General features: G+C 41.1%; 5 protein-coding genes across 14 annotated transcripts; 1 reads left to right on the top strand and 4 right to left on the bottom strand.

Moving 5' to 3' along the window:
• Positions 1–1,680: 1,680 nt before the first annotated feature.
• snapc4 (small nuclear RNA activating complex, polypeptide 4) lies at positions 1,681–16,744 on the bottom strand. 3 transcript variants are annotated; one of them, XM_026187453.1, is made up of 22 exons: positions 16,639–16,661; positions 16,092–16,205; positions 15,967–16,010; positions 15,782–15,878; positions 15,531–15,556; positions 15,329–15,451; positions 14,959–15,099; positions 14,787–14,871; positions 13,802–13,883; positions 13,584–13,685; positions 13,099–13,171; positions 12,844–13,008; positions 12,609–12,759; positions 12,397–12,503; positions 12,082–12,176; positions 11,906–12,000; positions 10,069–10,160; positions 6,550–8,070; positions 5,192–5,791; positions 4,023–4,908; positions 3,554–3,879; positions 1,681–2,231 (listed from the first exon to the last, which is right to left on the bottom strand). In XM_026187453.1, the coding sequence occupies exons 2-22, from the start codon at positions 16,201–16,203 to the stop codon at positions 2,136–2,138; spliced, it is 5,019 nt and encodes a 1,672-aa protein (XP_026043238.1). In that variant the 5' UTR covers positions 16,204–16,205; positions 16,639–16,661; the 3' UTR covers positions 1,681–2,135. The 3 variants fall into 3 exon arrangements, with proteins under 3 accessions (XP_026043238.1, XP_026043237.1, XP_026043236.1); XM_026187452.1 differs by lacking the exon at positions 16,639–16,661 and adding an exon at positions 16,509–16,628; XM_026187451.1 differs by lacking the exon at positions 16,639–16,661 and adding an exon at positions 16,681–16,744 and having other exon boundaries at positions 1,682–2,231.
• Positions 16,745–16,812: 68 nt separating this feature from the next.
• pomt1 (protein-O-mannosyltransferase 1) lies at positions 16,813–35,819 on the bottom strand. Of its 4 annotated transcripts, XM_026187455.1 has the most exons (22): positions 35,408–35,819; positions 34,544–34,638; positions 34,238–34,454; positions 33,026–33,157; positions 32,809–32,915; positions 32,666–32,716; positions 32,330–32,476; positions 32,064–32,172; positions 29,804–29,863; positions 29,623–29,716; positions 28,900–29,055; positions 28,239–28,369; positions 28,045–28,140; positions 27,877–27,969; positions 27,500–27,596; positions 21,686–21,778; positions 21,474–21,594; positions 21,257–21,354; positions 21,039–21,152; positions 20,832–20,958; positions 20,432–20,609; positions 16,813–17,727 (listed from the first exon to the last, which is right to left on the bottom strand). In XM_026187455.1, the coding sequence occupies exons 4-22, from the start codon at positions 33,136–33,138 to the stop codon at positions 17,553–17,555; spliced, it is 2,160 nt and encodes a 719-aa protein (XP_026043240.1). In that variant the 5' UTR covers positions 33,139–33,157; positions 34,238–34,454; positions 34,544–34,638; positions 35,408–35,819; the 3' UTR covers positions 16,813–17,552. The 4 variants fall into 4 exon arrangements, with proteins under 4 accessions (XP_026043240.1, XP_026043241.1, XP_026043239.1 ...); XM_026187456.1 differs by lacking the exon at positions 34,544–34,638; XM_026187454.1 differs by lacking the exons at positions 34,238–34,454; positions 34,544–34,638.
• A 373-nt stretch (positions 35,820–36,192) lies between these two features.
• Positions 36,193–161,079, bottom strand: LOC113033543 (tenascin-like). Of its 5 annotated transcripts, XM_026187446.1 has the most exons (24): positions 160,827–161,079; positions 102,663–102,817; positions 97,486–97,671; positions 80,985–81,533; positions 77,603–79,195; positions 71,045–71,308; positions 70,847–70,962; positions 70,206–70,359; positions 67,761–68,030; positions 65,630–65,815; positions 61,739–61,828; positions 60,474–60,737; positions 54,848–55,123; positions 49,481–49,603; positions 48,050–48,193; positions 47,029–47,148; positions 46,383–46,526; positions 45,995–46,125; positions 45,763–45,895; positions 43,881–44,032; positions 39,835–39,931; positions 38,617–38,778; positions 38,024–38,187; positions 36,193–37,663 (listed from the first exon to the last, which is right to left on the bottom strand). In XM_026187446.1, exons 4-24 carry the CDS (start codon positions 81,469–81,471, stop codon positions 37,553–37,555), a joined length of 5,181 nt encoding a protein of 1,726 aa, XP_026043231.1. In that variant the 5' UTR covers positions 81,472–81,533; positions 97,486–97,671; positions 102,663–102,817; positions 160,827–161,079; the 3' UTR covers positions 36,193–37,552. The 5 variants fall into 5 exon arrangements, with proteins under 5 accessions (XP_026043231.1, XP_026043233.1, XP_026043235.1 ...); XM_026187448.1 differs by lacking the exon at positions 97,486–97,671; XM_026187450.1 differs by lacking the exons at positions 102,663–102,817; positions 160,827–161,079 and adding an exon at positions 51,013–51,285 and having other exon boundaries at positions 97,486–97,885.
• A 22,612-nt stretch (positions 161,080–183,691) lies between these two features.
• Positions 183,692–190,415, top strand: LOC113034371 (G2/M phase-specific E3 ubiquitin-protein ligase-like). The gene is made up of 13 exons (XM_026188879.1): positions 183,692–183,979; positions 184,640–184,776; positions 185,041–185,344; positions 185,991–186,073; positions 186,248–186,300; positions 186,588–186,630; positions 187,785–187,855; positions 188,057–188,146; positions 188,269–188,579; positions 188,695–188,873; positions 189,170–189,339; positions 189,869–190,083; positions 190,183–190,415. The coding sequence occupies exons 1-13, from the start codon at positions 183,790–183,792 to the stop codon at positions 190,413–190,415; spliced, it is 2,079 nt and encodes a 692-aa protein (XP_026044664.1). The 5' UTR covers positions 183,692–183,789.
• A 450-nt stretch (positions 190,416–190,865) lies between these two features.
• LOC113034372 (uncharacterized) lies at positions 190,866–192,872 on the bottom strand. Its single transcript, XM_026188880.1, has 3 exons — positions 191,969–192,872; positions 191,279–191,497; positions 190,866–191,073 (listed from the first exon to the last, which is right to left on the bottom strand). Exons 1-3 carry the CDS (start codon positions 192,709–192,711, stop codon positions 190,866–190,868), a joined length of 1,170 nt encoding a protein of 389 aa, XP_026044665.1. The 5' UTR covers positions 192,712–192,872.
• Between the last annotated feature and the right edge of the window lie 40,201 nt (positions 192,873–233,073).

The following is a 233,073-nucleotide window of genomic DNA, read 5'->3' as shown; positions in this document are numbered from 1 at the left end:
GTGTAAGTGCAATGTGGAGAAGTAAAGTAAAGCTTCCTGCATGCGTGCAAATGACCTGTTTTGCCTCACTTCGACATGAATGGATTTGATTAGACAATTATTCAGTACTTTACCACTGTTTGACTAAATGGATCCAAATTCTTATAATGTGGGAGGAAGCTGAGAGAGGAAGCAATGTGCACGCAGGTACACGGAGAAAGGGCCAAGATCTTCAGAGCTTCTTGTTGTGAAGTGACAGTGCACACTATCTGACCACCATGCAAGATAATGAGCATTGATCTTTTTTAATTAATCCCAAATTTCCCAACTTTTTAAATATAGTAATGTATCTTATCAAAATATCTTAATTGCTATTTGTTTAAAAAATAAAATAAAAAATGCTGTTTAAAATCATTACTTTTGTTATATACACACCACCGGTCAAAAGTTTTAGAAAATCCCAATTTTTCCAGTTTGTTATTAAAAATTATGCTGTTTAATGTCTCATTGCACTCTGAAATGAAAGCATAATACAAATATGCAATTAGAGTGAAAAAAGAAATCATGGAATTAATTTATAGGCCAAAATGTATTCTAAACTTTTGACTCAAATTGGCCACCTGTGGCATACACTTTCTTTGCAAGTTTTCTGTAGGACAGACCTACATTTTTAGACGTGTTATGATGGTCTGTCTTGGTCTCTCTTCCATTGTTAATTCTTAAAAGTACATTTTTTTGGGGTAACCTTACTTTTTTTAACCTCTGGCAGTTCACCTCTTACATTTGTACATAGCGGACTTGTTTCTGCACTCTTTTAAACAAATAGTCTATAAGTAGGTTAGCAGTTCATTTTCTGGCAGCTCCAATCTGTATGCCAAAGTATCCTTGGGCTGAACCCCGAGTTAGCCCTGATGTGTTGATCAGAGTGTGAATGTTAGATAGCAACAAGTGCTTTTTTCAATAAAGTCAGTGAACATTAATAATCATTTTTTAATTTGCCTTTTCCCCCCTCCTTGTAATAATTTAGTTTTCTGTTGTGAAAACCCGAGTCTTGACATCTACCACCCACCCAAACATTGCTGCAGACCAATCACTATTCTCTATGATAATGTGGCCCCCCTCAACATCTGCGGTCTCCCAAAGCCCCCCCCCCCCCAAACTGAGCAGAGGCTGGAGGAACACACTATTGAGCCCTTCTCTGGGCATGGGTCAAAGCTCTTTTGGAGACATGGGGGGGGACCTATATGATATTAAATGGGTGGTTTTAATGTTAGCTTACGAGTGTGCATATAAAATTGTGTGTCCAAATCCTAAACCACATGACAAAAAAAGATTACAGATGGACAGAAGCTTTAGTTCTCTATAGTGTTAAATATGCAAAAGAGGAAGAAGTGAAGGATTAGAGAAGTCTGAAGGGGAATCACTCCCAGCCAACAGGAAGCATCATCTGACTGAAACAGGAAGTTGTGCCACAGCAGAATTCTCAGTCTTGAAATTTTACCAACACAAGGACATGTAAAAGAAGTAATGAAAGTCTAAGAGTCACAGCAGATTTCACAAACAGGAGGCAAAAAGACATGTCCTCACTGTCTCCAATAACAGGCACGCACACACACAGATGCTTTTTCATTCCAAACAAACCTTTTTATTCGAAAATAAAACAACATTTGTGTACAGAAGCTGAAAAATTTCAGCAGCAGCAGCAGCAGCAAAAAAACAAAACCAAAAAAAACATTTTTTAGTGCAATTTAGTGAGTTTTGAACTCATTCTTAAGTTGCTACACATATTCAACACTAACACTCAGTTCCTTTTACTCCCTGCCGACCACAGTCATCCTTTATAAAGACATCAGTCTCACTTCAGTCTGTAAGAACTAAGCTTCCCATTCTTAGAAAACCAACTCCTCCAAACATCATCACTGCACTCAAAAGTTGCATTTTGAGGGTCCCTGAATGCACCTAATAAAACAGAACATTGTATCTGTTTGTGAAGTCGCCCAGGAAAGTGTTTTCATAGATATAAAAACAGATGTATAAACGATTACATACTAAAGTCATTTTCACCTGAGGAACTGAACATGTGACCTGAATGTATAGATGAACACATTTTCCCCAGAAAGTGCCTTTTCTGTTTTCTTTAGTTTCTGCTCGTCTGGTCAGGTCTGGTCCGACGTGGGTCTGGTGACATCTGTGATCCCTGAAAAGTGACTGGCTGAAGCTCCAGAGCTGTCACACAGCAGCTGCAGTGATTTCTGTGGACAAAAACAAAAATTTCTCAGTGTGTTTGTGCCTCTGTTCTGATTACTGAACCACAGGATTTTGATGTGATCAGACTTCACGACTGCATGAGTCACTGCAGGGTTACCCACATTGAATTATTTTTGCTCAGCTGTTGTATTTTCAGTGTTTTCTACAGAAATCCAGAGTTAATGAACAGCAGAATTACAACTATGTGACTCCTAAAATAACCATTACTGCTATTAATTACATTTTTTGGTTCATTTTGTTAGTACTATATAGTCACAGATTTGTTTTTATCATGGTCCTATTTTAAATACACTTGAGCTATCGCAGCCTGGATTACGTGGCCAGCATGACATTCACTTTCTTATTTCACCTCTCTGTCTCAGACACGCAAGGAAAAATATACTCAAATGTGAGTCACACTAACTTCCCTCTATTCTGTGAGGCACAGAGGGCACTTTCTCACTCAGTGATCATTTTACATGCAAATACAGCCAAAATGACAGCATCACTGCTGCTTTAGCTTGTGTCCTTTCATCAACTTCCACACTGAAACTAATGAGGTTCTTTTTCCATCCTTTTCTTTGTTTTTCCCCTTTAGATCAGGGATGTTGGGAGGAGTTTTACAGCTTTTCCTATTGATAAAGCGGGAGGCGCTGGAGCCTATCCCAGCTGTCATAGGGCGAGAGGCGGGGTACTCCCTGGACAGGTCGCCAGTCTGTCGCAGGGCTAACACACAGGGACAGACAACCATTCACACTCACATTCACTCGCACATTCACACCTAGTGGCAATTTGGATTATCCAATTAACCTATCCCCACAAGCTGCATGTCTTTGGACGGTGGGAGGAAGCCGGAGTACCCGGAGAGAACCCACGCAAACACGGGGAGAACATGCAAACTCCACACAGAAAGACCCCGGCCTGATGGTGGAATTGAACTCAGGACCTTCTTGCTGTGAGGCAACAGTGCTAACCACCGTGCCACCGTGCTGCCCAATTATTATCCACACAATACCAAATTAGTTTCACTGGTCCGGCCCACCTAAAAGCAAAGTGGGCTATATATGGCCCACTATGTAAAATTAGTTTGAAATCCCTGCTTTAGATTTAGACAGATTTCTACATAAAGAAACTGGCTATTTCTGCTATCATGTGATAAAAGTATAGAAACCTTACGGAGAAGAACTCGAATTTGTGGCATTTGGGGCTAACAATTTGTTTCCCAAATGACCGTATATGTGCCCACAGTAAGTTGAATGCTGCCAGAGTCAGTGTTACTGTGATATAAACAGAAGTTGAAACTACCTGAATAACCTACGCAACTCACCTCAGCTCTCCTCAGTTTTGCCATTTCTTTGAGTTTCCTTAGCTCCACTTCTTCTTCTCCTTCCTCCTCCACCTCCTCTTCCTTCTCCTCTTCCTGATTGGTCTGGCAGGCTTCAACCTTTGGGACTGGTGGCATGGTAGCCAGGAGTGCGGGGAGAGTAAAACAAGACAGAAAGCGTGCCTTCAGCAACTGGTAGGCAGGATTATTTGAGAAACGCTCAGCTACCAGCTGACGCACTGCTGCCACCAGCTCCTCCTCCTCTTCCTCCTCATTCTTCTCCTGCTGCTCCAGGTGGTCAGAGCTGACAGGGGTGGCTGCGGGGGAAGCTGCAGGGAGACACAAACAAACAGAACAACCTGAAGTCTCTGGAGGAAACTGCCAATTATTAAACATCCAGCACTTAATATTTTATCAACAGAATTTAGAGCGTAGGAGACACCACATGCTGTCGGGTCATATGGTGTGTTACCTGGGTGTTTCTCGGCGGGTGTGATGTCTGAGGTGGAGTCCGGCAGGTCTGGTGGAGGTTGAGGCGGAGGGTCATTGGAGCCGTTCTTTGTGCTGCTGTCAGGCTTGGAATTGGTCTGGGGCCATCTGGATTTGTTGCCCTCACGCACCAGCTGCAGGGACGACCTGGTTAGGGACTTCTTGGCACAAAGCAATCTACTGAGCATGCTCAGATTGCTGACAAAGGGTGGAAGGTAGGGCAGGGACAAGCTCAATCCTGGTACTACCACCCCTCCTGACCCACTTAACCAGTCATTTATGGCTGCTGGGGATTCCACGAATATAAGAGAGGGGTCGATCTCCAGCACCTCCTTCCTCAGTGGCCTGGACTGTGGGGCATCCACTCTGACTGTGCCCAACGGTGAGAAGTTAGTGGAAGACCGCGGGGGACAAAAAGGGAGGGAGTAGAGACCATGGTCTAGGTCAGATGGCTGCACTGAGGGTGGGGCGAGAGGCCTTGGGTTACAAACGGGTGGCTCAGGAAGTGGGTGAGGTTGATTTGGAAGGGTTATCGGTACAGGCCCAGAGGACAGTTTAGGTGCAATTGGCCGCAGGCCTCTGGTGGCGAGCTGGACAGGTGATGTGGCTGTGTGTTGGTTTAAACTACTCCCTGGGGAAGGAGGGACAGTGTTTATTGCCGCCATCTCCAGGCCCTGGGACGGGGCTTGTGAAAGCTGGACCAGGCCTGTAGGAGTCATGAACCACATCGACTGACCCGGACATAAATGCAACCTGGGCACCGGAGCAGCAACTGGAGTCTGTGTGCTCGCTTTCTCTTTAGAGCAAGCACCGCGAGAACGCTTCTGCCGAGGAGATGAGGTAGAAGATTTTTTCTTCTTGGCTTCAGCCTGCAAACACAGACCACAGAGGAGACAGTCTGAAGAGGTGACAGATACCAGCTAATAAAAACTACCAGCTAATGACCTGCAGCATCGGTCTCCTGCTTTCGTCAACTTCAAATCTTTTGCAGCTGTTTGGATGGCAGCTGTTTGGTATTTTGATTTTTAAGGAGACCTAAGAAACTCTCGTTTAAAGTCAACTAGGTGATTACACTACCTGTACATGCTTTGCTATTGTTGTTGTAATTATGTGACTAAATGAGGAATGAAGAACAGAATCTAGTAATCTTACCTTGGCCTGAGCATCTTCCTGCAGAGCTTTGGCTTTATGAGTCGGCTTTCGAATTCGCTTTCCGTCCACACCTGTACTTGTCCTGCCTACACACTGGTCGTCCTCGTTTCTCATCACTTCCTGCTTTTCTGCTGCTTGCCTCTGTCTTTTCTTTCCTCTGGCCTGGCCATCTGGAACATTGTTGTCTGGCTGCTTTGGGACAGGACAAGGCTGACTCAAGTCAGACCCATGCTCAGTGGGGCTAGGTGTTAAAAATGTGTAGTTGTGGTCGCTGGAGTTTGGGCATGAAGTGGAGGAAACAGCATGTTGGCTGGTCACACTGGAGGGGAGTGGGACTAAACTAAAGTTTAGAGTTGAAGACATGGCTCCGTCAGAGTGGGAAGGCGTGGCAGACTGGCGTGATGGGAAGGACAGGTTATCAGAAGTTGAAGAGTCATTCGGTGTGAGACGAAGGGATGTGACTAATGAAGAAGGGATAACATCAACTGGATGAGCTGTAGGAGGTGTGGTTTGGGAGGAGTGAACAGTCTGAGGTAGCAGCTCGATGGGAGGACTGGCCATCTTTAATGGAGCAGACTTTGCCGTCTTTTTTACTTTAGCCTAAACAAAACAAAACAAAGACAGAGATGAGCCAGCAAGATCTATATGGCATTCTGATGAGAATGGAAATCGTGAGACCATGACGTGTCCCGAGTGGGTATGCTGTGTGCTAAACTTCTGGCAACAAAGAAGAAAATGGTGAAGAATTTCAGCAGAAACTCAAGAATTATGCCAGGGGAAAATAAGCTGTATGTAGAAGTTGCTGAAGAGCTGACTTGAATTTCGCTGCCTTGTACCTGTGACATGTGCAATGACAATAAAGTTGAATTCCATTCTATTCTATACAAATAACATTGAACTGAACGAGTCGTTTCATATTTTGGAAACATATGCATGACAATGACTGAAATTATATTAAACGATAATTTCTAGGTAATTCTGGGATTTTTTTCAGAATACTGAAAAGTTCAAACAATAGCAGGCAGTGCAATGGTATACTTAATAGTGTGGGAAAGTTTGCATGGTTATGGTGGACTCGTAAAGGCTAGATGATTAGATTACATAAGTTTAAAAAAAATCCACTGGGCTCAATAAAGGCCTTTTCCCCCCTGCAGCACACTTTTCTCACTCGATAATGGTTTCTAAGTCTCTTTGCAAGTACAACAAATCGAGCATGAGTGAAAGCAGCATTTTAATTGTTATACTCCCAGTCTAAAAGATAAATAATACAATATTTTTTGTAATAAAAGCAACTAGAAAACAAGCAAAAATAGTGACTTCTGTATAATCATTTATTGCGAGAAATCTGAAAATGTTACCTTTGCTTTAGTGACTTGGCGTGGAGCTCTGGCCTTCTGACTGAGATTCGTCTTCTTTCTGTCCTTGCTCATACTAACTTCTCCCTCCACACCTGCATGTACAACCCCATTCTGACTCTCGTGATTCCCTGTTTGCTTTTTTCTGGGTAGATTTAGGGTGGAGGGGGAAAGGCAAAGTTGGCGGGAACAGGCAGGAGGGGAGAGGACAGCAGTTTGTGAGGGGCTAATAGGCTGATTAAGGAATGGGGGCAATGAGGCTGTGAGGCTTTGGGTCAAAGGTACAGCCTGTTGGTTACAGCTAGAGGAGACATTCTGGAGCGTTGAGACCACAAAAACTGGAGTGGTAGTCTGCCTCTGACAAGCAGCAGGAAGAGCAAATGGAGAAATAGTGACCTCTGCATGCCGAGATGTGTGTTGAGCTCGAGAGAAAGCAGCATTCAGCTGTGAGTCAGAATGAGGAATTGAGGCAGGCTGGGGAAATGACAAAGGAGCAACTTGAGTCCGGATGTTAGGAGGCACCTGAGTAACAATTGATGGGTGCAGCTGAGGAGGAGGAGTTTGTCTGCACCACCTGTCTGCCGGAGATGGCTCCTGCATGCCCAAATGCATTCGCTGAAGTATTCCTGCCACAGTATTTGGATTTTTAAATTTGCCAGGAGGAGGATTGGAAGGTGGAGTTATTAACGTCACCCCGCTTTGCCTCCGCTCTATCATCTCCTTACAACCCATGACATCCACATTCATGACTTTGAGGAACAACGTGAAGACAGATGTTGAAGAAAGCTCTTTCTTCTCTGCTCGCTCCCTCAGGACATCTTCTGCCATTCTTTTGGTGCTGGCTGGGATCAGCAGGTTGCCAATCCATGGTGTCACTGCAGCCTGAAGCATGAGGTCTACCCCCTGGCCAGTCATTCCTTTCATAAAGAGTGGCCTGCTGGTTTGGGAAGTTTTTGTCTTACATTTAGACCTACTGTAAAACCTCCGTGCTTGATTGTGCAAGTGGGCTCGGAGCTGGTCAGGTGACACCATCATCATGGCGCCACTGTCGTGGCGTTCTTCCCATCGCAGCTCCCTGGGAGGTGGGCCGATGATTACAGAGCGTCCAGACTTCCCCAAAATGGTTGATCGCACTAACTTGTCATTGTGAGACTCGTTGGAGGAAGCCAACACCACTGGACGAAAGTTCAAGGAAGTAAATGGTTGGGCTCTTTCAACTGGAATCCATTCCTGCATGGGTGGGAACGTATATTCTTCCTCCAATTCCTCCTCCTCCTGCTCCTCTTGCACTTCCACTAGTTTCTCCACTTCTGGTACCTCTGTCTTTTTCATCTTTTTCTTCTCATCATCACTGTCCATATATTCTATCGCCATCTCTTCCTCCTCCTCCTCCTCCTCACTAATCACTTCTTCTTTTATTGCCTTGAGGCGTCTCCTGATGTTGTTGTTGGTTTTAGCAGCCTTCTTCTTCTTCTCCTCATCTCCCCCACGTTTCCTCTGTGGTTTTCTAGCACACCCTAATTTCTGTTTTCAGAGAGTTAAAAAGAGTCATTGTTTCAGTTTCCATGGTTCCTAAGTAGTTAAGCAGTTGTCACATTTTTTGTGAATATTGCTCATTTATGTAGCTGATATTGTAATTCTATCTTCTGCCAGTGGTTAAGCTGGCATTAAATAAAGTAAATGAATAAATGAACATAAGGAGTGTAATGAAAGTACCATTTGGTATGTTTCCTAATATTATAACTATTCTTTGATTATTTTGGTTTCATCTCGTTTACAGACCAGATCCCAGAAGTCCGAATTTTTCCGAACCACCAGCTGAATTACAGACACAGGTACAGGGGTGCAAAAAAGTATTTAGTCAGCCACCGATTGTGCAAGTTCCCCCACTTAAAATGATGACAGAGGTCAGTAATTTGCACCAGAGGTACACTTCAACTGTGAGAGACAGAATGTGAAAAAAAAAATCCATGCATCCACATGGTAGGATTTGTAAAGAATTTATTCGTAAATTAGGGTGGAAAATAAGTATTTGGTCACCTCAAACATGGAAAATCTCTGGCTCTCACAGACCTGTAACGTCTTCTGTAAGAAGCTTTTCTGTCCCCCACTCGTTACCTGTATGAATGGCACCTGTTTGAACTCATCATCTGTATAAAAGACACCTGTCCACAGCCTCAAACAGTCAGACTCCAAACTCCGCCATGGCCAAGACCAAAGAGCTTTCGAAGGACACCAGGAAAAGTATTGTAGACCTGCACCAGACTGGGAAGAGTGAATCTACAATAGGCAAGCAGCTTGGTGTGAAAAAACCAACTGTGGGAGCAATCATCAGAAAATGGAAGACATACAAGACCACTGATAATCTCCCTCGATCTGGGGCTCCACGCAAGATCTCATCCCGTGGGGTCAAAATGATCATGAGAACAGTGAGCAAAGATCCCAGAACCACACGGGGGGACCTGGTGAATGACCTGCAGAGAGCTGGGACCAAAGTAACAAAGGTCACCATCAGTAACACACTACAACGGCAGGGAATCAAATCCCGCAGTGCCAGACGTGTTCCGCTGCTGAAGCCAGTGCATGTCCAGGCCCGTCTGAAGTTTGCCAGAGAGCACATGGATGATACAGCAGAGGATTGGGAGAATGTCATGTGGTCAGATGAAACCAAAGTAGAACTTTTTGGTATAAACTCAACTCGTCGTGTTTGGAGGAAGAAGAATACTGAGTTGCATCCCAAGAACACCATACCTACTGTGAAGCATGGGGGTGGAAACATCATGCTATGGGGCTGTTTTTCTGCCAAGGGGACAGGACGACTGATCCGTGTTAAGGACAGAATGAATGGGGCCATGTATCGTGAGATTTTGAGCCAAAACCTCCTTCCATCAGTGAGAACTTTGAAGATGAAACGAGGCTGGGTCTTCCAACATGACAATGATCCAAAACACACCGCCCGGGCAACAAAGGAGTGGCTCCGTAAGAAGCATTTGAAAGTCCTGGAGTGGCCTAGCCAGTCTCCAGACTTCAACCCCATAGAAAATCTGTGGCGGGAGTTGAAAGTCCGTGTTGCTCGGCGACAGCCCCAAAACATCACTGCTCTCGAGAAGATCTGCATGGAGGAATGGGCCAAAATACCAGCTACTGTGTGTGCAAACCTGGTAAAGACCTATAGTAAACGTTTGACCTCTGTTATTGCAAACAAAGGTTATGTTACAAAGTATTGAGTTGTATTTTTGTTATTGACCAAATACTTATTTTCCACCCTGATTTACGTATAAATTCTTTACAAATCCTACCATGTGGATTCATGGATTTTTTTTTTTTTTTCACATTCTGTCTCTCACAGTTGAAGTGTACCTCTGGTGCAAAATACTGACCTCTGTCATCATTTTAGGTGGGGGAACTTGCACAATCGGTGGCTGACTAAATACTTTTTTGCCCCACTGTAATCAGGTAATGCTATGTTAATCCTCTCACAACACCAACATTTCCCTCCCTCCAAGACAACAGGTCATGTACCTCATCTGCAGCTTTGGCCATTTGCCTCCATGTCCTCATACACTGAGCATCGATACGGTTGGGAATCTCAGCTGCGATCTTTGCCCAGTGACCTGAAAGAAAAAAAAACCCCACACACACACACACACACACACACACACACACACACACACACACACACACACACACACACACACACACACACACACACACACACACACACACACACACACACACACACACACGAGTTCAAACACACAAACACTTGACAGCAGAGTGTGTCACTGCAGCTGCTTAAATGTTTAGTGCAGAGTTTTATTTTTCATTGGATATTAATTTAAAAAAAAAATGGCTGTGCAGATGAAGATTTAGCTAAAGATTCATGGTATCAGATCACACTAAAGTATGTTAAATGTGGAGCTGCCAGGCAGGAGGAAAAGAGAAAGACCACAAAACATCCATGGATGTAGTGAAGAAGGATACGGAGTGGGTTGTTGTGACGGAGGAGGCTGCTGTATGCTGCAGCTAAAGAAAGAAGAACGCTGCTATGAAAGGGCCGTTCTTAAATAAGGGAAATGGGGAGAAAAGGCTGAGGTATGCCAAATTACACAAGAAGGGCACTGAAGAAAAAAAAGAAAAAAAAAAGAAAAACAAAGAGTGGAAACATATTTATTTATCACTGTGTGGAAGGTCAAGTGAGCGGTACAACAGTGAGTGTTTACAGTCATCTATGGGGGGGAAAACTCCCACTAGGTTTAAATCTGGGACTCCCCACCAATTGATCCTTAGAACTGAAGAAGCTTCTCGGATGAGAGGTGAAACGTCTTCAAGCAACTCAAAGAAGTCCAGACACTTTTCTTTCCAAGCTCCTTAGTCTACGATGACCTGGATGACTGAACCTTCACAGACATGTCATCTATAAACCACACTGGAGACTCCACCATGGTATTTCAGTCAGTGGTGTGGAACAGGGGCAGTCATGGATTAGCCTCCCTAGATTAACATTATTGAAGCAGTGTGGGATCATCTTCACAGAGAACCGAGCAAAGGGTAGAAATATAGAACAGCTCTGGATGTTCTTCAAAGAGCCTGGAGAACTATAGCTGAAGAACACTGAAAAAAGAGACTTTAGGCTGTGTTGAAGAATAAAGATGGTCAAAGGCCAATTACAAAGTGTACAAACTCTGTTTTGGCCTTGTATACTATATTTCCATTTATTGCTGTACTGACTTTCCATTTTCCTATTAAAATATAAGGGGTTGCTAACGACTTTTGCACAGTACTGTATAAGTTTATAGGGTGAGGAGTTCAGCCACCGAGGATGGGCTCAGAGTAGAGCTGCTGCTCCTCCACATCAAAAGGAGCTAGTTGAGGTGGTTCGGGCATCTGATAAGGATGCCTCCTGGGTGAGGTGTTCCACGCATGTCCCATTGAGGAGGCCCTGGGGCAGAACCAGGGCATGCTGGAAAGGTTATAACTCTCGGCTGGCCTTGGAACGCCTTGATGTTCCCCCAGACAAGCTGGAGGAGGTGGCCGGGGAGAGGGAGGCCTGGCCTTCTCTGCTTAGGCTGCTGCCGTGACCCGGCTCAGGATAAGTGGAAGAAGACGGACCGATGGATGGATGTATACGTTTATAAAATCTTTATAAAAATCTACTGTCAGTAATGTTTATATTCTGATGAAAATGATTTATGTTCTCATTCTGTTGTCAAAACTGTTCCTTGGTTAATAAGTCAAAACAGAAAAGATGCTGCAGGAAAGATTTTGGGCTTGTGATTTCAGATTTTTTGTGTTTTTGTGAAAGCTGCTGCAGCAACATGCTTTTAATATGCTGCTCTGTGGCATGTTTGTGACCCACCGACTCCATGTTTCTCCACCAGCTCCACTAGCAGCTCTCTCTCCTTCCTGTCGAATGGGCCTCTTTTTGTCCCCGCCTTCAGACAGTCATAATACCTGCAAGCAACCCCACACACATCTTAACTAGGACCCAGATTATCAGACAAACTCAGTTCTGTTCTTCCAGTCAAGTGTTACCTGTCTCTGCAGCCTCCATCAGTGCGTCCGGGAACCTCCAACCTGATCTTCCACCAGTTCTTCTCTCCGTGACGAGCCACAGCTTGTAGCAGAAGCTGACAGACAAAGACCGGTCAGTAACTAGATGTTATCATATGTATCAAATATATATATGCAAATATAAAAAACACTCATAGTAGGTTCCAAACTGGGACCTTATGCAGCAGAATCTCATCACAGGAACACAAACAAGTACTTCCTCTCTGAACTATTTACACTACTGATTGTACACTGATGTGGCTCTGCTATGGTGTATCCACTTAGTCCTCTGTGTACCTTATCCTCCTGCTTGGTCCATGGCCCTCTCTTCAGGCTCGGGTCTAAAACTTGGTTCCACCTGTAGATCAACTGTGCAGGGTCACGACCCTCCATGAAGTAACTCACTGGGAACAGAAGAGGTTTCAGAGTGTTGGCATGTAAAACAAGCACATGCACCTCATTAATGACAGAGAGACAGGCGGACTGATGTAACAGTGTGATGTGATTACTCTGTGTGTATGGGATGAAGTTCCCGATCCTCATCTTGTCCACCAGCTCTCTCAGCAAATCATCTTCAGCTGGAGTCCAGCTGCCACGTTTTAATGATCCCGAGACAAAACGCTGGAACATCTGAAGACACATGAAAGCTGTTCTTCCAGTCTGGGAGGGAGGGGAGGGGAGAGAGAGAGAGATCAAAAATAGACACACATTTCAGACAAAAAGACAGTGCTCCCTCCTGCTCACCCCCAGCTCTTGAGCGATGATCTCCCAGTGTCTCTCTTCGTGTTTCCTGCTGATCTCCTTCAGTTGCTGCACCTCCTCCTGGCTCCACCGAGTCTTATTAATGGACGGGTGGAGGAAGTTCTGCCAGAAACAGCGGATGTCCCCTGCATCCCTCGTCTCTTCAAACTGGGGACGATGGTAAAAGAAGTGATCACCTCAACACTCCGTCACTTTTGCATTCGTCATCGGATTCACTAATTACTTTTCAAAACTTACATCAATGTTGGATATTTTCTGCCAGTCATATTCTTCAAATCGATCACCAATCAGCTCCTCTTCCTTCTTCTGTCTGACCATTCAGAACAGAGAATGAGATACACGTTACATTTTAAACTGCTGAACATATTAGACTGTTACAATAAAAAGCTATTGATAGCAATATTTGTAGCAGTGGCTAATAGAAAAGTTAACTGCCTAGCATTATTCTAAATACTTGTTTCTTACCATACTAAACTAAACCTGAACCAAGCTAAAACATTCTGGTAAATCACTGGCTTCAGCTCAGAGCTGAAGAAGCTTCTCAGATGATCTTTAAGTTAAGGGTATTTGTCAGCTGTGCCAACATAGACCGTAAACTGTTTGTTGGACTTCTAGAGCTCTCCGATGTTACCTGATAATGTGACAATTCCCATTTCTGGTATAAATATGGACACATCTGGCCCTGCAAGAACACTGAAGTCCAAAATTGATATCCAGCTAACCTGAGCAAGTTGATTTCTCTCTCCAAACTGTCTATCTGCTCTCTGATTAGCTGCCTGTCTGCCTCCTCTACGGAGAGCAACTTCTGACTCAGGTAGTCCACCCTGAAAGAGAAACACACAAACACAGACACAAAAACAAGGCAGACAAAATGTAAAGTAAAAAAAAAATATATATATCAATAATAATTAAAAACAAAGATGAGAGCACGTGATGTTACTTTGAGAGTTTGGGCTGGATGAGTCTCCTCAGACTCTCCCTAGACACTGCATGGATCAAGAGAGTCTTCTGCCAGCTCTCCCCTAAGACACAGATATCAGAGATGTTGAAGGGACAAACACCACTTGGTGATAAAATGGTAAATGGTCTGAACTTATACAGGACCTATTATGCTCATATCCCTTCAATGTTGTTTTTGGGCTCTAATTTTCTTGACTGACAGTTGAAAATAATCCTTATTTATTTATTTATTTATTTATTTATTATCAGTGCAGCAACTTCAGTGGGACTTCAGTTCATTAGAATAAAACAAGCAGTTTTAACTCTAGTCCCATTAAGATACCTTTCTTTTGACTGCCTCTAGGATAGAAAAGTTTCTATGTTCACAGGTTACAGCTCTCTCTTTAAAAAAAAAAAAAAAAAAGCTACCTTGAAGTGGAGCAGTCTGCCTGCGCTTTCTGGCTCATAAGGATTACAGACCTTGTTGAAACTTTGGCCATGTTTAATATGAGTATCCACTACTGTAACCACCAATTTTAACAAAACAAATAGTCCAAAATACAGCATATTAACAAAGCATATTACATTTGCATGCCCATGTCCCAACTTTTAATAATTTGTTTAAAATGTTTTTGCGTGTTTGAGCACTTGAGATGCTCTTTGTATTCATTTCAAATTTAATGTATGGTTTAAATCACTCGCAAATCGTTATGGATTCTGTTTAATTTATATTTGTGCTGCAAAAACATCACTGAAATCAGGTTGATTACATAAATTATGCACCTGCTAAACATCAGCATTTTAGTCTTAGTTACATGAGCATGAGTAGATGCTAGTGCTAGTATTTAGGCCTAAACAGTGTCACAATGCACCTATCATGTTCATTTATTTATATACATTTATTTGGTTTGTTTCACTTTGGGTAAAAAAAAAAAAAAAAAAAAAAAAAAAAGGGGGGGGGGGGGGGGGAGTTTGTACTGTCTTACATCGTTTTATTTTCAGCTTCTTGTCATCGAGATATCCTGCAATCCTGCTCGCCTTTTCCTTCGCCTCCTGATTGGCTGGAGGACCCTGAATACATACAGACAAACACAGCCCCTAATTGGTCAGCTGCAGTAACAGTAACCCTGTGTCAGTTGTTGGGCATGTTTGTCTTACCAGTCCCGTCAGTTTATCCTTGAAGTATGGTTTTAGGAAGCGACCTAGATACATCTTCATTGGCTGCTGGTAGGAGGAGTTGGTGGGCTGCTGTTTGGAAGGCTCTTTGATCTGTCCAGACAGCTGAGTTTCCAGCTCCTTCTGCATTAGAAAAACAACAAGCAAACAAACAAACAAACAAACAAAAACATTTAATATGAGCACTGACCTACTGTCTGTAGTCATGTGTTAGTACTGACATGCTGTCTGAGATTGTCTGTTAACACTCCTAATGTCTCTGGTTGTGTGTTAATACTCTTCTAATGTCTGTATTTTGACCTGTTGTGTGCATTAATACTGACTGAGTATTTGTGTGTGTGTTAGTAGTGACCTGCTCCTTCTGGTTTTGTGTTAGTAGTTTCTCCAGCTGGTCCAGAGTCTCTTGGACCACCTGCTGGTACACGAGGTTCATCTGAAGACATGAGTCCACTGACGGTGACAGGCCAAGGTCACTCTGTAATCAGTGTAATTATACAAAGTTATTTCACAGTTACTGACAGAGGTACTGACAGCTTAAGGACATGGACGCTTACCTCCTCACTGATGCTGCAATCATCATCTGCCAGACAGAAAGCAGGAGACATTTATTTGCCTTTTTAAATTCTCTAACAAGTACCAGAGTTCCCAGTGTGGTTCCTTTAAGGTTCCTTCCTCATTTTTGATGTAAATTATATTTTAGCAGATAAAATGCATGGTGACTTTTTCATTAGTTTCTGATTATGTGAAAATAAATAAATAAATTCAGGCTCCACAGACATGCTGCAGGACAGCCAGAGAGAGGTACCTGAAACAATGATGGGACTGTGTGGTCCCAGCACTTCCTCCAGGTTCTGGATCTCTTTCTGGATTTTCTCTCTCTCAGCCAACAGACCTGCTGCAGACTGAATGCAAGAAAACACACACACAGAGATTTTGTGTCTTTGTCGGAACTCTCATTCAATTCATGCACAGTTTTACTGTGAGATCTACCTGTCCCGCTGGGGTATCCACATCTTCACGATCACAGTCATCATCTAGTCAGAGATATAGCAGGTTATTTAGAGACAAGCAAACAGAGAGCGCGATAAAGACAGACAGAGAGAGAAGATGGGTACCTGTCCCGCTGCTTAGGAGCTCCAGTTCAGCATTGGTTACAGACAGACTCCGTTCCAGTTCCTCCACCTCTCTCTGGATCTTGTCCCTCTTTGCTGCCAGAGAGGCGGACATGTCTGTGGACAGACACAGAGAAGGTTGCATTATTATGTCACGACAAACATCATGATGAGCCTTTAACCTGGTGATTTGGTTCAAACCGAAATATTTATTAATTAAGCGTCTTTCTTTTGACCGACTTGTGGTCAGGGCAACCACTTCGATAGAAAACAACGCGCGCGGACGCACACACACAAACAAATATAAATATTTTTATTAACTTCCTGGTTGGGAACATTTATAAATATATGTATTAAAGACAAAACAATGTAAACGAGTCTTGTTCATTTTCTTTGTATAAAGCTTAAACTGAGTTTAACCTGAAGCAAACACTTTCAGATTCAGCAGTTGTAGCACTACTTGTAACAGCACTACAATACACACTGAGTAGTATTACTAACACACTGCACGAGCGTCTAAGACCTCAGCATCTCGTGCAACATCGTTTACCTATGTGTCTTTACCGAGTCTTATTACGTTTCTACTTTTTACCTCCACACGCGGGGACCTCCAATCAACGCGTTTCCGACGTTAACATATTACCCAGCAGGCTCTGCGGCGGGTAAAACTGTGCTTGGACGTTCCGTTGTTCACACTTAAGTTCCGGTTCAGAAAGTCCACAAAAACCATGCATGGCAATTTATTATTCCGTTTGTCACTGCGATGCTTCAAGCTACACACAAGAAAGGACAAAAAACAAAAAACCCGCAGCCCAAAACCTGCAATGCCACCGATCCGTTGTTTGGTTCCTTCCCCCGATGTCACTTCCGGTTGTTGCGTATTTTCATTCAGCATAGAAGTCAGTTTTCTTCAGATATTTTTGTTTTTAGGCCAAATGCCCACAGTCCATGATGAGCCCTAAAATTATTTAAGTAACGCTTTTATTTTTTTTCCATTAAAAAAAACCCCCCTAGTTTATAAACACACAACTTGACTTCATATTTTACCACATTTTCTTTATTTTTTTTCTTTACTCTGATGTAAACTAAGCTTCAACTTGTTTACATGAAAAATCCTATTGTGCAACACTTTCTTTAGTCTCATTGTTAATCTATTTTTTTTCTAAATTATTTTTTAAGTCCTAAAAAATATAGTTTCTTTGAAGAAAAAGTAAAATCCAGTTCATAGCCACCGATTCCACTTTTCCAGTGTAAACACAAAAAGAATGAGGGCACATCATTGTTTTGTTCATCTTTCATTTTGTGCTCAGCCTTCGGTCAACGTCAGTCATCACTAGTTTATCATCAGGGGTTGGTGCGTCAGAGGTCTGAGAACTGAAGCTCCTCCTCTGATGACCTCAAGCCGAATATATGTTCATCTTCTGTTCAACTCATAAACTCCTCTCCATGTGGGTCATAATCCTTCTACCGACGTCGGTACAGGATGTCCCAGGTGTCCCTCCACTTCAGTCCTTGCAGCTGGTGGGCTGACAGTTCAGGGCTTCCATAGGTTAGGGGACAGAAGGTGCGGTAGGTCAGGAAGATTGACAGCAACACAGCCAATGCACCCACACACAATGCACGCTGATGTGTCACGCTGCTGCAGATGCAAACAGAAACAAATATGAACAAAAGTTTTTAGATAAAAACATAAAACATGTCACATTTTCATGAAAATTCAACAGTGAGATCTAAAGCCTGACAAAGTGTGCTTCTATGTCTAACTGGCCCTTTCACACAACATAAAGCAGGTACAAGTTCAGACTGTTTGCAGTTCCATCCATATATTTCTGAACACACCTCTGACGCGGTGTAAAGAAAATAGTGCAAAGAGTGTGTTGAATGCCCTAGTGCTGTGCTAGCCCAAAATCAAATCCAGTTTGGGATATTGTTTAAATGATGGTGCTTGGATGTGCACATTTTAGCTGTTGTTTGTTTCGAAGGCCACGTAAACACAGTGCAAAGTTACTATTCAACTACACCGCTTAAAAAGAAAAAAAAAAATACAGAAAACGAATCAGCTCTCAATGGAGGGGGGAAAAAAAAAAAAAAAAAAAAAAATCACACTGGATAATTACAGTGGTCCCTCGATTATTGCAGGTGTTACGTTCCAAAAATTACCCACGATCGGTGAAATCTGCAAATTAGCCAACTTTATTTTTTACAATTATTATAGCTGTAAAACCCCTCACTACACTTTTCTTAGACAGGCATGAACATTTTTACACTTTTCTCTCTTGTTCAAACCGTCGTAGAAAAATAAGTCCAGCATTATAGAATGAAACCAAAGGCACCCGTGGATGCCTTTGACAGTGTAAAACGTTTCGTCGACATTGTTATGTTTGTTGGGGAGAAAACTTACAAACATACAATAGAGCACTTCAGAGTCACACTGCTAGTGATCAAAGATTTATGTAAATTTGACACGCTGAACACATTCTGTACTGGACAGGAGACATGGCACGAGATTGATTGACAGTGGTCTAGAGCCAATCAGGACGCAGAAGACAATGTGCTGTAAACAAACAAACAACATGGAAAATCACACCAAAAAAATCTGCGAAACAGCAAGGCCGCGAAAGGTGAACCAGGTTATAGCGAGGGACCACTGCATACTGATACTAGATCAGGTTTGTGTTGGATGCCACATCAATTGATGGATATGAAAATTATCAATCTACAAAGGGCTAAATTCAACGACATCTTGAAAATCAAAGTGAAAAAAATAATGCTGTTGGATAAGTCATTTTGCTGAAATTTCACTGCAGTAACATAAAATGGTACTAGGCAGTTTGTATGGCTCCACATGCATGATGATGTAAAACCCCTCACTACACACTTTATACACTTTTCTCAGACAGGCATGAACATTTTCACACTTTTCTCTCTTGTTTAAATACTCTCAAAGTTCAAACCTTTGTAGAAAAATAAGCCCAGTATTATAGAATGAAACCAAAGGCACCCGCTTTTTTGACGGTGCAAAACGTTTCGTCGACATTGTTGTATTTGTTGGGGAGAAAACTTACAAACATACAGATTTATGGTAGTATCAGTCTTAACCCTTGTGTGGTGTTCGTATTTTTGTTACTCAGCCAGTGTTCATGGGTCTGGTGGACCCGCTAGAGTTTTGGCTTTCCAAATTAACACTATCAAACAATTTTATGTTAAATTACTCAACAGATGTTTACTTCATCCCAATTACAAGACATATGAACAGCAAACATGGTTAATTTTTTCCCTTTACCTTTGTTAGATCACATTTATGAATTAATGTGCTTCTCGTTTTTCTTTTATATAAAATGTTATAAATAAATCAGTTATAATCAAGTGGAGTGAGTGGAAAGACACAACACATTTACACGTGAAAAAATAATTAATTGTTTAATTTTTCTTTTGAAAAAAACTGAACACGGGTCTCACAGACCCGAACACCATACAAGGGTTAAAGGCCTGTCTCTGTTTCTGTCTAGTCAGAGACATTCACACCAGGGGCATGCTGGAAGTCATTTTGTAGCTCTACCACTGCTCATCTTATTTCTCCCTGCACAAAGCAGCAGATACCAGTGCTAATGATGGCTGTCCCGCTCTTCTTATCCTCTATTCCAGTAGTACTTACTTGGATCTGCTTGGCTCGATTTGGTTTTTAGGGTTTTCCATTACCAGGTACTTAGCTTGGGTTCCAAGCAATTTCAGTCAAGATGAAAATGTGATGTCAGCAAGCTGCAGGCCACTGATTGGCCAGGGAGTGATGTCATTGAATGAGTTATGATAGTGACTTCTTCACAAGAATCGAAACCACCTTTTTTGAAAGCTGGCAAAAAGGGATATGGTTGCACATAAAATTTTGAGGTTTTCACAAGAATCTCATACAAATATTTCACACTAGAGCCTTGTTAGGAAATTTAAAATAGTGGAAGTGGATCGTCCTACTAAAATACAACCAACTTCTACTCAAGACAAAGCCACTAACTTTCAGCAGCTGTGGTAGAAAATGTCAGTCATCATAAGATAAAACAGGCAGTGGTTCTGTAGATGAATGAATGAATGAATGAATGAGAAAATGGCAATATTAATCCCAGTTTAGTTAAAACCCCATTTACAAAGTCCTAAAAACCACTCGCTGACTCTACTGGCAACTTCTAAGCAACCACTAAATAACAAAAATTTTAATATCCATTTTCTGGGTTGCATTAGGTCACCTTACCCAATGACTGGTAGTTGCCAGTGACTGACACGATTAAGGTGAAAATTTTAATTTAAATCAGGAAAAAGAAGAGTAGCTCACAAGAGGCTGATGAGCGTACCTGAGCAGGTGAGTGTGTGCATGCTCCAACAGAGCTGGACTTAGTAGGTACAAGTAGCAGAGTGCTGGCAGGTAGTGATACAGGAAAAGAGTTTTGTCCATAAGCAGGAAGGGAACAAAGTTCACCAACCAGCCGCCAACGCACACACATCCCAGACACACAAACTGGTCCCACACACCTGAAAAAAAACCCAAAAAAACCCAAAAACCACACATTTAGTTAGAAATGGTACCATAACCCGAACAGACAGCTGAGGTTAGACTTAGTCTCTGATGCAAATATGTCAGTGCGGACCATCTTTCTGCAGACCCATCTGGCCTTCCAGATGGGTCTGCAGAAACTGTATTTGTGCTCTGATTCTTCCTGTTTTACTGTCAGAACTCAGTGTGTCCCTACGTACCATCAGGTACATCTTTCAAGCCTCGCCTCCTCCTCAACAAGTAGACAACTGCCAGCAGCTGATAGGCCAGCAGGCTGAGATTGGCCACACCCCATGACACCGGGTTACCAATTAGATGGATCTGAGCCTGAAACAGAAAAAGTGGATTACAGGGCTAAACAGGACAAAGCGTGTGTGTTACTCTGCGTGTGTGTGTCGTGTTTTTACATTGGTGGAGGAGTGCAGCCAGTATGCAATGTTGGTCTCCATGGTGATCCACTCTAATGGGGAGGAACTGTATTTGTGCTCCGACTCTTCCTGTTTTACTGTCAGCATCTTCCACTGCCAAGATATCAGATTTGTTTTATTTTACTCCTTTCTGTTTCTTTGCTAGTGTCACAGGAATAAATCTGATTGGACAGTGAGTTTTGAATTCAGGTTCATACTTGCAGTTCAACAAATTTTGCCCAGAAAGAAATTTTTCTATCAACGTCGATATGAGTTGGAGAGTGAAGCTCTGCCTCCCGTTCCTTCTGCTCCTGACCTGGACAAGATTGACAGTGTGCGTTGTGACCTCACTAAAGTAACATTGCAAAGCTACTGAGTGATAATAGTGAAGAAAGAAGAAGGTCAAGAGGAGGAGGAGGAGTTTAGTGGCCATACTGGTTCCATAGCGGTGCTCCTCCACTGTCCATTCCAAACTGCTGCTGTGAGCTTTGAACAGTTTGTCTGCTACAACCTCCAACTGACGGAAACCCCAGTCTGGAAGGGACACACCACTCAGCTGCATTCGCAAACACACACAGACACACACAAACAGGCTGTAATAACTTCATATTGTACAGGCATTCAGCTGAGACATATTCTGTCTGCACCTTGAGGACAGCTGAAGTGTTGACATGAATGAGTCGGACTTCAGATAGGATGGTCTTCCACACCTCTGACTCTGCCTCCCTGTTTGAAATGTCCTGACCACACAAACACACCAACAAACAGCAGGCTCAGTAAAAAGCATTTCAGCCACTGATTAGTATAAAGGTAAGAGGGGTTTCCATATTTGAGCAGCTCCTGTAGGTGTAATGTAAACATGGCCCTGTACTCTTGTGCATATCCTATCTACAAAGATAATTTCGGCTAATTAATCCATCCTTTAGTTGACAATCTTCCAATCTCACCATTTTCAAATTGTTTTACCAGCTAAAGTTACTAATTAAGAATTAATGTAACATAGCTAAGTTACAGCAAGCTACCTAATCTAAACTGTAATATTTTACTAACTTATAGTAATGTTTTGGCTTATGCTAGCTGGCTCACAGAGTCTGAGCTTGTGCATGTACTGCATATAAATACGAGCAAAAGAATGCTAAATGCAGTTCAATTAATGGCCGTGGGAGTCACTGACAACAATCTTTTTCTGGAAGTTCTTTTTCTAACTTCGCTCAGTGCTTCACTATAGACTCGCCTCGGCATGACCAACTACGGATGCTCCAATGACACCACGTCTGTCTATGACAGACCTGTCGAGCCGTGCTTAGGGCTCCGCCCCCTCATTCTAACACGGCCGACCAGCCCCTCCTAACTCATTCTCGCTTTCTTCCCGTGAGAAACTACTTTGAGCTCCCTCAGCGTATCCAGTTCTCAGGAGTCCCGTGTAGGAGTACGTTGCCGAAGTTTTTCCAGTTCCAGTTTGGATCGTGCTGAGTAAGTCCTTCGAAAGAAGTGTACTTAGAGTTACACTGTGGAACAGCAATCACGTCAGGTGAGCTGTCCCAGCGGTTCCTGGTCTTAGTTAGCGAGGTAGCCGACATTGTGTAACTCGGGCTAACGCGTTACGGTGAGCTGTTCGTTCAGTGTCCGGCTAGCATTAACTTGTTAGCAGGCCACGAACCACATTAGCGTCTTACTAGCATTAGCTTGTTAGTCGACCTAGGGTTCAGTAAGCATTAAGTTGCTAACAATATTGGCTAGCGGAGTGCAGCTAACATGTCACAATGAGCTGACTCCAGCGGCGACTAGCTCGGATTTAACTCCCGCTGCTAGTCCTAGCTACGTACGAAGGCCAAAGAGGATGCACCCCGCCCGTGCCCCGCATCATGCGGTGCCACCATCTCGGGCAGGGACCCTCATCCAATGTGCATCATCTGTATGGGTGCCAAGCATGCTCAGGCTTCACTGGCGGACCCTCAGGGATGCCCACACTGTGTGTTGATGCCAGAGAAAGTCCTGGAAAGGAGGCTGAATGTAGCAGTAACGAACAGTCAGGTCCCCTGCCTGTCCACCGCTACTGCTACAAGTGATATCAGTCATTCGCGAGACTCCACAAGCTGGGCTGACATGATGGAAGAAGATTCCCCGCTCCAGCCCCCATCGTTCAAGGTCCTCCTCAATCAAAACGTGAGCGAGCCAGGTGGCGAGGACACAGAGGGCGATGCCAAATCCGACCTCCTTGACCTAGAGGACAGGATGAGGAAGAGGAGGATGACTCTACCTTTCCTCCCCAGCAGTCCAGACACCGGTGGACAGCAATTTGTACAAGGTCTGCAAACGGGCTGCCAAGCTACGCATCCCATGGCCAGCCGCCCAGGATGCCGAAGGGGCAGAATGTCACGGAAAGAGGCTCCCACCAGCCTTGCCACCATCGAAGCAGCTTTTGCCAGCAGTCCCGGCTTGCATGAAAGAAATTAGTTGCTATTGGTCAAGCTCTTTAAAAAGCAAGCTTCTGACCAAGGGCTGCTCTAAGCTTGAGATCCACAGGATGGGTGAACTGTGGCTGACTGAACCCCCAGCAGTGGAGCCTTCAGTGGCGTATCATCTTCACCGTAACTGCAGGGCAATCTCAGTCTCTTCTAGCATTTCTTTGCCTAACAATATGGATTGCCTCACGGCATCTATTTATCAAAGGATGTACAAATATGCTGCACAGTCAGTATGCTCGCTTAATGCAGTCACACTGCTATAAGCATATCAGGCAGAAATTCTGGAAGACATGGGCCGTCAGCTTGACTCGGGTTCCCCAAACCCAGCCCTCTGGGATGAAATCTACATGGTTAATGATCTCATTCTTCGCTCCTCCAGGGGAGCAGTCCAGGGGTGTGGCTATGTTATGGGCCTTGCAGTCTCGGGTGAAAGAGCCTTGTGGCTAAACCCGTCGGGCCTAGGGGATGCTCAGAAGGCTGAGGTCATGGATGCAGCCTATGACCCAACCAAGGGTCTCTTTGGCCCAGCCCTGGAGAGAATGAGAGAGACAAGCACCCACAGAAAGCAGGAGGGAGAAGCATTAAACCTCTGCTTACCCAGAAAACCTAACTCTCAGCCCCAGCAGGTGCCAAGGGCTGGTTTTGCTGCAGCAGCAGCTGTGAGAGGGAGACAGAGTGGGGTCAAAATGCAGAGAGGAGCAGGAGGCCTGCAGTCACCCACCAGGCAAAAGTAGAGAACCAAAGACCTTGGGGCAAGCATTCCTTTGCAGCAGCTGCTGCAAAGAACAAGCCGTCACACCCCGGAGAGGGGGAAAAGAAGCGGTCAGCCTACCACACATGCAACGTTCTGTGTCACCCCTCTCTTCTCCCCCAAAGAGAAGGAAGATGTTAGAAGGGGTAACCAAATCACTCCAAGGTTCAGAATCTCCGCAAGTTTCCAGTTCACCAGGAGCACCCTCTCAGTCTTCTCCTCCAGTTCAGGGAGGACAGACTTGTGGACAAATGGCGCAGTGTCACCAAGCACTCCTAAGCACTCTGTCTGTGTCACCAAGCACTGCCCAGAGTCACCAGGCACTTCACTGTGTTTTGGGGGAAACAAAAGAAATAAAACGTAAATTCCTGCAGCCAGGCAGTTCGCCAAGGGCAGAATGTCCCCCCCAGTTTCAAAATAAAAACAAAAGAAAATCACTGCCATTTGTCTTTGTCACCAGCGGGGGGAGCTCACGCTCTACCCGAGGGGGACAGCTCCAAATCCTTCCGGGAGACAGGGGTGACGTCACACTACCGCGTCTTCAGGGGCCCGCTCTGAAGCGGTGGAGCGGTGGCGCGCATGTGCAGTTCATCCCTGAGCATCCCGGGCAGGCGATCAAAGACCACTGTGAGGTGGTAGTCAATCACCTCACGGAGCTCGGTTTCACAATCAACCTGGAAAAGAGCCACTTGGAACCTGTACAGTATACAAAGTATCTGGGGCTCAGAATAGACTCCATCTCTTATCGCATCGCACTTTCAGAGCGGAGGATCGCATCCTTCACTCACCGTCTTTCCTGCTTTCAGCTGGGGAAAGTCGTGCTGCGGGGGTACCTCTCGGGGCAGTATCATCCAGGGTGACACTGACCACAGATGCATCCCTGTCAGGTTGGGGTGTAACTATGATGGGCAGAGCAGTGAATGGCGTTTGGTCACAGAGACTTTCGCTGAATCACGTAAATGTGCTGCAGCTCCGCGCGGTGCTCCTAGCCTTACGGCATTTTCTGCCGTATCTCCGGGGACAACATGTTTTAGTGAAAACAGACAACTCCACTGTGTCTTTGTACAGGTATGGCAAATGGACACACTGTGGACTGGAGGACCTATTGTTAGAATTCTAATTATTATTATTATTATTATTATTATTATTATTATTATTATTATTATTATTATAATATTGGCTGCCCTGGTGCTTATATCAACCACCAGGGCAGCACCCGTTCCCGGCAGCTACACAGGTTAGCCAGGGAAATAATTGCGTAGAGCAGCACATGGCTCCTCTCCCTTCGAGCAACTCACGTGCCAGGAATTATGAACAGGGGGGCGGACCTCCTGTCCAGAGGGAATCCACTGTTCGGAGAATGGAGGCTTCATCTACAGGTGGTGGAGCAGATTTGGCAGAGATACGGTTGGACTGCCGTAGATCCCTTCGCCTTACGAGAAAACACACATTGCCCTTTGTTTTTCTCCCTCTCTGTCAGACGCAGATGCGCTACTGGGCGTGGATGCGTGGGCCCATCCATGGCCAAAAACACTGCTGTATGCGTTCTCTCCCCTCAGCCTGATCTCCCCAACACTGAGCAGAGTGAGAGATCAGGGGCTGTCACTGATTTTAATAGCTCCACAGTGGCCATCCAAACACTGGATAGCAGGAATCATCCAGCTTCTGGTGGACGAGCCATGGCCACTCCCCATCCGCAGGGACCTTCTGTCTCAGGCGCGTGGGGAGATATAACATCCCCATCCAGACCAGGTTGCTCTATGGACCTGGCCCGTGAAAGGTGGAATTTGAAGGCGGCAGGCATGCCTCCGAAGGTTATTGAAACCATTCAAAATGCTAGAGCCTCCTCCACTCATTCCATTTACAGCAGTAAATGGCGTGTTTTTGAATAGTGGTGCTATGAAAAGCAGATAATCCCTTTTCAGTGTTCAATGGTGGAGCTGTTGTGTTTTCTTCAGGACTTGCTGGACAAAAGGAGAGCTTTTTCTATCATAAAGGCCTATTTGGCAGCTATTTCAGCCTGTCACATGGGGTTTGGTGATAAACCTGCCGGTCAGCACCCCCTTTGTATGTCGCTTCATGAGGGGGGTGCGTCGAACGCTCCCAGTCTCTAGACCACTGGTCCTTTATGGGATCTGTCAGTCGTTTAAGACGCACTCTCCCACCACCCCTTTGAGCCTATCGGGGCAGTGGGGTTGAAGTTTCTCTCTCTTAAAACCGCTCTGCTGTTGGCTCTAACCACAGCCAAGCGAGTTAGTGAATTACAGGCTTTGTCTATTCATCCTTAACACAGCATTTGTCTCTAAAGTGTTGGAAACATCATACAGGTGCTCTACAGTAGAGCTCCTGGCTTTTCACCCTCCTCCATTCTCCTCAGAGACAGAGCAGAGGCTGAACACTTTGTGCCCTGTGCAGGCCTTGGGGACTTATGTTGGCAGAACAGCCGGATTCAGGAAGTCGGATCAGCTGTTTGTTTCCTGGGCCTCCCCTCACAAGGGCAGGCCCTTATCACGCCAGAGGCTAGCTCATTGGATTGTAGAGGCCATAGCTCTGGCTTACACCTGTAAGGGCTTGCAGTCCCCCCCCGGGACTCCGAGCTTACTCCACTAGGGAATGTGGCCACATCCTGGGCTTTGTTCAGAGGTGTATCAGTCCAGGATATTTGTGCGGCAGCAAGCTGGGATGTTGCACAGTCATCCCTGGCTCAGGCAGTGCTGGATTCTGGTGCCTCAGGTTCGACCAGAGATCCTGGAGTAGTACTGGAGCGTAGCTTCGGGAGCTGACCCAATCCGGAAGTGGACCATATCTCCCATAGTGAAACAACGAGCAAAGTTAGAAAAAGAACGTTGGGTTACTTAACGTAATCCCTGGTTCCCTGATGACAGAGTGAGGCGTTTCACCAACACTTCCCTCCTTGCTTAGGCACGGACAGAGTGCTTAGGAGAAAGAAATCTGCTTGGAATAAGTTAGGAGGGGCTGGTTGGCCGTATTAGAATGAGGGGGCAGAGCCCTAAGCACGGCTCGACAGGTCTGTCATCGACAGACGTGGTGTCATTGGAGCTTCCGTAGTTGGTCACACCGAGGCGATTTCCATAGTGAAACACCTCACTGTGTTATCAAAGAACCAGGGATTACATTAAGTAAGCCAACATTATCCCATACTCTTTTAATTAAATGTGTGGGTGCACTCCTGTTAATTTAGACAGAGATCAGAAATCACATGCAGCACAAACTGTACTCACCACCCTCCACAGGTTCTGTGCCGGCATAGACACATTGAAGTCTATGTATCCAGAGACTTCCTGAGTGTGAGGGCTCATTGGAGCTGCTACGTCATGACTGAAACACAACCATTGTAACACTGAAATAAACCAGCTGATGGTAAACAGGCAGGGACACACAGAGCTGATGGAGAGGGGTCGACTACAACCCACAGAGGGCTATTTATTCAGTACAGAACTTCAAAGTACTTTTTTGACCTAACCATTTATTTCCAAAGAAACTTGAGATTAGTAACTTTTCTATTTACTCATTGCCTCTAAATGTTTCAAGTTTTGAGCTCCAGAGTTACTGAGACAACAGAGCCCTCAAAAATCAGGACATATCCTGAGTTGTTTACCTGTTAAGAAAACGTGACGTCATCCCATGAACCAGCTGGATGACATCACCGTGACGGACAGGTCGAGGAGGAGTGTCGACCACCAGCTGCTGCCTGACAGAGATATAGACAGTAGTTACACATGGGCCACGTCTCCATGTATAGCACTTGAAGAGAAATGTGATCTACCTGCCCGGATCTTTGATGATCCACCAGTTGTTGACATCTTTGAAGGGATAACAGGTGACCTGCTGCTGGTGAGAGCTGCCCCGCCCATTGTCATACCTGAATAAAAACAGGAAACATCATTAAATAAATCATGAAGTTGAACTGTAACTGGGATGCTTTTTGAAGCAGGTGCTTAGCTGCTGTGTTGGAAGCACCTGATTGGATAGTTGACTTTGTGAGAATGGAGCCAGCAGGGGATTGGCTGGGAGACAGAGCTTCTCAAAGTCACCTGACTCCCATAAGCCACTTCTAGAGGCTGACCCCGAGTGATCCTGGAGAGACCGCCCTACAACACAAAAATCAATCTATCAATCCGCTCCAGAATGTGATATTCCACTCTTTATACACCCCTTTGCATTTAATCATTAGTTATTATTAATCTATGGCTCTCTTCTGCAGTGTTCCTTTCGTTTTGTTTCCCTTTCCCCACCCCCAACCCATCACAGGAGATATGAGCCTCTCCCTCAGCTTAATTCTGCTGGAGATTTCTTCCTGCTAAAAGGGACTTTAAACAGTTTTTATAAACTCTGAATCACAAACCATTTGAATTAAAATGTCAAAGGCAGCAGTGAGATCAGGAAGGACAAAGACTGAAACTTTATGTTAATTAATGCTGATCTTCAGGTTACTGATAACCTTAGTAAGACCTGCTTCTGTGCTGTGATTGGTTCTGAAAACTGCGGGGTATTTATCATAAATACAGTGAGATCAAAGATTTAGATTCACTTGTCGGTAAACAAACATTTCAAAACTTTCTAATCTGTTTTCTCTCAGGAAACAGGTCTATAATTACTAAGTGTAGCTGACAGTATTTACCTGCAGGCTGGCCTGGAAAGCAGAACTCATCAGCTGGTCATGTGGTCCGCTGCGGTTCAGGAAACTCAGGTGAACGTAGAACCAGAACACATAGAGCAGGACTGGAACCACCACCAGACACAGAACTCTATGTACACTTTGCACACACACATTCATCTGCACAAAGACATGCATGCAGGATCATTATGTTCTTAGAATCACATTTTTTCATATCATAAATATAAACTGTATGGAAACACTATAACACCCAAAAAAATACATAAATAAATGAAACACTCAGGCAATGCTTTTATTTTTTTTTACATAGTGCTAAACTGCTATTATTAAAACATTGCAGACAAATACTTTTATGCACGTAATGTACTTAAATCCTGCCTCACTAGAAATACTATAATTCCTAAGGAAAACACTGCACCAGTTTGGAAAGTGTCCCTTTTGAAGCCTTTACATTTACAGAGAAGACCCTGCTCTATGTTAACTGTATTGGGAACACCGTTTTACAAAACCATGACTTTTTGGTACTAAAGATGACATGAAACTGGCAAATTAGTCCATAAAACACAACAAAAACAGTTCCTGAGAATGGATTTTGTGGAGCTGGGAACCATTTTTCAAAAGACACATGACATGGAGTATTCTTGAAAGTAGCAGCAGTCATAGCTGCAAAAGTAGCGTTTGCCAGCTAAATGCTGGATATGATACAATCAGGAAGTCTAGACTCACATGACTGATAGTTTTGTCTCCAATAAGCTTCCAGGTGTGCAGAGAAGCCACGACCAGCAGCAGCAGATATGAGAACAGACCCATGTACTTCACCCTACACCAATCACATTTTCACATTAACATTTGCATTTTAAACAACAGCACACGCTAGAGAGCAACAGGCCTTAAATCACTTTCTCACCCTACAGCCGCACCGCAGGAGACACCAGAGAGAATCAGCCAACTGTATCTGGACCAGGAGCTGAGGAGGAGAGAGTAACCATATGACGTCAGAGCAGAGAAAGGGTCTGTTTAAAACGGAAACAAACTGTTCAACTCAGTTTAGTTGTATTAACGTCGCACTAATTTAAAATAACATTTGCTTCAAGTTACATTAGACTGCAAGGTACAAACCCCACAGTATTAATGAGAGAATCCCGAGTAATCACATGATCCCCTATTAGCTAGCACTTGGCGAGAGTAGGGATTAAGAACTTCCTTTTAAGATAAAGAAACCTCCAGCAGCTACTTGTCTATGTTTGAGAGTGGGCCATAGAGTGAACACACTATACCACACAGCTCTCCTTAATAACAGCAACAGCTGAACATGTGAAAATACAAGTTTCAAAAAGATATTTTAAAAAATGGAAATTTTAACCACCAATTGCTAGTCTTGGTAGCCAGGGATCAGCCCGCCAGAGCCTCTGCAATTCCTGTGGGTTGTGGGCCTACAGGAGGATGGGCCCATGTCCTTTTTTCAGCTATGCCCAGCCAGGCCCCATGAACTAAAGCGTTGTCACCAGATGTTTGGCCTTAGGCACCCCCCGGGCCTGGCTCCAGGGTGGGGCCCCAGTAACCCTATCCCAGGCAGAGATAGTGCAAACTGTTCTCTTGATTGTATACTTATAGGGTTCTTTTGAGTCGGTCTTTGTCTGGTCCTCACCTAGGACCAATTTGCCATGGGCAACCCTGGGCAACCCTGCCAGGGGGCAAAAGCCCCCTGATAACATTGCCCTGATTTTGGGAAGGCTCTTAATGTTGTAGGGCTGTCTTGGTTGAAGTGCCTCTACAATGTTGCGTGAAGATCAGGGGCAGTACCTCCGGATTAGCAGACCAGGGTGGTGGTTTCCATTTTTAAGAAAGAGGACCGGAGGGTGTGTTCCAACTCTAGGGGAAAAATCACACTCCTCAGCCTCCCTAGGAAAGTCTACGCCAGGGTGTTGGAAAGGAGAGTCCATCCGTTAGTTGAACCTCGGATACAGGAGGAACAATGCGGTTTTTGTCCTGGTCGTGGAACACTGGACCAGCTCTTTTACCCTCTCAAAGATACTTGAGGGTGGTTGGGAGTTTGCCCAACCAGTCTACATGTGTTTTATGCACTTGGAGAAGGCATTCGACCATGTCCCTTGGAGGGTTCTGTGGGGGGTACTCTGGGAGTATGGGGTGTCTGGCCCATTGCTACGAGCATTTGATCCCTTGCAAGAAGCTCGGTCCGCACAGCCGTCAATAAGTCAGATTAGTTTCCAGTGGGTGATGGACTCTGCCTGGGCTGCCCTTTGTCAACAATTCTTTTCGTTAATTTCATTAACAGAATTGTCCCACTGGGAGGAGGCAGACCCAGGGCACGCTGGAGAGATTATATCTCTCGGCTGGCCTGGGAACGCCTTGTGTTCCCCCAGACAAGCTGGTGGTGGCTAGGGAGAGGGAGGTCTGGGTTTCTCTGCTTAGGCTGCTGCCCCTGAGTCTAAGCCGCAGATAAGTGGAAGAAGAAGGATGGATGGAAATTTTAAGTAGGATTAGTCAAGACTAAAGAAGCTGGTTTATGTGTATGTCCTACAGAAATGTAGGAGTAATTCAATATAACATGGCTAACTGTTGGATTTATTCTGCTAACAGCTTATCTGTGAAGTTTGTATTCCCGTTTTGATGAGTGAAATTGTAGTATTTTATTTGCACTAATTAGCAGACATGTGTATGTGTGTGATACATTCATTTCTACTGCATCTAAAACTACACAAAGTATAATTAATCCTTTGGTTTGAGAAAATCTGTTTTTAAAGTTTCATTTTGGCTTTTGTGCCATTTTTGAAGCCAGAAATGACAACCTTTGACAATTAGAGAAGAGAGTTATCACCTACAAATGTTTTTTCTACAAGGCTGTTGATGTAATTTTTAATGCAGTTAAGTCAAACACTATAAAAACGAAGTCTGATTTTTGAACCACATGAGGAACTGCAGTTTTTGGCGCTTCCACATGGTTTAAAGTCCCTGAGTTAACCAAACTTGCTAGCATTAGCTGATAATTTAGCGCTCCACTTATTAATAAAAATAAGAAGGTGGCCACCATAAAACTATAACTGAGGGCTTCAAAACAAACCAGTGGGCAATATCACAGTGGCTACAGCCATCTTTAATTTACAGTCTACACTTTCTACACATGAGAAGAGAAATCTGAGACTAACCTGCTGGGTGCATTGTGGAAGCGCAGGTATGAGAAGAAAGCCAGGAGCACGAAGAAGATGAGGACAGACTCAAGTAACATGAAACGTGATTGGACAATCAGAGAGTTCTCTGGAACAGCAAAGATCCAAAGTCAGACTTGACTGAAAAGAGCAACCCGTCTGCATATTCACCGGGAAAGTATCACTTCACTGGTTTATAAAAAGCAGCAGCTAAAAGGCTTTTCAGCAGGAAGACGTTAACTCTTACTCAGCATGGACGCACTCACCCAGCAGCAACAGCACTGCAGCTCCCAGAGCAGACAGGTGGGAGAACTTCAACTCTAAAGTCAACAAGTAGACCAGAGGAACACAGAGAGCTCCACAAAGGGCTGGCAGAAGCCTCAGACTCCACACATTCACCGTGCTAGGATACTCTGCAAAACAAAACAAACACACACTAATTTTAAACAGACCAAAACCAAGTTAGACGGGAGGAAATATAGAAACTGGTTTCAAAAAAAAAAAAAAAAAAAAAAAAAAAAAGGCACACGCTGGTTTATATAGATTAACAAATTTTCTGGTTTAACCTCTAACTGGATGAAATCATTTTTGGGGATTTGTACCTGCTCCAATTCTGTTCCACACAAAGTTCCCATCAAAACCTCCCAGGTACGCTAAAACAGCAAAAGCAGAAGCACATGTTGGAGCAAAGTATAAATAAAGCTGTACACTCACAAAGGGCTGTGTTGGTATTTTAATAACCCACCTCCAGAGGCCAGGATCATATGACCGAGAGGTGGTCCGCTGTCATCAATGAAGAAAACCCTCTTCATGTAGAGAGACACAAACTGACCATAATACACCTCATCAAACCTGCACAACGGTCAAGGTATAAAAATCAGTTAATAACAGAATGAAGCTTGGTACGTAAGTTTGTATGTGGGTGTACATGATGTTCAGGTGTGTGAAACAGATCCACTCACACCACAGCATTGGGATAATTAAGATGGCTCAGCCTGGTCCAGAAGGCCAGCAAGGAGACCAGCACCAGAAGCAGGTCTACCTGGGCTGTCACCACCAGGGGGAGCTGTAGCATCTCTGACACACAGCTGTGACTGTAAAATAGGAACATATAACCTCTGATTAATAGTAATTAATTTATAACTAAAACAAAAAAAACCCCACCTCTTTACATCATTGAAATTGACTTCTCTATCATTCTTGCGCTATCTGCCCTTTCTGGAGGAAGATACAACACCCTGTCTGAGGTAAGAACAGGAAGTTTTAGTAAGTGACATTACAGGACTATTAATCCGTTACTTAAAACAGATGCGTCTGCTGTATCCGTATAGTTTATGGAGGGAGCCCTTGCTATCTAGAGCTACTACAGAGAGACAGACAACCAGTTTCACTCACACTTACGGCCAACTGCCAACACAGCAAACTCCACAACCTACTAGTGGAGCAGCACGTCTGAGGCAATAGTACTACCCACCACACCCTGGAGCCAGGCCCGGGAAAGGTGCCTAAGGGCAAACTTATTTTGCCATGATTCTCAAAACTGAGCTCAGCTGCATCCTGCTTCCACGGATCATCTGTTAGTTACTAAAACTGGATTGGGATCAACCTGTGGTAAATTCAGATGATTGGACTTGATTGGAAAGACACATGCCAGAGCACAATCCAAGCCATAAAGTCCAAGGAATTGTCTGTAGATCTCTGAAACAGGATTGCATCGCGGTACAGATCTGTAAAAGAAACTCTGCAGCATTGAAGGTCCCAACGAGCACAGTGACCTCCATTAACCTTAAACGAAGAACTTTAGAACCACCAGGACTCTTCCTAGAGCTTGCTGCCCAGTCATTCTGAACATTTAGAGTAGAAGGGCCTTAGTAAAGGAAGTGACCAAGACTGTGATAGTCACTCTCATAGAGCTCCAACATTGCCCTGTGGAGAGAGGAACCTTCTAAAAGAGAAATCATTTTTGCAGTATGAAAACAAAGTTCTCTGGTCTGATGAAACAAAGATTGAATTCTTTGGCCTAAATGCCAAGCATCACCTGGCCAATACCATCCTACAGTGAAGCATAGTGGTGGCAGCATCATGCTGTAGGGATGTTTGTCAACAGTAGGAACAGGGAGATGGGTCAGGGTTGGGGAAATGCATCAATATGCAGAGACATCCTTGATGATTACCTGCTCCAGAGTGCTCTGGACCTCTGACCTCTGGACCTTCTAACAGGATGACGACTCTAAGCACAGCCAAGATAACAAAGGAGTGGCTTTGGGACCACTTTGTCTTTGAGTGGCACAGCCAGTGCCCAGACTTGATCCCGAATGAACATCTCTGGAGAGATCTGAAAATGGATGTGCACCGACATTCCCCATCTAACCCGATGGAGCTTGAGAGGTTCTGCATAGAAAAGAGTTTCTATTATGGAGTACTGTTGTGTATAATTTTGAGGGGGGAAATGAATTTACCCCATTTTGGAACAAGACTACCTTTAAAAAATGTGGAAAAATGTGGAGACTTCCTGGATGCATTGTAGCCTTGTGATTGACAGGTGATATGTTCGGGGTGTATGCTCCCTCTTTCCCTATAGCACATGGGACAGGCTTAAATTCCTGGTCACAGGTCCAACTACTAGACTACCTAGTGTCAGTGGATAACTTAACACTCCACCCTCTTGTCCTAATTACGTTTTTTTTTTTTTTTTTTTTTTTTTTGTGAATGGCTACAAAAACCCAAACATGGCAGCAAGCAAATCACAATTGGCAAGTGAACAACAAATGGGTGACACCACAGTGGCTAAATCCATATTTTATATCAAGTTCGTAGCTTTAACACACACATTAGTGTGAGGTCAGTGTGGCAGTGTTCTAGTTTTTGCCCCTGTACACCCCCAGCACGAAGGTCTTTCAAGGAGTACAGCAATTGCAATTTTGTTAAAAACAATTAAAGGTTATATAGAATCTGCACTTCAATCACAGCTTCGTTGCTTCAATCGTCCTGAAGCCTCAGTTCATAACACATTTCCTGGATGTCCCCTTCTCTAAAAAAAATAAATAAATCGCACACAGTATCCCTCAGCGTCCTGCCCCTGCTGCTGTTGCTCTGATCCGAAACAGCCTGACCTCACAGTGATGTGTTCACGTGTCTCTGAGTACGGGTCGGGATGTTGCAGCCCTCAGCTGCCTCTTTGTCACATTCTTTAATAAATATGTGCAGCTTCGCTTTAACGCCACGTTAGACGTTCTTCTACACATAAGAGCAATTAGCATTAGCATACTAGTCTCTAGCTAAGAGGCGCTAAAGCAGCAGCTGCCTTCCTCACTCCTCGTTTTCCTCCACACCGTGTATGTTACCTGTGGCCCAACAGGTTAAGCTCATCTGTTGCCGTCCGCTTCTTGCCGTTTCTCCCGGTGTATGCTTTGAACTCAAGAGGCGTATAAACGAAGTTTTATAGCAGCGGCCGTTCGAAGCTTCCGGTGATTGATTATACTGCACTACCATCGGTTCGCTCGGAGCTCCACTACATGGCCTGTGGCTGGCCGCTGAAGGAGCATTACAACGGCGTGTTTAGAAAACTAAAAGTTTTAGGAACGGGTCTTACATTTAATACTACTTTTAATATTAATAATTAATTAATACTAATAATTTCATCTGAAAATTAGCCCAGTCGAAAAATGTATAAACCACATGAAAGGGAGCAGTTTCAAATGTTCATCGCAGTCCACCTTGGACTGACTGTCACTCCCAGGGTGAAGGTTGGCACATAATTGCGATCTCATTTATAGACACAGACAGACGATTTTTAATGACTCGTCGCAATTAATTACCATATTATCACAACCCCATCTTCTTACTTTATTGCCATCATGATGTACCAAAGTCACTTTGAAGACACCAACTGACCGTGAGCGGCTGCAGACCTAGTCCTGTCTTTCAAAGGCAATGAGATTTCAAGTTCATTGCAAATAACTGAAATAACTTTGGTCATGCTCTGGTCTCCAGCTACTGTTTTCCCCAGTGTGATTGTAACTAATCTAAATGACCTCGATTTGCGCAGCATTGTAAAATCGTAATCACCAAAGATCCATTTTGACAAAGCTAGTAGACCCCAGGATAGTCAAAATAAAACTTGTGAAACTTGTCGTTTTAAACAAACTGTTTTATTGTAATACAGTTTACAGAGAAACACCTGCTGTTCACCCAGTTTTAAACAAACAAAACAATCAAAACAACCTTAATTTACACAGGCATTCTTTAGAAGGTCAGTGGTTTAGTATCCTGCAATAGCAGGAAAGGGTGGGGGGCGGGGTTTGGGGGAGGTGAAAGGGGTAAAAACAGTAACTAGTTCTCTAGTTTTGGCCTGTCCAAACACTATTTTCATTAACACAATCATAGAGACCTTACTATGACAACTGGAATTCAATTGAAAATTGGCCTTTTTTAAAGTTTCGAGCATCACATAAACATTCTCATGTTCCACATATATGTACCGTATTCACATTTTTCAAAAACAAAGAACAAACAAAATGTTATCACCAAAGTCATTTTATACTGAATAACAGGTCCCGCCTCAGATTCATCAGAGAAACAAAACACGTTTTCTTTTCTTCTCTGTTCTTTTTTTGCTAACACAATACTGTGGCCACAGCATGATGCCTTCAAAGACTCAACGGAAACACCGCCGTCCACAACGACATGGGATGTAGAGAGTAAAATGTGTTTCCGTAGGTTTTTCTTTTCCTTTTTTACATTTTTTTATTGGGGGGATGGGAGTGAAGGGAGGCTGGGGATTATAAAGTGACACTGAGATGTGTTTAGTTGCACATGGACAAACAAATGACAAGTTAGATGGAGATATGTGACATCTGAAGAATCCGTTTTCAGACGTTCATATCAGATGGAGACATGTACAGAGCTGTACAAGGAGTAGACTTTCTCTGATAATCCTGCTGCATTAACACTTTTCGCAAAGAGGCCCTGATCCTAAACAAGATTGCATCGTACTAAACAGTCAGAATTTTTTGTCAAATGCCAGACATGGCATGGATATGAAATAGGAAATTGTATTAATGACTATTCACAACATAATGTCCAAGCTGCGCTCACGCTTTCCCACAAATGCTGCAACACAAGAGATCGGGGTCAGAATTGAGTGAGAGGGAGAGACTCTCTTTGGTGAACCTCGTGGGGTTTGATGCAAGTCCAGTTTGTAACGTCAGTTTCTGCACTGGCAGCATTTTTGCGTAGCCGTATCAGAGGGGGGAAAGGCTGGGATGGGTCATATGGCAGATTTAGGCAGATTTGTGAGGGAACAGAAAACATCGAGGAGCATTTGTTTCATGTGAGAACAGCAGGGCTCTTGGCAGTGGCTTTGGTTGCTGCAGGGTGGGAGGGTTTGGGAGTCCAGGTGGTTCATGCGGAGTCCAGAGTAGTAGTTGTTGTTTTGTTGTTGGTGGTGGTGAAGGTGGTATTGGTGGCGGCGGAGCTTTTCATATCATTTATGATCGTTTCCTCCTTCCCTCCAGGTTTCTGAAGTTGGATGGCCGGATCTTCATCTCAGCAAACTCAATTGAGTGCTCATGGCCTTTCCAGTGGAACCAGTTCACGCCCTGGAGAGGCGGCAGGCAAGATGTGCAAGTCAAAAACAGAGTGAAACAGAAGGGCAGTTTCTACCAGACTCATATTATGCACACTACCAATGAAAAGTTAGTCATTGACAACTGTTCCTTCTAAATTTAGATTTAGAAGTACATTTATTTTTATCAAAATAACACGAAAATAATCAAGATAATGAAAAACGATTAGTGGAGTCATTAATCATAAATCAGATTCATGATTTCTAATGTCTACTGTAAAATGCCTGGAGCACATATTCAGGCAGTTATTTTTGACCCAGTCAGAACCTTTGGTGACCCATTAAATGTGCAACAACTGTACTGTAGGTTGTGCTGCAATGAACTATTCATTACCTTGCTGTGACTGTTGTCTCCATATCGTCCCATCAGATTAACCCGGTGGCAGTTTTTATACCAGAAGGCTCCCTTATAGGACAGAGCGCAGTTGGTGACGGCAATGTCGTTGTCATGGTCATAGGTGGAGAACGGCCGGCCGTGGTGGTAGGTCATGGAGTCGCCTACAGAGGCCAAACAAGAGAGTCATTACATTTTTGCTGTGATTAAGTTTCCTGATTCAGAGAGACACAGCATTGTCTACACTCACTACAGATGAACACAGCCAGAGTTGTTTCTCCTAAGTCGCCACCATAACTAGGATTATGCATTTGAATTAAGAAGGGTAAGAAAACTGCAATCTGCAATCTACTGACATCCAGTGGTGAGATTTTACACATTGTACCGACGAGTCCCGACCTGACTCGTGTATCGCAAAACAGAGTGACACAAAAGCACACCAAGGCAGCATATAAACAAGGCAAATGAAGCCCATCTACCACACACAGGCTCCTGCATTGCCGCTGCAAGGCCAGTACTGGTGTCAAAGACAAAGTATCAAGAGACATTTAAATCACTGTGCATAAACTGTAGAGCACAGATACTAGCTTTACCTGCTGTACCGCTGTATCCTCCTACGTGGACTTTGTAGCGGGTCCGGGGTTCACCGACTGAGAACTTGTCATACTGAGCATAGGCTGTATCTCCCTTATCTCTCAGGTCTACTCGCAGTTCGTACTGACCGCTGGCTGTGATCTTATGCAGGTTGGACAGACCTGAGTGAAAAAGGAGACAGCTGAACAATGGCTTACAAAAGATCCTATTATCAAACTAAAAGTATCATTCTACACATTACAAATATTTAGCATTTAAATGACTACTATCTATGGAGCTCTTAGATGAAATTTATGCCTATGTCCATCCCTTATGCAGTAGCCTACTCTGTAATCCAAGCTCATTTTATGTTAAGGGCTGGACAACTCAAACTCCCCTTTCTGTAACTGTAAAGATGTTTAACTACACATAAATGTTTATTATAAAGTAAAAAAACAGCAACTTTTCTGTCATGTAACTTGTTCATTTATTATCGAATTACTTTGGTTTACTATGTGGCAGAGATCTTTACCAGAAGAAAAAAGATGTAAAACCTATGAACGTACAATCAAAAATTACATAATTTCTGCCAGAGCGGGCCAGATTAGAGTCTTTGCCAGGCCAGTTCTGATCATTGGGCCTTATGTTTGACAACTAACTAACCAAGTAGTGTTTTGGCCCACCACATACAAGTATGCCATCAACAAGGTTGGCGACATGCAGAAATTTCATTGTAGGCTCTACATAGTTTTAACAAAAATTAGTTTTAAAACTATGTAGTTAAAAACTATAACTTGTTAATTAACGTTTGCTCATTTCCTATTTTACTTTGAATGCTAGTTTTCCCTTTTTTACTTTCTGCCCTTTCCAGCCTTTGTGATTGCCTCCTCCTCCCTGATTATTTTTACTTTCCTTTAATTGCTTCCTCATGTGTTCCATCCTCACCTGTTTCCTTTTTGCCAGCTTTCCTTCTGTGTATTTAGAACCGTTTCTCTACCTTTGTCAGATCTTGCTGTTGGGACCTGAGTTACTTTCTTAGTGTGGTCCTATTACTCTGTGCTGTGGAAATTTCTGGAAATGGAAGACTTTCTGGAAGTTTAACTTTTTGGATTTTTGTATGTTTGAACTGCATTTTTGTAAATTATGTTTAACTTATGTGTGTAGCTATTTTGGACCCTGATATATGACCACATCCTGTGTATTATGGAAAACTCTGTGGTTCTTTGTTAAAAAATTACCCAGCCAAAATTCATCATTCATGTCTCCAAAGCCGCCTGTGTAATTCTTCCAGTTGCGGAAGAACTCTAGTTTGCCACTTTGACGTCGGAGGAAAACCTGCAAAGAGAGAGAAAAACAAAGAATAGATTTAATAAAAATCTTGTTAAGGAAAGCAAATGGACAGTATAAAACTTGAAAGCAGTTCTCGAGCTGGATAAAGAGAGTGCAGTGTTGGACCTGCTTTCTATTTGAAGGCAACCAGATGACCATAGCTGTGGTTGCAAAAAGATGTCTTAATATATGAAAGTCTAGAGGTAAACGGTTTTCCCTCATGACTGCTATAACACGTCACATTGAACTAAAAAAAGTCTGTTTTGTAAGGTGAGCTGCCATTTGTTTTTGTACCCATTTTCTCCTGGTTTTATTAGTCCATTGAGATAAGCACTTTTTGTATTTCAAATTCAAATCAAATTCAAATTTTATTTGTCACGTACACAGTCATACACAGTACGATATGTAATGAAATGCTTGGACAACTGCTCGTGACCTAAAGAAAACAAAAAAGGAAAAGGCTATGAATAAGATAGGAAATAAATATGAAAAATTAAAAAGGGTAAATTTAACTAAGAAGGAATAAAATATAAATTAAGGTTAAAAATGAAATAACTGTACAACACAAATTAGAATGAAGGGTAAATTTAACTGGGAAGGAATAAGATAAAATATATAAATTAAAGTTGAAAATAAAATAACTGTACAACAAAATACACAATATAGAACTATATAAGAATGTATGAAGAAATCTAAATCTAAATAAATATATACACAATAACAGCAGCTGTACAAGTATTAACCGGAAATGAAGAATATAGTGACCAGTGTTGTGCAAAAAAACAATGTGTGCAAAAACAATGTCCAGAAAGTCCAGTGTGTGTGTAAGAACCATATGTGTGGGTCAGTACTGTGTGGTGGTGTGATTGAGAGACCGTATCGCCTGCGGGAAGAAGCTCCTCCTCAGTCTCTCTGTGTTGGTCTTCAGGGAGCGGAATCGCTTTCCTGACCTCAGCAGAGAGAACAGTCTGTCGTTGGGATGGCTGAGGTCCTTCACGATCTTCCTGGCCTTGGTCCGGCACCGCCTGCTGTAGATTGAGTGCAGGTCAGGGAGCTCGGAGCGGATGGTGCGCTCAGCTGACCGCACAACCCTCTGTAGAGCTCGTCTGTCCTGCATGGTGCTGTTCCCGAACCAGGTTAAGATGTTTCCCGCCAGGATGCTCTCTATGGTGCACGAGTAAAAGTTCCTGAGCACCTTGGAGGGCAGTTGGAAGTCTCTCAAGCGTCTGAGGTGGTAGAGACGCTGTCGGGCCTTTTTCACCACGGTGTTGATGTGACAGGACCATGACAGGTCTTGCGTGATGTGAACTCCGAGGTATTTGAAGCTGTCCACTCTCTCCACTGGGCACTCGTTGATGACGGGGGTCTGGTAGTTCCTCTCCTGCTTAGTGCTGAAGTCCACTATCAGCTCCTTTGTCTTACTGACGTTTAGAAGGAGGTTGTTCCTCTGGCACCAGTTCTCCAGATTCCTAATCTCCTTCAGGTAGGCCGTCTCGTTGTTATCAGAGATCAGGCCCACCACGACGTTGTCGTCAGCAAACTTGATGATGGTGGTGGAGCTGGTAGTGGCCACACAGTCATATGTGTACAAAGAGTACAGCAGGGGGCTCAGAACACACCCCTGGGGGGCTCCAGTGGTGAGAGTGGTGGAGGCTGAGACATGTCCGCCCATCCTTACTGCCTGTGGTCTGCCAGTTAGGAAGTTGGAGATCCACTGACACATAGATGAGCTGAGTCCCAGATGCTCCAGCTTGGTGGTGAGTGTGGAGGGAATTATGGTGTTAAATGCAGAGCTGTAGTCTATGAAGAGCATTTTAACATAATTCCCCCTTCTAGTGTCCAAGTGAGTGAGTGATGTGTGGAGGAGATGAGAGATGGCATTGTCTGTGGAACGATTTGGACGGTAAGCGAACTGTAGTGGGTCCAGTGTGTCTGGTAGTGAAGAAATGATGAAGTCTCTGACCAGGCGTTCAAAGCACTTCATCACTACTGAGGTGAGGGCTACAGGGCGATAGTCATTGAGAGAAGCAGGGTGGGGTTTCTTCGGGACAGGAACAATGATGGACTCTTTGAAGCATGTGGGGATCACCGACTGAGATAAAGAGATGTTGAATATCTCAGTGAACACAGGAGCTAGCTGGTATGCGCAGTCTCTTAGGATACGACCTGGGATGCCGTCTGGTCCTGCTGCTTTCCTGGTGTTCACTCTTTTGAAGGCTCTCCTTACTTCGTGCTCGGAGATGACGAGCACGTTTCCGGTGCTGGCAGTATCTTCCTGTCTGCAGCCGTTAGCGCCGCCAACACTAGCATTGTTGGAGACCTTAGCTGGAGCCTCGAAGCGAGCATAGAAAGTGTTCAGCTCGTCTGCCAGAGTCACGGCCGCGTTCGTCATACCGGTTGTTGGTGCTTTATAGTCCGTTATTGTCCTTAGTCCCCGCCACAGGCTCCTAGAGTCACTCTGTTGGAGTTGTGACTCTAGTTTCCTCCCGTAGCGCTGCTTCGCCTCTTTCACCGCCCTCCGCACGTTATATGACGCGGCTTTGTACGGGTCCATGTCCCCCGTTGTGAGTCCCGTGTTGTAGGCAGCGGTGCGGGATCTCAGAGCGTTGCGGATGGTTTTATCCACCCACGGCTTCTGGTTGGGAAACGTTGTGATAGTCTTTGTCTCCACGGTATCATCCGCTAGTTTCCCGATGAATCCCACAACCGCTTCCGTAAACACGTTGACGTCATCGTCGGAGCTGTTTCTGAACATGCCCCAGTCTGCGTCATCGAGTGCGTCCTGTAACGCGGCCACCGATTGATCCGTCCAGCGCGCGACCTTCCTCTGAACCGGAACTTCCTGTTTCAGCCTTTGTTTATATTTTGGCATGAGGAAGATGGCGGCGTGATCAGATTTGCCAAACGGAGGGCGGGATTGTGCCTTGTAGCCGTCCTTGACCGTAGTGTAGCAGTGGTCCAGTGTCCTTTCACCCCTGGTGGGGCAGGTGATGTGTTGATAAAAGTTCGGCGCTGCGCGTTTGAGGTTGGCGCTATTAAAGTCCCCCGTTGTGTCAGGTGCTGTGTGAGTGCCTCATGCAGCTCGCATAAGGCGGTGACCGTGTCCGCTTGTGGTGGAATATAAACGGCACTTACAATGACCGATGTAAATTCCCAAGGTAGATAAAAAGGTAGATAATTTTGGTGTGCTTCTCTTGGGCAGGTCATCTGAGCTTGTTTTGTGGATAGTTCTGTTTGTTTATGTGCTTGGTCTTAGCTCACCTTCATGATATTTTTATACTCAGACATAACAGTTTTTTGTCAGCCAAAGAAAGAGGTCTGCACTTAGTTGTTTTCTGTGGTCTTTCGGGTCTTTTAGTGCTGCTGAGCTGGCCGGTGCAGTACTTCTTTTAAAAATGTAACACATTTTTGATTTGGCCATTCCTACATTCTGCTGTCTCTCAGATAGGTTTATTTTGTTTTTTCAGCATAGCGCTGGCCTTGTTCACTTGCACTGACACTTGTCAGTCTTTGAGCATTCCAGTGAACAGCTACCAAATGCAAGTTCAGCACTTGGAATAAACTCCGGGTCTATTATCTGCTAATCTGTCATGGAATATTGAGGGAGCAGGTCTCAGTTGGCCATGAAACTGTTTTTCCAACCTCTATGGAGGTTTTCTCCTGTTAAAACCAAGTTTTTCCTTCCCACTTTTGCCAAATGCTTGCTCATAGGGAGTCATCTGACTGTTGGGATTTTCTCTGTAACATTGTAGGGACTTTACCTTATAATATAAAACACATCAAGATGACTGTTGTTGTGATTTGGCACAATACCAATAAAATGGAATTGATTTGAACTGAAAATTTCTGAATACAAAGTATGGAATGATGATTAATGATGATCAAATATGTGCCAGATCTTGAAAACGAAAGAGTGGTTGCACATTATCAACAAGTATGTCAGCCCGTGACTTACGATCCATCCGCCTCCATCAGTGCTCATGTCACAGTAGACTTGCAGGGGTTGGTTCTCATCTCCACCCAGGTAGATGGTGTGCATGCCTGATGAGGTGTCTCCATTCAGTAGGGCCTGGGAGCAATCCCTGGGGTGTCGGTACAACACGCCAGCTACACAGACACACACACAAAATAATGATTAAGGGGAAAAGATGCTATATAAATAAATAGGATTTTTCCATTCCAGAATTTCCTGTTTGCAAAGCCAGGATGCTGCAGAGAGGTTCTTTATACTCTTGTGTTTTCTTGAATTTAACATTTTCAGCCAGCAGCCTCAGTTCAGCAAGTAGTCTTGCTTCACAGTTCATCTAGTTTCAACCTCATTTAAAAACTACACTGTAAAAAAAAAGTAATATAAAAGTATTTTACTGTGTATTTTACAGTTTTGTACTGTTTTTCTGGAATATCATTAAATTTACATAAATAGACTGTGATTTTTAATTTAAAATGTAAATTAACATAAAATCTGTCAGTCTGCCCCAGGGCAGCTGTGGCTACAACTGTAGCTTGCCTCCACCAGTGCGTGAATGTGAGAGTGACTGAATAGTGGAATTGTAAAGCGCTTTGAGGGTCTCAAAAAGCGCTATATAAATGCAATCCATTATTATTATTATTTCTGTACATCCATCCATCCATCCATTCGCTTCCGCTTATCCTTTTCAGGGTCGCGGGGGGCGCTGGAGCCTATCCCAGCTGTCATAGGGCGAGAGGCGGGGTACACCCTGGACAGGTCGCCAGTCTGTCGCAGGGCTAACACACAGGGACAGACAACCATTCACACTCACATTCACTCGCACATTCACACCTAGTGACAATTTAGATTAATCAATTAACCTATCCCCACAAGCTGCATGTCTTTGGACGGTGGGAGGAAGCCGGAGTACCCGGAGAGAACCCACGCAAACACGGGGAGAACATGCAAACTCCACACAGAAAGACCCCGGCCTGATGGAGGAATTGAACTCAGGACCTTCTTGCTGTGCGGCAACAGTGCTAACCACCGTGCCACCGTGCTGCCCTTATTTCTGTACATATAAGTATTATTATTCATATTACCGCATTCATTGATCTTGTTTATAGGTAATTTCATTGTTTAATCACTTTAAAATGTTCCTAATTTAATGTTTAAAAACACTTGAAAAAGGCAAAATCCCATGTAAAATTAGGGTAACAAACTGTATTGTCATTAATGAAAATAACCGTATTTTTATGAGAAAGTTATTTTCTGTTATTTTCTGGTATTATTTTGGCGCCCCAGCTGCCAGAATATTACTGGGGTTTTTTTGGAATTTTTTTTTACAGTGTAACACTAACCATCTTATTTTTTTATTGTTTCCTGAATAATGTGTGGAAATCATACAAATTGTGAAAACATTCACATTTAATCAACCATCAGATTACAGAACTGAAAAATTGCGTTTGGGTTTTCACACTGAGCCAGTCGATGTCATTACAAACACTGCTGCTGTAACTTCAGACAGGTTAGCATTGCTCAATGGCTTATATTTAAACCATGTGACCACACGGTTTAAATAATCTGTCAGTAGGAAATCCGTAAAACTGATGAAGATGATGACCTCTGGCTGTGTGAAATGAAGAGTTCAGAAACAGATTGTAATTCCTTTAAGTCATCCTTTGGACCATGTTTGACCCTTTCCTGGAATTTATTTTTAAACACAGGCCATATAATTGACAGCCCTGATTTAGCAGCTTAATTCAGTATCTCTAAAACTGAATGTAAAAAGGCTATATATTCTATTTGTCCTTGCATTACTGATAACACTATAAATAGACATCACAGTGACTTGAAACCTTTCTAGTGTGTGCAGGAGTCTACTCACTGGTGGTGAAGATAGTAGTGATCACTCTGCTTCTCTTTGGTCCAGCGAGGGCCTGCAGGCTGACTGTATATTCGGTGGATGCTTTGAGCTGAGCCATGTTGTATGACACCGCAGTCGGACTCAGCACCACCTCCTGAAGGATGAAACAAACATTCCTGAACATGTTCCACATACTCAACCTACAGTTGGATCGGCATTGGCCTTCGGAGAGCAGTATAAGTTGTGTACTGACCCGGATGGTGCGGTCTGCAGATTCAAAGCTGAGCATGTAGCCGGTGATGTCAGCACGAGGAGGCTTCCACGTCAGCATGGCGTTCTCTGTCTGGATGTTACTGGCTGCCAAGTCCTGGGGGGCATCCACATCTGAAGGAATCCAAACTTTGTTTACATTTGTTTACAGATTTCTACATAACTTCACAACAGTCATGAAGCCTTATTTGTAGTGCCTGCAAGCTAGAGCACAGCAGCACTAGTCGGTTCTTATGATGTTGCTCTCTCAGATTTTGACATACATACAGTTACAGTTATAATGAAGAAATCTGACAGACTGCTTGATTTCTACTAGCTTTTCCCATTTGTATTAGTTTAACTAATCATTTAAAACACCAGGGAAACAACACCTGTGATAAACTCTGTTGTAGTGGCTGCACTCTTGGCCAAGTCCCGCACAGCATAGACCTTCACAGTGTAGTGTGTGGCTGGTGCCAGAGAGTTCATCTCAAACTCCACCACGTTTCCTGACACACGTTCCATGACTGGAGCCACTGAGAAACACAAAGTACAGAAACCAAATCAAACTTGAAGGACAAACACCAGCAGAGGAAGTATTCAGCCTTTATCTGTCAACTTGAACATTAACATCATGATGAATAAATACTCCACTGAATTCACTTTAGTTCACTTAAAGTTGTTATGTACACTCTTTAAATGTACTTTAATGATATCTGTCTGAACCAAGACACAAGAACCAAACCTTCACAGTAAATCTCAAAATATTCATGCTTATAATTATGAGCGTTACAGAAATAGAATACTTGCATACAACATCTTTAAACTGGTTTCTTTTTATAAAGTCATTACTACTAGAAATAATAATAAGGCAGCAAACTTTCTTATGACTTATGTGTCACATGTTACTTTTTTAATATGCCAACTCAGTATTGGTACATTGATCATGTTGCTTTAGTATGAAAATTTGAACTGTCTTTTGTTTGAACATTTCTTTTGTTCTTGTCTGTGCTAAGTTGTACACACATAAGTACTTACCTAAATCTGCACTATAGGTGATGACATAGCCGTCCACTGTAGCGATGGCGGGCTGCCAGAGCAGCAGAGCCTCACTGTCCGTGATGTTGACTGCGTTCAGACCACGTGGTTTATCCAGAGCTGTAACACACAGTCACACACATACCATCTAAATTAAGAGTGTGAGCTGACTAAATTGGCAAACAAAACCAGTTAGAGAAAACTACACTAACATATATTATTAGTTATTTATTCACCTTTCAGTCACTTTAATTTTAAAACTGTGTAATTTTAAAACTGTATATACTGTATATTCTGTGTATTTATTATTTCACTCTTATTGCCTGTTCTTATTGTCCTTATCTTCAACGTTATGCTGCTCTGTTGTTTGAAAAAATATATATATTTTGGATGAGTCTGACCAACTGAACAGATTAATTATAGGAAACTCGTACTCGCTCTTAGCAAAATGAGAGTAAAACTCCAGGAGACAGCTTTTGTCACTGCATGTGTTGAGATGTTTCTGGATGTGTGCTCCTATTTAATAGCTTTTAATAGCACTATAGGTAATGACATACATGTATCTGATCACATAATGTGCTCTTAATAGCTTGCCAGTTGTTGTGGTACTACACTAGCATTAGTGGTATTACACAAAGGTACAGTTACACCTAAGTTATTTTTTACTTGCTATCGCTTCAACACAATACATGGTTTAGACATAGGATCATCACAATTGTTTCTTCACATTCCATTTAATGCTTTGGATAATTTCAGAAGGCTTGAACCTTTTACACACAAGAATCTACATATAGTTTCTTTAAAGCAAACAGTGGCTTAATTAGCGTAGCTTTGGCTTAGGCTAAAATTAACCTTAACTAGCCAGAGTTTTTAACTGTCTCTCTTTGTCTTAACACTGCAAATTTGTAAGGTACAAAGCCACACTACAACATCATATCATAGTTATAATATAGTGTCTAATACTGTTGTGGCCAACAAATCTGTTCTTCGCATTACGAATGTGTGTGTGTGTGTATTTTACCTGTGGTGACGCTGTCAGATCCAGGTTCACTCTCCCTCTGCCCCTTGATAGCAATCACAGTGACCTTGTAAGTGACTCCGGGTGTCAGGTTAGGCAGCACAATCTGAGATGAAGAACCATCCACTGACAGTGTCTTGGCGTTACCTGGGGATTTTGATAACTTACATCATTTTCAATGAATGAACAAACACTTAGCTGAAGTAGTGAAGTACTTGTTTTTCATCGGAGAAGAATCTTCATTCATCCCTTCTTGTTCTTAGTCATGCGGATTTCCCCACTGATGAATGATTTAACCACTTCTGTCATACCCATAATCCATACACATGCAGTTGGCCATCAGTTAACGTGTTACTTTTCCAAGTCATTTAGCAGCTCTGTCTCTATATTGCATTTCACCATCACTTCAAGTCTAACAAGTAAACATTTGCCAGATAACACTCTTATTAGTTTGCAGATAATTTTCTTTCTTTTCATTGCTGGACTTTCCACCTGTCTGGGCTGTACACTTCCTCTTCCACAGCATGTCTGTTATCCTGTCTCCCTTCTCTCTCCAACCAGTCGCAGCAGATGGCCTCGCCCCTCCCTGAGCCTGGTTCTGCTGGAGGTTTCTTCCTTTTAAAAGGGAGTTTTTCCTTCCCACTGTCGCCAAAGTGCTTGCTCATGGGGGGTGGGGGGGGGGGGGGGGGGGGGGGTCATGTGATTATTGGGTTTTTCTCTGTATGTAATATTGTAGGGTCTATCTTACAATATAAAGTGCCTTGTGATTTGGTGCTGTATAAATAAAACTGAATTGAACTGACATTAAGTTAAGCAGATAAAATACTAGTAGGTGGATGGATTTTATATTTGATTTTATTTTTATTAAACCTTGCCTATATGTCTATATGTCTTTGTATTTTCCTACTATTTATTCTACCTTGTTAAAGTTAGTGATGAACAAAAGCCCTTTTTTACAGATACAGTTTTTTGTGGGAATTTTTCTAGGTGCTGAAAATATTTGAGTCTTGATCACTTATTCAGTTTTGAATTGTACATGCATCGTGATGTAACTAATTTGTTAATAATTTATTCTTTGTCACAAAATATACAGGACTCTATTGTGATAGGATGGTCAATTTTCTTGATTTTCAGTAGACACACTTATCAGTAGCCAACAGAGGGCAGCATCTGTCTATGTCGGGACAAAAGAGTTACAACATAAACTGATGAATGGACGAGCAATTTAAAAGCAGTGAGAATGTCCATGCTGGTTATAGTCATCCAAATCTAGGCTTGTTTCATACTGCTGTGCCAGATATTAAAATCTGTTTTTCCTAATGCAATCATGGATGCAGTTGATGGTTAGAGATCTCCTGTGTGCGACTTTTGGAGGATCTTAAGAACAGCATGTCTAAATGTTCCCTGTCCCACCGCACTCATAAAAATACTGACCTCCATAGACAGGTACGTAAGTGACCCGGTAGCTGTCCACTCGAGCTCTTGGGGTCACCCAGTGAACAGTTGCAGACGTGTCAGTGACATCGGAGAAGCGAATGCCCTTGGGTGAACCCAGGTCTGGCAAAGGGAAGACAGAAACAGCAGATGGGGACAAAGACAAAAACAGAAGCATCAGTCAGTATGTGTACTGCCTTTTTTAGAATTCTAAGAAAGCACTGTATAGAAGCAAATATCAATCAGTGAACAGTTTTGACATGTTCTAGTGAGGATTTCCTCCAACAGAGTGAAGAAACAGACACGAAAAAACACACAGACACTGTAGCAGGGCAGATCCACCACTGAAAGGCACTCATTTTAGAGCAGAGCGAAAGCAGGAAAGCATAAAAGAGAGTGAAGTCCAGAGACAAAGGGGGCCTGCGGAGGCCCGGGCTCACACAGACAGAACTGTTCCCAGTTAAAAGTGAGCTGCGGTATCTTGCGTGACAGACCTGAAGAGATTAACTTGCTCGCATTTCATGGTAACACAAAAGTGAAGCATGCGCCACGCAACCCAAGACTAAATCCTTTACCTCAGGGGGGATGATGGAGGACACAGGCAGCAGTTTTATATGACATGGACAACCACCACCTTCTTTACATAGAGACAACGGCACATGAGGTCAAGATATCAAAGACAACCTTTGGCAGGGGCATTCAGACAAGAATTAATAAAAGACCACATCAACACAACGAAAAAAGAGTAAAGCGCTAAGTACGTGTCCTGAGTGCGGCTCGACTGAAAATATGCAGTTTGAATGGCCTTTCTCTGATACTTCAGATTGATGTACTTATGTGCACACATGCACACTTCTTTATACCGGATCATTTACTAACAGGCCTTAATACCACTTTGGGAATAGTGAAATCTCCTTTACCCTCTTAACATTCAGAGTAGGGTTAGGATTAGGTTCAAATCTACACCTCTACACGAATGTCTCATCTATATGGCATATACAAGTGATTTTGGATTTTTGACTTGCTTTTTAAGCTTGTGACTCAAATGTGAAGCAAATCTAACCCTATCCTTAGTGGTTAACTGGTGTACTGGTGGATGCCATGAGGTTAAAACTACAATAATACTATAATTTAATGCATCCTAAGTGTTACTGCTTCATCTCAACCATACCAAGTACTTTTAATATTGGGCTGATCTCAGTAAAACCCACGTGAAAGTCAGATTCTTATCCAGCATCAGCCTTGAAAACAGCACTGCCTAATCTACCTGGTTGTTCATCTGCATCTCAGGAGTACTGTCAGACATAAAAGAACCCAAATGTCTGTTGGAAAAATACTGTAATGCTTTGGTACCAGGTTAGTAGACAAAAAGATGTACTTTATAAAGGACGAAAGTTAGAGCACAGCTACTACTCATGCTGTTACCACCAAAGACAGGATATGACACCATTCCACATTGACTACGCGGACAAGACGTATCCAGAGTTCCAGTTCACAGCTTGGGCCTCTCGTTCCATCTTTTCACTGTGTACCTGTTTTTAACACCTCCAAGAGAGACTTGGAGCGTCTTCCCAAAATGAGGCCAAAGATTTCAGCTTTGTACTCGGTATCCTCATTGAGATCTGTCATCACCGCACTTCTCTCCTCACCACCTAGCACCAGCTCTCTTGGTTGGTCTAAGCCTTTGGCCTGGCTGACCATTATGACAAAGGTGTCAAAGGAGTCCTCTTCGGCCATCCAGGACAGCTGAAAGCTGTCTGTGGTGACGTCGGAGACTAGGAGAGACTGCACCTCCGGTTCGTACTCTGAGTGACAGGGGTGATAGTCAGTTTGGCTCTCTGTGGAGTACTTTAAGATTTGAAGAAGATGGCAAACAAAAAAGGCGTATAACATGTTGACTTTGCAGAGTGGAAAGAGAAGAGTTTTAGTACAACAACATGAAAGAAACAAAATTCAAAGTGGAGTCTTTAGGGCTTATGTGACTGATCTGTTACATTTAATGGCAGTATTAATAAAATCAAGAAAAAACTGAGTCAAAACTGTGATCAGGAATAATTTATCAAGTCTGAGAAAAGTATAGATTACATATAGCTTTTATGGCCTTTAAAATACTGCATTTCCTCAGATGCAGAATTGAGGCTAACTCCAAAATGAAGTAAATCTTAATCAGTGTAATTTTCATCATAGAGAGATGAGATCCAATCAGAACAAAATAAATTGTGTAGAAAGCCACGGATGATATAATCTGAAGTAATCTCCTTGTACAGTAATGTTCGATGTACCTCTATAATCCTTCTCTGCACACTGGTACAACTCTTCAATTTTTCTGGAAAGGGTACAAGTTCCTGTTCCTCATGAAAATGTGACAAAATATCAACACTTGGGAGGAACAGAAAATTAAACATAAGGGCACATTTTACATTTGATGTAAGGAAATCCTATGATATTTAGCTGACTAAAACTAAAAGAATTCAGATGGCGAAAACCAAATCAAAATTTGCTGTCAAAATTAAAAATGATCTCAATAAATGTTGAAAAGTCCAACTTTACAGCAAAAATAAAAATCTCTATAGCCTAGTAAAAGCAACAATTTTGGTCCCATTTCAGATTTATGTTTCCAATACTATGAATTTCGAAGCAAAGGAAATAACTCAAAATAGCAGTGAAATCCTGAAAGTAGATTGAGTTGCAGATGTGCATACAGATGGGGTTGTGTGAATGTGAACTTGTAAAAGCCAAGTCAAGCAGTCATTAGCAGCTTCTAATAATGACAGTGATAGGAAGAAAGGCTGAGACACAGCAGGAGTCTACAGCTGTGGGAGAAAAAGCTCTGTTTCTCCTGAGGATGTGTTCGCTGCTGCTAATTAGTCAGAGAAACTTCCGGTAGCCATGCAGATGGATACACGGACTGGACAGAGCTTTTAAAGCAGCCTGGATAGAAGTAGATATAAGTGGGCTCAAGAAAGGCTCAGTGAAGCCCAGCGCCACTGCTCATTAAAACACAACACCAAATGTGAGGGTCTCAGGGGTCATTGAACTAGCCTGAAACCCCCTTTTTTTAATGTGAGGGAAAAACCATGAGACATTTGTTGTGAGAAAAAGCGGTGGAAATGAGAAGCAGAGCACACAAATCCCAGGGAGCTGTCACTCTTCATTAGCCGCCAGCCGGCTTCAGCTGGTCAGCGGAAGAGAGAAGAGAGCTACATCCATCAGCTAACATGTGTTAGCTTGCTACTGATTTCCCCCTCTCACAACCGCCTCCACCTTCTCTACACTTCCACCCCCTCTCAAGACCTGAGGGAACAAAAAGGAGCCTGTTAGTGGATGAGGTACACACCGGCGCCAGCTAACCTGCTAAGGGGGTCTGCAAGCTGAACCCCAGGGCTGGTCCCAGTCTCGCCTGATAATAGCTTGTACGGATACGATTCTGAACTGAGCTTTCTCTGGGTGCTCTCAGTGGTTCCAGTCATTCATTGTATAAAACACCCTCTCTGTTAATCAAAGTTTCCTCACTCCATCCTCAGCGACAACTTTATTTTTCCTGCAGTGTCCTTCTTCAGCAGACCGACGACGGCCACCGTGCATAACATAATTAGTCAGCGCTTGTATTCACAAGTCGGAATGTTTTATGGATTAAGTGATGCTAATGAAAAATGTTAAGATGGTTTTGCCACACCATTAGCATGCAGACAATGGGCCGTGTTGAGCGCATGCCATATTCTGCGTGGCCCCAGAAGCCCCTGGCACCCCAGCACCAGAGCCCAGGGGCAACGGCAGCATGAGAATGAAGTGCAGTCCAGGCTTGAGGGAACTGGGGATGCATACAGAAGAGAGGCCTCACACAAAGTGACAAAAGAGCCTGAGGGTTTTTTCCTCTCTCCATCAGTCCTACCATCTTTCTTCCACATGAATGATCCTCATCAGTCAAATGCTGAATGATACTGTTGGATACTCAGCTACTTATTTTTTGACTTTTAAGCCTGCACAATATTTCATGTGTTTCACAAAATCTTTATAATGATCTGTGTTTCTGTTACCTGTTTACCTCAGTGTTTTTGAATATTGACAGTGCTGTCATTGTGCACTTACACTTGATCTTTCTTTCATTCCATCCCGTTTTATATTAGAGCACGGTTTTTACTTCCCGGCTTCCCCACCCTCATTAGTGTGTGAGTTCACCTGCTTGTGATTACTGCTCTCTCTCTCTCTCTCTCTCTCTCTCTCTCTCTCTCTCTCTCTAGCCTTTTTCCACAAATTTTCTTTTTAACTAGACTGGTCTTAATTTTTTTAATCTGAGAAAAATGAATACCAAAAGCACTGCTTTTTATAATCGTGAATTAGTATACTCTCAGAAAATAAAACATTTTTTTGACTGACTCTATCTACCGTTTATGCCCCAGAACAGAAGCGACTCCACACCATATCTCATTAGTACCACTGTTTTCAGTATCCTAGTCCTAATTCTACCATAGACCTGCTTAAGATAGTCACAGTCTAAAGGGTCTTTCAGATTCCAGTTGTTATGGTCCTGTAAAGAATTGTGTCATATTTTTTGTATCCCTTATTTAATGTAAAACTACATTCTCCAACATTCTTGGTAGTATATGCTTTCGATGTTTAAAGACCTCTTATTAGACATACTGGGATTTACAGCATGCTAATCACTGATAATGACTGGTGTTGGGGAAGGGGAAACCAGTGCACCTTGACCTTCTCATTTGACGTGTTTCTCCCTGTTCACATACCAGACCAGGTGCTGGTATCAGGTATCAGGCTGGACTCATACCAACAGGCAGACTGACAAGTGGATCAAACGCAGCTCTGCGGCTGGACTAATATAGATTGAATGAGTTTTGTGTGGGCGCTGTAGTGTTAGCCCATTTCACGATCCCTGCATCAAAGGCAGGGATACGCGTGTGATGGATGGCTGATGAAGGAGTGTTGCTTGGGGATTTGGATTGTTCACAGTGTCTGGAAGGCGCAGAGATTTTGTTTACCCTGCAAAGAGTAATCTCCACTGCAAGGGCTGATAAATTGCCTTTATGTATACTTTAAAAAAAAAAATGTATTTCCAAACCTGAAGCATACCTAGTTAAAAGTTTCATTCTCAAAGATTTATAAAAATAAATTCTTTGCAATCTGATACATTTTTGAGCATATCAAGAAAGAGGTCCAAAGGTATAAAAAAAAATGCACAAGAACAAGTGTTTGTATAACACCTATTAGTGATTGCCACACTTCAAGGCAGTGCTGAACAGAGTAATTTAGAAAATTCACAGAGAGAAGGACAGATTACAGGACTGTGTCAATTAGAAAAAGAACAAATCAGAGGAAAATGCTAGGCCCCAGAATTGACTGCATTGATACCTGTGATGGTTTCTGCAATGACAGGGTCTAATGGGGCTCCCCTGTACACCCCGTATACAATAGCTCTGTACCAGGTGGTGGGGTAGAGGCCGGTGATGGCGAGGCTGCGAGCATCAGCGGGCACAGTGTGATTTTGCCACTCAGCGTCCGTCTCTGCATCAGTTACCGTGATCAGAAAAGACTCAAAAGCCCCATCGTCGGCAAACCAGGACAAGAGGAAGCTGTCCCACGTTACATCGCTGATTGTAACGTTGGTCACCACGGGCTTCTCCTCCTCTGGGTGATGACAAACACATCAACAAAAGGTTAGACCAATTCATATGGCAAAGCCGATGGTCAACTCATTTGCACACTTCTAACTGCTTAATATCCACGAGGTCACCGGTGAACTCTTTAGGGGTAGGGTTAAGCTTGCTTTTCAAGGGCTAGATAATCCCATAAAGAATGATCACTGCCAACCTGGTGGATGTTAAGATGATAGAAAATACATCTGGCTTCATATATTGGTCAAACCTTAAAACACAAACATACAAGTGCTGATCAAAACATTCGAGGAATAGTGCTATGAAAATAAAGAACAGCTGTTTTTTTTAATCTCTCACTGGAAGTCACACAGTTTCTCTGTACTTACTGTATGACCATGCGATCTAACCTGGATTTCCTTCAGTCAGTGATATGCTACTAGGATGTACCAATATGCTGCTTGTAATTTCATTTATTAATGTTTCAAATACTTGTATTTAAAAAATATGTATGCAATTGAGAGCTAGTGCAAACTGGCCCCCAAAAATAATAATAATCAGAGCTGAGGTCATTTGAATTAATTAGACTATATTTTTTAATGAAGATTATTGAAGTGAAGATTATTTTTAGGAATGTATCTCCTTTCATGAATGTATCTGATTATGTGTATTATTTGTAATTCGTTGTCATTATGTATCTATATTGTATTTTAGTTTTATGTGGTTGAATATTAGAATATTTTATTTGTGTATGGTGGATGTGAAAAACCCAACAAGGGACACGAGTTGGAAATCAACCTCTTTGTGCAAATTACCAGTGTCACGCTTTGTACTCCTTAAGATGAATTATTCCTATCAAATAAATAGAGATCTGTAAATTTTTTTGTGGGTATGCCAATTTCTGGAAGTTTTTGATCACACGATGGACACACATTTTGAAATTTTTTTAGGTTCTTTTGGAACATTTTCTGTTGACAAAAACTCACAACAATGTAGATGTGAAACATATAACAACCAACAAAGAACTATATAATCACATGTAGGGGGAAAGACAATTCTCCAGCACTCAGTAATTTCATTTCACCGTCAGGAGAAAGGAGAAAAGGTCCAGAATGGAAATATTCTCATATTTCCACTACAAAAGACCAGAGAGAACAAATAGCCCCATTATCATTGTCTACCTATAGCCATCTACTCTATATTACCATATCAGTGGAAGACATAAAGATAGAGAGCAGTTGGCAGATATGCTGATGCAGCTTGTGTGCATTAATGGCTGTGAATGAGCCATTAACATTTGAAGGTGCAGCGGAGCCCGGCCAGTGCGGCAGAAGTACGCTGTCCACTTCAAACCTACGGGGAGGCCATGCAGAGCCATGAACAGCCTGTAATTGTAGTCCATTGTGTGTGCAAGCATTCACAGAGTAGATTAGAAAGAGATGGAGATAGATGGCTCAGGTAAACATCAAGGCTCCCATTATCCTCTTTCACTGTGCGGCACAACAGAGAGTAAATGGGATGGTAGACAATAGGAATGTAAGGTGGGGGTTGGTTGGAATCAGCTGATCATTGATTACCGAAAGCTCAGACTGACAAGGAAAATGCATGACCATTTTCTGTGCCTACAGTATAAAGAGAGATTGAGTCTTTTGTTTTTTGGAAATACCCTAATCTTTTCTTTAATTTTCCTTATATAGCAATCATATGAATTACATCAAAGCATGTAATCGACATGCTGGTCCACCATGTCCATTTCACGCTTTGCCTCTCTAAAGCATGAAATGGACATATAAATATGTACATATTTTGTTGTGATACTGGATTGAGCAATGAAAAGCAGAGAGTGATTTAAGTGATTTCTAACATACATCTATAATTGTCAATCAATTTTCCTGTAGACTCCTGGTGAAGCATAGGGCCGCACATCTATAATTGTAAGTAGATATAATTTTGGAATTTGTCGACTCTGTTAAATAATAGATGATAAATATATAGAAAAACAAAACCATACACTGTAAATCAGTAAAACCCTTGGAAATATCCCTATGACCACATAAGCTTCGGTTGCATTGCGGTGCTATATAAACCATTACAGAAATGCTTGTGTATTGCTTTTGAATGTGAAAGCAGAGGAGTTAATGTAGGAAAACCAAGAAGTGAACATTAGCTTTTCACTTAGTCACAATTCATCTGAGGTTAAAAAGAAAGAAAAAAGCTTAACTGGCCCTCACCATGGACTTTATATAAAAGATGGACATACCTTCAAGGTCTAATAATAAAATGCAAGGTACTAAAATCCAGCCCCCTACCTAACAATTATTAAATACAACATGATGCCTATTTTGTCAATTATGGTACAAACCAGAAGAAACTTGAAGGCAGGGTTTTCTTTAGGCCTCACCTGCCATGTGATTTTCTAGGTGTGCTGCATGCACTCTCCATGGAAAGTCCCAGTCAGATCTGTCCCTTGCTTGTGATGTCAGGTTTAAAAAAAAAGCTATGATGTCAAAGGCCAAAACTGTCAGGCCAAATCTTCAAAAACAGGACCTTACAAACCAACAGGTAACATCACTGTGGCTGCATCCATCTTTTATAAATTTCATGGCTGTCTTAATGTTAGTTAATGTGTTAAAATGTCATAGCAGTTAGTCGATTAGTTTAGCTGTGTCTGGCACATGGATTCCTTGGTGTTGATAAAAGGACCAAAAGTCTGTATTTAGATGGAGACACCATGGTTTCACAAAAGCTAACACCAGATACTCACCAAACACACGTTTAACTCTTCATAGGGCCCAAACCTTTAAATGCCAGGCAAGTAGCATATAAAGGTCCTGTTCAGTGATTCAGCCCAGGCTCACCGATATTTCTCTTCGCCCAGGCTCTAAAGTTGATCTCTAATCTTATTAGTTAGCCTAACTAACTATATATTTACTATAGTTAGCTAAAAATAAATTTCTTTTTAGCTAGCTTCTAAACTTAAACGTACGCTTTGTCTTTAACAGGGCAAAAAAATACTATTTAACTTAAAACAAACAGAAGGGGAAAAAAACTTTCCCATTAACTCAGTGAGATCTAGCCGCGATTTCAATATTTGGTTTAGCAAAGCGTGACTCTAAGATTTTAGTGTTTGTGCTGCTTTAAATTGAGATGAATGAAATTTCAATTTTCAACATATAAAACAAGCCTTTACAAAAATCTCTTTTAAGCTTGTTTGTCTTGTTTTGCATTTTATGTTTCTTCCCTACATAAGAATGTAGCAATGGCCACAGCAAGTCCTACAGAGATGCTGTTATAGCACTTCTACTCTATATGTATTAAATCTTAAAGGTCTAGTTAAAGTCTACTATAGAGGTGATGGGAATGTCTTTTTTTTCTCTTGAATTTGAGAGAACCCTTAAAATCTGCTCATGCGGTTGAAGATGTGTGCAATGACATTATCAAATGGTCCCCTAAGATATCACCTTCTTATATGGATATCTTCCATTTGATACTCATTCATCCTCAGTGTGTTAATTTAAAGAATGATAGTTGAACTTCTCCACCAGGCAGTGTCCAGACCTTACAGATCATGTCAATGCATGCAGGACATTGATCTTGCTTTATTCACAATGTTTTGCTTTCTCTTTCTGTTCTATTATGTTAGGTTGTTAATGCACCATGAATCAAATTTGATGGAAACAGTCACATATAAACTGACTTCTTGGCAGAATTTGCAGCAACTGCCAAAATCCAAATATGTCAACACTTTGTAAAAGGCTTTCAGGACAGCTGATTATAGGGTAACTCTGTGGGTTTAGTTTTCCTTTGTGCAAATATGCGCATATTCACGGAAGTCAGATATTGTGATCCAAACTCAGTCAGCTGATTAGTTTAAATTATGATAATCCTTGCCTGTGGCACCTGATTTCCCTATTTTTGTTTTTTTTATTGCATAGTATCTAAATTTTATATCCTGCTTCTAAAATTATTTGGATTTTGAAAGGTGCATTTTGGTTTGCCACTATTTCCCTGCACACTTATCTGAAAGACTTGACATCAAATTCTTGATACTTTTTGATGACTGTAAGGTTCCCAGACTCCTCACTCCACCCCTCCTCTTTCCTTGAGCCCCTCCTGCAACAAGAGCATGATCTGTGTTTGCACTACGTGTTTGGATACGATAAAGGCTAAAGTATCAACCAGGCTGTGGATTAGAGGGCTGCTGATTTCAGAGACAATGTTTTAACAGAAGTCTCAGCATGTGGCCTTTTATCTGACAGACCCACAGTTCATCGTGGTCAAATCGCACAAACCCAGAGGGGAGCGGGGCTCACACCAACAATTATCACATGAATGAACATTGTGCATGGCGCACACATATCCATACAACCACCCCCCAACCCCACCCCAAGCCTCATGAACCTACCAATACACAACGCACATACTCCGGGGTTCACTCATATGTACTATTCATGACCACACAAACAAGTGAACATAAAGAGCACGGTGCAGCAGCCAATAACATATCAAAACATATTTATTCCAATGGCTCACCTTTTCCCTCAAAGGTTATCAATTTTTGCCTGTTACTATGCATTTAATGAGCACTTGTTACATAACCAGAAGGTTTAACAGTGAAATATTTGCCTTGGAGGCTCTCAGACCACAGCATGAAAAATTTGCCACCATCACCTTATTTGCCTTTTCATCCAAGGAAAACTTGGAAAATAGAAAAAATAAACCCACAGTCTATCAATGGGGAAATGAGGAGTTTAAAACACTGAACTGAGAAGCAAACAATGGGTTCAATTCATTGCGTCAGTGTGGCTGCTGTAACGAATAATGAAATGTAAATAAACCTCTGGTCAATAAGAACTTCAGTGAGTCTGTCACGCATCGCCAGCTGAAACCAGGCAATAGAATTATGCAGACCAAGTCTCAGCTTAAGCTAAGAGCTGACTTAGTTCTAGTGGTATGCAGGTTCATTTTGTTTTTACCTGCTCAGATTTTAAGCTATTTTTGTGCGGTATTACATTATAAGCAATGTTGTGGAAGTGCTTTGGCCAAAACTAACCGCAGGGTTCACAAGTGCTAACAATTTGGAGACAGAGTATAATAAATGTGGAGTGGATGGTGGCAATGCTAATATAGGTTACATATCATTTCTTATCTGGGTATCTGAAAATGTTAAATGTTATCTCATTGGCAAAAATGCCAGCAGAAAAGCTATCAAGATTGCTCGGCTTCCTCTCTCGACGCTTTTTTCTTTTTTCTTTTTCTTTTTTCTTTTCTCTTTTCTTTCTACGTTTTTTTCTGCCAGACAATTCAGAAAACCTATAATGTCAAACAAACCACTCCTGCTTCACTAGAAACTTCTCTTTTCACATGTGTTCAGCCGTGCTGACCTGTGGGTGCTGAGATGGTGGCAGGTACGCTGCTTCTGCGGCCCCTCTCTGCACTGATGTTGATGGTATACAGCATACCGGGTGTCAGGCCCCTCAGGGTGTGAGTTTCAGAGCTGCCCGGGATCACTTCTTCAGCCCTGTGACCATCAGCGGAAATGTAAACCAGCCTGTAGGAGTCCAGTTTGGCAAAGGGACGCCTCCACTCCAGCATCATAGTAGTCTCGGTCATCTCTGTTACAGTCAGGTCTTTGGGAGCATCGAGGGCTGATGGTGTGTGAAAGAGGGGAGGTATTACACTGAAGGCCTTTTTTCAACAGTTGCATTTTCCTGTTTAGATTTGTTTTGCTGCCTTACTGATGCTTACTGACGTCCACTACTATACTAGTTAATAAAACATCATTTGATGGCATGCCAAAGCAATATGTTATCGTGGTTAGATCTGATTTGAAAGAACTGATCAGAGCAGTGAAACAAAAGGGCAGAATTATCGAGAGGTAATAGATTCTGAAGGAATAAAGCTTGGTGCACAATTATAGTCAAGAAACACTGATTATTTAGTCTCCAAACTATTGTTATACTATAGGATACCCATCAGAAAAGTTGTAAGACTATCTATCCATTATAACATTAACTGCTAACTGTCGCATTCAGAAAAAAAGAAATTTATAGATATTCCAGCATGAGGCCACAAAATTCTAGGAAGACAAATGATTTAACTTCTCGATTAGTGCTAATAAGATATATTAGTAAATGTAACAGCTATAGACCAACTTAGGCCCAGTGGGCCATCTGGCTTTAAAACCTGTTCTAATATTCTGTCTATAGGATCAAATAAATAGCAAATGAATGTCAATCAATTTGAAAAATCTGTTGAAAATTCAGCAATTCTAAAGACTTTAAAAATGGACGCACCTCCTGTCTACATTAGCATGCATAAGAAAAGGTGACTGTCTCATAACGATATGGCAGATTTTACAATAAAGCAGACGATTCAGCCGTGAGGGAATAAAGCCAAAAACATTCATATGAATATTGAGGAGTGGTGGGTGCCACCCTGACTTCTCTCACTACTGTAAACTTCGAACCAAAACTTGAGCCTTGTCCAAAAAATGAATGTTTCTTTTTAAATATCAATTTGTAGAATTAGCATATAAATTCTATCAGTGTAGCAGGAATCACAAAAGGATATCTTGTCTCTGAAAAAAAAACCCCGTTACATATAGAACATGATTATTAAAAACAGTGTGTCAGTGTCAGCATCTCACCGGTCACAGCATTGGCCGTCGTGGGCAGACTCTCCCTCTCATCTTTCACTGCCGTCACACCCATCCCATACTCCGTGCCGGGTCTCAGGCCTACAGAACAGGGTAACATTAAAAACACTGATACGGAAATAAAAAGCTATGTCATGTTTTGCGTGTTCACATCCACTGAGGTGTCAACAAATGAACGACGGGGAGCCTCTGTAGTCAAGTGGCCAGCTGTTTCAGCTAATGGCTCCAATGCCTATGGCAAATGCACAAAAAAACACTCTCTTGTGGCTTTATTGCACAATAGATTGCAGCCTAATTGCATTTCATGGTAAGCCTGCACTCGCTGCAGAACATCAGTGTTATATTTGCATTGATGGATCTATAGGGCCCTTGTTGCGAAGCAGAAACACTACTTGCTATGATATAGCAGGCTCCAGAGGCCCTTTAGTCTCTACAATTAAGCCCTCTCTGGGCCTGATCGCCTTTATTAACTCCCACAGAGGTCATCGCACACAGAGCCTTACAGCATGAAATTACACCTAATGCCCAGGAAACTCATTATCAATAAAATCACGAGCGTGAAGGCAATTACAGATAATAAGTGTGTGAAAGAAGTGCTGAGGTGTGTGTGGAGCAGAGGGGGGCGTCAGCTGAAAGGACACAGTGCTTTATTTTCATGAGCCGGGCCTCCCAAGGACAAAGAATGTGGCCAGACAAAGACACTACGAGCTTGTTTTGAGGGTCTTTTTTCTCATGGTTTCTAATCCTACCATGCTGAATGCACAGTGTAGAAACAAACAAACAAACAAACAATAAAAACAAAACTCATCCGCCTCAAAGCATAGCTTTTTAATGTCAGCAATGCAGAGAGATGAAAAACGTGCCTGCTATTCTTGTCTGAGCAAAGTCTCCCAGCGAAACAAGCGGCAATGTTTTCCAATTAATGTCTCAATGCCAAGCCCCTCCTGGGTGATTTTCTAATAAAGTGGGTCTTTTGTAGACAAGCAAACATTTCACAAAACAAAACAAAGAGAACCTGTCTTGGAAAATGAGCAGGCTGAAAATAACTCTAGCCATTTAACACAGAGTCCCACAAACGCTTGTCCCATGAATTTGGAAAATAAACACTTCACACTGTATCATTTAGTTTTCCACAGGGGCCTTTCAGCTGTGCCATTTGGATGCATAATACTAATGAGCCAAGATGATCACAAAGCAGCAAAACAAACCCTGAAAACAGCTGAGTGAAACAACTGGCAAGAAGTAACTACAAAATCCCTGATTAGACAAAACCTTTAGTACAGGTTAACAAAGATTTACTTATTCTCTTGATATAGCAGTTATATAAGATATTAAAGATATCATCTGGGTTAATGTGTTGTGGAAAAGTCCATGATGCCTTCTCCATAACTAAGGAACAATCACTGTAAGTCATGGCTTTGTTAATGGCTCGTTTTCCCTCTTTCAGCATGGTTTAGGAATAAGGATTAGGTTTTGTACTCCAAGTTATACATGTACTTTTAAGAAACTAGAATGAAACTTACAGTGATTTTGATACAGAGTTACAGATTTTGTATTTAACTGTCTTTTTTTTTTTTGGCTCTTTCAAATAGGTGAAATTTTTAGAAAAAGGGGTGGACATGAACTTAACCCAAACCCTACTGCTAACCCTAAATGGGTCACTTGTGACCTGGTGAGTATTAAACACTCACAGGTACACCTTGCTATACACAGCTGGCCTTCAGAAGTACCTCAATTCTTCATGGCACCGATTTAACAAAGCGCTGGAAAGATTCTTCAGAGATTTTGGAAAAATACTTTCATGACATCATCACCTAGTTGTTGGCTGCACATCTATGATAAGGAGTTCCCTTTCCGCCACATCCCAGCTCTATTGAAATGACATTTGGTGACAATGGAGCCCGTTTGAGTGAAGTGAACTTATTGTCATGTTCAAGAAACAAGTTTGAGAGGATTTGTGTTATCTTGCTGGCAGCAACCGTGAGAAAATGGGAACTCTATGGTCATAAATGAATAAATAGCTAAAGTCATACAACACTTTCTACTGTAAGACTTAGTCCCTCTGTCACATACACTTTCACAGTACTTTTGTCTTTATCTTTTATCTTTGCACACACTCTCATAGTCCGATGGATGCAAACAGAAGAATAAATGGATATTCAGCATGTTGACTGGAGTAGTTAGGTATCAATCCAATAATCTTCTAACCGATAGAAAACCTGCTCTGTGACGTAAGGCATAGCCACTATTGGTCAGCAACAACACGCAAGTATTTTATGGCTTAATTGGTACTAAGAGATCCAAATTGTGCTAAGAAACCACACATCACCACTAACTTGACCCAGTGATACAATGTGGTATGGATTTGTATTTTCATACTTAGAGGATGAGTGGTTTATTTGGGTAACTTTTGTCAGCTCAAAGCTGTGCGGGTCATTTTTCTCTGACCCCTGGCATCATCAAGGCATTTCCACCCAGAGGGGCTATGACTCAGTGGCCCACACACCTAAAGATCATTTTGTGGGAAAATCCCAGCAGATCAGCTGTTTCTGAAATACTCAGATCACCCCATCTAGCACCAACAATCATGTCACATTTAAAGTCTCTTCAGTCATCTTTCTTCCCCATTCAGATGCTCTGTTTCAACTACAGCAGCTAGTTGTGGGCATATGTACATGTGCAACTGCATGTTCCTGCTGAGGTGTATGGAAAAAAGTGCCCACTGAGTATATGATAGCACTAAGGTACTGAGAGCTTTACTATCAACTGAGGTTGATAGTTTCTGAGAAAAATAACCAATTTTAAGTCAAACAAAGGGTATCAAAACTTTGTTAATGGATAACAAAATGATCCTTTATAAGTCATTTTCAGGACAGCTGTATAATCTATCCTTTCAGCTGTAATTAACTACTATATCAAATCTGCAATAATGACTAATAAATCACTATCACTGTGTTATATTATAAACCTTTTACTTTTCTGCAAATGTCATCTACTCAGCTGTCAGGACCTTTCCAAATTCCCTTGTGTTTTTTTTAACTGATGTGTAGGAAGCTTGTCTTTGAATCATGCTTTAACTGAGCATATGACAGCACATTTCCCTGCTGGCCTCTCTTTAGTTGTGAATGTTAAAAAACAGACCTGATATGTTGGGCTTAGATATACACTTGTTGGGAGGCTTGTACTGCAGTTGCGTAATGTTCACATGTCTTTTCCACTCTGTGTGCATAAAGAGGTGTTACATGTAAAACACAGCAGAGAATCCCACACTAAGCTGAAATGAAACAAGTGCATATAAATTAGTTGAATAATATGGTGAACACCAGCTTTCTGCTGGCTTCCACCTCATGTAAGTAGAGTCATTGAGCTGCACCTGAATCACATCCTGTCCTTAATGCACTACCCTTACCGATGCAGTTTGCTAACCAAGCTTGCTAGCACTAGCTGCTAACTTACCACTCAACCTTCCCACCCATATATTGCTACCTTTGGTTCACAATGCCAACATGGTACGGGCAACAACGCTAAAGGCTTGAAAATCCAAGTTGACAAACCAGTGGTCATGCATAAACAGTTTATGGGCATAACGAAACAGGAAGAACAAGGTAGGTAGGCTTATATATAGCTAATCACTATAATTATTCTTTATCCATACCAATAAAATGGTTTATTAATAATTTCCTAACATTTTGCACATTAATTATAAGCAGATAAAAATTTACAGAAATTCCACAAAAATCTGTCATGCTACCATTTTCCAATTAACTGTTCTTTGTTAAGCCTTTATAAGCTACATAGACATCTAATATAATACAGCTAATATAGATTTATTTTTGAACAGCAGTATGTTATTTGGATAGATGTTTGTTTGTGATACAGAACCAGTGATCTTGGCCTGAGTGGAGTCCTTAGGTCCTGGGGGAAACAGCAGCTCTTCGTGCTCTCCACCAGACAGAGGTCCATACTTGATGCGGTAGTTGTCGACCTGAGCACGGCTGTTCTTCCACTCAAGAGTGATGCTCTCGTCTGTCAGCTCTACTGTCTGCAGGTCTCTGGGGGCGTCCAGGTCTACAATGCAGAAATATACTTTAGATAAATGTAACCTTACCCTGACCTAAACGTAAATGGATTTCTCATTTATGAATAAAGGAAAAACAAGAAGTTCCCTTTACACCAAAACCTCAAGTGATTGTTGGGGCTTTCTCACTAATATTTAAAGGTAAAGTGCCTTGAAGACATTTTTGTTGAATTATAGCTTTATTGTATGTTTTTTTTTTTTTTTACAATAGTAGGCACATTATATAGATCCATTAGGCTAGTTGAGCAGAATTCTCTATTCCATGCATTAAGACAAATGATATGTTGTGCACCACATGTACTGTAAGACTTATTAGGAGTAGCAGTGCATTCCACATTCTTGGTCCTGGTTCTCTTGCATATATCGTTAATCTTTTTTGTACAATTTTAGGTTAATGTCAGTACTGGTAGAAGCCACACATATAATTATTTTATCATCATAGTATAAAATAGCAGTAATATATAATGGATAATAGCAGATTTCATGCATTAACTGAGGTCTAAATCATCATCAGCGATAACCCTAATGTGTCAGAATAACAATTTTATGTTCCTTTTTAACATTTATGCATTCCAAAAAAAAGGAAAAAAACTTGCATATCTAGCAGGTAGGGTCATCTTTAAACTTTGAAAGTCTGGACAGGGACCAACATACGATAGATACTGATCATTTTGAAATCAGCCTTTACTGTTTTACTGTTCCCTCAATTCTGCAATGAAATGATTCATCCATGGATGGATCGGCTACAAGAAAGAATCACATTGATATTAGAGTGTTGTATACTGTACAATTCTAATAGTGCAGTGGTAACTTTCATCGGGAACTCAATGGAATTGTGAAAGACAACATTGGAGACTAAGTCAGAGGCATTATTAAGTTTGGAATATCCAATGGTGATACACTGTCACCATTGCTGTTTTGCAAAGGCCTAAGCCTGCTAAGCTATCATATCACATAGAGCAGATACAGATATGGATTCAGGAGTAGAACGGCCATCCGCCACCTCCTGAGCATAGATGACGCAAGCACAAGCTCTAGGCACCAGATGCAGGCAGGAGTCTACCACAGCCAACACAGTCCAAGTTGCAGGCTGTACAAAAGTGCCCCAGAGACTTTCCAGCACATAGTAGCAAGACATAAGATACAAGCTGGGACAGTGTATACATATACTGAGAGGCACAACCAAGTGGCTGGGATAGTGTTCAGAAACATCTGTGTTACATATCGGTTAAAATTTCCCAAGTCCTGTTGTTCTCAGGCAACTGGGATAAGGTCCCATGGGACTTTAAATTCCAGAAAGACATAGTGGTGAGTTGACAAGGGGCAGGAGACTGCAGTTGTGATGAATGTGGGAATCCAAGCAGGGAGCAACATCAGGAAGAAGGAGGATGGAAAAATAAAGAAGTACCAGGGCCTGAGGAAGCAACTGGAGCAGATGTAGAAGGTAAAGTCCAAAGTGATCCCAGTGGTAATAGGAGCATCAGGATCTGTAACCACCAAAACTGGAAGAGTGGCTTCAGCAGCCTGCTGATCTCTTTGGTTATGATGTAAGGAAATGTTCTGGGCAGCACATGCAAATTTAAAAAAAATTAATGCATCATAAAAAACAAGGGATTTCACTTGGAAAAATTGTCAAATCTTTCAGGAGGTGATGTCAGAGAGTGGAAAACACAAAGGAAGTTTTTTTCTGGTAAAGCTGTTAATAATAATTGTTAATGCAATGGGCAGTTGTAATTCTTTAAAACTGTATGCCTACAACAATACGAAGCTCCCTCCATGTTATTTTTGGTAAACATTCTTTCTGACAAAATGAAGAACTGCTGTACTAATTCACGAACAAGAATTATTTTTGTGTTATAGGCGCACACAGAGTATTCAATACTGAAGTCTACCTGGAGGGGGAGGGGCATCAAACCAAATAATGACAGGTGTTACCTGTAAGGAAGGACTCGTAGATGGGAATGCTGGTCCCTTCTCCCCGCCGCGCTGTCAGAGACACCTCGTACTCTGTGTCAGGGGTGAGGTTTCCCAGATGGTACTGGGTGTCAGCAGAGGTCAGCTCCACCAAAGTGCGATCGGCGGAGTTCAAGCTAGGTCCGTAGGAGATGGTGACCCCATCCACCTCAGCCACGGGCTGGAACCAGGTCACCAGCGCAGTGGTGTCAGTCACATCACGAACATTCACCTGGCTTGGGCCATCGATCACTGAAGAAGAGGTAACGATGTCATTAGCAAAACTCAGTTGCTGTGTGCCACATATGAGGTATTAGGTGCCACATATGAGGTATAACAACTTGGACGATGTCCTAACTTGAATCACCTGACATTTTCCTGAGTTAAAATGTAAAAACAGCATTTGTGTTCAGCAAGAATTTGTATATGAGCAGAAAAAGAAATTTTTTATGCCGGTCATATCTTGCCTATTCATAAGTTGCTGACCACAGACCTTGAAAAGAGGGATATCATCATTTCAGTAATGCAGGTGCTGAAAATGTGTCAGCCTGTTTGCATTAATAGTTTATTCAAACTATCAATTCCCAGCTCCATGAAGGGTGCCTTTTCACTGCTGCTCAAATTGATTTGTCACACGTAAGCAAGTTTAGGAAAGTCAAGCCGCTGTGTGGGGCTGATAAAATGAAAAATCTGCATTTGAGCTTAATACTGATTTGTCTTCTAAGGAGACTGTGAAAGTGTCGTTTGAGTGTCATGGTACTATTCTTCTGGGAGGCAGCTGCCCTCTGAGTCTGACTGCTTGACTGACTGGTGCCTCCTACACATGGTGGGTTAGGTAGGAAGGGGAAACAGAGAGGGGAGAGCTGAGCGATACACTTCATACAATTAGCCCTTCAGCATGCAAATCCCAGAGTATGGCCTGCAAGCTGGCATAATGGGAGACATTAAGAGAGCCTGAATGACAAGAAGAACACCAGACCTCATAATCCATGTGGTGTTTAACACATGTATGCTTAAGAAAATGTAAGACATATAAAACATGCATTACATTTTATATTGTATGTGTGTGTATGTGTGTGTGTGTGTCAAAAAGCTTTTTAAATATATCAGTTGAAAAAAATGTCATATGCAGAAATGTATTCATTCATTCATTTATTTACTTCACCAGTTATCCTGTTCAAGGTCCCAGGAGCCCATCTCAGCTCTGATAGGGTGAGGGGCTATACCTGCCCCCCCTTCAACAAGGTGTTTATACAGAAAATGTAAACACAGAGAAACAGCTACAGTATTTTACTCTCTTCTAAGGGTATAAAATGCCTATCTGGGCTTATATCTTAATGGTAGCACAAAATGAAGCACATAGGCTAACCCATAGGAGGCTCCACGTACGTACCTCAAAGAACAATACTGTTTTTGGAAGTTGGAAGATCTGACCTGATTTTCATACATTTGTACACTGTTATACAGAAAGTATTGATACACAATATTTAACATTTGATGTTTCTGTTGCCTTTTGTTTTTTGTTTTTTTGTTTTTTTTAAACTCGGTACTGTTAGATAACAGTGATAACAGTGAAATCTGCATTCTCTATTTACCCAGTGAAACCAGATACATCCAGGTCTGAAGTAAAATTCATTTGCAGCAGCTGAAGTTAAATAACGAGAAGTGCCAGTTTTAGGTGTTTTTTCCCTTCTTATGCACATAAAAATGTTCCCCATATTCCCCAGTCAGGACACCTTAAAACTCACTGTTGGTTGCTGCTGATGAAGTTACAGTTAAAACCCTGTTTCCTCATTTTACATGATCCTCAGGCCTGAACCCTTCAGAGTGGTAGAAGCCTTTTGGGCTTTTAGCTAGATAAAGTCAATAAAGCAGACATCTGAAAATCCATATCACATTTTACTGCCCGTACTAAACCACAGCAGTGTAATGCTATCGAATGAGCAAACCACTTGATGCTGACATGTCAGGGTATTTCCAGTATATTCTGACTACACGACAGATAACCCAGGAACAAATGAACGTATATTGAAAAGTAACAACTTGCATTTAACTATGACAACTATAAATGACAATTGTGATTCCTATTTCTGTATATGACACTGTCTGTGTTTTTTTAGGACTAAATGTTAAAAAAATTGCCCAGGCTTAAAATACAAAAAGTATTTAGAAATTAAAATACATAAACATATTTCAGCTGAGATAAATCTTTTTTATGCCAATTGGCTTCAGAAAATCCTGATATGATATGAATGACAAAAGTAATGTATGCTATATGTGCACATGTTTAAAAAGCAAGACCATAAATATAGAGGTTAGGGTCTGTTCAGTATGGTTAATGGTTAATGCTTTTCTTTTTTTAAATACATAGAGGATGCTGTTATAAAATAAAAAAACAAATCAGCCAGTATAAATGTGGAGACTCACTTGTGACGACATTCTTGGAGGCTGGCGGTCCACGTTTGTTGTTCTTCACCACCTCCAGTTTGACCTCGTACTCCTGGCCTGGACCCAGGCCCGATTGCTCAAAGGTGGTCTCCGGTCGGCCCAGGGAGTTCAGAATCTCACCGTCTTCCTCTTTCTGCCAGCACCAACAAAAAAAAAACAAAACAACAAAAACCCCCACCAATCAGCACCCACTACAAAGACTTGTCCTGGCATCATGCGTAAAGCGAAAGAGGGGAAAATAAACCAGTCCGATCATACATAAAAGCATTCTGGGTGGCAACTGAATTTAAGAGTTGACAGGGAATTTGGTTTAATAGTATTGAACAAGTCCAAGTAGCCCTGTTTGGAAAGGTTTTATTTTCCTCTAAAAGGAAAATAAAGTGTTAAACAGAGACATTCACTCTGTGCTTTATGGTCACTGGAGCTGTCAGGACTTGCTCACAGTTTTAACTGCTGTGTTTTTGTCTTCTGGCGTGGCTATAGCATTTTTGAGGAAGATTCTAAACTCCATCCTCAAATATGCACATTAATGCACTTAATGATTGGTTTCCCCTGGTGGAAAGTATAAATAATTGCTTAACTACTACGTGGAACACATGAGGTCAGGTAGCAGAACTAACCGTGTTTCTGAAGATGAGGTTCCAGCCATCGAAAGCAATGTCCAATGGATCCCACTGCACCTCCACAGAAGTATCCCGCACTGACTTGAACTTGAGACCCTCAGGCTCAGGAAGATCTGTGAGGGGAAATATGATAACACTCTTACAATTTTTCATCTACATTTATACTAAAATATGCATTTAGAATCTTACACTTACATGTTGCCACCCTAGCAGTGACGGGAACACTCCTCTTATTGCTGAGCACAGCATAGACACTGATCAGGTATTCCACTCCAGGCTCAAGCTCCCTAATAGTGGCCTTCTTGTGGTCCCCAGGTACCCTCATGTCCAACTCTAAGCCTCCAGAGGCCGTGGGCACATAGGTGATTAGGTATTCTGTCACACGCATCTCATTTTCCCAGGATACGTCTACTGTCTCTGGGGTGACCTCCACCACTGTCAGGTCCTTAGGTGGCGACACTGCAGAGAAACATTGAAAATCACTGATCTGCATCAACGCTGAAAACATGCTGACCTCCAAAGTCTTTTTGTTATGTTACTCCTCACTGTCTGCCATGCTATTTGTGGGTGTGACAAACACAGTGTAAAGTGCTCTGTGGAACGAATAACTTTAACCTCTTTATATCCACGTGGATACTGGTGGCTCACAGCGGAGTGGCTGTAGCTCAGAGGTAGAAAAGGTCATCTACTAATTGGAAGGTGGTAGGATCCCTGGCTGCTCCAGTCTGCATGCCTATGTATCCCTGGGCAAGATACTCAATCCCAAGTTTCTCTCCAGTATGTTCATCAGAGGATAAATGTGGGTAAGTGTTAGATAGCAAGGTGTAGAAAAAGGTTGTATGTATTGGCAAATAAGGATGTTGTATAGAGTGCTTTGACTACTCCAGTAAGCTAAAAGGCGCTATATAAGAACCAGTCCATCTACCGTTTCACCTAGAGCTTAGTTTGGTTTGGGTAATGTATATATTACCACCATAATGTGACACTTCATTTGATACACCATGTTCTAGTTTTTTTTAAATGTACCTATGTAGCATTTGAAACAAAACCCAAACCTAGCGGGGATGCTGGGGATCAGAGAATTAGTTGGCTAGTCAGTTAAAAATATTCTGTAGTATAATATTATATAATAAGCTCAAGTTATTCATGCCTAGGTATTAGCTAATGAATACCTGTTATCTATTGCCTTCTTCTCCATAGTGTGTATGTAATCAAAGTAAATATCCATTATCTGCTACCCTTAATTATGTTCTACTGCACTACAAGTTATTAACGTAGTTTTAAAAAGAACAAAGAAAACAAAATGAATATATACAAAATACAATACTGTTCCATTATAAGTAAATAATGCCCAGAGAGTGAGCTTTACATTCTTGGAATGCTTCACCTTTGGATTTTGCAGAGTTTGTATTCTTGTTTTTATTTCCATGATTCCATTCTGAGGTTTTTCAGTTTTAGTTATGCCTATTTTGTAATCCACAAGAATTGTTATTATTTCTAAGTTATTTACTAAGTTTCAGTCATCCCGCCTCTCCTGTCTTCCCTGTGTCTTGTTGTTAAGTCTTTGTCATGGTGTTAGATGTTCCATAGTTTAGTTACTTCCTGTTTTATTTTGATATTCTCTTCACTCGTGTTTGTTGTATTTAGTCTTGATGTCCCTAATTACTTTCTGCTGTATACTCTGGTGTTTTCCATTTCTTTCCTTAACTCTGTGTGTATTTAAGTCATTTGTATGCCTTAGTCCTTTGTTGTGTTGTACTGTTTATCTGCCTGTGTTATCCCTGATTTGTTCCATTTTGGCTTTATGCATTTTGTTTTCCCCTGATTTTGGACTTTCAGTCTCACCTTAATAAAAGCTTGTTTTTTGTTACTTTTTAAAAAGTTCTAAACATGAAACTTAGGAAGTTTTTATTAAAGTATTTACTGCCTGGCCTAAACAGATGAACATAAGTAAAAGGTAACACCAGCATACAGTTGATACGTTTTCCTCATACCTCTCTTTCTCGTCTTTCTTTTTTACTTTTCACACAGGGTATTGTGTATTTCACTCTTACAGTTCTTGTACATTTTTCCTTTTTTGTTTCCCAAATCTGAAAAAATTCAAATACTAGCCCTCTATGTTTTGGAGACAGGCAAAAAGGACTGCTTTGGAGAAAAAAGAAATAGCTTTTGGTCCTTGTCAGAAAAACTTTTTTCCATCCAATGGTTAGGGTTATTATGGTATTTCATTATTTAAATTTATAGCATTATTGAATTCAAATATACAAGCTTGCTGCCTATTTTGCGATAATGTAAGTTGTGGTGTAACCAGAGCTCTTTAGAACTTTAAATACTGTCTCTGTGCAAATTCAAGCTTCACCACTAAAGAGCTGATTTTTAACCAGCAGCTTCCAAAACCGCATTTAAACATTTTTCCATGTGACTTTATATTAGCTTGGGAAAAGTTAGGTAAGTTGATTGTAATGAGAAATCATCATCCACAAATCGAAAATGACATACTTGCCAATGTAAAACAGTGATTAAAACATAACAAGGCTTTGTCCTAAGTAGGGATGGGTATCGAAACCCGGTTCTTGTTGAGAACCGGTTCCCACTGTTTCAATTCCTTGGAATTGTTTGCCATTTTTGCAAACGATTCCCTTAACGATTCCAGTCGCCCCGAATGACGTCACCACGTTGCGGAGCGTCATTTACCTGGCAGGTAAACCTGGCAGGCTTAAACACTCAAAAGTTTGGTTATACTTTACGAGAACGGATGACAACTTGCAATATTTGCAAAGTAGATAATTCATTTAAGGGGGGAAATACTACGAATATGCAAATGCATTTGCTCACAAAACACGCGATGACCTTAAATGAATGTCGTGTTTTTAATTCCGCTCCGGACTCGTGAATCTCAACCCAGCAGCAGCGGTAACGTTTGCACGTCCTCTCCCGTTAATGCGGCAGGTAAATAATCAACTAACAGTGCATATTATGTTAGCATGATCTACCTTATTACAAAACCTGCCATTACTGTGCGCTGCATTTAGGTGACCATGATGAGAGAGACAGACAGAGTCTGGCTGGCTCAGATGCTGGCAGTTCTCGCTGCAGTCTACCGGTAGCGTCTCCTTTCAGGCCAGGATAGACGAATGTCACCGAGCAGTGACTGAGTTTGTGGTAAAAGGCTTGCACCCATTTGCCACAGCAGATGCCCCCGATTTTCGGTAAGTGAATGTGTTTAATGTTGGCAGGGACATTACTGGATATTCTTGTGTAATTGCTACAGAATAATTTATGTTATACTTTGTTATTGCTACAGAAGAATATTTATTTTATTATTTTACATTTACAATTTTTTTTTCCTGGGGACCCTGTGACACCCCATTGAAGAGCCGTAGGCTGTGGATCTTTTAAGATCTCACTGTTGGGTTTGTAAGGCCATGTTGCTCCTAAATTTCTATCTTGTTCAAAGAGAAGATATAAAACAAAGTTCTAAGCTAATCGACCTTAGTGTTCTCCTTCTTTAAAAAGAATCGATAAGAGAATCGATAAAGAATCGAATCGTTAAACAGAATCGAAAATGGAATCAGAATCGTGAAAATCTTATCGATACCCATCCCTAGTCCTAAGGGCAAAAATTGCCTTAGAAACCTCAATTCAATTTTATTTATATAGCGCCAAATCGCAACAACAGTCGCCTCAAGGTGCTTTATATGGCACAGTAGATCGCACAATAATACATACGAAGAAAAACCCAACAATCATATGACCCCCTATGAACAAGCACTTTGGCGACAGTGGGAAGGAAAAACTCCCTTTTAACAGGAAGAAACCTCCGGCAGAACCAGGATCTATAACAAAGAATCTGGCATGTTACTCCCAGTCACAGTAAATTACTTTGGTACTGGTGATTGCTTTTACAAATAAACCAATTCAATCAAATGTCTAGAATTGTTTAGATACATGTGAATTTATACTGTCACAAGTCAAATGGCTAAAAGTTTAACATTTCACTTATTTGGCATATTTGGCTAAAAATAAATTCAGATAAGATAAATATTTACCTAGTGTCAGCTTCTTGCCTAGTCAGCACTACATAATCCAATCTAATAAAAAATTATAAATGTAGAAAATGCACATTTTAGGTCTTGCCCACACAAGAAATGAAACAAATTTACAACTCTTAAACTTTTTTTGTTGTAAAGGTTCCTCTCATTAATTAAAACAATTTAAGCCACCATAACTTAAAGCTGCTGTTTTAGCCAGTCTTCCTTCTCTCTCCTCAACCGGTCACGGCAGATGGCCCCACCTCTCCCTTGGCCTGGTTCTGCTGGAGGTTTCTTCCTGTTAAAAGGGAGTTTTTCCTTCCCACTGTCGCCAAAGTGTTTGCTCATAGGTAGAGCTGGGCGATATAAGATTTTTTCATATCACGATATGTTTTTTTCATTTCAGGCGATAACGATATCTATCACGATATAAGCCAAATAACTATATTTGTAAGATTTAAATGTGCCGTTGTTCACAAGTAAAATGTGAAATAATCAGCAGCTTGTTTTTATTTAAATATTTATTTCCCATAATAAGTTCATCCATTAAGCGGACGCGAATGGATGGATGAAGTTCAACAGGGTAGATGTACTTAAGGAACATGAGACTTTTTCAGATAAATAAAGGCAAATATTGCAAACTACACAAAAGACAGCCGCTAAAGCGTTTAAGTTTCAAAATAGAACAAACGAAACAGACTACTAAATTGTCAATTCCACTTAGAAACAAAATATTAATTCTAAAAATAAATCTTAGTTTGTTTTACAGAAGAACAGACAAAATTGACTAACTTTTGTCAGTATCAAATAAACTGAGAACTAAAAGGAAATTCTCAATCTCTCCTTGTTGTATAGCTTAGCTTTTCAAACAGTTTTAACAGTTACTTTAGTCTGACAAAAGCCGAATGACGAATTAGCGCTTCCAGTCAGAGACTGAGGCTACGTCCACACGTACACGGGTATTTTTGAAAACGGAGATTTTCCGTTTTCGTTTTAAAAAATAATCCCGTCCACACATAAAGGCAGAAATGAAGGAAAACGTTGCTATGAACATGCCAAAGCAGCAGGTGGAGCTAGATTCCTAACCATGCAGAAATGTTGGCCAATCAGAAGTCTAGAAGCCTCGGTGGGAAAAAGTAAACAAAGCTGGGGCATAGAAGCAGAACCGAGTCGTATGTGTGGAGGGACAGTAACTGTGTGTATATGTGAGCATTTAAACACTGCAGAGAGTAGAATTAACAGTAACAGTATTGTAGAAATTCATTTCACCGAAACAATAACGTGGCGCACAGTGTGACGCATGCACCAGTTTATTGTATTTCCAGACTTGCTTTCGGCACAATTTACAGTGCACGCTACTCTGTTTTTTGTCAGACTTGAAATAGCCGAAATACCTTCACACTACGGAACTTCTATGGCTCTTCCGTTCGACAATCTCTCCGGCATTGGAACCATCATCTGTTTTCTCTTTGGTAACCTTCGGTCACGCTCGGTTGATTTTTCTAGTCGGCACACTCATTTCCTCCATTACCCGGGCGGTACGGTGGCTGGCTGCTTCACAAACAAATACACATGTGTGGCTTGGCACTTGTGCTGTACGTAACAAGTCACGCGACGTGACGCTGCGGCTGTGATTGGTTCGGCTCTGCGCTACTTAATTTGGATTGGCTGACCTTTTTTTTTTTTTTTTTAAAGAGGACAAGAGCGGCAAGGTCTATCGCGATAGTTTAATTTCTCTATCGAGTAAAAGTTATATCGCGATACATATCGTTATCGTTCTATCGCCCAGCTCTACTCATAGGGGGTCATATGATTGTTGGGTTTTTCTCTGTATGTATTATTGTAGCTTACAAGATAAAGTGCCTTGAGGCGACTGTTATAGTGATTTGGCGCTATATAAATAAAATTGAACTCTTGGCACACACTACCAACAGACTAAAAAACCTTATTTAAGTGTATTTTAATGCTAAAGTTTCTGTAATATTACATAAGGAGTCTTTATTTAAGTAAACTACCTATTGTCTAAGGAGCTTGGAAAGAAAAGTGTCTGGACTCCTTTAAGTTTCCTTGGAGACATTTCATCCAAGAAGCTTCTTCAGTTTTAAGGGCAATTGGTGGAGAGTCCCAGATTTTAAGCCCTATGGGAGTGTCCCCAAGTGGGTCATGGACCCCCTATTGATCCTCTACCTAATCACATGAACCAAGGTGTGAAAATGGGTGTAGGTCACAATCAGCCAAGGTTCTGGGTTAACCCACTGTAAAATCTAGCCCCACCCTATCATGTGATTTATTGAGGTTAATTGGCCCAGGATGTGAGTGGGCATTAAGGTGTCTGAGAAGGGATCTCAAAACTGGATTATAGATGGCAGACAGTTTGTGTCGTAAGCCCCGCCCTCTGTTCAAAGATGGTCGTTCACAGTGGACATAGATGGCTTCTTTGACTCCTCTTTCAAACTATCTGTCTTCTCTTTCCATAATGTGAACATTGACATCCTCAAAAGAGTGACCTTTGTCCATTAGGTGCAGATGGACTACTTGTTAATCGTTTGATCAAAACAAAATCCAACACCTACCCAAAGACTGTGTTGCCAATGATCTGGTGAATTTTAACAGATGAGAATGTAGCTAAAACATTTCCTAACCCTAAACATGGGTAAAGTTGCGTAGAAAGTTATTCGTGTAGGTAATGATTTTATTAGAAAGTATATATAAACTGTCTTACCCTCTGAGCAGTCCTCTCCAATGAATCCTTCATCACAGACACACACTCCATTCTCACAGCGCCCCTGGTTGTGGCAGTCTTCTGGGCAGGTTAATATGGAGCAGTCTGGACCAGTGAATCCCTCATAGCACACACAGCTGCCATCTACACAGTAGCCTCTATCTAGGCAGTTCTTGGGACATGTCTTCTCACCGCAGTCCTCACCAGTGAAACCCTTATGACAAACGCACTGTCCGTTCACACAGTGACCACGGTCCAGGCAGTTATTGGGGCAGGTCAACTCACCACAGTCTTTCCCTGTAAAGCCGGTGAAACACACACACTCACCGTCCACACACTCTCCACGGCCCATGCAATCTTTAGGACAGGTCTTGATGCTGCAGTCCTCACCAGCATAACCTTTCTCGCATATGCACTGCCCATTCACACAGTGACCACGGTCCAGGCAGTTATTGGGGCAGGTCAACTCACCACAGTCTTTCCCTGTAAAGCCGGTGAAACACACACACTTGCCGTCCACACACTCTCCACGGCCCATGCAATCTTTAGGACAGGTCTTGATGCTGCAGTCCTCACCAGCATAACCTTTCTCGCATATGCACTGCCCATTCACACAGTGACCACGGTCCAGGCAGTTATTGGGGCAGGTCAACTCACCACAGTCTTTCCCTGTAAAGCCGGTGAAACACACACACTCACCGTCCACACACTCTCCATGTCCCATGCAGTCTTTAGGACAGGTCTTGATGCTACAGTCCTCACCAGCATAACCTTTCTCACAAACACACTGCCCATTCACACAGTGGCCACGGTCTTGACAATTGTTGGGGCAGGAGAGTTCACTACAGTCTTCACCTTGATATCCTAGGTCGCATACACATTCTCCATTAATGCACTGTCCCCTGTTGCTGCAGTTGTCAGGACATGAGAGGACTGAGCAATCTTCACCTTCAAATCCGGGATCACAGATGCACTTCCCGTTGAAGCAGTGACCTTTCTCGCTGCAGTCTTTGGGGCAGGTGAGCTTAGAGCAGTCCTCACCAGTGTAGCCAGTGTGACACACACATTGGCCATTCACACAGATCCCGTGGTCGTTACAGTTGCCCGGACAAGTGAGCTCACCGCAGTCCTCCCCAGTGTAGCCCTCTTCACAGTAGCAGGTACCATTAATGCAGCGTCCTCTATCATAACAGTCGTTTGGACAGATGAGTTCAGAACAGTCGAAACCCGCCCATGGATGGTCGCAGATGCACTCATCGTCCACACAGCGTCCACGGCCCAGGCAGTTGTTGAGACAGTTGGTCTGAGAACAGTCCTCACCGATAAAACCGTCTTCGCAGAGGCAGGACCCATCAACACAGTGACCGTAGTCGCCACAGTCCAGCAGGCAGAGCTCAATGCTGCAGTCATCTCCGCCAAAGCCCTCAAAGCATTCACATTTGCCATCTACACAGCGGCCCTGGTCCTGGCAGTCACTGGGGCACTCAGGTTCAGTGCAGTTGGGGCCCTTCCATCCAGGCTCACATACGCAACTACAGGTGTCAGTACTCCAGTTTCCGCGCTCGTTGCAGTAGGGCTTTGAGGACACTTCACCTGAGAAATGGCAAAAAAGAGAAGGATTTCCTTTTAAATTATTGCAAATGTGCACTACTCATCCTCCAGTTTGGCACTGCTTTACTTAGTCCTGTAATAATATTTTTTGTAAAAGTATGAAACAAACAGAAGCTACTGTGTTAAAAGTGAAGTCTAAGTAATTGGAGCCTCTGCCCAGCAAACATGGCAGAAACACTGACATCATCTTCTAAACAAGAAATATTAACATCATTTTAATTTAATGAAGAAATTAAATGCATATGCCCTTTGTTTAAAGTAACAATACCTGATGACTAACTTGGTTACTAAATGGTTATGAACAGATGGCCATACAATATAGAACCTGGAACCAAAATTGTAATTATGACTGACAAGTCAGTGCTGCTGTTGCCCCATATCACCAGCTCCTTCTTTAACCCCTCTACCACTCTAACATTCACCTGAAGTCTGGGAAATAATTACTCATCACTCCCCAAATAAAAATGTTATATTGGTAAGGAGATATAAGCTCAAAGCGCAGGCACCATACTTTATTTATATTTTTCTGCTTTAAATATTCAACTCAACCATAAGTTGTCTGGATGAAACTGAATTTGGACTGCACAATTATGTACTTCAATAACAGTTAGTTGTTTTATTTATTTATTTATTTTTGATAACCGGCTACTGTCTACAGATTAGTTGCCTGACAATTCTTTTTTTTGATGGGCAGTCTTGAGAGATGAAAAACATTTGTGCATGTCATACAAATCCTCCATCCATCTGCTTATCCTTTTTCAGAGTCAGGTACACCTTCAGGTTTCAGGTACACCTGCCTCTCGCCCTAAGACGTCAATCTGTTGTAAGGCTAACACATGGACAACCATTTCCACTCATATTCACTTACGCATTCACACCTATGGGAAAATTTGAGTTTCCAATTAACCTATCCCCACTAACTGCATGTCTTTGGACTGTGGGAGGAAGCCAGAGGAGAGAACGCACGCGAACACGGGGAGATCATGCAAACTCCACACAGAAAGACCCTGGCCTGATGGTGGAATTGAATTCAGGACCTTCTTGCTGTGAGGCAACAGTACTAACCACCGTGCTGCCCTATGTCGATGGCATAGGACTTTTATGTCATATAAGTCAGTATAGCTTATGTGCCATATAAGTCATACTCACTTCAAATATGCAATACCATAGTCTTTTAAAGAAATCTACCTTGGGCAGCTTTAACTTAACTCCCACCTAGTTTGACATCAGAAAAGGACATAAAGATGCATACTTGCATATTATTATAGATGTTGCAAGACAAATTCTTCTCTTTCCTAATCCACATATGGTTTCTCAAACTTCTCTTCCTGGAAAGTATTTTTTAAAACTGCTATTTTCAGCGACCAAAAATGCCTCTTTTATGTAAAAATTTTAATAATACATTTCAGTACGACAACTGGGATACAGCACCACCCCCCGCGACCCTGTGAAAACTGAATGGATGGATGGATGGATGGGACACTTCAGTAGATTGTAGATAGATATGTTGGGGAACATGGTGGCTTCCACAAACTGCTGCTCACTCATATTTATTTTTAATAGGTTAATTAAAAGAGAATTATTTTTTTTATCAAATAACCTCAAAGATTTATTGAGTGCACCTTTAAGGACAAAAGCTTTTTCTGTGCATTTTTGCCGATGTTTATTAAAATGCCTGTACACACGTGAGCCTATATGTACAGTAAACACACTGTCATTATAACACTTGTAATTACAGTGAGTGCATATACAGTAACAGATGTAGACTTACCTGTAACTTGAGCTCCACAGCAACCTGCTCCACTGGTACAGTGCTCCCTCAGACTAGACAGCTCTGACTCCAGCATCTCTAGCCTGCTCAGGATAGCCTTGATGTCTGGCAGCTGGTTTTCACAGCCGCATGCCTGCTTGGGGATATTGATGCGATGGGTGAAAACGATCTGATTGTCACCATCCATCGTGTGTTCCATGTGCTCGGTGTTCTGCATCTCCATTGGGACGGTCTTGTGCTTGAGGTCAGTACCTCCTGGTGAGTCAAGGTCCACAGAGCAGAGCGACGTGGAGGGGACGTTGATGTTGTAGACATGGTTGAAAACTACCGGCTGGTCAGGATGGGGGAGTGTGAGGTTCTCCTGGGTTTTCTTCGGCATCAGAGCCTCTCTGCGATGGCGGATGACATTCCTGACAAGGCCAGCAGTGGCAAACTGGAGGATGAGGGCCACAGTTAAGAAGCCCAAAAAGAAACTTCTCATTCCCATGATGACACCCTGCCACTGCAGCTTATGAGTTTAGTAGCAAATAGGTATTCCCTTCCAGATTCCTATAGGAAAGAGTAAGTACAAACAAACAGAGGACCAATTTTGAGAAAGAAATTAGGTTTGTCTCATATCTTTATTACATTCACATGTAAAAAAAACAAACATGTATTTATACATGTTTTGCATTCTCTCTGCTGCCATTCTTGATAGAATAAACTAAAAAGTCACATGATTGCACACACATACATATGTACATTTTTGCTGGCTCCAATAGTTTGTATTTTAAAAATTCTGTTGTTCATTGTCTGACTATGCTGCTTTTTTTCTTTTTCTCTTTCTCAACATTCCGCAACTGTTCACAAGCGATAGCTACACCTCCCTTATCCAGGTTCTTCTGGAGGACTCATCCTCTTTGTCCCTACAGTCACTAAGTGCTTGGGGCTCCTTTTTGGTTGTTTGACAGAAATATGATAATGACACCTCCCCCTACCTGCCTCTAATAAATTCCCATCTCTATTCTTGTTGCTACCACTTACCCGTTTTTGCCCCTCTGCTCTCAATAGACGAGACATACACCCTGTTGTTTCCAGGGAAGGATCAAGGGCTGGCCTGTGACCTTATGGATCTAAGCGAAGCATTCATGAAGACGGGCTGTCATGACACAAACAATCACAATAACACCTGCATGGTGTAGAACCTCTTCTATTCCCCCCAGCCCAGAACACAAACCAAGCTGACAGATTAATACTGGTATATAGCTAAACCATCTGTGGTCTTTCTGTAAAAGCACAGAGGGCCTGGATGAACTTCCTTTCCACTCCTGCAAACCAGCAGGTCAGCATTCCCAGAGCGCTCCCCCTTGAAAGCCAATTGGTTTTCTTTTAGTTCTGTAACTTGATTCTTAATGCTTCTGAAACATGATTCTTTAAAAAGGTCTGCTGGAAAATGTGCTGAGTTTGTGGGATTAAAACAAAAAAACAAAACAAAACAAACTGTTTATTGCTTTGATCTTATATTAAATTTGAATATACAGGTTTGTTATATGCATGCCTTTGTTATAGAGCTTTAAAAAGTGTACACAATAAGGTGTTGTCATCCCATTTCCAGACCCTAAAATCTATCAGGTCATCAGCAATATGTCTATGGTGAGGGATGGGTTTTGTTCTGGCCACATACAATGTACATTTTCAGAAACCAGAATATGCTGCACATCAAATCAAATCCGTTTTTGGCATTTGTTTTACTGTTAAATATTTTCATATTTGGGTGCTCAAAATCATTGAAAATTGTCTTAAAAGAGGTTGAACCCTTTGTCTAAATCTTTGCTAATTGGTGTTGGTGAACTTGGTAGATGTAAAGAATTTAAAGCATTTTGGTTCTTGTTTTTCTTTTACATGCAGAAATGTAAAGTAAAGTAAATTTCCTGGCCCTTTCAGCAATTGGAACCAAGAGGATAACAGAAAACCACAAATATAGATTCCATGCATCACCACAGACTCGTTACTTTTTGAGGAGCTTGGCTTAGGTTGAGTTTATATAATTGTGCTTTTTCTCCACCTTGTCAGAGATGCTGACACTGATCCTTTCCTACCTTTAATAAAAACCAGTGTTTGCCTTGGCTACTTTAAAGGTTAATGGCAGCAGTTAGAAGTCAACATGAAAATGTCTAGCTAAGCAGACACAAAAATGTGTGATTGCAGTGGAATATGTATGGAGGGGTTTAATTTGCTCTCCTCTCTCTAGACTTAGTTGCAATGATGTGGGATTCAAGATCATCTTAACTGGCCATTTTCACATCCACAGGGTGACAGTCAGCAGGTAACATTCCACTTGTTCTCTTCATCTCAGCCTGACGCATGATTAGGCAAGCTGACAGATGAGCTCAGCTTGGAAGGATCCCACAGCTTCACCCCCTACTCAGCCACAACATTACCAGTCCCATGATTAGACAGACAGGGATGAACGCCTCCATGATGGGTAGACTGTAAAAGTTCTAATATGGGAGTGCTGAAGATCTGGGCCCTCAGGGGTGTGAAAGCTCCCCCCACCATCCTCCTGTCTCCACACACACAAGACACTAATACAGTCACACTGCTGTGCCCAAGCATCACAAACTAGGGATTAAATCAACAAAATAGCCAGAAAATTGCTTTGAGTTGCTGCTAAGGTTTTAGTTCTGGGCGGATGGTTGGCTTTCTCACTTTGAAGGCTGGCTGCTCTCCACATGGACCTTTAAGAGAAACCAACCCCCAGAGACCAAAGTGGGCTTTGTACGAGCTCTGTGGCTCTGGCAGAAGTTGCCTTTACTTAGAAATAGATGAAGAGAAGAAACTTCCACTGAGCCCTTGAAATATTTTGATTTGATCTTTCTCTTCTTAGTTGCCATAAAGTCGTTTTTAATATGAAGCAGAACAATCAGAATGAGGGAATCTTAGTGTGACTCTGAGAAACACAGAGCTGATCCGTCTGTTTGGACTTCCTTCATGGGCACCCTGTGGTCCTGGCACTATGCTAATGCAGCTGGTTGTTGGCACTGTAGACATGGACTTGATACAATCTGACTGCTGCTGCTTTGTTATTCCCTCACTTAGTTTTGCTGTATAGTTAGCTTCTCAAACAGTAACAAAGCTTGTTGCTTGCCTTGTAGTTGAATGAGAGGAGAATTTCACCCAGGGAAACCTGCTGGCGCACAAGCGTTTGGTGCAACTGATCTAAATCGCCCCATTGTGAATGAGCGCTACAGAGACACTTGACGTTTTATACCTCACACAGAGGAAAACTCTAAACACTTTAGTTTGGGGTTTTGGTCAGTGATGGTAGTGATTAGCTGTCAAAAAGCTAACAAATTTACAATATTTTATTTTCATTCAAAAATAATCCCTTGGCACAATTTTTCATTCAGTATCATCCAAAATGAATTTGATCACAACCTAGTGAGAGCAAGTGCTTTTACTTTGCTGCTAAAAAGACTCACCTTTACAATCTAGCAGGCTGGAAAACACAATAGCTGGTGACAGCAACAACAAAAATCATGTGATAATGAGACAAATGTTTACTTCAGGCTGCTCTTTGCTTTTTGATTTTGTATATTGTCTGATTTAGACACCAAAACAACTTGGTCCATGTTGGGCATAATTCATGGCTTGGATTAAAATACACTGTTTCTAGCAGGGATTGTCGATTTTTGTACATACTGTGAAGAGAGAGTTCTATACCTGAAGAACTGGGTACACAAGTTTGAATTTATATCGAATTTTCTCTTATCCACACATGGTCAAACGTACACATATAACCCACACTTCTATTTGGTTAAACATTCCTTAGCAAGTTGCAACTTGACCGTACACTTTGATAGCCATCGATGAGCTTTTGACATCGCTCTGGCTGGATATTTTACAACTCTTCTTGAAAGAATAGGTAGATTCATTTAAACTGGTTGGTTTCCCTGCATGGACGTGACTTAAACATAGTTAACTTGATTGAGGTTGGGGCTTTAGGAAAGCCATTCAAGAAGCTTAATATTTGCCTGCTTCATCTTCATGTGTTCTTAAATTTTAAAGTCTCGTCTTCACTTGTCCAAAAATACCTCTTGTCATTGCACCCATTGTCTCATCTGACCCTGAATTCTGTCCACATGGGCAGCTGCAAATTTTCGGCAAACTTGCAGGTGTCTATTTTGGAGCAGAAGTTTTTTTAATGTCATGGTCTGTCATGGTCTCAAGCTACAGTAATGTAAAACATGCTTCACTGTGAACTGTAAACTGCTGGTGTTCCACCAGGTTACAGTTCACAGAGGAGACTTGAGCCTTCGTGAACCATCGAGACTCACAAATATCTGTCACCAATTTCCTCTCATCTGAGTGTGACTGTTTTGGGTGTTCTTCCAGACCTTGGTGAAGTGGTGACAAATCTGAATATTTTGTACTTATATAGAGTTGTTTGAAGTGATGATTTTAGAATCTGTCATTGTTTGCAAATTTCTCCAAGAGTCCTTCCCAAACTGTGTAAATCTACAGTTCTCCATTATAGATCCTGACTGCTGATCAATCCAAATCAGTGCTGTCAAACAAATCCTTTTTATGCTGCAGACAGAAACTAGTATTTGAAGATAATTATGATCACTAAAAAACAGAGTTAACAAAAAGTTGGCCTTGCCAAGTAAGGATATTGGAGAACTTCCAGCACTACTTATTGGAAGATTTAAATGAGTGTATGTATATATATTTTAGTTTATAGGTATACTTTTGACCTTGTGTGTATCAGAAAAAAATACAAAATAAATTCAAACTTCTTTTCAAATTATTTTTAAAGTAATAATTAATGGTGTATATTGTATAATCATTCCACCATTGAAAAGAACAGTTTAAAGAAACAGAATCATGAATCATTTAAACTTCTGACTACAACTGTAAAATGACTTTTTATTGCATCTTCTCTGTACAGCACTCCAAGCATTCACACATATATTCACACTGTGTATTGTGTCACAATGCATTCGGAGCGACCCAGGATTCATTATCATGCCCAACGATACTTTGCATCCAGGAATCAAACCACAAATCTTCCACATGCTCCAACTTCTGAGTCGTAGCTACCCGCTATATCGAAATCATATAATTTGTGAAGTCTGTACAGTTTCCTCTGAAACAGAATTTGCAGCAAGTTTGGAGTGGCCTTTCACTTTAATATGCAAAGCATGTGGTGACCTGCTGACTTTAACTAACTGCTAGAATCTGAATTTTGGCAAAAGCTGGAGCAAGACTTTTCAAAAGAGCAGACAGAGTGGAGCTCCATCTCTTTTGCCGTGATATCATTGGCTGGCTCGATCATTGCCACATTTGAACCACATCCTGCACTCATCATCTCACCTGTTCATTCACCCCTTATCCCACCTTACACAAGGAAACAAGCCAAAACTGATGGCTTCTGGGCCTGTCTACTAACAGTGCATCTCCCCAGCCATTCTTCACTCTGCCATCAGGCTTTTACGCAGTTCAGCAAAACAGCCTCATCGACCATAAAAAGAAGGCAGAAAGAGAAATATAGTGTGTGTCCTCCAAAGCACGAGGTGATAAAATTCTAAAACCTTTTCTGAGAAGAAGCAACAACCGTATCATTGATCAGTCATTGAGCAGCCGACTCAAGCTAGGCCTCCTCCTGGAAAATCATTTCTGTGTTTGATGATTATAACTCATAGCTGTAGTGCTGTCCTCAGCAATTTGGTATCTCTCTCTGGTTGTGACCTTGATGGAAAAACAAGAGTCAAATCAATATAAGACAGCGATGCTGTATGTTGGGGATTTATCCCACCTTGAAGGCAGGTTGATTTTGATAAATATGTTCATTTATTTGTCAGCAGGGTTTAGCTCTTTAGTTTGATTTGTGGCTCCTTGGGATGTGACATTACCCTTTAAATATAGGTAGGATAAAGAGAAAAAAAACACATTTTCCGTATCCGTGACTGAGGCCCATTTCCTGGTCATTTTCCCTTATTATAGTGTGACAGAATCTCAAGGTGAAAAGAACCCCAGACAATAAGGCTGCATTCAGTTCTTATAGCGACCCAGATCCGTATTCTGTACCAAAGAAGGCAAGCTGAGTTTTTGTCACCAGTGACCTACAAAACTAGGCAAGCTTGATAAATTCTTCAGAAATGAAAAGAAAGCAAGTGCATCCTATCAGACCTGTTTAACATGCAGTCCTGGGACTTGATTTGTAGTTGTAGTCATTGAATATTTACAACATTTACACATCAAGTGGGGCACACTGCTTCATTATTCAGTTTGTTTGTTGTCGAGTTATCAGATGGCTGCTGCGTCGTCTGTTGACGCTGCTCCTGTTATCCACCAGTAGTGACTGTGGCTCTGTGTTATTCTGCTATACATTTATGCTTGCCTTAGTAGAGTAACAGCTTCATGGCCTGATTTATTTTGGACCTGCCATATGGTAGATGTCTCAACTAAGGTGGACTCCAGTGACAATTAAATGTGTCATCACTGGGCCCTGAGTTTAAAAGTTCTGGTTTCTACGTTTGCAGTCTGCAGGAAGAGAACAAAGCCAGCGCGCCAATCTTTCAACCCAAACTTCCGTCTAAAAGAGAAGGAAGTACACATTTGGAGAAAAGGAGAAAACTGGTAATATCATTAACCAACAAGGAAACAGCGCTGGCCACATGGAAACAAGATTGACCGAGAAAATACAACAACCTTGTGATGTGTCAGGTTTGGGTTTTGAGTTGTTCCAGGGCAGTTTGTGCTAACTTCACTGTCCTGGTTACACTTTCATCTTGATCCTGTTGGTCACCCTTTGTGCAAGATAAATAATATTGCCATGCACAAAGCTGATGCCTCTAGACCTGGCAGTAAGAAAAAGAATCTTAAACTTACCACCTAGCAGCTCACTTTGGTGGTTAGGATTAAAGTTGGGTTTGGTGTAAGCAAAATGCTCCAAGAGCAAATCCATCTTCTTAGACTGCCATGTTAAATATATGGGACAGAATTCACATGTTTACAGCCTGGTGTTGTCCTGAAGCTTAAAATAAGGTCTGTTCCTGCTTTGATTGACAAGTATGGCTGCTAGCTGCTGTCTGCTAGTCCTCAAAAGGCTAATTTAAGCCACTGAGCTAGATAGTCTTGATTATATTTGTGCTGTTAAAGGCATTTTGGGCTACAGTAGCCATACTGTATAGTCACTTCAGAAAAGTCAAGAAAGCTACGGTCATAAAACTATAAAGCACAAAACCAGGAGCTTACAAAAACAAGAGCTTGCAAAACAACATGTTTTTGTCCATTTTTGTGATCTAAGGCTAAATGACTACATACAACCTACATACTTAACACAGTCCTTGAAATCTTACATAATATGTCCATGCATAGTCAATTATTATCTAAATAAGATCAATGAGACTTTGCTTTCAGTAATAACATTAGCTAGATCAGTGTGTAAAACTATTGTATTTCATACAATCATAGTCTTTTGAGCTGAACTCTTTTTATGATACCATACCATCCCACCTTTATTTATAAAGCACTTTAACATAAAACCAGAGTTCACAAAGTGCTGTACATGCTAATAGCATAAGTAAAGAAAATTAAAATAAGATAAGATAAAATAAATAACTAAAAAAACTAAAATAAATTGAAACATGTTAAAACAAATTGAGTCAACCCCTCTAATCAATGCCAAAGGCTTCAGCGAATAAATATGTTTTAAGAAGACTTTTAAATTCAGAGAGAGAAGAGGCCTGCAAGGGTAGATCATTCCACAACTTGGGAGCAACTACAGCAAAGGCACGATCACGATCAGTAATGTGTAGCCACACAGGGACAGCAGTCTGCTTCAGTTTACAGAGGGTCTTAGTGTCACGGTCCGGGGCAGCGGCCGTGTGGAGAGTGGAAAGGAGGACTCAAAACGCAGCACTTATTCAGGTGTGAGGGTGATTTATTGATAATATCCTATATAAAGTGGGGATGGTAAAACAGAACTAAGGATGAACTAACTGGGAGAAACTACACAAAGAAATAGCAAACCTGAGCATGAAGGGAGAACAGCAGGGAGAACAGCAGGGAGAACAGCAGGGAGAGCACGCAGGGGATTACACCAGGTATGAACACAGACGACGCGACGAGGAGCAGAGGAAATCACACACTATAAGTACACAAAGAGACACTGGGAAATCACACACAGGTGGGGGAAACAGCTGGACCTGATTAACCTGACGAGACAGGGGAACACTAACACCAGGGACCAACAGAGGGAGCACAAACCCAGAACCCAGTGTCTAAAATCCCAAACACAAACCATCCCAAAACAGCCATGAATAATAATGAAAGTAATAACAATAAAGAACATAAACATAAAGTCACTGAGTCATGGTCGCAGGACCATGACACTTAGCATCTTTGTGCACTTTGATTTGATCAACTGTCAGACTCCCACTGGCATTAATGCTAATGATGCTGCATGTCTAGCAGGTATCTTTGCTAACACATTTATTGCTAAATTCATTAGCTGACAAAATCATAAATAGCATGTGAAAAAAACCCAACAATTCATTATCAGTTGTTTTAAACAGTATTTCTTGCACAAATGTTAAAAGCTGTCTTTGTTTTCATGATAGTAAAATTAATATCTTCCAGTTCTGGACTGTTAATTGGACTAAAAAAGGTTTGGATTTACTAGTATTTTTCTTTAAAAATAGCCATCTGTATTTTTGTTCCAAAAGCTGATATTGGAATACAAATACCATTAAAAGTTTTTCCGCTTTTTTTAAAATTACAATTATTTGCAAATGGTTTATTCTCTACTCACGTTAACAATAAAGGAAAACAAGATTATTTTAGTCCTGGGGCCTGTTCTTCGTACCTCGCTAAGTAGGTTAGCCGGATTAGATTGTTGACGATTTCGCGTGATCCTGGATCAGTCGGTTCCCCGAAGCTCATCCGGGACTTGCTGTCATAGCAACAGAGCCGTAAGCGTAAACCTGCTCGGGAGCAGGTTTACTTTATGTAAACAGGATTAGATCGCGGCCACGCAGGTATGTCCACTTCATTTATACGAAAGCAACAGCGATATTTCTCCACTGTTTCACCATAAATAAATATTATCAATGTAACTAAAGATAATGCAGCACTTGATCCTTTTATTGATGTCACACAGATACATACAGGTCATTTCCTAAAAAAGGGAAATGAACTATTAACATTCTATTACATGTATGTGATTATTACAGATGTAATTCATATTTCAGAGTAGTAATTGTAAATTACTTCGTGTAATCAAGATGAGAGACCACGGCTATAAAAGCGAAGGTGGATTTGGGAAGCCTGTCGCAGCCATGTCCTGTCCGTATACGCGACCAACCCATTGCGGAAGGTGCAAGATTGATAAGGAGAGTCCTCAGAATTCAGCGTATATTGCGGGATAGACAGGATCCTTTAGCTCAGCGCGACAGTGTGCTCATAGAGAGATATCGATATTCCCGTGAGGGTATTATTTACTTAACCAACTTGTTGACGAGGGGGTGCAGGACCACCACCTGTCTTTTTTTCCTCTGCCCTTTTCTTGGTTGCTGTTATGAACAAACTAACAGAGTATTACAGGCCAGTATTACCTTGCCAAGAGACGCAAAGCAATCTAAGAGATAAATATTACAGTTCTGTAGAATACTCCTGTATTCCACTTTTACTTGTTCCCATGTTCTTGTGGGTCCTGTTGTGGCTCTAATGTGAAAGGGGATATAATATAACATATTATAATATAATATAATGCCATATGATATTGGACAATATAGGGTCATATGATAGATCTACCCTACCGCCTACTGGTGTTGGCCAGAGGGGCCGATGGCGCGATATGGCAGCCTGGCTACAACCGTAGCTGCCTCCACCAGTGTGTGAATGTGGGAGTGAATGAATAGTGGTATCGTAAAGCGCTTTGGGTGCCTTGGAAAGCGCTATATAAATCCAATCCATTATTATTATTATTATTAAATTACCTACGAGTTTGATTTGTCAGCAACTTTCTGCCAGCCCTCTCTCCTTGCTTTTGCAGCCTTTGCAGTGTTCCCTTGCGTTTTAATTAAACTCTGAAACTCCTGAAATCCCTCACTCATGAGTTCTTGCTCTGCTGCCGGAAAATACCGAGCACGCCCCTTCGACATTTTCGCCGACCAATCAGCGGGTTGCCGATCAATGTTTCTACTATCGATGCGTAGCCCCTTTTACGACACCCAGTGATCTCACATTCCTGCGTCCAGCTGTAGTAATCGTCAACAGCAGGTGTGTTCGGGGAACCGGATTAGCGAGCTCACGGTTAGCGCGATGATTTGATCTTGGATGTGTCATTTGATCTTGGATGTAGTAAGCGACGTACGAAGAACGGGCCCCTGATCTGGGGTCCAGGTGGCAGCCTTCGCCCAGTTCTTTCCATTTGAAGATTGAGAGAAACAACTGATTTCATGTCAGTGCCTTTAGCCTGATTTAAATACATTATGATTTTCACCAAAACTCTCTGTGTCTGTTATTTGCTTATTGCTTTTCTTATGGAAAATAAAAACAATACCTTGACTTTCTAAAGAATAATGAAGTGAAGTAGTCTGTTTTTCATAGATGAAAAGAAGACTGGTTTCATCAAACTGAGACAGCGCTCGCTCGCCCTCCACTGTGACCCCATTGGATCCGATGACACAGATAGCGGGGGAGTTAGTGGAGGTTAGTGTGTTTGCGGCTGATAAGGTGGACATGGGAGGCTGTATCTGAGATGCCGGCAGAAACACTTATCTCGATACCAGAGAGAGTGCTCTGCCAATGCTGTGCCCTGTCTCACAAAAAGTGATTTGAAGCCTCAGCAGACGTGTCAAACTGAAACTGCCCCCAGAAAGTCTATTTCTTCAACCAAAACCAATTTCCCACTTTGACACAAAGATATGAATGTTGACAAACGAGACTGAGTCAGTAGTACAGCAGACATTCAAATCTTGGCGGAGTTTTTACAGCATTGTGATCTGAGTCATGGCTTACTGTGATGCCCATTAATATTCTTTATGACTCCTCCCCTGCGGTGCCTCGGTCTTGCACTGCTGTTCTCACTGGGTCCAGATGGAGAGGTTGGATGCTACTCATTGTTCATGAGCTTTTTAACATGCTGGCTGCTGGTGACCGACTGTTTATTAGTGTGACCCCTGTGTGGTGTGGAGGCTTGGCAGCTTCATATGAGTAGCCTTTAGAGCACGTCCACCTGCTATTTTCTCCAGACGCTTGTGTACTCATGGCCCTCCATTCTACCTAGTTCCTCTCCTCACTGTGTACTCTGCACTACAGTTACTATAGAAATCTGACTTTATCTAGTGCTGCTTGTATTGTAATGCTATACAGAGGTATTGATGTCAACTGAAGGCACTTGTCTAAACTTACCATGTAACAAACACCTGGCTTTATCAGCTGCAAGGTGGGTGTAATATCGCCTTGCGATCTGTCTAATTTTACATGACTGACATTTTATACTTTTGAGTATGCAGTGGGTCACACGCAAAGGTCAGGAATTAGTTTCTTTTAATTTACATCAGATACAGTCAACAACTTTCATCTGTTTTCTAGCAATGTACCAATATATTAGCTGAATATTGGTATTGGATGATACTGTTGCTGTTGACTGATATCAGCATGTTGCAGATAAGATTACATCACTGTCAGTTCCCATTAAGTATTCGCGGTTATCACTTCTGTCATTTTTGGATCAACTGGATAATGACAAACTTTAAAACAGGTCACTTTTTTATAAAGAACAAAAGAAAAAGAAATACTGGCAATGGCTGTTGGATAAAGATTTTTAGGGCATCCCCAATCACGATCATTTCTTTTAATTCATTCAAGAACAAAACCTTTACCACTGATGGTTCTTCTCATATACTGATGTTTGTCTTTATAAAACTATGACAGACAATAGTTAGAAGTATAAGATTTTTCTTTGAAAACAGGAGCTATTTATTTATATTTTCTCTCAGTATGTGTGAGTAAGAACAGTGTACGTTTTTATGTAATCAAGAGTTTCAGCTAACAACAGGGTCATGTGTTTTTCCACATGGTCGGAATTGGGCCACAGGCCACTATTTGCTTAGAAATGAGGTGCCAGCTATTAGTCATGAAACTCAGGAATGGGAAAATTCCGACAGCAAGTCACTACTGACAAATTTATTTGTTAACCCACATCTGTTCATGTGCAGATGAAAACAATATGAACTCAGGGAACAGGCCTTGTCCCATGTCAACTATCGTACATGTCTGAGTTCCAGAGTAACCGGAATGGTAAATGTAGGCATTTCTGGGCAAACATGCCAAAGAGTTTTCATGCCCATTCAAAGACTGCATGTTTTAGCACTTTACACGGCTTTACACTGGAGGTTTATTTGCTATTTCTATTCAAACTGGATGGAAAAGATTTTTCCCCCCTCTTCAGTAGCAATGGAAGCAAGCATGTTGGCTGTGATACACGGACATCTGTTTGTCCTTGTCTGCAATGAAAGCCTGAAGCGTGTTGCATGTCCAAATTGGGAGTGCCTTCCATTCAGACACTTGTATGAGCCTAATGACCCCGGTGCCCGGGGTCGGCTCTTCATTGGCTTCCCTGTTTTTTTTTTACCATTTTCTCAAATTTAAATTGTCTGCCCCTCTCGAAAGGGCCCCCATCACGTTTCAAAAACATTATGGCTAATACATTCCAATGTGTGAGGTCACTGGTGGTGGCAAAGTGTCAGAGCAAAGTGTCTACCACAAATGTTCATCTATTGGTTGCCTTCAGTGAAGGGCCAGGCAATACAAAGGCATTCCGGATCCAACAGCTCCAAGACTTCCACTTCTTTCCCGTCACCCATTAGCATTAGAGGAACAACCATCTGGGATGGTTAAAACACTGGATTTCTTTGACGGGGTGCCTTTGTTTTTGGTGATGACTAATCTGAGTAAGCTTTAGTGGGAAAGGGGCAACGCTGTAATTAACTTTCTGAAGAACCGGTGTAAATTCCAAGGCTGACAAATACTTAAAAAAAAGAGAGAACAGGAAAGCAAAGCCCTTATAAATGGACACATCATCGTCTTGTAATTAATAAAACTGGATGCCTGCTGAATGATTTCCCTATGATGATGCCTTTCAATTCAGGAGTGAAGTATACAACATGATCAGATATGAACTGAAGTGAGACTTTGACAAATTTCATATAATTTCTACTGGACTACCATTTAATAAGCATAGATGCTAAAAAATGCCACAACACCTACAATATGTAGTTGTATCTGTAATGTAAAAACAAGTTCTTTTTAACTTGCTAGCTAGATCATCAATCCCAATATCTTCCTTCCAATGGCGAGAAATTGTTTGCTGGTTTTTGCATTTCTTTCATATAGCTGAGATATTGACCACTAGACTACGCTTGAACTTTGAACTTGCACACTCTGTTTATTTATACATCTACACATATAGTAGTGTCTTAGATCTGGGGAATTATTTTGGTAGATATTTCCTTAAGAGGATAAATAAAAAAAATATGTTCTGCTATTGTCCTACGTGAAAATTAGGGGATCACCAAAGGCAGTCTGACTTATTCTTTGTAAACCCTGAATCTGTTATCAGAGTCCAGATTAAATGATCTTGCACTGTAAATAATAAATTATGTCAAATTTGGCTTAACTTTATAATTTAAGCGAGACATTTCATCAAAAACCAGCAACAATGTCAATGAGGAAAGACAAAGAGAGGAGCAGCAGAAGAGACAGTAAAGGTTGTCCAGACCAGACTAAATTAAACATGAGGTTCATTTAGTCAAACCAGAGCATTTCTCCTGAGTCCTGTCTAACGTGGGTCATCGTGAATATCCACGTTATTGTTCATTCTCAATCACCAGTGGAGGAGCAAAGTGGGGTTAAAGACAGTCGCCCTCTAATAAAGCTTTGTAGGGCACGGAGCATTCGGAGCCAACAGCTGTCCAAACAAAGGCCTGTTTCCCACTCATCGTTACGCCAAGTGTCACTGTCAGTGGCTACTTATATGCATAGCCAAACCATCATAAAACATTAATATGCCGAGCCTGCGCTGCCAGTGATGGTCACATGGCACTCCTGTTACACCGACATTACTCAGACCTATGTTGGACATGGAAATAGGTTAAAATTACTTGTAAATCTTCTGAGAGATATTTAAGGAAGATATGAAAGGTCTGCAGTGGACCTGAAGGCTTAGACGGCTGTTGAAACACAGCCAGGCTCCTTCCCCGTGTGTGCATCTTCTCATCATACACAATTACCATCCAGCACATGCTCCCCTGGTATCCCGTGGGTCTCCTGTGGGTCTCATCACTTCTCGCCTTCTGCACCAACTTACCCATTCACATTCTCCCTAAGATGTAGATAAAGGTTTTGATATCAGCCACCATGAGGATGTGATTTTCTTCAAACAGCTTCGAGGTGTAAAGTTTAAATGAATAAATCCCGTCTCTGCCTGCCTTGAAGAACAGCTGACACACCTTAAAGGATTTCACCAGCTTTTGGTGGAAAACCTATAGTGGCCCAAAATAAAGTTTTCGAGACTGAAAACTTTTAAGAGATATGTATTTCTGAATTATTATTATTATTTTTTTTTAGCAAAAATGCCTTTTATTCTCTTACAAATTGAAAAAAGGACTAGTAACTGTCTTTGCCTCATACTGTAGGTGTGACTGATACTGCTGCTGCTTCAGTTACCAATGACAGCTCTATAATTCTGCTAATGTTACTGTATTTTACCAACACACTTTTAGGGAGTTGTGACCACAAAGGCAACATTTTTGACAGAAATGGCAGAAGACTAACATTAAGTGTTTTATCTTCTGTCCAACAAAAGAAGAAAAAAACCCCCACAATTGGCAGAAACCCTAAAAATCCCATATTTACTGTCAGCATACTAGTCTATCAAACACCCTCAGGTTGATGGTTTCTCTCTCTACAAACTCCTGTTGGAAACAAAAGCATGAAGCTGAACTCATGATAAGAGGTTGGGAAGCACATGGAGATGTGTGTTCAACCCATAAGCACCACATGTAATCTAATATTTTATACTTTTAGAAACACGTTTCTTTGTTCCTCCTACACACCCCATTATTTGTATTTCCTTGAATGTGATTTTTATCCAGCTAATTTCACACATTTTAATTTCTGTGCATATAGCCATGCCACTGACATGTCTATGTGTGACCACAGTTCAAGTCCTCCAAGGGACTCCCTTTTTTTTTTTTTTTTAAAACTCAATCAATAAAAGTAGGGTTAGGTTTGTGATATTAAAACTACCTAGCTAGGGTTAGCCAAGTACTTGGTTTCTTAGAAAATTTTCTTGGTTGCCAGGGTGATGCAGAGCTGCTGACAATCTCATCCATAGATGTGATCATATGCATGCAGAAACAAAGCACGTTTCCTGTTGTATTTGTTTCAAACTCGTGCTGAGCTTAAAGAAATAAAACTATTTGTGTCTGTGTACACGATCAAAGAGCTTATTTCTAAAGACATTTTTTGCCATCTGACCAGGCTGGTGTGTTTGTTTCAGTAAGGCTGCCGCTTTACAACAGGCACTGTGTATGTTGGAGATCTGGGACAGGAACCAACCGGCAGCATCTAATGCAGAGCAGCTGTCTGTCTCCTGGGTTACAGAAGCCTACTGTCTGCTGGCAGCCATAAAGTGTACAGCTGGACCTACTTCAGCAAGTAGTCCAAACACACATGCATGCTCACACTCACATACGTTGGACAAGCGCATAGTAACACTAACCATCTTGGCACTGCTGTGCCATCAGACAATAACTCAGCATCAGCCCTAATGCAGGTAGAATAATTCAGCAGATTATGACACTGTTCTATCTACAAACATCACTCTTTTTTACCGGCTCTCTGGTAATAATAGGGAAACAGCCGACAAGAGGAAAAACTTTTCCCAGTAAAACATAATTGGCAGCCAGGTGCATGCAGTAAAAAGCACAATTAAGACAACCTGAATGCTCGAATTACAAAACATAGAATGAATTACAGTAACTGCTTTGCAGAGCAAGCAATGGTTTTGCTAACATCATCCACACATTCTCCATGTGAGATCGATGTATAGATTTCAACATGGTCACTATCACTGCCATGAAAACCTGTCAAAGCACCTCAGAAATCAAAGCAAAAATCTGAAATGTTGGTCGGCTTACGCTAGTTACACCAAATTTTCATTTTTGGGGGGCAAACAATCCAGTGAATAATCAAAAGATTTTTTCTAATGCCAATAACCATTGCACTATCTATGCATTTCATAAAATTGGCCAAAACAGGATAGAAATCTTTGGAAAAAGTTTGAATATACACTAATATGGAAGAACAGAGCTGAGACAGTGTGTTTAAAGTTGTCATTCACTGCCATTTCCTTTTCAAAATGGATCTTAATTAGGTAAGTGAAGCAGCCCATTCATTCTGCTCTTATTCAAACACTGGCTCAGTGCAGGTAAAGGAGGTAACTTACCTTGAAGAGAATGCTTGCAGCCTCTCCACCGATGAGCAATCTAAGAAGCCTTGAGGAGAGCCTTATCAGCCAGCCCTGACAAATGTTCTCACCGGTCTGTATCTCTCAGAGCACTGACAGCTCTGTCATCTTCCCTCTTCTCTCTGTTCTCTTTGAGTGTTTACTCGAGTCTACCTAGAGAGCCAGCTGATGTTGAGCAGCCAGTGAGGAGAGAAAGAGAGCGAGAGAGAACGAGAGGCTGAGAGAGGGAAAGAGTGAGTGAAAGAGAGAATTCCCTTTCTCTTAAACACTAGACCCTCTGCGGTCAGACTCCACTCCCACCTACTGCTCTCTTAAATGCCCACCCCACCACCTCCACCTCTCCCATTCACCCTCTCCACAGCATTGTGAGTGAAAGCGAAGGAGCTGAAACAGGACGCCTCAAGGCTGGAAGAAGAGAGTGAGCCAGAGAGAGAGAGTAGGAGAGTGAAAATGGGGAAAGGGAGGTGGGTAGAAGGGGTGGAATGGGATGGGGTGGTGGTTGGACCATTAGCAGCAAATTGCAGCGGGCAAGCCAATCGAAAGCAAGATATGAGTGAATGCAGGGCCTGCATTAACATAGCATTAAAGGACTTGAAAGCAGGGAGTGAAAAAGGGCCGCCAAAGGCTCCGTTTGTGAGATTGATGAGCCTGGGTAACAATGAATATGCACTCAAATGATGTACTGGACCCATGTTGAACATATCATATTAAAACAAAAGTTTTAACTAGCTACTGTTGCTAGTTTCTGATTGCTTATACAAAAAAGGGCAAAAAAACCCCACCTTACAACACCAAAGAATGGCACCAGATAAGTCTCTACAATCCATCTGGGAATTCAAGACTAGAAATAGCGATCCATCTATTTAAATGCTCTTTATAGATTTTTACACTTTCTGACCTAAAGTTCAGAAACATACCAATGTCAGAGGAATTACTTTTGAACATGGAAAATGACGCCAACTGAAAGTCACATAAATTCTATGACGTTTGCAGTTTATACAACCGTCAGTGTCAAAACTGTCAACAAACCATAACACTTTTGTGAAATGTTTGTGATCAGTGTTCTCCAGTTTCAGTGGAATGCCAACTCATGCTTGACTAAGTCTTTTTAGATGCAAGTCGTGAAACTTGGCAGCCTTCCTTGCAACTGGGAAGTTACTTTAATGCATCTATCGATCGATTGATCTATGTAAATGAACAGTGGTTGCAGAGAAAAAAACTATATGTAAAATAAGCAGTGAAATATTTACATAAGGCTTCACCAATTTTGCAAAAAAAAAAAAAAGTTTAGGAAAAAGTTTTGTTCTCCTTTCAGTTACACATCAAATACACATCCACCCAGTTTCACAACAATATGGTTCAATCCAGGTGTCTTGTTCTTTTGATGTTGGCACATCCATCTCAACGGTAATCTGCTCCTTGTCAACCACCACTCTGTCTTGTTGTTTGGCCAGTAGCTGCGTGTCTGTCTGGAACTTGAAGTCCCACAGCCCTGCCATTCTCAAACACCTTTGGCAACGTCACCCATCAGTACTTGGGGACTTCTAGTCCATATGCAGCTCAGCTTTTTCCCGCACTCTATTCCAGTGACTTGGCTATGCTTTTACATTCTGCTGCTATTTACCGTACAGAGGTACCTTTGCACAGCCTGCAACTTGGGTACTGTTGGCTGTGGCAGACTGCCTGGATCTGGTGCCGGGGGCTTGCTCTTATGTTTTTTTTTCTTTGTTTTCTGGCTTTATTTGATAGGTACAGTGAAGAATTGCAAGTAAAGGAGAGGTGGAGAAAGAGTCAAAAGGGCCATAGGTCGGACTCAAACCGGCATCCGCCATTCTCAGTCATATGGCATCTGGTTACCTGCACTGAGCTAAACCAACGCCCGGGCACAGCCTTTTCTAGCCACTGATAGGATTTGTCTTAGCCTCTTCCTCGGTAATTGGTACAACCCATGCAGGGACTTGATTATCCATGATAGTTCCTCTTCCTGTTCCTCATCACGGTCTGTCTTCAGCTGCCTGAAGCACTCTTGGAGCATCTCATCTCAGGATGCAAGCTTTATGATGTGTTTATGGATACTTTAGCCTGGATTGTGGCTTGACTGCCGCTGATCCTAGTTGTCCTTTCCGTTGCAGTACAGCCTCAGGGTACAAGCCTTCACGGTCCCATTGAGTTCCTGATTAAGGTTACCAGTACAGTATTGTAGCCTTGTATAGTGCCAAGCACTCCAGTGCCCACATGTAGGCCACTGAGTCAGAGACTTTCTTGTATTCAGACAATATACGGCATATAATAGCATTATTACTTTATTATTCGAATGATTACTTTAGTATCTTTGAATTTCAGATTTCGGTTACATACTGCAGATTATGGTACAGACCATAGTTAGTTCCTGAAGTCCAACAAAAAAAGATGGGATTTGGATGATTATATTGATAGAATAATGGGGGTTTCATTGATTTATCCATTTAGTGACTAAGGCTGTGACTGCCAAGTTAAAACCTGACACGCTTGATCAAACAGTCGTGTCAGTAACAATGTCTATAGTTTTCTTTGGATACCAATTGTATGGTGGATGCAATTCTGCGCTAAATAATTTATGTAAACAGGGAGAGCCGCCATAAGTAAATACAGGAACAAAGAGTTTAGGAGGATCCTGCTTTACTCAGTTCAGATTACACTGGACCTGTGACTTTAAAATAGAGAGAAAAGCTCTTTCATGAGAATGAGTGTGGAGGAGGGTGTGACATTCATTAAGTCAAAATATCACTCCTAAGACTGATTGTAAAAGCCTTTACTGGTGGTACTGGGTTGGTTTCTGCTCAGTGCTTAACCTCTTTATCAGGCTACCAGCAATCTAGCTAGGTGTTGAGTTGGGGTTGGGTTTGTCAACAGACATTTGGCATTACAGTTTTTTCTGTTAAAAAAACAATCCCCATTTGGACGTTTCAAAGATGTGAACATTCTATAAAAAATTTGTGAATGTGAACTTAAACAAATCCTAATCCTAACCCAGGTGACAGTAACCTCATGGATGCTAAAATGGTAAAACTGCAATTTCTCGAGCAACACGACTGTACATTTCCATCTTTTTTGAAGCACCTTTTGGGAAATATGCATTCTCTAATCTCAAACGTATGAAACACTGATAAAGATTGCTGGTATGTGAGCGACAATCTATTCTAAACATCAGTGGGGTGTACGTGCCGAGGTTTACATCAAGACTGAGCAGAGCTTTTCTCTTCAGGGGAAATGATCCTCGTCTTGCTGCTGAGAGCCTGTGGCCAGTCAGGCAGAAAACATCTTCTCTAATCCCATATAAAGCACAATGACACACATGCAGCACAGCTATAGGGTGATAAAAAGCAAAATTCAATGACTTGAGGGGCCCCTAAATTTTGGTTCTCATCCCTGCTCCCCAGAGAGAAGAGGGAAATGTACACAGTCTGGGGGATAAAGATTTTTTTAATGACTTCTTGCTGTAATGATATCATTTAGATGAGAGAACTGGTTGAAGGCTTGGCTATGTATAGCACCTGTTTTAAATGACTGTAAATGTAGAATCCCTGCATCTCTCCATCTGTTCCTGTTCTCACCTTCCTGTTGCACTCTCTCTTTCCCTCTCCCTCCTTCACAGCCCCGACAGGCTTCGCAGAGAATTGCTGTGGGAGTTCTCCACCTCCCTGTTTGCAAAGGCGTACCTGTTCGCCAACTTTCGGAACAAGTGAACTGAGCGGGTTTGATTTCCCAGATGACACCCGGTACGTGAATCCTCGCCTGTCATCCAATTTCAAACCAGACGTCTGCTTGAGGGAGCCTATTTTATTTCCATTAGAGCAAAACAAGGTTTGGTTTTATCGGCTGTCTTAACATATACACAGAAGGAAAAGTGGTACAATAACTGAGCATAAAGAGAGAACCGCTACCTGAGTGGAGTGTTACTATATAGGGCAAGAAACATCACAAGGGACGGGCTATTTTCAAGAACTGGTTCTTGCAAAATAATCAATATAAAATTCAATTTTTGAGCTGGAAAGCGCAATCAAATCAGTTATGAAACAATACACAATAATGAGATTTTGGTGGTCTTTGCAATCCTCACTGCAGGAAAATTTCATCTAAAAGGAAAAGTGAGGCAAAGGTTGCCTAGAGCACGTATAATAAGGTCTTCTTGCCACCATATAATTGGTGGTGTCTAACTTGAAGGAAGGAAGGAAAAGGGACTCTGTGGGAAGTGAGACACATTCTGTCAATGACAGTGAGACCTAATTATACGATTGCAGCCCCTGCAGCCATGGTGCATGTCAAAGCGGGCAGCAATAAGGCTGTCGATGGGAAGACACACCACCTGCAGTTGGTGTGTGTGAGCTTTCAGGTGACCTGGAAAGACCTGTTTACCTCATTAAAAATGAATCACAAGGTAATAAGGGCTCCGCTCTCCATTCCTCCCTCCCAATGTCTGTCCTTCATCCATTATGCAACAGTGAGGTGGGGTGGTGTGGGTTAAGTCCTCAGGGAGGGTCACTTGGATGGACACCCAGTCTGCCCCCTCCTCCACAAGCTACTGAAACCCCCTCTATGATTCAATAATGAGAGAATAACACAGCAATGGGGAGTATAATGTTGGTGACGAGCAATGCGGCAGGGAGTCCAGGTAGCAGCAGCCATCAGCTGTTTTTTAGAGGGCTATCTGCATCAGAGTGTATTTGTAATAATAACCAGTTTAATCTAAGAGGGACTGTAATTTCAATAAACAAAGTAATAGACTCTGCTTTCAAGAGCTCTGTGCGATGGAAAAAAACAAGATGTGTGTAAGGTGGGGGGAGTAGCTGACAAGGATATTCCAATTTAATTGAGTTCAATTTAATTCAAAGCAGGTGCTTTAGATTGTAAGGTAAAGACCCTACAATAAGAGAAAACCCCAACAATCAGACCTGACCCGCTATGAGCAAGCAGTTTAAAGCTCACTCATTAATAGATCTCTTATACAGGAACCACAGACGGTCTACAAGATGGACATAGCCACCGGTCTCTTACAACTTCATTGTTAGCATTTTAGCGTTTGCATTTCAAATTTGGATAGCAAGCTGCAAGGGTGCAATGAACAGTTAGTCATATTAGTTCATTATTAGCTAACATAATACTCTAGTTTCACTCACCAAAACTGAAGCACAAACTGTGCCACACGCCGAGTCTGAATATGAGCTTAGAATCCTTTAAAAATTCTCCATGAAGAGAAAACAACAGGAACAGAATAGAGAGGTCCACTGGAGGGTGAGGCTGAGATATCAGCTCCCGCTGTCTGTCTTGGCACCTGTATAAAGACACAGACATGCTCCTAACTCCAGCATTAAAACATTTATGTGTGTGGTGAGTGAGTGGGGAGTAGACTATAACTATAAATATGCTTTTTAATGCTGTGAGGTTAGACATTTAAATGTGAGAAACAATGGGATGTTTTGCATTCACCCTCGCGCGGCACCTCAAGGAACTGCAGTTTTCGTCACTTCCAGGTTGGCGCTAGCTAGACCGTATAACATTTTTGGCCAACAATGAATTAATAGAGCTCATCAAAGTGTAAATTGTTTCACTAGCTCACGTGTTATAAAACCATACATCAAACAAATGTAAATACTAGACAAAGATAACCTGAGTAAATACAAAATGCATTTTTTTCTAGGTGAGAAGCTTAGCATTGCAAACTGAGCATTGCACCAGAAAAGACCACACACAGACACAACTGCTGCATTCATCTGTACAAATGGCCGGTAAACGACCTTAGTACAGAGTCAGGGCTTGTATCTGTGCTCTGGCCCTTGACCTCAGACCCTATAATCCTTCTCACATAACTTTTGTGTTGCTACAGTTGGCGCTCTGTATCTCCGTGCTTGCCAACTGCTTCAGAAAAGTTGACAGTGCAGATTCAACACTTGAGCTCTCAGGATCTGCGTAATATACATAAGATCTAAAATGTTCCAAGATGGCACAGAATGTTAACAACCTTTTCTGCACTGCACTAAAAAACAAATAGAACATGTCAAAGACAGTAAACCATTTCCTCCTGACTGGCTGCCCACAAAAAACTCAGGGCTTAGAGTGAATAAGAATTTTACCACAAGGGAGCCAGCTAAGCTACAGTAAAGGAACACAAGGTTAAATGCTAAGCTTCCTCCATGTACTTTGGTTCCGAGGAGAAACGATGATCTGTGCCGACAGGAATTAATAACCAGTGGTTTGGAAAGTGAAACTGGCAGCTAGTATAGCTGAGTGAACACAGTTGTCCGGTCCATTTCCAGACACAGGAGTGTCTAGTATGAAGTGGGTGACCCTCCTGGGTGAACTGACCTCTCTGAGACCTGACCTTACTCAGTGGTAATGGGGGAGAAAGCAATGCCAAAAAGACACCCAAGAGAGTTGAGGTTACAAGACTAACCATCTTTCAACTCATTCTTTCCAACATCGGGTTAGAAAAACAAAAGGTGGGAAAATTGGGCTGTACTACCACTACAAGCCTTGACAGACAATAAACAGATGTTGCTCCAAAATTATAGGGCCATAAAGGCGACTGGCAAGCTAAGAATTAGCGTCCAAATTAAGGCACATTAGAAGTAAAATAATAGGAAATTATTTCTATGTACAATTAAAAGAAATGAAAAAACAAAACTCTAATTAAATGAAAGACAAATACAAAATTGATAAAAGGAAAAAAGACCATTTAAACATGAAACCTTGAAATAAATGATTAAATAAGTACATAGTAAAATATAAGTAAATAATAACCCCAAAATAAACACAGCAAAATCTCCAGTGTTAATTTAACACTGGAGAGTGTCTATATGGGTCCACACCTCTGAGTGTTAAATACAACACTGTTGAGTGTTAAATTAACACTTTTGACAGTGTTATATGTTTAAAAGTAACCTAGTCAGTTTTGAAGATTAACAATGGCTAACACTGAGCAGTGCTGATTTTCTAACACAGGAAAATAACTCAAAATGTTAGAAATATTCCAGTGTTAGAAAATCAGCACTGCTCAGTGTTAGCCATTGTTAATCTTCAAAACTGACTAGGTTACTTTTAAACATATAACACTGTCAAAAGTGTTAATTTAACACTCAACAGTGTTGTATTTAACACTCAGAGGTGTGGACCCATATAGACACTCTCCAGTGTTAAATTAACACTGGAGATTTTGCTGTGAATAACTCACCTGAGAGCTGGTAAAACCTTTAATCACACATATAGCTATATATCCATTTGATTGTTTAACAAAATATCCACCAAACAACTCCACAAGATATATAACCATAATCCTTTAAGGCTGTCATCCGTCACAACTAGTCCTAACCTTAAATTTAGGAGACAAATTGCAATAGATTCTGATCCATGTCAGATAGAATGATTATAGGCGAACAGTAGCTTTGGGTGTTAAAGACCTTTCCTCATCTTTCTCACCAACAAGATGGTTTCTTTCCTTTTTCTGCATATGGCAACTATTGAAGATGAGAAATGTACACTGTCATCTTTGCACACAAGTTGTCTTTTGGCATCAGTGCTTTCACACCCTCACTGCTGTAATATTGGATATTGCGAACCTGCTTTTTACCGTTTTACTGAGTGACAAAATCCTCATAATGGGTCTCAGGGAGACTAGTTGTTTATTAGTTACATTGTACTTCCACTTTTATTTACTGGTTAGATTGAGACACTATAAACTCCTTGGTTAGACTGAGGGTTTGAGATCATATGTACTCCTTTATAACAGTAACTGTTCACACTGAAAACTGATGAGTTGACGAGTTGACCAAGCTCACTAAAGTCATAGCATGGTGCAGCAAGCTCCACCACCCAAGGACACCTTGTCTACAACTGAGAAATGCCAACAAGCACACCATCTTGTTACTTTTACGACACTACATGTACTGTACTCAAAATAGTGAGTGCAAGTACAGAAGTACTTAATTTGAGACCCAGCGCTTGTTATGTACCTCTGCAATCCCTGGGCCTGAGATGACGGTGCAAGAGAATTTGGCAGGTGAATAAGCTTCAGATCATCAGTCATTTTTAAATTAAACAAAGAGAACTCAAGTAAATACAGTTTTTCAATGATTGTTTCATTTATTAATGATAACAATTATCCAAACCTACCTCACCCATTGTGGAGAAGTATTTGGCAGTAGGTATTTCACATTGACATGGAGGACTTTGGGTGAATTTTAAAAATTCAGCAGCACTAGAGGGTTTTTGAGTATGAAGAGATGGATTTAGGCCCAGCCTTTGACTAGGTTTATTTGTACTGTGTTTTAGATCATTGGGCTTCTGTGTAACCCAAGTATACTTAAGCGTCAGGGCACAAAGTGATGACCAAACATTCTCCTTCAGGATTAATGGACTGATTCTACTACTCTCCCAGAGTACTCAAAGCGCTCTATACAACATGCCACTTTCATGCAATTACACAAGCACTTTCTTCTAAGCTTTTTTTAGTGCTTCCTAGCTAACATTCATATTCATACTCTCCATCAGAGAGCAACTTGGGGTTCGTATATTGCCCATGGATACAGGAGGAACCAGGGATCGAACCACTAAACCTTCCAATCAGTAGATGACTTGCTGTACCTCCTGAGCTACAGCCACCCACTGGATTGTTATGGCAGGTCACCCAGATCCTGAAGCAGGAGATCTTCACACTACTCTCACCATGTTTCATTGCTGTTGTGGTGTTCTTTGTATGAAATGCTGTGTTAGCTTTACACCAGATGTAATAAGATGAAAACCTTTCAAGTCTTTAAGTCAGTCCCCAGAATATTTTCCCAAAAGTCATCAAAATGTTTTCTGGCAAATGCGCGATGAGCTTTTGTGTTCTTTTTGGTCAGCAATAGCTTTTGCTCTGTAACTCTCTCCTGCATGCCATTTTTTCCAGTCTCTTGCTTTTTGCTGAATCATAAACACTGACCTCAACCGAGGGAAGTGAGGTCTACAGTTGTCAGTTCTCTTGTGCGGCCTTAATGTAATGTTGCACCCACAGGCTGGATCGTAACAAGAATGAAGGCTTGATCTGATTTTAGACCTTAGAGTTTTCCAGTTAGCTTTCTTGGAAACAAAGATATACATGACTTTTTGCAGCCTATTTCTGTAATATGATGTCCTTTACATTTACTTTTCTAAATGCTGCACTGAGAAATCTTTTAATGGTTGTGTTTTGGTCTGTTTGATCAAGCTAAGCTGTGCTAATTGCTCAGAGCTAAAGAACACAAGAAAAAGGTTATTATAGAAGCAAAGATTGATGTGCTTGTAAGTAAGCTAAATGAAGTAAAACAAATAATAGAAAAATATATGACCACTCAAATCCAAAGAAAGTGCACACAAAATAAATAAAAAATAAAATTGTATTATGCATTTAAGGAGGCTCAAGATGTGTTAAATTTGTAGCCTGTTCTCACTATACTGTGGACAAAGTGCTTGTCTGATTGCCACACAGCCTCTGAAACCCCTCCCCCACACATCCTTCAGATGTCAGAAGCCTGGGGGGCTGCAACGCACAATTTTTGCCACATTCTGAAATTGACAATCCGACAGGTTCTCACCTCACACAGTGATATGCCAGCTGTGCGGAGGTGAGACTACTTTCAAGCATGCTAGGCCTTTAGCAGTAGGCAGGTCTGCATTCAGCACCTTGATGAGGCAGTATCGCTTGGATCAAGCGAGACGATGAAAATGTCCTGAAATATCGCGTCACATTTAGTGTTCAGTCAGTCAGTTGGGGGAGAAAAAAAATCCATCTCCCTGAGATAATTGTAATAAAGTGTGAAGATTATTTTGCTGGTTCAAGTATAGCATCTCTCTGAAATAATTGTGGATGGTGAAGTGATATTTGAAGGAATCCAGCATATTGCACAGAAATATAGTCAGAAACTGCTGGAAAAATCAGGTTTGAAGGAAAATGAACCATATTTAATGCATGATGCATTTACGTTACTAGGGTATTATATCAGTTATGAGTTTCTGTAAGCAAATGTTCAGCCTGCACTGGTGTTTTACTTGAAACGCACGGTGGATTTTCTTTCTTTCTGAAAATGTAGTGTTTTAACATGTGGCCAAAAAACAAATCTCTAATTCCAACACTGTACAGCTTGCCAGTGCCTGGAGGCTGTCAAGAGGTAACTAAGATAGTGGAGAACACAGTTATTTATTCATTTATTTATTGCTTTATCTATGTAGTAGTAGTATGTGTAACAGCATGGATGCTTGCAAAGACGGATCTCTTCTATTTTAAGCCTTACAGAGGAGTCCCTATAGAATAGTATGGCAGATCCCACTCTGTGTCTCCTCGCTGAACCCGAGCTTGTATTTGACATCACACAGGTGGAGACAGATACGCAGTTAGTGTATATGTCAGCCTGCATTGCTTTGTAGATTAATGTGTCTGCAAGTTCAGAGAATTTCTGCAAGACTGTAAAACCTAAGCTACAGTAATATAGCTTATGGCTTGAATATGATGTGATTTGTGCCACAAACCATAACAGAAGCATAAGCTGCTGGATTCAATCTGACAACGAGGCAATAAGGTTGATATTTTACTATCAGGGGCGCACTGCACCATCGTTAGAGGAGTTTAAGTTTTTGTATCTCTCTTCCCCAGCACTCTTACTGCAGAGCTGATGTGCAACCTGGGACACATTTAAAGAACAACACCTTCAGGAACTTCAGTAGGAAGATAAAGGTATAGCATGCCAAGAACAAATAGTTGAATATGACCAACATGACTAAACAGAGAACAGGCATTACTTTTAATCATTGAATAAAAAGTAACATCTTATGACATTTTTTCTCTGTGAATAAAAACTAAATAATACATAGAACTGGGAACAGGAAACATTGATTTATTTACTGGCTTCAGTCATATTGTAGGTGTTGTGGTAAACTTTTTGATTTACTATCATTCAGTTATTAGCTATGGTCTTAATCTTTGGATATTCACCAAATGACTGAGTGGTTGAAATTTTTTTTTTTTATATATATGTTGTGAGCTCTAAGCCAATCCACTGGGACTTTATGAGCATGTCAGACAGGTAGGAGGCTCCAGAGGAGACCCAGAACACACCAGTGAGACTGTATTTCATCTACCTTTGGAAAACTTCAATGACCCAAAAGAGGACCTTCAATCTTTTTGCTGGGTATGGGGACATGCCCAGCCTTCCGTGCGTGCTTCTGCTGGCTCCATTTAGATGAAGCCCGATATTGTGATTGCAATCAGTTTGACTGCATTAAGCCTTAGGTTGTTTGACATTTCCACCTGAAACAAACACCCAAAAACTCAGTAACAGCTTTACAAACTGTGAGCCAAAATAAACAACATTGGGTTTTACAGATAAGAAACACTTGGGGGAATTCTGAAACACAATAAATCTTCTTATCCTTACTGCATGATTTGGAAATCTGCAAAAAGCACTCTTGTAAAAATAAATGAATAGATGATGCTGGTGTTATTTTATTCTTTTTAAAAACAGCTCAGCTACGTAATCCAATTTGATATAACTAAATCAAAGCAGAAAAATGTTACCTCCATATCAGTTTTATTAGTAGTAGGTGGCCAATTCAGTGAATGTACCATGCTAAGCAACCTTCGAAAAATGGGTCAGGTTCAAATTTTTATTAAATGAAGTCTGGTAGTGGAGCCTCCAGGGTGAGAGCTTTTAAAAGAAAAACCCACAACTCCATATGAAGGTTTCAGTCAGAATAAAGAGGCATGATTCAAATTTCATAAACTGATCCATATAAATTGAAATTTGAATGAAAACGTGAACCCTGTAAAATGTTTTGACATCATCTGTGCTCTGTGGATATGTCCCCCCTGCACTGCCAAGCCTTGGTTCAAATGTTGTCACTGACTGCAAAAATCAGGCTCTATAGAAATCTATGAGGGAGTGTCCTATAGGCCTAGTAAACACTTTCCTGGTGTGTTTATATCTGTTGTTAGTTTAAAATCTAAGTGAATATGAATTGTAAATATGGCCCCTACTGTACTAAAAATGGATGAGGTATGCTTAAGGATGGACGCCTCCTGTTATTGACAAGATCCTACTACAAGTGTTCCTCTGTTTCAGAGTAAGCTCCAAACCTCACATATGATATCTGATTTACAGCAGGTCATCTATTAAAACAACCATGGTTGGTGGTTTGATCTCTGGCTCCTTCTGTTTGCGTGCCAAAGTATCCTTGGGCAAGATCCTGAACCCCACATTGCTCTCTGATGCATTCATTGGAGTGCAAATGCACTTAGGCATAGACTATGTGTGAATGAGGCAAGTTGTAGAAAGTGCTTTGAGTGCTTGAGTAGAAAAACATTATATAAGAAGCAGGTCCATTTACCAATTTCACATAACAGTTGGTAACATATGCTTATATGCAGTCTATGATGTATCCACTTCCCTGTTTGACAGCTGCTTTTATTTCAACAATTGTGTATATTCAACTTAGGTTTCTGGATGTACTTTCAACATTTGAAATGCAAGTAAAAATCTGGCTGTGCCGCATATGTGTTGTCAAATTGCCAAAGATGTTGTCTTCATTTCAGGACATGTTCACACAATAACTGAGACTTCTGTTGATGTGGGCAAGGGAGGGCATCTTCACAGACAGCTTCTAGTTGAAGCTAGAGAGCTCCCCAGCCATTCACGCCCAGCATCTCTTTATGGTTGCTTTACCACAGTCTGTCTGGGCAAAAGGGTTTAAGCCTATGTCTTTTCCTCTTTTGTCTGCTCTCCTGGGGGACATGAATGGGAGGTTGGGGTCTGAACAAAAGGCAGATCATGGGTCTACTGGGGGGGACAAATGAGCTTAGTTTGGGTAATGGCAGCCAAAAGGAAAGGGAGGTCTGAAGAAGTATTGTGGCTCACCTAGGACCGGAACGGGAGGGGAGATGAGTTCTCCAGGATGAACAGCTGAGATTCTCCTTCCCACACTGCATATACTTAGTCACTATCTGACGACGACAACAACAGGGCCCGTACTGTTTACAGGGCAGAGGAAGGGAGCGAGTCAGTGAAAAGCAGTGAAAAGAAAGACCAGCTGATTGCATGTTTCTCCATGGCAACTCTTAGTCCCGATCAGAGATGTAGTCCTCATAAAAAGGAGGCTGAACTCTGACCCATAGCTGGTGATCATCATGACACACTTAAAACACCCGTATATCATTACGCTCAATTCAAAACAATGACCTTATACACAAGAGTTTGTATTACCGCAACACACGAGAACGTAGGAATACTAATTTCGGATGTGTTTAAGGATTTAAAGCATTTGAATCCATGTGTACACTTCTGCATTTCAGTCTCATATGCTGCTGTATTTTCCTTCACCAGTGCAACCTGTGAGGTGACAGACCCCCCTTTTTCCTGGGATCAAGACCTTTTTGTTCAAAGGAGATGGAGCTGAGATTTTTCTAAATGTCACCTTATCACAAATGCCATTTAAATTCCATCCTTCTTTCCACCTTTGCTGCTTCTCACTTTCTTTTTTGTTGAAAAAAAACCCCATTCCTTCTTCCCCCCACATGCACACTCCACACCATCCCTATGTCATTTTCCCCATCTCCCTTGTGGGTTTCCTTGTCTGCTGCTGTTGTTGCTTGCTTAAAAGCTTTTCTCTTTTCTCTGTTGCACATCCTGCAGACAGCAAGTCAGAGAAGAAGTTACACTTGCTTAGAGCAATCCAAGAAGAACCAGGCTGTCCTCTCTTCCAGGGCGTCCTAAAATTGCAGTTATCTCATGAGATGTTTTTCACCCATGAATAATTGCTGGAGAAACAGGTTGCGATAGGAAATTATGGGTTTCAGATGCACTAACACTACTGAAAATACTGCACAGTTTAGCTGAGTGAGCTGCTTCATTAGAGGATACAGGACCAAGAACTCTTAGTAAACCCCTCAGGCAGCTAGCTACATCCAAATATCAATAGTATCAATACCAATGCTGGTATTGATATCTGATTTATACTGGCGCGATAGGCTCAATACTCTTTTTTTATCCTCAGTTTTTAGTCTGGTGAATTGTGTTAAATAATTCATTTTTTTGAAAATGAAAAAAATATACATCAAACATGCACTATGAAAACAGTCTGAACCTTTTTGTGTTGACTGTCACGTCTGTTCTATTTATAGTACATTTAAATAACAGAAGTTAACCCCAAGTACTTTAGAGACGGGTACATTTACATTCCAGCTCTCCAAAGGACCAATTATCAAAGTACATGCAAAACGGAAAGGTGTATTTTGTTATATTAACCAATTATTGTGGAAAATGAAAAATAGAGTGATTTAGTGGTAATTAAAATGTTTTCAGAATTACAATTTAATGATTTATCTCATAAATCATGACAGAATGCTCTCCCATTCATAAGTTGCCTTTATTTGTTAAAAGTATCAGTATCGGTACTGGCATTAATTAATTAATTAATGGCTCTGTATTTACTTGGTATCAGATTGATAATTTGCAGTACTGCACAGAACTACTGGTTAGGCTTGTGTTGATGGATGATGATCTTAGGGGTTGATAATAATCAGAGTGATCAGCAGTGTAATTCCAGTGTAATTCTTCCTCAATTTAAGTCTACTTTCTGTTTGTTCATGTTGGAAATAAGGAAAAAAATTATCTTTCTCTGTCACTCTCATCAGTATCAGTAACGCTGTTGAGTTTGGGCAATGTGCATTGTAGTGGATGGATAGTGTTGCCTCATATTTATCGTAGGTGGTAACCCTGAGCCTACATTTTGAAGAAAGTCAAAATGAACTTTTTGGGGGAAAAAGAGAAACATTTTTTATGGATGTACTGTAGAATAATTACAGTGGGGTCTCTCTGAGTGCCTTGTGCTCCTGAATGACATCTAATAGCACCTAAACATATAAAAACACAGTTTAAAGTCGGCTATAAGGCTGTGATTTGGATGTCTATGATGTGACTGATCGCTGATGGCGACCTTTGGGTGCAAAGCTGGGTTGGCAGGCTGACAGGTGATGTGTGAAGTGACATAAGATGAGCTACTGAATAATGGGCCCTTGTCAAAGCCTTTTCCTTTGCTTTAGAAGAGCTAACACACAAGCCAGAGCGGTCCAGGCTCCCATGATTGATGCCCACCTCAGGATTGGGCTCTGATAGGCTGTTGGTGGTCCCTGAATGTGAATTAAATGTAGCTCTTGTTTCAGTCATGTCACAGTGCCACAGCCATTCACAATATCTTCATCTGCTATAGTGGTGGAGACATTAAAAAATGGCATGCTTTGTAAATCTATTTAAGCTCTGTGAGGATATCTGTTAGAGAAACTGTGGTGCAATGAATTTTAATGAGGACCATTCTCTTAGAAATACTTTGTAAGAGGTGTTTCTAATGGGAACTGAGACAGGGGGATGTTAACTTTTATAGCTTATCTCCACAGTTTATATTACCCAACAGTAGAGCTGGAAGCATAAACACTCTAAGGAAGGCTTAGTGCATCTCCTTTCATTTCCCTTTTTTATAAATGCATAAAAATCTTCTCCCTCTTTGCTTTTGTGTAAACAGTGAAGAAGAAGCTTCATAATCTAGACTTTATGAGATTTTAAAGATGACCAGAATAAATCATTTTCTTTATTTAGTAAAGTCATTAGTGATTTTCCAGTGTAAATTTACTAGCGTGAATAAATCAGCTGTGAGCCAAAGAGCACAGCCTGTGGCTCTTGAGGAAACAGCTGTCCATCATAAGAGTGCAGCAGCTGGGAAGGATAAAGGTGAGAGGTGAGGGTAGGAAGGTCAGCACTGAGGAGAAGGTCTGTGGGACAATAGGTTGAAGTGTGGCCTTAAGATGAAGCAGCTGTGAATAGACTCAAATGCCAATTCCCTCTATACATCCATTACCTTTTCTCAATCACTTTCAACAAGGAGCCATTAGAAGGCTATTCATTGTATCAACATTGTTCCAGTGTGGAAAAGGGCCGAGGTGACCACGGTCTCTTAATGATGTAGAATATTCAATATTCTCTAGTCTTTGTCTTTGGACCACTGAAATATCTTTATTGTCAAATCGGAATCTAAGGATTTTCTATCTATCTATCTATCTATCTATCTATCTATCTATCTATCTATCTATCTATCTATCTATCTATCTATCTATCTATCTATCTATCTATCTATCTATACATACAGTGGGGCAAAAAAGTATTTAGTCAGCCACCGATTGTGCAAGTTCCCCCACTTAAAATGATGACAGAGGTCAGTAATTTATTCGTAAATCAGGGTGGAAAATAAGTATTTGGTCACCTCAAACAAGGAAAATCTCTGGCTCTCACAGACCTGTAACGTCTTCTGTAAGAAGCTTTTCTGTCCCCCACTCGTTACCTGTATGAATGGCACCTGTTTGAACTCATCATCTGTATAAAAGACACCTGTCCACAGCCTCAAACAGTCAGACTCCAAACTGCGCCATGGCCAAGACCAAAGAGCTTTCGAAGGACACCAGGAAAAGTATTGTAGACCTGCACCAGACTGGGAAGAGTGAATCTACAATAGGCAAGCAGCTTGGTGTGAAAAAATCAACTGTGGGAGCAATCATCAGAAAATGGAAGACATACAAGACCACTGATAATCTCCCTCGATCTGAGGCTCCACGCAAGATCTCATCCCGTGGGGTCAAAATGATCATGAGAACGGTGAGCCCAGAACCACACGGGGGGACCTGGTGAATGACCTGCAGAGAGCTGGGACCAAAGTAACAAAGATCACCATCAGTAACACACTACAACGGCAAGGAATCAAATCCCGCAGTGCCAGACGTGTTCCGCTGCTGAAGCCAGTGCATGTCCAGGCCCGTCTGAAGTTTGCCAGAGATCACATGGATGATACAGCAGAGGATTGGGAGAATGTCATGTGGTCAGATGAAACCAAAGTAGAACTTTTTGGTATAAACTCAGCTCGTCGTGTTTGGAGGAAGAAGAATACTGAGTTGCATCCCAAGAACACCATACCTACTGTGAAGCATGGGGGTGGAAACATCATGCTATGGGGCTGTTTTTCTGCCAAGGGGACAGGACGACTGATCCGTGTTAAGGACAGAATGAATGGGGCCATGTATCGTGAGATTTTGAGCCAAAACCTCCTTCCATCAGTGAGAACTTTGAAGATGAAACGAGGCTGGGTCTTCCAACATGACAATGATCCAAAACACACCGCCCGGGCAACAAAGGAGTGGCTCCGTAAGAAGCATTTGAAAGTCCTGGAGTGGCCTAGCCAGTCTCCAGACCTCAACCCCATAGAAAATCTGTGGCGGGAGTTGAAAGTCCGTGTTGCTCGGCGACAGCCCCAAAACATCACTGCTCTCGAGAAGATCTGCATGGAGGAATGGGCCAAAATACCAGCTACTGTGTGTGCAAACCTGGTAAAGACCTATAGTAAACGTTTGACCTCTGTTATTGCCAACAAAGGTTATGTTACAAAGTATTGAGTTGTATTTTTGTTATTGACCAAATACTTATTTTCCACCCTGATTTACGAATAAATTCTTTACAAATCCTACCATGTGGATTCATGGATTTTTTTTTCACATTCTGTCTCTCACAGTTGAAGTGTACCTCTGGTGCAAATTACTGACCTCTGTCATCATTTTAGGTGGGGGAACTTGCACAATCGGTGGCTGACTAAATACTTTTTTGCCCCACTGTGTATATATATATATATATATATAATATATACACACCAGTGGGTGGTGTCAAATGTCAGTTCAAAGGACAAACGACAGTTCAAAAGACAGATATCCTCAGCTGGTAACCATACACGCCCATTATTTGGGCATGTAAGACTATTAAAATAAGACCAAAATGCTTGGGTCATAGCGCGTTAAAAGCCAGGGCATAAAAATATGTCTATAGTAGCGATTGAAATTGATCAAGTGTTTGTGCAGATCTAATATTTAATGGAAGATTATTCCAAAGTCTGAGGATTCCCTCATAATTACACATATTTTTGTATTTTTTGTGATGTTAATGTTTGGTTAGGCAAGTTGAGATGAGGTGAGATGAGATGAGGTGAGATGAGATGAACCTTTATTAGTCCCACACGTGCGAACTGTTTTGGTCACGGCAGAAAGTAAAAGTTTAAGAGCAGTAAAAGTTAAGAAAAACAATAGAATAGGATAAGATAAAATAGAATAACACACTATACAATAAGAATAAAATACTATATACAGAAGAATAAAGTACTTTACAAAATAGAATAAAACAGAATAAAATAGGAAAAGTTTGAGGCTTAGGATTAAACAGACTCATTAATGTTAGCTTCTTGTCTGAGTGATTCCACTTGGTTGCAATCCTTGCTTGCGAGAGATAAGTGAAACTGCTCTGGATATGAGAGAAGTTATCTCAGCATGCTAGCAGCTGTTTTGTGGCACAGAGTCAAGTCGAAGTCATTTTTGTTCAGATAATGTGCATTAACAGACTGCCTCCTGAAACAACTGTGTAACTGAAAGGCCTTTGCTGCAGTATGCACAGCAGCCCATCAAGTGCCAACATGTCCCTGAACAGGGCCATTAAACATACCTGATAGACAGAATCACAGATGAGGAATTCTGTTTAAAGTTCAAATTTTTCTTACTCTAATGAGAGGAAAGTTTGGAGCCCTAAATTGTGAGAGTTGTACCTTTGAACAAGCAAATCCAGGCAACAATACATCTTGACAGTTAAATCCAGGCTTTGGCTTTAACTGAAACCCCTAGCAAAACCAGGCTCAGGGAGAGACACCATCTGCTGTGACCGGTTGGGGGTAAGAGGAACCTACATGGAAAATTTAAGAAAAACTGTAATATCAAAATGTATAAGACTTTATTTGAAATGGTATGACAAGTTTAACTACACGCCCTTGGTACGCTTCCCTCCTTGGCGGTCAAAAACATGGCCTTCCTACACAACCCTCATGCATTATTTGAAAAGTAGCATCTTCTAGTTTCTGAGAAACTGCCTATTTATCATGTGGCTAAAACAGAAACAACCCGCATTGAACCCTTTGACAGATTGCTGGTGACCTTGTCGATGTTAAGCATGAAATGTCACAATACATTCCTTGTAAGCATCCTTTAAAATGCACAGTAAGTTTGGTTTGGGTTAAAATGCAGTTTTTCATGAACTCTAGCACTTTAATGCAGCAACTGTTATAAAATGTTATGTCTAGAGAAACAGATGTAGAGAGCATGGTAGATTTTGATCTTGTGTTTGAGTTCAAGTACTACTTTATTACCATTATTGAAGCTTTGTTTAAATTGGTTGCAATAATTATGACATGGTTTTGGAAGGCTCATCATTAAGCCATCGCAGATGAAGGGACTACAATTATGTAACTGAAAGACAATCAACAAAACAGTACTTGTGGGTAGTCAGTTTAAAAGGATATTGGCCTGGTTTGGTTAGAAGTGGATAGTTTGTAACCTGCTTAATTTAAAATTCTCATAAGAACATTCGTTTAAATCTCAGTATAACCCAAATATTTCTGATGAGAGTTAAAGGAGGATTTACCATTTTAAGGCACCAACTGACTCACCTGATTTGTCATTTTTCCTGAAAATAGCTGCTTGCTGCTAATGATGAGAGCCGTGGAATCAAAACATTGAAAGTGCTGACCATAAAATCCAAACTATGCGCTAGATGAAACACTATTGACCTGAGGGGAAATACAGAAACATGAAACCATTATAAAAATATCTGTTGGTACAGAATGTTGCTTTTATTATTCCACAAGTGACTGTTAGTGTAAATATAAAGATTTTATAGTCAAACAGAAAACCAACAGCACACGCTGTATAGATTCTATATAAAAGACAGGCTGTAGCCATCATGACATCAGTTTTTTCTACCACACTGTCACATACTGAATGCAAAAACTGATTTTCTGTTTTTCAACCTCTTGGTGTTTTGAAACATGATGTGGCACATCACAAGGTAGGCCCACCGTTAAAAATACTGCACTTTATCCTTTATCATTCTTACTCGTAAAGACTATCATTTACAAAATAATCACGCTAAATTGAATAAGAAACTGGAGTAGCAAGTGAGAGCATACACTGTAAAAAAAATTGTATAAATGTAATATAAAAGTATTTCACTGTGTATTTTACAGTTTTGTACTGTTCTTCTAGAACATCATTAAATTTACATATATAGACTGTGATTTTACATTTCAAATGTAAATTAACGTGAAATCACTGTAAATGTAATAAAACATAATTGTCTTGTTTTTTAAATGTATTTGTCTGTACATACGCATATTTAGATTGTTAAAATGCATTCACAAATGTATCATAATTTCACAAATATTTGTCCGTTATTTGAAAGATTGAACTGTTGAATTCAAATGTAATGCTATGGAAAAATATATAAAATGATTCTCATAAACTTTTTTTACATCAAATAATAATAATAATTATTATTATTGTTGTTATTTAGGGCGATCGTGGCTCAAGAGTTGGCAGTTCGCCTTGTAGGTTGCCGGTTCAAGCCCCGGCTCGGACACTCTCGGTTGTTGTGTCCTTGGGCATGACGCTTCACCTACCACCTACTGGTGATGGCCAGAGGGGAATTATAAAGTGGAATTGTAAAGCGCTTTGAGGGTCTCAAAAAGTGCTATATGAATGCAACCCATTATTATTTAAACCAACTGTTAACTGTATATTTCTGTACATTTAATTCAATTCAATTCTTTATTTATTTGTCACATGTAGTTATAACTAGTACAACACACAGTGAAATGTTTTTTCCGGCTAAAAAGTACTCCCCCCCCCGACTGTGCATCTTACTAAACTTATAATAAAAAATATCTATATAAAAGTATAAAAATGTATAATATCGTGCAAAATATTACGCTGTAATAGTTAAGAGCTATAGTGTACGTATTTACATAAATACAGATGTATATGATAAAATACAAATAAAAATAAGTGTGACCCGTGGTAGGTACCTATTTAAAATAGGACAGAGCCGTAGGCGCACAGTCAGTTTAAAAGAGTTTAATTTTTTAATACAAAATAAAAGAAACAGTGTAACAGCGGCACCTCAAACCAATTAAAAACGTTACCTTATTAGAGACGATAAAACTGTGCGATTGCCCGTGAGACGGGACAAGCGCTGTGGGGAACCGTTTAAAAACAAATCGACATAGCACACAGGTTAAACATGGACGGCAACTCACACATGACCCCAAATGGGTAAAACACTATAGAAAAAAAGTCAAATCTTCAGTGCCGTCTTCACTCGGGCCCACCGCTGTGCATGCAAAAGCGGGGAGACAAAAAAAGGATTTGTTTTCCCTGCAGCGCCTTCACCGTCTGCGACAATATATATATATATATATAAATAAAGGGGTTAAAATACTCAAAGGATCAATATCTGTGGTGCCTACTGATACAGAAAAAGTAAAACCAAAAACCAAAACCATCGACAGCCGCAGCAGTCAGTCTGTCGGCTTACACCAGTTTAAAACAAATTAAAACACACTGATGTGTCGGGTCCTTTGCCCGCAGCCAGAAATCCACCTGGCAAAGCAGCAGCTCGGTACTCTGTGAATAAAAGGCAGGAGATCACTAGCTGGACAATAAAACACAGGAATATTCCTCCACTGAATTGGTTTTGTTACCTGTCCACAAGTTCGTGTCACACCCTAATAAATGTGGGTCAGTGGCGATGAAGTCCACTATACCGTTCTCACGGGAGCAATGTTTCCCACCTACAAGGGTGCAAATAACTGTAAACCTCTGCCAACAGCCAGAGCTCAAGTGGTACATTTTTGTGTAACCTACCGTTCTAACAGAAGTTTAGGGGAAGGACGCGTATCAGACTTTCATAGTTAAGAAACACCAACTTGCCCAACTCGGACCAAGCACTCGCAGCTTCAGGTTTGCAAAGGAATACCCAATTGCCCACACCTGCGCTTATGAAAGGAGCGAGGACCCGCTCCGCCCACCAGGGGCGGTCCCAAATCTCCAGGTCTCACCTGTCACATTCTCCCCCCTGGTTTTTGCATTGGCGACCCGACAATGAAACCTTAAAGCCACGGTCTATAAAAAGCTGTAACTGAATGTACACTAGGTGGCCTGGCTTCAGCTGATTGGGGCAGATGGTGTGGATTGGAATGGTGGCCAGCTGTTGAGCGTGTCATTCTTCTAACTGTACCACTTTCAGCTAATGGAGTGGGGACACTACACTGTGGAGTCAGGGTACCAGGATTAGTCCTTCTGGACTGCGGCCTCATTACTATAGCCCGGTCCTCTGGGAGTTGTTGGGGACAAGGTGCAGAATCAGTTTGTACACTTTGGGGGTCACCTCTTGGGGACTCCCTTCGTTGCCACACATAAAAGTCTCCCTCATTCTCAGACGGGGGTAACCGGTCAGGTGAACTTCTAGGGTTAGCAGTTTGCTGGAGCTCTGCCCTTATTTTCTCACAGATATCAGCAGGGATCGGCTTGATAAATTGTCTATTAACCTGTCTTTTCTGTTCTGGATCATTGAGTGGGGCCACTGTATACACAGGACCAGCATCAGCAGGGGCACGGACAATACAATACGGTGTAACGCCCCAAAAATCTTGGATTTTATTCCGTCCCCGAATGCTATGATCTCTCAAATACACTAACTGATGCAATGGCAAGGGGTCAGAAGCTGGGGCAGGTTGACGATCTGCACGCAGCGTCGCTGCTGCTTTGGTGCGGTTACTCACACCTTTATAAGCTACATCTAGACGTTTCTGATGCTCTTGGACCCAAGTGTGTACCGGGCCGTGGGTGGGTTCCTCCACTCTGCCTAACAGGAAGTCAACTGGGAGCTGGGGCTCTTGGCCAAACATAAGAAAATAGGGTGACTCACCCGTAGTTTGATGGATTGTGGTATTGTAAGAAAAGGTGAGCTGCTGTAAATACATGGGCCAATGACGCTTTTGCTCAGGGGGCAGGGTTCTCAACAGATCATGCAGAGTCCGATTAAAACGCTCACACTGGCCATTACCTTGTGGGTGGTAAGGAGTGGTGCGAGTCTTTTCCACACCATATAACTGGCATAGCTGCTGAACTAATGCTCCTTCAAAACTCCTCCCCTGATCGGAGTGGATCCTAGAGGGAACACCAAAGCGATAAAACCACTCATAAACCAAAACACTGGCCACAGTAGTTGCCTTTTGATCCTTAGTAGAAATGGCCTGAGTGAACTTTGAAAACACATCAGTAAGAATCAATACATTTTCACGGCCATCAACGGAGGGTTCAAGGCATGTGAAATCAATTGCCAGAATCTGATTGGGCCTCGCAGCCATGAGGCGACCCATGGTTGTTTTAGGTTTGGGATAAACTGCTTTAGCCTGCGCACAACGTTCACATTGCTGACAGTAATCCTGAACCTCCTTAGACATACCTGGCCAATAACACCTCTTGCGTATCAAGTCTGCAGTCCTGTCAGTTCCCTGATGACCATGGTCATTATGCAAGCCATGTAAAACCTCATTCTTGAGACTCTGAGGGACCACTAATTGGCACACTGGTTCCCCCCCATCTGGCTGAAAGATCTGCCGATAAAGGACGCCCTCCTTTTCTACCAGTTTCCTCCACTGGCGCAACATTTCCAGCACTGCTGCTGGCAAATCTCTTCTCTCCTGGTGAGTAGGGCCAGTTCCTCTGCGCCAAAACTTCAAAAACCCACTAATCGTGGGGTCCTCCCTCTGCAAAGTAGCAAGGTCTGCAAGTGAATGAGAGGGTAAAACCGAAATCATAGATTGGATTACTTGCTGGGGTGGTAAAACTGTTTGCACTAAAGAGTCTGGAAGGGAAGTACCAGGAAGCAGTGTTTCTAAAGACACAGTTTGATCGGATGGCTGACACTGTCGAGACAAAGCATCTGCATTGCCATTTGTACGACCCGGACGATACTTAATTGAAAAATCAAAAGAAGAGAGCTGAGCCGCCCAGCGCTGTTCCAAAGCTCCAAGCTTTGCTGTAGTCAGATGGCTCAAGGGGTTGTTGTCTGTATAGACAACACACCTGTTACCCAGCAAATATTCTCTGAATTTTTCAGTCATAGCCCATTTCAAGGCTAGGAATTCAAGTTTCATGGAGCTGTAATTGGACATGTTACGTTCCGTGGGCTTTAGCCCTCGACTAGCATAAGCTATAGGACGCACCTTGCCATCAGCTTGCTGTTGTGAAAGCACTGCCCCCAGACCCCAGTGGCTGGCATCAACCTCCAAGATAAAAGGTTGTGAAAAATTAGCATAAGCCAATACGGGGGAATGCACCAACCGAGCTTTCAACTCTTGAAAGCTATTTTCACACTGCTCGGTCCAGACTTCCTGCAATGCACGCTTGGAGGGGCGTTTGTGCTTAGTCCCAGCCAGTTCGGCCACCAGCTGGTGGAGCGGAGCAGCTAGGGATGCAAAACCTGGAACAAAGCGGCGATAGTAACTAGCAAACCCTAAGAATGATCTCAATTCAGCAACAGAGCTAGGAGTTTGCCAATTAGACACCGCAGATATTTTGTCTGGGTCCGTGGCTACCCCGTCCTTGGAGATCACATGCCCAAGGTACTTTACCTCTGTCTGCAGAAAACAGCATTTTTCCAACTTGGCCTTCAAGTTTTGTACCCGCAAGGTCTCCAGTACTGCTCCTAGGCGCTGAATATGCTCATCTACTGTGGTAGAGAAGACAATCACATCATCCAAGTACAACAACAAAGACTGGTGATTCTGGGAACCAAACATTCGCTCCATCAATCTCTGAAAGGTGCTTGGTGCATTACAGAGGCCAAACGGCATGCGGTTGAACTCAAATAACCCAAAAGGAGTACAGAAAGCAGTTTTCTTTTTGTCTGGCTCAGCAACAGGGACCTGATTGTAGCCACTAGCCAAGTCCAAGGTAGAGAACCAACATGCACCTGACAACACATCCAAGGACTCCTCAATTCGGGGCAAGGGAAAAGCATCCTTCCTAGTCCTTGAGTTCAGCAGACGGTAATCCACACAAAGCCTAATACTGGAGTCCTTCTTCCGTACTACCACAATTGGGGATGCAAAAGGGCTACAACTTTCTCTGATCACCTGACTCTCCAACAGGTGTTGAATATGGGCCTTAACGCTCTCATACTCTGAAGGTGGAATCCGTCGATACCGCTGGCGGACCGGAGTCTCATCTAAAAGTGGGATCTCATGAGTCATTAAATTGGTACACCCTAAGTCACCATCATGTGAAGAAAAAACAGATTGGTAGTCACGCAAAAGGGCCCTTACCCTGTCCTGATCCTGTACAGTGAGGGCTGAGAGATCAATTGCATTAATTGTAGTTTTCAGAGGGTTGGATTCCACACTCTGGGTTGCCATGGTAACACGTTCTTCCTCTCCCAAATCTTCCAAGAGCCTGGTCGAGCCATCCGATTGGCTGACAATTTCAACTTGGCACAAAGTGCCAAGCTGACTGCGAGGTGGCAAAATGGCCTCAGTTAATCCCACATTGGTAACTGGGATAAATGCAGTGCCACTGACCACCTGGACCAAAGCTGGAGAAGAAAGGAGACCATGAGGCAAACCGGCATCTAATGGTTCGAAAAGCGCTGTTCCAGTGTGTGCTGAAGGGACTTTCCGACATGTAGTTGGTACAAACTTCATTGTGCCTGCGGGGATGCAAATTTTTCTCCTACCCTTAACTCTCACTGGGCCACTAACTTGTGCTTCAGGCTGTAGCTGCGCTGTATGGCAACGCTGCAAAGCCTGCTGCCAAGGATCCTCCTGCACTAAAGGAAGGTCAAAAAGAGCAGAGCCATGTTCCAAAAACAGCTCCCTATAACACTCACGGATCACATTCATGCCGAGTACTCCACATATTTCTGAGTTGGGGCTGGGCTCCAAAGGATCTCTAACAACTAACACACCACGTTTCGGTATTTGCCTCCCTAACACTTGGCAATCAAGCTCCAGGTAGCCAACATAGGGAATATCTAGCCCATTAGCTGCCCGTAACCGCAGCCAATGGCATGCTTTCAGTTTCTCTGGACCCCAGTTCTTAAAATGTTTGGCAAAAAAACTCTCCGTGATGGTAGTGACCATGGATCCAGTGTCTAATAAACAGGAGACATCTACCCCTCCCATATTAATGGTAACCTTTGGACAGGAGCCTACCAACTTGGGTGGGGGACCAGACATTTGAGCATTACAACTGTTGGAGCCAGTTATGTCCCCATCTGATATGTGGCTCAGCATAACAGAGGGTGCTAGTTTTCCGCCTGCATGGAAAACGTACCCTGCCCAGATGAGCTCCTGCTAGGGGCTGTAGATTCAAAGGCTACTACCCTCTCATTATCACAGTCTTTAGCAAAATGGCCAGGCTTCTGACACCGCCTGCAAATAACCTGCCTTCCTTTCTGCGTGAACCTAGACTTACTTGATGTATGGGCAACTCTCAACTCATGTGTAAGCTGATCAATCTGGGCCTGCTGCCGTTTTAACATTTCCTTAACCTCCGCTAATTCTGACCCAATAGTATCCCTTGGCCCCTTTGTTTGTCCTGTATGCTGAATGCTGTAGACTGCTGGGACAGAATAAGTCCTGAACCGGCCGGGTTCTACTCCTACTCTGCCTTCCCGCTCCCACCTGAGGCCTTCATCTCTTAAAGTATGGAGGTCATAATCTGGATGTTCGCGAACAATCCTTTTAAGCTCGCGGCTCAAATTTCCATCCCGGACACCCTCTACAAACTGATCAGAAAGCAGTCTAGCAGCCTCAGGAATTCGCCTCTCTGGACAACTTTGGATCATTTTGTCCATGAGAGAAAACAATGCATGTGAGAATTCCCTCAGTCACTCTCCTTCTTGCTGCCTTCTTGCATAAAAAGCTTCCTTAACAGCAATAAAGGACATGGGGCAACCATACTGGCTAAGGAGAATATCAAAAATGCGGTCTGGATCTTCTCTTACTTGCTGGGACCTATATTTTATTTCCTCACGAGCATCACCAGTCAAATGATCATAGATATAATGGGCTCTATCAACAGGGGCAAGTCTACGAGTGCGCATCACAGATTTTATTTCCTCCACCCAACTTTGGACACTAATTTCCCCAGTTCCACTAAACAGGGGGCACGACCTCTCTCTAGGGATATAAACCAGCCTCTCTTGGAGAGAGCCCTCCATAGGGGTAGAGTCATGAGGTCTACAGGGGCTAGAAATGCCTGATTGGGACTCCATAATAAAAAATAAAAACCCTCAACAGTAAGTGCCTACTGTGTTTAAATGCAGATTACACTTTGTTACCACCAGGATTTACCAGCTGCTGCTTTGCCTAAAAAAAATAAATACAAATATAAAACAGTTTAAAAACACACACCCATAAAAATAAAAATTTTACACAAACCAACTGACTAATCGCTGTGCACACCTAGAGGCTCATCCTGTCCGACAACGCCAGTTTGTGACCCGTGGTAGGTACCTATTTAAAATAGGACAGAGCCGTAGGCGCACAGTCAGTTTAAAAGAGTTTAATTTTTTAATACAAAATAAAAGAAACAGTGTAACAGCGGCACCTCAAACCAATTAAAAACGTTACCTTATTAGAGACGATAAAACTGTGCGATTGCCCGTGAGGCAGGACAAGCGCTGCGGGGAACCGTTTAAAAACAAATCAACATAGCACACAGGTAAAACATGGACGGCAACTCACACATAACCCCAAATGGGTAAAACACTATAGAAAAAAAGTCAAATCTTCAGTGCCGTCTTCACTCGGGCCCACCGCTGTGCATGCAAAAGCGGGGAGACAAAAAAAAAGGATTTGTTTTCCCTGCAGCGCCTTCACCGTCTGCGACAATATATATATATATATAAATAAAGGGGTTAAAATACTAAAAGGATCAATATCTGTGGTGCCTACTGATACAGAAAAAGTAAAACCAAAAACCAAAACCATCGACAGCCGCAGCAGTCAGTCTGTCGGCTTACACCAGTTTAAAACAAATTAAAACACACTGATGTGTCGGGTCCTTTGCCCGCAGCCAGAAATCCACCTGGCAAAGCAGCAGCTCGGTACTCTGTGAATAAAAGGCAGAAGATCACTAGCTGGACAATAAAACACAGGAATATTCCTCCACTGAATTGGTTTTGTTACCTGTCCACAAGTTCGTGTTACACCCTAATAAATGTGGGTCAGTGGCGATGAAGTCCACTATACCGTTCTCACGGGAGCAATGTTTCCCACCTACAAGGGTGCAAATAACTGTAAACCTCTGCCAACAGCCAGAGCTCAAGTGGTACATTTTTGTGTAACCTACCGTTCTAACAGAAGTTTAGGGGAAGGACGCGTATCAGACTTTCATAGTTAAGAAACACCAACTTGCCCAACTCGGACCAAGCACTCGCAGCTTCAGGTTTGCAAAGGAATACCCAATTGCCCACACCTGCGCTTATGAAAGGAGCGAAGACCAGCTCCGCCCACCAGGGGCGGTCCCAAATCTCCAAGTCTCACCTGTCACATAAGGATAAAACTCAAAGGAAAATTATATACTGTGTATGGAATTGTCCATCATGTTGTCCGATTTGTGTTTTGGTTGAGGAGTCTCACTGTTTGTGGGTAAAAACTCCTCCTGAACCTTTCAGTTCTTGTTTTCAGGCTACAGAGGCGTTTCCCTGACCTCAGTGGCCTGAACAGTTTGTAAGCGGGATGGCTGGAGTCGTTAGTGATCCTGATGGCCCGGGATCTGCACCTTTCAGCGTAGATGTCCTGCAGTGTTGGTAAAGATGTTCCCATAGTGCGTTCAGCTGTGCGCACGACCCTCTGCAGGGCTTTCTGTTGCTGTACTGTGCAGTTCCCGTGATGTTATTACACAGGATGCTCTCAATGACCCCGGTGTAGAATCTCCTCTGGATGTTCTTGGAGATCTTAAACCTCTTTAAACGCCTCAGATAATAGAGGCGCTGTCTGCCTTTGCTGATGAGGAAGTCCGTATGTGTGTTCCAAATAAGGTCCTCGTTGATATAAACACAGAGGTATTTAAAATTAGAGACTTTCTCCACAGGGTTTCCATTGATCTGAATTGGGGTGTGAGTTTTCTCGCCTCTCTGTCTCCTAAAATCAATCACCATCTCCTTTGTTTTGCTGATATTCATGGAGAGGTGGTTTGCCACACACCACTTTGCTAATCCGTCCACCTCGCTTCGGTAGGCCCTCTCGTCATTCCCGGAGATGAGTCCTACCACCACTGTGTCGTCAGCGAACTTCACAATGGAGTTAGTGGGGTATCTGGCCGTGCAGTCCGCGGTGTAGAGGGAATAAAGAAGAGGGCTAAGCACACATCCCTGGGGGGCCCCTATGTTCAGTGAAAGGGTATGAGAGTACACATCCCCTATTCTCACCGACTGTGGTCTCGCAGTCAAAAAGCTGTGAATCCACCTGCACAAGGATGTGCTGAATCCCAGATCCCGGAGCTTATCCGTAAGGATGTGGGGCACTATGGTGTTGAACGCTGAGCTGTAGTCTATAAACAGCATTCTCACATAGTTCCCACGTCCCTCATCTAGATGGCTCAGTGTGGTGTGCAGGACCTGTGCTACAGCATCTCCAGTGGATCTATTTGTCCGGTATGCAAACTGCAATGAGTCCAAGTCAGGAGGGAGGAAAGAACTAATAAAGGGTTTCATGAGCCTCTCAAAACATTTCATCACTACAGATGTTAGGGCCACTGGGCGATAATCATTTAGGCTGGCTGGACGGGTGTTCTTAGGGATCGGAACAATCACTGATGTTTTAAAGCAGGTGGGGACTACCTGCTGGGCCAGGGAGGCATTGAAGATGTTAGTGAAAACTGTAGTTAGCTGATCTGCACATACTCTTAGCACACGTCCCGGTATGCTATCTGGTCCCGCTGCCTTCCTGCAGTTGGTTGCCCTCAGAGCTCTCCTCACGTCATGCTCAGAGAGTATCAGTGGTGCTGGTTCAGCAGCGGGGGCGGGTGCAGGGCTCTGAGATTGAAACTGAGGCGCCTCAAAACGCGCAAAAAAAGCATTGAGTTCGTCAGCTAATTCCGGTTTCGTACATCTCACAGTGCTGGGTTTATAATCTGTGATTGTTCGTAGCCCGTCCCATATACGTCGGGAGTCGCCATAATGGAAATGCGACTCCACCTTGTCCTTGTAACGCCTTTTAGCCGCTTTCACAGTCTTCCTTAAACCATAAGAAGCTGCTTTATAGTTGGTCATATCGCCCGATGTGAGCCCCATATTGTAGGCCGTGGTCCGTGCTTTGAGAGCTCTCCTGACAGTAGAGTCAACCCAAGGTTTTTGATTGGGAAAGGTCCGAATTGTAGTCGAGGGGATGATGGTATCCACTAGCATTCCAATGAAGCTAATCGCTGTGTCCGCAAACTCGTCAATGTTTGCGGAAGTATCCTGGAATACGTCCCAGTCTACATCACCGAGTACCTCCTGCAGCGTCGCCTCTGATTGGACAGTCCAACGTTTGACCTCTCGCGTCACCGGAGCTTCCTGATGAAGCCTTTGTTTATATTCCAGGGCGAGTAAAATGGTGGCGTGGTCCGATTTCCCAAAAGCCGGTAGGGAGATGGCTTTGTAGCCGCCTTTAAATGGACTGTAGCAGTGGTCCAGTGTGTTGTTTCCCCTGGTGGGACAGGTAACATGCTGGTGAAAATTAGGCATGACCTGTTTTAATTTAGCCCTATTAAAATCCCCCGCTACTATGAGGGCGGCATCTGGATGTTTAGCCTGGTGGCCGCTCAGCACATCATGGAGGTCCAATAGCGCCTTGTTGTTATCCGCTTGTGGCGGGATGTAAATCGCAGAGATAATCACAGCCGTGAACTCCCGAGGGAGGTAAAATGGCCGACATAGGATGGTGAGTATTTAAGTATTATTAATCATATTGCCGCATTCATTGATCTTGTTTATAGGTAATTTCATTGTTTAATCACATTAAAATGTTCCTAATTTAATGTTTAAAAGCACTTGAAAAAGGCAAAATCCCATGTAAAATTAGGGCAACAAACTGTATTGTCATTACTGAAAATAACCGTATTTTAATGAGAAAGTTATTTTCTGTTATTTTCTGGTATTATTTTGGCGCCCCAGCTGCCGGAATATTACTGTTTTTTTAGGATTTTTTTTTTATGGTGTAGAGTCACTGGGAAGGTTCTTTCTGATGTCACAATGTCACGTTCCTAGGTCATTGTACCTATTACTTGGGCTTTTCTAAAAGAGCTCATTTTTTCTTCCAACAAAAATAAAACTGAACACATTAAACAAAGTCTCCATAGTAAAGGTTACTCTCTGAGGTCTAAGCCATTATCAGTGAAGATGCTAACAGTAGCTGTAGCCCTTAATCCTGTGTTACTAGAACGTGTTCTTTTTATAAACTGTTCTCCAAGGTTTTTGTCAAGGGACAAAAGATTCTAACCTACACACACCAAAAACTACTTATATCCCCCATTAGCTGTTTTTCTAGCTTACCAGCAGAAAAACGGCTTGTAGTAAAAAGCAGCTTGTAGTGACCAACAGCGACATGCTTTAACTTAAATTGGCTTTAATAGTATCCCATCTTTTTCATTTTTTAAAGTTTTAATATGCTGTTTAATATTTATGTTGCCTTTTCTGCCTAATGTTTATAATCCACATGTAAAACACTTTTAATTGCTTTTGCACATAAAATGTCTTCTACAAATCACTTAAATGATCTGTTAAGATGTGCAAGTTTTGCTGATTACTATCCTTCCAAATGTTCCATTGCCCTTGCGATATACTGCATAATTTTATAATGCGCTCTTTTAATTTGCAGCTTGTAGGCAAGTTCATCTGTAAAGAAAAAAACATATTTTTAATGATTCATCAGGAATGGGTGATGGAGATACAGAAGCAAAGAGGGAAGGATGGAGGGAAATGGGACTACTAAGTGTTTATTAATGATAAACTAGCTACAGAGACTCTGGAGGGTTCAAGTGATCTCTGGAGGTGTCTGCTCTATTTATTATCTCAACCTGTCAGCCATTTGAAAGAAAGAGAAAATATATCTGGAGCCCTGCTGTGCTCACTTATGGAGGTTTGCAAATGTCTCCCTTACATGAATTACATACAGATTTACCCCAGAGCCTTTCTTTAATGACGGTAGGTCAGTGTGAATTCTAATGGATTCAAATTATGGATGGAAACATAAAAAAAAATGATGGTGAATGACTATAATAGTGGGGTTATTGGTAGGAGAATTAGACTGTGTTCTTGGGGAAACAGAAATTGTGGTTTCAGTAACATAACAAAATCGTTAAAATGGTCTCTGTAGATTCTGCACAGCAGTGTTCTGTTGAAACCAAAATAGTGTTTTATTCCCAGAAACTAAAGTATTGCTGATTTTTCTGTGATACCAGGTCTGATTACATGGATACAAAAGAAATGGCAGAATGAATCCCAGGAACCATGACTGACATTAATGATCTTGAAAAATGACAATGACCTGTTAAGAAATAATGACAATGCGTCTTTGTGTTTTTATATGTATTTCACCTCATTTGACCATAGAAATAATTGCCTATGAGCAGTAACGTATCAAAAGCAGATGAATTGCAGCTTTTAACTATCGTCATAGTTACAAAGCAGAGGTAAATGGACTTTTTCAACCACTTGAGACTTAATGGAACAAGCATAAAATGGTTACATGTTTCTAACAGATTTACTTGTAAAGAACTGTATGTATGTTTCTTTGGAGCTGTGCTTCTACACACATTCGAGGTGTGATCAAAAAGTTTTGTTATGGCCCTCTAAAAAGCCCAAACCTTTAGAGGATGCTATTTTTAGATCACTAAGCAGAAGACCTGTCATGTCTTCTTGATGCTTTGCCTCTTGATCTCTGGATCTCTTCAACTGTGTCAAATTAGTGATCCTTGAAAATGATTTTCATTATTTAGGAGAAATTGAAGTCACAGGCTGACAAATCTCTGGCAAATAGAGCAAACTGTGAGACAAGTTTGTGTTGGTGTGGAGAGAAATCTCCTTATTTGACAGGCTGTCTTCAGGTTTAGAAACTGTGCATTCTTCAATTGAAAACTAATGTTTGAGGACCATGGTGAAGTATCAGTGCACAGTGCCAATGCCATGGTATCCAGGGTCTGTGACCCAGCATTTTGAGTTTTGTGTGAATTCATCAGTTGTCTTCAGTTTAGTTCTTGCTAGGGTCTCTGAGTTTATCTGTAATTCTACTTCATGGTGCCTTGTTTGATATTAGCTTCCATTCATGTCTTTGTCCCTATGTTTTGTCCTGAGTGTCTGTTGTGGATGTCAGTCTTGTTGTCATGTCGTGTCTGTCATAGGCGTCATCTCTTTCTTTTCCGTTCCCTTAGTCTCCCCAGCAAGTCTTGTCTCTCCCTCTCCCTCTCTATGTGTCCCTCGCTCTCCCTCTTTGTGTCTTTGTATTTCATTATTTGTCTCCTGAGTCTGTGATGTGCTTCCATGTCTGTTTATGCACTGTCCTAATGTCAAGTTTACCCATCCTGTTCTGGGTTTCAGTGTGCGGGTCACTTCCTGTTTTATTTTGTGAGTCCCTCTTCTCATGTGCATTGTATTCAGTTTTGCTTCCCCTGCCTCACTATGCCTGATTTATCCCTCCTATGTTCCAATGTGTCTCCATTTTGGTGTGAGTTGCCATTTATTCCTTCCTGGAACATCAGTTCATCTCTCTCCTTGTTTCAGGTTCTACATTCTATGTTCTTATTGTTAGTTTTGCCCAGTTTAGTTTTCCTGTTAGTAAAAGTCTAGTCTCCATTTGCCTTTCATTTTGTATTTTTGTGAAGCCTTCATAAACAGCTTGCTTTTTCTTAAATCCAGAGCTGCCTCCTAGTGTTTGCTTTTGGGTCCTCTCTGCAAAAAACACGATCTGTGTCCTGCAGATCATGACAGTGTGTTTTGGCCATCGTGGACCCAGCAGACATAGAATTCAGCAACTCTGTGGAGTTTCTTGCCCAGATATGGACTCTGGTTTATCTTCTGGAGAAGCTGGTTGTACTAATCAATGTATGTCTGTCTACATATGCATGGGGAGATGATCTTGAACTGAAGATTGGTTAATTTTATATTGTTTTTTATTTCCATGGGTATATTGTTGGAACCTTTTTTCACAGTTCATGTTCTATTACTTTGGGTCTAACCCATCCTAAGTATCAAGTGCAGTGAGCACTGTGCCCAGGGACAACTCTAGCTGTAAACCCATGATAGCAGAAACTAGAGCTCCCAGAGGAAATCCACACAAGCACACAGGGAATATCCAAACTCTGGGTCAAACCCATGACTGTAGCCATAGCTATTAGATGGCGGTAAATTGTATGAAGACGTTACATCCTGGCACACTTCACTAATGGAATTATATAAAAAATATGGAAAATGGTTCATATTGCTTAGGACTCCAAGTCCAAATATGTTAGGATGCCTGGGTCGTTGACCCAGAGTTTTGAGTTTATTATATTATTTATCATTTCTAGTTTTTTGGTTTCTTTGTCAGAGTTGTGTCTTCTGGTTTCTGTTCTGTTCCATAGTTGCTGTCTCCCCGTGTCCAGTCAGAGTCTGTGTCTGTAGTTCAGTCTGTGTTATGTTTCCTGTTTTACATGTCTTATGTTAAGGTATCTGGTTTTGCTTCCCCTGTTTCGTTAGGCCTGATTTGCTGTGTTTCCCTCCTGTTGCCCATTCCCTGATTGCTCCCTCTATGTATTTAAGCCCTGTGTTTCAGTTTATCGGTGTTGTGATCTACCCTTATCTAGCTGTGTGGCCTGCCTGCCTGCCTGCCTGCCTGCCTGCCACAATTATCCAATTATTTTCTATTTGGAACATCCAACATGAGGATATGACAGTTTATTTAAGGCCAACATTGTCAAATTTTCAAAAAATTCTGTTGTTAATTGTGGTCAGTGTGGCTAGAAAAAAACCCAACCCTGACTTGACTCTATACTCTGTATCAGAAGGAGCCTTAATCCTGTGTGATCTAAGTTATTGTCTGCAATAGCTTCAACCCTAGCCCGGATCTCTAAGCCAAAAGTAGTCTGCAGGTTTTGGAAAAAATGTAACAGGTTTTTGATCTGTGTAGAATGGTTGATTTCTTTTCCTTTGATTACAAAGTCAAGAGAGAACAAGTTTTAACAAGAAGAAAAAAAATACATACTCCGAGCATGTGGCTAGTGTTAATGTTTTTTACTACATTTACAATGTTTTTAAAGATGTGTAAATGTGTATGGATGGATGCATATTGGTAATCTAACAATTCAAAGGACTTTTGAGTTGATTCAGTTAGCAAACCACAATGCAACTGCCAACACAAAAGACTCTCTCCACCCAGTTTTCCCATCACATTATTGTTGCTTTGCATTATGTACTAGTGTTGGTACTTGTTTACCCTCCCGTATATATTGGAAAAATTGGGCTGTTTTTCCTCTCACAGGTAACCCTCTGTCTGACCTGCAGCTATGCTGCACATCTGTCTGCCACTAACACTCCTTGCCTGGAGTGAGGTGAATGCAGTCTGGAACAGAGAGAATTGCTGAAAGATTTGGTGCTGCTTGTTCAGGGTAATCATCACACACTGCTGAGATGCAGCCTTTGAACAATACAGGCAGAATGTAATGGTTTCCATGTGCATATTTAACATGTGATTCTACTAAAGCTGCCTCTGCTGCTGCTCCTGACATACTGAGAACTCATGTGTCTCAGACATGTCTTGCTCTCCTTCATATTCAGCTAATATACCTAAACCAAAAATGCATCTTGATTGTGTGTGTGTGTGTGTGTGTGTGTGTGTGTGTGTGTGTGTGTGTGTGTGTGTGTGTGTGTGTGTGTGTGTGTGTGTGTGTGTGTGTGTGTTCGTATGTTCTACACATTCCTCGCCTCTGTGTGAACATTTATGGGTGTATATATGTTGCTTGCAAAAGTCTGGTTTGCTACAGTCTCAGTACCAGCAGCCTATAATTACAGAGGCAGCTTTAGTGTGAGAGCAGAGTGCCTGCTGGGTAATTGCCACTAAGAGCACCAGAGGAAATATGGCTCCTTTACATCTAGCACTTATTTCAATGGACCACATTGAGCTATTCCAGAAATCAAGCATGGCCAAAACAAAAAAAGGGAAAGAAAACAACAAAAGAAAAATGTGATTATATGTGATCACAACATGTTTATCAATGAACATATTAAACTATCACCATTGCCATGAAACATCACTGGTTGATGGAGAATGTACAAAGACTATATATTTAATGTACTGTATTAAATTGATCATTTGCATACTATACCTGTACAGTGTATATAGTACATAGGTATAGTCCTCTAATGGTACTACTAATATTTTTTTCATGTGACTAATTTTGAAAAATTACTACTTTAAATCCTAAATGTGAATGAATTTAGGATTTAAATAAATCCTAAATAAATAAGTATAAGTTGAGTTTTTGCTGGTGCAATAAAACACCAGCAATCTCTATATTTTTAACCTAGTTTTTAGCTTTATTTCATGCATTATTATTATTATTTTTTTACCTTTGTGAAAATTTATACGTTCAGAGCCAGCATACAGGAGCCGTTCTATTATGTACCAATCCCATCATACAGAAACTGTATGATAAACAGTTCCACCTGAGGTGCAGCAGAAAGTGCTTTAAGTTTGTGTTTAATGAACTGGACTTTGTTAAACAAAATTTGTATTGATACCTGTTTCTCGACATAAAACAAAGGCATAAAATAAAACACAGCCAATTCAGATTCTTAAAATATGTGTTTTACAGGTTTTAGAGTTAAGCCAACTCTGCTCTGAAAATGTGAACATTCCAATAATACATGCTGACTGGCCTGTTACTGATTTACAACATGAATTCCTCCCTTAAGGGGCAACCGTTTACAAATGATAACTAGAGGTCAGGTGCGTAATAAAGCTAAAAGGGAAACTTCCATGTATCTCTAAGAAACAGCTGGCTGTGGTGGTTGATGTTATCAGGAAGCTGCTGCTAGAAATTTTCTATTGCTCTTCACTTCATATCTGTAATTAAAATGGCACATGCTTTACGGTGATGGTGCCTTGATATCCCTAACAACCCTGAAAAGTTTGTTACTGAACTTGAAACTTGCAAAAAAAACAACAACATAAAAATATATCTTTAGTCACAAAAATGATGAAAAAACAGTACCTTATGAAATGTACTACTTTTTTCCCCCTACAGACCTGAAAATCCAGTTCTTTGCTACAGCCAATTGAAGCGGACGTTACTAAAGGGTTAAACAATTGATTTGATACTTTCTGAATATGTTCATTAGAATCCCTTGCTATGCTAATACTTTGAAACGCTGGCTACAGATAAATATCAATTTTAACAAACATAAATTCTGGTTTGCTTAAGAGGACAACATCTAACACAGGTTAACCTACAGGTTTATCTTTTGCTCTGCTCTACAGTACCTTGGGTAGAGTCTTAGCTTACTGTTGAGATTAATATGGAAGTGAAAAACAAATGAAGACTTATTAAAAGTGATTCTCTATATTGCTTGACTTCCTTCTGCATAAGAGACATCCAGAATGAGCAACACAAGTCAGTCTGTTTTATGTCTTTGGTGCAGTCTCTTCAAAGGAGGCTGGGCTGGTAATTACAGAAAGAGGCGATAAAAGCAAACACAGAAACACAAGTCTTGGCAAGCCAGTAGAATCTTACACATCCCTTAGGATCCCAGTAGTTTTCAGCAGACTGCAGCTTTACTGGTTGATTGTAGGTGAAATGTTTTTTTGAGCATACAACCAGCTCACTGCAACAAATGTGAGGTTCTCTGAGAACAAAGCTAGTCACATAACAATACTACAACCATCTACATGGGTCTCAAGTGGGGGTTTATTCAAGAAGATGTCATCTCTTCAGCTGATGTGAAGCATCCAGCTCAAATAGGTCATGTTTGCTGAGCTTCATCTGATATTCTCTCATATTTTCCTGTAGATGCATCAAATTAGTAGATTAGAGGACCAAAAGAGCTGAAACCAAAAATGTAAAAAGAAAAAAAATTAGTGACTTAATGTAAATGTAAATAATGTACGTGACCCACAAATTTGTGGTGCAGAACTTGAACACCCAGATTTGATTTGTGAAACTTAAGAACCATTAAAATAACCTGTAAATACACAATTTCAGTTGCAGAAGTAAGCAGGGCTGTAACTATGGTTACAGACAGTGTTGGTCAAGTTACTTGAAAAAAGTAATTAGTTCCTAATTACTGATTACTTCTCCAAGAAAGTAATCCCGTTACTCTACTGATTACTTATTTTCAAAAGTAAAAAAAGTTACTTTATTACTTAGTTACGTTTTAAAACCATGGTACACAACCTACATAATAAAGCAATCGATCTTTGAGCCCAATTCTATTTTTCTGCATAATCCATCATATAAAATTGAATCAAATGAAAAAGTCTCTTTTATTAGTTTTAATATTTTAACTTTAGCACATTGCATCAACCAAAAATTAAATTATATGAAACATTCTCTGACTTTTGCTTAACATTTAAACCTATTTTCTGCATATTCCTGCATATAAAATAATTTCTTGTGTTTACACTCAGTCTTTCAAAAAGATGCAAGTAAAACACAAAAAAATCAAAGACTCAGCAGCACCGAGTCCTGTTGCTCTTAAATTTTCACCTGTTTAGCAGGAGTGGGGCCGGTGGAGGTTTGCCCAGTGCAGCAGTGGACATGTCAGTGGTGGGATCCGGGGGTTTCGCTGTGAATTTCACATTCCCGTGGTAGCGTGCTCGGTGCTTGCTCAGATTTGAAGTTTCATTTTTCACTATAGAAAATTTTCTTGCCATGCAGAGTGTACAGCGGTGTACAGTTTTTACAGAATCAAACTCAAAGTACGGTCAGTACTTCCAAGCTTTAAATGCTGCATAGTCGTCCTCTCTTCCGCACTCCATGTTATCCGTCATTAATCTACACACATCTGTTGCTGCCATGGATGTCGCACACTCATACATCATTGTCATGACCAGTGATGGAAATAACGGCATTACAAGTAACAGTGTTACTAACGGCGTTACTTTTTTCAGTAACGAGTAATCTAACTAATTACTATTTCTATCGTTACAACGCCGTTACCATTACTAACAAGAAAATGCGGTGCGGTCGCGTTACTATTTTTCAACAAACAGATGGTTGAAGCTGACATCAGCTTACCGCACCTTATATCAGTTCCACGGAAGTAGCTGTCTACGTAAGTAGTCTGGGCACTACAGCTTTAAAGCAGCTGAGCGTGGTCCTGCAGATGGCAATCACTTTCTGCCCGACAATCACTTTTTTGCACAACACCTGGAACTAAGGGAGCAAAACAATCGCATGAGTGCTGCTGTTTGACTGAGGAAGAATAAAGTAGTCGTGGTAAGCCATGACCACTTCAAGATGACAAAGCAAGAAGGTGATATATACCAGTTTTTAAATTGTATTGATAGGCCACGTAAAACCAGAGTCATGATAAACAATATATACGCGGTGTTTTTTCCTCAATAGTTTCGTCACGTTTACTGTCTAAGGACAGCACAGCAAGCACTCTCTGCTTATGACCACAAAAACAAAAAACAGCCCGTTTGCGTTGGTGGAAAAATGTACCATGTCGACCAATCAAAAAGTGATATGGCAACATGACATTTGGTTGTTTAGGAAGAGGGGGAAGTTTAGGCGAGAGAGAGAGAGAGAGAGAGAGTTTAGAGATGTGAGAGATTTGTGACGTTTAGCGTGTTTGGAATGTGTAGTTAATGTGTTGTCTTGTGTAGTTAGTGTGTAGTGTTGTGGATGGTTTGGTGTTGTGTGTGAGAACAATGAGGTGACTGCTGTCTCCAGGTAGAAAAGAGGATGAGTGATACACCTGCTGCTGTCAGACCTGCAGGTATCAGGCTGTGATGTTCTACTTTATAGTGGACAGAAATTATTTTTTTGGAGTGGCACAAATAATTTGTGTGGCATCTTATTGAATGCAGAACACCTGATTTGTTATGTAAATAGTTTGAAATTGTTATTTTAAAAAGGGATAAAAGGTAAACGGCTGCAAATAACTTTATTGTTTGCAAAACTTGTGCATAAGATTTTAAAATTGACAATTTATATTTGCATTTAAAGTTAGGAAATATGATTCATTAAACATGTTTGTGGTTGTTACAGTAAAAAATATAACTTTTTTCTACTCTGATTTTGTGTTGTTGTTTTTTTTGTTTGTTTGTTTTGTCTGATTTTAGATCAGTTGTGTTAATACAGTATGTCAAAATGAAAATATAACTGTAAATTCAGACACGCGAGGTTGTGCTGAAACGGATGATACCAAACAAGGCAAAGTCAATAGTTTTTAAAGGTGAAATGTAGAGCGAACATCAAAAGTAGTTTTAAATGGCCAATTATACCCTTGACCCCAGAGGGTTAAACGTTTTTGTTTTTTTTTAAAGTAATGCAATAGTTACTTTTCAAGTAATTGCTTTTAGAATCTTGTACTTCTTGTTCACAGATGATGTTTTAGTTTACATATTAAAACCTCCTGAATCATTTATGGAGCTTATGTTAGTGTTAAAGGAGTATGGGTCCTACTCGAGATATAAACTGAATGTACAAAAAACACAAGTTCTCAGTAGCTTCTATAGCCCCCGCCCAAACTTTGTGCAGCAAATACAAACTAGGCTGGGACAAAAAACTATCAAATATTTGGGCATTAACTTATCAATGGATATAACCAGTTTGGAAGAAATCAAATACTCCCCACTTAAAAAAAATATCATGGTAGATATTAGCAGATGGTCATTAACTCCTTATCTAAGCATCTCTTTTAGAGTGGACACCATAAAAATGAATATGCTCCCAAGGATATTGTACTTGTTCCAGTCTGTTTCTATAGAAAGCCCTGATAGATACTTTGCAGAATGGGATAGGATCCTCTCTAGATTTACTTCAGCTTCCCAAGGATAGAGGACTAGGCTCCCTTGCCTACATGACTATTATAGGGCAACCCAAATGAGAACTCTGGTGGGCTGGTGTAAACCTGGATATTGTTCAAGATGGAAGGAAGTGGAAATTTCCTTGGGAGGTAACTTCCCTGTCGGGCACTGATAGGAGATCCCTCAGCGTTGCGCCTCCTGGGAGACCCGGGCCACCCTTGGATAGTAAGCTCAATAAAGACATGGAAAAGAGTGCTTAAAAAGTATCAATTAAAGCAGAGGGCTGGATTCCTTAGGTGGTTTGCATATGACCCGGAATTTTTGCCTAGTAAGACCGACTCAACATTTAAAACATGGGCTAATAAAGGTCTCACCACATACAGTACCTTTTTGAAAGATGGAAAAGTGATGCGTTTCCAGGACCTTAAGAATAAGTTTGGGTTGCAAAATCAAGACTTTTTTAGATATTTGCAACTGAGGGACTTCTTGAATAAAAAGCTAAAACATCCCCAGTTATCAATTGGAATGAAGAAATTATTTACATATTCGAGAATGCATATAGAGGTGCATTCTATCAAAAAATTATTTCCAAATTATATCGTTCACTGACCAACCTAAGGGGTCATGATACAAGATATGTTAAAGCAAGATGGGAAACAGAGGGTAATCTATCCCATGACATGCAGCAGCAAATCATTTCCACATTTTTGGGGAATGTCCTCATGTGGCTCCATTTTTGAAGGACATACATAATGTCCTGGAAACAATCTTCCAAAAGAAAATACAATTTCATTTTGCAGTATTGTACCCAGGTAACTTAGAGAGTCTTAATTTATGTAAACGGGATAAATATTTGTTCAGTGTGGTGTTGGTAGCTTCCAAAAAGGCCATAACCTGCCTTTGACTTAATGAGGATACTACAAATAAGTGGATTGATGTGATATATACTATTTTTGTTATGGAAAGAATAACTTTTAGGCTAAAGTTACAGGCGGACTCATTTGACGAACACTGGTCGAAATGGTTGAACTATGTACAATGGGAAGCCCGATTTTGTATAATCTCGTTGTATTTGCTGGTTTGTTTGTTTTTGTTTTTGTTTTGTTTGTTTGTTTTCTTTTCTTTTCTCCACCCCCCACTGTGATTAAGTTGTATTGTTGTACATGTTGTATAAATAAGAAAACCAATAAAACATAAAGGGAAAAAAAAAGAATCTTGTACTTCAGTTACTAACTCAGTTACATTTTTGAAGAAGTAACTAGTAACTAACTTGCCCAACACTGGTCATGACACACTCTCACAAACAAAATCAAAGTTTAGTTTAATTTAGTAAAGTTTAATCCCTAACTTTACTGGTTACTTGAAAAAGTAATCGTATTACTGCCCATCTCTGGTAAGGGAGATTAGTAAGGTCAATTTTTTTTTATGTGTCGTATTTAAAATGCTTTAATAACCTTTAGAAAAGGCTACATACAAAAGACCAGGGCATAGAGTTCCAATAATAATCGGTCATTTTTAAAAGTGTGAAGAACTTTTTTAATTAGCTTCATTCTGTAGCAGGAGCAACTGTGCATATAGGTAATTATATAGAAATACAAGTGCTGTGTGTATACACAAATAAAGAACTACTGTGGACATCTAAGAAGAAGTCTGTGCATCAACTTTGAGGGAAATGACAGTATTTAATAATATATCCATCCTCTTGTCCAAATATGGTCAGTTGTTGCTCGATGAAGACAACCGAAGTGACAACACTTCATAACGTGGAATCCAGAAATTAGTGGGTGACATCACGGTGGTTATATCCATCTTTAATATACTGCGTGTGGTGTATGACTGCTTTAGATTCAGATAAACATCAGAAATACACAACAATTACTATTAAAACATTAATAGAGAAAGTCTTAAGAAGCTGAAAATACCAAATCCGCTGACAAAGTACAGTATATGTGTACATCTGATGTATGGTCTGTATTGCTGTATGCAGTGTTTATAAAAACTGTGTATAGTAGGGGTGCAACGATACTCGTATCGATATTGAACCGTTCGATACAGTGCTTTCGGTTCGGTACGCATATGTATCGAACAATACAAAATTTTTAATTTATTTTATCAACTTTTCTTCTGACAATGCTGTCTGTGTTGAGAGCTCAGTGGATCTGCGTTCGACTACTCCGCCTAGGCTGCACTGTCGAGTGCAGATCCACTGAGCTCAGCGCAAGCTAGCGAGACAGAAGCTAAGCTCTTTGCAACATGGCAAATTGAACCTCCCCCACCCTCATTCAGATGTGGCGTTTGGAACTATTTTAGTCTTCATGCCAAGTATGACCCTGAAGGTAAGCGCGTCATGGACAAAAGTAAAACAGTATGTTGGATGTGCCACGCAATGCTCAATTACATGGGTGGGTACTACTGCGTTAGCGCAGTTTGCTCGATAACGTGTTGACGCCGCCCAGCCCCACGCACAGGGCGATCCGCGGTAGCTCGTTAACGGAGATTTGCCGTGTTGTGCCGTTAACGTCATTTCAGATTAACGCTGACAGCACTAGTGGGAACACAATGAATATGACTGCACATTTACGCCGACATCATGCTAGTGTAAAGACAAGTGAAAGCAGACAAAAACAACAAGCACGCATGCTACAAACGTTACAGAGTCATTTAGACAGCCGTTAGCACATGATTCTCCTTATGGGGACCTGATATGTTTAATATGCTGCTGAGAATATAGCCCAGAAGAAGCGTATAGTATAGCTTTTATTTTGGAAAGAGCCATTTCTCTGTAATAAACTCTCTTTTCCAAAGATGAGTGATTCCTCAATCAGATATATATATATATTTTTTTTTTATCCCTTTGTTGTTTCAGCAACATTAAATTTAAAAACTGTACTTTTAAGTTAAAATATATATTTATAATTTTAATAAATGATAAATTAAAAAAGCATGAACATTTTTTGTATCGAAAAAATATCGAACCGTGACACCAAAGTATCGAACCGAACCGAACCGTGAATTTTGTGCATCGTTGCACACCTAGTGTATAGAGTATGTTAAATAAAAATAAAGAACATATGGACACACAACTGAAGAAAACCCCTCCTGGGTGCTTATTTGCACTATGCTGGCTTTGTCTTGAATTTTCCTTTTAACTTTTCTTGACAGCCAGTGAGCTGTGTATGCAATAAAACAGCAGACAGTAACCTTTGTTCCCAATCTGACCCTGGACCATTTCACTAACCCAGCTCAAAACTGGTATACCTCAAAATCCTCAGACTGTGCAGAAGTAAATCATATTCTACTGCCATGCTGGGAAAAGGCTGAGAGGGCAGTGAAATGAAGATCTGCACAGGTTTGGTCAAGGTCTGTGTGAGAATGAAGGAGATTCAGTTCAGCACTTGTACGTGGGATTTATGAGGCACACTGATGTGAATGTAAAACACTGAGGGCAGCCCCACAGCTTGTCTCGGCTTTCACTAGCACTCGTGTTTATTCAGAGCCAAAGCCCAGCTGCAGACACAGCTCCTTGACCCTCCTGACTCTTCTCACTTGCTATATCCAGAGGGTCCACATGGATCCACTACTGTATACATGAGGATAACTTGTGAGCCAAAACTCTCATAAAGTCACTTGTATTTCTACATGCATTTCTGACCTTTGCTAAGCTCTTTTGGATTAATGTGAAAACAAATACGTTCTTTGGATTTCTTCCGAAATGCTCCCCCTGAAATGTTCTGTATCAATCTGTCAATCACTATGACTACACCTTGCAGTAAAACTGTGGACATGGCTTGGAGACCAGAGATCTACAGCAGAGCTGTGTTTTCTATGAAAACAGTGGGGATTTGTTCAGTCCAACATATTTTTCAGAAGTTCAGTTTAGTAAACACAGTCTTCGATAGGCTTTGGAGACTTGCAGCATCATCTCACTGCATTGGGCCACAGTAACAGGAGAAAACCCTAACTTGAGCAAACTTCTTAACATCCATCAGGTCTCTGGTGACCCTAGCAGTCGGGTTTTAGTTAAATAAACCAACTTTTATAGATTTTTTACCTATTTGAATCAGAATCAGAATCAGAATACTCTATTGATCCCTGGGGGAAATTATTTTTTGTTACAGTGCTCCATTTTAAAACAACATTAAGACAAGACAGACAATACGCTAACTAAGAATAGTACAATATATACATATATATATACATACATACATACATAAGTCACTTATAAATAAATAAATTTGGAGCACCCAAATGGAAAAACTCTGGAAAGTTAACTTTTTCTGTTTTTATTTGGAATATGGCCAAAGCAACAGTTTGTCAGACCTGCTGGATGGTGAGTGAGGATAACAACACAGGGTTGAGATGTGAGCCAAATGCTCAACAGGCATGTTTTCATGAATAAAAAGCTTTTCCCTTTGGGTATTCCAAACAGGCAAAATGTTCTAGAAGAAGTGATGGATGATAACTAAATCCAAGCACTGCCCCTAACCCTAACTTTAACCTTAAATGGGTAGACAGTGCCTCGGTAGATGATGTAGATGTATCTCTGTGTGTGTACATGTTTGTGTGTGTATTCTGTGGTGACAGGTCTGCATATTCCTCTGAAATGTGGAAAAACATCACTGAGATCCCAGGAGGGTTGGGTATCACTGCAGTTTCCTATGGAGTGATTGACAAGCGCTGCAGCTTCTGTAATCTCATTGCATGGCTGAGTGGTGCGATCTGAGGAGTCAAACAGAATAAAGCCTCTGCTAGGATAGATGTGACTGAATGGAGGAGACCACTGGTTTCTTTGCTGTAATTTCCCCCTCTATTCTGTACAATTCTGTTACTCCCTGATGGATTGTGAGATATACAAAAGGGCTCAGTGTGTGAATGTCGAAGTGGAGAAAAAAATTTCACTGTATACAGTAGCACGATGTCAAACCCGAACAAAGAACACTTGAGCTCAAGACTGAAGAGACGGTGAAAAGACTTTCCACTCCACAATACACTCTCAGCTACTGGCTATTTCTTGTGCAGGGAGAGTGGATTTGTAGATTTTTGTCATTGGATTTCAATCCAATGACAAAAATTGTTGAATTTAGGGAACAGACATGATGATTAGTTGCATTTGAGGATTATGTAACTACCAGAGTTCTTACCCCAAGCAACCTGCAAATCTAAGTCTACGAGATAAAATCTAAGAGATAATCTGAGAGATAAAAAGACAAGCTGTGAAAACCAAACATGTTTCAAATAAATGCATTGGTCTCAGTATGAATATAAGGCAAGAGCAGAGACTTAAACCTTTACACATTACAAGATGACCTGAAAAAATATTTTGTTGTAAGTGTTGGTTCTTTCTCGTTGTTCTCAGCAGTGCTTCATTGACAAACAGTGCATATGTCCAAATCTGTGCATTATCCACTAATACAAACGCTCTAAGTACAAATCTGAGATTTAAACAATTAAAAACATCTTTAAAAACATATATAGCAGTAATAATAAAGATTATTATTATCAATAAGCAGTAGCATCATACAAAGTGTTTTCAGTAATGGAAACACTTTAGAAACTTGTTTTGTTTGTTTCAGTTTACTCAGTTAGACTTTCTCCTGCTTTTTAGTTTGCTTTCTTTTGCTTTCTTTTGTTTTTGTTTTAGTCGTGTAGGCTTTCGTCTTACAATATGTCACCACTTTCTCCATTTCCACCTCAAAGTAAACTTGTTTTTATATATAAAGGCGATTCAATGCTGTGATTATTAGAACACGTAAACCTAACATTAGCTGTTATATTAGCTTATAACCAGCTTTTATTGTTGTTTAGCCAGCCTTTTGTCAACTGTCATGGAGAACCAGGGGCCTGTTCTTCGTACCTCGCTAAGTAAGTTAGCTGGATTAGATTGTTGACGATTTTGCGTGATCCTGGATCGTTCGGTTCCCCGAAGCTCATCCGGGACTTGCTGTCATAGCAACAGAGCCGTAAGCGTAAACCTGCTCGGGAGCAGGTTTACTTTATGTAAACAGGATTAGATCGCGGCCACGCAGGTATGTCCGCTTCATTTATACGAAAGCAACAGTGATATTCCACCACTGTTTCACCATAAATAAATAACATCAATGTAACTAAAGATAATGCAGCACTTGATCCTTTTATTGATGTCACACAGATACATACAGGTCATTTCCTAAAAAAGGGAAATGTACTATTAACATTCTATTACATGTATGTGATTATTACAGATGTAATTCATATTTCAGAGTAGTAATTGTAAATTACTTCGTGTAATCAAGATGAGAGACCACGGCTATAAAAGCGAAGGTGGATTTGGGAAGCCTGTTGCAGCCATGTCCTGTCCGTATATGCGACCAACCCATTGCGGAAGGTGCAAGATTGATAAGGAGAGTCCTCAGAATTCAGCGTATATTGCAGGATAGACAGGATCCTTTAGCTCAGCGCGACAGTGTGCTCATTGAGAGATATCGATATTCCCGTGAGGGTATTATTCACTTAACCAACTTGTTGACGAGGGGGTGCAGGACCACCACCTGTCTTTTTTTCCTCTGCCCTTTTCTTGGTTGCTGTTATGAACAAACTAACAGAGTATTACAGGCCAGTATTACCTTGCCAAGAGACGAAAAGCAATCTAAGAGATAAATATTACCATTCTGTAGAATACTCCTGTATTCCACTTTTACTTGTTCCCATGTTCTTGTGGGTCCTGTTGTGGCTCTAATGTGAAAGGGGATATAATATAACATATTATAATATAATATAATGCCATATGATATTGGACAATATAGTGTCATATGATAGATCTACCCTACCGCCTACTGGTGTTGGCCAGAGGGGCCGATGGCGCGATATGGCAGCCTGGCTACAACCGTAGCTGCCTCCACCAGTGTGTGAATGTGGGGGTGAATGAATAGTGGTATCGTACAGCGCTTTGGGTGCCTTGGAAAGCGCTATATAAACCCAATCCATTATTATTATTATTATTATTAAATTACCTACGAGTTTGATTTGTCAGCAACTTTCTGCCAGCCCCTCTCTCCTTGCTTTTGCAGCCTTTGCAGTGTTCTCTTGCGTTTTCATTAAACTCTGAAACTCCTGAAATCCCTCACTCATGAGTTCTTGCTCTGCTGCCGGAAAATACCGAGCGCGCTCCTTCGACATTTTCGCCGACCAATCAGCGGGTTGCCGATCAATGTTTCTACTATCGATGCGTAGCCCCTTTTACGACACCCAGTGATGTCACATTACTGCGTCCAGCTGTACTAATCGTCAACAGCAGGTGTGTTCGGGGAACCGGATTAGCGAGCTCACGGTTAGCGCGATGGTTTGGTCTTGGATGTGTCATTTGATCTTGGATGTAGTAAGCGACGTACGAAGAACAGGCCCCAGCTCTTGTAGAAAACATATTCCCAGTTGTTCAGTTTCTTGGCATTGTTAGCACTTGTGCTACACTCAGCTGATTTCAATTCATGCACCGGAGATGGAAGCCAAGGGTAATGTCCACAGCGTGGACATGGACATTGTTTTTATTTTTATTGCATAAAAGGATGAAAGTGCGTTTTGGAGGGCAAGAAGCATCCAGGACAAAAACAACTGCAGTATGCTGCTTAACAACTTCAGGGACAGCATGTTAATGCTAAGCTAGCCATGAACCCAGAGTGATGTTAAAGTGGAGTGATTTCTGACAGCAGCCAGACCCTGAACTTCAACAGGTTACAAACTGATGAGCAGTCAGCCTTCGTTTCTACCTGTTCATGTTTCTACAGTAGAATCAGTTTTGTCAGAGCTTTGTGCTCTTAGCTTTGTGTTCATATCTTAACGCTAAGAGAAAAATCATATGTGTGTCCTCATTAGGATATTGATTTGTGTTGGTGTGTGACACTTTAGTCTATAGGTTTATACTGTTAAATAGCAATTATGTGACAGTGTGTTTCAGGTCATTTTATGGAGAAATTCACAAATAATGCACCGCATTACTTTTAAGAATATTGTTCTGTGTAATATGTGTAATAAATTACTTTAAGTAACAACCCCAACACTGATCACAACAAAGTGGGGGAAAACTAAACAGCATGTGTAATTATTGGATATGCTGCTAAATTCTTATCATTCCCATTCCTAAACCTGATAATAAGTAACTGTGAAAACATTGGACATATTAAGTACTTTAACAGTTTAATATTTACTACTACTACTACACTGCTTACTAAAGCATAACAAAACAGAAATATGGCTTATCTCTGAATGACAAAATGCTCTCACTTCCAGGGTAAGCCAGTAATGTTACTTTTGAAAAGGGCTTAAGTGCTTAACTAACCTTGACCTTGAACTGCAAATTTTCTATAAATTTCCTAAATCCAACTTTCATGATATCAGTTTTTATGCTATTTCCCCATATGTCCTATGTCATAGTTCCTTTGTGTCAAGTTTGAGTGTCTTTCCTGTCAATTCCTATTTTATTTGATAGTGTGTATTTTTTGTCTTCTCTCGATACCCGATCACCCAGTGTACGTATAAATAGAAATAAATATAAATATTTGAAAAATTTTGCTTGGTTTTTGTTTACTCTGCCTGCCTCCTGAGTTTGCATTTGGGTCCCTAACCTGCAAAGTCTGATTTACTTTAATTTAATTTCCATCTAAGGTCATGAGTACCAACTTAAATGTTCTCACGACAATGATTCAAAGTCAAAACTGGTCATCAGAAATATGGCAAAACACATCTAAGTATATCTAATATGGCAAAACACATAATGCAGCTGGTAAATGTTACTCTTTGATTCTGAACTTTTGCACTGATTAACAGATCACATTAAAATGATGTCTTATGCATGCATTACAATATGCAAATGTATTCAGAGGACAAGGTGTTACTACATTCTCAGCCAGAAAGATCTCTGTTTTTAAAGCAGATTTCTATGTACATTGCATTCTCAGAAGACAAATATGTAAGACAGGCTGGAACTTAATACCTGACATGCTGTTGTTGGACTAATAAAACTAAATATGAAATATTCACATTCACTGTTTCCATTTAAATGGATTCGAGTTATAGTTTAGTTTGACATTTATGTAGGTGTACATTGGCTCGGCAAAATGCTTGGAATCATCGCAGAACATACCAAACACTGCAAAATGCACTCACAGGCTGTTTATTTGATTTCAGCTCGATAAACAGTCAGAGCAGCACCGAACACAATAATAGCTTTGGGGGTTCAATAGGTTTTTATAGCCATAAGTGAATCTAGTCAGGCAGTATATTACAGTCATGTGGCAGTCAGGGGAGACTTACTAAAGTATAAATGTGTCTGGAAATCAGAAGGGAGGTAGCAGGGCTAGCACTCAATCAATCTCCTCCTCTTATTGTGGTAAAGGAAAAGATGAGTAGGCATGTGAAAAAAAGAGGCAACAGAGAATGTAAGATGATATTTCAGTTTCTGGTGATTGCTATGATTCTTATAAATGCTTTCACTGTGAGGGGGGTTGTTTGAAGGCTGGGAATAGAGTGAGTCAGTTTTATAGCTGCTTTACACAGGACATTGAGGAGACGCCATATGATCCATCTGGTCTCGGAATGGCATGTCAGCACAGAGGACTGGTCTGCGAACAAAGGCCCTTCACTTAATTTTGAAGAGACCGTCAGTATGGCTACAGCTCACTGCTCACAGTAATTTGAAAGGAGATCCCGCTAACATGATATTTCTACATATTTGTACAAATTTTGCCCGAGATTATTTCTTGAAATATTATTCTTATGCATACACATATAAAACTGACAATACTCAGATCTTTATCTCATAATAACAATGGCTCAGATTACTCTGTGTGAGCAGTCTAATTGTAACCACTGACTTTAAGCCCAATATGTTCTCATGTTCCCAAGTCAGAGCATACTGACAGTTTGTCTGGATGAATATAGGTGGTTTTGTTACCACTTTAACTTAATTTCTCAGTGTGCCGAGTAGAATTTAACAGGAAATCATATGAAATAGATGTGAAGAGAACATGGGTAAGTGTTCTGCTCAATATTTAGAACACTTTGACCTATGTTCAAAAGTGTGGGGGGAGGGGATTGAATCTAAAAAACGATGTATAACAAACGTGATGCAAAATTAACAAAATAAACAGGAAATAAATAAACTACATAAACAAAGGAGACTGAAGAAAGTGATTCTACATACTAAAAATAAATAATATAGATCAGAAACAGACTGAGATATAGACTGAGATCAGAAACAAATCAGGAGTCCCCAAACACAGGATAAGCAAAACAGAAACTTAGAACCAGGTAAACGCACAAAAAATGAGACAAAAATCACAGACTGAAATATCACTCAAGACATAAGATACTCTATAGAATAAGAACAGGAGGACACTAAACCAGGAAACATGAGCATACATTAAACCTCACTGAAACCTAAATTCAAAAGCAAAAAAACCCAGACGCCATGACAGTTATAGCAAGACATTATCTGTATATATATCCCATTGGCAGGAAGAAACACTGGCATTCATTTGAGTGATGTATCTGGGGATTTTACGTCTAAACATCTATCAGGTCACCAATGACCAGTCATTTTTGAGTTTATTTAATAGAAAAAAAGAATACTCTACATATAAATATTGATTAGTGTATTATTAATTCTTCCAACAAATCTATGCATACTTATAAACTCAGAATGAATCCATTAAAATTACACAGGAGTGAGCATCAGTTAGTGCAAGCTGTCATGTTATCTCACCATCTTGAATCCAGTGGCCAATCGCCATTCTGCATCATTGCATTGTTTTTTTTTATGTTTCTAGAGATGAGGGTTAAGGCAGGGATGGGCAACTGATTTTCCCAAGGGCCCTCATGAAAAACTGGGACTTTTGTGTAGGGCCGCACCAATAACAGGCACAGTGAAAACACCAACATTTTATTAAATGTTTAATTTATTGAAATGTGCATGTTTTTGCAAAATGTCATTTTACTTGTAATTTAATTGCTTCCTCTGCACTTTTCAGTTATTTTCTTGTTCGCTGAGAGAAATGTTATCTGTTTTGACCTTGAACAAGTGCATTAAAATCAGGTTCAATGTCTAAGACGGAAATGCAAGATCTGGCTTCCATTCTGCATCTCAGAGCCGCTCAGGAACAACCGAAGGGTTAGATGTGGCCTGGGGGCTGTGTAATGCAGGTCTGGGTTACAGTGTAGTGCTTTCTGCATTTCTGTAAAAGTCACCAAACAGCACTGATATATAACCACTTTTTTTCATAGGCATATGGCTCATATAGCATATTGAGTTGAAAAGATCAAGATGCATGAGCGATTTGGTTGAAACTGAATTAAAAACTTTGTGCTGTGTTGGCAGTGACACTTAAATATTACTAGGTCTGATCTTGTGTGGCTATTGCTCTCTTCACAAGAACATGTCCCGGTTGCTTGCGACATACATTTGGATGCTGTATTGGGAAGTCATCCATTTCTGGAAAGGTTAGGATAAGTAGCTCTGATTTTTATTAGCACATTGGATACATGAATTAAGTACATGAAAAGGCAAAATTTTACTGTATTGCAGGACATGGAGATCTACTCATTTTTTGACTGCTTCCTTCAAAATGTTTTCCGATTCCTCATCACCTTTGCTTTTTCAAACAGTGGTTATATTGTGCAAGGAAATGATGATTAAGGAAAATCCCTACACACTATTACACACAGCCTATAAATGCTCTGAGTCTGAGGTTTGAAAACTCTGTGTGGTGGCTGCTGTAAATTACAACAGCAGCCTGATGTTGCCATGCAGGTATGTAGAGACACAGACTTTATCACCCCAAAGATTTTAACATGTGGCTGACCTTGTCTGTGCTAAAGAGCAAAACTGGATTCTAACAGCACCTCTGCACACATCTGACATCAGAAGATTTAATGTCAGATTTACATTTGGACGTTCTGAGGAAATGAGTCATGCATTTGCAGAACAGACACATCTGATTGTAGTCTGATGAGACCACAGTATTATCTTGATGAAAGCCAGATTTGAGCTCACTTATGGAGTTTGGTTAATGCTTCAATTCACAGACACTGAAACTATGTCTGAATCCAGTAGTGTAAAGAGTGTAAATCTTGTTATATGACCTGACCTGTGACACCAATTTTTTTAATTGGTGTGGCAGCCTCAGAGGATAATGACCTCATCAATGCACTTGGCAAGCACCTGGGAGCCAAACTAAGGACTAAGGCAAAATCCTATTTGGCCTTTGGAATGTACGTGCTGATTACATCTTGGAGAGCAGCACTTCCAACTGCTACTGATGCCAATAAAACAGTGGGTGGAAAGACACTGAGCAGCAGGCATACAGGTCGCCCTCACACACTGGGCCACTGGCATGGCAGCTTACCGTGTGACCTTCTATACATCACCACTTGGCCATTAACCAGGTAAAAGGATGGGATAAGGGCAATAGTGCACACCAGACCTAAGCGCACTATGTAAACGCATTTATCCCAGGATGCATGGAGTGTGGACATGCTTAAATCTGCTCTGCTGGCAGTTCGGTGGTGGTGGTGATGTAAAGTGGCACACTTCACAGCCACACTCAAATATTGCTCAGGCTCACCGCTGTCTAATAAATCAACAGAAAACATCCCACATTGCTAGGGTGTTAGCTCTGAGAGTGATCCTCTGGCATGGTGTCTGGAACATGCCTTTGCATTTTTGCAGGAAACTAGCAGCAGAACAGTAAACATATCTGCTGGTAAGTGTGCAGCCCAGCGGCCTGGCAGAGTAATAGGAGATCCATTATAGAGAGATGGCAGTCTGAATAATGCAGGCGTTTGTTCTGTCTGAATGAAAAGGAGCTGGCATTGGGCTAGCTCTGCTGGCAGATGATCCAGTAGCACAGATCCGCCTTCTCTCAGAGAGGAGAGGGGGCGAAAAAAATACAAGCCTCAAGCAGTGTCTGCCCTCACACCAGACCTGAAGGTAAACTGCAAAATCACACATTCCTGCAGCCCTCAAGTCACAAAGTTTGCAGCTGATAAATGAAGAAAACTCCTCCAAAGGCATAATTGACCTCAGAGGAGTTTGCACCGTTGTGTAGCTACCTGTTACGATCTGACACCAGCTCCCCTGGAGAGCTTGTGCCCATGGAAACGGGAGCCTGAGAAAAGCGCCGTGCAAGGTGCTTTTTTATACCCTTTTGCTCCCATTAATTGGTTGCCAACACCACTTGACTGTAGCAAGTTGAAGCCTCCCCCACTTGGCAGGTTTTTCGCTCTGTCCAGAGAAAAGCTGGGGCCAGATGAGCAGAGGGCTTTTTTGGGGGGGTTTTGTTTTTTGCCAGGTCTCAGTGCCAAAATCACCAGGGAGCCGGATCATTTGCATTGATAAGACAGGCGCTGTGTGTCACACAAGTCTGGGCTAAGCCTGGGTCCACTCTTTTTTGGATGAAAGCTCTGTTTCAGGCATCACGTACAGAAGGAAATTATTTCATCCGTTAGTCTCCACTGGTGACAAGGTGGGGGGAGATCATCAGCTCCCTCCTAACTAGGTCACTGTGTTATTCAAGTCCAGCAGGAGACTGGAAGCAAGAGAAGGCTGAATACTGAAACTCCCCCTCACCCGCCGCTGGAGATCTTGTTTAAAGATGCCACAGAAAACGAAGAGGGAAAATAGAACAAGCCTCATTTCATTTCTAGAACAAAAAAGTGTAACACAGATATTCTATTTCATGCACTTTCCTATTTCAATAGAGTACAATTTATCCACTGGCTTCCCTGAGCCATTACAGCTATGGGGAATAGTAAAATAACCACTAGTAACTGATAAAGAATTCAGGCTTTTTATAACTTTATGAGCTTAGTATTCCTTTGGCGTGCTGTTGTCAAGTTGAGGATCATTTTACACAAATCTACCCGACCGCTGCCACTGTCAAGAGCCTCATCTGGAGATACGAGCCAAAAGCCAAGTCATTAGTTTTAGTGGTCGTCATCATGTCAGTCAAGAAACTTCCATCTCAGACAGTTGTGACAAAAAATACACTTCCTCAGAAACAGCCGCCTCAACTTTGGACAACCTTAGTGAGCGGCTGCTGCTTGAGGTGTCAGTGGCTCTGAAAAGAAGCACACTGAATTGCCTCTAATAAGGTCTCTCTCAAGTTAAACGCTGGGACTCTCAATGACTTCTGCACCGATCATCTTACACCACAATGGCTTGAGGTTAAAATGAGAGACTCCAGCAGAAAAAGAGAGCACCTGCAGAACCATTAAACTTTTAGAAGGCTTGTGGTAAGAAGTGCAGAGGCAGGGGAATGAAAGGATGATGTTACTTCTGTATAGGCCTTTTGCAGTTAATATATGATGTGCTGTTATCACTGAAGCAATTTCCATGTGACATTCAATGGGATAGAGTTAATATTTCTGGGTTTTGACCCAGAATTCTAATTGTCCATATGAAATATTTGCACTGATGAAGTATATGTATAAATCACTTTACTACTCAGATCAGTTAGCTTTCCAGCCAAATAAAGAATCTGCAGAAACAAACTGAACTGAATTCATGTTTCTACCCAGTGTCTTTATATTAGGGATTGATTCATCAAGAAAAACAGATGGCGGCACTAATTGGTGCTAGAGTGGTGCTCAGTCAGGTGCAATCAAACCACAGCAGGAAAAGGGGACGCAATGATATAAATGAAGTGCCACTCAAACCTGAAATGTTAAAAAAAAGAGAGAACAGAATATGAGAGATGCAGAAAACATGATGGAAATATGACTTTCTCTTTTCTCCTATGTCGCTTTGAAGGTTATAGTTTCCCAATCATTCCATTTTCATGACTTTTTCCCTTTACCAGTACCAGATTTTTTTAATTGCATATTTAAAATTTCTGCTAATGGTTTATGGGCAAATCAAAAATGTCAGTTTTTTTGTTAATATTTGAAATATTTGAATTTGTATGGAGTTTATATTTTTCACAAAAATTAGAAATTCCAATATTCCATATTTTTAAGAGTTACTGTGTTACTATGTGTACAGCAACAACAACAGCATTGTGTAGAAGCAGTTTTTAAAAGCCTTTGGAGCACAATAACCTGTCACCTGTTTGGCATTGTATGTTTTAGCACTACAAAAGGTTTTAAGGACAGCCTACCTTCTTTTTGTTCCACGATACAAGGAGAAATACTGTACTTCATTATCTGCAGAGTAGACATGAAAGTAGAAATCTGAAACCAGGGAGTGACACCTCCTGTACTCCACATTTATTTATCCACTCCTGGATTCCATAATAAATGCATCTACATTTTACTATTTACTAGTCAATAAATAAATGAAATGATGCGTGCACAAGAGGAAAGCTAGGCTCACTGTAGGTCCAGTCTGATCAGTAATGGCATCCTAAGTAAACTGAATAAAAATCTGTAAGAATACATTGTAAAGTACCAGGAAGTGCACGGAATTTCCTGTCTTCATTTTTTATGGATATTTTTTTAAATACAAAATTTACAGTGACTAATATTAGAATAGAATAGAATAGAATAGAATAGACTTTTCTTAGCCCATGAATTAGAAATTTGGGTGTTACACAGCTCTTATAGCAAGGGGAATATGAAATATAAAAGGAAGACACAAAGTAATCCTATACATAACCAACTAAAGTTCATATATACAGGTAACAATGTATGGAAATATGTATAAAAACTGTATGGAGATATGTAATAAAGTGTACAGAGTGTTAAAATATTGATTCATGTTATTACATTTTTGAAAGGTAGCTTTATTACAAACATTATTGCTTCAGATGTATGACTTTATAATAACTCTTTTATTCCATAATCGCTACTTTGGATCTGATTTACAAGTGGACTATGATAGTCTATGTAACATTCTTTCTTTGTGGAGTTTGCGTGTTCTCCCCGTATTTGCGTGGGTTCTCTCTGGGTGCTCCGGCTTCCTCCCGCAGTCCAAAGACATGCAGTTAGTGGGGATAGGTTTCTATGTTTTAGCCCTGCAACAGACTGGTGACCTGTCCAAGATGTAACCAGGGTCTCTCTAACTAGAGAATGGATGGATGCGTATTATATTATAGTTTAAGGCTAAAACTATTAAACTAATAGTAAAAAAGTACAACAGTTGAGTTTATGAAATGTGTTTTGTAGGTGTTACGGCCCTAGCAGGGCCTCCTCCTGAAGGTGCCTGTGTGGGCGTGTCCCACCACTTCTTCTGCCTGAGGTGCCACCTTTCCCTGTAACACAGCTGACTCACATCAGTAATTAAAAGTATTTAAGCCCAGGGAAAGGTGAGCTCTGGGCCAGAGTGCCATTTTGTGTGGTGTTTGCAGCTAGTGAGCTGTGTGTGTTTTGTGGTGATTGCAGCTAGTGAGCTGTGTTTGTGGTTTCCAGCTAGTGAGCTGCGCTTTCCTTTTGACTTTGCTTTATTGACCAACGCCTGAGTTTTGTTTGTTTTTCTTAAATGGTGATAGTGGCTTGTCCATCTCTCTTAGTTGAGCTACTTTAATAAAACTCTTTAATTTAACCCTTTTGCCTCCTTGACTCCTTTTTCTGACCTGGACACCTTTTGTTACTTCCCCCCTCACCGCCTAGACCCCTCAGGGGAACGTAACAGTAGGCCAGCAGTTATCCTTGCATTATCTAAATGCCAGAATTAGTTGTCATAAATTATTGTTGACTAATGTGTCTCTTTTTTGTGTTATAGGGACTAAAAATAGTAAATGGAATGGAAGTTATGCTTTTCTACAATAACTGCCCACTTAAAACACTTCATCTTCATCTTCAAGATAATTGATCAGGGTGATCAATGGGAGTCTGGTACCTTAGGTACTAGAGCCAACAATACAAAATAATCAACACTAAACACAAAACAATAGCTAATATGTTACTGTCTATGCGCAACACCAAACAGTGCCAACATATATAATACTAATGCTTGATGACATTATTAGGGAAGGTTAGAATACTGTGGAACCAGGTATGTTGCAGGACCCTGAACATATATGAGAGCTGTAACTTTTTGCACAGTTGCTTTTTTGCTAACATGCACATCTCAATCAAAGCACACATGTTGCAGATGAGATTGTAGGTCTGTTAGGTAGTTAGAATCTGGCTACTACTATAGAATTACACTAAATTCCCAAAGACCTCTCTACAGATTACATACTATTGAGCTGCATGGCTCTTCAGTCTATTGGGTGGATTGAATTGATGGAAAGCAGAGCTCTAAGAAGTTTTGTTCTATTTTTAACAGAATCATTCAAAGAACAATATTTGCTAATGCTTTGTTGCCTCCACAGCCAACATTGCCTCCCCCAAGGCTGCCCACCCCCAAAAGGGGACCCCAGCCTAGAGGCATGCAAAGGTAATGTGGGGGAAATTCTCCAATCAAATAAGCCATGAGGGACTCGCTGCTGAAGAGCGAGGGCTTCCTCTGCCTGCAGCGCTCTCCCTGGCTTTGTTCTTGTCGTTATCTTTGGTGGCAGATAATCCTGAATGTGCTGTGTGGATCACAGCTGCTTCACCAGGAATCAACCAGCGGCTCATCATGCATGTTAAACTCATTACATATTCAAAAGGAACTAAATCTCCTGAATATCTGCCTGCCGGAAGGGCATTGTGCATGTGTATTTACAGCCATGTGTGTGTGTGTGTGTGTGTGTGTGTGTGTGTGTGTGTGTGTGTGTGTGTGTGTGTGTGTGTATCAGCTATGGAGCTCCATCCTTGAACAGGCTTTGCTAATGGCATTTTTCATCCCCCATTTAACCTTCCTCTTTCATCCTTCCTCTTGTGCACTCAAAAGATTTTGAAAACACTTTGATGACAAACTTCACTTAGTGCATTCTTTGGTGATGACCCAAAAGCAAATAACTGTTGAAACACACCTAAATATACATCAAGGCACTCAGATGAGGTGGCTGTGTTACACAAGGTCAAGGTTGTAACCACCATGTGTCTCTAAGGGACATGACCTTCTCCCAGTTTAAACAGGTTAGAGGAGACAATTGATCCTACAAGGGTCAAAGGTCAAACGGACCTACCTCTGGAGGTACACATCACGTCAAGTTTTGATGTCCAGCAAAAATCAAAAATTATTTCACAGTACAGTTAAGTATGTTTTCACAGTATTTCTGGTTTAACTTTGCAAGTTGGATGGACAACATTGGATAAACTCTCTAGAAACACCCCGAGAAACAATATCCACAGTGTCTATTGTTTTTGACATTAAGTTTCACTTCACTATAGAGAAAGTCTTTATATATTATAATTTCTATTTCCAAAACTGGCTGAAAACCCAAGAGCAGCACAAATAAGACTACAGTAGCCCACAGACTGCGTATTTCACATTTTGTTACCTGGTGACATTAAACAACTCCACCATATAGGCAACAGCCTGCAAAGCTGTGCATAGGCTCTGAGCAGGAGCATTGCACAATAAAACCAATCCATTAAACAGTGTTGCTGGAGGCCAAAACAGAGACTAAACACAGTTAGTAGTATTTCACATTTGGGTCTAGATGGGATAATAATTACATTGCTTTATTAGGGATGAAATTTTAAGAAAAAGCCAAAAAAAGAACTAAAGGAAATGTTTAGTTATTGATTTTTGAATATATTCATTGAGAAACTGCTTTTAATGCAATTTTATTTTTTTTACATTACATTTTATCTACAATCATAATTGTATTTACATTTATAGCTGACAAATAACTACGTAAAATAATGCTGAAAAATGTATTGAAACAGCATACACTTAGTCTGACCAGAATTCAGAACAAGCTTATGTTTGAACTCAATTAACAAAGACTGCAAAATCCAGAACTTAATAGGATAGGGTGTATACGCGTTCAGTATCCCATCTAATTAAGCTATATCCCAGCTAGACGGTTATTTGGATTTCTCATAAGAAGGATTAAAGCTAATGTGGACTTTCTGTAACAACAAAATGATAATGACTTGAGCAAAATCTTAAATGCAGGAGGCGACTGTTCTGAACAATAATATTGCCATAAAAGTAAAGCTCTATTGGATTAAATAGCTGCTGCCAATATAGACTAAATTTGTTCCACAAAGACAATTGCTGCAGAATACGACCATCAATGAGAGGGATTCTCTGTTTACTATACGAGTTGATCAGTTTACCTATAACTTATATTCTTGTACCAATCACATCATATTCTAGGATCTGCATGAAGGGAATTAAACAGCACATCGATCTACTGCAGACATGTGCTCAGCAATGTAGCTAAATTAGTCCTGTTGATAATGCGCTTGTTTGCATGTGTGGCTCAGTTAGTGGCCGCTGATCTATCTACAAGTCCTTACCTCCATATTCACCCACTAATCCTGTTCCCAGACAGGCTGATGCCAGATCATCAGTGACTTCAGGCTGGAGGGACCCGTGTCTCCACAAACACGGCTGTTAGACACCCCCTATAACAGTATTTACCAAGTATATGGATGGTGCAGTGAACTGCTCCACACATACCATACTCACAAGCCCAGTTATGTAGGTTCATCTATTATATATAACACTGCTCTTTCAAGAATTTTGCACTGTTTGAAAAATTCTTTGCATTTTTTAAATAGAACAACAGAAACAAAGAAGCCACGAATCCCCAGTCAAAAAAGGCTAAACATGTATTATAAATGTGTTTATTGATTAATACAACCCATCTCGAGTGCCACTAAGTCATTTATTTTCAGCATTTTGTTGCATGAACGCTCAGTCATGCAGATAATTATGAGGCTACAGCTGCTGGTACAAAAGCCCTCTAGCTGGGATTCTCCCACAAACAGACAATAATTTGGACTTTTACTGTACAAAAATGGATAGCAAAAGTCAATTTTTGTCTCTCCAATAATACATTAGAGCTGATTACTGGGCCTCAACATAACTTCTGAAAACACTGCCTTTAGATAAATAAAATCAACTTTCTAGGGTAGCAATAATCCTTTCTGTCATCGTTGTATTTTTACTCAGTTGTATATAGTATTTGTATTTGTATTCTATTTTTATCTTATTGTATATTTATTTTATTTTATTCTACTGTATATAGTATTTTATTTTATTCTATTCTGTACAGTTGTGTACTGTATTTATTCTTATTGTATTCTAATTTTTGCCTCATAACTTTTGCACTGTCCACTTCCTGCTGTGACAAAACAAATTTCCCACGTGTGGGACTAATAAAGGTTATCTTATCTTATCTTATCTTATCTTAACTTGTCCTTCTTGACAGCCAAAAATGTAAATTTATGTTCCCATTTATGTTCCGATTTGTAGTGTTTCTTCTACATCTTAAGATGCAAGGTAGGTGCAAAGTACATTTTTTTATGTTTATTTAATAATATAATCTGTTCAGAGGTTAGCACTATCATTTCACAGGGAAAAAAACATCCTTCTTCTGCAATCCAGTGAAATATGTTAGGCTGACTGGCCAGGTAGATCTAGTCTTGAGTGGTCAGTAAGACAGTACTTAATAAAAATATTTCATAGAGATAATTGATGCCCACTTTTGATTCTTTTTTTAACCTTTTAACATCCCCAAGATCATTGATGATCCATCTGGAAACAGGTATAGGGTTTCTGTTAAGTCAGAAAAACTGTCATTCCAAATTGTTTCAGACATGATTTGAAACATGATATGGTTTTTGAAGTTTTTTCAGTTTGGACTATTTAGTTTGTGACTAAAGCTAAACCCAACTCTTACCTCAGATAATTCTCAGGTGACCTAGCAGCAGTACAAAGGTTTAAAAGGTTTGATTTTGTACCAACACATTCAGTTACAAAATGTTTTGCCTATTTAATTACCTTTGTGGAGTGCTGGTCTCTTTAAAGTCCAAATCACAAGGCTACAAAAAGCACCGCTTTTCAAGTTTACAAATCCAGGGATTGTCCCCATTGATGATTCATTGTAATGTTAACAAGTTAATGAGGTACTAGACTTCTTTGAAAGTTTACATCACTAATAAGGCCTTTCAGTGTCTTTACCATCAAGATACATATATAAATATATATGCACATACATATTAATGTACCTTCTTTAAATATGAAATGCTCAAATGTAAGCTGACACATTCAAAGATCCAACCATGCAGGTTTACTGCCAATAAACCCAGGCTACGATCAGGAGGTGTTGCCCAGACATCTATACCTCAGTCCCAGAAAGATGACTAAATATGTCAAAATGGACAAAGCATCTATGACCCAGGATCAATTTCACCTCCTGACATTTTTGTTTTTTACAGGAGCTTATTGGCTGCTGTGAGATAAACAATGGCAATTTCTTGGCTGGAACGGGAGAGTGTGTGAGCAGAATAAAATTATGCCTCGAACACAAGGGCAAAAGAGCAAATCGTTGGAAAGAGAAAAACATATACAGTACTAGCTGCAAAATAAGTCAGTGCAATTTCTGGCAGGGCTTACTAAAATTGCCCTGATCATAAAATATATGCAAAGGAGCAGAGATCAGAACTGCTGCATGTTTATTTTTCATGAAATGTGGAATTCTGGAAATAGGTTAGATTACTGTGATAATGCTTCTTTTATTTACAGGACGCATATGGACTGGGATTCACCATCACCCCAGTGCATGCTCAGAATTTCTATCAGATACTGCTGTCAGACACCCCCACTAGCACCAACACCATCTCCACCTCCCCATCCTCAATTCAGCATAAACCTGTCTCAGCAGATCATCCTCCTCCACACTTGCCATGATATCCTAGTCTTATCATCATCATCCATTGTCTGAGAAGCACATGGGGAAATCAATGTCTGATCATGAGAAATGCACAGAATAAGGCAATCTGGGCTGTATATGATCTATAGGGGCAAAATATAATATATGTCTGCAGAGCTCAGGTCATAGAGAAGAGAGCCTGTCCACAGAGCCTTTGATTACACTACAAAGTCTTTAAAAATGCACTTGGGTCAATGGAACCCAAACTTGGATCGATAGCGCTTTTGAATCAACAGCTTTGTGGGTTTGTGTTGTCAGCTTGATTAGATTCAGGAGGAAAGTGGGTTGATGAGTAAACACGACAGCATCAATATTACATGAGACTGAAGATCCAACGATTTCTTTCTTTAATGTCTGTAAGAGATCTGGGTCGAATCCCCTTAATGCCCTGACATAAATACATTGTGTTTTTCTCATGGATTAAGCTTAAAAACTGAACATAGAATATAGAAAAGTGTAAGAAGCAAGAAAAAGTAGGGAAAAAATTATCCAGTGCAAAGTCACATGTTCACACAACAGTCTAATTTTACCACATGAATCATTAATGTTATATAAACAAAGGAGAGAAAAAAACCACAATTCTTAAGGAAAAGAGACTACATCCTCTGGATGATAAATCAAAAACAAGAAGAAGAAGTGGAAAGATTCTACCTTGGTCATATGTAGCCAGGGCACTGTCAGTGCTGTAGCTGCAGGGTGCTTGTGTTTCCCCAGTGAACTGAAGCAGATGTCAGCCGAGACACCTGCTCTGGCTCAACCTCCTCCTCCACTGCCTGTCGGGCCCAGCGTTGGGGTTGCCGCCCTGCCCCAAAATACACCCAGCACTTAGCCCCCTGGCATGCTATTGTCTTAAGCGCAGCCATGGATTCATGAACTCATTAAGACATGCTTGCGCATTTCTCATCTGTTGCATGAGATGTGAAAGATGTAAACTAATGGGAATGATAGCTGTTAATTTATAAACAAAAGGAGGTGTCGTTAGCATCATCATCAGTGCAGAAATATGACTGTGATTGCTTTCACAAAAATACACAAATTAGTGATAAGCATGGTTAAAAAAATTCTAAGGAGCTTAGAGTGTTTTACTGACAGAGGGTGGGGGTGTGCGCATGTGGTGGTGACTGGCCATCTGTTTGAGGACATTTCATGGTGTGATTGCATCAACACTCATATGATTGACTGACAGTTGAGTAATCCAATCTCTCCAATTCTCTCCGAGTGAGAGTGTGGAAAGAGTCTGCAAGGCACAGGGCAAGAGTTCTCGAAAGAACATCTAATCATGCGGTATAAAAAAATAAATATATAAACACATATATATATGCATATATTAAAAAATGTTGTGTAACTTGGCAGTGTCGGGTGAGTCCTTAGGTCATAGGTTGCTGCTTTAATCAGGCCCTGCTCAGCAAAGACACAAGGAAGGGTGACCTACATTTATCCTCATCTGAATGACAGATGTCCCCTGTGTTTGCTGCACAGTGGTGGTGCTCATTCTTTAGTGATTACAGCTGCACGCTCTCAACTTGTGTAGCAGAAAAGATAATCTGGGAGTATTCTGTAATCAGGGGTTTCATGCATTCAGTTCTTAAGGGGGCACAATTTCAGAATTCCATGACATTACTGATCAATTTATGACCAATGTTTGATTCGAGAAACCACATCTGTTCTGAAATGAAATTTGTCATGATATCCAAGACACCAGTGACGCGTCTAGCCTCTGTGCAATCACCGGCTGTAATTTAATTAATGAATAAATTAATTTCAAGAGAACAATGAAAATTACTTTCCAAACTTTACTTTCAAAAGGAAAATCTAATGCTATTTACACTTCCCTTTTCCAAAAAGTTGCTGGTTGCCTCATGACCTTCACACACACTGGTGTGTGAAGGATAAAATCTGTGTGATTATTTCACTGGATTATTTGTGACTTCTTTTTTTTAAGCCAGGCTCAGTATTTGCTAAATAAACAGATCTGACCAATCAGACCACTGCATTTGGCAACAAGTGCAGTGGAGCTCAAAATGTGCACCGGTCCTGAATACACATACAGTAAAATAATGCTATTTTACCTCAGACACACAGCTAGGCGCTGCTGGTCAATTGGATCTCTAAAATGATTTCTCTGCCTCCTCAGATGTGGTCCCACTGGCATCCTGAAATTTGGACAAAATTATGATACAGCTTCAACTCCTGCATCAAACCATGAATTTCTCCCTGCTGTTTTCTCGTGAGATCTGGGTGAACTCTGAATCTGTTTCTTGTTTAGAAATATCACATCAAACATCACAACCAGCTCATTACTGCTTGATGTCAACTTTATGTTGTTTTCAAATTCATTCAGAATATGTCACTTTTTTGCAAAGCGCTTGGTGTGTCCTGGCCTCTTAACCGCTTAATACCAAATTACTGGCAACTCATCTTGTCATGTTTCGGCTGTGTGCCGGCAGGAATTGGACCCAAACGCAAACTCACTGGAGACAGGACTGAACTCAAAATGGCAGCTTCTATTGCTGAACACAAAAACTCTACAAAATCTAAACTGGGAAGACTCTAACAAAAAACACAGGGAGCTACAGGTAGAAACACACAGCAAGAGGGACAACACAACACTGACTCAGAGAAACACAGGGTTTAAATACACTGGGAAGTAACGAGGGGAATGAGACATAGAAGGAGGGCACAGCTGGGAGAAATCAGGACTGACGAGACAAGCAAAGCAGGACGCATTCACATAAGACACGGACCATCAAAGTAAAAAAGGAAGTATCACACAGAGACGCGAGCTTGACACAGTGGAGACCACAACTAAGTAACACAGATACATAAACCATAAGGCAGAGGTCTAAGAACCAAAATACACAGGGAAATACTCAGCTGGGAACACAAGAGACTAGACTAGAGAGAGTAACAAAAAACCAACCATGAGAACATAATGCACAATGCAGAGTGACAGAAAACAAGAAACTCAAACATGCAAAGACACACAATTACACAGAACAGAGGGGACACAGAGAGACATGAAGGGCAAGGGATCAAAACTAGAAGCCATAGAATAAATCACACACAAGTACAATAATACAAAAATCACAAACAACTAAAAACGCTGGGTCAGGAGACCCAGGGCCGTGGCACATCTAGAGTGTATTTGGGTAAGATTTGCATCAAGCTCTTGTTTGGATTTATTTTGGAACACCTACATAAAAGAGGTTTTAACAGAAAAAACTGTAAAACTTATCTGAGGGGTAACATTTAAAGGTTTATGAATGTTTTCTATAACGTATTGCTTAAAATATGCAACAGTATCTGCCCCCAGCTTGCTCTTAATATTTTTTTTACCTGTTCATGAATAAAAACTTTAATTTGTTGCTTTGTTAGGCCACTAACAAGATCTTTTACTATCAGCGGATAAGGTTTCATTATGTCCTATAAACCTACAATAAAAACCTGTATTCTGTGTAACTAAATCAGGTTTGCATTATTATACGTCTGACACATTGATGTGGATGCGCTTCTGTTGCTTTGATTTCTTTTTGTAACTTGGCCTGTGGATCATAGAGCTTTTTTCTCTTTGATGTGATGAATGGCTAAACTGGTTCATTAATCCACACAGTCATTACAACAGAAACCTGGCTGTCAAAAAGGCCTGGCTAATCTGTAGGCATTGCGGTGAGGGGATTGCATCTATCATGTTACACACCTATACTGATGTTCTTCATTGTGAAGGTAAGGTCAAATTTCACTCTCCCACTCATACACACAATCACACACACACACACAAGTGTACAAACAACTAGCTTCAACTCACCAGTATTTTAAGATCCTCTACACATTTGTAAAATATGCAGATAGAAAATTTTTTTTAATATTATTGAGGAGCAATACCAGTGTGTTGTGAGACAAATTTGTGAATACTTTCTGATCCAAAGTTGTTGTGTAACATCATGGCTATACACACTGAACATTTTGCATTTGAAAAAATAAAGTCAACATCAAGAGACGATGAGTTGGTTCTGATGTTTCTAAGCAAGGAAAGACAGAAACAGACATTCTTGGTTTGTCCAATTCTCATGGGAAGCAGCAGCAGGGAGAATTTCATGGTTTGATCCAAGAGTTGAATCTAATAATAACAATAATGTATACTTATATTGATCCCTGTGGGGAAATTCTGTATCATGAATGCTTTCCTACATATTTCAGGATGTCAGTGGGGCAATTTGAGCTCTTGTTATCAGAGTTAGGACCACATCTGAGGAGGCAAAGAACTAATTTCAGAGAACCGGTTAACCTGAAGCAGTATCTAGGTGTGTGCCTGAGTTAAAATAGCATTATTTTACCATTTCCATATCATTTTATATTGAGCACCGATATGAATGTTTGAAAGTATTTGCCCACTTGTTGCAAAATGCAGTGGCCTGATTGGTCAGATCTGTTTATTTGGATATGAAAATTGAGCTTTGTTTGAAAAAATAAATGACACAAATCCGTCCAGCAAAATTGCACAGTTAGTGTTAACATCTGCATTAAGAATTGGTGAGTCCAAAAAATATTTTTAATGAATGAAATACACATTTGGTGTGTAAAGGCCTTTACTGATGCTTCTTTGCTGTGATACTGGGTTGTAAGTGCAAAAAGACAACAATAAATATAAGAAGAGCAAGAAATAAATACACACTTTCAATTTACAATTTACAGTTGAATGATTTAAAGTGACCTTGAAGTGGTTTGAAATGATCAGGAAATACTAATACACAGTGTTTGTAAGAAATACTAATTTCAGTGGAACATCAATTGGCTCTCCCAAACATTTTTTAATCCCATAGGCCCAAAGCTAATTTTCACATTAATGATAAAAGATCTCCAAACAGCCCCCAAACTATAACACCAAAATAAACAACCTATGGATGAGACAATCCACCTTATCACCCTCCCAGTCCAGAGGGGATATTTAAAAGAAACTTCCCAGCAATCTCAGTGAGGTCAAGAAAAACAAATGCTACACAACTGCATTTTAGATAATAATGGCATTTGAGTTTTCTGACTCCAGTTTTAGGAAGACTGTTTCTTACTCGAACATGACAGTAAGAAATAAGAAAAATGTTCTCAAAAACCAATCAAAAAGTTCTGATTTTAAGATTTATTTCCTAAATCCAAACAGGTATCAAAGAATCTGGAAGTAACTTTGAATCAAACTGGATTTCTGGCCTGATGCAGATTTACCACCCAGCAGTCTTGGACCTTGTCCAACCCTTTTGAGCGTGAACAGAGGCAAAGCACAACAACTAGGTGCCAACATATGGCATTTAATTGGTTTTAGAATGTGACACGCAGCCATTTCCACATATAGACATAAATGAATGTTGTATGCAAAAATGTATTGCTCTTCTTCAGTTTCGTGGTTATTATGCGTATGATTAACGAGAGTTTGACTAAACGGAACATGAATGATCTTGAAATACAAGCTGTGATTTGTGAATTTTGCCTCAGCATCTCTGTAACTTTGATCTGCCACTTCATGATAACTTTCTGTGGTTGCATTTTAAAAAAATCACCTCATACAGGAATATCTATTTGGGAAGATACTTCACAAACATGTTCTACTTACTGGTTCTTTGGGTCTCGCACTGTACTGGTAAAACAATGTGTTTAAAACATCAAAAGCTGTAACAGCAGCTTGCTCCAGTCTAGTGAAAGTGGTAAATGGACTGATTCTTATATAGCGCTTTTCTACTCTCCTGGCGTACTCAAAGCACTCTATAACTTGCCACACTCACCCAATCACACCAGCCCTTTCTTTAACCTGAGTGCTTTCTAACGATATTCACACACATTCATACTCCAATGGATGCATCGGAGAGCAACTTGGGGTTAGTATCTTGCCAAGGGATACTTGACACACAGATTGGAGGAGCCAGGAATCGAACCACCAACCTTCCGATCAGTAGGTGACCTGCTTTACGTCCTGAGCTACAGAAAGTGAAAGTTAGAGACTGTATAGTGAAATACATTTAATGTAGGTTGCCTATATACAATGTATAGTGACCTGAAACAACATATTCGATGTGTACCCAAATATTGAGAATATGGGGCTTTTTTGCCTTGTTCTCGCCACCAGATGAGATCAAGTTGTATTGAAAATGGCATTTGCTGTTTACTGCCAAACAAGTTAACTGTGTGGGGAGGAGAAATTAAGGGAGACAGATGCTCACATCTCAGAAACTCATTAAAATGAATGAAAGGCATTAGACTGGGGCAAATGTTTTTATCTGTAGCCAGTGGGAATTTGAAAATTGATTGAACATGGTCAGGGAATGGGAGGTTCTAAGGAAGATTATTGGCATGTTATTCCTGTGACAGACACCTCAATGCTGGCTTTGCTGACAGTAGAAATTAAATTGTCTTTTGAAGATATTACGCCCCTCATTGCCTTTTCTTACAAAGAAATAAATGGAACAACTTAATAATGCTCCCTAAAAAGATGAAGATGTTGTATACTGTATTTCAGCACTTCACAGGACATGTGGCTTGGAGAAAAGATACATGAGGATGAATAATAAAAAATAACTTCAGTAGTTTTTCCCTTTATTCCTTTGGCTTTTACCTATCACATCACTGCTGACTCTGTTGAACCACACAACACATGTCCAAGTAAGATTTAGAGCTGCTCTCAGTTACTTATGTTACTTTTGACTAATGCTCAGTGATCCTGAGTACCTTCCGTTGTCTCTGTTGTCATCTTGTGATGATACAGTATCATGGTTTTTTTTCTAGCACTGATGGGGTTTATGAACATTTACCTATGCAATTTTACTCTAAAGTCACTGAGTATGGCCACATTTTTCTTTTACAAATGCACATGCTACACACAACTCAGACAAATCTGCAAAGGACTGTTGTGATGTGGGGGTTGATCCACTCATTAACATTGCAAATGAAAGTGAATCTAGTCTAAATATAGTATTTCATAAACAAATATAGGTTACTGGGACACAAGAAACTGTCTCGTCTTTAGTCCCATGGGGGTTGTATTCTCAACCTCAAGGAGCTTTAGAAGAGTAAGCACAGATTTCTTAAAAAAAAAAAATGCTGGCTTTGTTGTCAAGCTCAGAAGCCATCATATGCAGATTTGTGGAGGTGGGCTATGCATCCTTTGTGGTTCAACCAGTACATCTTATGTACATTTGTGGATGTTCAAATGGTGCTCCTCAATTTCCACTTTTGATCACTTTACTTCATAAAATATACATTTATATATATATAATATATAATATACCTTTGCCTTTTTTTTTTATAATGTTCAGGCATAAGTGATCATGTCTGCACCACACACTCTTAACCTTTTTCCACTACTACGTACTTGCCTTAACTCAGATTTGCTCCATTACAATCAAGTACCACTTAACGTGCGTGTTGTTATAGCAAATCGGCCGAAAGTCCCGTGCCGGGACTAAGGTTTTATGGACTGATGAAATGAGAGTGAGTCTTGATGGGCCAGATGGATGGGCCCGTGGCTGGATTGATAAAGGGCAGAGAGCTCCAGTCCGACTCAGACGCCAGCAAGGTGGAGGTGGATTACTGGTTTGGGCTGGTATCATCAAAGATGAGCTTGTGGGGCCTTTTCGGGTTGAGGATGGAGTCAAGCTCAACTCCCAGTCCTACTGCCAGTTTCTGGAAGACACCTTCTTCAAGCAGTGGTACAGGAAGAAGTCTGCATCCTTCAAGAAAAACATGATTTTCATGCAGGACAATGCTCCATCACACGCGTCCAAGTACTCCACAGCGTGGCTGGCAAGAAAGGGTATAAAAGAAGAAAAACTAATGACATGGCCACCTTGTTCACCTGATCTGAACCCCATTGAGAACCTGTGGTCCATCATCAAACGTGAGATTTACAAGGAGGGAAAACAGTACACCTCTCTGAACAGTGTCTGGGAGGCTGTGGTTGCTGCTGCACGCAATGTTGATGGTGAACAGATCAAAACACTGACAGAATCCATGGATGGCAGGCTTTTGAGTGTCCTTGCAAAGAAAGGTGGCTATATTGGTCGCTGATTTGTTTTTGCTTTGTTTTTGAATGTCAGAAATGTATATTTGTGAATGTGGAGATGTTATATTGGTTTCACTGGTAAAAATAAATAATTGAAATGGGTATATATTTGTTTTTTGTTAAGTTGCCTAATAATTATGCACAGTAATAGTCACCTGCACACACAGATATCCCCCTAAAATATCTAAAACTAAAAACTACTTCCAAAAACATTCAGCTTTGATATTAATGAGGTTTTTTGGGTTCATTGAGAACATGGTTGTTGTTCAATAATAAAATTATTCCTCAAAAATATAACTTGCCTAATAATTCTGCACTCCCTGTATTGTATTGCTTTTTGTGCAGGCACTTCCTTCGTTACCGGGTTTCAAAAATGCCGATTTTGATTTTCGTCAAGGAGGCACTGTCGTGACTCATCAAGTGACACCACTGACTAGCCAATCGGTGGCATACGGTCTGCTGACATCACATTTCCCAAGACCCTGGCCAAGCAAGTACTAAAAAAGTACTTGGTACCAGGTACTACCACCTAACCCTAATGCTAAAAACTGAACACATACTAGTGGAAAAGAGCTTTTTATGTGCACATACAAAACTGTGCACTCTGTTTTAACTGCTTGATATAAACATTTTTTTTCCTTGCAAGTGTCCATTTTCATTTACAATGGAATATGCTAATGGAAAACTAACACGATCTAATCAAACTATGATGTTGGATTTTTTGGTGAAATTAGTTTCCAGTCAAAAACAATGCAAATGAAATATAAGAGAAATAAAAATAGTATTTAACAGCTGTCCTTGTACACTGGACAATGCCATGGAATCAGTTTGGTTCAGTAGCCGTGCTTAACATGACAGTAAAATGTAAACTTGCATTTTGATTCTTCAGTGAGATTATATTACTTGAGATTTTGTCTATAAAGAATAAAAGTGACCTACATAAAAAATGACCTTTAATAAAGTCCATGAAAGCACAAAAAACTAAAGACTGATTGCCACAGAGATGGTTAGAGACATTCACAAATACAACTTTTCCTCCATTCAGTCTTTCAGCAGGTAATAGGACACTTTCCATCTTTCCATCTACTTAAGTTGGCCGAGATTCACCTCAGAAACTGTGCTTTTATTCACTTAGCAGACAGTGTGATTCATAAAGAGGTAGATTACGGTATACTGTGAGTCATGCCCAACCACCAACCACAGCTCATCTTTCAAGATCATTCATGTTCCTTTTAGTCAAAGAGAACATGAACACTGAAGTTTTCCTCAAATTACAATTACACGTCATGAACTTGGAGTGTATGACATGTTTCTCCCAGAAGGTAAGCACATAAAACGTATGTCATCCAGTTTTTATAGCCTGAATAAACTCCATCACGGCTGAGCAAGCATCTAAACTTATATTTGTATTCTTTCACAAATTCATTTATCATTAGGCTGACTAACTAGCTCCTGCTTTGGGGGAAAACTGAATTGTGTCATTAAATGTAGAAGAAATTTGAAAACTCAAGGAAATTACCACAGAGCTATGCCCTGTGGCTTATGTAATGATTGCTATGTTCAGAGTGTTAGCATGCTGACATTTAATAATCAAAGTCATACAGAAATTACAATTGTTGATTGGAACTGATTTTGAAACTTTTTGACAACTTTTTTGGTTTTAGCTTTTCGGTTGTACTTAAGGAAGCCTGCCATCACATGATCACTACTGGTATTTATCCCATAGGGAACAATACATCTGCTCCAACTGTCATTTAAATTCACCCATCACCTCATGGGACTACTCATCCTGTTCCAAGTAAGCCAAACAGCGAAGTCTAACTTCTAACCTTAACCAATAGTCAATTGGTGGCATCACATCCAAAAGGTGGATTAAGTTGTAAAATGTCTGTGAAGGTTCTCAGTCATCCAGGTCATCGTAGTCAAAGGAGCTTGCAAAGAAAAGCGTCTGGACTTCTTTAAGTTGCTTGAAGACGTTTCACCTCTCATCCGAGAAGCTTCTTCAGTTCTAAGGTCAAATGGTGGAGAGTCCCAGATATAAACCTAGTGGGAGTATCCCCCCACAGAGGGACAAAAGGACCCCCTGATGATCCTCTAATCGCCTGAGCCAAGGTGTGAAACTGGGTGTGGGTCCCAATCAGCCAGAGTTTCGGGTGTGTTCATTGTGAAACCTGGCCCCACCTTATCATGCGAATTCCTGAGGTCAGATGGCCCAGGATGTGAGTGGGCGTTAAGGCGTCTGGGAAGTTGTAAAATCGAGAGGGAGACAGAGAAGCAGGTGGTAGTTCCTACTGCCAGTGGACAGTAGCTTCGCCAAAAGATGGAAAGGGTTTCGATTGAATTTGAATCTCCTTCAAGTGCCCATTAACAGTAAAATATGTTGTGCATCATTTGGCCACAATAACTAGGTACTGTGTCCTTGAATATGATTATTAAATTTTCCACTTTGTACAGGTGTACTCATTTTAAGGGTAATCTGTGTCTGTTGTTTATTTGTGTTACTAAGTTTACCTCAAAATTCCGGTCACTTCACATCTATGCGTGATCAGATAACCCCTGAGACTTCCTCCCTGATGTCAGCATTTGCTTTTTCACTTAATGTCTATCTTTTTGTCAGGTGGTTTTCTCATTTACCCACAGCACACCTGCCAAAGAACACAAAAAAAGATTTCATCCATCAAACCAGAGCAGAGTGGAACACCCAAGCACGGAGAACTGAGCCCCCAGAGAGACTGTCATCCTCAAGTTACCATGCTGAACATAACTCTAGGTCTGGACATAGAAAGGCAGATGAAAGCCAGAGACAGAGGAAGTCAGCGAGCCAATGGACAAGTGTCAGGAAAACGAAAAGATTGGAACTGAGGGTAAATTTTAAAAACAGTAAAATAAAACGTGTGGTAACCACACAACAAACAAAGCCCAAACAAGATAGTTTCACCACTTCAAACCAGATTAATATCTTATTTTCAGAGAGAAACACTTATTAGTTATAGAATAGATTATCATAGACAAAGAGCTGTATTTAAAGTTTTCTGGATAGCATATTTTATCTGTGCCACCGAGTTATACTTTAGTGTTTAAAAAAATAGATATATTATGTAACGTTGCTATGGATAATATTTGTTTGCTTTATATTGCAGTTTTACAGTTTCCATGTCTGCATGTCTATGTGAGAGTCTGCTTGGGAACTTTATGTGTGGTTCCATACAGACATTCACATACCCGCCAATTTGTTGTAACCCTGTGGACAGTTGGGCAACCTTGGTAGTTTTAATTCAATTCAATTCAATTCAATTTTATTTATATAGCGCCAAATTACAACAAGTCGCCTCAAGGCCCTTCATAGATACAGAGAAAAACCCAACTATCATATGACCCCCTATGAGCAAGCACTTTGGCGACAATGGGAAGGAAAAACTCCCTTTTAACAGCCAGAAACCTCCGGCAGAACCAGGCTAAGGGAGGGGCGGCCATCTGCTGCAACCGGTTGGGATGAGAGAAGGAAGACAGGATAAAAGACAGAGGTTAATAACAGATATGATTCAATGCAGAGAGGTCTATTAACACATAGTGAGTGAGAAAGATGACTGGAAAGGAAAAACTCAATGCATCATGGGAATCCCCGGCAGCCTACGTCTATTGCAGCATGACTAAGGGAGGATTCAGGGTCACCTGATCCAGCCCTAACTATATGCTTTAACAAAAAGGAAAGTTTTAAGCCTAATCTTGAAAGTAGAGATAGTGTCTGTCTCCCGAATCCAAACTGGAAGCTGGTTCCACAGAAGAAAGGCCTGAAAACTGAAGGCTCTCCCTCCCATTCTACTTTTAAATACTCTAGGAACAACAAGTAAGCCTGCAGAGTGAGAGCTTACTTGAAATGTCAGTCCACTTCCTCTAATGATTACTTGAGGTTGATTCCAAAGTAAGCCAGGCCCAGTAGACCATGTAAAATATGTCTATTAAAACATGAAAAAAAGCAATATTACTTTTGTACTTTTTAAAAATAACATAGCCATCTTATCTGGATACCGTAAGACTTCAATTTAGAGGCATGGTTTTCTGTCGCGCTGTGGGGAAAGTCACAAACTTTGTGCTTTAGTTTTGGTGTGAAAAGTCTAGTATTTTATTAGTACCAGGTGTATTCAAAGCATCTACTCGACCATTTTCTAATATTTTTGCATGCATTGTCGAGCATGTATAGTGCTAGCAATGTAGAAAGGCTTGCGTTAAAATTAGAAATTTACATAGGGAACATCATCCTGTCACCTTCATGACAACAATTGTCTGAGACCACATTCAGAATCTGAGCTACGCCTGAGCCAGTGTGCTCTACCTGATAATTATTTTTTCTTTAGTTTAGGGGAGTTTTTCCCACGTTTTATCTGTTAGTGGATTGCTTTATTTGTATCTCAGCTTGTGTTGTCCCCTCACTTTGTATCAGTCTTTGAAAGTCTGACAATTTAGAAACACTTCCAAACAAGTTTTGTCATCACAGTGTTCACTACTTTGTGTAAAAGGTCAGATTTCACTGAGTTGTTCCACTAAATTATCTTCACCTATTACAAAGTTTTGCCTCGATTTCCACCAGAAAAAGAAAAAAAAAACGTAATTCTTTTACAGAGACCGCTCTCAGACTGTAATGGGTTTTTTTTCAGTCTACAGCCAACAGCAAGGCAGGACCATGCCCGTTCAGTTCGGTATAGTGTCTCATAAAACTTGCACTCCACCATATGTTTGCTGCGGAGGAAAAACCATAAAGGATATTTTCATTGTCACTAGGTAATCCTCGATCCCCATCCCTATGACTATACCAGACATTTACAACTTGTGCCTCACCTGCCTACAGTATTCATCTACCGTATGTGACTGTTAATAATTTGTGACCTCAGCTATGCCAGACTGAAAGAGGATGCAGGGTTGTTACTTGTAGCTCAGAGAACCTGATATTTCCATTGTCTGTTAACTCACAGCAGCTCTGTTTGACATTTTGCAGGAGGACCAGGAGACCTAGAGGACCTGGGTTACACAGAAGCTGCAAATCTTTGTGTTTGTTTTAATCTGCACTCACTGCCAGATGACTGAACTATAGATCAGACTTTTACTTCACTTAAAATATGTCATGTGTGAGATAATGTCCCTTGGGAAGACTAGAGTGAATATCGCATCAGTCAAATGACTACATTAAAGCAGAATTCCAACATTTTGTGACACGGGAATCTAACACAGTATTTGTAGATGCCTAAAACATCCATCAGTAGAAATAAACTGCAAGTTTATAATTGAAAGCCAAGTGTGTTTGTTTGTTTTTTCCTTTTCATATATATCTATTTCTGTTTTTGTGTGGTTTTATTGTGGGCAAAGTGGATCTGCAGAATCACTTGGTTCTCGGCCATAGTGAACCAGGGGACCACGGAACTAGAAGAACATGAATGCAAAGACTGAATAGCTCTCCTACAAATACGCTACTATAAATTTTGTCAATCGAGTCTAGCGGGGCAATCGTGGCTCAAGAGTTGGGAGTTTGCCTTGTAATTCGAAGGTTGCTGGTTCGAGCCGGGGCTCGAACAGTCTCAGTCGTTGTGTCCTTGGGCAAGACACTTCACCCGTTGCCTACTGGTGGTGGTCAGAGGGCCCGGTGGCGCCAGTGTCCGGCAGCCTCGCCTCTGTCAGTGCGCCCCAGGGTGGCTGTGGCTACAATGTAGCTGCCCTCACCAGTGTGTGAATGGGTGGATGACTGGATATGTAAAGCGCTTTGGGGTCCTTAGGGCCTAGTAAAGCGCTATATAAATACAGGCCATTTACCATTTTACCATAGTTCTAAGGCAGGGGTGGGGAACTCCAGGCCTCAAGGGCCGGTGTCCTGTGGGTTTTAGATATCACCCTGGGTCAACATACCTGAATCAAATATATATATATACATATAGATATATTTGCGCGAGGCCCAGTATATGGTTCATACACTTATCATTACCTGTGTCAATTACAGCCATACCAATTATAACTGCAACAATCAACCTTGCGTGTGCTGCCTGGATGGCGCGAGACCTTAGAACCAGACTCGATTCACAAACCGGTCAATTACACAATTATAAGACTATTTCTTTCAAAAGTTTCTTAGTTACACTGTAAAATATAATTAGTTCATAGAACTCAAAAAAACTATGCAAACTTCCATCCATCCATCTTCATCCGCTTTATCCGAGGCCGGGTCGCGGGGGCAGCAGCCTAAGCAAAGAGGCCCAGACCTCCCTCTCCCCAGCCACCTCCTCCAGCTTATCCGGGGGAATACCAAGGCGTTCCCAGGCCAGCTGAGAGATATAATCTCTCCAGCGTGTCCTGGGTCTGCCCCGGGGCCTCCTCCCGGTGGGACATGCCTGGAACACCTCACCCAGGAAGCGCCCAGGGGGCATCCTTGTCAGATGCCCGAACCACCTCAGCTGGCTCCTTTCGATGTGGAGCAGCAGCTGCTCTACTCTGAGCCCCTCCCGGATGGCCGAACTTCTCACCCTATCTCTAAGGGAGAGGCCAGCCACCCTTCGGAGGAAGCTCATTTCTGCCGCTTGTATCCGCGATCTCGTTCTTTTGGTCACTACCCACAGCTCGTGGCCATAGGTGAGGGTAGGGACGTAGATCGACCGGTAAATTGAGAGCTTCGCCTTTACACTCAGCTCCCTCTTCACCACGACGGACCGGTGCAGTGTCTGCATTACTGCAGCTGCAGCCCCAATCCGTCTGTCGATCTCCGGCTCCCTTCTCCCATCACTCGCGAACAAGACCCCGAGATACTTGAACTCCTCCACTTGGGGCACGAACTCATCCCCAACCTGGAGTATGCAAACTTGTTGCCTCAAAAAAATTGAGTAAAGTTTAACTTAAGATGATTAAGCTAAGGCAACTTACCCATTTTGAGTACACTGTACAGCCTCATTAGTTAGCCAGAGGGGCCGATGGCGCGATATGGCAGCCTCGCTTCTGTCAGTCTGCCCCAGGGCAGCTGTGGCTACAACTGTAGCTTGCCTTCACCAGTGTATCAATGTGAGAGTGAATGAATAGTGGTATTGTAAAGCGCTTTGAGGGTCCCGAAAAGCGCTATATAAATGCAATCCATTATTATTATTATTATTATTAGTTCCCAGAACTCAAAAAAATTGAGTAAATTTTACTTAAAAATTATTAAGTTAGGGCAACTAAAGCTGGGCTTACACTGTGCGATTTTTTTCAGTCGCGCGATTCAGCTCCTGTTCAAACTGTACAATTGACTCGCAGGGGTTAGAAGTTCATAGGTCACGATGCAGGGTCTCACACTATACGACCCGATGCTCTGATGCGACCCGAGTGCTCACACTGTGCGTTAGGGCTGCTCGATTATGGCAAAAATGATAATCACGATTATTTTCACTGAAATTGAGATCACGATTATTTGACGATATTTATTTAACCCTTTAAGACCTACTATAGAACCAAGTCCACCAGAGCTTATATTATTTTTTTACATGCTGTAGTGCCATTTGTGGGAGCATTTCAAGTTGCTATACATCAATACAACTGTTATAGCCCATATTTTAATAATATGTATGCATTAAGTCCATAGTAATTACATAAATTGCAAAAAAGTGCAATAAACTACAAAAAAAATTGAAAATCGCTTTTGTTTTGTTTACATATATTTCTACTTGGAGAAATTTAAGAGGTTTATCCCTCAAAACTTTAAATACAATAAAGTTGCAAAAAATAGTTTACAACAACAGGAATATTTTTTGAGTGTCTTCATAGTTTTATTTTGGAGATACACCAATTTTTATATACTGCAGGAAAAACAAAAAACAATCCTATGATGCAAATTTGCAAAGAAAACAGCATGTGCATCATTTCAATGTGGGAAGTGTTACGAACAGCTGATCGGATCGGCAAAACGTGTTTCTGGAATATTATGTTTTTGTTCCTGCAAGCGCTTTTTATGCAATTTTTGCAAAGCTATATGTGGAAGGAAACCGTGACCGAGGACAAGCTGATGGCATCAGATGTAAGTACAACTCCTCCGGTTTCATATGCAAAACAAATTATTGCGCTAGCTTACGTGGTTCAGGTTCTACAGTGATTTAACAATAGTTACGCAAAACGGAGCGTGCTGCTCTGACCGGCTTTAAAGGGTTAACAATGACTTTAAAAAAATAATATAAAATAGTGTGCAACACCACTGAAGTTTTTTTTTAAACTCTCTTTTCAACCAACGGCAGTCACTCTCCAAATAACTTCTGCTTAGCTTTCCGAGCTTCCCTCGGGTCCTCTTAATCAGCGGTCTCCAACCTTTTTTGCGCCACGGACCGGTTTATGCCCGACAATATTTTCACGGACCGGCCTTTAAGGTGTCGCGGATAAATGAGGGAGGGGCTAATAATCGGCTCAGTCATTTTTAATGATCGTTGAAAGCCCAGATCGTAATCGTGATTAAAATTCGATTAATTGAGCAGCCCTACTGTGCGTACATAAAATGAAGGTTATAACAGAAATTCTGTCGCTCGCTCTCCCTCTCTGTCTTTCACTCACACAGACACACACACCACCATCATCAACTTTGCTAATTTGCTAATGAAAAACATTGACCAGGCAGCTGTGATTGAACAGCAGTGTAGATCCAACTATTTTCACGGTTGTTGTGGTCGTGATAATTTTGTGAGGCCACATCGAAAAGGCTCGGATGAGCTTGCCATAGTTCTACAAGTGCCTCCATCGCTTGTGTCCAGATCACAGGCTGCACAGCCGTGCTGCTCCGTCTTTTTCGCTGACATTTGTGTTTGCACGTGCGCAGTGTGAGAAACTGCGGTGACACCCTCACGACGGTCGGGAGGATTTCAAACCTGTTTGAAATCCTCCCGACCAAGCGATTGATGATCGGGAGCTGGTCGTGTGGTGTTAATCGCGTCTCGTTAACCCACGTATACTACACGATGCACAACGCACGATGAAGGCCAAAATCGGGCCGATCGCCAAATCGGTCGCACGACTCAAAAATCGTCTCAAAATGGGCCAAAAATCGCACAGTGTAAGCCCAGCATTACTCATTTTGAGTACACTGTCCAACCTCATTAGTTCCCTGAACTCAAAAAAACTACTCAAACACGTTGCATCAAAAAAAAAATGAGTAAAGTTTACTTAAGATGACTAAGTTAAGGCAACTTATTCACTTTGAGTACAGAGTAAAAACCTATTTTGTTTCTAGAACTCAAAAAAATATGCAAACTCGTTGCCTCAAAAAACACTGAGTAAAGGACAACTTATTCAACGTATTCATTGCAAATCTGCAGTATTAAGAATAACTTGATATTTCTGACTGTACAATACTAATTGTTTACCTGCTGACAAACATTTCAAGTTTAACTAAACGAAAAAACAATTTGTGGTAACCTGAATATAATTAAAAATAATTAACAACACTTTTTGTAATGATTTTAAAATCTGCCCAACTTTTATTTTCAGATGCAAAAAAGTATAACAGCCAACATACTGGACACTGTTCTGCTGAATAACAATTATATTGCCATCACTGTTATAATCTTACAATTAAACAAAGTCTCAGATTTAATTATTCTGAAAATAAGTTTAGGCCTACCACAAGTTTGTTTGGTACTTACATTACTTACATAATCAAAATAAAAAATATTTATTGTTCTTTCACAAGTGCAATCTCTGATTTAAACAACACATTTGTTTTGGACAATTGCATTCTGGGATATTTAGCTCTGCCAAGTCCACACAAGTCACCACTAGTGATGGGATTTCCAGCTCTTTTTAGAGAACCGGCTCTTTCGGTTCGGCTCACTAAAAAGAGCTGGCTCTTTTGGCTCCCAACAAGCTCTTCAGGTTGTTTTGTTGCTTTAATTAATTTATTATTAACAATAATATAAAATTATGCACAAAAGGAATTAATAATGTAAAAAAAAAAGTGGTTTTATTTATATAAATTTTATATATAAATATATGCAGTAGCCCCTAGAGACAAAGCACGTACAAACTCCAAAAACCACGTACAAATTCCAAACCACATTTCTAGCGTTAACTGAACTTCCAAAACAGAGCTACCTAGATCACTTAAATTACACAATTGAAAGCATATGTGTATGGTTTGTGTATTTATACACAAGCACTCATATATATTCAAATAATTTTAAAAAAATGTTCATTTACTTGTTACTACCACACACCAAATCCGGTCATTGGTACTTGCTGGCTTGTGTAGCCACAAGGTAACAAAAGCTCAACACTGCGCCTAGCATTCTGGAGCACTTCTGTTGTGTTCTGTACGTGTTTTGGAGTTTTTACGTGCTTCTGAGTTTTTACGTGCTTCTGAGTTTTTGCGTGTTTTGGAGTTTGTACGTGCTTCGGGGTTTGTACGTGCTTCAGAGTTCGTACGTGTTTTGAAGTTTGTATGTGCTTTGTCTCTAGGGGCCACCGTAAATATACTTTTATTTATTCACTCCACATAAAATGTAATAAATAAATCATATAATGCAAAAAACAACTATTCACAGTTCAACTTTTAACTATTTAAATTTTCAGCTTTTTCCTTTTAAACATATTTAAAGTGAAACAACACAAAACACTGCAAACCACAACACAATTAAATATAAAAATATGAAAACAAAAAGAACATGCATATTCTCTGTCAAATGGGCCTGCATGAATAAACTTTCTGAATCCTTTATCATCTGCAACTGAAAATAATTGTGGATGATTACTATACTTTTCTAATGTGACGTTGTCCCTGGTTCTCTTTCTCTCTCTCTTTCCCGCTGTGCTACTGCGAGTGTAACTACAGCCCCTGTGATCGCGTTATTTTTGTGCCACTATTCTGAGCGCACGTAAAAAAAAAATTGAGCACAAGTAAAAAAGGTTTGCAGGTGCAAATGTTGCATTTTGAGGAGAAATTTATTTTGAGCGAAGAAAAGCTGAATTTGAGTGAACAAAATTCATTGCTGCGTGCGAAAAATGTATTTCAGTGTTTGCTATTATCCATACATACACACAATAGCAGCTCCTCTCGCTCAGTTTTTGTATTTGCGCTCACTCGCAATGTGTTGCTTGCACTCTCAACATTTCTGCCCTTGCCTACGCCGTTATATTTGTGCCACAAAACCAGCCAATCACAGACTTGGATGCAAAAAAATCTGATTGGCTGTTCTGGTCTCCAATCAGTTCGAAATGACGAAATATCCCAGAATCCATTTCGTCCAAAACTCAAACGAGGCAGTGGCGGAGGAACACAGAGTGGCGGCGTTTGAAATATTATTCTTTCTGGGTCACAAAATAAACTTTTAAGATATTTTCATGCGAGAATGGTGCTGTGTAAACTTCAAATATCTGCTGGATTTATCAAGACATCACATAGTTCCATAAGTGCTCTAACGTTTTCGGAGATGCCTGTTACCCACCAGATGACCGGGTGGTCACTCAGGTTAAACATAATATATAAGGCTGAACTGACAAAAAAATCACCGACTACACCACCAAGTATTATAGGAAAAATACGGAGCCCTGCAAGGGACATGGGAGAAAAAAAAATTAAGACGGACTTTTGCGAGATCACGAGTTAGTTTTGCGAGATCTCGCAGAAGTTCATCATAATTTTTTTTTTCTCCCATGTCCCTTGCAGGGCTCCGTAGAAAGACCATAAAGCTTTTGAACTAAAACAAACGCTGTTGTGACAGTGATGTACACTGTCTTGTTGGTATATATGTATCACCTTCATGTTTCCAAACCGATATCATGAGCAGCAGCTTTTACAGTTGTGGCTCCAGCAAACATCAGCTCAAACTAGAAATTAATCTTAAATAAATTCTAATAACAGCTTATCAAACTTGAACGTGTTGTTGTTGTTTAGCACAACATCCGCTGGTTTCCTGTTTCTGGCGCAAAGTGAGAGATAAACAAACAAGAGAGACGATCAGCTGATCATTCATCAGTTTCATGACTGAAGTAGCAACAGGAGAGGGAGGGAGAGAGAATGAGGGGAGAAGAAGCAGCTGTGCAACGTAAAGACAGAATAACTCCAGCTTTGTCTTTTTTTCATTCTAGCTGAAGTACGGGAAAAATCGCGTTCCTTTTCCTCTCAATATTGATGTATTGTTATTGGTCCAGCCCAGAGTTGATCATAACCAATTGGCTAATCCACCACCTTTCATTGTTTATACCGTTACAAAAATAAACATAAAAATGAAAAATCACCATAGGCCCAATGGCCAGTCCAGCTATGTGGTCAGCTGGTGAGTAACAGGCAACTCCGAAAACATTAGAGCACTTGTGCAAATATGTGATAATATTTTGAGTTTTTTCTTTCTTTTGCACCGCTGCGGGCGCAAAAAACTTTGCACCCGGAAAGACTTTGGGACTGTGACCTGACCTTTGAAGATTTTCTTTAAATAGGGTAGAACGGCAACAGCTTGTTATGGAAGAAATATAGTATCATCAGAATTCAAGTATTTTTAGACATTGAATTTATGACACTGAATTTTTATCCTCCAAATTTCCCTGCAAAAATATTCACCTGCAAAAATTCACCTGCAAAAAATTCACCTGCAAAAATTCACCTGCAAAAAATTCACCTGAAAAAAATTCACCTGCAAAAATTCAACTGCAAAAGTGATGAACTTTAATGACCCAAGCCAGAGCAATCAGCACCAGATCGAGTCGAGTGGCTCTCAGCCAATTAAATTACGCTGTTTGATCACATGACACCGTTAGCCAGCAGTGTGTCTCCTAAAAGAGAGCTGTTTAAAGGTGAGTGATTAAGTTTTTCTCCTAAATAGAGATCATTACAGAACGCCTAGTCCTACTTAAAATCCCATTTATTATTATTATTTTTTTTATCATCTACTCGAACTAAGGAAAACGTTTGACTAACTCAAAGACAATTTCCACGCCTCCCCTGCCTGACTGCAGAGGCAGTTTTGAATTTAGGAGCGCCAAGATGCCAGCGGCAAACCCTGGCGGCTCTCCGGTGAGTATATATTTTTTTTTATCTTCAAGTTTGTCTTTTGAAACCTTAATTTTATTTAAATCCGTTGCTCACGTATAAAGTACACAGACGGGGTCTTTGCTCAACTCGTCTGAGGCGTGTCTCACTAAGCGCTACATGCTAGCATCCTGCTAACCGAGCTACCCTTTACATGCTGTGCTTTAGAAAATAGGATACTCGTTAAAAAAATACTCCGCAGATATTGATAGATAGACGAACACTGCAAATATAATGTTGGAAACGAGAACGGCCTTTGGTGAAGGGGTAAAATACACCATGAATAAAGCCATAGGTGAATGGCTGCCATGGTTGCAGAACAGCCTGATTTAATGACAAGAATGGGGAAGAGTGAGGTGAAGTGAACCACAGCCACAAAACACGGTCAGACAAGGCGGCAAAAGGGCAGTGATCTGTCCGTCAGTATGAAGTTGGTGTGTGCTTTGGTGAACAAAAACTCCAGACTGGTAGCAGGAAGATGGGAGACTCGTGTTTCACTGGAATAGTGGTGAATTAAAACATCCTTTGTTGGGGACATTTCGGTGTAAATGCATCCATACAGGCAAGACAGAGGCAGACTAGACAGTGAAGAAAACAAGGCAAACATTAGAAATATAAAAACGGAAATATAGGATGAGTCGGGGATGAGTTCCTGCCCCAAGTGGAGGAGTTCAAGTATCTCGGGGTCTTGTTCGCAAGTGATGGGAGAAGGGAGCCGGAGATCGACAGACGGATTGGGGCTGCAGCTGCAGTAATGCGGACGCTGCACCGGTCCGTCGTGGTGAAGAGGGAGCTGAGTGTAAAAGCGAATGTAACCTGGACGTGTGTCCCTCTATCTATAAAGAGATGATCTATACTGCTCGCCCAAGTGCAATGTCTACAATATCCGAATCTAGGTTTGGGAAGGAGATTGGCGGTAGCAACTCTGTAAGAGCAATGAGACTTCCAACCCACATAACACGCACGACCACAGGCTTGTGAAACAAAGTTTGCTTTATATATTTCCTTTTGGATCAGTTCCCTTTGCTCATCCTCAATGTAGGGATATCTTCAAATGCAGTAACCATCTCAAATGCATCACAAAAATAATTGAAACAATCAAAATAGATGTAAGACAAGAAACACAATATTTCAACACCCCAAAGAAAAGGAAAAAGAAAAGAAAATAGCATGTGAGTGTCCAGTTCCTTATGGTGTCAGTTTATTCAGTTACCCACTGTCCTGGGTTAAGAACTGAAAACGACCTGAATCTCAGGCGGAGAAAAAGTAGCAAAAGAAAATGATAAGGTATCTCTCAGGTGGGCTTCCTTTTGTTTTTTTCCCTACCGCCCTCCTGGTACGGCAGGCATCAACGTGTCGGCGTCCTGACACAGAGAAGGCCTCCACAGCAGCAACAGTGTCTTAGACCCACGATACCAGCTCCTCACTTGGCACCCATGGAACTGTACCTCAAAAAAAAACCAGTCTGCACACAAATACGCAGAATGTTAGATGTCCACATTCCTTAAATGTCCTTGTTCCTAATGTCCTTGGTTCTTTTGAAATATTAAAATAAATCTGCATCTTGTGACACATTAAAAGTAAATACACCGTATTACTGTGCATCACCCGCAGTTACAGTAACAGCACAGCTATTGCACGTGAACTGCGCATAACCACTTAGCTGGCCACGGCTGAACTAGCAGGCCCAAGAAAGTAAAAACATTAGACACTCATAATAAACAAAACTGTCACAACATTGCAATACTATGAAAACACATCTTAAACATCATTAAACACATTTACTACTATTCTGACTGGTTAGTTATTTTTTCCAGTGTATTGAACTGCAATAGCGGTGCTAAGTGAGCTAGGCTAACTCACCAGAATAGTTCAAAAAGTTCAAAGAAATACTCCGGCTCCTTTCAGGTAGGTACCCGTCTGTGGTTCACCGCTAACGACAGCTCTCTCACAAATGTTAAACCTCTTTCCTACGGTGGCCCTGAAGTGCAAATCACACCAACAAATTGCTAAACACAACAACAAAATTGAGAGGCCCTGAAGTGCAAATCACACCAACAAATTGCTAAACACAACAACAAAATCGAGAAACAAAAAAACAAATGGAGAATCACAAAAACAAAACTGAGAATCACAAAAAAAAAATTGAGAAGCACAAAAACAAAATTGAGAAGCACAAAAACAAAACTGAGAATCACAAAAACAAATCAAGAAGCACAAAAACAAAAGAAGAATCACAAAAACAAATCAAGAAGCACAAAAACAAAAGAAGAATCACAAAAACAAATTAAGAAGCACAAAAACAAAAGAAGAATCACAAAAACAAATCGAGAAGCACAAAAACAAAAGAAGAATCACAACAACAAATTAAGAAGCACAAAAACAAAAGAAGAATCACAAAAACAAATCGAGAAGCACAAAAACAAAAGAAGAATCACAAAAACAAATCAAGAAGCACAAAAACAAAAGAAGAATCACAAAAACAAATTGAGAAGCACAATTACATTAAGAAAACCGGAAAGGGTAGGTACCAGTCGGCAACAGGAGACATCACTGATTGGATGTCCGATCTGTTCGTCTTTGGAACCGGAAGTTACTCTGCCTGTGGCGCATTTCGTTTGAAGAAGAACGGCGGAATGTTTTGTCCTAGCTGTGGGAAAAAGCTGGTTGAGGAGTCGCCGAACTTTTGCAGCGGCTGTGGCGAGAGGCTTTATCACGCATCTTGCATCGGAGACACTTCACTCCCATCGAGTAAGTTAATAAGCATAATAAAATGTTTGTTATTTATTGATTTATTAGCCTAGCGTTAGCTGTTTCCAGCCCATAGCAGACCAGAGGGCTGTTCCACTAAGCGAGCTCAGAAAATCGAGGCTCATTTGAAAATGCACGCAGCTGTCAAAATGACTGCTCAAGACCTTTCTAGTAGTGAAGGTTTGAGGGCAGTTCTAGTGTTAACAAACCTCGCAGCTAGGGTGCCACGGACCAGACTTGTCCACAAGCATATTGCATAATGAATGAGCAGAAAGACTGCAGGTTAGCCTCGTTCCTGGAACCGAATTTGGGGCAATCGAGCCTGGATTTTCAGAGTGAGCCTGGCTTTTGGGATTAGCTTGCTTCGTGGAACAGTCCTCTGAGCATTTCCACAACTGAAACGATAATAAATTAGTTCATTTATTATGTTTGGTTAACTTTAGGAACTAACCCTATTATGTGTCTATACATTAAAACTTACTGGTGTAGAATTGTATTGGTCAATAGTATCAGTTGCATTGTCATTCCTTGGTAGAAATTTTCTAGTGAGATTATTCAGTGTTGTCCTTATTTGCGTGTTGTGTGGACAATGGAATGTTACATGAATGAATGTCTTTAATGTGTGACATTGTAGTACATTTTTCCTTTGTTTCCCTTTAGCATCACAGACTACCTCAAACTGCCCGACTCCAACCTTCAGCACCTTCATAGAATACAGAAAAAAGAAAAATGAAGAGAGGCAAAAGTTTTCTGAAGGGAGGAAGGGCTTAAAGAAAAAGGAAAAAAGAAAGGTTCAGGTAGTTTGGCTAGCTCAGTCTGAAAACAAGTTGAGGTTAATTTTCTAATGACATTCTTTTGTTATTCCTTAGGGGAGTTGTGTAAAAAATGTTCAGTGTAGTAAAGCTATCCAGAATAAGAACAATTGTTTACGAGTAATTGTACATTTAGGTTGTCAGGAAGATCCCTCTTTAGCAGTTAATAAATATTCAAGTTTGAATAGATCTGCTTAGAGTCATATTAGTATCTACTTGGCCCATTGTTCATGTGTTTTTTCCTTACAGATAAATGTCGGCTTGATGACCATAAAGGGTGGTTTGAAGCCATACCGTGGAAAAACAATTTTCCTAACAACAGACCCTGACGCTACTGCCACAAGTCTGCTCAATCAAGCTGTTAAAAAAATGAAGGACTTTAACAAAGATCTAAAAGATGGACCTTTCCTTCTTCTGTATCCGGATGGCACTGAGGTCATTACTGTCCCTGGAACACAAAGACCATTTACACTTGAGGCTTATAAGGCTGAAGTTGGCAAGCCTTATCAAAGAATCACTGTTTTCATCTGCTTGAAGAGTGACTTTGAAGATGGTAAGCTGCTAATGTTTGTTTTGATTTTGACACACATTCCCTTAGTTTCAACAACTGCTAATTTTGAAATTGTAAAATGATAACATTACGCATAAAGCACGCAAGTCAATAGCATACCTACATTAAAATGGTGAATGGCCTGTATTTGATATAGCAACTTCTAGGGTTCTACAACCCCCCCAAGACACTTCACAACAAAACCAGTCATTCACCCATACACATTCACACACTGCTGGTGATTAGCTACAATGTGGACACAACTGTCCTGGGACTCACTGACTGAAGCAAGGCTGCTGTACACAGATGCCACCTATCCCTCCCACTACCACCACCTGGCATGGAGGGTGAAGTGTCTTGCCCAAGGACACAACGACTGTGACAGACTGAGCAGGGCTCAAACCTTCAACCTTTTGATTACAGGGCGGGCTTTTAACTCCTCTGCCACCATTGCTGCCTAAATTAGCTTGTATATGTTATGTTTCTTCCTGGAAATATGAAATTCAGCCATTTTTGGATCTACTGAGTCATGATTTTTAAATGCTAACTTTATGCCTTTCGTATTAATCTATTATTCATGATCAAATAAAGTTTCATACATTAGTATGAATTTAGTTTGCTTAGCTTGATTTGTTTTCATGTTTTGTAGTTGGAGAAAACTCAGACTTGTCTGACTCTGACCCCGAGATTGTTATTAAAAGGCCCTCTGAGTTTGATCTTGCTGATACACTGGTAAGTACAATTTAAATTTTTTTTATAGAGTTTTCTTGTTGTTTAGCCACCACCATTTGCCTCAGTTCAGTAAAACAGTTAATAGTTAAATGTGAAATACATTTTGTGTGTGTGTGCGTGCGTGCGTGCGTGCGTGCTTGCTCGCGTGCGTGCGTGTGTTTGTTTTTGTTTCAGCCATGGGAACTTCAACATGAAAGCAGTCCTTTACAGAAAGCGGCAGAATATGAGTAAGTGATATTTTAAGAACATGTAATCTTTTACTGTTTTTTGCCTAAACTTTTGTATTAATGAGATATACACTTTTGTCAAGGTTAAAGGTTCAAGGTTCTTTTTTTGTCACATGCATAGTTATACAAGTATAACACACAGTCATTCATTCTGTATATGGTTTTTGGAACATGGACTACATAATACTTGTATTGCTTGTTTGTTAATCAAGATGCTTAAATATTTTCAAAGTGTCAATTAATATTTTCACAGTACACAACAATAATGCTTTTCTTTGTTCTCTAAGGAAGCGTACTGGGGATCTTGTGCTTGCTAATGAAGTACAACAGGTAAAAAACTATTTTATTAGTAAAACAGTGCAGCAGACAATCTCCACCGCCTTTACTTTGCAATTAGATGACGATTCACTGTTTGCTTATTACATTCATTGTTATTATACAATGCATTTCACATCATCAATTTTCATACTATCAATAGATTATAACATCCACCCCTTAAAGGTACACTAAGTGAAATAATCACAAAGCAGTCTAATGTCTCAATCATGTTGGAAGGAAGGTTACATTGAAACTAACTGTGTATGACTCGTCTTTGTCATCTAGAATCTTCTGGCGCTGATCCGTAGCCATGAAACTCATGGAACGGGAGGAGGGAGAGTCACTCGTTTGTTTATAAAGATAGACTGTAGTACACAAATTTGACCACAGGATTTCTTATTTCATTCTTACTTACTGTACCTTTAGATAATCTATTGGGATAGGAAACCTAAGGTACATCCATCTACTTCCGGACCATGGGTCCCATACTGCTAAAAAAATAGGAGTCTATGAGCCAATAAAAATTATTTTCTGATCCCGTTTGATGTGTATAATGGATTTAAAATATGATGTCCGTGAAGTATATAAACACATTTTGATGCCAAAAAGTGCTTAAGCGACAGGTGGCAAAGGTTATTTTATGTTTTGTTTGAAAAGACGTGGCGAAATGTAAATGTTCGTCTCACAAAATTGACATCATCGAACCAGACACAGAGAAGAGGAAAAGCTTAGTTTTGTTTAGCGAGCTTCGAATCCTTCTTCCAGGATGATGTGGAGAAAACCACTATAAATCTGGCCATGTGATAATTAGCAGCTACGCTGGGGGAGAAAAGCTTCTGAGGCGACATCATATTTGCGACATCTGACTTGTAGTCATTTTAAGGACAAATTTTTACAAGCTAACAAATCTCAAATTACATTACAGACATAGTCGAAACACAATTATTTATTATTTAAATTGAAGTACAACATATGTGTGATTCAGAGAGTAAGGCAAAGCAGACCAGAAAATAACTTTTATAGCTCCATTCACTTCCATTCATTTTTCTTTTGTTCAGGGACCCACGAGCAGACCAGAAGGGGAGGAGACTTAGGCTCCCTATATTAAAATAATTATCAATTGGTCAAATATGAATTTTCATTCATCCTCTTTTCTGTATTTCCAGGTCATAGATTTGGAAGAAGAAAACGATACAGGCACTACTGAATGCCTCACTGTCGAGAGCTCCTGTTACAGGTGCGTTGTATCTTGAGTAATTATTCCAGAGGTTTGCACAAAATATATACACACAATTATTATAAATGTATGTAGTTTGACTCTTTTACATTTGATTCTTCAGAAAAATAAATAGTAGAATCGTTCTATAAAAGTGGAACTGCATGTTTATGCATTTGTATTTTTGCATCTACACTTTGTGTACATGTTTTCACTCTGCAGAAACTACACACAGCTGTTTGAACCGATTGTGATTGATGATGAAGATCCTACTCCTAACGAAGCCAAAGCTGAGCCCCCAGAAGAACCTGTGTTAGTAATTTAAACATTTGAATCCAATTAACCGCCATCTTGTTCTGTACAAGACATCATGCAATCATGAGAGAAGTATATACACCTTTAAAAAATAAGTTTCCCTTTTTCTTTTTTTTTAGAGACACCAATTTGGAGGCACATGAAATTATTGCAAATTTGGCACTGGAACTTGACCACAAGAAGGTCAGCAGGTTCAATATATCAAGGTCAGCTGTATGGGATGGAGCTGTTAGAGGATTTCAACGCAGCACATACTCTGACAACTACGACATGTTCATCAAGTTTAATGATGATGCTGGCAGCTTTGAAGACGGTTTGGATACAGGTGGCCCGAGGCGTGAATTCCTCACACTTCTTATGGGCAGTCTGAGAAATCGCCCCATCTTTGATGGACCTCCAGAGAGCCGTTATCTTGTATATAATTCAAGAGGTGGATGTTTTCTCCGTAATTATTACAATGGAAATTTTAATAAAAATTGGCTTATTTTTTTCATTAGCATATTTAATAGCAATTAACCATGATAATTATGTGCCCTGTATTACAGCTGCCAGGCAAGATGAGTACTTTTTAGCAGGAAAGATGATCGCTGTATCCATTGTGCATGGGGGACCAGCACCACATTTCCTCTCCAAGAACCTGGTCAACCACATCACAGGGAATCAGAGTTTCAGCGCCACTGTAGAAGATGTGCAAGATGAGGAGATCACAAAAGTTCTACATCAGGTAGAAAATTACCTAGGCTCAGGGAATGGGTTTACTTAGAAGACACTTGGGGCCAGTTTAAAAGATTAAATCAGGATAACAGTTATCCGTGTTGGATCATATCTTGAAAGTAGGTTCAAGGTAGATTCTGTAATCTGAAAGGACAGATTTCCACCTCCCAACAACACAAGTGAAATAACAAATTGATTATTTCTTTAATCCAATGTTTGAATGAATCGTAAAAGTAGTGAAAATTTTTTTTTTTTTTCTTACAGTAAACCTTTTTTTTTTTTTTTTTTTTTTTTTTTTTGTTATAGGTCCTGAAAGCTGAATCAGAGGAGTCTTTGCATAATCTTATTTTGCAAAACAGCACAATCTTCCAAACTGCTGGATGCCTCAGAAATGTCAAGCCTTGTGAGAAACAAGCATTTGTGGAGGAATACCTCAGATGGTACATCCTTGAAAGAAACCAAAGTGTCATACAACGGTAAACTCATTACTCCTTTTAAATTCAGGATGGCCAGTTGCTCATCACAGCAGCCACTGACATTTTCAGACCTTCAGATGTATATGAAAAAACTGATTCGGTAGCATCCGGTGATCTGATGAACAACAACTTAATTCCTGAGCCACTGTTGCACGCTATTAACCTTTTGACACTAGAACTCTAATTTAGTATACATTTATTGTTCACAATGACCCATAATAATGTCATGCAACATGATTAATTTTTCAGTTATTTATAAAAAGAGGTGATCCCTTTTTCGACACACTTGTTTATTCCAGTGTGAAAGCACTATTTTTTTTTTTTTAAATGCTGAAATCCCAATGAGCTCTTCTTTTTTTGCTGTCACAGTTAATTTATGAGCACTATTAATTATTTTTGTGTATGCATTTGAAATCTGTCCAAATTTATAATGAAAGATCTAGTAGGTAAAGTCATTTAAACACAATTTAGAAGACTGCAATAGTCATAGCTATAAACCAATTATTAGTTATTTGTCTATCCTTTGCAGATTTAAAGATGGACTGGAAAGTCTGAATTTTTTAAGTGCACTGCAAAAACATTCCAGTGTGCTGGCCCCACTCCTATGCTTCTCTGCAAAGGCCCTGACTGCTTCAGAACTGGAGAGCATGTTCAGACCAGATCTCAGCCCAGCAGGAAGCAACAAGCGGCATAAGGAGGTCCTAACACTTGGCTTTTGGGCAGATTATCTCCTTGATTGTGAAGGTTTGAATGGCCGTTTTTATTTGTTTATAGTTTTATGAAAGGAGAGGTAAGGAAATTAATTTTCTGTAATGTACTACAGTGTTTACTTTCTTCTTTCAGAGAAGGCAACAGCAGTGTGTCTGGAAGATTTGATGTTTGCCACAGGGCTGACGGCAGTTCCACCGGCAGGAATGACACCACCACCATGCATCCAGTTTTTAAGTGATTCGCCTTTTCCAGTTGCAAACACCTGTGCAAATACTCTGAAGCTACCCATCTGTGACTCATATGGCATCTTTAAGGCCAACATGGACTTTGGAATTCAAAATGCTCCAGGATTTGGATGTTCTTAAATCAGCAAGGTCATCAAGTTACAGTTACTGAGTTACCCTGTTAAGTAGTGTGCCAACGGCAGCTGAACCTAAGCAACTTCCATATTGTTAAACATTTAGTTGTTTTTTCTTAATATTGTGTATGTTGGAAAAGTGACAGAAATGCTGGACACTATTTGTAAATGGTTTTATTAAAGAAAATTGTAAATGTTTCCTTGTGGTTAAATGTTAATATTTAAATTCATGCCAGTTGCTGTATATTATGAACAATATTATATTCAATTTAGCAAGAGGGAAAGGAAACACTACTAACATTAAAAAAATGAAGGAAAAACAGAAGGGCTGGAGCACTCAAGTCCAAAGGTTTTATTAGGTGCAAAAAAAGGAAAGAAACTAACGTTTCAACACAGTGTGTGTCTTCGTCAGAGTAACTCTGACAAATGTCATTACAAACTGAAGTTCAGTTGGTATCTAAAACCCAGCTATGTCCTTCAGGGCCAAATACAGTTCTGTGGCCGATTCCCAGTCTTGTGGCTGCTGCAGTGTGTTTTGTTGTACAGCCTGTTGTAAATATTCCTCAATGTTTGGATCACCACACAATCCAACCGGTAGCCCCTCCTCGGGAAACACATCCAGTTCCCTCTCCTCAACAGCAAATCCACAGTCTCTTGAACCATATCTGCAAAATGAAAATAGAACAGTGAAGGATTTTTTGCTGACAATATGGAACTATATAAATCAACGCATGCAGTGACATGTTATAAACTGCTGTATCATACTTATGTGTAAAATTATGAATATATATTAACCAACTTAAGCAATAACAACACCTTGCATTTAGTTTGATGCAAAAGGTTAATTCATTTTGTTAAGAACTCAAATACCTGTGAGGCAAGAGATAGAGTTCGTTTGGAATCCCCCCTGGACACGATGCAAGTCTGCTTGGCCGGATCCTGTGTTTGTTCCAGAGGTCTTTGCATTCATCCAGGTCTTTCTGTAGAACCCCTCTGAAGCAGAATCTCAGCAAGCATTGGTGTTCGTGGCTTCCATTTAAGTTTCCAGAGTCTCTTAGGTCTCCAAACAAGTCCATCCAAAACTGAGACCTGGGTATATAATTAATATTTAAGAATCAATTTAGCTTTGTTCTTGGTCATTTTATAGGGTTTGTTACATTTTGGTCCCATTTAAAACATGCCACAAATGGATGTCAAACAAAGTAATGCATATTAGTTTTCCATAAATATTGTAGCGACCCTGCAGTAATGTTCTTGTTAAAAATGCTGTATTCTTTTCACTCTGTTCTGTGTGTTGATTGTGAGGAGTGGAGAGTTTGGTCTGAGTTTTTCATTTTGTATTGGCGTCGTTAAATCTAGGCAAGCATGCTCATTTCGGCACAACAGCTGACAGTGACCATTTTGAGTTCCTGCAATAAAGTGACGGCTGTTAACGTCTATCTCATCCAACTTTTCAACACGTCCAGCAGGACGCTACTCTATTTTCTTAAATGCATGTAAAAAAAACGATCTGATCAGCTTTCACTGTAGCTTACACCTACCAGACACAAATGTACCCACCTTCCTCTTCTGAAATAAGACCACCATGACTCGATGCGCTGATTCCCAGTAGATGATCCGTAACTGTGGCTTGACGATCCAGCATAATAGTCCGTGTGCGCGTGACGGAGGGTACACTGTATTGCTGCCATAGTCCCATTCTCAGTCCCGAAGTCTGTTCGTAATCTCATTGGTATCACACCAAGACTCTTTACACAGTTTATATAATTGTGAGCTATAACAGCCGGGTTGTTGTTTGTTGCTCCACACACAAGCCACATCAGTCTTCTTGAAAAGCCATCTATACATCCTGACAGGGCCAAGCCAAAGGGTTTCAGTTTATCATAGCCATCTACATGCCATATGTAATTGGGCCCCATGGAGTGATACGTGCGTCTTGTGAACCTCCTTCGAGTTCTCAAAGCGATTCCTTGAGGATTTAGTTGTATCAACAGCCTCATAACTACATCACGCTTGACACGCAGCTTGTGTTTTTGTTTGAGAACTTGCCACATGGTCCGATATCCAAACAATTGTCCTGGTCCTCGAAGCTCGGCCAAAATGGCACGCCTCACCTCAGGAAGTGGAGAATAGTTGCCTCGTCTGTACAGTCCAGATTCTTTTAAATGCGTTTTCAGTGTACGCATACTAATTGAAATGTCACGATTACACTTGAGCATATCCAGTATCACCTCGTATGTATGTCCTGAATCAAAATATTCTCGAATAGCGACAGCTATGTTTGGGTCACCGCTAATGTTCATGTTTGAAAAAAATGCGCCACAGGCAGAGTAACTTCCGGTTCCAAAGATGAACAGCGCGGACGTCCAATCAGTGATGTCTCCTGTTGCCGACTGGTACCTACCCTTTCCGGTTTTCTTAATGTAATTGTGCTTCTCAATTTGTTTTTGTGATTCTTCTTTTGTTTTTGTGCTTCTTGATTTGTTTTTGTGATTCTTCTTTTGTTTTTGTGCTTCTTGATTTGTTTTTGTGATTCTTCTTTTGTTTTTGTGCTTCTTGATTTGTTTTTGTGATTCTCAGTTTTGTTTTTGTGCTTCTCAATTTTGTTTTTGAATTCTCAGTTTTGTTTTTGTGCTTCTCAATTTTGTTTTTGTGATTCTCAGTTTTGTTTTTGTGCTTCTCAATTTTGTTTTTGTGATTCTCAGTTTTGTTTTTGTGATTCTCCATTTGTTTTTTTGTTTCTCGATTTTGTTGTTGTGTTTAGCAATTTGTTGGTGTGATTTGCACTTCAGGGCCTCTCAATTTTGTTGTTGTGTTTAGCAATTTGTTGGTGTGATTTGCACTTCAGGGCCACCGTACTTTCCTCTCTTTCAACTGGAAAAAACCGTGCTCCGCGGCAGCATGGAGTTTTTCCTTGCCGTCCTTTTTCCTCTACACCACACCTTCACGCGCACGGAGCTGCAGATGGTGCCTTCAGGGCAAGCCCGGAAATTAAACTATCAGACAAGGACTACGATGCATTCAAAGAACCCTGTACTTCTGATTGCTGTAAATCTTACCAGGGTTACACGAAGCTCTCAATTTACCGGTCGATCTACGTCCCTACCCTCACCTATGGCCATGAGCTGTGGGTAGTGACCGAAAGAACGAGATCGCGGATACAAGCGGCAGAAATGAGCTTCCTCCGAAGGGTGGCTGGCCTCTCCCTTAGAGATAGGGTGAGAAGGTCGGCCATCCGGGAGGGGCTCAGAGTAGAGCAGCTGCTGCTCCACATCGAAAGGAGCCAGCTGAGGTGGTTCGGGCATCTGACAAGGATGCCCCCTGGGCGCCTCCTGGGTGAGGTGTTCCAGGCATGTCCCACCGGGAGGAGGCCCCGGGGCAGACCCAGGACACGCTGGAGAGATTATATCTCTCGGCTGGCCTGGGAACGCCTTGGTATTCCCCCGGATAAGCTGGAGGAGGTAGCTGGGGAGAGGGAGGTCTGGGCCTCTTTGCTTAGGCTGCTGCCCCCGCGACCCGGCCTCGGATAAAGCGGATGAAGATGGATGGATGGAAATATAGGATTAATATAACATACAATTAGGGAAAATGTAAGGAACACAATGTAAATGATATTGTAAAGTCATTAAAACAGCATACTCTGATTAAAAGAAACACATAATTGGGTAGGATAATAATTAATAATTAAAAAAAACTAAAAAAAAACATGTACAAGAATTTAACAACTATAAAGTTGTAGCATGTCAGTACCTTACCCCATCCATTATATCCACACTTTCAGAAAAGGATATGGTCAATATCTTTACAAATACTATCTAAACTTAAACGGGATATTCCCTCTGCTTCTTCTGCTTCTCGTATACACCCTCAGGGTTTGTGATCAGCCAGCGGCTGATATGATCATTAACCTTCCTGCCTTCTTGGGACCTTTTTGTGCCACTGCTATGTGTTAAATGGCTGCCATTTCCACTGTGTTTAGTGGAATATAACCAAACTTGCCACAGGATAGTTTTTACCTGTCAATGTTAATATTCCAGTGTGAATTCCTTAAATCAGCCTAAAATGGCTGAGCAGCAGAAATCCCCACACCCATCACCCTGGGGACCATTTTCTGCCCATTGACTTCCATTATAAATGCTATTTTTCAACCCCAAATTATCATCATATGATTTTATTTTTTCTTCTTTTCTTGGATGTCAATGAAGACTCAGGGCCTTGAAGTTTTAATTTTTAAATTGCAAAAAAAATGCAAAAAAATAATGGCAGGTCAAAATGTATGTTGGTGCCAATCTTTGGTCCATCTAAAGGCCTACTTATAATGACAATCACATATTACTTCAACTGGTTTTTTGTGGAAATATTTAGTTTCGTTTTTTGGTTTTTGGGGCTTATAACACAGGGCGCTCATGTAATAACACTGGGATTTGAAGGGTTAAAACAACGAAAATATAATTAAAACTTTACATGAATATTTCAGGGAGAAGTAGTTTTACAAGGTTGGCTAATTTAAAGTGGAATAAGATATGGATATATGGTCTTTTTATGGCGTGGCTGAGAATGGTCCCTAGGGTGATGGGTGTGAGTTTTTTAAAGATTGGCAGGAGGGTTAATCCTGTAAAATAATATTCTTTCGGTTTATGAATCTGTTTGCATGGATTTCTTAATCCGTTTCCACTGTTAGCAGTAGTTGTGCATGCAGTTTTGGTGTGCTGCTCTCCAAGACTACAAGCTGCGTTAAAGTTGGAAGTAACTGGCCGATGTTCCACTGTTGAAGATCAGCTGTGCCCATTTGTTGCATATTGTGGGTATGGAGAAGTTGAGGCTCTTGCAGGCTACCCACAATTTCCCCAAACTGAGCGATTATACATCTTGCTTCCATATTTGTATCTTGTGTCACTAAAAATGCATTTTATTTTAATTTTATACATTGATTAATGACCTGCAGAATCTCCTTATCATATTAACCCTTTACAGCCAATCGGAGCGGGCACGCTCTGTTTTGCGTAACTATTTTTAAATCCCGGTAGCTCTGCAACCACGTAAGCTAGCGCAATAATTTTTTTGCATATGAAACTGGAGGAGTTGTACTTACATCTTATGCCATCAGCTTGTCCTAGGTCACAGTTTCCTTCCACATATAGCTTTGCAAAAACTGCATAAAAATCACTTGCAGCAACAAAAACATGATATTCCAGAAACACGCTTCGCTGATCCAATCAGCTGTTTGTAACACTTCCTACGTCCATCAGCGTGAACTATCACATGACCGCATGACCTGCCCGAAACCGGAAGTGATGTCATTTTGCGGAAATGTAGTTTTTTTACCATCGTACCTCATGAGCTTATACTTGTGTTTTTAAAAGTTATGTTTGATTTCATGACTTTCTGTGTCGTTTCTGGGATGCTTAGGACTCATATTCCACTGCTGGAAATAGTTTATTGTGATGCATATGCTGCAAATTTGCACTATAATATTTATTTTCGTTTTTCCTGCAGTATATAAAAATTGGTGTATTTCAAAAATAAAACTATGAAGACACTTAAAATAAATTTCCTGTGGTGGGAAACTAGTTTCTGCAACTTTTTTGTATTTACAGTTTTGAGGGATAAGCCTCTTAAATTTCTCTAACTAGAAATATATGTTAAAAAAACAAAAACGATTTTCAATTTTTTGTAGTTTATTACACTTTTTTGCAATTTATGTAATTACTATGCACCTAATGCAGACATATTATTAAAGTTTGGGCTATAATGGTTGTATTGATGTATAGCAACTTGAAATGCTCCCAAAAATGGCTCCACAGCATGTAAAAATATAATATAAGCTCTGGCGGACTTGGTTCTATGGTAGGTCTTAAAGGGTTAAGTGATTCATAATTGTCACTTTATGCTTTCTCCATCTTGAAAGTGATTACATCCTTTAGGTTCATTTTCTGCAGGCAGGTTTCTGACAGAACAGGCAGATTTAGAATATAACATGCAGCGTTCTATAGATGGACACATAAAGAAATGAAAAATTACATGTATGTGCTAACTTTCTAAACACTGTTACATTAATGATTAAGTAGATAAAACATTTATGTCAGCCTTGGCTCATAGTTCATTTAAAGACAAGAACTTTGTGTGTGTGTTTCAGGTACTGCACTCTCAAAGACTGAATGAACCAGCATTGCAGCCATGGGTCATTGTGAGCATCACAGGGAAGGTTGAAGCCGCCCACTCCAGCTGTAAGGCCGGAGTCACGGAGACCTGCACCCACGTCACTGCTCTTCTGTTTAATGTAGAAGCAACAGTGTTGATCTGTGGCACAAGGACTGTTACAGGTGAACCTGCATACTGGGTTTTGCTGGGTAATGTGACCAAGATACAGTCAGAGGTTGGCCATAAGATAGACTTCTCCTCTTCAGCTGCCCAAAAAAGGCTCTTGATCAAAACATAAACAGACCATCTGTAGTGACAGGTAAAAGGAGCCGTCCTCAAAAAAGAAATCCCACCTGCTACTGTGGAGGAGTTGTCACTGCTATAATGCCATCATGTTTTATCTAGGGGTCTAGATTTATGCCTATAGTGCACTGCCATGTAAATAATTTGCATTTACTGAATGAGTATCACTGTTCAAAAATTGAATAAAGAAACAAACTAATTTTTGCTTTTTTTTTTACTTCAGGAGAACAAGCAACTACAAAAAAGACAGAAAGAAATGGATCGTAATCTTCAGAACACAGAGGACCAACAAACTAACAATAAGCAGCGCCAGCCTGACATAAAGATTATTAATGAGGGCTGGGGAATTTTATTTGGTCAAACCCAGGAGAGGATTATGAACCTGATGGACAAAGACAAGAAAAACAAAGCTGAATTAAAAGAAATGGCCAAGAGCTTCAAGACAGTGACACTCTTAATGGGGAGTTACATTGTGAAGTCCAACAAATGTTCACAGTGAATCAGGAGCTTAAACAAAAACTTGATGAAACACTGGACAGAAATGAACAGTTACTTCATGAGAACGAGCAACTAAAAGAAAGACAGAAAGAAATGGATCGTAATCTTCAGAACACAGAGGACTAAAAAACTAACAACAGTACACAAGCCCAAGAGCAGATTCTGTTCCTGAGGAACAAAATCAAGAAAAAAAAAGCTGAATTGAAAGAAATGTCCAAGCAGCTTCAAGACAGGGAAGCTATTAATGAGGAGTTACAGTGTGACCTCCAACAAATGAACATAAAGAATCAGGAGCTCCAAGGAAATTTCGATGAAGCGCTGGAAAGAAATAAAGAAATTCTTTATGAGAAGGAGGAATTGGACATAAAGCACAAAGGCACGCAGGACAAACTCAAACACGTGGAGGGAAAATACAAAGTGCTGGAAAAAAGGTTTGATGACACAGCACACAAAATGAAAGAGTTACTTCAAGAGAAAGCGCAACAGCAAGAAATACAGAAAGAAGAAAAACTTATTTCCCAGGACTTTATGAGGAACCATCTAAAACTGCAAGAATTTTATTTTGAAATGAACGACAAAACAACTGGGCTGAAAGTAGCAATGGAAAAACTGGAAAAACAATGTTCAGAGATGCAGAGTAGGATTGCTGAAATGCTGAGAAAAAACACAAAGCTTGAAGAACTTTCTAACAACTTAAAGCGCAAAAACACTGAAATGCAGGTGCAAAAGGCAGCATCTAAAGAACTTAAGAAAAGCTTGAAGAAAAACAAGCAAAATTAGAAGAAGTGGAGCAAAGATGCAAGAAACTTGAGATGCAAAATGCAGAAACAATCAATGAATTGAGAACCCTCATCCTAGAGAAAAAAACACTCGTGGAACAGCAACTGAAAAAGAAGAAAAAACGCTTCTGCTTGTTCCGGAGGAGGGACGCTGCTGCTTCTTCACCTGATGCCTCATCTTTCTCAACCTCTGTTCCATCAAAAAAAACAAAAAAAACCACCCCAAAGAGGCAGGCTCTCGCTTCAGCCACTAAGAGACCTGGGGACGGTATTGATCTGACCAATGAGCCCAATTTGTCTTCTGACGAGGGAAGCGCACAGAGTATTTGAAATCAACCAAGACAACTTTGCAGACTCCCCAGAAATAAACAAATCCTTACCAGCTGTCCCAAAACTCAGTGCTGCGGGCTGGATCAGATATCCTTGTGTTTGCATTGTTCCCACATCATCATAATTTGTTTCTCCAGGTTCAACATGGCAAGTGACCAAACGCCACAGCTGTTCGACTTCGAAAAAAAAAAAGCCTTAAAAACTACTTTTCGAATTCTCTACCCTTAAGAAGACCACAAAAAATGTGTGATCTTCCTAAGGGTACAGAATTTTAATTGCTGGAGATTAGAGATCTCTCAAGTGAAGTAGATTTTTTTTTTTAAGATGTTTTGTTTGGTACTCTAAATACTATGACATCAAAACAATGTGATTTGTCACTTGCAAAGGATCAACCTTATTGCATTTTATATTTTCAAATGAAAGCACGGTGACATGGAAAGGTATTTTTCTTTAATGATCTTGCTTCAGCAATCTCAAATACTAAAGATTAGCATCTCAATACTGTGGATGCTTAATCAGCTTGTGTTTGGAGTAAAATGATCTTTGTCTGATGATTACTCTGACAACACGAACTGTTTTTAAAGCAGAAACAGTCTGTCTTATAGTTCTCAGATGTTACTGTTAGTTTTACAAACACATTCTTTTTCATGTCTGTCTACGTGGTTTTTATGGATAAAGTGATTTTCAATAGTACAAACATCATCTAACTTTTCTTTGCTCTCCAGTATAAATGCAGGAACCTGCAGGCTTTATTAAAACTGTCATAATTTAACACTCAATGCCGAAAACAGATGCATGTTTTATCAACAGCTCTGAAAAAAAAAAGAAATGTAGAACATGGTCCCTCTCACTCTCTCTGTCTGTAAAAACCCCCAGTGAACTGGTAATCACTTTTAAACAATGGGGGTAGTTTATGGCTCTCATTAGCTGCAACGCCATGTAACACCTGGATGTTAGAATCCACCTAGGTTTTCTGTCTGTTTTTCCATGCTATCAGTATTTTTTTGTAAAATACTCTTTTTTTTGTTAAACTAAAATGATATCCATATATGCAGAAGCTGTATCCTTGCACTCCAAATGTCTAATTCTTGAAAGTCATCTAATCCTTCAGATTTGTGAATTTCAAAGCTTTGTCATTCAACTAAGCTTTCATTTAGCATTCTGATACACTGTTGAAGGGATGGATTAGCATAACCCGATTACTGACTTGCCCTGCATCTGTAAGAGAGGTTTTTATAATGTACACAAGGAAAAGTTTCTAATTAGTATGCCTTGTATTCCCTAGACGTTATACTGTTATTAACACGAAAGAAAAGTTCACACTGTCTTCTGTGATTATAGTCTCACCAAAATGTGGCTATGGAAAAAAGTTCTGTGATTAGGTGAATCAGGCTTATAGTTTTTGTTTTAACGTGCTCATTGGAAAGGTTAGAGTAGAAAAGCACTTTACGAATACCATTGGTGAGATTGTCCTCTGAATACTTTCCTGTACTTCTTCATTCCAGCACCATGTCTCCTTGTCCTCTATCTGCTGTCGAGAGAAGACACCAAACACATTTTCTTGGTAGTTTGCCTCAGCACTGCAGCTGTACTTTGCCAGTCATCTGGTAATGATTCTGCAACATAGTCCTTGCTAACCCAAGCCCCAACCAATCTGATATGAAAATCACATTTTTTATGATTCACATTTAATTTGGGAAATATTTTTCACAGGATGCTCTTCCTGACACAACCCTCCCTATTTTTGCAGACTTGGGACTTGTGCTAGACTGTGCCCCCCTTTTCTTGGTTATGCTACCATGTTAAATATTGCATTAAAATAACATTTAGGGCTGTGTGTATATATAGATGTAATGCTAGTTTTCACTCATTGGTGGCTACTTCCTAATTTTATCAAAGAATAAAAAATTATTGATGTATCTAATTCTTCACGATTGCATGAGTACCACAGATATTGGGGAAACAGCTAAAGATTAAGGAAATGTTAAAATTTTTCCTACAAATTAATGAGATGCCTCTGCAGTTTAGAAACAACAAAGCAATGCAACCACCAACGCATAAAATACAAAATGTATCTTGTGGGAAGATATTAGTCAGTATGCTGTATCATTTCATGAGTTTTCCGGGGGAAATCTGCACAGAGATAATCATCATGGAGCAAAAAATTACTCCGACCCTTCTTACTGAACCTAGAGAAACTCGATGTAGGCAAAGTAAAAACATGCCGCAAGCCATGTGAGGGATCACTTTGTAAGTCTCTGCGTGTTCAGCTAAAGCAGACAGCAGAAAAAGTAGCTGCACTGTTTGTCCTGTGGGAAGAAGAATATGGTCGATACCCTCCTCTTACTCTGTCAGCTTAGGAAGCAGACTCAGTCAACTTCCTGGAATGTCTGAAAGAAAGAGACCGTTGCTATGGCAACATGTCTGTGGATGGTTTCTGAATAAAGAGTTGAAGTAGTTCAAACTGAAAAAAATAGCTTTAATAAATATCATACAAAGAAGTTGTCTTTCTTTTGAGCTCTAACCTGTTACACATTTGAAGATTCTCCCAGAGGAAATTGCTAAGTAAAACAACAACAATTTATTTCTGGTGTGTACCCCCAGGACCCTGGAGAATTTTGATCTGAGGGAGAATCTCATGTTGCTTAACAGCGGTGGCATCAGGAAAATGGAGGGCCGGCCCAATTTTTGGCGTTTCCTTCTAATCATCTATTGAACTCGCTCCGGGTAATGACCTAATTCTCATTGAGCTTCATACTGTGGCTCCCCATCTATCCATCCCTTCAGTCATTGCTGCATTCATCCAAAAGATGCAAAGGGACAGATATGTAGACAAGCAGGAGAAACCATTGGCTCAATAATGGTCGCTTGAGAGGACTCACATGAGAGAGGGGTCAGTTTAGTCCGTCACGCCTGGCTTCATCATTATAGCTCTGGCCAGCTGTAAGGGATGTGTTTTGAGTGTGGCAGGACACGAAGCACAACCTTTTTTCAGGATAAGGACACAGTGACATTGAGTACCTCTTATACACGCTCACACATCATCATAAGCTGTAATAGAAAGTGGTTCACTAAAGAAAAGAATCCAGGTGTGTTCCTCTGAGCTTCTTTTTTTTTTATCTGAAAGCCTCATCATTTCTCAGTTACATGGCAATGTTCATGATGAAGGACCCTGTTATTCCTGCACTGAAGACTAGATGGTTCTTCAAGAAATAAATTGTCCAGACTGCCGGTGACCCCCTGCCTTTCTGCTACCTCTCCCGCTGCCTGTCATTTGGACTAATCTCCTGCCATCACTGAGGAAGTGTAATGGACAGTAATCCTCTGAACCATTCCACAAAGTAATACTCTCAGTGATGAGACTGTCTTTAAAGAGAAAAAAAAACTCTGACACCTCAAATCCATTTTACATTTTTCACCATCAATCACATTACATTCCTTATAGTTTAAATATTTTTAGGGATTCTGAGTAGGCACATTAACTGCCACTGACAAAGTAGTTGTCAAATTGGTAAAGAATATGTGTAAAGTAGCAGCACTGATGTGCATAGGGAGCCAGATGATCATAATCCTTTGATAGCTGGAATCCCATTAGCAACGGGTCTGTGACTTACAAAAGGAAGGATCAGATTATTGCTGTGATCGAGCATCATAAGCTGTTGACATTTGTCTGCTGAAGCTAGTGCTGCTGCATCCCCACACCGGTGTGGAGAACTCCCACAGACTACACACTGTTGGACTGATCTAAGAGACAAGCTTTATGTTCTCATCAGTGCTTGCATGAGGACTGTTAATGTACAGTAGCTGCAGTACAGCTGGATGATGAAAGCAGTAATTAATGCTACTCCTGGTATACATAGCACACTCCTCTCACTTTATTAAAATAGTCTTTTAGAAGCAAAACTTCATGTAGCTGCAAATAATATTAACCTACTTTATTTAACTTTGAAAAAAATGAATTTGTTGTCAGTATTGACTAGTAGTATAAATAATTTTCTTCTTTCATCAAAATTATTCAAACCCCTTCCAAAGCATTCTCACTCCCAACTCTTGAAAACACACGTAAGACCCTTTATGACATGAAAGACACTGATTCACAATACCTACTCACAGAACAAAGATGTCAAACAACCTACAAAAGCTTCCAAGTCAGAAGTCTTGTGTTCAGTTCCTGTCAGCAGGGCTTCAGTCTCATGCACTGCCATGCATGTTAAAACGTTATAGTGTACATTGAAGCATAGCATCTGTTGATGTTTGACTTTTGATATATAGGTACAGTAAAAAAAAAAAAAAAAAAAAAGATTGGAAACCTTTTTGAATCACCAAAATCTCTAAAAGTTTTACGAGCAACTATGGGAAATAGGGGGTTCATTGTGTTTGTTTTTTTCCCAGCCTGCTCAATGAAGCTATTACTCTTTTTTTTTATTTTAACAAACAGATGACCAGTACAACTTTTTGTGAGTTAATATTGTGTATTTGTCTATAACTTTAACTTAATTTGTCCTTTATTTTTGTCAATTTTTTTCTCTTTTGATATATTTTTATTCTCTGAAAACAAGTTAGTGTTGAAAACATGACTTAAATTAATAATTCTACTTTATGCAAGTGCAGTTATTTGGGATTTGCATCAACAATAATGTTTATATGTGTGGTGTACCAAACTCAGGGGAAACTTCAGCATTGTGCCCACTTAGCCCCACGGTTTACTCACTACCATATGGTTTTCTCCCAGTATGCCTACACTGTGCCAACAGTATGTGTGGCAGAGCCCAAACACAGGACTCACAAAGCACAACATGAAAACTTGTTTATAGCTGCAAAAACTGCAAAACAGTTAATCTTGGAGAAAACATGAGTAGGAAGGAAGAATCACAGCTAGAGGAAGAATGCAACAAGGAACAAAGGTAAACTTGGGCAATCTATCCACACAGAAGAACTCAGAAGGGACAGACGGAGGAAGCAAAACTGAACATCATACACACGAGACTAACAAAATAAAACAGGAAGTAACAAACACTGAGGTCAGGACTAGGACATGAACTTGACTGTGCAACAGGAGAATAAACATGCAAAGACATGACTGACTGGGGTGGAAAGAAAGGAAACACAAAAGATGAAACCTAACCTAATAAGGAACACAGAGTGGAAAAAAGGTTAACTAAAATAATCAAACTATAACATGTTTGATAACATATATAACGGAACTATAAATACTGAAAAAGAATGAGAACAAACCCCAAAACGTCCCACATGACAGCCAATAAATTACTTTTATTTATAGAAATAAAGTAATGTGTTATCTTTGTCTGCCTGCGTTCCTATCATGATCAACCATCACCGTGCTGAAGAGGTGGAGAATTTCACATATCTTGGCAGCATCATCTCGAATGAGGGGATCTCTGACCGAGATGTCGACGTCAGAGCAGGGAGGGCGGCCGGTGTCCTCCGACATCTCCAACCTATTTGGAACGTGACCTCCCTAAATGTTAGGGTCAAGATCAATCTATTGAACTCTATCGTCATTCCGATTGTCCTTTTCTGAGTGCCCTTGATTATGTTGCTTAAGTGTTTTGGAAGGATAGTTTGAATAATTTGTCAGATTTAGATTAAAACATATGTCAGCCTGCACAAACAAAGATAGCAAGATTTTACAGTGGGCTGTAGGAACCTAAACTGAACCTAATCTGAACCACAAAGTGCAGGTCCACAGTACTTTACCATCTGTGTAGTGCAGCATGTTGCCAGTTCTGTGTCTGCAACTACAAAGTGTAAACGTCTGCTCCATGTGGGTTTACAATTTCTTTTCTTTCAGTAGGCTGGCTCTCACGTAGTAGTGGTGACTCCCTAGATGACTGTAACACAATTTTGCCTTTTCAGCAACCCAGACATTCATGGAGGATTGCACAGTAGTAGAAATTGGCATCTGAAGACGATGCAGAGGAAATGATTTACAGTGCTCTCTTCTCTCTGTTGGGATAATAACTGCACCAGATCTTAGACAGGAAAAAAGCCAACAATGTTCCAATGGGCCAGGACCACAGCCAGAGGACTGACAATGTGAGGTGGTTCACCAATATTCCATGTTGTATTGAAAAGCATTTTGGGATTTCAAATTTTTATAGATATTGTAAATAAGGGCAGCTGTGCAGTTAAGTCCATGGGTATTTGGACAATGAAACCGTTCTTATAATTTATCAATCTTTGCAGTGGATTTTAAATTACCCGGTCAAGATGTTGAATATGCATTTGCTAGCTAATAAATCAATACAAGGTCCAAAGAGATGCCAATGAAATGCAAGGATGTTGTAATTAGGCTGAATAAAACAAAATAAACCATAAGAGCAACCAGATAAATAATCTGATACATCTTTAAAAAGAAGTAAAGCAGTGACCGGCTCAGCATCACCAAAAGGAAAAAAGTGAATGATCACAGAATTTTTTCCTTGCTTAAGAAAAACAACTATATGGCCAAGCTGAGTAACAGGAACACAGGAACATCTTTGCTGGAGTCGCTTTCATGAATGCAAATTCAAAGGGTTCATCACAAGGTGCACAAAAAGACTGTCAAATTTGACCTAGTGAAGGTGTTAACGGTTAGTTATAGTGCAAGAGAATAGTGCAAACTGCTGTGATGTTCTAATGATGACTAAACTGTACTAGTTAGGCGCAGGTCTTCTGGGGACTCGGTAGGTCACCAAAGAGCAAATGTGCACATTAGTGAAGTGAACTTGAAAGTCAAATTATTTTGGGTGGAGACACAATGGTTGCCTGTCATTTAATGCAGCAATTATATTGTGTCCAAAAGCATTGTATTTAATCCCAAAGATGTGAGCTATTGAGCAAAATTCTTCTGTTCAGTCTCATCAGGCTGCATCCGGCCAACGCGGATGCAGCCTGTGACTCTCTCCACTCTGTGGTCAGCAGACTGCAAACGCAATCACCGAGAGCCCTTCTCATAATATCAGGGGACTTCAATCATGCCTCACTGGACTCCACACTGCCCACCTTCACCCAGTATGTGACCTGCCCAACCAGAGTCAATAAAACACTGGACTTACTGTATGCCAATGCAGAAGAGGCATACAGTTCATCACCTCTCCCTCCCCTGGGCAGATCTGATCACAACCTGGTGCACCTTGTCCCTGTGTATGAGCCCTTAGTGCGCAGGGAGCCACCAGCCACCCGCACAGTACAGAGATGGTCAGAGGAGAGCGAGGAGGCTCTTAAGGATTGTTTTGAGTCGACTGTGTGGGAGGTGATTTGTGATGACCACGGTGAGGACATCGACAGCCTTACTACATGCATTACTGACTATATTAATTTCTGTGTGGATAACACTGTACCTACCAGGACTGTACGGTGTTTCTCCAACAACAAACCTTGGATTACCCCAGAAATTAAAACCGTCCTCAAGCAGAAGAGGAGGGCCTTCAAATCCAGAGACAAAGAGGAGTTGAAAAGGGTGCAGAGAGAGCTGAGGGGACTGATAAGGAATGGGAAGGAGAGCTACAGGCAGAAGATGGAGAACCAGCTTCAACAAAACAACGTTGGTGAAGTCTGGAGAGGCCTCAGAACCATCTCGGGCCACAAACAGCAGACCTCTCTGCCTGGGAGGGATGTGAGATGGGCAAATGAACTGAATCATTTCTTCAACAGATTTGATTCAGCCATGAGGCAGTCTGCAACATCGGCTGCAGACTCACCCACCCCCACTGCTGCTGTTCCACCTCAGACACTTCACACCTCCTCTATTCACCCTGCTCACTCCCCCCCCACCCCCAACTGCAGCATCCAATACACACTCAACACAAGGCTCCAGCCTGTCTCTCTCAACCACCCAGGTTAGGAGGGAACTGAGGAGGATTAATGGCAAGAAGGCAGCGGGTCCAGATGGCATCAGCTCGAGGGTCGTCAGGTCCTGCGCGGACCAACTGTGTGGGGTGATGGAGCACCTCTTCAACCTGAGCCTGAGGTTGGGAAGAGTCCCACAGCTCTGGAAAACCTCCTGTGTTGTACCAGTGCCAAAGACTTCACGCCCCAAGGACCTCAACAGCTACAGGCCGGTGGCTCTGACATCCCACCTGATGAAGACCCTGGAGCGGTTGGTCCTGGCTCAGCTTCGGCGCCTAATAAGCTCATCACTGGACCCACTTCAGTTTGCCTACCAGCCTGGCATTGGAGCGGATGATGCCGTCATTCACCTCCTACATCGTTCCCTCGCTCACCTGGAGACCGCTGGAAGCACTGTGAGAATCATGTTCTTTGATTTCTCCAGTGCCTTCAACACCATTCTTCCCTCGGTTCTAAAGGACAAGCTGGTGAACTCTGGAGTGGACCATCACCTCACTACCTGGATCCTGGACTACCTCACCGACCGACCACAGTATGTGAGGACTCAGGGCTGTGTGTCGGACAGGGTCGTCTGCAGTACGGGGGCCCCACAGGGAACGGTTCTGGCTCCGTTCCTCTTCACCATCTACACTGCAGACTTCTCCCACAATTCCACCCAGTGCTTCCTGCAAAAGTTCTCTGATGACTCTGCAATAGTCGGCCTCATCACTGATGGGGACGACAAGGAGTACAGAGGTCTGACCCAAGACTTTGTGGACTGGTGCCAGCTGAACTACCTCCAGATCAACGCCAGTAAAACCAAGGAACTGGTGGTAGACTTCCGCAGGCACAAGCATTCTCCACTGCAACCACTGAACATCCAAGGTATGGACATTGAGGCTGTGGACAGCTACAGGTACCTTGGTGTTCATCTGAACAATAGACTGGACTGGACTCATAACTCAGACGCCCTCTACAGGAAAGGGCAGAGCAGGCTGTACCTGCTGCGGAGACTCAGGTCGTTTGGAGTGGAGGGCCCACTCCTGAAGACCTTCTATGACTCTGTTGTGGCTTCTGCTATCTTTTATGGCGTGGTCTGCTGGGGCGGCAGCATCTCTGCTGGGGACAGGAAGAGACTGAACAGGGTGATCCGAAGGGCCAGCTCTGTTCTAGGATGCCCTCTGGACCCAGTGGAGGTGGTGAGTGACAGGAGAACGGCGGCTAAGCTGTCATCCCTGATGGACAACATCTCCCACCCCATGCAGCAGACTGTGACAGCACTGAGCAGCTCCTTCAGTGGGAGACTGCGGCACCCACGGTGTGGGACGGAGAGATTTCGCAGGTCTTTCCTCCCCACTGCTGTCAGACTCCATAATAAAGACTTTAACTGATCAAGCACACACATCCATACATATGCAATAATACTAAGTGCAATAATCCTTTCTGTCATCGTTGTATTTTTACTCAGTTGTATATAGTATTTGTATTTGTATTCTATTTTTATCTTATTGTATATTTATTTTATTTTATTCTACTGTATATAGTATTTTATTTTATTCTATTCTATACAGCTGTGTACTGTATTTATTCTTATTGTATTCTAATTTTTGCCTCATAACTTTTGCACTGTCCACTTCCTGCTGTGACAAAACAAATTTCCCACGTGTGGGACTAATAAAGGTTATCTTATCTTATCTTATCTTATCTTATAATGACTGGCCTTGAAGGCATAGATGGAAATTCAGAAGTAGCTATCAGGCCGAACAGAAGTGACCCATCAACATATTTTATTGCAATGATCATTTTATATGAGGTTCAACAGGATACTGTTTGTGGTGGAAGCTTAGAGACAGACCGCATTCTGAAACGGTTTGGGATTTGGGAGCAGGTCTGGGTAATGTGGAGACAATAGTGGCACTATGAGGCAGACAGCTGGGTTTCCACCCCCATCTTCCATCCCCTGCCAGCCCCCACCAACGTGGCTTTGTTCCACTGGCTTAGATCACAGCAGACTCAGGGCTTCCCCAAACCCTCTGACATCACTGCCCAGCTGATAGGAGGCACAAAAGATCCTGCAGAAAAAATGCCTTCTATTTATAAACCGTGAATGAGCACCATGATTTCTCTCTGCACCTTCAGGCCAAACACTGCATTACAAGCCAGACAAGGGTGGCTGGGGGGTTGGGCACACTTTACAAAAAGCTTTGCTAATATCCAAAGGGAAACTGTCATTCTACAAACACCTGTTCCCTGAAGGGTTTCTATGCTTAAAACCCACAATGGCTCATATACACATTTATATGAAGTTCAAAGACTGTTTAAGTGTTTTACTCAAGCGAGAGTTTGTATTTATGTGTAAGCACCTCAGGCTGTAGGTTGTAGTCGAGGGTAAATGCAGGTCAATGCACCACTCACATTCTGAAATTGTTTTTGTACTCCATGTGATGGGTGACACGGGACACAATAAATTTGCTATATACAGGGTTCCTGTGGGTAAGTAAATTCTGAAATTTAAATCAACAAAATAAATATATATCAATATATTTTCTGAAATGTTGCTGAAGGAATTAAAATTGCAGGTGAAACTGTAAAGAATGAGATGGCCATGATTCAAGTTTCAGCCAGGTTATTAAAAATCTAGCAGTTTTATGTTAATTTTTTAACATTAATCGTTGACCATAACACCAGGTGCAGGATCCTAAGCTAGTGCAGAGATAAGTGTACATATGTTTATGGCTCTTATGCTCGAGTTAAAGTTATGTCAGGGTTTGAGCTTAAAAAAAAAAACAATTATAGTAAGGTCTTCAAATTGCTTTCTTCTCTGAATAATGGTCAAAAATGCAAAAGGATTCAAAGCATCAAATTGCCATGATTATCAGATTATCACAAGCAGATTGCATTTAACTCCTAACTGAACTCCAAACTGATATTGCACTATTTCTGTCTTATTGCCTTTTAATCACTCTCTGCACCAAAGCCACTTTGAGGACAGCAAATAGAAACATCTTGTCTCAGAATGATGCTAAAAAACTAGTTCATGTGTATTACTTTTAGGCCGGACTTGTTATTTATTTTATTTCATTATTATCAGGTTGTTCTTAAAGCTCCCTGAAATGCCTTCAGTTGATCCAGAATGTTACAGCGACAGTACCGACAAGGAGAGAGCATAATTCTCCCATATCGGCTTTTTTCTCCACTGTCTCCAGCTGAATCCAGAATTAAATTTAAAAACAAGGTCTTGAATAATCAGGCCCCAGCTTATCTTAAAGACCTCATATCACCCCGATAAATAAAGCACCTTGAGGTAACTGTTGTTGTTAAAATTGACTTGAATTCAACTCTACACCTGCACAGGCTAGAGTCAAAACTCACTCATTTATAAGTAAATACACTTTACTTTTTAAAGTAAATTTTTAAATTATGGGATTTATTTTTCTCAGTGTGTCGTTGCTGAAATAAACTGCTTTAACATGTCAGTACAATGAGTTTGTCAGCATGGCTCACTCCCAATCTGTGTGTGTGTGTGTGTTTTTAATTAGTGTGTTTCAATAGAACCTCACACAGGTTTCCAGGCAGGTCATTGCTGAAAGGGTTGCGAATTTCACCGTATTCTGGAGAATACGGTGAAATTCGCAACCCTTTCAGCTGGTCTGAAACAGTTAAGAGGACACAATTTGTCAGGTAGGACTATATGTAGTCTGTATGTAACCCACATAAAAAGAGCTGCATCTATAACTAAGCCGAAATTTTAAATTCCAATTGGGAGCGTGCCCGTGAAGGCATCGCGACGCGTCATGGCGCGTGTCTGCACATGCCTGTTGTGACCAATCACATTCGCGAGGCACCGATATATGCCTTCCGGGTTGTCGTCTCGAAAAGATGCGGGGGAGAGGCGTTAGCGGATGGAAGCAACAGGTACGTAGGGCGAGCGCTTTTCGCTGTTTACTATCTTGACTTGTTTTGAATTAATTGTGGATTGCGTTCAACAGTATTTTGATACCGCCGTGGGTAGATGCGTGGGGCTCGTATGTGACATCGCACGTAGTGAATGGTGAGTGAGTCTGAATGTTTGTTTGTATTTGTAACCTGTAACAGTATGCCAGTGCTATTAGCTGATGGGATGGCTGAGGCTTACTGTATTACTACTGCTCTCACTTTATGTGGCTGTAGTTTTGTTATTTGAGATTGTCATTTGTTTTAATTCATTACAATGGTTGGATATGTATTTGTTGTATTTTCTCATGGATTTTATGTGTACACTGGAACTAAAGCTAGCTTGGGAAGTTTAGATGAATTTTGCTAATAGTGGTTTTGTGATTATAGTGCAGGCTAGTGGTGCCCTGGAGAGACCACAGCGACACCACTACTTTGGATGGCGAGCTAGGCCCAACGAGCCAGAACCCCAGCTACAACTTCCTGCGGTCTGGTAGGAGGCTGCTGCGGCCTACACTCTCCCCTCTTGGTTTAGTCCCCTAAATCTCACTTCTGAGATTTCAGCTTTGGAATCTTAGTGCTGATCATCCTACTTCAAATTTCAACCTGTCTAGACTGTCATACGCGTTGGACTTATATCACTCATGAAATAAACTTTATGGACATTGTTGCCAGAGGTTGGACGAGGTTCCTGCACTGCCGTGCAGCGGATATTTTACAAGCTTGAATTGTTTTATTTTTTCCTTGTCTGCAGATTTTGTAAATATTGGTGTTTGGTAGTTGCACTTTGTTTTCACTATAAATAACATTTGTAATCACAATATCTGTGGTTGTACGTTTATTGTACTTCACTCACCTCCTAGAGCCGAATCTGATATCTTCTGAATTAGCCCAACTATTCATAACCAACTTAAATTATTTTAGCTTATGTACTTGCTACATAAGACAAATTAGTGGCGAGCCAGCCAGGAGGTTGTGTCAAGTATAATATTGTTGTGTACATTCAGTCTCACTATCTCACCATATTATTATGAACATGGACTTGTTGGAGTCATTAGGTGTTAAAATACCAAACGCGGTGTTGGTCAGTGGCGTCCCCGCATATGAGGTTGAGGAGGTTGAAGATTTTCTTCTCCAGTATGGTGCTATTGAACGCTCCGTGCCAATAAACTCACCCGGCTCTGAGTTTAATAATATGCTCGTTGTTGAGTTTAAAACGGGGTCTGCTTTTGATTTATTGGGTCCGATTCTGCCGTATACATTTAAGCCCTTAAATAATGAATATCATATAAAAAGCTTGTCTAAAATCTATGCGGCTACTGTCGGGTGCACAAAGACTAAGACTTATTTAGCTGACTTAAAACAAGTAGCAAAACTGTCTGGTCAGGATTTTGCTGAAGTTCTCCAAGAACTAATGACCCAAATAAATGGAGCTGTTTCAGAACTGCGCCCAGGAAAACCAGAAGGGCTCAAGCAGGAATGCACTGCCGCATCTGAACACAAAATGGCTGCCACTCCGGATCGACAAACCCACAACATGGCTAGCCCTGTCACTTCTTCAGCTGCCCTACATCCTACAACAACAGAAGGACATTCTATCAGTATGTCTGCGGCTGAGTTGAATCCACCTGAAGTACAGAGGTATGTTGTGGAGCATATAGTAAAGAGCGAAGATGTAAACATACGCTCATCCCATAAGCTGCGCATGTTTTCTGGGAGACTACCACACCCACAGCATGAGGTGGACTATGATACATGGCGCTCTGGAGTGGATCTCATCTTAAAGGATCCAGCCATTTCAGAACTGCGAAGATCCAGACACATCCTTGATAGTCTTTTACCACCTGCAGCGGACATAATCAAGCACCTTAACCCCGACCTACCAGCAGAGACTTATATTCAACATCTTGATTCTGCTTATGGAATTGTACAGGACGGGGAAGAACTTTATGCGAAGTTCATGGACACGCTGCAGAACTCGGGTGAGAAGCCATCCGGCTACTTACAGCGACTTCAGGTGGCCCTGAGTTTAGCTGTTAAGCGGGGAGGGGTCAAGCAGGGTGAAGTGAACAGGCACCTGCTCAGCCAATTCTGTAGGGGATGTTGGGATAGTAACCTTATCTCTGAGCTCCAGCTGAAGCAGAGAAAATCCAACCCACCCTCTTTTGCAGAACTGTTACTCCTATTAAGAACTGAAGAAGACAGAGAAGCTAGCAAAACTCTGAGGATGAAGCAACATTTGGGAACACCAAGACACAGAGTTGCAGCTCAAGCTCAGTTCGCAGTAGAAGAAGAAAAGGGGGTCTGTGCTGCGTTGTCCACTCTCACCCAGCAGATGGCGGAGATACAAAAGCAACTTGCCGCCTTAACTGCCTCCCAGTCTCACCAGTCCTGTACTCCTGTTCCAAAGCAGCACCCGAAGCAAAGAACGGATACACAGAGGAATATATCATCTAACCCCAAGCCTGGGTTTTGTTTCAGGTGTGGGGAAGATGGACACATTAGACCACAGTGTGAGAACAGACCCAATCCTGCATTGGTCAATACAAAACGCAAACAGTTCAGTGAAAGGAAACCAAAATGGCAGAAGCGGAATTCATCAACTGGACATTTAAACTAGATACCGTTTCTGTAATGGGACGTACAGGAACTGTGCAGGACCCACATTGTCCCGCAAAGGAGGAAAGGAACAAGGAGGAAATTGTTCACTGTGTAGACCTACACACTTGTCCGAAGGCAACTACAATGTTACCTCATGGGTTAGTTGGGTCAAGATGCACAACAGAGGTGACCCTAGCAGGCCATCCACAGAAATGCCTGCTTGATACAGGATCACAGGTTACTACAATACCTGTATCCTTTTACAACAATCATCTTCATGACCAACAAATTCAACCACTCCATGATCTTCTCCAGGTGGAAGGTGCTGCGGGTCAAACCATTCCATATCTTGGATACATTGAGGTTTCCGTCAAGTTCCCCAGAGATTTTGTTGGTGAAGAATATGAAGTAACAACATTGGCTCTAGTTGTTCCGGACGTACACCCTGACGTCCCCGCTACTGTGCTAATTGGGATGAACACCCTGGAACCCCTGTATGAACAGCATCTTAACCAGCATCCGAGCTATCAGCCTAGCACTCATGGGTACAGAGCGGTGTTGAAAACACTACAGCTGTCACACAAGCAGAAGGAGAATGGCAGCATTGGGAATGTGAGGCTACTAAGCAAAGCTCCAGTGCGTGTTCCGGCCGGCCGCACTATTGTCATCCAGGGCTCTGCCAAAGTTTCCACCCCGTTGTTTAGCCAGAGTGTTCTCCTACAGCATCCTGCTTCCACCTTACCTGGGGGGTTGTGTGTCAGCAGTTGTCTCATCAACTTCCCAGCTCTTTCTCCATACAAGGTTCCTGTGGTTATTACAAATGAGTCGGAGCAAGATACCTTCATTCCACCTCACAGTGTCATTGCGGATTTGGAAACCTACCACTGCATCTTGTCTGAACATCGCGTGACCCATCTTCCAGTCAGGAACACTACCACCAGCCTGAACTTTGATTTTGGTGATTCTCCACTGTCACCTGAATGGAGGACGCGAGTCATAGGCAAGCTGAATGACATCTCGGAGGTCTTTTCACATCATGACTTGGATTTTGGATGTACATCAGCTGTCAAACATCATATTCCACTCCATGACAATACACCATTCAAGCAACGTGCCCGGCCAATCCATCCACAAGATTTCGAAGCTGTCCGCCGTCACCTGCGTGAGCTCCTGGAAGCCGGCATTATAAGGGAATCATCGTCTCCTTTTGCTTCGCCTATCGTGGTGGTCAGGAAGAAGAACGGTGAGGTCCGGCTGTGCATAGACTACCGGAAACTAAACCTTCAAACCATCAAGGATGCATACCCCTTACCTAATTTGGAGGAATCCTTTTCAGCACTCACTGGTTCTAAGTGGTTTTCAGTGCTCGACCTGAAGTCCGGTTACTACCAGATCCAGATGGAGGAGGAAGACAAGGCAAAGACTGCTTTTGTGACTCCTCTTGGGTTCTGGGAGTTTAACCAAATGCCTCAAGGTGTTACCAACGCCCCAAGCACCTTTCAGCGCTTGATGGAGCGATGCATGGGGGACCTTCACCTAAAGGAAGTGCTCGTTTTCCTGGATGATTTAATCATCTATTCGGACACTCTTGAGGAACACGAACGAAGGCTGCTGAGAGTCCTGAACCGGTTGAAGGAATATGGGCTGAAACTGGCACCGGAGAAATGTCGATTCTTCCAAAAGTCTGTAAAGTACTTGGGTCATATTGTCTCTGAGGAAGGAGTTCAAACAGATCCTGAGAAGATAGAGACCATCAAGACATGGCCGGTTCCCCAGACTCTGAAACAATTAAGATCTTTTCTGGGTTTCGCTGGTTATTACCGCCGGTTTATAAAAGACTATTCCGTCATTGCCAAACCTCTCAATGACCTGACTCGTGGATATTCTCCAGTTCAAAGATCAAAGACCCTGAAAGCTCACAAGATACCCACCTACAGGCCAAACCAACCCTTCGGGGAGAGGTGGGATACCAAATGTCAAGTTGCATTTGAAACCTTGATTGAGAAGCTTACAACTGCTCCGGTTCTTGGGTTTGCAGACCCGTCTCGTTCATACATTCTGCACACCGATGCGAGTGTGACCGGACTTGGAGCAGTGTTGTATCAAGAGCAAGAGGAGAAACTCCGGGTCATAGCTTATGCTAGCCGCGGATTGTCGCAGAGTGAGAGCCGTTATGCAGCCCACAAGCTGGAATTCCTCGCCCTTAAGTGGAGTGTGACCGAGAAATTCCAAGATTACCTGTACGGGGCAGATTTTACAGTGGTGACGGACAGTAATCCACTGACCTACGTTTTGACAACAGCTAAACTGGACGCTACTGGACACCGTTGGTTGGCTGCATTGTCAACGTACTCCTTTAAACTTCTGTACAGAGCTGGCAAACAGAATTGTGACGCTGATGCGCTTTCGCGGCGACCTTACTCCTGCTCCAGTGATGAAGTTTCTAATGACCATGAACTCATTCGTCAGTTCATTTCTCAACACACAGCTGATTCTGATGTCCTTCCAGAAGAGACTGTGAGAGCAATCTGCCAAAGTCATTTGGTCAGAGCCACACGGCCGGGTGACTGCGGTGAGGTTGGCTTCACACTTGTCGAGTCTTTGTCAGTTCAAATGGATACCATCCCTGACAGTTACTGTTCCGAGGACTGTCATCAGCTGCCTGTCGTTTCTACTCTTAACATCAAAGAGAAACAACACTCAGATCCCTGCATTCGAGAGCTTATTCACCAGCTTGAGACGGGGAACAGGGTTCCACCAACAGCTAGAGCTGAGCTCCCTGAACTACCGTTCCTGCTCAGAGAATGGTCCAGGTTGGAGCTGGTGGATGGAGTCCTGTACAGGAGGAGACGGGACAATGGAGACCTTTCATACCAGCTTGTCCTTCCAGAGGAGTTGCGGCCATCAGTCCTGAAAAGCCTCCATGAGGATATGGGCCATATGGGGATTGAACGTACACTTGACCTTGTCCGTACGAGATTCTACTGGCCTAAAATGGCAAAGGATGTTGAGCAGAAGATTAAGACTTGTGGCCGCTGTGTGCGCCGAAAAGCCCTGCCGGAAAAAGCTGCTCCACTTGTCAGCATAAAAACATCTCGACCCCTTGAGCTTTTGTGTATGGATTTTCTTGCTCTTGAGCCTGACACTAGTGGCACTCGTGATATCTTAGTCCTGACTGACCATTTCACTAAATTCGCTGTTGCCATTCCAACACCCAATCAAAAGGCAAGAACTGTGGCGAAGTGTTTATGGGAGAATTATATCATTTATTATGGCATTCCTGAGCGAATTCATACCGACCAAGGGCAAGATTTTGAGTCAAGACTAGTAAAAGAATTGTGTGAGTTTGCAGGCATTCAGAAGAGCCGTACAACCCCTTACCATCCGAGGGGAAATCCAGTGGAGCGATTTAACAGGACGTTGCTGGCAATGTTGGGGACCTTGGAGACAAAACAAAAAACAAGGTGGAAAGAGCATGTGAAACCGCTGGTTCACGCCTATAATTGTACCAGGAACGAGGTTACAGGGTTTACTCCTTACGAACTTATGTTCGGTAGAACACCTCGTCTACCTGTGGACCTGGCGTTCAATCTGCCACTGCGGGAATCCCAGCAAAAGAGTCACTCACAGTACATTAAGTCACTCAAATCGAGATTGGAGGAAAGTTTCAGTATTGCCTCCAGTAACGCTACAAAGGCTGCCGACCGAAATAAGAAACGCTTTGACAATCGTGTGATACCATCAGCATTGGAACCAGGTGATCGTGTGCTTGTGAGGAATGTCCGCCTTCGAGGGAAGCATAAACTTTCAGATAAATGGGAGGAAGAAGTTTATGTGGTTGTCCATCGGGCTGGGGACCTCCCGGTCTACAAGGTAAAACCTGAGAACAGCGATGGACCTATGCGGACCCTTCACCGCGACCTCCTCCTTCCATGCGGCCTCCTCACGGGCAGTGAGGTTAACTTGGAATCACCAGAGCAATCGCTTCCGCACAGACCAAGAACTCGGCAGCAGAACCCGGATTTAAATTCCTTCACAGAACCTCTGGTTGAGGATGAGGATACAGGAAGCTTGGTTTCATTATATGTTAATCCTCCAACGTTGCACTTCACTGTGGAAAAACAGAATCATTTTCCAGATTCATCTGACGGTGGGAGCCTAGGACCACTGATTTTGGATCCTTCAGTTGAAGTGGAAGTGCAAGGGGAACCAGCCTCTGTGTCCAGTGTTCTTCCTCCAGCAGGGGAGTCTGGTGGTGAGCAATCTGACTCTGATGTGGAAGACATCCTACTTGAACTTGGTGAAAGTCACCCTGACAACAGAAATGGCTTACCTGAAAATTTACTTGGAAATGGAGACATACTTGTCGACATTCCTGTCGTTGCTGTTGAAGATTCTCCTGCAGAGTCTAGTGTTATTGAGCAGGACACTGACATAGGTGACGGGCTAAGACGTTCACAACGACAAAGAGCACCACCTGACCGACTTCACTATTTCACTCGTGGCAATCCTCTGATTTCCGTTGTTCAAACGATGTTGCATAGTCTTTCCGATGCATTGGGCCATAATGCTAGCCGTCCTTCGTCTGTTCACGTTGTCTAGCGTTTAACATGCGACGGGACGTGCATGGGTTAAGGCGGGGAGGATGTAACCCACATAAAAAGAGCTGCATCTATAACTAAGCCGAAATTTTAAATTCCAATTGGGAGCGTGCCCGTGAAGGCATCGCGACGCGTCATGGCGCGTGTCTGCACATGCCTGTTGTGACCAATCACATTCGCGAGGCACCGATATATGCCTTCCGGGTTGTCGTCTCGAAAAGATGCGGGGGAGAGGCGTTAGCGGATGGAAGCAACAGGTACGTAGGGCGAGCGCTTTTCGCTGTTTACTATCTTGACTTGTTTTGAATTAATTGTGGATTGCGTTCAACAGTATTTTGATACCGCCGTGGGTAGATGCGTGGGGCTCGTATGTGACATCGCACGTAGTGAATGGTGAGTGAGTCTGAATGTTTGTTTGTATTTGTAACCTGTAACAGTATGCCAGTGCTATTAGCTGATGGGATGGCTGAGGCTTACTGTATTACTACTGCTCTCACTTTATGTGGCTGTAGTTTTGTTATTTGAGATTGTCATTTGTTTTAATTCATTACAATGGTTGGATATGTATTTGTTGTATTTTCTCATGGATTTTATGTGTACACTGGAACTAAAGCTAGCTTGGGAAGTTTAGATGAATTTTGCTAATAGTGGTTTTGTGATTATAGTGCAGGCTAGTGGTGCCCTGGAGAGACCACAGCGACACCACTACTTTGGATGGCGAGCTAGGCCCAACGAGCCAGAACCCCAGCTACAACTTCCTGCGGTCTGGTAGGAGGCTGCTGCGGCCTACACTCTCCCCTCTTGGTTTAGTCCCCTAAATCTCACTTCTGAGATTTCAGCTTTGGAATCTTAGTGCTGATCATCCTACTTCAAATTTCAACCTGTCTAGACTGTCATACGCGTTGGACTTATATCACTCATGAAATAAACTTTATGGACATTGTTGCCAGAGGTTGGACGAGGTTCCTGCACTGCCGTGCAGCGGATATTTTACAAGCTTGAATTGTTTTATTTTTTCCTTGTCTGCAGATTTTGTAAATATTGGTGTTTGGTAGTTGCACTTTGTTTTCACTATAAATAACATTTGTAATCACAATATCTGTGGTTGTACGTTTATTGTACTTCACTCACCTCCTAGAGCCGAATCTGATATCTTCTGAATTAGCCCAACTATTCATAACCAACTTAAATTATTTTAGCTTATGTACTTGCTACATGTACAGCCAGACAGCATTCAATAAAGGGGACTTGCTGGAGGGTTAAGTGTGCCCCAGTTTGGAGAGCTTAGAAAAAGAGCCTGCCTGGTTGTATTCATCAGAAGTACAAGGCTGATTGTAGAGCAGTCCTGCTCATGCTATATTAACTCAATGCATGCAGACAGGAGCTGAGGTGTAATCAATAAAATTCATATTTTACTTGTTCTGTGCTGAGAACAGCTAGAGAGAAATGAGCAGGTACTGTAATGATTTCTCCTAGAATTTCCCGATTCTCAGTCAGCAGTCTTTCACAGTCATACTGATATTGACAGATCTTGTCAAGTCTGAAAGACGTACTTGATGAAGCCTAGTAGACACTACACAACTGTTTAATTCAAGCAGTTTTCACTGAAATAATCACATGCAGAACTACCAGTTCAGTTACAGTACTTTGTCACGATAAACACATCTCTACCTCTTTTGTGAAGAAATTGTTTTATTGAAACATGTAACACAAGTATTTTTATCTATATCCTCCATACAGATACTTGGATAGATGACAAATGTGCTGTGTGTCGTATAAGTATAAGGTCTTGTTATTATGAATGAAAATAACACAAAGCTGCATTACTTGTTAGCATGTTACTCTGACACTGTAGCTTCACACTTACAACTCATTCCAGACTGCATCATTATTACTTTTCAAAACTTTCTGTGTTCCCCAATAGATTTAAATAAAATCCACTCAGCAGCTGGCTGTAAACTTCACCCAATTTCATAATAACGCTCTAAAACTGAATCAGGCATGGGGAGAAAGAAGGGCATAAGGATTGGATTGCAAACTCCAGACATGACCTGCAACACCCCCTCGTTCTCTCATCCTGCTGGTTTGACCTCTGGAGCACTAACAAAACACATGACTTCATCCACAAAAGCTACACTGAAGCATTTATCTGATCATTAGCAACTTGAGCTAAATCCAGAGGGAACAATTACAGCAAAACTAAAGCACAGCCAAAGCCTCGATAGCCGTATGTGAGCTGAGACCGGGTACTGTGGAAGGTGTAAAAGCACAGTGGTGAAGGATTTAATTTTGATTAATGCTGGCAATTAAACAGTTTAAAGGAAAAAGGAGGCCTAATGAATCTATTAGCCTTTAGACCAGAATGTAGAGGGAGGCCTTGAAACAGGCACTACTGCCCAACGCTCTTAATTTGATAGCATAAATCACTCCAAGGGCTTAGATTAGGCTTTAGTGCCATTAAATCCTATTGAACACTAATGGCAAATGCAGAATGCCATCAGACCTCCCTAGTTAGCTCAGCCAATGAGAGATACTAATCAGTAATAATTACCATATGTTTACTTAACTGGGCCCGATGAGGGTTCAATTTGCGTGCAAAGAAAAATCTGTAAAATAGCTGGCAATACAAATGATATTACAGGAAAAGTAAACAACAAATTCAGTGTTTAACAGAATGTCACAGGCAATAACTCAACAAATCTTTGAATTAAAAGAACAGGAAGCACAAAAAACAGAGTCGTATCAATCTTCAGAGAGGATTAACCCTTTCCACAGGGAATCCTGAAGCAATGGGAAAATATCCCCAGATGGGAATCATTCATTCTGTTACACTGTGTGTTTCCACTCACTGTGTGTGTGATCTCCTCCCAAAACCTCCTCCGGGCTAGCTATAGGTCAGTACACATGGCTTAACCAGAGGAAGCAGGATGCCAAAAGCTAGCTCAGATCCTTCTCAATCACCTCACCAGGAGGGCCTCACTGGGGTCATTGGCATAGTTCAGCAATGATGTCAGCTGTGCGGTTACTACAGGTTAAAAAAAGAAGAGATACTATGGCCTTAAAGCTACAGTTTCATTCAAATTCTCTGGAACGTTTGAAAAAACTGAACATTGAGTTTGATAGTAACCTTAACTTAGTGAATTACTGTGGCCTGGTCATCTGTCCACCATCAGCGCTGGTCATTATGCATGCTTTGAGATTCAAAGCTGCAGTCATGAATTTGTAAATTACTTTAATGTTGCAGGTGGAGATAAATTTAAGCATTTATATACTGTGAAATAGATTTAATAATGCAACTTACTAAAATAAGTAACTAAAATCCAAATTAGAGTGAAGTAGAAGTTAAATAATATAATGTAGAAATACTTAAATGAAGTGTAAGTAAATGTAAACTGTGCTTCAGTACTTGAGTAAAGTTATATTCCATCCTATCTTATCCAGTGTGGTTGGCCACTGAACAGAACAATAGTACCCAGTTGCACTGGTGGGCATCATCAGAGGTGGGACATTGCCTCTGTAGGATACAAAAAAATGGAAAGTGAGTCTTAACTTTTTCCCCTCTTTTGCTCTAAGGTCCTTCAGATTTTGCAAAAATTGAGCCAGATCTTAATGTCTTTTACTCACTAAGACTCACCTACAAAACTTTCCAGCACAGCTAGATGGCTACCTTTGTCCACAGACAAACTGCTTGAAGGAAAACCTGCCTAAAGGAACTTTAACAGTAACTGTTGCAGAGAGTTTGTCAATATCCTTAACCACATTTCACATTAGGTTCATGCCTCCCCAATGAGCTGCATGCATTCCTATGTTCCAGTTTAGTATTATGATTACCTCCCCTTTTAATTTGAACAACTCACCCTTTATATTTGCCTAGTAAGACTCAAAAGGGCCACTGTATCAGAAAAGCTTAGCTTGGGGAGTTTGCTTGGTATTTATGGTTAAAACACTGAGTTGCAATATAATTGTGTAATGCAGGGCCTCCAAGTCGGGGACTACTAAAAGCTGGCTGTCAAGATTGGGGGTTTGAAGAGGTCATTTTTGTGCTGAGAGGACAGAAGATCTCAGAGAACAGAGTGTCTTTGTGCTCAATCCGCACCGCAGACCCCCTGGTCCTGTGGTGAGCCACTGAAGTGAGTGGAACTCCTTTATGTAGTCCTGCTGAGCTGCTACTTATGTTGTGTATGTTTATTTTCCCAGTGTGCCATGACACCTTATTTCACCTCCCCTATAAGTATCATTAACATAGGTTGATGCTGCAAATACATTGGCTGCCAATGATTTATCCCACAACACTCCAAGTATCCGGAGTTTTCACCCACTTATAGTGCTAACTGAGTGGAAAAGCTGCTGAAGCAGCATTTGGGTAAGCAAGTAATACTAAACCAGTTTTCCTATAAAACATAATTAAATTCTTTAAGGAGTATCAGTCCCTTAGAGTGGATACCTAACACCCAAAACAAATCAACTGAGGGAAGTCAATTTATAGAACAAAACTGCAAAACAGCAGTTTTTTCCTTCATTACCAATGACTTCAGGTAGCGATAATTAAACCTACTAAAATCAATATTTTTATAATAACCACAGATAATTTACCACATGCATTGTGAAAGAGCTTTCTTGTGTTACCATTTTAAATTATTTGGTTTACTACCAAAGCTCTCATTAACTTCATTAGCAGTTAATGAACATCAGATGGTTGTTTTCACAAGACTCTAATACTCAAGCTACAGTGTGCTATCTGCCTATCAGGAAAAATCATTGTATTTAGCTATTTAAAATAATAATACTTTTATAATATAATATATGTAGAAAACTGTAATCAGAACTAAAAGGACACTGAATGAAAATGTATCATATGAATGAGTCACAATGAATATTAATAGTGCTCAGCAATGGCTAGTGTGTGAACTGAAACTGGTTTGTTCACATCTTCTCTCATATGAGCTTAAATGGCAATGTTATGTATCTTAAAGAATGTTTTATACTGTCTTTTTCACGAGACTGTATGTGATGTCCACGGATTGACCAATGTAGTACCAGACACACCGATGTACCTTATACTGTATTGCATATTCTGTGATTAATCTAATCTAATCTGGAAAAGCAGGTTTACAATGCATCTTTGTCAGTGTTGAATCATGTTATGTTTCGCATGGTACAACATATAAGTGTAACTTCACACAGAAGAAAGTTATAGCAATAATAATAATAATAATAATAATAATAATAAGTACCAACAGTGGATAAAATAATTATTTGATCCCTTGCTAAATTTGTAGGTATGCTATCTTACAAAAAAATGAACAGTTTGCAGTCCAATTTGTTGGTAGTTTTAAGAGAGATAGAATATCAACGAAAAAATCTATAAGAAAAATGACATAAAATGTGCATAAGAGCAAACACGTTATTTGTTCATCACCTGGTTTCAGGTCTCAGGAAGGATCTTGGCCCACTTCTCTTTACATAAGCTCTATGGATAAATATATTAAGGCCCCCAACACTGCAGTTCTCAAAGTGTGCTTGTGATGCATATGATATACCCATGCAAAGTTTTAATATACTCATGCAAACCATCACACTTTCTGTGTTTGTTTTTGTGCCTGTAGATTTATTGCACCACCTGGTCACTCTCTGCATTGCCCGTCTGGTAATATCCCTCTGCCTCACTGCCTCCTCTCTCCACCACTAGTCTAAGGGCCCCCACCATGGCTCCCTATGGGATACAGTGGGGCAAAAAAGTATTCAGCCACCGATTGTGCAAGTTCCCTCACTTAAAATGATGACAGAGGTCAGTAATTTGCACCAGAGGTACACTTCAACTGTGAGAGACAGAATGTGAAAAAAAAAAAATCCATGAATCCACATGGTAGGATTTGTAAAGAATTTATTCGTAAATCAGGGTGGAAAATAAGTATTTGGTCAATAACAAAAATACAACTCAATACTTTGTAACATAACCTTTGTTGGCAATAACAGAGGTCAAACGTTTACTATAGGTCTTTACCAGGTTTGCACACACAGTAGCTGGTATTTTGGCCCATTCCTCCATGCAGATCTTCTCGAGAGCAGTGATGTTTTGGGGCTGTCGCCGAGCAACACGGACTTTCAACTCCCGCCACAGATTTTCTATGGGGTTGAGGTCTGGAGACTGGCTAGGCCACTCTAGGACTTTCAAATGCTTCTTACGGAACCACTCCTTTGTTGCCCGGGCAGTGTGTTTTGGATCATTGTCATGTTGGAAGACCCAGCCTCGTTTCATCTTCAAAGTTCTCACTGATGGAAGGAGGTTTTGGCTCAAAATCTCACGATACATGGCCCCATTCATTCTGTCCTTAACATGGATCAGTCGTCCTGTCCCCTTGGCAGAAAAACAGCCCTATAGCATGATGTTTCCACCCCCATGCTTCACAGTAGGTATGGTGTTCTTGGGATGCAACTCAGTATTCTTCTTCCTCCAAACACGACGAGTTGAGTTTATACCAAAAAGTTCTACTTTGGTTTCATCTGACCACATGACATTCTCCCAATCCTCTGCTGTATCATCCATGTGCTCTCTGGCAAACTTCAGACGGGCCTGGACATGCACTGGCTTCAGCAGCGGAACACGTCTGGCACTGCGGGATTTGATTCCCTGCCGTTGTAGTGTGTTACTGATGGTGACCTTTGTTACTTTGGTCCCAGCTCTCTGCAGGTCATTCACCAGGTCCCCCCGTGTGGTTCTGGGATCTTTGCTCACCGTTCTCATGATCATTTTGACCCCACGGGATGCGATCTTACGTGGAGCCCCAGATCGAGGGAGATTATCAGTGGTCTTGTGTGTCTTCCATTTTCTGATGATTGCTCCCACAGTTGATTTTTTCACACCAAGCTGCTTGCCTATTGTAGATTCACTCTTCCCAGTCTGGTGCAGGTCTACAATACTTTTCCTGGTGTCCTTCGAAAGCTCTTTGGTCTTGGCCATGGCGGAGTTTGGAGTCTGACTGTTTGAGGCTGTGGACAGGTGTCTTTTATACAGATGATGAGTTCAAACAGGTGCCATTCATACAGGTAACGAGTGGGGGACAGAAAAGCTTCTTACAGAAGACGTTACAGGTCTGTGAGAGCCAGAGATTTTCCTTGTTTGAGGTGACCAAATACTTATTTTCCACCCTGATTTACGAATAAATTCTTTACAAATCCTACCATGTGGATTCATGGATTTTTTTTTTTTCACATTCTGTCTCTCACAGTTGAAGTGTACCTCTGGTGCAAATTACTGACCTCTGTCATCATTTTAAGTGGGGGAACTTGCACAATCGGTGGCGGACTAAATACTTTTTTGCCCCACTGTATGTGGAATGACTGCAATTTATATGGTTTCCCCCCATAAATTGATTTCACTGATGGGCTTTTCATTGTCAAAGAACTTTTCACTTCTTTAATAAACATCAGTGGAAGTATGGTGTCTTTCCTGAGTTGAACATGCATCTCTGCACTGGTTTCCTACGTAAATCCCATTAATTATACAGCAGCAATAAAAAGTATCAGGGCAGTGCTTACAAAAATGCTGCACAGTTTCAGCTCCATCATTAATAATGTTTAACTTGGTTGACTCCATGAATATGTCGGAGTACTTTGTTCTGTACAGCTTCAGATTTATCTGTGGGTGATACATCGAGAGAGCTCAGCCAAGTCACACAGTTTTACCATTCAAACACAAGAAGAAAAGGCAGACAGCCAGGGTGGTGTTGCTAATGCTTTACTAGTCGAGCTAGAAACATTTGTTTTATCAGGTAAGCCGGCATGTTGGCACTGAGCTACTAAATTACTTTTTTTTCTGTCAATTTTTATTTAAATATATACTGTATGATGCTTTTAGCATGTCGACATCTGGTTATTTGTAAGTAGTATAAATAAACTTCTTATGTTCTTAATTATTCACTCTCTCTTTACCTCTTGAGAATTCTCTCCATCATTTCTGTTTTGCAAGTTAACATCCACATTTTGGACAGCAGTAGAACGAAATAATAACTATTATTACCATTTCTGACACCCAGTTGCACCTCGTAAAAAATGTGAAAGATCCAGGTGCTCATAGTGCTCATAGACTTTGAACATAGATGATCAAAGCCTTTGGGACAGGCTTGAAATACACCGGTACTATTCCTTCAGATTGTAAGCAGACCCCAAAGACTGGTCTAGAAAAACTACACCTGCAACACTCAAAGGTATAGGCTAGCTAAGTAGTAGTGGCTTTTGTAATGAATAGCTACTTAAAACTAGGTGGAGGGCCACAACTCATTCGGGTATTTTTAATGAAGGTGTCTGTGTCAGGATAGTGCTTTAACCAGGGCTTTGAAAGTGAACCAGTCTTTACAAATTTGTACTTTCCCAACTTTATAATTTGGTGAAATTTTCAAGGGCTATATGCTCCAAAAATACACACGACAGGGTACAAATTATTTCAAAAGAGACTGAGTTCATTTGTTTCTCTCCCAACGTTAACATTTAATGTTTAACTCTTTCATTTGAATCCTAGATAGGCCAAAGAAATTTGTCAGTGCAGCTTAAAAGCATAACTACAAAAAGAGCACACACCTACCCAGAAAGCAGATACATGAAGGCCTTACCTCGGCTGCCCCTGGCAACTCATTCGCGTGGGCATGGATCAAAAGTCATGAGCAGTGATTGACAATGATGATTAGGCCCGATTTCTGCTCTGATGTCACAGTGTACCTGACATCTGGCCCATTTGAGATAGCCAGATTAATTCTGAGTTCGTGCTTTAGTTGAGACCAGATGTGATCCATGCAGATTTCTTTCTATCTGAACAACTACAAGGCATTAGAAAGCAAAGTGTTCAATGGGACAGTAACTTTTATATTGAAAAAGTTTCCAGTAAATAGCATTTTTTGCTTGAAATAGCTATCCCTATCCCAGTGACTTCTTCATCTGAGTGCAGTCCCAGCTAACCTTAGAAAAGTGTTAATATGTTGTCTGGTCTGTAGTTTAAATTTTACATTTCTCAGAACTTTAAAAGTGTGTCATAAAATGTATGTAACTCAGCAACCAGTTAAGTGACAGACTATTTTGTATCAATATCAACTCCTTATATTGCACACTGGAATAATCCACTTCTCTTAGGCAGATTAGTTCCTAATCAAAAAAGTAATTTTACATTACTCATTACTTTCTAATAATTTTCAATACTCCTTAGCAAACAGGTGTAGTACGATGAAAAAGTGGTGGTAAAACCTCAGTGGGACCCAGTTTCCCGCACTAAATTTAACATACTCATCTTCATTTTTTTCAGCCGGTTACATCTGCAAGCTATTAGATACTCAGCCGTGCAACTGGAGGGTCACAGTTAGAGGGCAGGGTCGAGGATGTCATCAGGATTTGTGTCCCTCTACATCACATGCAAAAGGCACTCATTTAAGAAAATGGCAACATCTGTGTAGCAGTCCATTCAGAGCTGAGCTGGGTCATAAATTAAAGGCTCCGTCCTGAATGTGTGACAGTGAGAACCATACAGAGATTTGCTTCTACCGTGAGGGAGTTTTTTTTGTTTTGTCCCCCAAATGTCGCTCAATAGGGAAAACTCCTCACATTATGCTACATTATGCTGCAGCTCTATCAGTGGGAACAGCAGACCTCGAAAGCAAACAGTAGCTGCTGACAAAGAAAACACAGCCCTAGTGAGGTGCCTGGGGCTTCGGAGAGTACAAATTCCAGCAATGAAAATAAAACCTCCTGTAAGTCCAGATCATCTGAAGACAAACAGACTGAAGCTTCTTGGAAACAACCACAAGGCAATCTGGAAGGATTCTGATGGTTATAAAACCATCCAAACAATAGAGTCTCTGTGAGACCATCGCTGCCAGCATACCACCAGCATGAAGAGAATGTACATTAAAGGTTTAAGAACATATCTGTGGAACAGTAAAGTGGTTGAAAATGAAGAGGCTTTGTCTTTAAACCACATAGAGGACTTGGATTGAATTAGTACAATATTAGTGATTGTCAAGTCTTGTATTTCATCCATGAGGCAACCAGCTCTGGAAATCTGTATCACATCATCAGAACTTTTTCTTATTTGAACATGGGGTTTAATATTAAAAAACACTAAAGATGTATGAATCAGTGGATGGATGGATGGATGGATGGATGGATGGATGGATGGATGGATGGATGGATGGATGGAACTGTCAAGTCTCAGCTGTGTGGCAGGCATAAATTGGGAGTATAAGACTCAGAAGTCAATGTGAAAAAAACAGCTTTATTGCCAAAGCCTTGCAAAGATAAACTTATCAAATCCAGGAGCTGACAAAGAACAAACAGTAACTCAGACAATATATACTCACCAGGTAATTAGGGAGATTGGGAAACGGCAGGGATATAATATGAAAAACAAGATAAAAAAAAGAAAAACTGAGCACAATCCCCAAGGATGGGAGACTACCAAAATAAAACAGGAAGTGACCAACAGTGAGACCAGAACTAAGACTCATAAGCTTGACACAAAGACAGATGCAGTTAGGTCCATAAATATTTCAACAGAGAAATAATTTTGGTTCTGTACATTGAACCAATGAATTTTAAACGAAACAACCAGATTTTAAGCTTTAATTCAATGGACTTAGCAAAAAGATTGCATAAAAATGTGATGACCTAAAGCATTTTTATAACAGAATCCCTTCATTTCAGGGGCTCAAAAGTAAATGGAATAAATTAAATATCTGAAAATAAAATGTTCATTTCTAATACTTGTTTGAAATCCCTTTGCTGGCAATGACAGCCTGAAGTCTTGAACTCATGGACATCACCAGATGCTGGGTTTCCTCTTTTTTAATGCTCTGCCAGGCCTTTACTGCAGCAGCCTTTCTGAAGTTTCATGTCCTCAACGTGTAAAATGTTCAACTGAGTGAAAATCAGATGACTGACTTGGCCAATCTTCTCTGCTTTTATAAACTCCTGAGTTGCTTTGGCTGTTTGTTTTGGGTCATTGTCCATATGTATTATGAAATGCCGCCCAATCAATTGGACTGCATTTAGCTGGATTTGAGCAGACAGTATGTCAGACAGTATGTCTGCTCAAATCCAGGTGTATTCTGAACACCTCAGAATTCATTCAACTCTTTCTGTCCTGTGTCACATCATCAATAAACACTAGTGTCACAGTGCCACTGGCAGGCCCGGCCCTAACCAATCTGGCGCCATAGGCAAGATTTTAGGTGGCGCCCCCCTAAATCGGCAGTGTAGTGTATGTACTCACAAGAAACCGAATAGCTTTGTCTTTGACCTTTTTTTTTTACTTAAAGAAAGCAAATTCACAATCAGAATAATTAACAAGATAAAAAAATATATGAATAAATAAATGAATACAAAAATAAAAAATGAATATATGAAATACAATATATTTTACATACATAAACACAATAAAACGTGTCAACAAGTTGGATAAAATAAATTAAAAATACAATATAAATAAGGCAACAGGAACACCGCTTGATGCTGCTGCAAAACTGGTGGGTTGTGCTGCCCAGCCATGATGCAACAGGAAGACCGCTTGATGCTGCTGCATCATGGCTGGGTTGTGCTGCTGATGCTGCATCACTGGTGGGTTGCGCTGCTGAAGTGGAGGCAGCAGCGGTAGATGTGGTAGATGGCCCAGGGGTGGGATTTAGAAACTTCAACAGTGCATCTGAAGAGAGGAGTATATGACACCACTGAGTATTAAAGTCTAATAAAAACATATGATTCCAGGAATAAAATGAAATGATATAATATAAATGAAAAACCAAAGAGATATATGTATGATGTTAACTGATATGCAAATTAGATTAGATTCAATTTATTGTTATCATTACAGTGAAATGCTGAATAGCAGAATGCAAAGTAACAGTATAATATCATATGAGAATGTTATGTTATGATTATCTTTGACCGAATCAAAGATAGGGGGGGGCGTAATGTCGTAACAAATAATATTTCTATTAAATAAGCTTTACTTTGCATTTTAATTAACGTGGGATTATATTTTGTATTTAGAAATAATAGTACCAACTTTTCTTTTCTTTTTTTTCAACATTTGTGGCACTGGTGTGGCGCCCCCTGATGGATGGCGCCCTTAGCATTTGCCTATACGGCCTATGCCACGGGCCGGCCCTGGCCACTGGCAGCCATGCGCGCCCAAGCCATCACACCGTGTTTTACAGATGATGTGGTATGCTTTAAGCTTTTCCACACTTTTTTCTTGTTATCATTCTGGTAGAGGTTAATCTTGCTTTCATCTTGCTTTCATTGATAAAATGGAAAAAGCTTTTCTAATAAAACATTTTGAGAACTGTGAAAAAGTCTTAAGAATCTTTTTTCCCTGAAAGTTCTGATTCTGCAACAATCTTTGCTATTACAGAATTCTTCCACACATTTTAAGGATTCACACTACGCACAATTAGCCAACAACTACTCAATAATAGTGAAGCATTTATAAAGTGACAATCAAAGTAGAGCTTTAAGAAGTGAACATTTGACTTTGATGTAGTCCCCATACAGCCAAACATAGAGCATGAAACAAACAATTCTTTTTAGCCCATCTACATCACCACATGTCACATTTTTGGAATCTTGTGCAATATCTTTCAGCCAGTCTTACATCTATTCACGATTTATCATTTAGATGACACATTCAAGTTTTATTGTTTAGTTTAATTGTTTTAAAACTTCCTAATGAAGTGCAATGCCAATAATTTTATTGTAAATTAAAAGCTGAGTGGAGAGCACTCTCCAAGGATCTATTCACTTACGTCTTCCTCCCCCTTTGAAGTGGTGGGGAAGAGCTGTTGTTAAGTGCTCTTTGCTGCTTTTGGTATTTTTCTGCATTTGAAGTTCTTGGATTTCTGATTAGAAGTCCTGTTCCCATGCTGTCCATTTTGATTTACAGATCCCTGAAACGCATAATTCTCTAAACTCCTCTCCATTGCTTTCTCCAAGTGATTCTTGGTGATTTTAGAGCTGTTCTACATACTCCATGTCAAGTGAATAACAAGCCTATTGTTTCACTGATTGATTATTGATTGATTTAAAGCTTTAATTGCCTACTTTCCACTAGTACTTACTCAGCTCAGCTCAACTGGGCTTGATTAATTTTTTAGGGTATTCCATTAGATGGTAGTACCTGATGCCACATACTTTTTAGTACCTGCTTGGCCAGGTAAGTCAATACAAAAATGTGACATCAGCAGACTCCATTGGCCAGTCAATAGCATCACTCAGTGAGTCATGAGATAGTGACTGCTATACGCTATAATGACCCTGTGCACACTAAGCTGGAACTAATTTGTAACAGAAAATGACTGAAACCGAGTAGATTCAAGCCAGGTAGGTTCTATTAGAAAAGAGGCATTAGAACCAGTTAATGTAACCACTCTTTCCAACAGTGACAAAGTTTATCTGGTTCTTACATCTAGTGCGTGTACAGTAAACTTAACCACAGTGGTTGCATTCATTTCTGAGCACAAAGAATTTCTTTGTAGTTGTTCTTCCTCCCTAATCCAACTTTGCATCTTTACTGCTGACTCTGCAAATGCAGATGCAGAAAACTGGAACCTAAATGGAAAGCGCATAATGCTTAAAAAAAAATCACAAATTTAAAGGGATCAATAAGAAATCAGCAGTTAAAGATGCCAGGTAAGTGTACTTCTCTGACATATCCAGGAATAGTCACAATCCAAGGTCATCACTCAACGGCTTAAATTTGGCTCTCAAGGGTTCTTTATGGAAAGATCTCGCACCGTAAAATCATTGGCCTGAGAAATGTGTGGGCAAAATTGAATCAGCTTGTTCACAAATTAAGCCCATTTCAGGTAATCTAGTTCAGTAACAACACTGTTTCACTTTTACAGTTTCAAAACAACTGATCTCTCAATTAAAATAATTTATCAAATGAAGTCCTCCACTTATAGCACAGATATGTCCTACAATTGCTCATTTTATTTTTAACACAATTTAGCAGTCATGCACGTTTTTACTTTACTTGAGAACCATTTTTAATTGAGAATGAATTAATTCCATGAATGTCTCTTCTATTTTCATTATTTTTCATTATTTAGTTTATTTATTTATTTATTTGTCTATTATATTGTTTCTTGGATTTTTCATATTCTATAAATTTCTTTCTTTGGAGAACTTTGTAACCTGAAAATTATTATTATTATTATTATCTTTAGTGTGACCTGCATAGAAAGTGTCATGGTTCTCAAGATCTGGAGAAGTCGTGGTGTGTGTATTGTTTGTCTTAACCTCTCCCACCAGGGCGGAACTGGACCTTGGTTCCCCGCCTCTGAACCCACCCTGAACACACACCTGTGGCTCATTCACACTGATCCTGGCAGACTACTTAAGATGGCAAGAGAGGCTGCTTCCTCGCTGGATCGTCACATTACCAAGTGTCAGTGTAGTGTAACCTATGAAAATGTTCCTTTGATCCCCTAGAGTTTCCTCCTGACTTTGTTTTTTCCTCTGTGTACAGGCCTTCTAGACTCCCTGCCCGTCTTCCCTGCCGTCCGGATTTCTGTGGATGTGTGTGAGTGAGCGTGAGCTTCTTAGTGTGGACATTTTTGAGTTACGGATCGAGTGGAAGAAGAGCGTGTGTGTACCCCCGTCTTGGACCTTCCCTTCGGACCCCGCCCTACTCCCTGGAGCCCCGTGTTATCTGTTCCACTGTATATATGTATATATTCTCACTTGGTGTCACATTTCAAATAAACCCTCACCCTCTCTCTAAACTTCAGAGTCCTGCGAGTGAGTCCTCTGCCTACTAATCTGTGACAGAACGATCCAGCCACTATGGACTCAGCGGATTCTGACCCTGTTCAACGGGCTCTCCTCACTCAGGAAGCCCTGCTGGAGCGGCACGAGAAGATGCTCCACCATATCAATAAAGAGCTCTCCGCTCTTACACAGGCTCTCGCCCAGCGCACACCCCTGGTAAGCTCGCCCTCTCCGAGCGTAAACCCATCTCCGCGTGTAAGTCCCTCTCCATCTCCGAATCCCCAGGCCGCTGCTGCACCCCCCGACCCTCCCGCTGCCTGGCTAGAGGCCCCGGGGAGGACGATGCCTAGCCCCGAGCCGTTTACAGGAGAGCTGGAAAAATGTTCGGGTTTTCTTGCCCAAGTCTCCCTGTTTTTCCGTCAGCAGAACAGGACGTATGCCAGCGACGGTGCCCGGATTGCTTTCTTTGTTCAGCTATTACGAGATCGCGCGCTCCAGTGGGCTCAGGCGCTATTGAAAACCCTGCCGAATATCTCCTTCCTCGACTTCCTGACTGAATTCAAAAGCGTGTTTGAAAGGGATGCTGCTGCACAGCGTCTACTAAATCTGAAACAAGGTAAACGCACTATGGCTGACTTCTCGGTTGACTTCCGCATTCTCGCTGTAGAAACCGGGTGGAAAGAAGAGGCAGTAAAGGAGGTTCTGCTCAACAATATTGCGGAGGATTTGAAGGATGAGCTCATGACGAGGGAATTACCATCATCTCTCAGCTCATTAATGTCTCTGTGCATTCACGTTGACGAGCGCCTGCGAATGCGCCGTGGGACGCCCCACTCAGTTTCCCAGAGTGCTCCGCTCAGTGTTGGGATTTTTGCCGGTAGTGCTGCTTCACCACAAC

Source organism: Astatotilapia calliptera, chromosome 12, assembly GCF_900246225.1.
Source record: "Astatotilapia calliptera chromosome 12, fAstCal1.2, whole genome shotgun sequence".
NCBI classification, from domain to species: Eukaryota; Metazoa; Chordata; class Actinopteri; order Cichliformes; family Cichlidae; genus Astatotilapia; species Astatotilapia calliptera.
This window is presented reverse-complemented; position numbering and strand designations above follow the sequence as displayed.

Bases quoted from the DNA above. Each gene is read 5' to 3' on its own strand.
- snapc4 (XM_026187451.1), bottom strand. From the start codon at position 16,203: ATGTCCGCCTCTCTGGCAGCAAAGAGGGACAAGATCCAGAGAGAGGTG. The intron at 12,177-12,396 runs GTACACAGAGGA...TTTGTCTGTCAG, and splicing joins GGACCAAGCAGGAGGATAAG to CTTCTGCTACAAGCTGTGGC. The intron at 8,071-10,068 runs GTACATGACCTG...CTCTGAAAACAG, and splicing joins TGGCCAAAGCTGCAGATGAG to AAATTAGGGTGTGCTAGAAA.
- pomt1 (XM_026187455.1), bottom strand. From the start codon at position 33,138: ATGCTACAGCTCCCCCTGGTGGTGACAGCCCAGGTAGACCTGCTTCTG. The intron at 29,717-29,803 runs GTGAGAAAGTGA...TGATTGGTGTAG, and splicing joins TCCTGCGGTGCGGCTGTAGG to GGTGAAGTACATGGGTCTGT. The intron at 27,597-27,876 runs GTAAACAACTCA...GTTGTGTTTCAG, and splicing joins ACGTCACGTTTTCTTAACAG to TCATGACGTAGCAGCTCCAA.
- LOC113033543 (XM_026187450.1), bottom strand. From the start codon at position 81,471: ATGGGAATGAGAAGTTTCTTTTTGGGCTTCTTAACTGTGGCCCTCATC. The intron at 46,126-46,382 runs GTGTTGTTTCCC...GGATTCCTTCAG, and splicing joins TACAACAGAGTTTATCACAG to ATGTGGATGCCCCCCAGGAC. The intron at 45,896-45,994 runs GTCAGTACACAA...TTCATCCTTCAG, and splicing joins CTGCAGACCGCACCATCCGG to GAGGTGGTGCTGAGTCCGAC.
- LOC113034371 (XM_026188879.1), top strand. From the start codon at position 183,790: ATGTCCGATCTGTTCGTCTTTGGAACCGGAAGTTACTCTGCCTGTGGC. The intron at 186,074-186,247 runs GTAAGTACAATT...TTTTTGTTTCAG, and splicing joins TTGATCTTGCTGATACACTG to CCATGGGAACTTCAACATGA. The intron at 188,147-188,268 runs GTTAGTAATTTA...CTTTTTTTTTAG, and splicing joins GAGCCCCCAGAAGAACCTGT to AGACACCAATTTGGAGGCAC.
- LOC113034372 (XM_026188880.1), bottom strand. From the start codon at position 192,711: ATGAACATTAGCGGTGACCCAAACATAGCTGTCGCTATTCGAGAATAT. The intron at 191,498-191,968 runs GTGGGTACATTT...TTATATACCCAG, and splicing joins TCTTATTTCAGAAGAGGAAG to GTCTCAGTTTTGGATGGACT. The intron at 191,074-191,278 runs GTATTTGAGTTC...TTCATTTTGCAG, and splicing joins CTCTATCTCTTGCCTCACAG to ATATGGTTCAAGAGACTGTG.